A 286,988-nucleotide genomic window follows, 5' to 3' on the forward strand; every position below is an offset into this window, starting at 1 on the left:
CTTTTTATTTTGCATTTGTTTTGGTGATAATGGGAGGTGTCAAGTTACATAAACTTGAAAACATAAAACTTCCTCCTTTTGGTTTCAAAATAAAAGATTTGTTATTAAAAATTGTATATTGCATTTAAAACTAAGCATTATGAATGATAATATAACTTATGAAAATAACACTGGTCACTTTAGTGTTCTATTTGGTTTCAAAAATTGAGGTGAATCTCCCGAAAATGAATCGTTGTACTTTATTTTGAAGGCGTCATCTCTGTCTCAACCGCCGTATTGATGCTAGCCATTTTTAGTTTGACGCGCGGCGATAAGGCGCTGCCAAGTCTGACAACAAAATATACGTTACATTAGCAGCAAAATACCCACTGCCATGGTTTCTTAAACTGGTGGAGGAATACACGGTTTAATGTCTGATAGGTGACCGGAAACGGACGACTTAACGCTGTCGGGCTGAGACGCTGCTCCCCGGAAAAATAGCCGCGCTGAGTGGACGCTGGAGAGGCTACAATGAGCTCGGAGCACCAGAGCGACAGCGAGGACGCCGACGAGTCGCGGGACAGGCCCAACAGCAGCAGCGACAAAGAGGAAGACCCCGACATCGACGACTCGGACGTAGAGGATGACACCCCTCGAACTGGCTCTCCTTCTCGAACGGAGCGTAGCGCGACGGGGTCTCCGGCGTCCCACGACCAGACGCCATCCTCCTGTCGACCGTCCGCCGCCGCGACGCAGACAGGGAGCGGCGGGGGCTCCAGCAGCGACGGTAGAAGGGTTAACAGTCTGTTTTCATGGCTCCAGAGCAGGACGATAAGACGAGGAGTGTTTGTTGACCCAGCCAGGGATAACTTCAGGACAATGACTAGTTTATACTGCTCTATGAATCCGGCTGTGGAGTCTGTCAACCTGAGCACGCAGACCCACGGAGCTGTGTTCAATCTGGAGTACTCCCCGGATGGGTAAGCGTTCCTTTTACAACAAAAATCCCCCCGAAATCAATGCATTCATAGATTATGAATAAGGTTATTTGGTGGTCTGGGAAGTGCTTGAAATGCATGATGAAATCAGTGGTTTTAAACATGTGGGTTGAGGCCCTAAAGGGGTCGTGGAGCTCTTGATAATGTGGCAAAAATCTATGATGTTGATAGGTCCAAAGAATCTGTTTTTCTTATAATCTCCAGAAACCATCCAATTGCTCATTAAGGAGTTGGTGGTGGATCTTAAGGAAGAATCAGATAAGAACACATACAGAACCCTAAAGGTCACCTCACATTGCCTGACTTGCACAGTTTTGTTTGTTTACCTTTAATCACAACCAAAACAAGTCCATTGAATGTCTCAGATTAAAACCCTGAAATCTTGCCAGATCCACTCCCAGCGAGCAGAACTAACGGGTTCATGCAGGGTTTAAAGCCTCAGGTGCTCAGACAGCAGATGTAGGAGTAAATCCTGCAGCCAAACTAGGTCAAGCTGTGTCCAGTCTGGGTCAGATGTAATTATGTCACAACAGGACTCGACACTCTTACCTCCCACTCAGTGTTATTTGTTTGGGGAAAATTCAGATAAACACATTTTAACCTGCTCCGCCGTAGGGCCTTAACAAGAAAGCTGGTCTAAACTTATGTCACAGTTTTGATTATCTTTTACATTAAACCAGTTGGCTTCTAAAGAACATATGGTAAAAATAAAGTGGTATTTGCTTGCTGATGAATGAGTATCTAAGTAATAGTTAACCAAAGAACAAATCATTATCTAACAGCCAATTAACCCAGACAAAAATGGCTTAGCTGCTGGGAAACAAAGGAGGAACTGAAGCAAAAAGTATTATGCACCCATAAGTGGGCTCAACTAACCTTTCAAAGTCGAAGGATTGGCCATACTCCATGTCTTCCATCAGGAAAATCCATCTTGAAAAGCTCCAGTCCATATCTTTTGTACTGTACCGGAAGGTAGAGTCAGAGTTTGGTGTAAATAACATAAAGCATGACTCCATCCTGGCTTGTATCAATGGTTCAGGTGGTGGTGGTGTAAAGGTGTGGGGGATATTATCTTGACACATTTGTGTCCCTTAGTGCCAGTTGAGCATCGTTTAAATGCCACAGCCTACCTGAGTATTGTTGCGAACCATGTCTATCCATGCCAAGTAGTTTCAACCTACACAGGGTCTTCATCAGCCCTGATGAAGACCCTGTGTAGGTCAAAACTGGTTAGCATTTACTGTGATTTTATTGTATTTAATAGACATGCCCTGAGCTTTAAATGCTTTTTAACTCAATCCTTGACTCGAGTGAGTGTGGCTGAAAATAGCCCTAGTGGCTTCTCCTTTTTTTGACAAGTTACTCTTCAAGAGCACCTGGCTTTTACCTGGAGTTTACCACACAATGAGAGCACATGGTACATCCCTCCATTTCCTGAGGGAATTTTACCTTGCAAAGCAGATGGATATGCCCGTTTCTGTGTTTCTTACTGGCAAGTCCATCTTGCAATGCTCCCATCTGAACCGTTTGGGCCCATTAGAAAGTGACTAGACCAATCAGCGACGAGGGGCAGTATTTTCGGGTGCAGCAGAGTCGTGACGCATGCAAGCAGTGAGAAGAGGCCAGTGCAATTATGGCGCAAGACATTTGCGTGGATGCTGCAACTGCTGCTAACTGGATATTTTCCCTTTTTAAGACCATTCTCTGTAAACCCTAGAGATGGTTGTGTGTGAAAAGGAGTTTCTGAAATATTTAGACCAGCCTGTCTTGAACAACAACAATGCCACATTCAAAATCCAATAGAAAATGCAACCCCTGCACCAGTGTAGACCTGTAAGTGTTCATGTGATTACATAACAGCATATTATTTATGCGTCTATGATCTTCATGATGCATTTTTTGAGAATGTGTTAAGTATGGTCTGTGTTGTGTGTATCCCATCTTAGATTTAGCCCAAATGTTTCATATGTGTTGAAAAGTCTACTGTTGAAAATGTGTAACCTTGCCAAATAAATCCCCTCTTTCCTCCTATCGTATGTTAAATGTTCCTGATTTGTGTTTCTGTCCAGGTCTGTGCTGACTGTGGCCTGTGAGCAGACCGAGGTCCTGCTGTTTGATCCCATCTCATCCAGACACATCAAAACCCTGACGGAGGCCCACGAGGACTGTGTCAATAACATAAGGTGCAGTATTTCCTTCATGGTAAATCATAAAGGGAGGGTTTGAAGCAAGTGCGTCTTAAAAAGGAAACTGAAAGACTGAGAGTGATGAAGCTAAAAGTAATAAAAACCTTCAGGATGGAGCATTGTTCCTTAAATCACCTTTATTGTTGGTCAGTGTGCAGTGGGATGCTGCTCTTCTGTTGTGATAATAAATTGCAGAGGCCAATAAAAACACACTTAAATGAATCAAACTGCTGACTGTCTGGAGTCATGTCTGCAGAAAGTTGATAAAAATGTTTCCCTGGCTCTCTGTGCCCTGCAGGTTTTTGGACAATCGTTTGTTTGCCACCTGCTCAGACGACACTACGATTGCATTATGGGACCTCCGAAAGCTGAACTCAAAGGTGTGCTCGCTGCACGGCCATGCTAGTTGGGTGAAGAACATCGAGTACGACACAAACACACGTCTCCTTGTCACATCAGGGTTCGATGGAAACGTGATCACGTGGGACACCAACAGGTTTGTGTTTGGGCTGAGCAGCCTGTTCTTAATAATAATTAATTCAGGCCTGTAGACACCCAAAGAAAAACGTACACCTCCTCACCGAGTCAGTGCACCCTTAAACATAAATATCACAAACCTTTACCAGCATAATAAATAATTTTTCATCTCCTGAGTACTTTAATAGTTAGTACTTTAATAATAGAAAGTTAGTACTTTACACCTCTAAATAGACCTCTATGCTGCAATTATCATCAGAAATTTTTTCCATGCACTGAGAATGATCCCTATAATTTACAAAAAAAGGGGTGGAGGGGATCAATATTACAAATTATCCAGTCCTGCTGACCTCCTAGCATCTAGCTTTATCAAACCAGATGAAGGGAGAGAAGTCTAGAGGAGTTTGTACTGAGCTAAGAGGCTAGTTGAGCCCTTTAAACTTATAAATAACTCCTCATCTTGACACAAACATGTTTAAATAAAACAGTAATGTACTATCCAACAAATAAACTTTGTGGGGTTTAAGACCAAGTCACAATGTGTCGTTCACGAACAAGCTACAATGCCTCTTTAATGTGGGCCACTTTAGCTAGCTGCCTTTTGAGTACCAGTGTCCTTTCCTTCGTCCTTTGTAGGTATTTAATCCACATTTAAAAATACAAACTGTTGACAAATAAAGAGCCAATTGGGAGCCATAAAACTAGTTTTGCTAAGCTGAGCAAGATGATCTGGATCTCTTAAGAGATTTTTCCTGTCACAACTAGCTTGACTGAAACGGATCATACACAAGCTTTGTGTGACACTGCTTATCCACACTTTAGACTGAGGCTTTTAAAAATTCCTGCCTGTTGCCATTACTCCATGAGTTTTTAAAACTGTATTTATTCTTTATCCAAACATTTCACTACTTTTGGGACACAAAAGTGGCTTTAGAATTAAGAATGTTTGTATTATTACACTTTGAACGTTTGGCATAGTTGCAAACAGCTCATACATGGCCTTTTTGGTAGTTTTCCTATGTAGACATCACTTCTTGTTCCCCTAAAAGAGCTCTAAGATAAGATAGATGAGATAAGATATTTCTTTATTAGTCCCACAAGGGAAAAGTCCAAATTTACAGCAGCAAGAGTGGTATAAACAAAGCACACAAGAGAGTAAAAAAAAAACACATATAGTCAGTACAATGAATAATACAAAATAGGAAATCTAAAAATGTAAGTTTCCAAAACAAAAAAAATTGAAAAATTATAAATAGTATAGCTCTTTCTGCTGCATGATGTCATTTGAAAAAAAAAAACCTGCATGTATTTATGGAATTGAACTAAAAATAATTTCACAGGTCAGGATGAAAAAAAGGAAAAAGATATTTCTGTGCCTCTCCTCTGCTCTTTAGCTGTCTGTGACAGACATTAACATTAACGTGTTTGTTTTAATGAGATTATAAGAGGATTTAGTAAGCATATTTGCAGGCAGCAGAGGTAGAGGCTGTGACAGAGGGCTGAGCATTGCACTTGCAGTGCCACTTAAATGTAGAGAAAATCCTGCTCCTTTGTGTCGCATTGTGGCTGTGTTGTTAAATTCATTAGTATAACCACTGTGAAAGAGTCAGAAAATAACATTCAGCATCACTGCTTTGTTTGTTTCCCTCTCTCTTCCTGGATTCTCTCATTTCCTTCACTGCCTCCTCATTTGTCTGTGTGATTGTCCCACTAATAAGATTTTGGTCGGATGAGAACTTGGTGACCAACCGGGTGAAGGCTGTCAGCTCTTAACTAACTTAAAAGTTGTTCTTGGGTACCATTTGTCAAATACTTCATTGTGATTTAAAGCTGTTTTGAACATTTGTTTTGCATGCTTTAACCTTGTTTCACTTTTAACTGTATAGACAACACAGGCACACAGACTCTGATCCAAAAACACTGAAATTTGTGAATTAAGAAGTACATCAAATGATACAGAGCATGTGAACTCTATAATTTTAGTTTTACTGAAGGAAACTATATAAATCCTGAGTTTGTGATGTTTAACACTCACCTCAGTGGCCTCCTGCTCTCACAGTGATGGAAAACAAGGACACAACTGCTCGGTAATGTCTTGTTTCTCCATAAAATAATCTCAGACAACCCAGTAGACGAATCAAAAGTTATGTGAATCTTTTTATATTAATCATTCGCTATTTTACTGTCCCCTTTTGCTATTTTCATTTACTTTTCCATCTGTAGCAAATTCTTCTTCCTGTGTATAAGCCAACCTAGAGCTCCTATAAGGTGGAAACGTTGTCAGAATAACTGGGCATCAGTGAGTTGATTTGTACATGCACTCCTGCACATTATGTAATACATATCTAAATATATCTAATTCATCATCAGTCTTATTTCACACCCTCTTTGATTTACTCATCCTCAATTTAGAAATTTGTCTGACAGCCATGTCAAAACACAGAGACACACGTGTAAACACACACATCCACTAAGAAAATCTCCACCTTGGGAGGACAGAGGCTCAGATTCATCATGGGAAGAGGAAACGGTCAAATATCTCAGGCTTTGGACGTGGTGATTTTTGAACAGAAGTGCTGCCAGTAAATGGAAGGAAGTGATTTCTTTACCTCATGTTTGTCATGATTCAATCACTTTAACAGCCTTGATTAATTGTTGTGTTTATGTCATTCTGAATCAGGTGCAAGACATAAAACTGTAATCATAAATCACTGACTTTTCATCAGTCCGGTTTCTTCCATCCATACATCAAATAACACCTGCACATTTACAGCTAGGTAATGTAGAAAGTAAATGGTCTTTTGGCTGTAATAAAACCCTGAAACTTTAATTGTCTTCTCTTAAAGGTTGAACCTAAAACTCCTAAGTTCCTTTGACTCCAGAGAAGCATTTTCTCAAACAGGATGTTGTCTTGAAGCTGTTCCACCTAGAATTAAAACAATTTTATTCAAAGTAAGTTATTTAAAACACTTCTAGCCTTACTGTGCATATTCATGCAATTGTTCTTCTCCCACAGGTTTACAGAGGACGGCTGCCCACACAAAAAGTTCTTCCACACACGATATTTAATGAGGATGCGCCTGACCCCCGACTGCTCCAAGATGCTCATCTCCACCTCCTCTGGTTACCTGCTCATCCTCCACGACCTGGACCTCACTCAGTCCCTGGAGGTGGGCAGCTACCGCATGCTGCGAGCCCGGCGGACTCCCCTCAGCTCAGGTCAGATAAAAGTGTCACTGTTTTTGTCTCTCATCTAGGGCACTTCCCCTCTTTCTTCTGCTTTGTTTTTATTTTTTCCACTTTTTCAGTTACTCTGTGCTTTCACAATTACACCTCAGCAATATTTACCATACATTTTGACTGTGTTTGTAGATGGAGGCACATCAACGTCCAGATCAGCTGGAACTCCTCGCCAAGGAAATGACTCCAGCAAGATCCATCCTCACAGAGAAGGTCAGAGACCGTGTAGATTTTGAACTAATATGAGCTAAGTTTCTCTTCTGTTTGTAACATAGAACTGTCCTGTGTTCCCACAGGACTTTCACCCAGGAACAGCTTGGAGGTTTTGACTCCAGAGATTCCCGGTGAAAGAGACAGAGGGAACTGCATCACCTCCCTGCAGCTCCACCCCAAAGGCTGGGCCACGCTCATAAGGTGCTCCAGCAACATGGATGACCAGGAGGTGAGCGCCTTTGGCTGCAGATGCATCATTTTTCTGTAGCATATAGTTGGGATAGGTCTCAGTCAGTTTTGCACATCTGGACACTGAAATTTTACTCCATTCTCTTTTGCAAAAACAACTCAAGCTCTGTCCAGGTTGCTGGAAAATAAATCTTCTCCTAGGCCATAGTTCTCTTGCAGAATGAATAAGATTGTCCTCCAGGATTTTCCTATATTTTGCTGCATTCATTTTACCCTCTACCTTTACAAGCCCTCCAGGGCCAGCTGCTGAGAAGCATCGCCACAGCATGATGCTGCCACCACCGTGCTTCGCAGTGGGGATTGTGTGTTGCTATGACGTGCAGTGTTTGGTGTCTGCCAAACATAGCGTCTTGTCTGATGGCCAAAAAAAAAGCTCCATTTTGGACTCATCAGACCAAAGAAATTTCTTCCACTTGACCATGGAGTCTCTCATGTGCTTTTTGGTGAACTCTATTCCAGATTGAATCTGAGTTTTCTTCAACAGTAGCTTTCTCTTTGCCAATATCCCATAAAGCTTTGACTGGAGAAGAACTCGGCCAACAGTTGTCTGCAGAGTCTCTCCCATCTCAACTGCTGAAGCTGGGAACTCCTTCAGAGTAGACATAGGTGTCCTGGTGGACTCTCTCACTAGTCTCCTTCTTGCATGCTCGCTTAGTTTGAGAGGACGGCCTGATCTAGGCAGATTTACACATGTGCCATATTCCTTCCATTTCTTGGATTCAACCGAACTCGGGAGGATGCTTGGAGTGTTCCTTTGTCTTCATGGTGTAATGGTAGCCGGGAATACTGATTAACCAGTGATTGGACTTTCCAGACACAGGTGTCTTTATACTACAACCACTTGAGACACTTTCACTGCACTCAGGTGATCCCTATTTCACTAACTGTGAGACTGCTAGCACCAGTTGGCTGGGCCTCTGTTGAATTAGATCTGTCACTTTAAAGGGGAAGAATATAATATTATGTTGCTTCCTGGATTAAAAAGATTGACAGAAAGAATTTTCAAAATGTCAACAGATGATTGGAATGCTGAAATTTACTGGACCCAGAGCCATCGAAAGAGTGAATGGGCACTGTTGAGCTCTATACTTTCTCCACCACTGCTCAATACAAGTAGAAAGCGGTGGAACTCCACCCATAACGTGTTTCCATCATCAACTCCATCATGACTAAGTCATGATATTAACATCCAGCCTGTCTTCATTTCTTGTCCTCTCTCTCTCTCCAGTGGACGTGCGTATACGAGTTCCAGGAGGGAGCACCCACACGCCCGCTAGTCTCTCCTCGCTGCTCCCTCCGCCTAACCCACTACATTGAGGAGGCCAACGTGGGCCGGGGCTACATCAAAGAGTTGTGCTTCAGCCCGGACGGACGACTCATCTGCTCCCCGTACGGTTATGGCGTCCGCCTGCTGGCCTTCGATGAGAGCTGCGGTGAGCTGGCCGACTGCATGCCCGTCCAGACCAGCTGCCTCAGAGAGATCCGCTCCATCTACTCCCACAGTGACGTGGTGCTCACCACAAAGTTCTCCCCCACTCACTGCCAGCTGGCCTCGGGCTGTCTCAGTGGACGGGTTGCTCTTTATCAGCCTAAATTTTAGAAACCAGAGCTGCTAGAGAACGATGCACTGCATAGCTGGGTGAAGAAGTGCTGTTCAGGATAAACTCCACATACTAATCGATAATCTTTAACACTCCTTTCACATAAAAAACACAGATTTCTGCTAAGAAAAGACCAGATTTAGAGTCAGTTCATCCCTATTGGGCTTTATGGCATTCCAGCCTGGAATTTCAAGAAACTTATTTCAGTTTTTGCCTTTTTTTAATGCAAAAGCTGTCAAAAAATACGTTGGATTCACAATTTTTCACCTTAAGTTAAATGGTTGCACCTAATTTTAGATTGGAGGGTTGCACGGTGAAGAAATGGAGCTTTGTATTGTTTTATTTGTAAATAATTGTGAATCATGAATATAGGATTTCCCCTTCTCTCACTTTAACAATTTAACAACCCCAATAAAATCTGTTTTAGTTTGACAAAACAGAAAAGTTCACTGGGGTGAGTATATCTGCAAGGCACTGTACTTTAAAGTAAAGCTTTTTTGATATCGATTGGTTTGAATAATGAAAGTTAAATATTTGAATCTTTAGAGAGCTCTAATATCTCCCAGCATTTGTTTTAAAGTGTTGAGGCAGATTAAATGGACAAGATTTACTATATGCAGATATTCAAAGAACAAAAAATTATCTTATTCTAAGACTCTTTTACAGACTGTCTGTACTGAGAACTCCACCCATTTGGCATCTGAAAGAGATAAACCTTAGAAATATTTCAAGTACTACTTCACCCAGGTGTGCAGCTGTGAAGCAGACATACTTTACCCATGTTTGGATGGAAATTGTCATCTGAAAGGAGCTGAAAAAAAGATTACCTCAGATTTGGCCTGATGGAAAAAGCTGCAGAAGATGAAGAGTAGATCTGCTTTGAGGCTGCAAAACTGGGCAAACAACACTCTTATCCATACCGAGAAAGGGGTTGAAGCCCAAATGCAACATGGCATCACTGAAAAACAACCTCTGCACTCCATCAGTGTGTCTTTTCATATTAAGGATTAATAATGTCTGTCTCTATAGCAGTCGAAAACTTTGACTTTTTAAAGACCTGACACATCCAGGTGCTCTCTCTGGAAAAGAAAAACACTACAAGTGCAACAAACAGACTGAATCCTAAAACTTTTGTTGTTTGCGCTGTCTTGTTCGTTTGAAACGGCGTCCTCCGCTGCGGATCGTTTTGCTCTCCGATCTGCTCATGCCTTCTTCATGGGTGCTGCTTCTCTGCTCATACAATCTAAACTTTGTCCCCTCAGATCTCCAAGGACCTCAACGCCAACACCTTTTACCCAAGCTTTCTGTTTCCAGCACCACCGTGTTTCCACTTTCATGGTCTTTGATGGTTAAGGTTTTTAGTGGTTTTAGTGGTGTATTTATGATGGCACTACCCGTTCACGGTGTTTGAGTTCATAATCATGAAGGCAGCTTAAGGTCTAGTAAAAAGTGTCATTACCTATCACTGTTTGTTTTTAATCTTAAGCTGTATGAACACATTAAAATCCAGCCTCTGTCAGTATCTCAGTTTTAAAGAGAGGATGTTTTAACTATCATAATTTCATACTTTTGCATTAAGAAACACTCCCTAAAAGATAAGGCTGGCATTATCATGTATTATTTAAAAATATACATTATGATCCTTTAAAAGTTTACCCTTGTAGATTGTAGCAAAACAGTGAAGTTTATACGGACTACTTTTAGCAGCGGAGAGATACACAGTTAGTGTTCCATTTACAATTAATCAATTTTTAAGGTGTTGTTTGACAATGATTCAGTCCCAACATGGGGAAAGACATATCAATACCAGCAACACTATTTATCAGAAAAACAATTCACAATTTGTTTTGTCTTTTCCTGGAATTTACTAATTTAAAATACATAAAGTCAGTGCCAGCCTTGTCTTTTTTTACAGTGGTCTTGTTGACTCCTCGGGCAACTGTTTTTTGGCAGTTCAAGTTGCCTCAGCATATCCGGGTAAATCTTAATAAGAAGGTATTGTTGCCAAGTTTGACTTGTTTGTAACTTGTTTGGTTGGTGTTTGAATAGAGAGTTTATCCACTTCAGTGTTGGATTTTTTTCACTAAGACATATCACACCCATTTTTACATTTTAACTATTTCTTGCAGGTTTTTTTTTTTTTACTCTGTAAGGTAATAGATTGCTTTGACTGTTTAAGAATGGGCAATGCTTTTGTGTTATAACCAGTGTAGTATAGCTGTATTAAGGGCCAAGCACATGTGGATAATACACCTTAATGTAAACAGATTACAGTACATAATAACTGACAACAGAATAGATCTTAGGTTAACATATGATAGACATAGCATATACTTCTATGCATAACAGCCTTTATAAAGATTCTCCTTTTCTTATTTATGTGCAGGTGATGTGTGTGAAGCTGTAAGATGCCAAAATGTGGTCTCATTTCAAGTGAGCTGAGATCTTGAGGTCAGTATCTACTAGAGTGGATTTAAAAGTGTTGCAAAAGCTTGAATTTTTTAAGAACTTAATGACGTTTTAGGAAAATTAACATTATCGCTTCCTTGACAAAGATTAGACTAAAATAAGTACCATAGATCCAAGATCCATGAAGCAAGAGATCCATGAAGCAAGATAACGGTGATCTGGTTAAATAAGCCTGGATAATCACAAAGAATGAACAAGGGCGAACTAATGTTCTTACTTAGCCCAACTTTTTCAACCACCATCTATAAAACTTGAAAATAAACTCTACATCTAATTTAACTGTATGTTAAACAATAAAAACAGAATTTCAGATCGAAATTCTGTCATTTCATGTTGATTTTGTACCAGACTATTTCCTGGATGGGATTAGTTATGTCCCAGAATCAACCAAATTGCACCCATTTTAAACATAACAACACAACAGCTAATTTTCTTGTTTAGCTTTGTTTTTGGTTGATATTAAATAACCCAGTTACAATGTAATGTTGATTTATCTCACATCTGGTAAAAGGGTTTTGGTTCAGTATGAATATTGGATAAATATTTCCATGAAGGCCAAACGCTTATAATTTGATAAGGACATTGCTATTCTTGGGTTATAAATGGAAAATGTGTGTATTTATTTTTCTTAGCTCCCAACAAGGTCCTGTGTGTACTATAACCGTTGTTTTTTTAACACTTTGTACCTCAGTTAACACCTCAAAATGTGTATATTTCCCTTTTACTTTAGCTCAGGCAACTCTATCTGAAAAAACTGATTCTTCCCATTACAGATGAATAGTATTATAAACTGTAAAATTTGTTGTGACTTCTCCTGTAGTTGACTGAGCTAAAGGTAAAAGCACAGAAAGCTGCACAGTCAAAGCTACAATTTTGTGTCATTCATGTTCAGAGGCTCTCTGGAGAAAAGTGTCTTATTTGCCATTTTTATAAAAGGTATAACACCTACAAAACCAGGTTGATTATTGTAAATTTTCTTTTGGGTCACTCCTGTTTTTTGGTTTAACTTGTGTTCTGTTTGAATGGAATGTTCTCAGTAGATCTGGTTTTTACCTGTGCACTCACCTGAACTGATCACAGCTGGGGGACAATGAGAGAAAAGAAACAAACATGTTGGATTGGTTTAAGTGTCTCCTTACAGGCTATACACAGCAAGTTCTCCTTGCAATGATACTAAAATGGTACTTATTATCACTGAAATAAAATGAAAGCTTCTTTTGCAATGCTGATTGGTGTTTGTTGATGTGTTTTATAGTTTGTTCATAATCTGTTTTTAACTCCACATGTAGTGCTGATCTTTGTCCACCAGATGGCAATCATTGACCTGGGGAAATGTTCTTAAATTAGAGTTTATGATGGTTGAAAGTTCAACTTGTTCTGGAAAAATGGGCAAAAGCACTTACTTGTAGTACAATTTCTTCCATTTTTATGGCTAAAATAAGAAAAATAGTCCAGACAGGCATTTTGAGGCTTAGGTTTTAAAGGGTTAAGGTGATGAAGGGTGGAGATTGAGGCATTTTCAGAACTGGTTCATAACTTGTAGATGTACACAACATATAAAGAGTCCACTTTTCTTCACTTCTAGTAAAGTATTGGACAAAATAGAAGGTATAACACAAATAATAATTATATTTTTATTTCATGGTCCTGTTGGACTAAAGTCAAATAAAAACAGACAATTTTAGAAAAACATGTCACATATCAGACCAGCTGACAATCACATTTCAACTCAGTCGTCTAGAAGTTAAAAACAACATAAAGCATAGGGATTTGAATTGGATCGGTCTATAAAGTCTATAAACTTGTCAGTGTCCATCGCTTATTGTCATTCAGAAAGTTGTCAGACGTGTACCTTCTGATCTGTGGCTCAGTTTTTGTCCTTGTTCTGTAAAAGACAAACTGAATTTAAATGTTTTTTTTAAGTGGCTGTCATCTTCTGTAAGAGCTTGTGTTACTGTCATGGTTTATTCTGTGGTAAAGGCCCAGTGCGCCTAATTTATGCTGCTCTTTTATCAAATTTAAGAGCAATCAGCACATAAATTAGATGAGCTGACCCTTTAATAGAGTCCTCTCCTTAATTAACAGCAGGAACATGTCACTTTTCCCAAAGGCCATTTCCTCCCTTTGAACTGAACTCCTCCGTCTCCTCTCTGAGGCTTCTTCAGCTCTTCGTCCTGTCGTCTCTCACGCTCGTCGGGCTCTGGAGGATCGAGCTCGTCTCACCCGCTGCCCCTCCTTCAGTCGCTGACTCTCCCGGCGCTGGTTGAGGACCTTGGTGCTCGCCCTGAGCTTTCGGAGCCTCAGAGCTCGAAGACGCAGCTGCAGGTCCTGGGGGATCTTCCCTCCTTTGGCCCGGATCTCCTTCAGCATCTGAATGGGCGTCTTGGTGAGGGTGAAGTCGCAGATGGTGGGATGGGGCTCCAGCCCAACGCTGCACCGTCGCATGGAGGGGAAGTAACCTTCGGCCCAGACCACTACTTTGTACTCGCCGGGGTTTAGAAGGCGCCAGTAGTCCCCATCAGCAGCTAAGGAATGGAAAATGAGACAAAAAAGTTGATATCCAGCTCCATAAACAATGAATGAGTTCACTTAGAGTGACAGTAAAGGCAAAAGTTTAAAGATCACATATTTTACCCTTTTAAGACAAGTTTATATTGTTCTCAGAGGTCCCTAAAACATGCCTGTGATTTTTTTTTGCTGAAAAAACACTCCAGTAATGGATTTTTGCATGTCTAAAAACTGCTGTTTCAGCCCTGCTCAGATTTTTCTGATTCTTGGGGAGATTGTGGACAGGACAGGGAACATATTTTTGCTAGAAAAGCCTGAAAACATGTATTTTGCATAATACGTGACCTTTACGAACTAGTTGTCTTACCTGATCGGATGTCGTGGTCGTGGTCCTCCACCTTCACCATGGCATCTGCTATTCCTTGTTTGGTCAGCTTGTCCCTGATCACACCTTTAATCCCTCTGTGAACCTGGGAGAGGAAGAAGAGGGCAATCAGAGAGGAATTGTTTAGTTAGAAAGCTTAAGCTCTGGATGCATGGCAGCTTCTTCAATATTCTGAGTGATTTTCTTTTGTTTTGACCGACCTGCTCCATGTAGACCAGCAGAGACTCTTTGTTGTTCTCCCACTCAATGGGAAGTTCGCTGACATGAGGAAACTTATCACAGGAGAGCTCCACCGTCACCTCGAAGCAGTTAGTGTGCAGGTAACTGAAGTCATTCATACCTGAGGGAAACATCCCACTGTATTATCTATGTAAGAAAGTCATGGGAAAGTACTCTTTTCATAAAGAGTACATTTCAGCAGAAATAACCAACCTGAACTTTATCATCCAATAAAACCACTCACTGCCTGGGACGGTGTGCCACGCTCCTCCGTTGATGATGTTGTGGTGCCTCTGGAAGTCCTCGTAGTGGCAGATACGGCGGTCTGGGTTGGCCATCACCAAGTTGGTGGAGGCATAGACGGTGGCGAGCCAGCGGAAGAAAGCGTTGTCGGCAGTGGGCGTGTCTTCTTGAGGGGCCCAGTCCCGTGTGCAGTCAAAGGGGTACGTCACCACCAGTTCCCCTCCGTGGAGGTTGGCACTGAGCACGAAGGGGATGTCCTGCATCCAGCTGATGACGGCACGGGTCTCTGGAGTAACCTAGGAGGGATGGACAAGCTGGATTATCTGAGTTTTGGAACACAGATTTATGAGAAAGACCCTTTTTTGTGTGTAGGTGGCGCCTTGCATGTAGTTTTTCTTCCATGAAAAACTACCAGTAGGAAACACCACTGCGGTATTTAAAGGAAGAGTAGAACATCAGAATCTCTAATGTCAGTGTCTGGCTCATAATTTGTTGGTCTTTCATAAATCTGGTGGCAGAACTTCAACATGTGTTCATCTTTTACCAGAAAAATGTTACTTAACATCACCGCTCTGGCTTCCAGGAACACTGCTGCTCTCTTGGCTCAAAAATTATCTCCTTATTTCCTCAGGCTTGCATGCAGTCAGATCAAGAACAATATTTTCCTTTACTCAAAACATCCATATGCAAGCATCAAAAAAGTTTTCCAGTGTGACCCACATTTATGCCTGAATACATGACGCCCATTCTTGAATTGCTGTGTTAGATCCTCTGGTATGGAGGCAGAGAGAAGCTGTGTTAATCATCTATTTCATGCATTTTTCTCTAGATAAGTTGGTGAAATGTTAGGATCCATCCATCCATCCATCCATCTTCCACTTATCCAAGGTCACTTAAGCAGGGAAGCCCAGACTTCCCTCTCCCTGGCCACTTCGTCCAGCTCTTCCGGGGGGATCCCAAGGCGTTCCTGAGCCAGCTGAGAGACATAGTCTCTCTAGCGTGTCCTGGGTTCCCCGTTCCCCGGGGCCTCCTCCCGCTGCAACCTGCTCTGAACACCTCACCAGGGAGGCGTCCAGGAGACATCCGGACCAGATGCCTGAGCCACCTCATCTGGCTCCTCTCAACGCGGAGGAGCAGCGGCTCTACTCCGAGTCCCTCCCGGATGGCCGAGCTTCTCACCCTATCTCTAAGGGAGAGCCCAGACACCCTGCGGAGGGAACTCGTTTTGGCTGCCTGTATCCGGGATCTCGTTCTTTCGGTCACTACTCACAGCTCGTGACCATAGGTGAGGGTAGGAACGTAGATTGACTGTAAATCGAGAGATTTGCCTTTCGACTCAGCTCTTTCTCCACTACGACAGACTGATGCAGAGACCGCATCACTGCCGACACCGCACCGAGCCACCTGTCAATCTCCTGTTCCATTCTTCCCTCCCTCGAGAACAAGACCCCGAGATACTTAAACTCCTCCACTTGGGGCAGGATCTCATTCCCAACCTGGAGAGGACATTCCACCCTTTTCCGACTGAGGACCATGGCCTCAGATTTGGAGGTGCTGATTCTCATCCCAGCTGCTTCACACTTGGTCGAGTGTGAAGCGTTCCAGTGAGAGCTGAAGGTCGTGACCTGATGAAGCCAACAGAACCACATCATCTGCAAAAAGCAGAGACCTAATCCTGAGGCCATCAAACCGGACCCCCTCAACACCCTGGCTGCGCCTAAAAAATCTGTCCATGAAAGTTCTAAACAGAACCGGTGATAAAGGGCAGCCCTGGCGGAGTCCAACCCTCACCGGAAACGGAAATGTCAGCATTAATTTGGTTTTTGTTTTCTCCTCTCCTGCTACACTGCTGTTTGGAAATAAATCCAGAGTGACTTACATCAGCGTCCTCCTGAGTGTAGTACTCTGGGATGGGGATGTAGTGGTTGGATACTTTGGATGTATCTCCCGCCTTCTCCTGGGCGTCCCACATGATGTTGTTCAGGTCTGGAAAGTTATGATTCATGTCGATTCCTTCAAAGCTGTACCGTCCCTCAGCCCAGCCAGCCAGCTCTGAGCCCTGCAGCAGATCCGTCAGACAGAAACAATATGATACAATATGATACGATTCGTTCCAATACAATAGGAAACATATGATATGATGCTATGGTTCACTACAAAGTGAAATGGTGCAATACAATGTTGAAACAATACTTAAATGATATGATACGATCAGCAATATCTAATCCAAAAAGATCTGATATACCAGAACAGGATTATCTATGAAAGAGGACCCTGTGTGGTATACGACCCTATGGTATGATACAGCAAGCTCATCATGATGCAAATCAATGTGATCTGATTTGATGGTAGCTGATTTGAGATGATGTTTAACTTTTGGGGAGGGGAGAAAGGACAGGAAACAAATACAATAAAAGTCCATTAACTGGACTAAAATACGACCCTCTAACTCAGTGATACTCAACATGTTGCTCTGGAGCAACATGTGGCTCTTTTGTAACTATTTGTGGCTCTTTGATGACTTAATTTCAAATATTATCCCCCCAGAAAAACCTTAAAAGGACCCTTTTTTGCCCTTTTGCAACTTCTTTGTGCCACTTTTATCCCCTTTTTGCCCACTTTTGTCACTTCTTTTTGCCCATTTAAGGTACCTTTTGTCATTAAATACCACTTGTTTCCTATTTTTTGCCCATTTTTGTCACTCTTGACCTCTTTTTGCCCATTTTAGTCAATTTACACCCAAGTTCTTGCCACTTCTGGACCATTTTTGCCCACCTGTATCTCATTTTTTTTTTTATCACTTCTTACCAATTTTTGCTATTTTCTGACCCTTCTTCCATGTTTTCTCCCCATTTCAGCCCCCTTTCACACATTTTTGCTGCTTTTGGACCATTTTTGCCACCTTTAATTTACTTTTAATGCTACTTAAGCTGTTTTTTGCCACTTTTCCCCACTAAGATTGTGGCTCTTGCAAAGGTATTTTTCAACAATTTCTCTTGCTCAACCCTGCTCTTTGGTTGAGCAGGGTTGAGTCACACTGCTCTAACTCCACCCACCTTCTCATAAGCGACCTCGTATCCATCAGGGTTCATGGAGGGCAGGAGGTGGATCCGCGTCTCTGTCACCAGTCTGACCACTCGTTGGTTCCCCTTCTTGTATTCTTTGCACAAGTACTGCATGAGATTCAGGACCAGCTCTCGACCCAGAGCCTCGTTCCCGTGCATCCCGGCCACGTAGCGAAACTCGGGCTCACCTGCCAAGAGGAACATTTAGAGAGTCACTTTACCGGCCAACCAATGAATGTCAGGGGTTAGGTCAGGCTGAACATGACGCCACTGAAGTTAGCACATTAAGAACATGATAGCCTATCTTTAAAACCCTGGATTTGCACTAAATGGATCTGGATTTCTTGTAAACCCAAAATAAAATCTGTCCTCTGTCTGCAAGGTTCATTTTACCCTGAAAGCTCTCAAATTAACAAAAGCTGCTGACACTTTAATAACCTTACTCTCATTATTTCCCTTTGGAGTGAAGCAATGTTGAAGTTTATTGGCTTTACAAGGCGCCACATAATTATTTTGGAAGCTGGAGAGGCCACAAAACCCCTCATTTGAAGACAATATCACAAAGAAAGATTGGTCTTGTTTAGTTGGGGAAACTCAGTCTCCAGTTTCAATGTTATCAGCGTGTTTACACGAGAGAGGCCAACTCTTTAAGCCTCCCTGTGTGGTTCTCCTGCAGAGAAGAAGGCTGTATAAACACTGGTGGATGTCAAAATGGGCCCCTGAGCAGCTAAACTCAACATCACCTAAGAAAAACAGGAAGCTTTCACCTTATCCAGGCTCACAGCAGAAGAAAGACCATCGCTCTCACCTAGTTCATGCTTCCTGGGGTTGTCTGAGATCACCATGACGTACAGTTTGAGACCTGTGTAGCTCTTCCCGATGGTGTAGACGTGGGTGATGTCCGGACACTCCTCAGTCACAGACTTCATGAGCTGAAGGGTACAAGGAAGAAGGCTGAATCTGAAACCTGTTAGAATCATGAGTTTACTGGAACAGGAGTTACTCATCATGCCCAAACCTTTCTCATTTCTTTGTAGTTGTGGTGTCTGAAGTCCAGGGGGTCCCTAGATCCTGGCTCCTGTACTGATGAGTAAATATCATCTGGATCTACGAGTACAGAGCACAGTGACCTACTTTAAGTGATCTGCTACATGTTACATCAAAAAATAATCATATGAGAACATTTCTGTTCATTTGTCACGGTAAACCTGATAATAAACAGCTCTAGTGAATCACTATGAGTAAAGATGAGGTCAGACTACGATCTGGCAGTTTTAGGGTTTCATAATCCATCGGTTTGAAAATCTGTCATTTGACCACAATAAAATAAACGTCTGGGACACCTCACCACCTCCAGACAGACAGTCTAGTATGTAATTTTACCTATGACGTTAGCAACATTGACCAATAAGAGCACAGAGCATTTTGGATGCACAGCTGTTATAGATGCAAACAAACCAAACGGAGAAGTGAAAAGTACTGATGGAACTGGTGCTGTGAGATGGAACTGTAAGACAAAAGTTTGACAAGCTCTGGCTTCAACATTCATGCCTTTATGATGTGTTGTTGAGGGACGACCATGTTGGAGCGAAAAGAGAGAAAGCAGCCAGTAAGTGTCTGTAGTTAGCATTAGAGTCAAGCTATAGTACAATTCATACAAACGTTGGATAAAAAAAACTGTATAGGAAATGAAATGAGGCAAAAAGGCAAACATTTGAAGAAAAAATGGTTTAAAGTGGCAGGAACTGGTGGGAAAAAGGGATGGAGAACGGCAAAAATGGATTAAAAGTGGCAAAACTTAGCAGAAAAGTGGTGGAGAGGGTCTGAGTTTCTAAAATAAGTCAAAGGAGGGAAAATTGCGTAAGGGGCAACTACATGTTAAAAAAATGGATGGGAATAATGGCAAAAAAAGGAATTTAAAGTGGCAAAAATGGGCAAAACAAGGGCAGGGGGGTTGCGAAAGCAATTAAAAAGTGGCAAAAAGGGGTTTAAAGTGGAAAAATTGTTAAGAAGTGGAAAAATAGGTGAAAAGAGGCAAACATTTGATAAAAGCTGCAAATAGGTGTTAAGAAAAGCAAAAAAGGGGCAAAAATGGGTAGGAAAATGGTGAAAAGCAGTTAAAATGTGGCAAAAATTGGTTAAAAGTAGAAAAAAAATTATAAGAGTGGGCAAAAATTGGTTACTTAGCATAAAAGGGGCAAATGGGTGGGACAAATAGTGGCAAGCAGTCAAACAGGGCAAAAAATGGTTTAAAAGTTGCAAACATGGTAATAAAGTATGGGAAAAAAATAGTTAAAATAGGTAAATGGAGTCAAAAGCTGGATCAAATAGGTGAGAAAGGCAAAAGGGGGTGGAGAATGGTGGAAAGCGGTTAAACAGCAAAATGGATTACAAGCGGCAAAAATGAATTAAGAGGCAAAAATTGGCTAAAAGTTGGCAAATGTAGGTTAAGAAAGGCAAAAAATGAGCCAAAGATTGATGAAACCTGATGGAAGCAGGTTAAAAAGTGGTCAAACTTGGCTAAAAGTTGTAAAAAGGGACAGAAATGGGTGGGGAAAGGGTGAAAAGCAGTTTAAAAGTAGTAAAACTTGGCTAAAATTTGTATAAAGGGGCAAAAGTGGGCGGGGAAATAGTGAAAAGCAGTTCAAAAGTCGGAAAACCCAACTAAAAGTATAGCAAAAGGTGCAAAATGTGGTTAAAAGTGAATAAATGATCAGATGCCCGAACCACCTCTACTGACTCCTTCCGATGTGAAGGAGCAGCAGCTCTACTCCCTCTGGATGTCTGAGCTCCTCACCCTATCTCAAAGGCTGAGCCCAGACACCCTCAACTCATTTCGGCTGCTTATATCCGTGATCTCATTCTTTTGGTCATTACCCAGAGTTCATGACCATAGGTGAGCGCTGGGAGGAAGACCCCAAGATCCTTGAACTCCTTCACCTGAGGCAGAGACTCACTCCTCACCTGGACATCGTAATAGACAAAAAAACGAGTCTAGTAGTCTGACCTCAGCTTCTCTCTGAACTGCAGCGTTGTTCCTACCATGAACACGACAGCCGAGGATCTCCGCCCGCAGGCAGATGGTCCCGTTGGCGTACCAGGTCTGAGGGTTAATGCGGATGAAACGGGCGACAGTGGGGACAGGGAGCAGACCAAGCACTGGAGTCTCTGGATTCTGGTTTCCTTCAAAGACCTGTTAAATGGGACGTTGTGTCAGTCTGAACAGTGATACCCTATAGAATGTTTAAAGTCAGTTATAAATAATACTAGTAAGAAAGTTGGAGAGATTTGGAGCTTAGAATTAAAAGAGCTGGTGCCAAAAATGAAAATGTGTGCCTGGTTCCAAAGCAAACAGGCCAAATGGACTGTTTCACATGTCCATGGCATGGGATATATTTCCCATCCAGAGACAGTGATTGAATATATTTGCTCCCTTTCAAGCGTGGTATCCCGTTGTAGAGTAGTGAGGAGTGAATCTGCTCCTGGATCTGCACCTAAAACTTAGCAATTGTCTCTTGACCTTTGTTCTAGTTTTCCTCAAAGTCTGACTGAATCTGCTGAAAGCATTAGTGTAACTCCAAGACGATCAAAGAGGAATGAAAACATAACCTACATGGCAGAGTGAAAACCTTAAAATAAGAAACAGTGCAAAAGACTCTTTGTTTCAAGTCCAACTCTTTGGAAATAAACCAGACTTTCCAACAAACTTTCCAACACACTGACATTCAGACAGCTTTACCTTGAGTTGCTGGTTTTGATCTGCCTTTACAGTTATTTCCATCTGCATGTTAGAGAGTCTTCATTGCAGTGTCAGAATAGTAGAGCTGTTTCTAAAGCATGAAAGTGTTTCAAATCAAATTTAACTGCCCTCATGTTTTCTCCAGATTAATGTTTCTTGCTACTCTTTTCACTCTGAGTCCTCGCTTATTTTGCAGGATTATGGTTTTGATTGCGGCACATATTTCACTTTGGCACAGCTCTTTAGAATCTGTTTTCCATCTGTGTGAGGTCTGACAGCCACATTAGACTCATTCCTTGTATCTGAAAACAAAACAGTAGTTCTTACTGCGTCTACTGTCCCGTTCTTGCAGGTTTCCCAGTTCACAGAGTCGTTACTCAGCTGGACTTTGTAGGTGTGGACCCAGTCCCAGCTGTGAGGAAGACAGAAGAGGACAAAAAAGTCAACATTTAATGGATGTCAGAGCTGTAATAGAATATTTGTGTTTGCACAGTACAAGGAATGTATTAGTCAATCAATGTCTATTTAGATTACACAGCAATCATCAAGCTTGTCTCAGTGTAATTTCTTAGAAGAGCGGGCCTAAACTGTACTTTTCATAATATTATTTAGAAAGATCCAATGTTATTCCACCACTTAGAAAGCACTAAGAAACAGGGGACATTTATTTTTACAGGCTAAGCCTCTGGCAGAAACAGAATCATTAACTTACTGGTCGTTTCCATCTGGCTCTACTGATAAGTATAATACAGTATCATCTGCATAACGATAAATGATAAACGATAAATGGAGTGTTTCCTGGTTATTCTGCACAAAGGAATCTAATAATAAGGTGAATAGAGATTGTCCCAGCACCAAACCCTGTAGGACTCCTTCATTATCGTTGCTGTGCATAGAGGACTCTACTTGAAGGGCTAAAAGTCTAAAATCTGTAGCAGTATTGTTTAAGGTTGTCTTTTTTAACCCTGTGGAGGTGATTTGTTTTGCTGTCAACACTGAAACATACTTAGATCAATTAATACAGAATGATGCAGTTCGTCATTTAAAAAGCCAGTGGCAGATAGGTAATAATAGTTCATTCTTCTTTGAATGTGTGACTGCATGAGAGCAACCCAAACTCAGATTGTGTTCTCAGCTGTGATTGGCTGAAACTGACTGGGCTTTCTTTGGGGTCCTAAGTTTGCACAAGTGTGTAGGCTCATTTAGGATCCAATCAGAAGTTTTTTTGTTTGTTTGTTTTGTTTTGTTTTGTTTTGTTTTACAAATATTCACTTTGTAAGACTTTTTGTACAATTTACAAAAAGGTAATCTCATGACCTGTTAAAAATAGAGCCGGTCTTGACTGATTTTTTCATGATTTTAAATACACTGACTTGACATTGATCTACCAATGAGAACGCACTTGGAAATGGTGACAAGGGAAATCTTCTTTGCGGCAAAAACCAGAATTACTGGAATTGTTCCATTTTATTGATACTTATAATAAAGTTATGTTGTCACCTTTGACATTACCTGATTATTTTACTCATAGGACATTAATTTATCGACTCTGTTTTGGCTGAAGGTTAACACCTTCCTATCACATTGCTTTTTCATATTTAACATAAATATTTGGTGATATTAGAGGATTTACGGCTGTTGTAGACAATGTGCAAACAGGCAAAACCCCGGATCAGAACCAGATTGATTAGTAACAACACTTCGTATCATCTGATTTCATTTGATGAGTATAACACAGTATTATCTGCATAACATTGAATCTTAATGGGGTTTTTCTTAGTGATATATCCTATTTGAGGTATAAATAAAGTGAATGGAAATGGACTCAACGCTTAACCCTGGAAAACCCCTTAACAAATATTTTCTAAGTCTCATGGTTGTTGTAAGAATACATGAGTATCATCAGCAGATATAAATGGAGTTATGTCCTGTTGATGCCTGCTTCAGGAAGAATTTAAAACAAGAATAGAACTGGGCCCGGTACTGAACCCTGTGGAATGCCATGACTACTTTAATGTGCATTAAGGTCATGTTTTTAACAAGTAGAGACCTACTTTATATTGAGAGGAGAGCTAGTTTCCAACTTTTTCAACCTGTTGAGATCCAATTGTATTTTAGTTAATGATTTATTATCATTTTGTGTTTCTTGCTGCAGGTTTACGCATCATTCCGCCGCTTTTATTTTAATCCAGATACTACCTGACCTCCAGATGGAGTTCCGTCCCTGCAGGATGACTCCGGTAAACAGGGTCAGATGGATGGCGTCCACCTCCAGCCACTGGTGTCGGTCTTTATACTCGGCACACCACGCTCCGTCGTGCAGGTCCCCGTCCTCGATGCCAGACTGAAAACACATGTTACACAGACATTTTCTTTTTCTGTCGGCTGCTGGATCCATTAAACCACAAAACGCTCCTGGCGCTGCCTTGATGTTTGGGATTGCATAAGTTTCTGGTGTTGACCTTGATTGTTTTATAATTGCTCTCAGACTTCAGAAGATTTCAGGCTGGAGAACAAGAGAGGGGGAGGCTGGAGCCCTGCTGTAGTTTGCTTTACTGAACAAGAAATGGCTTTAGTCTGCAGCTTTATTATACTGGTAATTTTACATGCCAATAAAAAAGAGAATATGAGGTTTATCCTCACTATAACAGTCTATTAGTTTAGGAAGTATGCAGCAGAAATCAAACAGATACTCATAACTCTACCCTGGTGTTTTACCTCATTGCAGCTCTACAGACAGCGGTTGAGTGCACCTTGTTTTTGACTTGTACCTACCTGGATATTGAGCCTCCCCCTGTGAGGACCCAGACCTTCCCTCAGGTAAGACGACGCTTGTATCTGATTGTCATCAACCCGCAGAGACTCGAGACCGAGGGGAGGACAGTCTGCAGAGAGAAGGGAGATAAGATTTGTCTGAGCACGTCTGGAGAGTCAGCAGAAGCCGCTCTGACAGACTGATGCTACAGGGTTAAATCTCTCCTCCTGGTTTCACTGAGTAAGCAAACAGCCGGCTGATGTAAGAAGAAACCTCAGCTGTTTTTCCCCTGATCATCCCAGGTCACTTCAGTGGAAGTCTGGAGGCCCTCTCTTTAGGGGAAACTGTAGAATAGTGGATCTAAAGGAGGGTTTGAATGTAATCTGAGACGACGATCAGGGCGAAGAGGGAGAGAAGTCAAACATCCAGTAGAGCAGAAAGTCAAAGAGCTACAGCTGGAGTGGATTTTATGGGTTTGGGAAAACAGAGTCATTAATCACAAACATGAGGAACACTGGCAGAGAGGAACAGCTTTGTTTGTCCTCTTTAGGTCTGAGGATGTTAAAGATGTTGGACTTAAAGAGGAGCTAGATAAACATGGCTGGTTTAAGGGAAGTTTACACGAGAGCCTCACACAAATTAGAGACTACTGGAAATTAATCTGCTGTCATTTTTGCATCTAAGTCCTGAGTTTAGGCTTTTAAATGTGAATGTTTGCTGGTTTTCTTGATAGTTAACTGACTGTCTTCTGTTATTATTGCATAGCAAACAACATGCAGGCCTTTGCACTGTAATTAACATGTTTTCATGGCCAATTTTGACTATTTTCTGACAATTATCATTATCATCCAGCTGTCCACCATTATTCTTGTGTCTTTTATTCTGTATTTTTGGTTGGGCTAATGCAGGGGTGTCCAAACTATGGCCTGGGGTCCAATTAGCCTTGATTGACCCGCAGCAAATTCTGGAAATCAAATGAAATATGGCCCACATTTAGTGGACTGTACTGTACTTCATAGTTTCAGTACAAGATAGTGCTACCATACTAATTACCGTAAACAAACATCTTGACAAGAAGAATTTGTTGATGTGTTTTTTTGTGACTAAACTATCTGTGCTTAGGTAAAGATATTGGCAACCAAAATAATAATTATATCTTGTTTTCTAACTCCCTGATAGGTTACGGCAGCAAATACCAGTACCAATGATATTACGGGGGCAGAGCCAGTGGTAGCTAAGGCTAAAAGGGCCCCTGATATCTCATTGGCATCCCAAAAACCTGGAAATTATTGACTATTTGCATTGTTAGCCATTAAATCCTCCACCCCAGCTCCTCCTTCATTCTGCTTCAGACTTAATCAATGTCATTTACCTCGCCTTGCAGTTAATTAAGCGGCCCAAACATCATTATGTATTTCTGTATGTGGCCCACAGTGGAAAAAAGTTTGGACATCCCTGAGCTAACAGATGGATGTTATACTGGTTCCTATAGGACACAGGTATCAAACTTAAGGCCCGGGGGCCAAATCCAGCCCATGGAACAGTTAAATCTGGCCTGCAAGATGATCTCATATTTGTGTTATAACTGGCCCGTCAGTCTGAGGTCTGCAGATTTCCTCAAGTATAAAAATGTGAACATATCCTTGAAGATTTTAGATCTCCTTGTTAAGTCACAAAATCAGAAAAAGTAAGGAGAAAAATATTTAAATAAGAAGTCAGGAATGTGGGAAAGAAATTAATTTGTTTTTTAATTTCACATTTATTAATTTTGTATCTTACAATTAGGACTCAAACTTCGGATTTTAACCTTTTATTTCGCACTTTGAGCATTTCAACTCATAATTTTGACTTCTCATATAGTATTTGGAGCTTTAAGATTCATAATTCTGATTTTGTTTAATTCAGATTTTGACCTTTTTAACCAGTTACTTTATATTCTAGTCATATTTTCAACTCCAAACTTTGACTTCATAATCCCATAGTTTGACCTTTTAGAATCGAAATTTAAAATTTTGAATCATATTTTGACTTTTAATTTCATGATTACAAATTTTATTTCATATTTTGACCTTTTAAACTCATGATTTTGAGTTTCTTTCTAATATATTTGCCTTTAAAACATTGCTTTTCCATTTTGATTTTATGTTTTGACCTTTTTGAAGTAATAAATTTACTTTTCTCAGATTGTGAGCATTTAAACGTAACTTTTTAACTTTTTAAATGTCAAAATTGTTTATCATCAGTGCTGAGGTTTTTTTTTTATATATATATATTTTATTTCTGGTGAAAAAAGGTTGACAGTTTCTGGTTAAAAAGGTGACCCTGTTAGGCCCTCAGGTTAGTCCTGAATCCAGAATCCGGCCCCTGCTGTGATTGAGTTTGACTCCCCTGCTATAGGACAAATTGCTATTCAGACAGAGAACAGAGAAAACCTTGAACCTGGTTTTCCACAGGAGTATAGGGCACTGGTTCTCCACTGGGCCAGCTCTGGGATCAACTACAAGTTCCATAATAAGAAACCATGACCCAAATCTCTAAAATATTAATCAATCAATCAGGTTTATTCAATAAAAGTTGGCACCGTCTTGACCCCAGATAGAAATGTGACAGAGCAAAGAGATTTCTGAAAGTTACGAGGAAAAATCCAAAATAAAATCCGTACAACCTAATAGGAGTGTTCTCTAGAATTCTCTAATGTTTCAACTGAATATTCCTAGAATATAACTGGAGAAGAATGGTGAAAGTTTCTTGGAGGACTCCTGAAAATTACTGGAGAAAGTCCAATGTGAATTTTCTTAGATTTACTGGAAGGGTTCAACAGAAGATGACTAAATGTTTCTAAGGAAGTGTCTGAAGAAAACTCCCCCCAAATTTAGGGGAACTCCTCAACCTTTGAGTGATCTTGAGCTCAACTTTCCTTAAAATGATCTCAAAGACAAGCTCCTCTGACTCTGGGTAAACTCACTCTGAAAAATATCATCCATCCATCTATTTTCAACTCTGCTTATCCTGTTGGGGGTCATGAGGGGGCTGGAGCCTATCCCAGCTGTCATTGGGTGAGAGGCGGGTATAGAGACAGACAACCAGGCACGCTTACACTCACACCTACGGCCAATTATGAGTGATCGGTTAACCTAATGAGCATGTTTGTGGTGGTGGGAGGAAGTCGGAGTACCCGGAGAGAGAACATGCAGACTCCACACAGAAAGGCCCTGACCAACAACAGCGCTAACCCCTGCGCCACCGTGCAACTTAACCCTTTCGGTAATGATTGCAAACCTGTGCCAAAACAGGTTGAGAGAAGAGCGAAAACATCTTTTCTGTCATTAAAAGCTTCCAGTGTGGCTTTTTACTCTTGTTTAGAATGAACAAATTTTTTCCAGGTCTGACAAAAATCATTTAAAGTCATTACACTGTATCTGAGCGTGGCAAGCATTTCTATCGGCTCACAGAGCAACTAAACCTCTCCCATGGCTACCGCCTCGTTTTACTAAAATGAAGCTGTTTGGTCTGGAGCTAACGAGGTAGATTGGAGCTTTTCAAGATGGATTTGCATGATGACAGAAATGAAACCTGTCCAATGCATTTGATTTGCAAGGTTATCTCGTACTGCATGTCAAGATTTCATAACTTTCCTTGTACAAGATGTGCACTACACAGATTACCACAGGGCATCTGTGTAGAAGAGTATTAATTTAGAATTTTCACATCCAGGTTGGGGCGAAACAGACATTGTGATATCACATGTAAAAGTTCCAAATTGTTATAGCACCAGGGGCGGGATAAATCTAAGGAAGTGGTTCCCAAAGTGAGAGTCAGGACCCCTTAGGGAAGGGGTGTCCAAACTATGACCAAATGTGGCCCGCAGGCCCCCCCAAATTATTTAAATTAAATTAAATATGGCCCTCAACAGAGCATGAAGCTTGTGCTACACTGTATTATTCTTCGTAGTTTCAAAACAAGGCAGTGCTACCATGCTGATACCGTAAAAAAACATTTTGACGAGGATTTATAGCTGTTTTTATCAGGACTAAATTGAGACGATACCATGAATAGTAAAATGATTCAAAACCAAATAATACAATATCTTGATTTATAATGCCCTAATGGATTACAGCAGCAAATAGCAGCACCAATAATGTTCCAAGGGCGGAGCCAGTGGTAGCCAGAGCTGACTTGGGCCCCCCGAAATCTGATTGGCCTCCCCAAAATTATTAAAACGATTGTCCATTTGCCTAGTCAGCCATCAACTAGCCATTTAAGAATATCCAATCACTGAGGGCATCTTAACCAACATTAGATTGGTTTTATTAACTTTAACATCAAGCTGAGATTTATAAAAGTAGCCCCATCATCCTTATGGCCACCATGTGGCCCCCAGTGGAAAAAGTTTGGGGACCCCTGCCTTGGGGGGCCACAGGATGCCTTCTTAAAATTACATTTTCAAATCAGAAAAGCACTCAGAGAGCGCAGACCTCCGCCGTTAACTCTATCTCCCAGTAGTGAAGAATCCTTTAAAAACATTCCTGGATCCAGACGGTGATCTGGATCATTCCCAAAATCTAATTCACCAATTACTCCCTCCCAGTGGGGTGGAGACACGGTGAGGCAAAGCATTGGCTTCTCTACGTGTGGACTGTCATAGCGGAAGCACTCATGGTCTCACCGGACGACTGGAAGTTATGGCAGAGGGTGAATATTCCTCTATTCCTCCCAGCATTGTGAGTATTCTCGTTACAATTCACTGTCGTTCTCTCTAGCACCAAAAAAATGCTGTTGGGATTGAAGTTACTCATGTCCGCCATCTCCTGGCGTAAACTGTAACAGCGCAGACCTCCGCCGTTAACTCTATCTCCCAATAGTAAAGAATCCTTTTAAAAATTTCCTGGATCCAGACGGTGATCTGGATCAGTCCCAAAATCTAATCAGTTCTTCCTTATGCCATTTCTGACATTTCCTGAAAATTTCATGAAAATCTGTCCATGGCTTTTTGAGTTATGTTGCTAACAAGCAAACGAACAAACGAACAAACAAACCCACCCGATGCCATAACCTCCTTCACAGAGGTAATGATTGCAGATATTGTTAAAATATATGCATGAAATCAGTAGTATTCAAAACAAAACCATGGTCATTTGCTGGGATGGAAGTCATATTTAAAAACACTTCAAAATAAAAGTTTCAAATGTAAGTTTGCATGCAACTTTTAATGATTATGCATAGCTGCAGATGCTTCAAACATTTCATAGCACAGTGGAGGCAGTTACAGCTGAAGTCGGGAGTTCCAAGCATCCCTGAAGGCATCATTTATTGCTGAACTTTATTGGTTCTTTAATTGACTTTAATAATGAGGTTAAATGAGCTTCGAACTCCCTTGGTTCACAGAGTTTTAAATAAAAAGTAAAACTAAACCGTTTTTTTGTAAATCTCAGACACATTTTCTCACCCAGGGTTGGTTTCTTCTCTTCTGTCTTGTCATCTTTGTCCTCTTCTTCTTTGCTGTTCTTTTTTTCCTTCCCATTCCTATTGGTGTCCACATCTTTGGCAGTAACAGTGGGGATACTGGTTGTACTGGTGGTGCTGGTAGTACTGGGGATACTGGTGCTGGAGTTTAAAGTCTGAGCTGCAGTCGTCAGTGGCTCTGTGCCGTTTCCCTGCAGCTCCACGGTGACAGACTCAGCTGTAGCTGATGTGCTGTTAAATAAATTCAGACTCTTCTCCGTCGTTGCATCTTCTGTCAGCGCTGAAAACCCTCCCAGTAAACTCACGGCAGCCAGCAGCACGCACAGAGACTTCTCCATCTTCTTCTTTTGTTTGCTGCTGCAGAGAGTGAGGGGGAGAAAAAAATCCCCTGGTGGTTTATGAGGAGACCAGCGAGCCAGACCTCCATCCAGCACATCCCTCCTCCTCCTCGATCCCACCTCCCCCTTCCTCCCTAAATTCCAAAGAGCTGAAGGAGAAAAGATTCAAAAACAGACACTGCAGCTTGCATAATGTGGGTGAAGTGTGGATCAATGACCTATATGCAAAAACAAAATGGTTAAAAATCTGAACTTTTGCAAAAGTTTCTCCTTTTTTCTTGTCTTTCTACTTGTAAAAGATGATTTCCACACCTTTTTGGTGCTTGTTTTTACTTTTTGTTGTGACAATTTTCCAGTAATGGAGACAGAATGGAACCAAACTTCAGAGCTTCTCAATCACTTTTGTCCACCTTATTTTACAGTTAAACACTGAAGAAAGCTTCTGCAATCTCTGTTGCTTTAACATCTTTATTCAAAGGTTACTTTAAGGGAGAGACTCCAGTCTAGAAATAGAACAAATGTGTTTGAATGCAGCATTTTGAGAAGAATATTTAAGGTAAATTGTCATGCCAGGAAAAAGAAATCCTTGGTCAGTGGAGAAAGATTATTATGACTGCCTTTATTCAACGAATCAAGTCAGAAAATTAAGAATGAAGTTGGAAAATTCCAAACTTCTGTGTGACAGGATGAACCAGGGACACATACATCGTCAAAATCCATTTAAATTGAGCTTGTCCCTGTTTAAAAGTATGTGCCCCAGTTCTTTGGAGCTCCTGATTCATGCGGTTACTCAATGACAGCTTTGTCATGGACTGAAAAATTTTCCGTCTTTTTAACCCACATTTCCCAGAGTCCTCTTCTCTGCTGCAGCTTCATATCGTCCCAAATCTGCATATAATCTTTGCCCACTCTGCTCTGACTAAAACTTTTATTGTTTGTGATTCACGCCATCCTGAACCCTCCTCTGCTCTGACTCAACAGGAAACAAACTAAATTCTTCATCTTGTGTTTTAGAATAAAAAACCTGCAGCTCCTGCAGATTCTGAAAACTCTGCAAACTGCAGTAAACTAGAAATGTTAGGGATGCTCAGTGCTATCAACATGATATCATTTTCTGCAGATAGTTGCTTAAAAAGGGACATATCGGTGTCAGCAGATGTGAAAATATCAGCAGAGATTTACAGCTGCACATATCAGCACTATAAATCACATGTTGGCCGCAAATATTTGCAAAATGTTCAACTACACTATCAGGTTAAAGTGGTTGATTAGGGCGTCAAACACTCAAGGAGGCTCTCCGAGCCCTGAAGATTTTGGCTCATTTTGGTACTGGTAACAGCCAAAATGAGATTGGGTTTATATCAGCATCAGATGTCAGCAAAAATCCCAAACCATGCTGCTGAATATACATCCTTGAGTGATGACGGTGCATTTGAACTAAGAGACTTCCATCTTTTGTCTTCTAATCCTTCATAGTCTGGGAATAATTTACAAGACATCCAGGGGTGGACTCAGGATGTTTGAGGGGCAGGGGCAAAAAAGGGCACCTGCTGTATGATGTAGGGCACCATAACAAAAAAAGGTGCATAAAAAGTTAGCTTAATACCAAAAAAACGTATGGCACCTGACTGAATTTTTTTCCTCATCTAGTGGAGATGTAACAAAGAGTAACCTGCCGTGCTTTTTTTGACATGGATTTGTTTCACACATCCATCTAGTAAATCTCCCATAGGTGGCCTTAGGGAATGTGCAGAGCCTTTGCAAAAAAAACTTGGAGGGTAATTGGATGAACGTTCTGTCTGTCACATGTTTTTGGGCCAATCAGAGCAACAAATTATGTCACAAACCACCATTACCGAAGGAGTAAACTCCAGACAGAACTGCGTAACGTGAACCATGGCGACTGTAGACATGTCAGTACATGACTTTTGTCATTTTTGAAAAGAAAACAACTCACTGCTGTTCTTTGTTCTTCTTTTAATGAAGGAATGTCATCAAGTTCTGATAAAACGTGCCCTTTAGCAGCATCCACGCTAATGTCTCCCGCCATAACTGCACCGGCCTCTTGTTGCTGCTTGCTCACGTCACGACTCCGCCGCACCAGAAAGTACTGCCCCTCGTTTCTGATTGGTCCTCTCACTTTCTGAACGGGCTCAAACTGTTCAGACTGGAGCTTTGCAAGATGCATTCACCAGTGAGAAACAAGGAAACAGGGGAATCCATCTGCTTTGCAAGGTTAAATGAAGAGGGCGCTTCAAATTATGTCCATTCTAGGGGACCAGTGAGGGCACTTTGGTCAGTTTTGTTGCAGTGGTTCTCAGCTGGTGGGTCAAGACCCAAAAGTGGGTCATGGATGTCCATCCATCCATCCATCCATCCATTTTCTATACCACTTATTCCGTTCATTGGGCGAGAGGTGGGGTACACCCTGGTCGGCAATTTAGAGTCACCAGTTAACCTAACGAGCATGTTTTTGGTGGTGGGAGGAAGCCAGAGTACCCGGAGAGAAACCCAGGCATACACAGGGAGAACATGCAAACTCCGCACAGAAAGGCCCCTGGCCCTGACCGGGAAGCGAACCAGTGACCTTCTTGCTGTGAGGTAACAGCGCTAATCCCTGCGCCGCCGTGCCACCCGGGTCATGGATGTCTGCCTGAAAAAAACAAAAGTTTGAAAAAATCTTTGATGTGCTCTTTTTTTTAAGTACATGTCTCCATCCCCTTTTTCCATTGTATATTTTGGTCCATTTCAAGTCAAACTGCCACATTTTTATTTGAAAAATCTGGTTATGATTGCAAAATGTAAGAAATATAAGTTGCAATTTGTTAAGAAAACCACTGCATTAGAGGGCATCAGAGAACGAACTTTGTTTTTCTTGTTTAATTATCCAAAAGGGCACTTTTACTGCATTTTTTTCCTAACATGGGGGCATCAGGGTTCACCAGTGAAGACATCCTTCATTCCGACTCCATTAACAGCTATTTCTTTTTCAGTTCTTATTTTAACAGTTCTTTTATTTGCTTCTACCATGTGTTTCAGAAGTGAACTGCTTATTGTTTAATCCTCAAAAAATAATTTCTATCATTACTACACAATTTACTGCAAATTCAGAGAAAAACATCCAGGCCCCTCACTATCATTATAAAGAAAATCTTTTACAATAAAATATTTAAAGCGAAACAAAGTTTCACAGAGGCTGTTGTCAGTTTTTGAACATCGTCCTCCTCTAAAGCACGTCAGAATCCCATTCTGATCAGGCTAGAGAGGTAACCACAAAATATTTCAATCCTGCCAGATTCTCACACAGGGAACACAGCCTGTCCTGTTTGTCTCCTCACCATCACATCTGTGTTTTATTAAAGTTGGACTGTCATGATTTTACTCACTTACATCTGGTTAGATTAATCACATTTCAGTCAGATTAAAACAAACAGAGTCATGTCTGAGTTGTGGGATTATTCCCATGATGGTGTCTGTGCATGTAAACACTAACAGTCCATACAGTGAGGCTGTATGTTTGTGTTAGCTCAGAGCTTTTAATCAGCACTCCAGGAATGTTTATTTATGGAGAATCATGCAAAGAGGTTAAAAACAGAACATTTATAACATGAAGAGGCTCAGTAAAAGAGTCCAGCTCTTTAAATAAAGAAAGAGCTGCCAAAAAGCACGATGGAAAGATTTAAGAGCTGATTTTAGTCATTATAGGTCTACCTTTAGAATTTAATCGAGCCTAACAGTATGAAGGAGTGAAGTCATGACACTTCAGGAGGAGGTAAGAAAATAAAAGTCCTGCATTTTGACAGCGTGTGTCAGCAACAGTCAGAGAGGTTACCTCTCACTCTGCTGTCACTCTGGCTCTTATTTAGTTTGGTGACGTCCCGCTGACAGCTCTGGTCTAAGTCCTTTAAATCATCTATGAATGAACTTCATGTGTCAGGATAGCTGGGACAAAACATGCTTTCATTTAATTGTTGTTAATCCTTTGCCAAGGTCTTTATTAAAGCTCCTGAGAGTTGGGCTGACTTTGGCGCCCCCCTGTGGACGACGCCGTACATTACATTTCTTTGCAGATTTTGTGCTGCACAGGTGTTGAGTAGTTTTTCTGTTTCTAAACTTTCTTTTTATTTATTTTCATTGAAGCATGCATGCAGTATAACACAGGGGGAAATATTTCCACTTCAGTAGCCATAAATGCACAGCTCATACTTCAGTCTCCTCTCAGATTCCAGTGCCACCGTTCTGATTTCTGTGTACTGTCCATTTTTTCTTCCATCTGGGCTTGTTGCAGTCTCATCATATAAGCCAGCTTTTCTATCAGATAGATCTCTTCAGTAATCTGTATCCAGTGAGTAGTTATCTAACAAGAAACCCGTTTCTTGTTTGAACTTATGCATCAGCCTGTGTGAATCTTCACTGTGCAGAATCAAAGGGCTCTGTCCCTGCTGTGGGTCACATAGCTGCTGACATCCACTCAGGAGGGGAGAGCTTCATTTACTCGTTTTAAATCAGATTCACTTAATTGACTGCATTTGAATAGCTTTTTGTATACTTCTACTTTTTAAAGCAATTTTTCTTAGTAATCTATAGGGGTGTGTATTGTCAAGAATCTGATGATATGATAGGTATCACAATACAGGGGTGCCGATATCGATATATAATAGTACAATAGTGCACTAGTGTACATACATATATGTATGAATATGAGGGTGTGTAATTTTACGTTACTTAAGTATCCTAAAAAGCATCAATTACTGAGTAAAAGACACCATACATTCACTCGTGGTGCAAAAGGGTTTAATGCCCAAAGGCATTCTGGGAAAACTATGTTGATTAAAGGATAATAGTCAAATAATTAAAGTATAATGACAAAGAATACTTACATTGTTTGAGTACTGTTAACTTAAACTAGAAATGAGTTCTATCAAACTTAGAAAAGTAGAGTTGAAATAACTAATAACTCATTTTTAAGTTAACACAACTCAGTATTTTTAACCACTTTTTACTGTTCAATCTTGCAGTGTAGTGGCATGTATTTTCATTTTTTTTTAAGATTTATTTTGGGCCTTTATTAAAGGGAGAGGAGCAGATTTGGAAACAACAACATTTTTTTTTAACCCCCATAACGTACAATCATCCTTTTGCATTACAGTAGGTTTCATAATTATTGTCAGTTCTTCTGAATTTCCCCTGGTAACACCCCCCCCCCCACACACACACACACACACACACACATTATCCTTATTTTATATATATATATATATATATATATATACACACACACACAAAAACACAGCCCTTCCCTCAAACTCAAAATATCATAATGCTATGAGTTCCTGCCTGTGTGTGTCTTGTTCTTTTCCACTGTCTGTATTGTCTAAATGTAGTTCTGTCGCAAGTATTGCAGGTATGTTGTCCTTCACCTGTCATGTTCTGTCTTGCATCACTTAAAAAAACAAACAAACAAAAAAGCTTTGGAAACAAAACTGAGAGAACCGGGCCCTCAGCGTCTATCATAGCATGGGTTTAGGCAAAAAGAAGTCATTTACAAAGGCCAAGACCATGAAGCCTTGCATGCTGAGTTCAGTTGAAGTGATTGTTGAGGATGAGAAAATCCAAAATAGTTTGACTGATAGAAGCTTTAAAATTGATAACATACTAAATCATGCAGTGACTCTCAGGCCCTTCATATGGGGACCATTTTTTAGGATCTGGCCCACTAATGGAGCAGCCAGGCTTTATAAAACCCCCCAGTCATATCTCTGATCATCCTTTTCGCTTTTGTAGCTCACAGAGAGAAACCAGTTTGAATTTCCCTCTGCTTTAGAACCAGCTTCACTCTTCAGAAGCTGATCAACAACACGTCTGTAACAAAGTGTTATACAGCCATCAGTCACTTTTTCATCCTGTCTTTCAGAGATCAAACATTGTGAACACGAGTGTAGGTGTCTTCTCTGCACACACTGATAAAAATGTTGAAATGTCTCACCCACTCAAACAGGAAGTACTGTCTCTACATATCATTCATTTCTGAGAAATTACAAAACTGTGCATCGGCTCTTTGAAGTCAAATGTCAAACATCTGTAGAGACGTCTGTAGAGAAGCAACGAGATCTTTACTGATTGTTTGAAATTCTCTTTCTCTTCTCCTGAAATTTACCTTACACTCCAAAAACTGCATGAACATTAGGACAAGATAATAAAATCTTGAAAAAAGAATAGAAATTAAAAAAATTAAAAAAAAAAAAACAAAACAGGAAATGAATGCTGTACAAAGTCATTACAGCAGCTGTGGTCTTTGTGAGTTTTGGGTGTGAATGCTCCCCTAACTTTGTTGTTTTGAACGTTTTTTGCTCTTTTTTGCCCTCTCTGGTGCTCACATCATGTCCATATCCAAACAGTACCGTCCCTTTCAAACAGTACCTTCATAGCTGAAGTAGCCTGATAATGCATGGTTGTATAAATTCCCATGGCACACCAAGAGTTACCCCACATGATCTGAGAAACACTGCCTTAAAGGTGCAGTGTGTACTGGGGATACACACACATCTAACAGTGAGATTCTAGACTGTTATGCTCACTCTCTGTGGCAATAAGTGGAACTATATTTAAAAAATGGGTATCTGGGTTTTTTTATTCCTTCTGTGGTACTGTAGGAGCATGCAAGATAGAAAAATCCAAGATGGCTAAATCCAGGAAGATGGCCCCCTATGTATGATTTATTAATTAATGATAATTATTAACCATTATATATTCAGGTGATTAAAGACAAATATATATATATATTAACTTTAATATTTATGAAGTTTCTTCTGCTGAATGCTACTAGGCTAAGTATTACATACTGTACCTTTAACTGATATTTATTAGATCAGGGATCCTTAAAGTTTTCGGTCCGTGACCCCCAAAATAAAGGTACCAGAGACCAGGACCCCGTCTGTACCTAGAGGTGGTTGAAACATAGTTTAACACAACTGTGCACATTGAAGAAGTTGCTTGCAGACTGAGGTTTTTTTTTTAAACATTACTTTGATTTTGCCATAAATCTCACCAAATAACTTTGTTTTTATTTTACATTTAACTAATTTTATGCATATATCTTCATAAATAGGTAAAACATACAGTTTGAAATATTTAGAAAAGACTCTTAACTTTTTTAAAGGCATCTGGTGACCCCCTCTCAGTGTCTCCTGACCTCCAAGGGGGCCCCGACCCCGGTTGAAAACCAGTGTATTAGATCACATATAAACAATTGATAAGTTTTCCTTTGGTTCAAGTTTTACTATGACTTTATTTTTTGATATTTTCACATTTAGTTGCAATAGGTGAATTTTAATGTATTAAAATAAATTGTGACTTCGCTTTTAGAACGACTATATCTTGTTCCTATTTTCTACTTTGAAATATCTTCATTTAATGTGCAGAAAACTGATAGCTGATGCAGTGACAGGCTGTTTTACCACTGGATGAATGCAGGCCTCAAGATTCATCATTTTAGATTCCCATCAAATATAAATAACACATCTAGAATTATTTTAGGGGTGTATTTTAAATGTGAATCAAACATGTAGAATGAACAAAATAGCATCAAAATTGATTTTGATCATCCAAAAAAAGCCTCTTGGGGGACCTCTGGCTCCAGCAGCAAGGTCCAAACCCTTAAAATGCTCTAAATTGTATTTACATGAAATAAATTAAAGCCAGATAGCTCCCTACAGTCATACGAAAACAACAAATTGGTGTAGTACTGTATGGTAAAATGGCATGCAACTAAAAAGTTTTTTTTTTTTGCATAATAGTGAGCATAAATTCTTATTTTTATGTGCAACACCAGTTTTAGAGATATAACAAAATATTAGTATGTGCTGAGTTTGAGTTATGATGCACTTCTAAGAGCTGGTGAAGTCCTGTTGGGTATTTGAGTATTGATATTTCATATTTGAGTATGCCCTGCTGTTCTCTGGCTTTGCTACCTTAAAGGTATGCTTTAAATAACTTTATCCACCTGCTGTGATTATTTTTAACCAAATGGCGGAAGGCTCCTGTGTAGATTCTTGCCTGGGGCCTCTTAAATGTCTCAAACCGCCCCTTGATACAGCTAAAGTTACTCAGCGTTGTAACAGAAGTCCGTGCATGCTGAGAGGTGTATTATCCCTGTCACAAGAAGTGGAAGGAGATGATTTGAGAATACTGGAACCTGATTGGTGGATTTCGAAATGACGTATGCACCGGAAACAGCCACGCAAGCGAGCGGAATCACAACATTGGATTTGAAGTGTCTTTGATCACCCTTTTATCGTTCAATTTGAGCTTTTACTGTCGCATTTTAATGGGGGGATATCTCTGACTGTCGCTGACGACCAAAAACTATAGAAAAAGTGAAAAATTTATCCCGCAGTGATCCAAAAATATGCTGCCGTTCGCTGGGAAAGCTAACCAGAGGCTAACGCTAGCTAGCAAACGGCTGTTGGGCTGTGATGTCTGTCACAGCGCAAAGTAAGAAAAACTGTCTCTTTTACAACTCCACCTTCTTTAAATATTAGCTATAGTGTTAAATTTATTAATCTTTTATATTTATGTTGTCTCTAATGTTAAATCATGGTGGAAATTAAACGCTAAAGCATAATTCAGTGCTGTATAACGGCCTGTTTGCTCACAGATGGGCTCTTACCTGTTTGTGTTTCTGTGTTTTTCAGATGACAAGAAGACGAGCCAAGCAGTGAAACTTTAGACAAACATTATGTGACACCTAAGCTCCCTGTCTGCCTCACCAAACTGTTGGTTTTAAAGATGCCTCGACTGGAAGAGTTGGCCAATGTCGCCCTCAGGGTGCCCAGCATCCTGGTGCTGGATCTGCTCTATAAATGTGATATTGAAGGATTAACGGAGCACCTCAAGGCCAAAAATGAAGACCTGCTCTTCAAATACAAATATGTCATCTGGAACATGTATTACATTGGTATGTATGCATGTATGAGAATGATAAGTGACACCCATAATCAAAGTTTTGACACTGAAAGTTAGGATTTCAACAACACCAGATTTTGAAACTCATTATTGAGTCTATTATTGACCAAAAGACGTTGATGCATCTTTTTATTTTATGAAAACAAGAATAAAAGTCCAGTGCTTTCATTATTGGGTTCATTTCTTGCACCAATAAAAAAACAGGGATGCATAATATTATCGCCATGTTAATAGTTTTGGCAGATATGAGCACAAAAACTCAATTATCTGTATCAGTAGATATGAATATTTCTGCTGATATTTACAGCTGATATTTTGGGCAGCACTTTGCCAAGTGTGAAGAAAATGATCTTAAGATATTAAATCATATAACATTAGATCAGCCCAATTTTAGACCTGAAAATCCTCTGGGATTATATAAAAATATTTACCTTTTGTTTGCATTACATAAACAGAGGATTTCCAAGCTCAGTTTTCAGACGTTAGAGCTAAAGGAAAGTGTTGCCATAGTCATTAAGCACAATAAATGAGACACCAGCGTTTATTTTGTTTATTCAGGCATCTGTAAAGTCACCAGGTTATGTGATCGGGTGGGTTTGTTAGTTAGTTTGTTAGTTAGTTTGTTTGTTAGCAACATAGCTCATAAAGTTATGGATGGGTTTGGATGAAATTTTCAGGAAATGTCAGAAATGGCATAAGGAAGAACTGATTGGATGTTGGAAGTGATCCGATTCACCGTCTAGATATAGGAATTTTTTAAAGGATTCTTTACTATTGGGAGATAGGGCTAATGGCGGAGGTCTGTGCTGTTACCACGTTACACCAGAAGATGGCGGACATGCGTAACTTCAATCCCAGCAGCATTTTGGGTGTGTTTCTATTCAAAGTTTTGGAGTTTATAGAGGTTGAAAGACGCATTCCCGGTTGAGAAGACGAGTCGGAGCGTAGCAGAGAGAAAGACAGTGAATTGTAGGGAGAATACTCACAATGCTGGGAGGAATAGGGGAATATTCGCCCTCTGCCATGACTTCCAGTCGTCCAGTGAGACCATGGGTGAGACTGTCAGTGCATCTGTCGGCACTGGTAGGCAGTGCTTCTGCCATGACAGTCCACACATAGTGAAGCCAATGCTTTGCCTCACCATGTTTCCACTCCACTGGGGAGGGAGTAACCAGCGAATGCCGTGGTGGAGGGCACATGGGGACAGATCCAGGAGTTTTTTAAGGGATTTTTCACTATTGGGAGATAGGGCCAATGGTGGAGGTCTGCGCTCTCCAAGTGCTTTTCTAGTTTTTGTTTCTAATATCAAACTCTTAAAATGTACGCTGTGACTCCATAAAGCCTTTCATAGTAATATTAATGCACTATAGTAGAATGTTAACTGGAATGTCACCAGTTAATTCAGCACCAGTTAAACTATGACACCTTTTCTTAACATCAGACTAAATAAGTCATTAAAAGTGATGTGCGAGTTAAATATTCTAGCTGTGTTCTGTTCCTTCCTGGACTTTAAAAATAGCTTTTTAACACGTAATCAAGTGTTTTATGATCATTAAAACTTAATTTTGAATTTAAAAATTTTATTTTGTGTTTTAAATGAGGTAAAAGTCCACTTGCAGCCCACCTGATGTACCTCCAGGGCCCACTAGTGGGCCCCACCCCACACTCTGGGTTAGATATTCTTTATTGTACCCAGAGGGGAAATTTTCCAAGGGCAAAGTGCAGAGAATATCACACAGCTCTATGAAACTTATGAAAAATAAAATGAGACATGACATGAACCATTAGAAACACATCCATTTACAGATAAACAATAAAGTAATATCAGTTCCTTAATACATCCATTACGAAAACTTAATAAATAGAAAAAAGGAAGTATGACTGATGTTGGAAGGATAGAGAGTCTAAAACTAAACACCTAAAAGCTCAATACTGTCTGCTCAAAGGTAGCATTGTATTCAAGGAGGGATCATTTCTGATCTTAAGGGCTTGTTTCATTGTGCTTCATGTTGATTCAATTACTGTTTTGTTTTTTTAGGCATCAAGCCATCAGAAACACCTCCTTGAAGCACTTGCTCACAATGCTTTATTCACAATTTACTTCAGTTAATTTTGTAGAGGTGTGTTTTTAAAAATCTTAATGAATCAGTCTCGTGAAACCTAAGGACAGTAACATCACTGAGTTTGTTCACTGTCCTTCAGAAGCTGCCAGCTCCATTTCAAAAACATCAGATCAGGTTTCGCTTTTACTTTTCTGAGACACCGCAGCTCAATGTTCAACCCTCTGGAGCTGACATGAGATTAACTGAATGAGACGCCACTGAAGGGGGATTCCCACTGGTAACCTTAGTGAAGTGTTGACTTTTTGCTTTCCATCGGTCTGCACAGTTGACTTATGGAGGCTTATATTATGGACATAAGTGGGTTCAAATTCATGATTACATTACACGGGTTTGAAAAAATGAAGCAGAAGCACAATCCCTGGTACAAGCCCATACCATGACCTTGGAAATTAGCATATGTGTCTATCTTTAGTCAACAATAGCAAATTATTCCAGAAAAGAAAAGTACAAGGGTGCTGATTAAAGAGGATGTTTGAGTATTTCTTTCCAAATCTTCATTGATTATTCTCATTTTCCCTGCAGGTCATCTGATAAACGTGGTGGTGTTGGTTCTACCATTGAGACACATCGTGACGCTCTACCTCCACATCCTTGCTGCTCTCCTCCTCTACATGGGGCATCAGATTTCCAAGTGAGATATATCCTACTATAACTGCTTCTACTACTACTACACAACTCTGATGTATTGAATCAGGATATTTTTCCTCGCTGCAGCCACAGTTTCTCTCTCTGTATATGTATATAGTATCCTACAGCCTGATTTTTAATGTCAGGAGATATGCTGAGTATTTTATTGTCTAGTGCCAAGCTGCTTAATGTTTACTATATTATTTCTATGACATGTGAAAATAACTGCAGGCTTTTGTTAAAGTTTAAATGCTTTTTACATGGAACTGCCCAAATTTGACCTCTTTAGTCCTTTAAAAAGAAAAAAATACTTTACTTTTGAAAAAAGCAAATGATAAATTGCACAGATTTCCTTTTATGATAAATGCATGGCGAACCGTCACTTTATCGATTATTTTATTGTTTAAGGATGTTTGTGCATCCAGTCATACATTTTTGTTATCATTTTTATTGACTTTTTATACATTGATAAAAGCCTTTAGAGTATTTCAGCTAGAATTACTTTGAATTAAAAACCTAAAAAGTTTATAAGAGAAAATGTTGGAAAGGTAACACTGTAGGATGTTAATGCTATGTGTTCTTCTTTGTCATGTTCTACACATGGTGGCCATGCTCTGGGGGTTCTATATTGTTGTTGTTTTTAATATTTATAATAAATTTTAAATATATTTTCAGGGATTATGTTCGTGAGGAGCTGCAGTACGGATATGAAGGGGCAGTGTACCTCGACTCTCTGGCCTTCAACAGATTTGTCTCTGCAATGACAAGTGAGTCCTGAAACCAGACTTACATGGCTATCTAATCCATTAAAATTAATTTATTGAGTCTTTATGTTAGTTTTTCTTTTATTTTGAAACTATGCTGTAACTCCCTTACAATTTGTCTTTATATTAGGGCTGGGAAATTAATCCAAAATTAGATTAAATCGCAACATAGCCTGCTGGTATTTTCAAACTGCAGAAGATACAATATTTCTTTGACCTGAAATTTGTTTCAAAAAAGCAGTTTCAAACTTTTTTTATTTTTATTTTTTTAATATTTTCAAAGAATTGTGTAGCCCTTGTTAAGGACTAAATGGAAATTAAGGAATAATCGCATATCAAACTGCAATATTAGAGGGAAAAACACATTTTTAAAACCTATTTTTTCATTTTATCATTTTATTTTTTCATCCAGTTTACATTGAATATACTAGTGTGCCATCATGACCACGAGCACAGCTACCTTCATCACCCACTGCACACTATCTGACATGACTGAAAACTTACTTCCATTATTAGAAGTGTCTGCTTCAGAGCTCACAATGACACAGACCAGCCTGTGGGGGTAGGCGCAACCTCATCTGATTATTTCTCCCTCATTAGGTCATAATCCTGCATTTAAAGAAGTCAGAGGGTTTATGGTTAAGTGAATAAATCTTGCACAGTTCTACTTTGATTGAAAATACTTCTCAATTCAAAAAGACTGGAGACAAGCAGAGGCAGGCATTGTAACTCCAGGACTGTGAGAATGTTTTTCACTGTCTGTGAATAAATGTGTAATCCTAAACTTGAAGATATTATCAGTACTTCACCCAGAGTTGTCCATCTGATGATGCAGTTTTTAGTAATCATCTTAACTTCTATTAGTTGATTTATCTTGTCTTTAATGACTTTGTTTGTACCATTTCAGGTCAGATCATTCTCAGCACGCTGTGTGCCTTCCTCATGAAGACCAGAAAGGTGTGGCTGTTCTCCGCTCACATGCTCCCCCTGCTGGCGAGACTCTGCGCTGTTCCTCACGCCACGCTGTTAACGGTCAACACTTTCTCCATGGGACTGACTGGAGCGGGAATCACCGTGTTCCTCCTCTCACATCTCTTCCTGCCATATCGACTTGCAAGGGCTGCTTACTCCGAGCTGCTGCAACTGGAGGTACGGTTTTTCAATTATCTCTTTTTTTCACTAAGCAGGGGGGTTCTGAACAGATGATAGATGCCTAAATATGTCCTAAATATTTAACAGTAAGACAACATGTTAAAGGCATCACAGGCTGTGTTTATTTTCATCTAGTTTTGTAGTTTAAACTACCTGAGTGAACCAAAGTATTCAGTTATTATTCTTTCTAGTTTTAGAGTAGTTGCTTGTTTAAAGGCCATTTTATTACAGCTGTTTTTAATCTCTCATTTGTGTGTTAAACTTTAAATGTTGATAAACTTTGATGAGGTTTTTGGAAAATCTAGAACAGATTTCCTAGAAAGCAAAACAACGATGTAAAACCAACAAACATGGCTGAAAACATAACATGAGTATGCTCTGTACACTTTAGTTGAAGTTTTTGATCTTTTCATGTTTTCACGATCCCTCTAATGGGTCCTCTCTCTCTCTCAGGTGATCGAGCTGTACAGACTCCTGGCTGTGGGAATCTCTCTGTGGAACCAGTTTGCCGTCCCAGTCCTCTTCAGTGTTTTCTGGTTTGTGCTGTTCGTGGTGCAGCTGTGCTCAGACGCCATGTCTGCCAACGCCTCAGTCAGCAATCAGGGAATCGTGTTCTTCCTGCTCACAAGGTGTGATCTTGTTTTAGGCTTGTCAGAATCTTCAAAACTTTTATACAATTTGATCCTGTGAATTTTAGGCATGCAGTATCAAAAAGTCAAAAAACCTTCTGATCGTCAGTTATATCATAACCTAAAGCTGCTATAAACAGCATTAAGAGCTGCAGGGGCCAATTCAGATTCAAAGAACAGCAAATACTGATGTTGCACAAATTATTTTGGCATCTCATTAAAGCAAACTCTGAGTTTGAGTTTCACTAGGAAGGCAGAGGAAGTTACACTGTCTAAAATGCACAAATACGTTGCCAATGGGAGGTAAAAGGCTCAAAAAATGTTCATACTGTACAAAAGAGCCGTATGCTGCTTCCCAAGGGTTCATAGAATTTTCTGCCTGAATTTTATGTTACCTCACCATTTAACCAAATAAGAAGAGAAGATCTGATATATTTCCTCCTGCCAGGAAATTTGCAAATATTACAAGAGAAGACCGACTTTGTGAGTTTTAATCTGGCTGAAGTGGAAAGTGAGTCCCTGGACAAATTATGTTGATCTAAGAGAGTTATCACTTCATGAAATGGCTTTTCAAAAATCCTGAAATACTGCAGTGGCCTGATGAGCAAAACCGGTACCAGCTGTTTAAATCTGATGTGTTTGGACTTGCTTATTTTGTCTTAAAAGCCTGAAAAAGACAAGCTAGTGTGTTTCATTTGTCTTAAGTCAATCTTCAATCTCGTCTTCTGTTTGTGAGTATAAATAGAACTACTATACATCCTGATCCTTTGTAGCAGTGATACTCTTTTGTGATGATTTGTGGCTCTTTTATGCTTTAATTTTAAATTTTCCCCAGAAAACCTTGAAAAGGGGACATTTTGACCTCAGAAATTGTCTATTGCAAGTCGCATTAATCATTTTTTCCCCAAACTTTTACTGTAGGCTTTAATTGCCCTTATTTGCAATTATTGCCTTTTTTGCCACTTTTAATCCATTCTTGCTGCATTTAGCCCATTTTTGCCACTTTTTTTTACCACTTTTATCATATTTACGGCATATTTGGCCATGAAATTTTACTTTATTCCTCTCTTGTTATGCCATCTGTAACTCATTTTTTGGTAATTTCTCACCCATTTTTTGCCACTTTCTGCCTTTTTTTTGCCACTTTATCTCCCCATTTTTATAACTTTTCACCCAGTTTTTGCCATCTTGTTCCTATTTTGCCCCTTTAACCCAGTTTTTGCCACTTCACTACTTTGATTGTGGCTCTTAAAAAGGTATTTTTAAACAATTTGGCTCTTCGGTTGAGCATGGTTGATTAACACTGCTTTATAGGTTAAATTCTTGGGGTCATGCACGCCCATTCAGGCTGGGCATCTAGTTGTGTGTATGACGCAATAATAAACAAAAAGCATCATTTTAATTTGCAAACTGTTTTTGTGCAGTTAAGAAAGTGTGCAGGAGTTTGCTGGCAAAATTTGCTTATGAAAAACAAGAAATTAGCCAACATAAGGTGCTCTGAGCTTCTACTTATTAACTAAGTGTCAAAACAGGTATCCATATTGTCTGGTTTCTACTAGAAACATCTGGTAACATAAAAAACATTCTTGTTTTCCTTCCTTCCTGCAGTGTCTCTGAATGTTGTGCCACGCCGTACTCGCTCCTGGGTCTGACCTTCGTAGTGTCCTATCTCGCTCTTGGACTGCTCAACCTATGCAAGTTCTACCTGGGAGGTTACGCAGCCGTGCAGAATGAGAACGTCATGCACAGGTGAGCTCAGTTCCACGCCATCACAGATTCATTCTATTTGATAAACTTTGACCATTTAAACCTGCAACAGCAGATCTTTGAAAGCAGTTTTGCTGCAGCATTGAGTTCTAAAACTTTTGTCCTGGCGGGAATTAGCAAATTTACACACAGCCAGAAGTTCTTCATCAGCTTTGGGGGTAAATATCCTCCTCTTTAGCTGCTTAACATTTTTACAGTGTTTTTAACTTTGTCATTATCAGTGTCAATGTGAAGTTTAGTGCTGGTTATGTAGAGGGAAGTGAGTTTTTAAAGCTTTTTCTCTACACAAATCAGCCTGTTGCAGACAAACCGATAACATTAGATTGTTAAAATAAATTATATGTTAATCATTTAGCTTGATCCTTGTAATTACTACTAAACTCTATAAAGCTGAGGAGAGCAGCAGGTTTCAATGTGATTCTCTGTCAGCTCATCACCATGAGCTTACTGCTTTTACACAGTCACTGGATGCATAGAACATTGCTTGAAGCTTTGAGTTGATAACTTTGTTTGTTGGTTTCTCCTTCTCCATCCTCAGAGGTGTCACTGAAGGCGTCACGCTGCTGCTGCTCGCTCTTCAGACGGGCCTTTTGGACATGCAGGCTCTGCAGCGCACCTTCCTCCTCAGCATCATCCTCTTCATTGTTGTGACTTCAACCCTGCAGTCAATGATAGAAATAACAGATCCAGTTATTCTGGCTCTGGGTGCATCGCGGAACCGGTATGAACAACAAAAACAGAAATTCAGCTCTTCAGAATGTTTTGTATCTTCCTCTTAATTTTTGTTTTCTGTTTCTTGTAGGAGTTTGTGGAAACACTTCCGAGGCCTCAGCATGTGTCTTCTTCTGCTGGTTTTCCCCGTTTTTATGGCGTATAAAATCTCCCAGTTCTTCCACATGGACTTCTGGCTTCTCATACTGGTTTCCAGCTGCATGCTGACATCCCTTCAGGTGGGAAAACTGAATAATGCAAACCTGAGTGTACATTGTGGGTTAAAGAGCTGCAGCAGTTTGAAGTTAGCTACTCTATAAATAAGAATGTGCTCTCTTTTTCCAGGTCACAGGCACCATGCTGATCTACTCCCTCTTCATGGTTGAGCTTTTCCGCAGCGACCCGATCGAGAGCCTGGACGAGGTGATCTACTGGGTGAACGCCGTCAGTCGGGTGCTGGAGTTTGTGGTGGCGCTCTGCGTGGTGGCGTACGGCACCTGGGAGTCTCTGTTCGGGGAGTGGAGCTGGATGGGCGCGTCCGTCATCATTATCCACTCTTATTTCAACGTTTGGCTCCGAGCTCAGTCCGGCTGGAGGAGCTTCCTGCTCAGGCAAGAGGCGGCGAAAAAGATCAACTCGCTCCCTCGAGCCACGGAGCAGCAGCTGCAGCAGCACAACGACGTTTGCTCCATCTGCTTTCAGGTGAGTCACACTGAGAAGGAGCTGCAGGCAAATTTCATCACACTGTGAAATCCATAGACTGCTTTTATCCTATCATCATCATAAGAAAAAACAAATGATAAGGCGGCAGTGGTTTATCAGTCAGGTGACGGAGGCGTTAAGTCAGGCAAGCATGCTAACCCACATTTACCCATGATACCCAATAACTTATCAATTAAAGGTCATATCAATCAAAGTCCAAAGGACATGCATAGGTGCACATTATTCAAAACAATCTTACTGCCTATTGTTATAGCTTTGGATTTGTTCCAGAACAGCTGTTTTATAGAATACAGAATATATTTTCTGTGTTTTTGGTTCCCTCTCAACTCAAACTTCTGCTTTTGGAAGAGGTCTTTAAATCTGCATCAAGTCAGACATGCATCCCTCCTGTAATGCACACTCAGCTGTTTTTATACATGTACAAAATCCTCAGATTTTAAAGGATGAGCTACATGTGTGAATGCAAATGGTTCCAATCTTTCCATGTAATTTAATCCAGATGTTTTCCTGCCAGCCCACTGGTAAATTTCCAGATGATTTGGGGGTGAGCTGTTGTGTGAATGCAGCAGGAAATATCCAGTAAAATCACCACTAATATTCAGGCAGGGTTGTTGACAATTATACTACATAACCTGAGTGATACTGATGTGATTGTCATGCATGTGATGAAGCTGCTTTATACACTTTTTTCCTCCAAAGTAAGGGATAAAGATTGAAACCTGGTTCTGTAATGCTACTTTCTCTTATTACTCATGCAAAAATGTCACCAGTTCTTGCAGGGTAGAACATGAGGTCTAGCACATCAGCATTGTGCATCAAATTAAATCAAACGCAGTACTTTCAACTGTCAGCTTGCAGAAAAACATAACTCAGATTGCTCCTGGGTGTAGCACTGAATCATGACTCTGGTTTATGCTGCTGTAGATTATTATTCTCCTCATCTGTTTAGATTTGCCATGAAAAGTAGATGTCCTGTTAGACTGTTCACATGCTACACGATTTTAAGCCCAACTGTAGAGCAGATTTGCTCCTTCTGATGATTGATGGAGGCGTATACTTGTTTGAGGCTCAATGCAAATGGTTATTTGTCCAATTAATCCTCAAATGGTGTGGTTTCAAAATGATTATTTTACAGCTACCTGTTGCATCTGAGCCTTCCTGACCTTGAACTGTAAGACCAGCCACGCATTAGACTATTTTAAAATCCGAAAAAAAAAAAAAAATTAAAACGTGGGAAACCACAGACATAAGGACAATTTCAAATGATTTTTCATCTTTAATCCTCTGAACGCACACACTATACAACTCAGCCAGACTGTGACCTCAATGAGCTCACAGGATCACATGACTTCAGAAAAAAACAAGCACGGATGTCTATAGATATCCTCCACCTCAGGCTGTCCTGGCATACATTACAGATGCAGCAAAAATCATAAAACAAGGAAAGAATCAGGATGAAATCCTGGCTGAAATGAAGCTACAGTTGTGTTTATGGTTTTGAGCAGTGAATGTCCGTATGATCCGGCTGGTGACACTACCCCGACTGCAAGCTCGTATCGGTTGATGTGGGTACGCCGTCAGCGGCGCTACGATCTAGAGTAACACGATTAGGAGCAGTAAAACAACCATGGTGACACGACACACATGAGGATTATTCAGACAAATAGTCATTTGTGCTGAGGCTTCACTCAGGATACGCCCCCACAATCATTACAGGAGGCAAATCTTGCCTCAAATCAGGCTTAAAATCCTGTAGTGTGAGGCCAGCCTGAATGTCAAGCATGTTTGATGTTTACAGTCCAGGTCAGACGACCTATGTCGAAATATCTCTGTGACCAGGTAACATCACCCACCACATTTTACATGCTACAAGGGTTCACAAACATAAACACAACCATACTGTCTTCTCAGCCTGGATTTCATATGTTTTTTCCTGTGTTTTAAGTTTTTGTTGCAGCTGTACTGCACACTCAGATAGCCAGACGAGGATTTCAGATTTCCTCCATGTTTGTTTTTCTTCTAAAGAGATGTTTGATCACGCAGATTTTTTTTTAGGTCTTGTGTGTGGTCAAATTATCTTGTGAAGTCATCTTGCATGTGTGTTTAGAGAATTAGAAGATAAAAAAAATCATCTGAAACTGTCCTTATTTCTGTGGTTGCCCACTATTTTAAAATAGTTCAGCCAAGAACACTCTTGTCATACATTTAATCATTTTTTTACAAAATGGATATATAGTTTAACTTGGTGGAGAAGACTCTGCTCTGAAGATGCTCCCTGAGTCAGCCAAGCAGCATGCTTTGATTTTCCAGGGAGGGCATGGCTAGAAACTCCCTACATGGATAGATACATTTATGACAGTGCATTCTGGATACAATAAAATTAGTTCAAAAGCAAATAATCCATAGTAGAATGAATTTCAATATGAGGGTGCAACAACTTTATGCTATAAAGGAGGTGGCTGGGGTGGAGGAGGTTAATCTTTGCCAGCAGCAGCAGTATGATGCATCAGCATTGATGTAAGCAGGGATTAGTGAAAGTATGACATGTTTAGATACAACGCTGTGTTGAAAGAAAGAGATGTGATTGGCTGGGAGCTGGGAGGTTATAGTTAGGATCAGCTAACAGTCAGCTGATCTCAGCTGGCGTATGACTACCGTGTCCTGCATGAGCTAACGATGAGCTTCATTTTAAGACCTGGGAATTGACTAGTGAGTGGCCATGCTTTGTAAAAAAATATTATTTATGTGTTGAAATATGTGAAATCACCCGGATAAAAGTTAATAAACCTTTTCAGAAGCTGTCAGACAGTAGTGCGTCACGATTGAGCTAACTGTAATTGCAGTGTCAGGCTGTGCCAGTATATAACCGCATAAAAGGCTGCAGCTGTTTTTGTATTAAGTAGTACTTGAAAGGTTTAAAAAAATGTCTGCAGAAAGGCCTTTAAGTTTACAGAGAGTTATACCCCAATGGCAAATATAATCACAGTCAAAGATTATTACCAAATAATGCAGCACTATCAGGCGGTTGTAATATAAGGCCAGCTCAGTAAAATGATTATTTGGCAAATGTATAAATAAAGTGCCATGATGTGTTTAAATGTAATATCAAGAAAAGAAAAATTTTGCTTTGCCCAGAAATATTTTTTAGGGATGTTAAAAGACATTACAGATGGAATCATGACTTTTAACTTAATAATTCAAGCTTTACTAAGCTTATGTCACTTCTGCTTGCTGTTTTGTCTTTCAACCAAACAACAGGCAAGTATGGAATGGATAGCAGTATTTATAAGGACTCTGATCAATACAGAGGGGAGAACAGCCAAAGCCACAGTGTTAAAATGAAATGAAGTACTCTATATTTGTACTTTTCTTTGAAAATCCATTTTGATACCATCATATTATAATATTATTAAAATAAGTGTAAAGTAACTTTGTATTTACAGCACAGCCAACACAGATAAAGCAGACTAAATTTCATAAACATGACTGTGTTTATATAATGCTCAACACTGTATGTACCTTTTAGGTATGCCGGTCCTGTTAATCCGGTTTGCTCGTTCCCTCTTCTTAGGCCTTCAGCCACAGTTTTTGTTAAAACCTGTTTGTACCTGTCCTTGACAACGATCACACGCTTGGTGTTCAAGGAAACAGCGAAACAAAACCTTGATCAAAACAGAGAGAACATTTGTAGGAATCTGTGACAAATGAGGCCTGTTTAATTCTTTTTTAGGGAAATATTTAAAGATAAGTGTTTGATTTTATTCATCTGAAGGGGGGATTCAGTTGAAGCATTTAAAGACAAACTAAGGTGTAAAATCAGATATGAATGTACCCTTTAATGCAACAGAATAAAAAGAAAAGCAGTAAACTGGACATTAATGAAGAAGAGCTACACTAAATAAACTGGATGAGATATTTAAATAACCTTGGACTGTGTTAGGTAATCAGGCAAATATTTGTCTCCAAATAGAGCAGCTCTAGCAGCCATGTGACCTGTATAAACTTTAAATTAAACATACATAAATGTGTCAGTGATAGGTTTAATGGCAGCAAACATGGACATATAGAGGTACTTTATTAATCCTGATCTGGGACATTGTGATCTTAGCAGCAAGTTATAGGAGCAAATAAGGTAACATGAAATAAAGCATAGCAAAAGAAGAAGAAATTATATATATATATATATATATGGTATTTCTATGTAATTACAGCTAAGAAAAGTAAAAATTATCATAACCTAAAATACACACATTCCTTGCAGGAAGAACATAGACAATGGAGAGCCGTGTTAACATGTAAAGTAAGCCATAAAGATGTGCAGCTAATCCTCTGTACACAATCAAACAGCAATATTAGCTCTAAGGGGAGTATGTTATTGAGAATGAAAGGGAAAACAACACTAGATAATATCATGAAATTAATACGCCTCAGTGTTTAAATATAGTAATATATGCTCAGCCCTATTTGCATTGATGATAAAAACAAGAGGCCCTTATGTGATCTAGAAACTGGCCCCTGTATGTCAGTGTTTTTGTGCAAATTTTCAGTGTTGGAACAACATCTGTGTTTTACTCTCATCTACTGGCATTAACCCCTAGTCATAGGACAACATTTGCCACAATCTGCCCACGTAACACACTTAAATCGCTCTAGTCAGTCAGAGCAGTTCCACTGTCCGCGCTCCAGTCCAGTTCCAGTGTGTCCCAGAACCGCTCTATTGGAGATGCATGGTGTAAGCCAGCCTCTACCAAACCACGTCCATCCATGTAGAGCAGATTGATTCAGACAGACAGAAAAAGGTGGTCATCTCCAAAATACAACACAATACACAGACCCAAAATCATAAATCATCACCATAACACCATTACATCTCATCCTGAAGCACAAGCAAAAGTTAATCAGGACGTCAGTGGGGCACAGAGTCACTACTTCGCCATGGATGAAGAACAGTCCTCTTACCCCATTGTCCTCTCATCATGAAGAGAAAAAGTTAACTTCTGAAGTGGAAAACCATAGAATTTTACACAAAACCACACACTTTATAATTTACTCACCCATGGCGGAAGAAATAAAATCATGGAATCATGCCAAAATGAACAGCAATCAACCCCAGAAGGGAAAAAATCATCTGCTGTTGACACACTATTCCCACGTGAACTCGTAGTTCTCCTGTGATGTTGTGCTCTCTTGTCTCAAGCTTCTCAAGGTTGCGCTGCATTGAGCAGCGCTCTAGACACGCTCCCAATGTGCAGGGTAGCTCACCTTCTGTCGGAGCAAAACAGCTGCTGATTGGGGGCAGTTTGTGTATGTGGAAATTGGAGGTAACGTGTTGTTAGGTAATCTGTTTTAGTACAAGGATTGCTTTTTTGTTATAAGGATTAAGAAACATGTTAGATTTACAATTCAGGTTAACAGTTTGTTAGTTTCCCTTTCCCTTTTTTGAATGCGAGTAATCTATTATTAGTTAGTTTCCTTTTCCCTTTTGATGGTACTAAAAAAAGAACAGAAAAGTAAGGGAAATACCCCATGCATGTGCACAATTTCTGTTTCTCTCTTACCTTTTGACACCTTGCTACGTGAAAGGTAGGGCACAAGGGGGGCTCAGGTGGCCTAGTGGTTTAACCCTTTGCCTTCTGAGTCTAAAAATGGCGATTTGGACATATTTTGTTATTATAGCTGTAAAATAGTCAGGAAATGCCCTAAGTCTGAGAGCTTTGGTCCCTTTTCCCAGGAGTACTTATACTTGACTTGTCAACATCTGGTTAATGATTATTGCACATTATATGGAATTGTCACCAGTTTAAAACAAGAAAAACACAAAAACAGATTTGTTTTTCATGGCTTTTAGAAGTTTTGATCTGACATTTGAAATGTGAACCTATACATGTTTAGAACAATCACCAGTCATTTTTTGAGTCTAGGACTCTTGGTGTGCAAAACACAGTGCAAAAAATAACTATATACATAGGTAAAAATAAGTGCAAATAAAGGTGGAAAAAGGCATTCTTAACATTCTCAAGTAACATATTGTTATTGCACATGACAGACATGCACAAATGCCACTATCTAATGCTATTTTTTGAAAACAAAACACCACTCTCACTCACTCTCCTTTCACTCTCCTTCGCTGTCCTTTCTCACTCGTCTTCTGCCAAAGCTGCCATTTTCGCAGTGCTGTTCGACATTACCGTTATATATATACCATACATCATATATTGCCGGAAAGCACAGATTCTCAGCTCTCTGTCAGCATTGGAATATTTTAGATTGAGCAAACTTTCGAGGAGTTACAGTGTTGAGAATCCGCGATACTTCTGGCGTTTTGCTATGGTGTTTTGCTATGAATGCCCATGTCATATGGTTGCGAGTACTGTAATGAACCATATGTGTGCGCATGCCCACAATTCTCAGCTTTTCAACACTGTTGGAATTTTTCTGATCGGACAAACTTTGACAGAGTAATATTAAAATACATATAAGACATGTAAAACACAGTGCCGACGCCGGCTCAGTAGGCAAAGGGTTAAGGCATGCCCCATGAACGCAGTCGGCCCTGGTTCAAGTCCGGCCTCTCATCCCTGTTTCTGATTCTGTCCACTGTCCTCCTCTGTCAATAAAGGCATAAAAAGCCCCAAAATAAACCTTTAAAAAGGGAGGGTGCCAGTAGGGCCCTGTGAAATCAGTTTTATATTTTTCCTGAATTCCTTTTTTGTTTTTTTGTTTTGTTTTTTTTGTTAGTTTTCCAATTTAATTTTTTTGGAATTACGTTCCTTACCTTTTACACTAATTTTACCATCACAGTACGCTAATGATGGTAATGAACAGAAGATTTCCACTTATTAAGTAGAAATAACCTCAAATTTATTGATGCAACACAAAATTACATTCTCAGTACTTCAAGTTACAATAAATCTTGCATAATGATGCAACATGACATTGCAGCTTTAAACTGTTTGCAATGCTTCACTAGAAACTAACTTCTCCAGTGGTAAATTAATAATTAAATATGTAAGCAAAATAGAGTCTTCTTTTTAGGATAAGCTGGAATTATCTGAAAACACAGCATTATTAATAACCTAAATTAGTTAAAACCTTGTTCACAGTGCCCTGCACAGCTGTTATTTTTTTTACTGGATAAGATAAAGCTGCATGGAGCGTAAAAAAACCCACATAATTACTACCCTAAATTACAGAGGTGCTGATCTGCATAGGATTAGTTTTACCTGTTGAGCTCTGTGAGGATACATGGTAGATAATTTGCCCCTGGAATTTTTACTTTTCACATTACAGACATGGTCGAGTTGCATGGGATGTCCTGTGTGATTATTACATATTACCAGAGGTCCCCAGGTAATACAAATCCCATGCGAATAGAGCTTAAGACAGTGTTTTCAGTATGGAAGCTACCATAGCAGATTGGCCTCAAAATCCCCCTCCAACAACCAAATACCTGACATCAGGCTTAATCTAATATTTTCTACAATCTATGCCAGTGGTTCCTGAACTTTTTTTTTTTTTTTTTTTTTTGCCTCAAGCAAACCTCAGATCAAGCCAAAATCTCAGGGCACACCGTCTCCATATCCATGCAAAACAGCCTCTTTAATATGTCCTACAAATTGTTGTTGAAATAGTGTGTGTTTGCAAAAAATTCTAAGCACACCTAGGCTTGCTTCACCATTTTAGAGCCGCTGGTCTACGCTATAAACCTAGATTCATCATAACTGTTCTGTAGATGTTGTTGTGACTCTAAAACAAATCTGTCTCCCCTCTCAGGAGATGACCTCTGCCGTCATCACATACTGCGGGCATTTCTTCCACGGTAACTGCCTTCGTAAGTGGCTGTACGTGCAGGAGACCTGCCCCATGTGCCACCAAACAGTCCGACCCAACCCGTCAGGTCCGAGTCCAGCTTCAGGTGAGGCTCCAGCTGCTCCAAATCAGGGCGACGTGCAGCCAGATCCAACTACACCAGAGGGAGAGGAGAACCAGGAGACAAGCACAGAGATGAAGAGTGAAGAAGTAACTCCTGATCAGAGTAAAGAGGAGGCTGGGGAGAGATGCGAGCATGGAGACTGTGAGACGGGAAATAAAGATGAACTAAGTGAATCACAGAGGGAGGCAGTACAAGGTTTGAGATTCAGCTCGAGTGGAGACTTTGTTGGATTTGTTGGCCCAGCGACAGGCTCTTCTACCACAAGCATTTCTAGCTCTAAAACTTCTCCTAACATGAATATTAGGACTGAAACAGACTCTCCTACACATCTGACTCCTATATCTTTGAACGAGAGCACAGCAGACTTTCAGTCTGACTCCAGTGGAGCAAAAATCGGGGTTTCTTCTTGTCCTAGAGTTCCACAAAATGGTGAAAGTAAACATGAAGGCTGCGATGAGCCTCCTGAATCTGGGGGCAGCCTTCAATCAAATCCTGAGGCATCTGGCATGAACTTTGGTGAGAGCCAAACATCTGTAAAATCATGTAAAGAAAACTCAAAACTTGATGATCCACAAAGTCACAAAGTTAGCAGCTCAGAGAGGCTGAAACTTTCCCCCCACAGACCCTCAGACTCTCCCCCTCCCACAGAGATGGACTGCCCTGCATCAGTGCCTTGAAGGAATTAAAGGGCGATTCTTCATAATGGAGAGCTCAACATATTTGCCTTTTCTATGTGAACTAATACAAGATAATTCTTCAGCCATACAGTGTAATGAATGTGCTTCAGATGATGTGGACTGAAACTAAATCATGTTGGGTTAAAGTGAAGCCTTTTGTTGTAAAACTGTAAAGAAAATAATGTAAAAATCCAGAGAAATTATGTGTAACTATAAAGCAATTATCCTCAAATACCAAATGATAGCGGGTTACAAGTGACGATGTTTACCTAGAGTAACTAAATGACATTTCATTTACTTTTGTTTCATGTTTTCAGCGTCCTGTTGGTCCTCATGTGTCGCGTTTTTGTGAGAGCAACGTGGCAAAGAGAAAAGCTTCAGCAGCAGTCGTTACTCATGAATCAGTCTTTTGTACTCTCTCAGTATTAAATTACTGCTGTGAAAATGTTCCCTCTTTTTTACTGTAGTTTTTAAATTAATTAAAATTAATAAAATCATGACAGGTGCACAATGAAGAGGGCTTTGTGTGGTGGGTTTATGAGTCTAAATAGAATGGCACACCAGTAGCCTGGAGCTAACAGAGCCCAGATGAGATTTAGTGGCCGACGAGATAAGAAAGGGTTTTTTTATTACTCGTAAATTCATCACAGTTGTTAGTATATTTATAAATTGCTTTAAATATTTCTCTTTTGTTTAAGTTATCCAGCACAGGCCAAAAAATTCATTTTTCAAATCCTGGTTTTCATTTCTGTGTCTTTTAGGGTTTTTTTGTGCAACTTTGCAGCCTTTATTTTCTCACTCAGTACACACAAGCACAATCACGGGGAAGACTGCTGACTTTATTAATGCCCTGAAGACAATCTCTGACACCCTCCATAAGGAGGGTAAGCCATACAAGGTCACTGCTGAAAGGACAGGCTTTTCTCAGACACTGTATCGAAGTATATTCATGTGAAATTGACCTGAAGGGAAAAGTGTGGTAAGAAAAAAAAGGAAGGAGTGACAAACCAAGCAGATTCAAGAACTTAGCAGAGCTTCTCAAAGTGTTGACTTAGGCTGGAGTCGGTGGATCAAGAGCCTCCACACAGACGAGTCCAGGAAATGGACTACAAGTGTCGTATTCTTAGAATCGAGCCAGTCCTGAACCACAGATGTCATAAGAAAAACAACTGGTCCAAAGTCCTGTTTTCAAATTAAAGTGAAATTTGAATTTCATATGTAAATCAAGGTTCCAGAGTCTGGAGGAAGATCTGAGAGGTGCAGAATCCAAGGTGCTTGAGGTCAAGTGTTTAGTGTTTCTACAGTCAGTGATGGTTTGAGGTGTCATGTCATCTGCTGTGAAAGGTCCGCTGGTCTTTATCAAGTCCAGAGTCAACGCTGTCAGCTGTCTTCCAGGAGATTTTAGAGACCTTCATACTTCCATCTGCTGAGATCATTTATAGAAATACTGATTTCCTTTTCCAGCAGGACTTGGCACCTGCCTGGGCACAGATGGCCTCGTGGTGAAGGCGCACCCCATGTACATGGGCGGCCTGGGTTCAAGTCCAGCCTGTGGCTCTCACATATCTCTCCCCGACTGTCTTAAAGGACTTGGCACCTGTCCAGAGTGGAGCCAAAACTACCAGGAACTGGTTTTGCTGACCGTGGCATTACCGTGTTTGATTCTGACTAATCTGATCCCCATAGAGAACCTCTAAAAGACACCAGACTCCACAACCCAGATGAGCTGGAGACTGCTATCAGAACAAACTGGGCTTCATGACACCCTAGCAGTGCCACAGACTGATTGCCTCCATGTCATGTCACATAGATGCAGGAATTTGTGCAAAAGGAGCTCCACTGAGTGATAAATGAGCATAATTTTTCCAGATGATAGACATTTCTGTATTGTAAATCATTTTTGTGATATTCTAATATTTTGAGACAGTGGATTTTTATGAGCTGTAAGCCATACTCATCAAGATTAAAGCAAAAAAGTCTTGAAATATATTACTTTAGAATGATGAATCTAGAATATATAGGGGTCTCACTTCTTGAGTTAAATCACACTGGAGTGTTTTTTCAGCAACAAACTTCACAGGCATGTTTTGAGGACCTCTGAGACCAATATAAACTTGTCTTAAAAGGGTAAAATATGTGACCTTTAAGAAAGCAGAAGAAACATGATGACCAGTAAATACTGAATTAGCTTATTGCCTTAACTGTAGCTGGAGAAATTTTACGAGTTGAGTAATCATGGCAGCTATAATAACCCATGACTATCTTTAAGTTTTCTCAAGACAACTCCATAAAAGGAAGGCAACAGATTTGGTAACTGTTGTGATGTAAATCTGTTTTTTTTTCTGTCATTAAATGTTAAAATCTCTGCTGTTTGAGGTCGTCTAACCATAACATGGCTTTTGTTCCATCATGGAAAGTACATGTGGACCTTTCCTGCATCAAACTCTAATTTTTACTCTTTTGATTAGGGGGGAATTTTTGCCTTTCAGCATCACTTTATTGTCTTGCAAGCCATTCTTTGAAATGAAAGCCTACATCTTTCATATAGTGATGCACAACAGTGAATTTTTGCTACTTCTGATTTTGCTACTGTAACTGTTGCTCATTTATAAATCTTACATGCCAATCTTTTAGCTTTGTGCATTGTCATCATCATCACTTAAATCATTTCCAAAGATGTGGCCTAAATATTTGTCTTTATTCACCACACTAAGCAGTTGATCCAAGATAAAGTTAAACCTCTTATCATTTTTGTTTTTTGCTATCATGATGGCCCCTTTTTAGCTGTTCAGCTTGACGTCATACTGCACGTCATATCTGGTGCAAATGACAAATTTGCTGCAAGGTGACATGATGACCGAGTCATCAGCACACATCCAAAATCACACACACTCCAAGTCCTTAATTTTTGTTTTTCCAAACCATTCAGAGGTGGACTTGCTGTGAGTATTTCAGATCATTGTCCTGCTGAATAATCCAAGTGCTCTTGAGCTAAAGGTCGTGGAGTGATGGCCACACATCCTCCTTCTGGATTTTCTGGCAGAGAGCAGAATTCATGGGTCAATTACATCAAGTAGTCCAGGTGCCCTTTTTAACTGCTTTTCACCATCTTTTCTACAATTTTTTGCCCCTTTTTGCCTTTCTTAACCCATATTTGCCACATTTATCAGATTTTTGCCCATTTACCCTATTCATTCTACTTTTAACCTGTCTTTTCACTTTTATCACGTTTGCCCATACTTGCCTGATTATGCCCATCTTGGCCACTTTTTATAAAATGTCTTTATTTCCACAGCCCCGTTTTGCCTTTCTTAAACCACATTTGTTGTTTTGATCCAATTTCTTTGCCAATATTAACTCATTTTTGCAGGTAAATAATCATTTTTCACCTCTTTTTCTGCCAATTTTTGTGCTTCTCAACACACTTTATGCCTATTTTTTTAAACTTGTAATTTCTTTTTGCCCCTTTTAACAACTTTTAGCCATCTTTTTAACTGCTTTTCACCATTTTCTCACCCATTTAGCCCCCCTTAACCCATATCTGTCACTTTGACCACATTTTTGTCACTTCTTAGCTGCTTTTCAACATTTTTTACACCAATTTTTGCCAGTTCTAACTCATTTTGCCACTATTCCCCATTTTCCAACCCATTTGACCTTTTATGACATATCAAAAATGGTCATTCTATTTAAATGAAAGGGGTTTACATTTTGAAAAAGCCTATATTGTACTTCAGCGTTAATGAATTAAGTGAATTATTTTCCTGCTTTGATGAGAGTGGTTCATATTCAGAAGAAATCGCCAACTTTCCTCCACTTGGATTTGTTTTCTTCCATAGCTCCGCCCGTTTTACTGCCATCTAGAAGCTCAAAAGTTGAACTTTAAAGGCTCATAACAATAGCAGACAATAACTGACATGTGCTAACTTGGTCTGTCACGCATGTCGCTTTTTCTCTGGGAGCTTTTAACCAATCTGACACCACATCCGCCCCGTCAGTCAGCAGCAAACAGGACCGCCTTCCTCCAAGAAGCTTCAAATACAAGCAGACAGCCGCTTGTTAGCTAACCCTATCATCAGATCATTCATCATTTCATCATCTCAGACGCTGAGACAAACTTTCTCCTGCTCACAGAGGTTACTCTGAGTTACGATGAGTTCATCATTCTTCATCTTTGAACGCCAGCGAACACACTTGATTTGCAGTTAACAACTGACACACTCGACGCTCACTTGACGCTCTCTACTGTCGCGCGTCGAACCTGCGTGGCTTTCCTGCCTCAACAGCCGAAGCAGCTCTCCACAAGCGGCTACAGACAGAAGCCTTTACCCTGTCTACTCCTAACAGAATCCACGAACTCGAGAGGAGAGACACATGTGGGACCAAGGCACTTGTTAAATGTTAAAGGCACCTCTTTCTTTCTCCTTCTTCTCCTATACTTGTTTAAATCTCTTACAGTTGCAGATCACCCCGTTAACACAGTAAAAATACTCCTTTCATCAATACTGTTTAGCACTCAGCGCAGCAGCAGCCCGCAAATCATCCCGCATCCGCATCCCCGGTTACCACATCATCAGAAAAGAACGCCAAACAGGACATGGAGGAGGAGTCGCCATCTTAGTCAAAAACCACATCTACTACAGTCAAACTGATTTTGGTCTCTCATCACAAGAACTCAACGGAAATGAATATGTCGCTATAACAATCAAACTCCATTCCCATCACACTATCACCGTCACCAGCATCTACTGTCCCCCTGAAATCAAACCCTCAGCCCCCCTTCTCAAAGCCACCTCCAACCCCAGCCTCTCTCTAATCATGGGCGACCTCAACTCCAAACACACTGACTTCCACTGCAATAAAACCAACTCCAATGGAACAGCACTCAAACAGATTCTACAGGACACAAACTTATCAATAATCAACACAAATGAACCCACCCACATATCCCCACTGACCGGCAACCCAGACATCCTGGACCTCATCTTATGGACTCCCGACCTGGCCACAAGACTCCACAGCTTCTCCACCACCAACCATCTCTCCAGTGACCACCTACCAGTACTCACCACCTTCTCCTTCCAGCTCCAATCAATCACAACAAAGAAATACAACTACAGCAGAGCAAACTGGGACACCTACAAATCATACATAGAAGGAAAACTTAAGGACACCACCCCCACCACCCCCTCCTCCACCTCCCAAAACCTGGACCATCAAGCAACCCACCTCAGCCAACTACTCACCCAAGCCAGAGAAGAAACCATACCCCTTAAATCAACAAAACCCCCACCACAGTCACTACCCCACCACCTTCTCCAGCTCATCAAACACAAACAAAAACTCCGCAGAGAATACATCCAAACCAGATCACCCCTCACCAAAACAGAAATCAACAAAATACAAAGTAACATCAAAACACAACTCACCCTCCACCGACAGAAAACCTGGAACACCTTCTACAAAAAACTCAACCAAGACACAAACCCCCGCACCTTCTGGCAGAAAATAAAAAGCATAAATGGAGACATGGACAATAACAACAACACACCACATCTCAAATCTGCAGATACAATAATCACCAACAACATAGACAAAGCCACACTATTCCGTAACCATCTAGAAACCATCCATTCATGTCCAAATCAGCCACACTTTGACAACAACTGGAAAACCCACGTCGACAAGGAAATCTCCAAACACAACTCAACCCGGACCAACCCAGCCAACACCACCACAGAGCCCCATCCCCTCACCGACCCAGTTACAACAAAGGAAATCCAACAACACCTCAAGAAAATGAAAAATAAAGCCCCTGGAGAAGACACCATAGACACCATCCTAATAAAACAAGCCCCAGTCATCTACCTTCAGCACCTTGGACAGCTCTTCACCTCCTGCATCACATCTGGTCACTTCCCTTCACCCTGGAAATCTGCCCTCATCACCATGATCCATAAACCCGGTAAAGACCCCCACAACCCCTCCAGCTACCGCCCCATCAGCCTCCTCAGCCTCATTGGAAAACTCTTTGAAAGAATCATCACATCACGCCTCACCCATCATATCAACACACTTGGACTTTTAGCAATACATCAAGCCAGATTCAGGAATGGAAGAACAACCACAGACAATATACTCAGACTCTCAGAAGACATCTACCGGAACTCCAACAAAAAACATCTCACCATAGCAATATTCTTCGACATTGAAAAAGCATTCAACAAAGTATGGCATAACAGACTCATCTACAGACTTCTAGACAATAACCTCAGACTCCACACCCACACAATCCATCATCTCAAGCTTCCTCAACAACCACCAGATAAAAGTCAAAGTCTCCACCTCCATCTACACCCCCTTCACCCCCCAAACAGGCGTTCCCCAAGGTTCAGTCCTCAGCCCCCTCCTCTTCCTCATCCACCATCGCCAAAGTTCCACAGTTTGACGATGATCTCTGCTACTGATCCACATCCAAATCCCCACAGCTCGCTGCCTCAAAACTCCAACAATGCATCACTGAAATAGAAGGCAGGTCAAACCTCTGGAGAATCACCCTCAACCCCGTCAAAACCCAATGTGTCATCTTCACCAAAAATCAACACCAACAGTTCAACAACATCCACCCCACTCTTCACAACCAGCCAATAACCATCAGCAAAGAAGCAACATTCCTCGGTATCACCTTCCAAAGAAACATGACCTGGACCAAACACATCAATAACCTGGAACACAAAACAGACAATAGACTCAACCACCTCAAAGCCCTCTGCGGAGAGCATGGCGCCTCACCCTCCACAATAACCAAAGTTTACCTAGCATACATCCGTCCCCTGTTTAAATACTCTGCCTACAAACCATCCAGAACAAAGCACTAAGACTGGCCCACAGACTCCCACCATTCATCAGCACCCACTACGTCCACTCCATATCCGGCATCAAAACCATCAAAAAACACCAAGCAATAGCCATCAAGTATATTTCATCTGCCTCAGTAAACCCGGCCCTCAGGAAAACCATCAAAGAAGCTTACCAATTAGTCAACACCCCTCTATCACTCATCCTTCAGTTTAAAGACCCCCAGCCTCCCAACCCTCCATAACCCTGATCACTGCTGCCTGAGACAACACACAACATGAACTTACACTAAACACTACACAATACCACACCACACATTACACAGCATGCACACACTCTGATCATTCACATTCACATTTACTCAAAAAAAAAAAAAATCAATAGAAAACAAAACAAAAACAAGCACCCCTCAATACCCCCGCCCTCTCTCTCTCCCCCCCTCTCTCTCTCTCTCCTCTTTATTTTGTTATTTTTTTCCTTGGTACCCACATGTGTCTCATCCTCTCGAGTCCTCTGCCTCCCTCTTCTTCAGCCAGAATCTCAACCCTACCATGAACAGAAAATGGCACAGGCCCTGAACTGTCCCTCCAGGCTCAAGACTACCTTTGACCTTTGACCTTTGTTAGCTAGCAGCAGAGACCGAGACAAACCGAAGGGAGGGGATCTTTTTGTTGCCGGTGAAACTTCACCTGACAGAGGCATCTAATCACCCCAAACCAGGACGGAAATAACTGAAAATAAGACTCTGAAACTTTAAGGGAAACGAGGACTGTCGAGGGGCACCACAACGTCTGCCTTTGGGCGAAAAGAAGCTGGATAAAAATCGCCAGCTAGCTTTGTTAGCATTTCCGCGCATACGTAGTTCTGGCTAGCTAACGGCGCTAGCTCGAGGAAGAAAGGCCGTCGAGTCAACCCAGCGTCAAATACTTGACGGATTGTGAATCATCCTGGCACATTTCAGTTGCCTCTTACTGCTTGTATTGGAAAACCCTCCTAACAGAGCATAACACAGAGAGAGGATGGCTATGAAAAGGATCAACAAGGTAAGATAACGTCGATCCTGCTAGCTTACTGTCTCATAACCGTCACTGCTAACTCGCCGCGTTAGCCTCCTACACTGCTGGGATGTGTGAAACATGGCGGTGGAGCATGGGCTTGGGGGCTCATATATGCTTTATATGACCAGATATTCATTTTTGCTGCCGTTCTTGTTCATCTTGAGTAGTATCCCTCTTTGTATAGGCTAGCACACACGCCAACTGTACATTTGATCAGGAAGCTAGCCAACTAACTAGCATTAGCATAGTCGGTTACAGGGTTTGTGTGTTCGGCCTCATGAATTGCTCTACACTTCTTACGTCGACATAAAACACAAACACGTTTGAGAGCTATTTGCTCATAAGCACACGTTGACCCCGTGTTTCAGCTGAATAACCATCAACATCTTTCGTAACTCCAGCGACGTTTCCAGAAGCTATGACTCATATCAGAGTGGATCTATGTCAGCAGTCCCAGCCGTGTTCATGAGACACTTCCTTGGTATGTGGTAGTATTTGTTCTTTGCCTGTGCACATCACAGGGTGTGTTCTGGCAGTAAAATGGAGGAAGTTGGCAGCAGAAGAGTATGATATAGTAGACAGGGTAACACCGTTTTAATTTTATAACTGCTGTATTCATATCCGCCTAAACTTGGAAGTCATGGCCGAAACCTAACCGGCGCAAGCTAAAATGACCAAAACCTTTCGATCCACTCAGAAACTGTGCTGTGAGACGCATGGCATCATCCATCCATTCACCAGTGGTGTTGAAGAGTCCTCAGGGTTTTCTTATAACTCATAAAAGAGTCAGAACACTCAGGAAAACAGACACTTGAACAGTTTCGTGGTCTGGACATTTTGCATTATAAACAGTGTATATGGGTTTTTCTGCATTTTTTTTTGGTAATTAAAAGTAATACATTTCTTAATATTGTTGATAAAAAACTTCTATATATGTTGCTGTTATTTAGAAATGAGGGATACACTGTATTGGATTTTGACTACAAGCTGATATTTGCAAAATATTTTAGCTGACATCAGTATTTTGGGCTGCACAATATTGGTATGGATGGGAATTTTTACTATTTTATTAATATCAATACCATTGTTGATTCTTACTCTGATCACTTGACAAGATGTTTGCTACCTACAGTGAGAGTCAATGACAAAAGTACACTTCATTTACTATTATGAACAGTTTTGATAACTAAAAATGTCAAACAGCCAATGTTTGAGAGGAGAACATGCTGAATCTCTAAAAAAGTTCTCTTCATTGTTGGAAATGTCTCTATTAAAACCAACTGCTCTATGGATATTCAATCTCTGAACTTGAATTGGGATATAATGAGCTAATTTCTTTAATATAAAACCTTTAAATAAATATGAAACTAGTCCCTAGATCTTAGATCTCTGAACATGTAAAAAAAAAAAAAAAGGGGGAAATATTACACAAAAATGTTAGTTCTTTTGCAAAAAGAGGTGTGCCTTGCATGGAATCACTGTTTGACAGATGTTGCACATTGCGCTGTTTGCATTTTTTTGTTTGTTTTTTGAGTACTAAAGTAGGGATGCACCGAAAATTCGGCCACTGAAAATTTTCTGCCGAAAATGGCCCAGAAGTGCATTTTTGGTTTTCGGCCAAAAATGAAAAGCCTCTTTTTTTTTTAGCCTGGTAGAAAGGGAGACAGGCAACAGGCAGCCCAACGTCCATATGAGTGCAAATGTGGTACTTAAATATCCGCAGCAATGTCGCACAGCGAAATAATGTTGCAGGTGCGGAAGCTTACTTTGACTCGCTATAGGTTCTAAATGTAAATATTTTGTGTAAATAATTTGCATGAAAAAATTGCGTTTAGAGTGTAAGGACCTTAAGTTTATAATCTGGAGTTAATATTTTGTAGGCTCTTAAATTTAATCACCCTAAAACCCCCTGAGTCTCCCCCATGGCAGGATGGTTTGACCCACACTGGCACATGCCTGTCAATCACTGTATTCACAATCACTCCATTCATAAAAAGGTTTATGATTTATTTTCTGTGAAGAAATGCTGATCTATAACTAAGTTCATGATTTCAGTTTGAGAAGAGAGAAATCTTTTTTATACTTAGTTTATTATTTACAGGTTTTTAGTTCTTTCTAGCTCTATGTTTTTATTTCCATATTGTTCCAGAGAGACCACTGCAGCCCAGCAGTTTTGCACACTTCTAGGTTTAAAGCCTTTCCAGTCGCTGTTTTCAATAGCTACATTAATTTATATTCCCACATTTAGAGATGAGAAGATGTGCCATGACTTTAGTCATTCATTTTTAACATTTAAAATGTATGAAAAAAAATCTAATATTTGTAATTTGAAAGTGTTTATCAGTTACAAAGTTTGATAAATCAGACGGTTGTCACAGCGCTCTTTAATGTCTTTCTTTTTGGCCAAAAAGCTTTAAGCTGCTTAGGGGGTACTTGGCTGAAAAAATACTTCGCAGGGGGTACATGTATACATGGGTGCGGTCAAGTTAAACATTTTATTTTGTATTTTGTATTGTGTATTGTTGGAATGAAACGCTTAACAAATATTTACATAATTTTTTCATTGATTTATTCTTTGAAGCATTAATATTATTTTTTGCAATTGCAATTGATTTACACAGTCATAGCCATAAATGCAATGGTACTAATAATTGGCGGCATAAGTTCTTTTGGTTTTCGTTTTTTGGCCCTGGTTTCCTCATTTTCGGTTTTCGGTTTCGGCCAAGAATTTTCATTTCGATGCATCCCTAAACTAAAGCCACACTTTCGATTGCTTTAGGTTGTTGTGTGATTGTCTGCCATGTTTATTTCCTTGACTTCCCTGTTCTTGTTTGCCTCACTGTCTATTGCGAGACCCTGTTTTTTAAGGCCTGTGGAAGCAATGCATTGATAAAGGAATTGAAATCAAAAGTAAATGATATCGATAGATTGAGCTAATTGGAACGGGTTCTCAGCTGGAGCCAGTTCTTGATTCCCAGTCCTAGATGTTGGATTTTTGCCAATGTTTACAGGTGCGATACATATATCGATGAAATACCGATACTTAAATGTAGTCCAGACCTAAAACTTCAGTCCTTAAAATGCACAAAAATTTAATTAGACTTTAAATCTAAAACTCCAACCCTAAAACACACAAATTAGAGTCTGGGGATTAATAATTTTTTGTCCTTTTAACACACTTTAAAGTGTATGAATTGATGATGAACGGAGAAAAACTACTTTATCTTTCATAAGGCCAATATTTACTGCCTATATAGACAGATATTTAAGGTCTAGATATTGGCGGATATGATTTCTGTTGATACCGATAATTGCCTTCTAAGAATATCTGTAGATACCGATGTCATACTGATAAAATAGGGTATCCCTATTATAAATTGTGTTATATTAACATTTCTGAAAAGTCTTCAATTTCAGAGGAACTGCATATTGCCTGGTAATACAATTGGAGAAATGGTTTTATTTTTAAAAGAAACTTGGAACATGCTTTAGAAGACGTTTTTTAGGCAACCATAATGCTTTTTTGTGTAAATGAACGGACAGAATGCAACAGAAGGTTCCCATTTTTAACTTGAAATTGTCTTTGAAACATGGCCTCAGTCATACATAGACTTACTTCAGAAAGGTGTAGAAGAATTGCATTCCTGCAAAAATGCACAATTAGCAACAGCAGCAGATGCCAAATTTGAAATGAATGAAGCTAGGCGTGGGCGATATGGCCTAAAAATCATATCATGGTATTTTTCTTGCCTTTGACGATAATGGTATTATATCACAGTATCACAAAATTAAAAAGAGATAATGCTTTTTAATCCAAATTCAAGTGTTATTAACCCCCTTCTCCCCTTAAAACAAGCCTTTGATGGCATACTCAATTTATCTTTAAGTATAGGAACACAGAAAACATGTTTTTTTTTTGTCAAGTCTCTCGAGGTTTACTTCTGTCTAACTGCACTCCAAGTTTCACTTTTCATCTCTAACCTGATGAGGTGTGTTAAGCTGCTAATGACTTGAACACGTTTTCTAGTGAAGGTGTTCACAAAAGGGCCATTCAGAAAAATAACAGCCGCAGATTTTTATTTTGAAGAGCTTAACCGAAATATTGTGTTTAGCATTGAGTTAGTTATCTTTGGCTGCTGTACCAGAGAATACCGCTAGGTTACAGTAGCTTTTCTGACCTCATTTAACATCGCAGCCTGGATCTTTGACTCACTGTGGACTTAGAAAAGAAAATCATAAGTTAAAATAGACTTTTAAGCGGTTGTTTATGCCATTGTAAGAGGAAGAGCTGCAGCACTGGGCTCTGAGACCAGCCAAAGTAGCACTTAACTTGTGTTAAAGCCTCAGGCAGGCTGACAGAGACAGCACACTGACTTAGTTGCAGTACAGCCATCAGACTTTGAGAGGAAAAAACATGTGTTTTTGCCTGCTTACTGTGCCTAGTTACAGTGGCAAGAGTCCTTGAAATTCGGTTAGTTACCCGGCTACACATAATGCTAGAGCTAAACGTGCTATTGATGTTGCTAATGCTATTAGACTCAGCCTGAGCTGTGTGTCACAACTCGCTCTCTGGCACCATTTTTTTAACCAGCTCTTCTTGCTCTGTGGTCTCTGTGCTTGAAGCCATTGTCACACTGAGGCAGATACCATGACGTCATCAACAAGCGTTATCGCGATTGGTTGGTAGAGTCCAAATCTCTACCATAGGCCAAATTTATATCATTTATACCATCTACCGCATATATCCCTAGATGAAGCTAATTGCATTTGAAGTAGGGTGGTCATGGTACCAATAAATTATCAAAAATCACAAGCAGACTCCCTACATGACTGTCTTAATGGGACACGTCTGTTCAACATTTTGTTTGACTCCTCAAACTTTTTATGCCAAAGGAATTCTTCTCCGGGACTTCCCTGAATCTAAAGGTCCTTCAGTATGCTTTCTGTTTCTTGTAAGTGCTGATGATGGTCTGCTGCTGTTTGTAGCTCATGTTTGAAAAGCAAGTTCAAGGGTTAAATTTTGTCGAAACTGCAGTAAATTATCAATCCATCTCCAGAAATCTGAAATTCAATTGTCTGGCAAACTTTAAGTGTTTATATGTGTTTGATACAAAAAAATGAAAGTCCTAGTGCCCAGTACTGGGTAATTTCAATGTTTGGATGTCAACTTATGGCAAGCTCATGCCAGCGCATTACCAACGGTTCATATTCAACATTCAGTATTTGCAGGAGTTTACGATTTGTGTAATTTAGACTGCATGATGTTTGCTCGCAATATTTGGTGGATTCACTCTTCCAACACACCTATCCCATGACTTGGATTGTTTTTTTGAAGCTCCAGATTGTATCATTCCATGGTATGTGGTGTCAAAGTAAAAATCAGGACCACTTAAAAAGATGAAGACAGAGCTAGGTATTATCAGAAAGCATGAGGCCATCTTTGAATTGGTCTGGATGTGTTACTGTTCCATAAAAGCACATTAAACAGTCATGGATGTAAAAACAAAAAAGGGTTAAAAGTTTCATTTGAAGCACAGCATGTCGCATCCAATGGTTATGAAAATAAATTAAGACATGTAATTCTGCTGTTACATTCATAAAATAGAGAATGATTCTGAGGGTTCTATGGTTGGGTCTGAATGTATTCAAGGCAAGGCAGGGACCTCCGTCAATCTGTCCAGAGATCAGGATAGACTTCAAGTAATACACTTGTTTTTATGCAGTTGCTTCATTACTTCACTCGGTTGTTGACAAACGCCTCTTTCAGTGAAATCCATCAAGTATGTTGTGTAATGTTGATGTCTAAAGTGTCAGAAGGCCTGGGCTGAGGTTGTGGCCTCCACCTCTCTCTAAAGTAGCTGGAGATCTAAAAATATCAGTGTACGTACGCTTCAGGCCCAACTGTGGCGATGATAACAAAGTGGCCCCCTTCCCTGGAGCTGTTGTGTTGAACTTGGAAAAGAGTTGCAGGAGATAACTGGGTAAATAAAGTGTTGTGAAATAAATAAGCAAACCACCTCATGTTTGAAACCCCATGTTGGCTCTTTAATTTCAGATCTTGTCTCTTCATTTTTTAGTTCAGGGAAGATTACTGTGGATTAAATTGTTCTTATCCCTCTTTTATTACAGGAGCTCAACGATTTTTCTCGTGACCCTCCAGCACAGTGCTCAGCCGGCCCAGTGGGAGATGACAGTAAGTATCTGGGAACTTTATGAAGAATTATAAGACTACAATTTTTCTATGGCTGTTATTTTTTAAGGTAAATAAGCTCTTGCAGAACATGGGAATATTTAAAGATACAGATTCAATATCCAACTCAAGATAACCACAGTCTTGGCATTTGAGAAGCAATAAGGGCATTGTTTTTTGTCTGTGACGATATGGCAGTAACTTAAGCCACAAGTTATGTGCCATGCCTATATGGCTACATAATTAACTGAAAAAAGCTGTGACCAACTGGGAGATAGTATTTCCTGAAACTTTCTCCTCTTTCTTGATAGTACCCTTATCAGCTTGTCTTTCACATCTATGCTGTCCGTATTGGTGTGCTCCTTTTCTTTCTCTTTCACCTCTAATGGCTGGAGAGTGGGAAAAGTATGTGTAAAGAAGCAAAATTGAATTGATATTCCTGTTAAATTCTTGGGTCACTAAGCGACACTGAAATAACAAAACAGCTTGTGTGTTATTAAAAAGTTGGACCTGCTGTGAGATGAATCACTTTGCAGGGAATATCTTAGATTAATGCTGACTAATAATTAATGGGCATGAATCAAGATACAGTCTGCTAAATACTGATCATTGACGCAGCAAGAAAGAGGCAGACAGGTTTGTGACTTTAAGCAATGAGCTGATAAATTTGTCACAATTGTTTTATTATTGGGTAATGATGATTTCTTCAGCAGTGTTGACGTATGCAGGTGAAGAGGGTGAATCAGGTGTTACCTAACATGAGATTGAGCAATTATTAAGTAACCTGGGGCCAGTTTGAAGAATTTTTTTAAACACAGTTAATAAGAAGGGATTAATTGTGATTGGATACAGTTACCAGTGTAAAAAGAGGTACTGAATGTTTGTTTTTGCTGTATTTTTATGGTTCTGTAAAGATGGAAAATCAGGGATAGTCTAGCATCTTAATCAGCTGACTAGAGTAGGCCTTTAGCCAATTTACACATTTTTAAAGAAACTGCTGTAGGTTCATTAGTGTTTCCTGAATTTGAATCAGCAGGCTAGACCTTAAATGAATTGGTAAATTAGCCAGAGAAACTGCAATAGGTTCACCTGTCTTTGCATATTTTTTATGACTCAAAATATAAAAAGAAAATTTACCAACCGCACACCTGATTTACAATGAAAAATAAAACACATAGCCTTGATGTTAGGTTGCATCCCCCATATGCAGATGGCCTAGGTTCAAGTCAAGACCACACTGAGACCAAGACATGCGTCAGACCACTGCGCATAGAGACCAAGACAAGACCAAGACTTTTGGGGGATGGAGACCGAGACAGACCAAGACAAGATGAAGACTATAAAAATCAATTTAAAAAATAATCACAGGGTTGAACAGCAAAAGAGCACCATTGTTTGTTAATTTTAGTTTGCTTTTGAATAAATTTGTCAGCAACGACCAAGGCATCGACTCTGTTTTCAAGCACCATAATGCAAAAATCTGAAATCTTAGCAAATTACACATGAATTGAAGCTATTTGTTGTTTAGCAAGGGGTTGTCTTTGTTATCACATCAGTGACATCAAGAATTGGTGGTCTTGTCCGGTTTTGATTTTAAAAAATCCTGTAAAAATGCTCTTTATTCTAACACCCATGTTCTTAAGCAGAGGTTGTAGTTCTAAACGCACTTGGCAGTGGGATCGATTCCTGGCCTCAGCACACGTTTGGAGCATGTCTTCCTTTCTCTCTCCCCATGTTCCCCGTCTCTCTTCAGCTGACCTGTCAAAAAGGCAAAAAAAAAAAATCCCCAAAATCTTCAAAATGCAAAAAGAATCTTAGATTTGGAGTTTGATTCCTCAGATTCTCCTCTCTTGCGTTGAAGAACACATCATCGTACACAGTGTTTGTTGGCATATATAATTTAAAGAATATCAGTTACTGTGGTTTTTGTTTTTTAGTTGTAGATATTTTTTTTACTTCTGATTGACTTTCAGATCAGTTAAACTGCAAATATAATTGGCAAAAAGTTAAAATTGACTGAGTTAGAGTTTGACAGTTAAGATGGACACATTTTTCAGGAGATTTAAATCTTAAAAAGTTGTGTGATCTGCATTATTGTAACTTTTGGTCGTTGTTGATCAAGTCTTTAGAACTGGTTGTTCTGGTCATGAATACTTAAACATCTTTGTAGGGTGCTAGAAACAAAGGTTAATTTAATGTGATCAACATGAATACAGCATAACACTGATGATTCTGATCCACAAAGGGAAATGGCGTTCCTTTGAAGGTGCTCAGACGCCTCAGAAGCCTGTCAGATCACATACCTCTCACCCGTTCCTGTTTTGTAACATTTACTTTCTTTTCTCTGCAGTGTTTCACTGGCAAGCCACAATCATGGGGCCTGTAAGTACACTCTTTATGACTAGATTGTTGCTCTCTGTTCTTTTATACACCACAATGTTGTAATTTGTCGCTCCTAGCTGCTCAAAATGAACTCATGAGATAAAGGTTAAAATTTGACTTTATAATGAGGAAGTTATGGAGAGAAGGAAAGTCTCTAAACTATGTAAATGTCATGCTTGTTTTCAGGTTGACAGTCCATATCAGGGAGGAGTTTTCTTCTTGACAATTCATTTTCCAACAGACTACCCCTTCAAACCACCCAAGGTAAGCTGAATAACACCTGGAACACAGCCTTCTTACTGTGATGTGTGTCTACATTAAAATGTCGTCCTTTATCTATAGAGCCTCATCAAAAATGTTTTTGGGATCCCTGAGGAGAATTCATGCTTAAATCTTCATTTCCAAAAGCACCAGAAATAACAGAGACAAGTTTCCTCTAAAGAGGAACCTTTGACAGATGTCATAAACTGATTTAATCTGTTGACAGCCCTCATGAAGGAATACCGGTCGTTCCAGAAGTAGATAGTTATGAGTGTCACACGTCAATGCCTCGTGTCAAAGAAATCACGTTGCATAACGCATTGTGATTTCTTGTTTTACCCATCCTCACTGTTATGTTTTTTGTTTTGTTTTTTTTCTTGTCCCCGTTTTTAGGTTGCATTTACAACAAGAATTTACCACCCAAACATCAACAGTAACGGCAGTATCTGTCTGGATATTCTCAGATCACAGTGGTCTCCAGCACTTACTATTTCAAAAGGTAAGAATAGAATAAAAAAAACAGTAATGTAAACTATAACTGTGGTTTCTTAAAAGTTTTTACATGAAGGACCCAGATGGGACAGATACTGTCAGAAACCCATGACCAAACTAGATGTATGGATTTTTTGGAATGTGGTTTAAGGTTTAAATTCCCCCCTGGATCTCAGGGGGGTCACCAGCCCTTTCATGGTAACCAGGGATCTGACTGACTGTATTGAAAAAGTACCAAAACTTAACCCTCTGAGACTGCCGTTGTTTTATATGACAAGAAAGGTTATAAAAAGTTGAATAGCTTTCAAACTGTACATCATAGCCACCTTTTTAACATCTTGCAGCCTGCAGTTTTGCCCTTCGAATGGCGCTATCCATGCCCTTGCGGCAGCTTTTCAAACTATCCTGGAACTTGGGTGACTTTTTGGGGTCTTTAAGGATTAAATCCACATCTGTAACTTTAATATTTTTCTTTTTTTTTCGATCAATTGTTATGTATTTAGCAAAGAGAAGAGCATAACATATTTCAATGGCAGTAGTGCAGCAGGTAGTAAGCGCTTCCCTTTAGCAAACCCTCTAGAAGAACTTTCCCCCCAAAATGGCAACATCACTCCTCCCTCCTTATCCCATCGAGATCTTCTATATTGTCACACAGTGTATATACGGTAATACAGTACATAATACAATAGTCTCGTCAGTGTTCAGCAAGCCAAGATAAGAAAAACATAATGATAATAAAATAGAATAAATAAAATAAAAAATAAAACACACACAGATAAACATAAAGTCACAAATAAGTATACATTCCTCCTAGACTGTGTCTTGTCGTTTGTCTCTATTTTTGGTTGATTGAAACAAGAAATGACCCATTATGAGTATGTTTTACTTCCACCATTTCATTAAAACAGGCATCACTGTTAGTTTTTTGCTATATCATATTGAAGTATAAAACTCTGGTACTGTGAAGATGAACAAAAAAGGCTTTAAACTGTTATTCTTTACCCTTGTTTTTGCTTGTCCAAATCTTGGTCAAGGTGACAACTAGACTTGATAGAAGCTCCTCAATGAAGTCCAGTTGCCTCCTTGCTGAGATTTGTATAAGCATGACCTGTAGGTCACAACTCTAATCCAAATTGTGACTGTCAGATCAAAGATGTGGATTTACTGTTTGAATGTGGATAGTTTGTTAACATTTAGTACTTTCTCTCTTCCAGTACTTCTCTCCATTTGCTCACTCCTAACTGACCCAAACCCAGACGACCCATTAGTGCCAGAGATTGCACGATTGTACAAAACAGATAACCTTAAGTAAGTATTTTGTCTTCTGTGGGTGGGTTTTCACATTTTTTTTGTATTTCAAATACTCCTTACTTTCCCCAAAAAACAGTGGGACATGTACAGCTTAAACATGTGCAGTCTGAATCAGCAGTCCTGCTGTGAACCATCAGATTTAGTCTAAAATGTCATTTTGGAACTTTTTGGAATTGATGTTTGCTGTTGAAAAATGTTCATAGAATTTAAAGGTGTTTCTGTTACAAAGCCATCATTTCCAGATATACAATCAGATGGGAAGACTAGTAAAAAGCTATATGTTTATACAAATAAAGACTCAAACTAGCCCCAACCTGATGTGCAAAACAAAAAAGAGGAGCCTTGTATTGCTTATCAGCTCTAACAACATCCATTCCAGCATCAAAATAGCATCTTAAATATCACAAGTTCACTACAGCACTGAAGTTCAACTCAACTACATTTATTTAAAGACAATATTAAGGCACAGAGTAAATCAGGTGAATGAAAGTGTATGTACAAGAATTTCCTGAATCTTGATGTCTCACTCTGTCAGGTACAATAAGCTAGCTCAGGAGTGGACTACAAAGTATGCCATGCTTTAGGGTAAGGCCAAGAGTCGCTGCTGCATCTTGGCTGCTGTTTTGAGTTTGGCCTGTTGAGTTCTGAATGCTCTGACTGGTATAACTATGATTGTACTAATCCCAAATTTTGTTTGTGTAGAGGATTTTTTCAAGTGTCTGCAGATGGATTCTGCAAATAAGTTATATTCTGGAATTCTGCTTTAGCTCAGAGCAGGAAGCTGTTGCCCTCATACTGATCACAGGTTAGGCTCACAGGCCTCAGTGCATGCAATCCCCCTTCTCTTCCAACATGGTCTTTCTTTCTATCAGCTGTCCTGTCAAATAGGCTAGAAAGCCTTTCAATGCCCAATATACAACCAATAGATCCTAATACTGCACCTTGGTTTGTATTTGATATTGCTGGTGACCATTTTGACCTTGTAGAAACTTGATGGAAGTGTGCCGTCACAGTTAATAATGGGCTTTCTTTTGTTGTTCGAGTGATATTGCAGAAGCAGGGATGATCCTGAAAAATTCCTTGGTGGTGCATTTGAGGACACGCCAATAGTTATCTGCCAGAGAAAACCCTTCATGATGTATAGCGTAGGAGGCTGAAGTGTAGTGGAGAACAATAGGGTTTATCAGGGTTGGGTTTCATATATGAATGCTGAGCGTATCCTGAGCTCTCAGGAGTCAACACACTGGTATAGGCTGGGCTCTGACATGATGAGCAACTAGAGTACATTTTTAGCAGCTAATTTAAAGATGTTTCAGACGGGCACTGATGGGGAAACAATGGAACATTCAGGGTTTCTGGGTGTCAGTGTGAAGAAAAATGAATCTCACCCTGTGACAAAAAGATTTCCATTTGTAACAATTTGTAATTCATGTCCGGTTGATCAATTCTCTGTAAGAAGCCTATCACTACAGCTCTGCTAAACATGGGGATAATCACATATGTATGATAGGTTTCTTATGACTGCACTCCCACAAATTGACTAACAGCATGTCCCTTGTTAACCGGTGCATCTGTTTATCAACGAGGCCGATACCGGCTGATGTTGGACATCGGCCTCATGGCAGTTAATGTGGCATGAACTAATCATATCTGTGGTTGATGTTCAAATGTTCATGTAATACTGGGAAGTTTATACACCTAATTACTGCTACAGAGAAGAGTTTTTATATGTGGAAAAAAAATTGACTTGTTGGCGTATTCACGGATGTTGGCAGTGTAGGAGTCTTGTTCTAAGAGTATGAATGGATAAAAACATTGGAATTGGAAATTGATAAGCTTTTTTCTTTAAAAATTCAGTATCAGCCCTGATACTGTACAGTATCAAGCCACAATTTATGCACCCCTGTAGTGCTGCACATAGGAATGGGCATTCATACAGTAATTCCTTATTAGTTTAGAAGCACAGAGAGCATCACTGCACATTTTTAGATACTTATAATAGTTGTGGATTATTATATCTCGTATTTCCTGTTAACTTTTGGGTGGGGTAGAATTCATGGAAGCTTTATGCAGAGAAAGGAAAAAAGGAGACGGAGAAGTTTCTAACTCAAAGTTTTTTGTTAAAGGATTAAATAAAGTGCCTGCAGAGGTGTGCGCTCTGCGTGCTGTGCTTGCACGTGCACGCACGCAAGCTCTTGTTAAACTGGGTTCTTGAACAACTGGTGGCAATACCGCCCACCCCAGTAAAATTTGGTGTAAGTTTTGGCTGTATTAGGAAAAACATTTAATGCCCAATCCTAGCTGAACAATTTGGTAATGATATGGAATTGCAATTAAACTGGACAAGTCTAATGTAAATCTACTGGCTCGGTTATCAAGGAAAATGCAGGGAATAATGATAGTTCTGAGGTCTGTATTTCTCAACTCAAAACATACAAATACTAAGTAGCATAAAAAGTGAAAAAAACATAAGTTTTTCCAGTACTGCTTTAAAAATAGCGAACTATTTTTGAAAAACGGTTTACTTTTTTGAATGCTGTACTTCTACAAGGTGCAAATGCTCTGTTAAAGACCTTTCTGCAGACATTTTTGTAAACCTTTAAAGTTCTACTTAATAGGAAAATGATGACAGCCTTTATGCAGTTATGTGATGGCACAGACGGGCTCGACAATTTGGGAAAAATAATCAAATTGCAACGTGCAATGTGACATGAACAAATATCAAGAGCCGGCCTACACTGAACTTCTGATTCAGAAAAGGTGTTTTCTACTGGGAAGAAGGGTATGTTGGCTTGGTGAGTGTTAAATTGACTAAATTATTTTAAACCTCTGTATTGATTTTGGCCCCAGTTTTCACAGCCAGCACATCTCTAATAACTTTTTTAGTTTAAGGGTCATCTCTTTAGATGGTTTATTGTCCCCTTGGTATTGGAGTGAAAAGAGTTTGTCTTGAACACACAGGCATGATTACTGATCTGGTAATCAAGGCAACGACCTAAAACAAAGATGGCTTGTGCAACAACTTTTAAAGCATAAACTTTTGCATGAATATGTAACCACTAACACTAGCATGAAAATAAACTAAATCTATCTTTGTTATTGTTAATCAGCCAGACAAATTAAAGAAATATTTTTATCCACAAGTTTAATAGGGTCATCCAAAGATATGTTTTGGGCAGATAATAAATAAAATTGTAATTATTTATGGTTTGGAAAAGATGGTTGTATAGGAGGGAAATGAACCTGACAAAGGAAAAGCAGGCTAACTCTTACACTGCCTATTTTTATACAGCTTAGACCATGTGCAGGAGTTGGTCTGCCATTTTTGATCATTAAAAATGAGAAATAACCCAATTTTGTCATGAAGCTGACTTGATTTGTGTTCCTTCAGAAGCATTGTGCCTAGCATGCATGCGCTTTAACAGCGTTGCGGAAGCACTTGCTTGGTGTTAGATGCTGAAGGACTTTTTTTTTGTTAAATGTTTGTATGACAAATCTAAAGTTTTTTTCTTTGTCTTTGCAGATACCTCAAAATGGCAAAAGAATGGACAACCAAATACGCAATGTGATGGCTGGAGTGGTGGCAGGAAAATGACGTTTCTGGTTCAAACTGCAAGATCCATGATTCTGTTTTTTTCTTTTTCACCTTTTTTTTCTTGTTTTGTTAATCAGAGCATTTTACCCCTTATTTTTTCCATCTGCGCTCATAAGAAGATAGTGTTTTCTCTCTAGGATACGTGCCAGTTTCTGTGAAGTTTCAACTCCTGTTTTAAATGGAGTTAAAATAAAAGTTTAAAAAAGAACCACTATGGTGCTGAACAGCTTGAGCATGGCCCAGTAAGAGTTTTTCAACCCTAGATTGGTGATGTCATTCATTTACTCTGCACACACTTGGTAGAATTTAAAGCGACTGGTCTCCTGACACTGAACACTGTATCAAGCCCACAGTGATCCGGCTGGAGACCCTCCTGATCCTGTGTGCTTGATATTTTCTTCACTGTGGGATAAAAGAACTTATAGAAAAACCTGTCTTTGTGATCAATACGACCACTTAGGAGTTGAAATCTACAAATTCGGCTGCATTTATTTTAAATTTGTCACATTTAAAATGGGGAAAATGCCAATTCTCAAAGATTCTGAAACTGGTTAGTGGCTCCTGTATTCGCTTACTGGACTGGTGTGACATCAGTATGTTCTTCTGATCATTAGCATAGGAATCTATTACCTGAGGAAAGATGTGTATCTTATTACACTTTCAGAGTGTGTGTACAGAGAAGCACAGCAGTATATATCAATGTTAAGGAAACAAACTATACGAACTTCAATGTTGTATTTTATGCATGTTAATAAAGGTAGGATATTATATCTGATATGTTTCTGCAAATTCAGTGGATTGTCAGGCTGAACAGTTGGAAAAATTTGGTTCCCCTCAAGGCTTTTCTGTTTCTTTTTCATTATGTAGAAGCCAGTTGATGAGCTTTTAGTTTTACGGCCACTCAAACACTGTCTTCTTGTAGCCCTAAAATATTGATGCAAAGCTGATGGTTGATAATCAACTCGTCGCTCTGTTTTCTTTTTAGTTTTCCCTTCAATAAAGTTACTCAAACCATGAAGTGATTCTTGTTTCCGTGCCTTCTTCATGTTGAACTGTTTTTGTGATCAGAGGATTTTGTCTTGAGGTCAGTGGCAAACATGGGGATAAAGTGGCAAAGAAAGGTGAATGGTGGCATAAAATGAGGCAAAAAGCTGTGAAAATTGGTAAAATGAGTAAAAAGTGACAATGGAAAAGGGTAAAATACTGCACAATTGGGTGTAAAGTGGCAAACATGGGTGTGAAATTGCAGGGTGAACAATAGTGATGGGTTTTAAGTAGTTTAAACGTGGTGAAAATGGCATAAATTAGCATAAAGTGAGAAATTGCTTAGAAGTGTCATAAGTCACAAAAGGGTGTAAAACTGCAAAATTGGGTGTAAGGTTGCAAAATTGGCATACAGAGGTTGAAAGTGGCAAAAAAGTAAAACTGACAAAACATCAACAAATTTACTTGAAGTGGTAAACATTGAAAAGCGACATACATGGGTTAAAAGTGGCAAAAGTTGGTTAAAAACGGCTAAACATTGGCATTGATGGACCTAAAGTGGTCAAATGTGAGGAGGGGGATCAAAAACGGGTTGAATGGGTTGGTAAAGTAAGTGGTTGAATTGTACCGATTGGCCTAAGGCTGATTCTTTAACCATTGTCGGATTTGTGTACCTGGCAGAAAAAAGTAAGAACAAATTACTTATTTTAACTTACTGACACCAGAAGAAACATTGGAAAATTAAATGATAGATCAGTTCTTATTTAGTTTATATAAATCATGGCTTTTATGTATGGTTTCTACTGTATTTCCTTTGTCTCTGGATCATTCAATCCTTTTTCAAATTGTATGAAATTTTGTTCTAATACTAACTTTACAAATGGCACATAAATTCAATCCCAAAATATTTGAAATAAACATCAGCAGATAGAGTATTTAGAAGCATGTGAGATTGACTTAAACTTATTTGAGATCAAAAGATCAGTCATATTTAGTATTGTCGCTGGATTTTGGGAACTTAATTATATTTCCACTTGTAATGAAGGCAAGTCCAACCTGACTAAAACGTCAGTTAGTTTATGCTACATTTGCTAAAGCTAGACCTGCTTTAGAGGTAGATATGCAAATGATGGCTCGCCTTCGCTCTGTTAGCCTCACCTAAAGCTAATCTAGCTACATTGGCTTACATAGTAACACATACCTAACTAGCGAAGCAGTCTTAACTTTAGCTTAAACTAATGAAGCTAAAGAAATCACCATTCACATAACTATCTTTATAAAGGGCCTGTACATAATTTAATCCTAGATAAGACCTGTGACCTTTAACCTTGAAATGCAGTTTTGTCTGTAATCTTTACAATGTGGTTATTTCATAAATGTAACTGCCAGAATTTGTTTCCGCAAAGGGGCGTCTGTGTGGTCTAGAGCTAGACCCCTCTCTGTCATGTAGATGAATATTGGTGTTACTGCAGTGTTTTACCTTTTTTTTTTTTTTTTTTGCACAACTTGCATGACTCTTGTCCAAAACTTGACTCCCTGTTTTTTTGAAGAAACCCCTGATGATATTAGTATCTTTTTTTAGCCATGCCAGCGCTTGTTAGACTTTCTCATCCATGTCACCAGCAGTTTGTTTTGACTGTAAGCCTATGCGGCATCATGCAGTTAAGTGTTTCCTGCTACCTGCACTATAGGGGTATTTCAAAACTGGTGTTACAGTATTTGCAGCCATATTGGTTCTTTAAAATCCATATCACACTTCAGTAAGGAGCATGTGATTATGTATTGCCATGTTGAGTTTTTGAGTAAAGATCTAGTTTGTGGCATAAAAGACAAACTAATGAAACAGTTTTTTACTTTCTGAGAAAAATAGCAGTTTGAGTTAATTAACATTCCTTAGTATCTGTAGCCACTGGAGATGCAAAGACTGAATTTTACATTTTAGATGCTGTTTACCATTCATTGAATGTGCACAAATGTCTGATTAAAAATGTCTTCCTCAGGTGTATTTTCGCACAGTAGAACTCGTCCAGGAGCCGATCGTTGGGTCTCCAGGTTTGAGCTTTTATTTCCGCATCAATGGGAAACCAATTTTCCTCAAAGGCTCCAACTGGATCCCGGCCCACTCCTTCCAGGACCGTGTCACCCCCGCTGTGTGAGTGTAGATCATAAGAGGTGGGTTTTTTTGTGTTGTTGCCTTTCTTATCACAGTTTGGTATAGTTTTCTTTTTGACCTGAATTTGTTTTACACACAAAAACAATCAAACTGAAGCCTCCTGCTGCTCGTTTGCCCTGCAGTTTGAGAAACTTGTTGCAGTCAGCCGTCGATGCGAACATGAACGCTCTCAGAGTCTGGGGAGGAGGCGTGTACGAACAGGATCTCTTCTACAGCATCTGTGACGAGCTGGGAATCATGGTAAATAAACATCTATCCTATAATGATGTTGCTAGTCCTTTGTCAGCATAATTTTACCCCAGAAACACAAACAGTAAAGCAGGAGGTCATTTAGTATTTGAGAGCTACTACACTAGCTTTACTTTTTACAATGATAAAATAATGGTGACAGAAGTGACAAAAAAAAAAATCTACAAGAACTTAATTTTGCACATAGGGGAAGAGAAAAACGTGCATATGTTTCGGCCTTCAGCTTAAAAATGTTGACTCAGTTTGGTCCCTTGGATAAACTGTAGCATAAAATGTCCATGCATTCTGATACAACATTTTTAGCTTTATGTTAGAGAAAAATAGCCCATAAATCGGGAAGATTTGTATCCAGGAGTAAGTCTGTCCTTCATTTGTTCCTGTTAAATTCCTCACTGGAGAGCTACGGGACCATTTTAGGACACATTTCTGTGTCTGTGCCTGGTTTTTTGATTGTGTAACGTTTTGATGAGTCATGGGCATGCTGGTGAACAGATGGAGGCTCAAAGTGTCCGAGCATTTGTGTGTGCAGGTTTGGCAGGACTTCATGTTTGCCTGCGCCATGTATCCCACCGACGACGACTTCATCCGCACTGTGAGAGAGGAGGTCATCCAACAGGTGAACCCCGACTTGATTATGGCTCCACCCTGGTGATTGCCGAGGCTGAGGGCGTTGTGTTTTCAGGTTGTCCGTCAGGCCAAAGACCAGGTCATTCTTGTGGACACAATATCTAAGGACTCTTTGATTTTTCTTCAAACATGTTAACCCTCAATCAAGCATGAGCTGAGTAGATTCTGGAGGTCATAGGTCAAAGGGTCCATGTACATCCCATACTTGACCACTTTTTAGGATTTCTTCAAACTTGCAGAAACATCTACTCAGATTAAAGAGGAGCTAATTAGATCTTGAACATCAGAGGTCACAGTCTTTATGCCTCATGGTCAACCATTTTTTATTTCTACAAATCACTACAACATAAAAACACCCCAGCCTTCCTCTTCTTCACCCATCACTGTCTGGTGATTGGAAACCTCATGGAGGCATTTAACTGCCAGGCAGTGGTTGTAGTTTTTATTTATTTCCTATCATTTGCTTAAAAAATATCATACCAGGATATTTTTGAGAGGTTGAGGAAGAATTAATGAATGACTTGCTTTTCTAGAATAAAAAAAAACATATAGTCTTTATTCAGTAATTGTATCTTAAAAAATGTCAAGTTTAATTGCATTTTACATTGTCTTGCAGCCTGCAGTGACAGTTGGTTCACTCAGTTTTGTTGTATGTTTTATTTATCAGGTCCAGCGTCTAAAATCTCACCCCTCTATTATCATCTGGAGTGGAAACAATGAAAACGAAGCAGCGCTGGCGACAGGCTGGTTCAACATCACCTTTTCCCAGAAGCCGATGTACCTGAAGGACTACGTGACGCTGTACGTGAACAACATCAGAGCGATAGTACAAGAGGTGAGAAAGTATATGTAATACCTATTTACAGATGCCGTACAGAGATTAAAGCATTCTTGTGATTTCTTTGTCACCATAAATAGATAAATGCATCAAAGTTTAGCTAATAATCATTATAGGTCAAACATTTAAAGAGATATTTTAGTATTTTTGAAGGTAAGTTGTATGAGGTATGTAGCAGGAGTAGTGGCATTGGTAAACACCCTTGTTAAATTGCCATGGCAATAATACACAACTCCTTATATGGACATCCTGGGGATGTGTGTTTATAGGTCACATCTTCAGGCTTTACGAAATGCATTTTTTGCATTTTGTGCCATTCACATGCCAACTTTCTTTGTCTTTCTTGCTTTTACAGAGTGTTTTCTAGCCAACCTGGAACTTGTCTGACTTTCCGGGATCTTTAAAGATTAAATCCACACCAGTAATTCAGATATTGGATGTCTTTTAAGTTATTTATAATAAATTTTTGATTATTCCTGCAGTTAGCCGGTTAGCCCGCCGCCATATTGTCTGTTTATATCCTAGAATGCATTGCAACTGGGCTGTGACAACAAAAGGGAAGAAAAGTTTATATTGGTCTCAGAGGTCCCCAAAACATACCTGTGAAGTTTTTAGCTGAAAAAACACTCCAGTATAGGATTTTTGCACGTCTAATGAGTGGTTACCGCGCAGTATTGATAGTTAACCATTCCTTTAATCAAATTATATTTCACAAAAATAACAGTAATAATAGTAATAACCAGATTAACTCAGAGTAGCCAATGCATTTATTAGGGGTTAAAATTCTGTGGAAACAAAACTCTTAGAGGTGGCTTTTTCCTCTGCTCTCCAGGAGGATCAGAGTCGTCCGTTCCTCGTCTCCAGTCCCACAAACGGGGCAGAATCAGAGCAGGAGGGCTGGGTGGCAGAGAATCCCTACGACCCCCACTACGGAGACACACATTTCTACAACTATGAGGACGACTGCTGGGATTGGAGGAATTTCCCTCGAACACGATTCGCCTCCGAGTACGGCTTCCAGTCCTGGCCATCTTTCTCCACCCTGCAGCCAGTGAGTTAAAATTAACTTTGCACGCCTCTATGGTATTTAAAATCACAGTTAGACCTTAAATAATCAGTAGAGATGCTGAGTCTGAATACGGATAATTCAAAGTTTAAAGTTTTTTTAGATTGTGCTCAGTTCTATGTCCGTCTTGTGATGTTTCAGGTGTCTGCTAAAGAGGACTGGAGCTACAGCAGTGATTTCTCCTCCCATCGTCAGCACCACAAGGACGGCACCCAGCAGATGTTACTGCAGGCTGCTTTACACTACAACTTGCCCAACTCCACAGATGCTCTGAAAAGATACACAGACACTCTCTACATCACTCAGGTTAGACCACATAAACCTTTTAAACTTTCTGTTTCATCCTTTTTCAAAGAGCATGAAACTTCATCCCTGTAGGTTTTGTAACAGGAGAAATGCACACGCTTAATTTCTGCCCTGACTGTCCTGCACATTAACATTTCTGATGTCCCACTCTTCTGTGCAGGTCATGCAGGCTCAGTGTGTTAAGACCCAGACCGAGTTTTACCGGAGGAGTCAGAGTGAGATCATCAAAGGGAAAGGCCACACGATGGGCGCCCTCTACTGGCAGCTTAATGAAATTTGGCAGGCTCCTTCCTGGTCATCTATCGGTGAGAGAAACTATAGCACCTGGATGATCTTTAGAGTATTTAGAGATCATTTTGGGGCGTTTTTCCCTCTGCTGTGATAGAAAATAGTTTAAGGAATCCTGGCGAGAGTTGGTGGGGAATGACATGCAGGAAAGGAGCCACAGGTTAGACTTGAACCCATGCCGCCTGCTTAGAGAACTATCCATACATGGGGCACAACCCAGCCGTCAAGCCATCAGCGTGACCCCTTTTTTTTTAGATATTTAGTGGGGCTGTTGTGCCTTATTCAGAGGGAAGGACAGTGGATATAATTGGTAACAATGAGAGAAAGGGAGGAAGACGTGCAGTAAAGGAGCTGCAGGCCCGTCCTAAATCCGGGCAGCCCGACCTAACCATTAGGCCATCTGCGCCCCCTTAAAGTAATTTTTAAAGAAAAAGAAGGTCAAAAATCTCTATTTCCTTGTGTCTTAAATAAGAAAATCCTCTGTTTTCTTGACTCCTCTTTGATATCTACAAAATATTCTTTTTTTGCCACAGAAATAAGTTGCTTCAGAAGCTTTTGGATACTTTATTTGACATTTCTCTTAATTTTCTGACCCCTTTTAAAGTCAAACACCGACTGGTTAAGACAGAAAATGATTGGTATGTGAAACAATGCATATTATTGCATCTATCATTTTTTTATCAGATAAGTTTGGTTTTTGACTCCTGTGTTCTACCTTTTTCACAGGTAAAGCACTGATAAAATGGATGTGAATGTATATCTACTGTAATAATTAGATTTTAGTATAATTTTAACTGTGGATAAGAGGTCACTGTGGCAAAAATTGTGTAAAATTTTCACATTTGTGTCTGTGTTTGTGCAGAGTTTGGTGGAAAGTGGAAAATGCTGCACTATTTTGCCCAGGACTTCTTCACCGACATCCTTCCTGTGGGCTTCGAGGACGGTGACACGCTGTTCATCTACGCCGTCTCAGACCTGAGAGAAGACCTGAAGCTCAGAGCTGTGGTGTGTAATGATTAAATACAGACTTTCTACTGCATACTTTTATGTTGCAGACATTTTAGTACAAATAAGTCACAATGGGGCATTCAGACTGCAGGGAACAAGAGAAAGACTGTGTAAAATACCAAAAACAGTCTCATCTGTTTTGCAGACTTTCTGAAGAGGTTTTTTGCAGCAGCAGATAACTTCCATTGGGGGGCAACAAGCACCATCCATGGCTAAAAAGAAAATATGAGTAGTGTGGCTGATATGAATGTAGGCACATGTGTTTTCAGTTTTTATGTATGGAGTCATTAGTGTTACAAAACTCATTTTAATATTGTGAGGTTTTTCTTTCTCCAACTTTCCCATAAAATAATTGCAATGCACTTGTAAATTTTTCAACAATAATGACTCCATATGTTTGTCTTGAGACTTAAAAGGAACCCAACATGATCAGACAAATTCACCTAATGGGATAGATATAGATTGAATATTTCATATGTATATTGAACAATAAAACTCACTAGATATCCTACAGATCTGCATTTTTACCTCAATAAACCTCCGTACAAGTGAGTGTATTCAGTGTATAGTGGAAGCATTCTGGTAGCTTTTCAAAATAAAAACCCTTTGTACAAACAAAGAGAGTATTGGGAGGACTGTGGACAGACAAGGGGAACATATTTTTGTTACAAAAGCCTGAGGAAGTGTATTTTTCATAATATGTGACTTTAACATAGCAATGAAACAACAAATAATTAGCAGGAGACCTCTCATCACTTCTATCAATTACATCTTCTTCACCACCAAAGTGCTGGTCACTCACAAAGAGCTGTGCTCAAAAACCCCATAAGTAGAGCGGGAAAGTATGAGCCAACAGTGGCTGGGAGACTCATTCTACCCCTGGGAACAACAATGGAGAATAGTTTAGCTAAGTGCATAGTGTTCTCTAAAGAGCTGGGCCTTCACTCATGTTTTATTTCTTCATCTATCAGGTGACGGTGTACTCATGGACTGATTTTGATCCAGTTTGCATCCTGAAGTCAGACCTGCTCCTTGTTCCCGGCAGCAGTGCTGCAGTTATTTTTAAACAGTCAGTCGCCACCCTGCTGGCAGGATGTGGACACTGCAGCCGCCTCACCTGCCTGCTCACCTTTCACTTGGAGGACAGCAGCGGGGGGCAGAGAGGTCCAACCAACCACCACTTCCTGTCCTCACCTAAAGACGCTCGGGGTCTCCAGAGACCAAACATCACTGTAAGGAAGGAAGAAAAAATAAGCTGTGAAATGCTTCACATCAATGCTGCCTTTAACTTTGAACACACCATGTGTTTGTTTCCCTGCAGGCCACAGTTCAGGAGGATGAATCAGGAGGATTCTCTGTGACTCTTCACTCTGACTCAGTGGCTCCCTTCGTCTGGCTTGATGTGGATAACGTCCCGGGACGCTTCAGCTCTAACGGCTTCCTGATGGTCACCAGAAACAGGACGGTCAGTTTTAATGCCTGGCGTCCCACCGGCATCTCAGAACTCTCAGAAACCCTCAGCATCACCTCTTTAAGAGACGTTTACTGACCTGAGAGCTGCAGGGCTTCATGTTCTGTCACAATCAGAGGGTCAAAGTGAAGCTGTCTTTGCTGTGTAGCTTTATAATGAGAGAAAATCATTTGTATGCTATGCTTCTGTTTTAAAGGAGAGACTAGATTCTGTTTCAGCTGCTGAGGCAGATATTCCCCTTCATGTTTTGTTGCCAAATAAAGGAGGAAGTTTCGAGGAAAAGCTCAGAGCAGAAAAGCCTCAGACAACAGTCAGACCCTTGTGAGAAACTAAACTCTACAGGGAAAGTTTCTGCTAATTCAATAATACACAAGACACTTTTACATTTGAAAAAAAAACAGTGAGGAAAAACATCCAACACAGACTCTTTAACTGCAGACTTTACTGACTAGAGGAAGCCATTTCTTAAATGAAGTTAAAAGTGACTCTGCCTCTCTAAAATGCTCCTTTTATACCCAGTCATACTGACCTGTTCCCAGTAAACCTAATTAGTTGCAAAAGGCTCCTCCAGCTGTTTTTCATTTGTACCACTTACTTTTCCAGCCTTTTGTTGCCCCCTCCCTACTTTTTTGACATGTTTTGTTGCTGTCAAATTCAGAATGAGCAAATATTTTTCTTGAAATGGTTAAATGTATCAGTTTAACATCTGATGTGTTGTTTTTGTTCTGTTGTGAATAAAATATGAATTTATGAGATTTGCGTTGCATTCTGTTTTTTATTCATTTTACACAGTGCCCCAACTTTTTTGGTATTGGGGTGTTGTGCTAATTTTCTGAGCAGGGCTGAGGTGCATGGGATGTCTCTGAGGACGTTGTTTTCTATGATTATGGTGTAAATAAAAATGCAGTTTGATGTATATTAAATGCATCTTTGTTTACAGGAGGTGTCCTGCAGTGACGCACAGCTGCCACCAGGCGGCGACAGCGGCCTTTTTGATACCATCCTTCACGTGCTCTCATGTTTTTGATTTTTTTCCCTCCCAGCTGTTTGATAAATGAACGGAGTGAGACACAGCTGTACAGTGGGACATCCTGCGTGTTTTCTCTCTTTCACCTCCTCCACGCACGCATGCAGGACACTGTGTGTTTCAGTGTGTGTTTCCGTGTGTGTTTTCGGTGTGTGTGAGCTCGTTGCATACCAAGTGAAAAAGTCACAAAAGAAAGCATTGAAAGAGTGAGCGCACGCGGTGAGCTCCATGTTTGTTCCTTCGGAGCGGAGCTGGCTGATCTTTGGACCTGATCAGAGCTGATTGATCCTCAGAGAGCTGCTGAAATCTCCTCACCAGGACGGAAAAACACTCTGTCTATGAAAGTTTAAGGACCAGAATCTGGATCTGTGCAGCCATGGGTCGGACTGAGCTGAGCCTCCTCACTGTCCGGACTTCATGATGTTAGAGAGGAGCTCATCCTGCACAGAGATTATTTAAAGGAAACCCACTTCAACAGCGGAGATGTTGAACTCTAATACTTTTATAACGGGCCTTTTGCTTTTTATTTCCAAGTGTCAGAGTATAAATGTGACTGACCAGAGTGGACATGTGTTTTTAGAGAATATTTTGCGCTTCTATGGAGAAAATCAGTCCATTTCTACGGAGAACCTGGAGAATTTACTGCTGTTAATCTCAGAGAGGAGGTCTGGTTCTGTAACAGAGGAGAATCCACTGGGAAACCAAGCGGTGAGTAAAAACAAATCTTTAATTTTAGCACTCTTGTTACGTTTTAGTGACCATTTATACAGTGGAGTAAAAATACACGCCTATCATTGCTTTACTGAAGTTTGAAACACTATTATTGAGCAGTTATTATGCTTTATTGCAGTTTTTTACACTTAGAAACTATTTTATGATGTCATTGTACAGATTTTATACTGCAATAATTACTCTTTGAATACAATACAGCCCTAAATAGCCACTTTATGCATTTATACTAAACTTTTACATCCTTAACTTGTTTTTAAATCCAATATAAAGCCTGTTTTACTGCATTTAAATTAATAACTTCTGCTTTAATTAATTAATAGATGCAATAAAACTTCTCCCCTAGGCATTTCTTATTATAGCTTTCTTGTGCTGTGAAAAATGTTAGTTAGGTATATCTGTATAAAAACCCATCCTGACTGGTAGATTTAGGTCACTTTCTATATATTATAAATTATCAGTACACTATATTTAGCAGTAAAATTGAAAAAAAAAATTTCTCTGTCTTTTTCTATTCATAGGCCTGTAAAATTAAATTATTCTGCTTTTTTGGAAGCAGTTTGTGCCTCAAAGGCATGTCCATGACACTTTTATTAAAATAGTTCTTTGCTTTTCTGTTCATTTCTGTTGTAACTGGCCAATCAGTTTGTAAATTTCTTCAAGTATAAAAATGTCAAATTTTCCTAAGATATCCTTAATAAGTCATACAATCTGAAAAAGTAAGGAGTGAAAATAACTAGAAAAAAGTCAGGAATGTGAGTGAATGAATTGATTTGTGTTTTAATTTCATATTTTCAATTTTAGCATCTCACAATGGCAACTTAAAATTGGGATTTTGACTTATTATTTCGTACTTTGAGCATTTCAACTCATAATTTTGCCTTCTTTTATAATATGTATTTGATGTTTTTAATGTATTTATAGATGCAACAACAATTTGGCAGTGTGAAACATGGATATTTCCCAATTATGAAAGGAAAGGAGATCACCAATGTAAAGTACTAACCCCATTTAGTATTTGATTACTGATAAAGTCTGATGTTATTGTCTGGGGATAAATACTGTTGACTGACATGTTTTTTTTAACACTTTAGTTGTCTGGCTGTTGAGGTTTAAAAGTATAAGAGGAGTCTTTAATAAAGGTTGTTTTAATCTGTAACATTAATGGCGGTGTTTTCACTTTCTTGTCCGGTACATTTTGTTAAAATAGCTAAAACACTTTGATTGATACAGGCTAAATTTGACTGAAGTCTTGTAGGTATTAAACTATCAAGATTTGGTTGAGCAAACCTTCGTCTTAGAGCATCTTTTCTGATGATTATTCTTATATAATATTATATGTGCCACTATGCATCTTTTTTTGTGATAATGGGGGATTTTTGGTTTAATTAATGAGCTTTTTTATCAGATCTTTGCCCATTTATGACATGATTTCAAATTTTTGTTTTTTCCCTTTTTTTTCCCTTTGCATTTCTTTTAATAAAGAAATGTCCCATTCTGATCCAACTACAGGCTAGTCCAGCGATACTCAACATGTGGCTCTTTTGTGATGATTTGTGGCTCTTTTATGTCTTTATTGATTTGAAATATTTTTCCCCCAGAAAAGATCAACTTTTAACTCAGAAACTGTACATTGCAAGTAACATTAATCAGTTTGTTTCCCACTCTTGTACAGTTGGCTTAAATTTTCAGCCTTTATTTTTTTGTTTGTATATTTCCATTGCCCTTATTGCAATTTTCCCCCCTTTTTGCCACCTTTGATCTATTATTACAGCTTTTTAAGTCCAAGTTTGCCTCTTCTTTTGCCCCTTTTCACCTGTTTTTTTCTGGGGGTTTTTTGTCTTGTTTTTTGCTATCGGCAATTCTTTTTCCATTTTTTGCCATGTTTTGCCCTTTTCACCCATTTAAGCTGCCTTTTTCCATTGAATGCCACTTTTTCCCATTTTTGCCACATATGTCCAATTTATTCTCTTTTAGTCTCAACGTTTGCCACATTTTTTGTTTTTTTTTACCATTTTGCCACCTGCAAATCATTTTTAAATCATATTTGCCACTTTTTCTCCTCATTTTTGCCAATTTTCACCTATTTCTTGCCATTTCTTTGCCAGTTTTTGACCATTTTGCCATTTTTATCTGTTTTTTCACTCATTTTTGCCTCATTTCTACAATTTTTGACCAATTTTGCCACATGTAACTCATTTTTTATCAAATTTGGCCATATTTCACCAGTTTTTTTTTGCTTTTTGCTGTTTTCAATTTTTCCCCGTTTTGCACATTCAAGCAGCCTTTTGCCATTGAATGCCACTTTTGCCCCTTTTGGTTACTAATTTTTGCCACCTTTAACTTAGTTTTTAATTCATTTTTGACACTTTTTCTCCACGTTTTGGCCAACTTTCACCCACTTTTTGCCACCTGTTTGCCGCTTTTTGACCATTTCACCACTTTAACTCATATTGCTACTTTAACCCATTTTCACTACTTAGATTGTTGCTCTTGCAAAGGTATTTTTTAACAATTTGGTTCTTTGGTTAAGCAGGGTTGAGTAACACTGGGCTAGTCACTTCATCTAAGCCACCACCTCTTCCAGCGGTAGTCACAGGCAGTCACTGGTTAATCAGTGTTCCTGGCTATCATTACATCAAGAAGACAAAAGAACACTCCTTGCAACTCAGAATAAAAGGTTATTGAAAAGTATAAGTCAGGGGATGGATACAAAAAGAATTCCAAGGCACTGAACATCCTCTGGAGTTCAGTTAAATCATCATCAGGAAATTAAGGACTATGGCACATGTGTAAATCTGCCTAGATCTGAGTGAGTGTGCAAGAAGGAGACTAGTGAGAGAGGCCACCAAGACACCTATGACTACTCTGAAGGTGTTCCAAGCTTCAGCAGCTGAGATGGGAGAGACTCTGCAGACAACAGAACAGCGTTCTTCAGCAGTCAAAGCTTTATGGGAGAGTAGCAAAGAGAAAGACACTGTTGAAGAAAACTCTGATTAAATGTAGACTAGAGTTCACCTAAAGGCACATGGGAGACTCCATGGTCAAGTGGGAGAAAGTTCTTTGGTCTGATGAGACCAATTCCCACTGTGAAGCATGGTGGTGGCAGCATCATGCTGTGAGGATGCTTCTCAGCAGCCAGCCCTCGAAGGCTTGGAAAGGTAGATGGTAAAATGACAATTTTCGTCAGTCTGCAAGAGAGCTACAGCTTGGGAGAAGACTTATTTCCAGCAAGACACCCAAGGGAGTGAATACTTTTTATAGGCACTGTGTGTCTTATTTTCAGCTATTCTGAACAAACTGTCATTGCACTCATAAATAAGGGGGGTGGGAGGGCTTTCTTGGGGCCCAGAGAATGGGGGCCTCTGAGGGTCAACAAAAACACTGCTCATTTTAAAGCAAAGCTGTAATAACAGCATAAATTCTCCAAAAGGAGACAGACGTTAGCCAGGAGGAGGCTAGCATCAACACTACTGATCTGATCCACATGCATTTATATTATTATTAAAACACGTCTATTTAGGGCCTGTTCCCTTTAGTTTACAGAGGCTGAGTCATTTCTGTGGGCAGGCTTGCTCATAGAAACGTGTGTCCTACCTTATTGACAGAACTTGGGCCAAAAAACATTGGATGACCTCCAAATGGTCACTAGTACACAGCCCACATGACCATAAATGTTTGTAGATTGTTTCCTGTTGGTGAAATCTTGTACATTTGTTGTTTTGAACACATACCATGTAGAAAAATCCAGCAAATGTTAAAATCTGAGCAGGGACAGAGTCATAAAGGAACTCAAACATGCCAGCATCAGGACAGGATGTAGACATCAGCTACATGAACTTCCGCCTAAAAACATGAACTCTTACTAACTGTTTATCCTTGTTTTGTGCTCTGACAGTGTGGGGTTACGGCTTTCTGGCGGTCACTGTCATCAACTTGGCGTCCCTGCTCGGTCTCCTGCTGATCCCCTTCACCAAGAAGTCCTACTTCCCCAAAGTGCTGACCTACTTCATCGGCCTCGCCATCGGGACGCTTTTCTCCAACGCTGTCCTGCAGCTCATCCCGGAGGTTTGTGAGAGATGGAGGGAGTTAAATCAAACCAGTCACCATGCTAAGAAAAAGAATGTTTTTGAACACTAACATTACATTCTCTGTTCATCCCCAGGCTCTGGGTTTTGACCCCAAAGCTGATAACTATGTGGCGAATGCTGTGGGGATATTTGCAGGGTTTTATATTCTCTTCTTTGTGGAGAAGATTCTGAAAATGACGCTCCGGGTCGACCATGAGGTGAGATAGCAGAGCCATAAATGTGAATGCTGTATCACAGCAATATCATTAATTCCTGCTGTATAACTTCCTGTGAACAGCTCTGTTTGTTGGCTAATTTAGAGACTAACCAGGGATTACCGAGAGAACAATCTCAACATTCAGGACTCATGCAGTGTAAACATTTTTATCTCTTTACATAAAGAACAGGTACATGAGACTGGAGATAATGACTCTGAGAATATATCACTGCAGATTTTAGTGAGTCCCTGTTATGCAGTTTTTAGGAAGATTCTGGCAGGGGTGTAGCGAAGGATTTTGGGACCTCAGAAAGCCAAGCAACAAATGTTGCATTTTGATATATTTATGAACTATAATTTCTCTATAAAACCCAGCAATGTTTTTACTCTGGTACTGAAATTACCTTCACTAACTACACACTAGACTTTATAGAGTCCTGGACACTCACAAAAGAAGCACACAAGTAAAAAATCCAGGACAAAAACACATATATCTCTGCAGCTCCAGCTTGGAGAATCTCACGGATAGGTCTGTTGAGAAGGGAAGGAAGGGGCTCTCTCTGTCAAGTCATAATGGTAGAATTATTAGTGTTAGCAGTAAGGAACACTGTTTATGCTAAAAGTGACCAAACGGGACAGAGAGAAAAGTATGACACTTTAGACAGCACAATGCTCCAGGCAAGAAAAGGTTAACACCTTAGAGCCATTAACTAAACCAGAGGTTCCCAAACTTTTAAGCCTGAGACCCCCAAAATAACGGGGTCGGGGATCGGACCCCCACCTTCCCTCAAGGGGGATAAAGTGCACAATGTTGCACAAAGCATCATGCACAAAACAAATATTTTAGGTTATTCTATTAACTTTAACTTTCATTTAAGCACAAATATCACTTGATAATTATGTTGTTATATTTAATTGAACTTGTTTTAATTATATATTTAAACAACAATTATGATTTTAAATCATACTAAGTTTTTCCTTGTTTTTTGGAAAGCATCCCGCAACCCCCCTGGGGGTCCAGACCCCCACTGAGGGAACCACTGAACTAAACCACAGTGCACTCACTTTTCTTTGTCAAGAGCTGAATTTATAGTGTTTAGAGGTGGACTAGCAATCAACTTTATTTATGTAGCACATTTCATTACAGAAAAGCTCAATGCGCTTTACACTGAGGGTTTAAAAATATCAACAATTCCACAATCATAAAAATCCCTTGTGTCAAACTCAATCACAGCAGGGGCCGGATTCTGGATTCAGGACTAACCTGAGGGCCTAAGAGGGTCACCTTTTTAACCATAAACTGTCAACCTTGTTTCACCGGTAATAAAATATGAAAAAAAAAAACTTAGCACTGATGATAAACGATTTTGACATTTAAGAAGTTAAAAAGATAAGTTTAAAGGCTCAGAATCAGAGAAAAGTAAATTTATTCATTCAAAAAGGTCAAAACATGAAATTGAAATTAAAAAAAAAAACAATTTTTAATGACAAATAAATTAAAAAGAAAGTCAAAATTATGAGTTTAACAGGTCAAAATATGAAATGAAATTTGTAATTATGAAATTAAAAGTTAAAATATGATTCAAAATTTTGAATTGTGAGTCTAAAAGGTCAAACTATGGGATTATGAAGTCAACGTTTTGTGTTGAAAATATGAGCTAATATACAAAATAATTGGTTACAAATTGAAAATGTTAAATTAAAACACAAATTCATTTCTTTTCCTACATTCCTGACTTCTTATCTAAATATTTTTACTCCTTATTTTTTCAGATTTTATGACTTAACAAGGATATCTTTAATCATCAAGGACAAGTTCACATTTTTATACTTAAGGAAATCTGCAGACCTCATACTGATGGGCCAGTTAGAACAGAAATATGAGATCATCTTCCGGGCCGGATTTAACTGTTCCACGGGCCGAATTTGGCCCCCAGGCCTTGAGTTTGACACCTGTGCTTTAGAAGGCTTGTGAATAATCGCCTCAGACAAGACAGAAGTTAAACAACTGGAAGCCTAAAAGGAAAAAAAAGGGCACACGGATCACATAAACATACAGAGAAGTTATTCGTATGCTCTGGAGAATAGATGTTTTTAGTTTAGTTTTACATAAAGACACAGTAGTGATAGACCTCAGGTCTGCAGGGAGGTTGTTCCAGAGAAAAGGAGCACAGTAACTGAAGGCCCCCCTCAGCGGTCTTCGTTCTGATTCTAGGTATTGCTAAAAGACCTTCACCTGACCTGGCTATACCTTTTGGACCTTTTGAAGGGATTTAATACAAATTTCAGTGTGTTGACCAATTCATCAAATTTTTTAAATCAATAATGACACTAATTACAAGGAAAAACACCCAAACACCCCCATAATGAGACCCCCTCCCCCTTGTGCTACACCCATGGCTGCTTGAAATAATGTAGGTACTGTTAGAACTCAAATCACATATATACAGTACTGTACAGAACTCTAAGGCATATTTGGGCCAAAAACTGAGGCTGAAGTGAGGCATGTAACAGCAAGTAAGCCCACCTGAGGCCACCATCAGGTGGAAAATAGGATTGGCATAACCCCGGCCATGCTCTGGATGTCCTTGGATTACCAGGGGAAAATAATTTGTTGAAAGAAAAACAAGTCCACGCATTTAGGGTGGAGTGAGGGGTGGATGTGGTGAGTATGCATGGCCTAGGGCAGGGGATCTCAACCTTTTCAGCACGCTACAACCAAAATACAGGTGCCAGAGACTGGGGATCCCCACTGTACCTGAAGGTGGCTGAACACAGCCATGAACATTCAAGAATAGTCATGTGCAGGCAAGGCCGCCCATTAGGGGAAAAATGGGAGAGCTTTCTGGGGCCCCGCCAAACTGGGGGCCAGCAAAATCATGGTCCATTGTAAAGTTAAGCTGTTGTACTTTATATTTAACCTGATTAATAACCACTCTAATCAAAGAAACAAATATCATTTTAATTCATTTCTGTAGTAAGTAGCTCTCTTCAAAAGGTAAATCCTTTTGTTAAAAACAGAATTAAAATCTATTTTAAATAGTTAATAATGGTAGAAAATGGTGGGAAACATTGTGAAATTGGATTTTAAAAGTAGCAGAAATGGGTTGGTAGTGCCAAAAATTAGTTAAAAGTGGCAAAAATTACCAGAAAATGGTAAAAATGGGTTAAAGTGGCAAAAAGGGGCATATTAAGTGGTAAAAGGGGATTAAAAAGTGGCTGAATTGGCGTTAAAGTTGCAAAAATAGTTGGAAATTTGGTGAAATGGCATGAAAAATTGATATAAACTGGCAAAAATGGGTATATCAAATTGTGAAATGTGGAGTACAAAGTGGTAAAGAGGGGTTAATATTGGCAATAATGGGTCAACAGAGCCAACAATAGGTGGAGAGTGGCAAGATGTGGTTTAGAAGTGGCAAAAACAGGCAGAAAAAAAGTAGTAGAAAAGTTTTGAAAAGACAAAAAAAAGGATTTTAAGTTGGATTTTTTTTTTAATTGGTGGGGAAAAGTGATGAAAACAGGTTAAAATTTGGATTCCAAATGACATGTGTGTCAGCATGTGCTGACCTTGACTCTGTCCCACCCCCTGGAACGTTGGGCCCGGTAGTGAATCTTTAGCACCTTACGACTGATTTTGGAGCAGAATATGAGGGCTTTTGGGAGACTCTTTGAATTACATGTGAAATGTGTGATGGGCTTGATTTTCAAATAATGCTACCCCCAAAAAATAAATTTAAAATCTGTGAAGCTGACATGCCATGTTCAGTCAGGTTGTGAGTGATTGTTTTGCACAGTAATTCTTTTGTGGTAAACAGGCATTTTGTCACCACGGAGTCTCTAAAGCGAGGCCCAGAGGCTCTGTTTAGGTCCCCGTGCTCTCAGGTTTCTCATTACAAATACTTCATCCTTTATATTTGTAATTGAAGAATTCCAGTTTCAAATGCTGCACATTCATCAGGAGAAAATATGTCTTGTTGTTTAAAGAGAAGGGCACGCTTTGCCCATTAAAGCTTAACATGTCCTCACAGTGATGCCCAGACTTGGAGGAAGCTTTGAAATCTGGGATTTGTGATTCTCTTACCAACATTTGGGTTTTTAGGATGGTTTCTGTTGAGATGTGTGCAGGATGAACCACTCTAACCAAATACTGTATAAAGCATGGACATGGTTTCACTTATTGGCTCTGCAGAGGCATTTTGAACCCCAATGATGGAGGTCGCCATGTTGGAAACACTGCCTTAAACTAACTTTTTTAAGTCTAAGTTTGAGCTCCAATATGAAACAATTAAACCAATTTTGAGAATGGGTTGGTAGCGGTGGGTGGGGTTTACTTTTACTGGAAGATGAAAGCAATGCCTCCTGCCTGTGTAGTGATTAGCTTAGATGTAGCTATAGTATAGCAGCAGTTTTGTCAGAACTGGGCTATTTTCTTTTTTTTTTTTTCTTTTTTTTTTTAAAAGGAACCCTAACCCTACCCTTTTGGAGTGGCCCAGTCAGAGTCCAGACCTGAATCCAATAGAGATGCTGTGATATGACCTCAAGAGAGCTATTAATCCAGAATTCCTCTTGAATGTTGTGCAGGTGATCAGCAGCTAAAATAAATGCTTGGTTGAGGTTAAAGCTGTCAAAGTAGGTTCAACCAGTCATTAATCCGGCATTCACTAACTTTTTCCATCAGCACTGTGAATGTTTAATGGCTGAAGACTTTACATCGTATAATTGTTGGTGTGTTTGTGTTGTGGATGCTTGAGAAACTGCATTTTTCAAATACAAAATGTTTAACTTTGTCCTTAAATTTCAGGATGATTTGAACTTTGGGTTTAAACATATACACAAATATCATCTCATGTTATCTTTTTGCATCACTAAATCCACATACAGAACATCACTGTTTACCTATGACTTCTCTGTGCTATAATCAAATAGCAGCAGAGGCTTTAACCTCTTCTGCTCCTCATGCAGGAGGTCCAGGTGTCAGGTGTGATGTGTCACTGGCTGCGTGGTAAAAGGATCTCCAGCATCAAGACGGTGGCGTGGATGATCACTCTGAGCGACGCGCTGCACAACTTCATAGATGGTCTGGCCATTGGTGCATCGTTCACCGTGTCTGTGCTGACGGGGTTCAGTACGTCCACCGCCATCGTGTGTGAGGAGTTTCCACATGAGCTGGGTGAGGTTTACTTACATCCTGTTGAAAATCCTGATGAGACCTTTCATCAGGTCGACTTCTCATGCTACACAGTCAATCAGCTCTAGCATGCAAAATTTTATTTTGAAAGTTGCTCTGTTTCCTGAGCTGAATTTCTGAGAAAGCATATGCTATGCAATGTATCAGAAATCCTGTAATCCTTTTGAGTTGGTGGCATTAAACAACAGTCGGATCTTAATGTAGAAATTGGTGTTAACTTCACAAACAGGCTTATAGTTTGAGGCAGACTGGAAAAAATACAAAGAAAGTCTTACCACAGAAAAGCCTTTTAGGAGGGAAATAAATCAAACTAAAATGAGTGATCTTTGTCGACCTCTACTGGAACACCGCAGAACTGCACCAAAACTTTTTTACTGTACTCCATATAAATTTCAGTAGTGACAGAACATTGGCTGGGCAATGCGAAACTTTAAAAACAAGGTGTTTGTGGAGGATACAGTGAGCTGAGCTGCAGAGAAATCAGAAAAACAGCAATAATAAAACATGAAACAAAAACAGGGTGGTGTAAAGAAGAACATTTTTGGTTTTATTGTCCTTTAAAGCCTGAAAACACAAATAATAGCCAGAAAAAAAACTTGTTTTTGGAACTGAAATGTTTATTTAACCTTTTACTGAAATCCCAAAAAAGAACAATTTCCATAGAATTTAACTAACAGTAAATATTTTTTGTATCACATTTGACACATTATGCGTCTTTGGCAACCGATAATCCACTTAAGGGCATTTTTATAATTTATCAGATTGTATTTAAAATGTTTTAGTAATTTATTGATCATGTTGATTAGATAGAGGTATCATAAAAGTATGTATCAAATACGATACAATAGGCTTTAAGAAGTTAAAAGCAGAATATATGGTAGCTACGGTGCATTTATTCAGCTGTATGGTTATTTAGTCTCTGTTCTTCTGATAACTTTATTTAACCGTCTGTTCTGTTCCTCCCTCAGGTGACTTTGTGATCCTGCTGAACGCCGGTATGAGCGTCCCTCAGGCCATTTTCTTTAACCTGCTGTCGGCGGTCTCATGTTACGTCAGTCTCGTGTTTGGCATCCTGCTCGGAAGCAACTTTGCCCCCAACGCAATCTTTGCCATCGCGGGAGGAATGTTCCTGTACATTGCACTGGCAGACATGGTGAGTTAGATTACACCTGAGGACACTCCTCATGTGCACTCTGCTGGTCAGTGTTATAGTGAAAACTCGCCTGAACAATCCGATCTGATCCTAAATCAAAAATAACAACATTCCACCTTTGTAAATACAAACCCCTGTTTCAGAAAAGTTGGAGCAGGAATTGCAAATCCTTTTAAGTCTATATCCAACTGAACACAAGATATTTGATGTTGAATAACAAGATACGATAGGGATAGAGATAAAAACCCAGTTCCACGTTTTTCAAAACTTGAAAAGCAATAAAATTTGAGCTTATCAATACTAAAAGGGGTGCAAAAGATGCATCTTCAGCTTTGGTGGAGGTCTATCACATTACTTCCTGTGTTCAGAGTGAGCTTTTTTCTGCAGAACAGAACTGATGCACATTGTCAGAGTACTGCCTGAAAGACATATCTGTTTGTCTTTTTATTCTCAGTTTCCAGAGATGGACAGCATAGCACGGGAACAGAAGAAAATCTCCACTAAGATCGTCTTCTTCCTGATCCAGAACGCCGGGCTTCACCATCATCCTGCTGATCACCATGTTCGCAGGAGCAATCAACCTGGGATAGAAAGAAGGAGAGAGAGAAAATAAACTGGAAATAACGAGCTGCTTCCATTTCTGCTCCCTCTGCAGCAGGAAAGTGAATGTAAAGTGAATGTTTTATGTGACACCTAAGCTCCCTGTCTGCCTCACCAAACTGTTGGTTTTAAAGATGCCTCGACTGGAAGAGTTGGCCAATGCCGCCCTCAGGGTGCCCAGCATCCTGGTGCTGGATCTGCTCTATAAATGTGATATTGAAGGATTAACGGAGCACCTCAAGGCCAAAAATGAAGACCTGCTCTTCAAATACAAACATGTCATCTGGAACATGTATTACATTGGTATGTATGCATGTATGAGAATGATAAGTGACACCCATAATCAAAGTTTTGACACTGAAAGTTAGGATTTCAACAACACCAGATTTTGAAACTTATTTTTGAGTCTATTATTGACCAAAAGACGTTGATGCATCTTTTTATTTTATGGAAACAAGAATAAAAGTCCAGTGCTTTCATTATTGGGTTAATTTCTTGCACCAATAAAAAACAGGGATGCATAATATTATCGCCATGTTAATAGTATTGGCAGATATGAGCACAAAAACTAAATTATCTGTATCAGTAGATATGAATATTTCTGCTGATATTTACAGCTGATATTTTGGGCAGCACTTTGCCAGTGTGAAGAAAATTATCTTAAGATATTAAATCATATAACATTAGATCAGTCCAATTTGAGGCCTGAAAATCCTCTGGGATTATATAAAAATATTTACCTTTTGTTTGCATTACATAAACAGAGGATTTCCAAGCTCAGTTTTCAGACGTTAGAGCTAAAGGAAAGTGTTGCCATAGTCATTAAGCACAATAAATGAGACACCAGCGTTTATTTTGTTTATTCAGGCATCTGTAAAGTCACCAGGTTATGTGATCGGGTGGGTTTGTTAGTTAGTTTGTTAGTTAGTTTGTTTGTTAGCAACATAGCTCATAAAGTTATGGGTGGGTTTGGATGAAATTTTCAGGAAATGTCAGAAATGGCATAAGGAAGAACTGACTGGATGATGGAAGTGATCCGATTCACCGTCTAGATATAGGAATTTTTTAAAGGATTCTTTACTATTGGGAGATAGGGCAAATGGTGGAGGTCTGTGCTGTTACCACGTTACACCAGAAGATGGCGGACATGCGTAACTTCAATCCGAGCAGCATTTTGGGTGTGTTTCTATTCAAAGTTTTGGAGTTTATAGAGGTTGAAAGATGCATGCCCGGTCGAGAAGACGAGTCGGAGCGTAACAGAGAGAAAGACAGCGAATTGTAGTGAGAATACTCACAATGCTGGGAGGAATAGGGGAATATTCACCCGCTGCCATGACTTCCAGTCGTCCAGTGAGACCATGGGTGAGACTGTCAGTGCATCTGTCGGCACTGGTAGGCAGTGCTTCTGCCATGACAGTCCACATGTAGTGAAGCCAATGCTTTGCCTCACCATGTTTCCACTCCACTGGGGAGGGAGTAACCAGCGAATGCTGTGGTGGAGGGCACATGGGGACAGATCCAGGAGTTTTTTAAGGGATTTTTCACTATTGGGAGATAGGGCCAATGGTGGAGGTCTGCGCTCTCCAAGTGCTTTTCTAGTTTTTGTTTCTAATATCAAACTCTTAAAATGTACGCTGTGACTCCATAAAGCCTTTCATAGTAATATTAATGCACTATAGTAGAATGTTAACTGGAATGTCACCAGTTAATTCAGCACCAGTTAAACTATGACACCTTTTCTTAACATCAGACTAAATAAGTCTTTAAAAGTGATGTGCGAGTTAAATATTCTAGCTGTGTTCTGTTCCTTCCTGGACTTTAAAAATAGCTTTTTAACATGTAATCAAGTGTTTTATGATCATTAAAACTTAATTTTGAATTTAAAAATTTTATTTTGTGTTTTAAATGAGGTAAAAGTCCACTTGCAGCCCACCTGATGTACCTCCAGGGCCCACTAGTGGGCCCCACCCCACACTCTGGGTTAGATATTCTTTATTGTACCCAGAGGGGAAATTTTCCAAGGGCAAAGTGCAGAGAATATCAAACAGCTCTATGAAACTTATGAACAGTAAAATGAGACATGACATGAACCATTAGAAACACATCCATTTACAGATAAACAATAAAGTAATATCAGTTTCTTAATACATCCATTACGAAAACTTAATAAATAGAAAAAAGGAAGTATGACTGATGTTGGAAGGATAGAGAGTTTAAAACTAAACACCTAAAAGCTCAATACTGTCTGCTCAAAGGTAGCATCTTGTATTCAAGGAGGGATCATTTCTGATCTTAAGGGCTTGTTTCATTGTGCTTCATGTCGATTCAATTATTGTTTTTTTTTTAGGCATCAAGCCATCAGAAACACCTCCTTGAAGCACTTGCTCACAATGCTTTATTCACAATTTACTTCAGTTAATTTTGTAGAGGTGTGTTTTTAAAAATCTTAATGAATCAGTCTCGTGAAACCTAAGGACAGTAACATCACTGAGTTTGTTCACCGTCCTTCAGAAGCTGCCAGCTCCATTTCAAAAACATCAGATCGGGTTTCACTTTTACTTTTCTGAGACACCGCAGCTCAATGTTCAACCCTCTGGAGCTGACATGAGATTAACTGAATGAGACGCCACTGAAGGGGGATTCCCACTGGTAACCTTAGTGAAGTGTTGACTTTTTGCTTTCCATCGGTCTGCACAGTTGACTTATGGAGGCTTATATTATGGACATAAGTGGGTTCAAATTCATGATTACATTACACGGGTTTGAAAAAATGAAGCAGAAGCACAATCCCTGGTACAAGCCCATACCATGACCTTGGAAATTAGCATATGTGTCTATCTTTAGTCAACAATAGCAAATTATTCCAGAAAAGAAAAGTACAAGGGTGCTGATTAAAGAGGATGTTTGAGTATTTCTTTCCAAATCTTCATTGATTATTCTCATTTTCCCTGCAGGTCATCTGATAAACGTGGTGGTGTTGGTTCTACCATTGAGACACATCGTGACGCTCTACCTCCACATCCTTGCTGCTCTCCTCCTCTACATGGGGCATCAGATTTCCAAGTGAGATATATCCTACTATAACTGCTTCTACTACTACTACACAACTCTGATGTATTGAATCAGGATATTTTTCCTCGCTGCAGCCACAGTTTCTCTCTCTGTATATGTATATAGTATCCTACAGCCTGATTTTTAATGCTGAGTATGCTGAGTATTTTATTGTCTAGTGCCAAGCTGCTTAATGTTTACTATATTATTTCTATGACGTGAAAATAACTGCAGGCTTTTGTTAGAGGTTAAATGCTTTTTAAATGGAACTGCCCAAATTTGACCTCTTTAGTCCTTTAAAAAGAAATAAAATACTTAATTTTTGAAAATAAAAAATGATAAATTGCACAGTTTTCCTTTTATGATAAATGCATGGCGAACCGTCACTTTATCGATTATTTTATTGTGTAAGGATGTTTGTGCATCCAGTCATACATTTTTGTTATCATTTTCATTGACTTTTTATACATTGATAAAAGCCTTTAGAGTATTTCAGCTAGGATTACTTTGAATAAAAACCTAAAAAGTTTATAAGAGAAAATGTTGGAAAGGTAACACTGTAGGATGTTAATGCTATGTGTTCTTCTTTGTCATGTTCTACACATGGTGACCATGCTCTGGGTGTTCTATATTGTTGTTGTTTTTGATATTTATAATAAATTTTAAATATATTTTCAGGGATTATGTTCGTGAGGAGCTGCAGTACGGATATGAAGGGGCAGTGTACCTCGACTCTCTGGCCTTCAACAGATTTGTCTCTGCAATGACAAGTGAGTCCTGAAACCAGACTTACATGGCTATCTAATCCATTAAAATTAATTTATTGAGTCTTTATGTTAGTTTTTCTTTTATTTTGAAACTATGCTGTAACTCCCTTACAATTTGTCTTTATATTAGGGCTGGGAAATTAATCCAAAATTAGATTAAATCGCAACATAGCCTGCTGGTATTTTCAAACTGCAGAAGATACAATATTTCTTTGACCTGAAATTTGTTTCAAAAAAGCAGTTTCAAACTTTTAAAATTTTTTATTTTTTATATTTTCAAAGAATTGTGTAGCCCTTGTTAAGGACTAAATGAAAATTAAGGAATAATCGCATATCAAACTGCAATATTAGAGAAAAAAATTTGCAATTAGGTTATTTTCCAGAGTCGTTCAGCTCTACTTTATATGTAAAGGGGTCTCAGATGTTATTTGTCTTTATGAAGTCTCTGGTCCTCTGGTGTAAAGCCAGCCTTAGTCTCCCTGATTAAAACTTTTCTTCTTGCCTTTCTTGTGGAATAAAGATGGTAAAGAAGCATTTTAAATCATAGTTTTAGTTTAATAAATTAACTCTGCTGGTTTTTATTGCTTACTATAAAATAGGTGTGCAGGACACATTTTTAAAACCTATTTTTTCATTTTATCATTTTATTTTTTCATCCAGTTTACATTGAATATACTAGTGTGCCATCATGACCACGAGCACAGCTACCTTCATCACCCACTGCACACTATCTGACATGACTGAAAACTTACTTCCATTATTAGAAGTGTCTGCTTCAGAGCTCACAATGACACAGACCAGCCTGTGGGGGTAGGCGCAACCTCATCTGATTATTTCTCCCTCATTAGGTCATAATCCTGCATTTAAAGAAGTCAGAGGGTTTATGGTTAAGTGAATAAATCTTGCACAGTTCTACTTTGATTGAAAATACTTCTCAATTCAAAAAGACTAGAGACAAGCAGAGGCAGGCATTGTAACTCCAGGACTGTGAGAATGTTTTTCACTGTCTGTGAATAAATGTGTAATCCTAAACTTGAAGATATTATCAGTACTTCACCCAGAGTTGTCCATCTGATGATGCAGTTTTTAGTAATCATCTTAACTTCTATTAGTTGATTTATCTTGTCTTTAATGACTGTGTTTGTACCATTTCAGGTCAGATCATTCTCAGCACGCTGTGTGCCTTCCTCATGAAGACCAGAAAGGTGTGGCTGTTCTCCGCTCACATGCTCCCCCTGCTGGCGAGACTCTGCGCTGTTCCTCACGCCACGCTGTTAACGGTCAACACTTTCTCCTCTCACATCTCTTCCTGCCATATCGACTTGCAAGGGCTGCTTACTCCGAGCTGCTGCAACTGGAGGTACGGTTTTTCAATTATCTCTTTTTTTCACTAAGCAGGGGGGTTCTGAACAGATGATAGATGCCTAAATATGTCCTAAATATTTAACAGTAAGACAACATGTTAAAGGCATCACAGGCTGTGTTTATTTTCATCTAGTTTTGTAGTTTAAACTACCTGAGTGAACCAAAGTATTCAGTTATTATTCTTTCTAGTTTTAGAGTAGTTGCTTGTTTAAAGGCCATTTTATTACAGCTGTTTTTAATCTCTCATTTGTGTGTTAAACTTTAAATGTTAACAAACTTTGATGAGGTTTTTGGAAAATCTAGAACAGATTTCCTAGAAAGCAAAACAACGATGTAAAACCAACAAACATGGCTGAAAACATAACATGAGTATGCTCTGTACACTTTAGTTGAAGTTTTTGATCTTTTCATGTTTTCACGATCCCTCCAATGGGTCCTCTCTCTCTCAGGTGATCGAGCTGTACAGACTCCTGGCTGTGGGAATCTCTCTGTGGAACCAGTTTGCCGTCCCAGTCCTCTTCAGTGTTTTCTGGTTTGTGCTGTTCGTGGTGCAGCTGTGCTCAGACGCCATGTCTGCCAACGCCTCAGTCAGCAATCAGGGAATCGTGTTCTTCCTGCTCACAAGGTGTGATCTTGTTTTAGGCTTGTCAGAATCTTCAAAACTTTTATACAATTTGATCCTGTGAATTTTAGGCATGCAGTATCAAAAAGTCAAAAAACCTTCTGATCGTCAGTTATATCATAACCTAAAGCTGCTATAAACAGCATTAAGAGCTGCAGGGGCCAATTCAGATTCAAAGAACAGCAAATACTGATGTTGCACAAATTATTTTGGCATCTCATTAAAGCAAACTCTGAGTTTGAGTTTCACTAGGAAGGCAGAGGAAGTTACACTGTCTAAAATGCACAAATACGTTGCCAATGGGAGGTAAAAGGCTCAAAAAATGTTCATACTGTACAAAAGAGCCATATGCTGCTTCCCAAGGGTTCATAGAATTTTCTGCCTGAATTTTATGTTACCTCACCATTTAACCAAATAAGAAGAGAAGATCTGATATATTTCCTCCTGCCAGGAAATTTGCAAATATTACAAGAGAAGACTGACTTTGTGAGTTGTAATCTGGCTGAAGTGGAAAGTGAGTCCCTGGACAAATTATGTTGATCTAAGAGAGTTATCACTTCATGAAATGGCTTTTCAAAAATCCTGAAATACTGCAGTGGCCTGATGAGCAAAACCGGTACCAGCTGTTTAAATCTGATGTGTTTGGACTTGCTTATTTTGTCTTAAAAGCCTGAAAAAGACAAGCTAGTGTGTTTCATTTGTCTTAAGTCAATCTTCAATCTCGTCTTCTGTTTGTGAGTATAAATAGAACTACTATACATCCTGATCCTTTGTAGCAGTGATACTCTTTTGTGATGATTTGTGGCTCTTTTATGCTTTAATTTTAAATTTTCCCCAGAAAACCTTGAAAAGGGGACATTTTGACCTCAGAAATTGTCTATTGCAAGTCGGATTAATCATTTTCTTCCCAAACTTTTACTGTAGGCTTTAATTGCCCTTATTTGCAATTATTGCCTTTTTTGCCACTTTTAATCCATTCTTGCTGCATTTAGCCCATTTTTGCCACTTTTTTTTGCCACTTTTATCCTATTTACGGCATATTTGGCCATGAAATTTTACTTTATTCCTCTCTTGTTATGCCATCTGTAACTCATTTTTTGGTAATTTCTCACCCATTTTTGCCACTGCCTTTTTTTGCCACTTTATCTCCCCATTTTTATAACTTTTCACCCAGTTTTTGCCATCGTGTTGCTATTTTGCCCCTTTAACCCAGTTTTTGCCACTTCACTACTTTGATTGTGGCTCTTACAAAGGTATTTTTAAACAATTTGGCTCTTCGGTTGAGCATGGTTGATTAACACTGCTTTATAGGTTAAATTCTTGGGGTCATGCACGCCCATTCAGGCTGGGCATCTAGTTGTGTGTATGACACAATAATAAACAAAAAGCATCATTTTAATTTGCAAACTGTTTTTGTGCAGTTAAGAAAGTGTGCAGGAGTTTGCTGGCAAAATTTGCTTATGAAAAACAAGAAATTAGCCAACATAAGGTGCTCTGAGCTTCTACTTATTAACTAAGTGTCAAAACAGGCATCCATATTGTCTGGTTTCTACTAGAAACATCTGGTAACATAAAAAACATTCTTGTTTTCCTTCCTTCCTGCAGTGTCTCTGAATGTTGAGCTTTTCCGCAGCGACCCGATCGAGAGCCTGGACGAGGTGATCTACTGGGTGAACGCCGTCAGTCGGGTGCTGGAGTTTGTGGTGGCGCTCTGCGTGGTGGCGTACGGCACCTGGGAGTCTCTGTTCGGGGAGTGGAGCTGGATGGGCGCGTCCGTCATCATTATCCACTCTTATTTCAACGTTTGGCTCCGAGCTCAGTCCGGCTGGAGGAGCTTCCTGCTCAGGCAGGAGGCGGCGAAAAAGATCAACTCGCTCCCTCGAGCCACGGAGCAGCAGCTGCAGCAGCACAACGACGTCTGCTCCATCTGCTTTCAGGTGAGTCACACTGAGAAGGAGCTGCAGGCAAATTTCATCACACTGTGAAATCCATAGACTGCTTTTATCCTATCATCATCATAAAAAAACAAATGATAAGGCGGCAGTGGTTTATCAGTCAGGTGACGGAGGCGTTAAGTCAGGCAAGCATGCTCGAGTCCAAGCTTCCCTGCTCCCTACCCACATTTACCCATGATACTCAATAACTTATCAATTAAAGGTCATATCAATCAAAGTCCAAAGGACATGCATAGGTGCACATTATTCAAAACAATCTTACTGCCTATTGTTATAGCTTTGGATTTGTTCCAGAACAGCTGTTTTATAGAATACAGAATATATTTTCTGTGTTTTTGGTTCCCTCTCAACTCAAACTTCTGCTTTTGGAAGAAGTCTTCAAATCTGCATCAAGTCAGACATGCATCCCTCCTGTAATGCACACGCAGCTGTTTTTATACATGTACAAAATCCTCAGATTTTAAAGGATGAGCTACATGTGTGAATGCAAATGGTTCCAATCTTTCCATGTAATTTAATCCAGACGTTTTCCTGCCAGTCCACTGGTAAATTTCCAGATGATTTGGGGGTGAGCTGTTGTGCAAATGCAGCAGGAAATATCCAGTAAAATCACCACTAATATTCAGGCAGGGTTGTTGACAATTATACTACATAACCTGAGTGATACTGATGTGATTGTCATGCATGTGATGAAGCTGCTTTATACACTTTTTTCCTCCAAAGTAAGGGATAAAGATTGAAACCTGCTTCTGTAACGCTACTTTCTCTTATTACTCATGCAAAAATGTCACCAGTTCTTGCAGGGTAGAACATGAGTTCTAGCACATCAGCATTGTGCATCAAATTAAATCAAAATGCAGTACTTTCAACTGTCAGCTTGCAGAAAAACATAACTCAGATTGCTCCTGGGTGTAGCACTGAATCATGACTCTGGTTTATGCTGCTGTAGATTATTATTCTCCTCATCTGTTTAGATTTGCCATGAAAAGTAGATGTCCTGTTAGACTGTCCACATGCTACACGATTTTAAGCCCAACTGTAGAGCAGATTTGCTCCTTCTGATGATTGATGGAGGCGTATACTTGTTTGAGGCTCAATGCAAATGGTTATTTGTCCAATTAATCCTCAAATGGTGTGGTTTCAAAATGATTATTTTACAGTTGCCCGTTACATCTGAGCCTTCCTGACCTTGAACTGTAAGACCAGCCATGCATTAGACTATTTTAAAATCTGGAAAAAAAAAAATTAAAACGTGGGAAACCACAGACATAAGGACAATTTCAAATGATTTTTCATCTTTAATCCTCTGAACGCACACACTATACAACTCAGCCAGACTGTGACCTCAATGAGCTCACGGGATCACATGACCTCAGAAAAAAACAAGCACGGATGTCTATAGATATCCTCCACCTCAGGCTGTCCTGGCATACGTTACAGATGCAGCAAAAATCATAAAACAAGGAAAGAATCAGGATGAAATCCTGGCTGGAATGAAGCTACAGTTGTGTTTATGGTTTTGAGCAGTGAATGTCCGTATGATCCGGCTGGTGACACTACCCCGACTGCAAGCTCGTATCGGTTGATGTGGGTACGCCGTCAGCGGTGCTACGATCTAGAGTAACACGATTAGGAGCAGTAAAACAACCATGGTGACACGACACACATGAGGATTATTCAGACAAATAGTCATTTGTGCTGAGGCTTCACTCAGGATACACCCCCACAATCATTACAGGAGGCAAATCTTGCCTCAAATCAGGCTTAAAATCCTGTAGTGTGAGGCCAGCCTGAATGTCAAGCATGTTTGATGTCTACAGTCCAGGTCAGACGACCTATGTCGAAATATCTCTGTTACCAGGTAACATCACCCACCACATTTTACATGCTACAAGGGTTCACAAACATAAACACAACCACACTGTCTTCTCAGCCTGGATTTCATACGTTTTTTCCTGTGTTTTAAGTTTTTGTTGCAGCTGTACTGCACACTCAGACAGCCAGACGAGGATTTCAAACATCCTCCATGTTTGTTTTTCTTCTAAAGAGATGATGATGATCTCGCAGATTTTTTTTTTTAGATCTTGTGTGTGGTCAAATTATCTTGTGAAGTCATCTTGCATGTGTGTTTAGAGAATTAGAAGATAAAAAAAACATCTGAAACTGTCCTTATTTCTGTGGTCGCCCACTATTTTAAAATAGTTCAGCCAAGAACACTCTTGTCATACATTTAATCATTTTAGTACAAAATGGATATATAGTTTAACTTGGTGGAGAAGACTCTGCTCTGAAGATGCTCCCTGAGTCAGCCAAGCAGCATGCTTTGATTTTCCAGGGAGGGCATGGCTAGAAACCCCCTACATGGATAGATACATTTATGACAGTGCATTCTGGATACAATAAAATTAGTTCAAAAGCAAATAATCCATAGTAGAATGAATTTCAGTATGAGGGTGCAACAACTTTATGCTATAAAGGAGGTGGCTGGAGTGGAGAAGGTTAATCTTTGCCAGCAGCAGCAGTATGATGCATCAGCATTGATGCAAGCAGGGATTAGTGAAAGTATGACATGTTTAGATACAACGCTGTGTTGAAAGAAAGAGATCAATCAATCAATCAATCAAACTTTATTTATAAAGCGCTTTTCATACATGACATGTAACTCAAAGTGCTGTACATGGACAAATTAAAAACATTCCCTCAAACCCACCCACCCCCACCTTTTGCGTAATATAGACACTTAGAGTCATTCCCTCACACCCACACACCCGCAACCACCCTACAGACAACAGTTACATGTGCACCCACTCACACCCACTCACACACACTGTTTCACAAACACACACAAAAATAGTGGACATTAGGCTGAGTACAAGAGGCTGAGTACAGATGAACCAGTTGAGAAAGCGCCATCAGAGGGGCCGTCTGCACCAGGAGCAGCGAGTCACCCACAGCTACAGGACACCGACGCAGGACCCAGAGGAGGGATGAGGCAGAGACACCAAACCTCCACCAGGAACCCACGAGACAGACCCCTGCAGCCATAGCCAACCACCGCTCCCGGTGCAGAGGGCTCCCCCAGAGGAAACACTGGAGATCCTAAAAATGATAAAAGGATAAAAATAAGTAAAACCTCAGTACAAATAAAACCTAAGAACTAAAATATAAAATAGCATAACTAAGAAATTAAGGTAGGAAAAGAATAAAATTCATAAATAAATACAGATTGAAGGCCTAAAATAAATAAATATCATAAATGAAATAGATAAATATTAATCAAAAGCTAAGCTAAAAAGGTGTGTCTTGAGCCTGCTCTTAAAAACATGAACGTTCTCTGCGGCCCTGAGCTCCTCTGGCAGGCTGTTCCATAGACGAGGGCCGTAGTGCTGGAAAGACGCCTCGCCATGAGTGTGTGTCCTGACTTTGGGAATGACTAAGAGCCTGCTGCCAGAGGAGCGCAGGGTCCGCGAGGGTTCATAAGGTAAAAGCAGTTCTGAAAGATAAGAAGGCCCAAGGCCATTAAGACATTTAAAAACCAGTAAAAGAACTTTAAAATTGATCCTAAAACACACGGGGAGCCAATGCAGTGATTCTAAAACCGGTGTAATGTGGGCCCGCCCTCTGGTCCTAGTCAGGACACGTGCTGCTGAATTTTGGAGTAACTGTAGACCTGAAATATTCTTTTTGGGAAGACCAGAGAGCAGGGCATTACAGTAGTCTATACGACTAGTGATAAAAGCATGCATCAGCGTCTCCGTGTTGGCTTGAGAGAGAATGGGGCGGACTCTGGCAATGTTCTTTAGATGATAAAAACCTATTTTTGTTACATTCTTAATGTGTGGAATAAAAGTCAGCTCAGAGTCAAAAATTACACCCAGGTTTTTCACTTGTGATGATGGATTAAAAGACAGTGCTTGTAGTTTGGGTAAAATTTTCTCTCTCAAGGCCTCAGGACCAATGACTAAAACCTCAGTTTTGTCCTGGTTAAGCTGGAGAAAGTTTTCTGCCATCCAGGATTTGATATCTAAAATGCAGTTAAAAAGAGCATCCATTGGCCTGGTGTCATCAGGAGACATGGAGATGTAAAGCTGTGTATCATCAGCATAACTGTGGAAGTTGATTCCATGTCTCCTGATGACACCGCCAAGAGGGAGCATGTACCGGTTAAAAGCACAGGACCTAAAATCGAACCCTGGGGCACACCACATGTGATTTTATGGACTTTGGAGGAGCATGTGTCTACACTTACCATGAATGTTCTGTCTGTGAGGTAGGAAGTAAACCATTTGTGTACAGTACCAGAGAGGCCGACCAGATGTTTGAGTCTATTTAAAAGAATAGTGTGGTCTACTGTATCGAAGGCAGCACTTAGATCCAGCAGAACCAACACCGTCACCTTTTGTGAATCATAATTTAATCTAAAATCATTTAAAATCTTTGTCAAGGCCGTCTCTGTACTGTGGTTTACCCTAAAACCAGACTGACATTCTTCATGAATACCATGTGTGTCTAAAAAATAATTCAGCTGAATAAAAACAAGTTTCTCTAAAATTTTACTTAAAAATGGTAAGTTAGACACTGGTCTGTAATTGTTAAAGTCATTAAAATCTAAATTGCTCTTCTTCAACAGGGGCCTCACCACTGCCGCTTTAAAGGCAGCGGGAAAGACCCCCGTCTGAAGTGAACAGTTCATCATGTTTAAAAGCGCATCTCGAAACGATCCATACACTGACTTAACAAATGAGGTTGGAATTGGATCTAAAAGACATGTGGTGGGCTTCACTGAGGAGAAAACTTCATCAAGCATCTCAGCATTAACCAGGACAAAACTGTCCAGTGTTTCCTCTGGTAAAGATAAAAACTCAGACGTGTTAAAAGCAGAGGTTCGGCTGGATAAAATATCACATCTGATAGTGTCAATCTTTCCCCCGAAGTGGGCTGCAAACTCCTCACAGAGAGTGTTTGTGGGGGTTATTTGAAGTTGAATAAAATCAGGGTTAAAAAGATGGTCAATGGTGGAGAAGAGAACTTTTGGGTTATTTTTATGGTTTGTGATTATTTTATCAAAGTATGAATTTCTGGCATTTGTGACTGCATAATTGTAGGCTTTTAGATTTTCATTGTATATTTGAAAGTTAACTGTAATTTTACTTTTCCTCCATTTTCTTCTGCCGCTCTGCAGTTTCTTTTCAGTTTTTTGACTTCCTCATTTCTCCATGGGGTTTTAGGCTTAGGGCGAGCCTTTTTAAATTTAAGTGGAGCAACTGAATTAAGTGCGTATTGAAGTCTACTGGTAAAATTATCAAGGATAAAATCACAGGGGGCAGGTAAAACAACTGGAGGATATTTTTCTAAAACTTGAATAAAATTTGCAGCCACTTCAGGGGTCAGATGACGCTTCCTCACAGAGGTGTCCTGCTGGATAAACACGGTGAGATTAAAAAACACACAGTGGTGGTCAGAGACAGCCAAGTCAACAACAGAGGACACACTGGTGGACAGGCCATAGGTGGTGACCAGGTCCAGGGTGTGTCCTCTGTTGTGAGTTGGCTGCATGACGTGCTGAGTAAAATCCATATAGTTAAGAATATTTAAAAATTCACTTGCAACAGGGTCTAAAATGTTATCTATGTGCAGGTTAAAATCACCGATTAAAATAATCATATTGTAAGAATTGTGTAAAATTGATAAAAACTCTGAAAACTGTGGGATAAAAAGACTGCACCTTTTTGGTGGTCTGTACACTGTCACGCATAAAATTGTAGGGTTGTTAAAAACAATAGAGTGGTATTCAAAACTTGTGTAATGTTCAAATAAAATAGGTTTGGTTGGCAAAGTGTTTGTACTAATAGAAGCAGTGCCACCTCCCCTTTTACCACTCCTAGTTGAAAATGCAAAGTTAAAATCAGGTGGGGAGGCCTCAGTGAGAACAACTGGTGCATCTGCACCCAGCCATGTTTCAGTTAAAAATAAGCAGTCAAGTTTGTGCTCTAAAATCAGGTCATTTAAAATAAAAGTCTTGTTCAACAGAGAGCGGACGTTTAAGAGGGCCATGTTTATGGTAAGGGGGGGCTGATTAACTGTAGGATTTTGTGGTAAGTGGGTTTTAGATGTGATTGGCTGGGAGCTGGGAGGTTATAGTTAGGATCAGCTGGCAGTCAGCTGATCTCAGCTGGCGTATGACTACCTTGTCCTGCATGAGCTAACGATGAGCTTCATTTTAAGACCTGGGAATTGACTAGTGTGTGGCCATGCTTTGTAAAAAAATATTATTTATGTGTTGAAATATGTGAAATCACTCGGATAAAAGTTAATAAACCTTTTCAGAAGCTGTCAGACAGTAGTGCGTCACGATTGAGCTAACTGTAATTGCAGTGTCAGGCTGTGCCAGTATATAACCACATAAAAGGCTGCAACTGTTTTTGTATTAAGTAGTACTTGAAAGGTTTAAAAAAATGTCTGCAGAAAGGCCTTTAAGTTTACAGAGAGTTATACCCCAATGGCAAATATAATCACAGTCAAAGATTATTACCAAATAATGCAGCACTATCAGACGGTTGTAATATAAGGCCAGCTCAGTAAAATGATTATTTGGCAAATGTATAAATAAAGTGCCATGATGTGTTTAAATGTAATATCAAGAAAAGAAAAATTTTGCTTTGCCCAGAAATATTTTTTAGGGATGTTAAAAGACATTACAGATGGAATCATGACTTTTAACTTAATAATTCAAGCTTTACTAAGCTTATGTCACTTCTGCTTGCTGTTTTGTCTTTCAACCAAACAACAGGCAAGTATGGAATGGATAGCAGTATTTATAAGGACTCTGATCAATACAGAGGGGAGAACAGCCAAAGCCACAGTGTTAAAATGAAATGAAGTACTCTATATTTGTACTTTTCTTTGAAAATCCATGTTGATACCATCATATTATAATATTATTAAAATAAGTGTAAAGTAACTTTGTATTTACAGCACAGCCAACACAGATAAAGCAGACTAAATTTCATAAACATGACTGTGTTTATATAATGCTCAACACTGTATGTATCTTTTAGGTATGCCGGTCCTGTTAATCCGGTTTGCTCGTTCCCTCTTCTTAGGCCTTCAGCCACAGTTTTTGTTAAAACCTGTTTGTACCTGTCCTTGACAACGATCACACGCTTGGTGTTCAAGGAAACAGCGAAACAAAACCTTGATCAAAACAGAGAGAACATTTGTAGGAATCTGTGACAAATGAGGCCTGTTTAATTCTTTTTTAGGGAAATATTTAAAGATAAGTGTTTGATTTTATTCATCTGAAGGGGGAATTCAGTTGAAGCATTTAAAGACAAACTAAGGTGTTAATTCAGATATGAATGTACCCTTTAATGCAACAGAATAAAAAGAAAAGCAGTAAACTGGACATTAATGAAGAAGAGCTACACTAAATAAACTGGTTGAGATATTTAAATAATCTTTTTTAGGGAAATGTTTAAAGATAAGTGTTTGATTTTATTCATCTGAAGGGGGAATTCAGTTGGAGCATTTAAAGACAAACTAAGGTGTAAAATCAGATATGACTGAGACCTTTAATGCAACAGAATAAAAAGAAAAGCAGTAAACTGGACATTAATGAAGAAGAGCTACACTAAATAAACTGGATGAGATATTTAAATAACCTTGGACTGTGTTAGGTAATCAGGCAAATATTTGTCTCCAAATAGAGCAGCTCTAGCAGCCATGTGACCTGTATAAACTTTAAATTAAACATACATAAATGTGTCAGTGATAGGTTTAATGGCAGCAAACATGGACATATAGAGGTACTTTATTAATCCTGATCTGGGACATTGTGATCTTAGCAGCAAGTTATAGGAGCAAATAAGGTAACATGAAATAAAGCATAGCAAAAGAAGAAGAAATTATATATATATATATATATATATGGTATTTCTATGTAATTACAGCTAAGAAAAGTAAAAATTATCATAACCTAAAATACACACATTCCTTGCAGGAAGAACATAGACAATGGAGAGCCGTGTTAACATGTAAAGTAAGCCATAAAGATGTGCAGCTAATCCTCTGTACACAAGCAAACAGCAATATTAGCTCTAAGGGGAGTATGTTATTGAGAATGAAAGGGAAAACAACACTAGATAATATCATGGTATTAATATGCCTCAGTGTTTAAATATAGTAATATATGCTCAGCCCTATTTGCATTGATGATAAAAACAAGAGGCCCTTATGTGATCTAGAAACTGGCCCCTGTATGTCAGTGTTTTTGTGCAAATTTTCAGTGTTGGAACAACATCTGTGTTTTACTCTCATCTACTGGCATTAACTCCTGGTCATAGGACAACATTTGCCACAATCTGCCCACGTAACACACTTAAATTGCTCTAGTCAGTCAGAGCAGTTCCACTGTCCGCGCTCCAGTCCAGCTCCAGTGTGTCCCAGAACCGCTCTATTGGAGATGCACGGTGTAAGCCAGCCTCTACCAAACCACGTCCATCCATGTAGAGCAGATTGATTCAGACAGACAGAAAAAGGTGGTCATCTCCAAAATACAACACAATACACAGACCCCAAATCATAAATCATCACCATAACACCATTACGTCTCATCCTGAAGCACAAGCAAAAGTTAATCAGGACGTCAGTGGGGCACAGAGTCACTACTTCGCCATGGATGAAGAACAGTCCTCTTACCCCATTGTCCTCTCATCATGAAGAGAAAAAGTTGACTTCTGAAGTGGAAAACCATAGAATTTTACACAAAACCACACACTTTATAATTTACTCACCCATGGCGGAAGAAATAAAATCATGGAATCATGCCAAAATGAACAGCAATCAACCCCAGAAAGGAAAAAATCATCTGCTGTTGACACACTATTCCCACGTGAACTCGTAGTTCTCCTGTGATGTTGTGCTCTCTCGTCTCAAGCTTCTCAAGGTTGCGCTGCATTGAGCAGCGCTCTAGACACGCTCCCAATGTGCAGGGTAGCTCACCTTCTGTCGGAGCAAAACAGCTGCTGATTGGGGGCAGTTTGTGTATGTGGAAATTGGAGGTAACGTGTTGTTAGGTAATCTGTTTTAGTACAAGGATTGCTTTTTTGTTATAAGGATTAAGAAACATGTTAGATTTACAATTCAGGTTAACAGTTTGTTAGTTTCCCTTTCCCTTTTTTGAATGCGAGTAATCTATTATTAGTTAGTTTCCTTTTCCCTTTTGATGGTACTAAAAAAAGAACAGAAAAGTAAGGGAAATACCCCATGCATGTGCACAATTTCTGTTTCTCTCTTACCTTTTGACACCTTGCTACGTGAAAGGTAGGGCACAAGGGGGGCTCAGGTGGCCTAGTGGTTTAACCCTTTGCCTTCTGAGTCTAAAAATGGCGATTTGGACATATTTTGTTATTATGGCTGTAAAATAGTCAGGAAATGCCCTAAGTCTGAGAGCTTTGGTCCCTTTTCCCAGGAGTACTTATACTTGACTTGTCAGCATCTGGTTAATGATTATTGCACATTATATGGAATTGTCACCAGTTTAAAACACACAAAAACAGATTTGTTTTTCATGGCTTTTAGAAGTTTTGATCTGACTTTTGAAATGTGAACCTATACATGTTTAGAACAATCACCAGTCATTTTTTGAGTCTAGGACTCTTGGTGTGCAAAACACAGTGCAAAAAATAACTATATACATAGGTGAAAATTAGTGCAAATAAAGGTGGAAAAAGGCATTCTTAACATTCTCAAGTAACATATTGTTATTGCACATGACAGACATGCACAAATGCCACTATCTAATGCTATTTTTTGAAAACAAAACACCACTCTCACTCACTCTCCTTTCACTCTCCTCCTTCGCTGTCCTTTCTCACTCGTCTTCTGCCAAAGCTGCCATTTTCGCAGTGCTGTTCGACATTACCGTTATATATATACCATACATCATATATTGCCGGAAAGCACAGATTCTCAGCTCTCTGTCAGCATTGGAATTTTTTAGATTGAGCAAACTTTCGAGGAGTTACAGTGTTGAGAATCCGTGTAGTGGTCTCGCGATACTTCTGGCATTTTGCTATGGTGTTTTGCTATGAATGCCCATGTCATATGGTTGCGAGTACTGTAATGAACCATATGTGTGCGCATGCCCACAATTCTCAGCTTTTCAACACTGTTGGAATTTTTCTGATCGGACAAACTTTGACAGAGTAATATTAAAATACATATAAGACATGTAAAACACAGTGCCAACGCCGGCTCAGTAGGCAAAGGGTTAAGGCATGCCCCATGAACGCAGTCGGCCCTGGTTCAAGTCCGGCCTCTCATCCCTGTTTCTGATTCTGTCCACTGTCCTCCTCTGTCAATAAAGGCATAAAAAGCCCCAAAATAAACCTTTAAAAAGGGAGGGTGCCAGTAGGGCCCTGTGAAATCAGTTTTATATTTTTCCTGAATTCCTTTTTTTTTGTTGTTTTTTTGTTGTTGTTTTTTTTGTTAGTTTTCCAATTTAATTTTTTTGGAATTACGTTCCTTACCTTTTACACTAATTTTACCATCAGAGTACGCTAATGATGATAATGAACAGAAGATTTCCACTTATTAAGTAGAAATAACCTCGGATTTATTGATGCAACACAAAATTACATTCTCAGTACTTCAAGTTACAATAAATCTTGCATAATGATGCAACATGACATTGCAGCTTTAAACTGTTTGCAATGCTTCACTAGAAACTAACTTCTCCAGTGGTAAATTAATAATTAAATATGTAAGCAAAATAGAGTCTTCTTTTTAGGATAAGCTGGAATTATCTGAAAACACAGCATTATTAATAACCTAAATTAGTTAAAACCTTGTTCACAGTGCCCTGCACAGCTGTTATTTTTTTTACTGGATAAGACAAAGCTGCATGGAGCGTAAAAAACCCCACATAATTACTACCCTAAATTACAGAGGTGCTGATCTGCATAGGATTAGTTTTACCTGTTGAGCTCTGTGAGGATACATGGTAGATAATTTGCCCCTGGAATTTTTACTTTTCACATTACAGACATGGTCGAGTTGCATGGGACGTCCTGTGTGATTATTACATATTACCAGAGGTCCCTAGGTAATACAAATCCCATGCGAATAGAGCTTAAGACTGTTTTCAGTATGGAAGCTACCATAGCAGATTGGCCTCAAAATCCCCCTCCAACAACCAAATACCTGACATCAGGCTTAATCTAATATTTTCTACAATCTATGCCAGTGGTTCCTGAACTTTTTTTTTTTTTTTTTTGCCTCAAGCAAACCTCAGATCAAGCCAAAATCTCAGGGCACACCGTCTCCATATCCATGCAAAACAGCCTCTTTGATATGTCCTACAAATTGTTGTTGAAATAGTGTGTGTTTGCAAAAAATTCTAAGCACACCTAGGCTTGCTTCACCATTTTAGAGCCGCTGGTCTACGCTATAAACCTAGATTCATCATAACTGTTCTGTAGATTTTGTTGTGACTCTAAAACAAATCCGTCTCCCCTCTCAGGAGATGAGCTCTGCTGTCATCACATACTGCGGGCACTTCTTCCACGGTAACTGCCTTCGTAAGTGGCTGTACGTGCAGGAGACCTGCCTCATGTGCCACCAAACGGTCCGACCCAACCCGTCAGGTCCGAGTCCAGCTTCAGGTGAGGCTCCAGCTGCTCCAAATCAGGGCGACGTGCAGCCAGATCCAACTACACCAGAGGGAGAGGAGAACCAGGAGACCAGCACAGAGATGAAGAGTGAAGAAGTAACTCCTGATCAGAGTAAAGAGGAGGCTGGGGAGAGATGCGAGCATGGAGACTGTGAGACGGGAAATAAAGATGAATGAAGTGAATCACAGAGGGAGGCAGTACAAGGTTTGAGATTCAGCTCGAGTGGAGACTTTGTTGGATTTGTTGGCCCAGCGACAGGCTCTTCTACCACAAGCATTTCTAGCTCTAAAACTTCTCCTAACATGAACATTAGGACTGAAACAGACTCTCCTACACATCTGACTCCTATATCTTTGAACGAGAGCACAGCAGACTTTCAGTCTGACTCCAGTGGAGCAAAAATCGGGGTTTCTTCTTGTCCTAGAGTTCCACAAAATGGTGAAAGTAAACATGAAGGCTGCGATGAGCCTCCTGAATCTGGGGGCAGCCTTCAATCAAATCCTGAGGCATCTGGCATGAACTTTGGTGAGAGCCAAACGTCTGTAAAATCATGTAAAGAAAACTCAAAACTTGATGATCTACAAAGTCACAAAGTTAGCAGCTCAGAGAGGCTGAAACTTTCCCCCCACAGACCCTCAGACTCTCCCCCTCCCACAGAGATGGACTGCCCTGCATCAGTGCCTTGAAGGAATTAAAGGGCGATTCTTCATAATGGAGAGCTCAACATATTTGCCTTTTCTATGTGAACTAATACAAGATAATTCTTCAGCCATACAGTGTAATGAATGTGCTTCAGATGATGTGGACTGAAACTAAATCATGTTGGGTTAAAGTGAAGCCTTTTGTTGTAAAACTGTAAAGAAAATAATGTAAAAATCCAGAGAAATTATGTGTAACTATAAAGCAATTATCCTCAAATACCAAATGATAGCGGGTTACAAGTGACGATGTTTACCTAGAGTAACTAAATGACATTTCATTTACTTTTGTTTCATGTTTTCAGCGTCCTGTTGGTCCTCGTGTGTCGCGTTTTTGTGAGAGCAACGTGGCAAAGAGAAAAGCTTCAGCAGCAGTCGTTACTCATGAATCAGTCTTTTGTACTCTCTCAGTATTAAATTACTGCTGTGAAAATGTTCCCTTTACTGTAGTTTTTAAATTAATTAAAGTTAATAAAATCATGACAGGTGCACAATGAAGAGGGCTTTGTGTGGTGGGTTTATGAGTCTAAATAGAATGGCACACCAGTAGCCTGGAGCTAACAGAGCCCAGATGAGATTTAGTGGCCGACGAGATAAGAAAGGGTTTTTTATTACTCGTAAATTCATCACAGTTGTTAGTATATTTATAAATTGCTTTAAATATTTCTCTTTTGTTTGTTTAAGTTATCCAGCACAGGCCAAAAAATTCATTTTTCAAACCCTGGTTTTCATTTCTATCGGTGTCTTTTAGGGGTTTTTTGTGCAACTTTGCAGCCTTTATTTTCTCACTCTTGTTCAGTACACACAAGCACAATCACGGGGAAGAGTCAGTGGATCAAGAGCCTCCACACAGACGAGTCCAGGAAATGGACTACAAGTATCGTATTCTTAGAATCGAGCCAGTCCTGAACCACAGATGTCATAAGAAAAACAACTGGTCCAAAGTCCTGTTTTCAAATTAAAGTGAAATTTGAATTTCATATGTAAATCAAGGTTCCAGAGTCTGGAGGAAGATCTGAGAGGTGCAGAATCCAAGGTGCTTGAGGTCAAGTGTTTAGTGTTTCTACAGTCAGTGATGGTTTGAGGTGTCATGTCATCTGCTGTGAAAGGTCTGCTGGTCTTTATCAAGTCCAGAGTCAACACTGTCAGCTGTCTTCCAGGAGATTTTAGAGACCTTCATACTTCCATCCGCTGAGATCATTTATAGAAATACTGATTTCCTTTTCCAGCAGGACTTGGCACCTGCCTGGGCACAGATGGCCTCGTGGTGAAGGCGCACCCCATGTACATGGGCGGCCTGGGTTCAAGTCCAGCCTGTGGCTCTCACATATCTCTCCCCGACTGTCTTAAAGGACTTGGCACCTGTCCAGAGTGGAGCCAAAACTACCAGGAACTGGTTTTGCTGACCGTGGCATTACCGTGTTTGATTCTGACTAATCTGATCCCCATAGAGAACCTCTAAAAGACACCAGACTCCACAACCCAGATGAGCTGGAGACTGCTATCAGAACAAACTGGGCTTCATAACACCCTAGCAGTGCCACAGACTGATTGCCTCCATGTCATGTCACATAGATGCAGGAATTTGTGCAAAAGGAGCTCCACTGAGTGATAAAAGAGCATAATTTTTCCAGATGATAGACATTTCTGTATTGTAAATCATTTTTGTGATATTCTAATATTTTGAGACAGTGAATTTTTATGAGCTGTAAGCCATACTCATCAAGATTAAAGCAAAAAAGTCTTGAAATATATTACTTTAGAATGATGAATCTAGAATATATAGGGGTCTCACTTCTTGAGTTAAATCACACTGGAGTGTTTTTTCAGCAACAAACTTCACAGGCATGTTTTGAGGACCTCTGAGACCAATATAAACTTGTCTTAAAAGGGTAAAATATGTGACCTTTAAGAAAGCAGAAGAAACATGATGACCAGTAAATACTGAATTAGCTTATTGCCTTAACTGTAGCTGGAGAAATTTTACGAGTTGAGTAATCATGGCAGCTATAATAACCCATGACTCTCTTTAAGTTTTCTCAAGACAACTCCATAAAAGGAAGGCAACAGATTTGGTAACTGTTGTGATGTAAATCTGTTTTTTTTTCTGTCATTAAATGTTAAAATCTCTGCTGTTTGAGGTCGTCTAACCATAACATGGCTTTTGTTCCATCATGGAAAGTACACGTGGACCTTTCCTGCATCAAACGCTAATTTTTACTCTTTTGATTAGGGGGGAATTTTTGCCTTTCAGCATCACTTTATTGTCTTGCAAGCCATTCTTTGAAATGAAAGCCTACATCTTTCATATAGTGATGCACAACAGTGAATTTTTGCTACTTCTGATTTTGCTACTGTAACTGTTGCTCATTTATAAATCTTACATGCCAATCTTTTAGCTTTGTGCATTGTCATCATCATCACTTAAATCATTTCCAAAGATGTGGCCTAAATATTTGTCTTTATTCACCACACTAAGCAGTTGATCCAAGATAAAGTTAAACCTCTTATCATTTTTGTTTTTTGCTATCATGATGGCCCCTTTTTAGCTGTTCAGCTTGACGTCATACTGCACGTCATATCTGGTGCAAATGACAAATTTACTGCAAGGTGACATGATGACCGAGTCATCAGCACACATCCAAAATCACATACACTCCAAGTCCTTAATTTTTGTTTTTCCAAACCATTCAGAGGTGGACTTGCTGTGAGTATTTCAGATCATTGTCCTGCTGAATAATCCAAGTGCTCTTGAGCTAAAGGTCGTGGAGTGATGGCCACACATCCTCCTGGATTTTCTGGCAGAGAGCAGAATTCATGGGTCAATTACGTCAAGTAGTCCAGGTGCCCTTTTTAACTGCTTTTCACCATCTTTTCTACAATTTTTTGCCCCTTTTTGCCTTTCTTAACCCATATTTGCCACATTTATCAGATTTTTGCCCGTTTACCCTATTCATTCTACTTTTAACCTGTCTTTTCACTTTTATCATGTTTGCCCATACTTGCCTGATTATGCCCATCTTGGCCACTTTTTATAAAATGTCTTTATTTCCACAGCCCCGTTTTGCCTTTCTTAAACCACATTTGTTGTTTATATCCAGTTTCTTTGCCAATATTAACTCATTTTTGCAGGTAAATAATCACTTTTCACCTCTTTTTCTGTCAATTTTTGTGCTTCTCAACACGCTTTATGCCCATTTTTTTAAACTTGTAATTTCTTTTTGCCCCTTTTAACAACTTTTAGCCATCTTTTTAACTGCTTTTCACCATTTTCTCACCCATTTAGCCCCCCTTAACCCATATCTGTCACTTTCACCACATTTTTGTCACTTCTTAGCTGCTTTTCAACATTTTTTACACCAATTTTTGCCAGTTCTAACTCATTTTACCACTATTCCCCATTTTCCAACCCATTTGACCTTTTATGACATTAAAAATGGTCATTCTATTTAAATGAAAGGGGTTTACATTTTGAAAAAGCCTATATTGTACTTCAGCGTCAATGAATTAAGTGAATTATTTTGCTGCTTTGATGAGAGTGGTTCATATTCAGAAGAAATCGCCAACTTTCCTCCACTTGGATTTGTTTTCTTCCATAGCTCCGCCCGTTTTACTGCCATCTAGAAGCTCAAAAGTTGAACTTTAAAGGCTCATAACAATAGCAGACAATGTCTGACATGTGCTAACTTGGTCTGTCACGCATGTCGCGTTTTCTCTGGGAGCTTTTAACCAATCTGACACCACATCCGCCCCGTCAGTCAGCAGCAAACAGGACCGCCTTCCTCCAAGAAGCTTCAAATACAAGCAGACAGCCGCTTGTTAGCTAGCAGACAAACCGAAGGGAGAGGATCTTTTTGTTGCCGGTGAAACTTCACCTGACAGAGACATATAATCACCCCAAACCAGGACGGAAATAACTGAAAATAAGACTCTGAAACTTTAAGGGAAACGAGGACTGTCGAGGGGCACCACAACGTCTGCCTTTGGGCGAAAGGAAGCTGGATAAAAATCGCCAGCTAGCTTTGTTAGCATTTCCGCGCATATGTAGTTCTGGCTAGCTAACGGCGCTAGCTCAAGGGAGAAAGGCCGTCGAGTCAACCCAGCGTCAAATACTTGACGGAATGTGAATCATCCTGGCACATTTCAGTTGCCACTTACTGCTTGTATTGGAAAACCCTCATAACAGAGCATAAAACAGAGAGAGGATGGCTATGAAAAGGATCAACAAGGTAAGATAACGTCGATCCTGCTAGCTTACTGTCTCATAACCGTCACTGCTAACTCGCCGCGTTAGCCTCCTACACTGCTGGGATGTGTGAAACATGGCGGTGGAACATGGGCTTGGGGGCTCATATATGCTTTATATGACCAGATATTCATTTTTGCTGTCGTTCTTGTTCATCTTGAGTAGTTTCCCTCTTTGTGTAGGCTAGCACACACGCCAACTGTACATTTGATCAGGAAGCTAGCCAACTAACTAGCATTAGCATAGTCGGTTACAGGGTTTGTGTGTTCGGCCTCATGAATTGCTCTACACTTCTTACGTCGACATAAAACACAAACACGTTTGAGAGCTATTTGCTCATAAACACACATTGACCCCGTGTTTCAGCTGAATAACCATCAACATCTTTCGTAACCCCAGCGACGTTTCCAGAAGCTATGACTCATATCTGAGTGGATCTATGTCAGCAGTCCTAGCCGTGTTCATGAGACACTTCCTTGGTATGTGGTAGTATTTGTTCTTTGCCTGTGCACATCACAGGGTGTGTTCTGGCAGTAAAATGGAGGAAGTTGGCAGCAGAAGAGTATGAGTACTCCTCAAACTTTTTATGCCAAAGGAGTTCTTCTCCGGGACTTCCCTGAATCTAAAGGTCCTTCAGTATGCTTTCTGTTTCTTTTAAGTGCTGATGATGGTCTGCTGCTGTTTGTAGCTCATGTTTGAAAAGCGAGTTCAAGGGTTAAATTTTGTCGAAACTGCAGTAAATTATCAATCCATCTCCAGAAATCTGAAAGTTTATTTGTGTTTGATACAAAAAAATGAAAGTCCTAGTGCCCAGTACTGGGTAATTTCAATGTTTGGATGTCAACTCATGGCAAGCTCATGCCAGCGCATTACCAACGGTTCATATTCAACATTCAGTATTTGCAGGAGTTTACGATTTGTTTAATTTAGACTCCATGATGTTTGCTCGCAATATTTGGTGGATTCACTCTTCCAACACACCTATCCCATGACTTGGATTGTTTTTTTGAAGCTCCAGATTGTATCATTCCATGGTATGTGGTGTCAAAGTAAAAATCAGGACCACTTAAAAAGATGAAGACAGAGCTAGGTATTATCAGAAAGCATGAGGCCATCTTTGAATTGGTCTGGATGTGTTACTGTTCCATAAAAGCACATTAAACAGTCATGGATGTAAAAACAAAAAAGGGTTAGAAGTTTCATTTGAAGCACAGCATGTCGCATCCGATGGTTATGAAAATAAATTAAGACATGTAATTCTGCTGTTACATTCATAAAATGGAGAATGATTCTGAGGGTTCTATGGTTGGGTCTGAATGTATTCAAGGCAAGGCAGGGACCTCCGTCAATCTGTCCAGAGATCAGGATAGACTTCAAGTAATACAACACTTGTTTTTATGCAGTTGCTTCATTACTTCACTCGGTTGTTGACAAACGCCTCTTTCAGTGAAATCCATCAAGTATGTTGTGTAATGTTATGTGTAAAGTGTAATGTTGATGTGTAAAGTGTCAGAAGGCCTGGGCTGAGGTTGTGGCCTCCACCTCTCTCTAAAGTAGCTGGAGATCTAAAAATATCAGTGTACGTACGCTTCAGGCCCAACTGTGGCGATGATAACAAAGTGGCCCCCTTCCCTGGAGCTGTTGTGTTGAACTTGGAAAAGAGTTGCAGGAGATAACTGGGTAGATAAAGTGTTGTGAAATAAATAAGCAAACCACCTCATGTTTGAAACCCCATGTTGGCTCTTTAATTTCAGATCTTGTCTCTTCATTTTTTAGTTCAGGGAAGATTACTGTGGATTAAATTGTTCTTATCCCTCTTTTATTACAGGAGCTCAGCGATTTATCTCGTGACCCTCCAGCACAGTGCTCAGCCGGCCCAGTGGGAGATGACAGTAAGTATCTGGGAACTTTGTGAAGAATTATAAGACTACAATTTTTCTATGGCTGTTATTTTTTAAGGTAAATAAGCTCTTGCAGAACATGGGAATATTTAAAGATACAGATTCAACATCCAACTCAAGATAACCACAGTCTTGGCATTTGAGAAGCAATAAGGGCATTGTTTTTTGTCTGTGACGATATGGCAGTAACTTAAGCCACAATTTATGTGCCATGCCTATATGGCTACATAATTAACTGAAAAAAGCTGTGACCAACTGGGAGATAGTATTTCCTGAAACTTTCTCCTCTTTCTTGATAGTACCCTTATCAGCTTGTCTTTCACATCTATGCTGTCCATATTGGTGTGCTCCTTTTCTTTCTCTTTCACCTCTAATGGCTGGAGAGTGGGAAAAGTATGTGTAAAGAAGCAAAATTGAATTGATATTCCTGTTAAATTCTTGGGTCACTAAGTGACACTGAAATAACAAAACAGTTTGTGTGTTATTAAAAAGTTGGACCTGCTGTGAGATGAATCACTTTGCAGGGAATATCTTAGATTAATGCTGACTAATAATTAATGGGCATGAATCAAGATACAGTCTGCTAAATACTGATCATTGATGCAGCAAGAAAGAGGCAGACAGGTTTGTGACTTTAAGCAATGAGCTGATAAATTTGTCACAATTGTTTTATTGTTGGGTAATGATGATTTCTTCAGCAGTGTTGACGTATGCAGGTGAAGAGGGTGAATCAGGTGTTACCTAACATGAGATTGAGCAATTATTAAGTAACCTGGGGCCAGTTTGAAGAATTTTTTTAAACACAGTTAATAAGAAGGGATTAATTGTGATTGGATACAGTTACCAGTGTAAAAAGAGGTACTGAATGTTTGTTTTTGCTGTATTTTTATGGTTCTGTAAAGATGGAAAATCAGGGATAGTCTAGCATCTTAATCAGCTGACTAGAGTAGGCCTTTAGCCAATTTACACATTTTTAAAGAAACTGCGGTAGGTTCATTAGTATTTCCTGAATTTGAATCAGCAGGCTAGACCTTAAATGAATTGGTAAATTAGCCAGAGAAACTGCAATAGGTTCACCTGTCTTTCCATATTTTTTATGACTCAAAAAAAAAAGGAAATTTACCAACCGCACACCTGATTTACAATGAAAAATAAAACACATAGCCTTGATGTTAGGTTGCATCCCCCATGTGCAGATGGCCTAGGTTCAAGTCAAGACCACACTGAGACCAAGACATGCGTCAGACCACTGTGCATAGAGACCAAGACAAGACCAAGACTTTTGGGGGATGGAGACCGAGACAGACCAAGACAAGATGAAGACTATAAAAATCAATTTAAAAAATAATCACAGGGTTGAACAGCAAAAGAGCACCATTGTTTGTTAATTTTAGTTTGCTTTTGAATAACGTTGTCAGCAACGACCAAGGCATCGACTCTGTTTTCAAGCACCACAATGCAAAAATCTGAAATCTTAGCAAATTACACATGAATTGAAGCTATTTGTTGTTTAGCAAGGGGTTGTCTTTGTTATCACATCAGTGACATCAAGAATTGGTGGTCTTGTCCGGTTTTGATTAAAAAAAATCCTGTAAAAATGCTCTTTATTCCAACACCCATGTTCTTAAGCAGAGGTTGTAGTTCTAAACGCACTTGGCAGTGGGATCGATTCCTGGCCTCAGCACACGTTTGGAGCATGTCTTCCTTTCTCTCTCCCCATGTTCCCCGTCTCTCTTCAGCTGACCTGTCAAAAAGGCAAAAAAAAAAAAAAAAATCCCCAAAATCTTCAAAATGCAAAAAGAATCTTAGATTTGGAGTTTGATTCCCTCAGATTCTCCTCTCTTGCATTGAAGAACACATCATTGTACACAGTGTTTGTTGGCATATATAATTTAAAGAATATCAGTTACTGTGGTTTTTGTTTTTTAGTTGTAGATATTTTTTTTTACTTCTGATTGACTTTCAGGTCACTTAAACTGCAAATATAATTGGCAAAAAGTTAAAATTGACTGAGTTAGAGTTTGACAGTTAAGATGGACACATTTTTCAGGAGATTTAAATCTTAAAAAGTTGTGTGATCTGCATTATTGTAACTTTTGGTCGTTGTTGATCAAGTCTTTAGAACTGGTTGTTCTGGTCATGAATACTTAAACATCTTTGTAGGGTGCTAGAAACAAAGGTTAATTTAATGTGATCAACATGAATACAGCATAACACTGATGATTCTGATCCACAAAGGGAAATGGCGTTCCTTTGAAGGTGCTCAGACGCCTCAGAAGCCTGTCAGATCACATACCTCTCACCCGTTCCTGTTTTGTAACATTTACTTTCTTTTCTCTGCAGTGTTTCACTGGCAAGCCACAATCATGGGGCCTGTAAGTACACTCTTTATGACTAGATTGTTGCTCTCTGTTCTTTTATACACCACAATGTTGTAATTTGTCGCTCCTAGCTGCTCAAAATGAACTCATGAGATAAAGGTTAAAATTTGACTTTATAATGAGGAAGTTATGGAGAGAAGGAAAGTCTCTAAACTATGTAAATGTCATGCTTGTTTTCAGGTTGACAGTCCATATCAGGGAGGAGTTTTCTTCTTGACAATTCATTTTCCAACAGACTACCCCTTCAAACCACCCAAGGTAAGCTGAATAACACCTGGAACACAGCCTTCTTACTGTGATGTGTGTCTACATTAAAATGTCGTCCTTTATCTATAGAGCCTCATCAAAAATGTTTTTGGGATCCCTGAGGAGAATTCATGCTTAAATCTTCATTTCCAAAAGCACCAGAAATAACAGAGACAAGTTTCCTCTAAAGAGGAACCTTTGACAGATGTCATAAACTGATTTAATCTGTTGACAGCCCTCATGAAGGAATACCGGTCGTTCCAGAAGTAGATAGTTATGAGTGTCACACGTCAATGCCTCGTGTCAAAGAAATCACGTTGCATAACGCATTGTGATTTCTTGTTTTACCCATCCTCACTGTTATGTTTTTTGTTTTGTTTTTTTTCTTGTCCCCGTTTTTAGGTTGCATTTACAACAAGAATTTACCACCCAAACATCAACAGTAACGGCAGTATCTGTCTGGATATTCTCAGATCACAGTGGTCTCCAGCACTTACTATTTCAAAAGGTAAGAATAGAATAAAAAAAATAGTAATGTAAAGTTGTGTGTGGCCCTAGCGTACAGATCAAACTATAACTGTGGTTTCTTAAAAGTTTTTACATGAAGGACCCAGATGGGACAGATACTGTCAGAAACCCATGACCAAACTAGATGTATGGATTTTTTGGAATGTGGTTTAAGGTTTAAATTCCCCCCTGGATCTCAGGGGGGTCACCAGCCCTTTCATGGTAACCAGGGATCTGACTGACTGTATTGAAAAAGTACCAAAACTTAACCCTCTGAGACTGCCGTTGTTTTATATGACAAGAAAGGTTATAAAAAGTTGAATAGCTTTCGAACTGTAAATCATAGCCACCTTTTTAACCTCTTGCAGCCTGCAGTTTTGCCCTTCGAATGGCGCTATCCATGCCCTTGCAGCAGCTTTTCAAACTATCCTGGAACTTGGGTGACTTTTTGGGGTATTTAAGGATTAAATCCACACCTGTAACTTTAATATTTTTCTTTTTTTTTCGATCAATTGTTATGTATTTAGCAAAGAGAAGAGCATAACATATTTCAATGGCAGTAGTGCAGCAGGTAGTAAGCGCTTCCCTTTAGCAAACCCTCTAGAAGAACTTTCCCCCCAAAATGGTGACATCACCCCTCCCTCCTTATCCCATCGAGATCTTCTATATTGTCACACAGTGTATATACGGTAATACAGTACATAATACAATAGTCTTGTCAGTGTTCAGCAGGCCAAGATAAGAAAAACATAATGATAATAAAATAGAATAAATAAAATAAAAAATAAAACACACACACAGATAAACATAAAGTCACAAATAAGTATACATTCCTCATTCCAGTAAGTTTTTAACCTCGGCAGCAGCAGAGGTCCAGGTTCGGATTGTTTTCTGACCAGCCCCATGCGTTTTTGCTACAGATAACTCCATGTAGAGTATGGTCAAGAATGTTTGCAGCCACTGGGTGCGTGTAAGTGTGTGGGGAGGCTTCTAGCATAAAGCTAGCATTTCTTTAGCTGCAGTCAACCCCGCTAAAAGAATGTGGGTTTGAGTGGAGGACAAGCTCAATGATGAGGTGTTTTTAAGGCAGCACTCTAGGCTGACGTAGTACGTCCATCTTTAACAAATCTGATAGAGTGGAAGATACTGCTTTCCAAAAGGACACCACATCAGGGCACTCCCAGTACATATGCAAGAAAGATCCCACATGGCCCAGAGAGCATAGATCACAAATAGGAGAGGGTGTGAGCTTCATGAGGTATCGCTTTCTTGGCATAAGGTACATTCTATGTATGAGTTTAAAGTGTATAAGTTTGTGATTAAGATTTTTTGATGTTTTGTCTAGATTATCCCAGACAGTTAACCAACATATCTTGTCACTGGATAGACCAAGGTCTCTGGTCCACACTTGATGGACAGTCAGAGGGCCACAAGAGGGTTCTAGTATGAAAGAGTAAAGGGTAGACACCAGACCTCTCGATCTCATTCCCAAATCTAACAACGTGTGTAGCTTGTGGATGGGAAGGGAGGCACCCCAGGGCACACCGTACGCTCGCATCACTGACCTAAGACGTAAATAAAAGAAAAAAGATGTACCTGGCAGATCATAAGTAGCTCGTAAATCATTAAATGTCCTCAGCCCCTTATCATTGTAAATGTCAGATATAACATATATCCCTTTGTCGCTCCATTCCCTGAAAGTGAAAGGCGCCCCTCCTGTGAGTAGAAAGTGGTTGTGAAATATAGGACTTTGTGCATGCCACTTTAGCACAGAGCTGGTCGCCCTCCCCACTAAACGGCATACAGTCAAAAGGAATGACATAATAGGGCCCAGCTTATGTTTAGGGATTTTAATGGATAACCCTGAATGAATTAAATCTTGAAGTCGGTGAGGGGAGGCCAGATGTTCTTCTATAGGTCTCCATGATATTTGTATCTGGGGATCAAGCCAATTGGACTGTGGGCGCAGCACGCAAGACCAAAAGTAAAATTTAAAATTAGGGACGGCTAGGCCTCTATTCCGTTTATTGTGCTGAAGAGTAGTTAGCCTGATACGTTGTCGTCTTCTGACCCAGATGAACTTGGATATTAATTTGTGCATCTTACCTGTAACTTTAATATTGAACATATTTTTATCCACTGTGACAACCGGTGGCAGGCTGTTTCAGCATTGCGTTAAACTTTGTCAAACTGCCCAACTCCGTACACTCAGATCCTGGTGGAGACGGCTTGAATAGCTCATGATTGAGAGACAGAGAGAGAGCCTGTGACATGTCCCTCTGTGTCCTCGTAGACAGGAATTGCTTTGAATAATGACTCAAGTAGAGCTAACACAATAATGCACATGGGCTTTCTCTGTAAATATGTGAATATTTTAAAGACTTTTTGTCACAGATAATTTTTTTTTTTTACCCAAGAGATGGAAGAAAACGTTTTTAAAAAAACAGTCATTGTTTACTTTGTACGGCATAAAAGTGAGAGTATATATATATAACTTCTGTGAGCTATCTAAACTTAACAAAAACTCCAGCAGTGTTCCAGTATCTAAAGTTTTGGCAATCAAAAAGTCTCCTGGTGTCAAAATGTTTTTGCAGTTTAGACTGTGTCTTGTAGTTTGTCTCTATTTTTGGTTGATTGAAACAAGAAATGACCCATTATGAGTATGTTTTACTTCCACCATTTCCTTAAAACAGGCATCACTGTTAGTTTTTTGCTATATCATATTGAAGTATAAAACTCTGGTACTGTGAAGATGAACAAAAAAGGCTTTAAACTGTTATTCTTTACCCTTGTTTTTGCTTGTCCAAATCTTGGTCAAGGTGACAACTGGACTTGATAGAAGCTCCTCAATGAAGTCCAGTTGCCTCCTTGCTGAGATTTGTATAAGCATGACCTGTAGGTCACAACTCTAATCCAAATTGTGACTGACAGATCAAAGATGTGGATTTACTGTTTGAATGTGGATAGTTTGTTAACATTTAGTACTTTCTCTCTTCCAGTACTTCTCTCCATTTGCTCACTCCTAACTGACCCAAACCCAGACGACCCATTGGTGCCAGAGATTGCACGATTATACAAAACAGATACCCAGAAGTAAGTATTTTGTCTTCTGTGGGTGGGTTTTCACATTTTTTTTGTATTTCAAATACTCCTTACTTTTCCCCAAAAAACAGTGGGACATGTACAGCTTAAACATGTGCAGTCTGAATCAGCAGTCCTGCTGTGAACCATCAGATTTTGTCTAAAATGTCATTTTGGAACTTTTTGGAATTGATGTTTGCTGTTGAAAAATGTTCATAGAATTTAAAGGTGTTTCTGTTACAAAGCCATCATTTCCAGATATACAGTCAGATGGGAAGACTAGTAGAAAGCCATCACAGTTAATAATGGGCTTTCTTTTGTTGTTGTAGTGATATTGCAGAAGCAGGGATGATCCTGAAAAATTCCTTGGTGGTGCATTTGAGGACACGCCAATAGTTATCTGCCAGAGAAAACCCTTCATGATGTATAGCGTAGGAGGCTGAAGTGTAGTGGAGAACAATAGGGTTTATCAGGGTTGGGTTTCATGTATGAATGCTGAGCGTATCCTGAGCCCTCAGGAGTCAACACACTGGTTTAGGCTGGGCTCTGACATGATGAGAACATGATGGGGATAATCACATATGTATGATAGGTTTCTTATGACTGCACTCCCACAAATTGACTAACAGCATGTCCCTTGTTAACCGGTGCATCTGTTTATCAACGAGGCCGATACCGGCTGATGTTGGACATCGGCCTCATGGCAGTTAATGTGGCATGAGCTAATCATATCTGTGGTTGATGTTCAAATGTTCATGTAATACTGGGAAGTTTATACACCTAATTACTGCTACAGAGAAGAGTTTTTATATGTGGAAAAAAATTGACTTGTTGGCGTATTCACGGATGTTGGCAGTGTAGGAGTCTTGTTCTAAGAGTATGAATGGATAAAAACATTGGAATTGGAAATTGATAAGCTTTTTTCTTTAAAAATTCAGTATCAGCCCTGATACTGTACAGTATCAAGCCACAATTTATGCACCCCTGTAGTGCTGCACATAGGAATGGGCATTCATACAGTAATTCCTTATTAGTTTAGAAGCACAGAGAGCATTACTGCACATTTTTAGACACTTACAATAGTTGTGGATTATTATATCTCGTATTTCCCATTAACTTTGGGGTGGGGTAGAATTCATGGAAGCTTTATGCAGAGAAAGGAAAAAAGGAGACGGAGAAGTTTCTAACTCAAAGTTTTTTGTTAAAGGATTAAATAAAGTGCCTGCAGAGGTGTGCGCTCTGCGTGCTGTGCTTGCACGTGCACGCACGCAAGCTCTTGTTAAACTGGGTTCTTGAACAACTGGTGGCAATACCGCCCACCCCAGTAAAATTTGGTGTAAGTTTTGGCGGTATTAGGAAAAACATTTAATGCCCAATCCTAGCTGAACAATTTGGTAATGATATGGAATTGCAATTAAACTGGACAAGTCTAATGTAAATCTACTGGCTCGGTTATCAAGGAAAATGCAGGGAATAATGATAGTTCTGAGGTCTGTATTTCTCAACTCAAAACATACAAATACTAAGTAGCATAAAAAGTGAAAAAACATAAGTTTTTCCAGTACTGCTTTAAAAATAGCGAACTATTTTTGAAAAACGGTTTACTTTTTTGAATGCTGTACTTCTACAAGGTGCAAATGCTCTGTTAAAGACCTTTCTGCAGACATTTTTGTAAACCTTTAAAGTTCTACTTAATAGGAAAATGATGACAGCCTTTATGCAGTTATGTGATGGCACAGACGGGCTCGACAATTTGGGAAAATAATCAAAATGCAACGTGCAATGTGACATGAACAAATATCAAGAGCCGGCCTACACTGAACTTCTGATTCAGAAAAGGTGTTTTCTACTGGGAAGAAGGGTATGTTGGCTTGGTGAGTGTTAAATTGACTAAATTATTTTAAACCTCTGTATTGATTTTGGCCCCAGTTTTCACAGCCAGCACATCTCTAATAACTTTTTTAGTTTAAGGGTCATCTCTTTAGATGGTTTATTGTCCCCTTGGTATTGGAGTGAAAAGAGTTTGTCTTGAACACACAGGCATGATTACTGATCTGGTAATCAAGGCAACGACCTAAAACAAAGATGGCTTGTGCAACAACTTTTAAAGCATAAACTTTCGCATGAATATGTAACCACTAACACTAGCATGAAAATAAACTAAATCTATCTTTGTTATTGTTAATCAGCCAGACAAATTAAAGAAATATTTTTATCCACAAGTTTAATAGGGTCATCCAAAGATATGTTTTGGGCAGATAATAAATAAAATTGTAATTATTTATGGTTTGGAAAAGATGGTTGTATAGGAGGGAAATGAACCTGACAAAGGAAAAGCAGGCTAACTCTTACACTGCCTATTTTTATACAGCTTAGACAGTGTGAAGGAGTTGGTCTGCCATTTTTGATCATTAAAAATGAGAAATAACCCAATTTTGTCATGAAGCTGACTTGATTTGTGTTCCTTCAGAAGCATTTTGCCTAGCATGCATGCGCTTTAACAGCGTTGTGGAAGCACTTGCTTGGTGTTAGATGCTGAAGGACTTTTTTTTTTGTTAAATATTTGTATGACAAATCTAAAGTTTTTTTCTTTGTCTTTGCAGATACCAGTCAATGGCAAAAGAATGGACAAACAAATACGCAATGTGATGGCTGGAGTGGTGGCAGGAAAATGACGTTTCTGGTTCAAACTGCAAGATCTATGATTCTGTTTTTTTCTTTTTCACCTTTTTTTTCTTGTTTTGTTAATCAGAGCATTTTACCCCTTATTTTTTCCATCTGCGCTCATAAGAAGATAGTGTTTTCTCTCTAGGATACGTGCCAGTTTCTGTGAAGTTTCAACTCCTGTTTTAAATGGAGTTAAAAAAAAGTTTAAAAAAGAACCACTATGGTGCTGAACAGCTTGAGCATGGCCCAGTAAGAGTTTTTCAACCCTAGATTGGTGATGTCATTCATTTACTCTGCACACACTTGGTAGAATTTAAAGCAACTGGTCTCCTGACACTGAACACTGTATCAAGCCCACAGTGATCCGGCTGGAGACCCTCCTGATCCTGTGTGCTTGATATTTTCTTCACTGTGGGATAAAAGAACTTATAGAAAAACCTGTCTTTGTGATCAATACGACCATTTAGGAGTTGAAATCTACAAATTCGGCTGCATTTATTTTAAATTTGTCACATTTAAAATGGGGAAAATGCCAATTCTCAAAGATTCTGAAACTGGTTAGTGGCTCCTGTATTCGCTTACTGGACTGGTGTGACGTCAGTATGTTCTTCTGATCATTAGCATAGGAATCTATTACCTGAGGAAAGATGTGTATCTTATTCCACTTTCAGAGTGTGTGTACAGAGAAGCACAGCAGTATATATCAATGTTAAGGAAACAAACTATACGAACTTCAATGTTGTATTTTATGCATGTTAATAAAGGTAGGATATTATATCTGATATGTTTCTGCAAATTCAGTGGATTGTCAGGCTGAACAGTTGGAAAAATTTGGTTCCCCTCAAGGCTTTTCTGTTTCTTTTTCATTATGTAGAAGCCAGTTGATGAGCTTTTAGTTTTACGGCCACTCAAACACTGTCTTCTTGTAGCCCTAAAATATTGATGCAAAGCTGATGGTTGATAATCAACTCGCCGCTCTGTTTTCTTTTTAGTTTTCCCTTCAATAAAGTTACTCAAACCATGAAGTGATTCTTGTTTCCGTGCCTTCTTCATGTTGAACTGTATTTGTGATCAGAGGATTTTGTCTTGAGGTCAGTGGCAAACATGGGCATAAAGTGGCAAAGAAAGGTGAATGGTGGCATAAAATGAGGCAAAAAGCTGTGAAAATTGGTAAAATGAATAAAAAGTGACAATGGAAAAGGGTAAAATACTGCACAATTGGGTGTAAAGTGGCAAACATGGGTGTGAAATTGCAGGGTGAACAATAGTGATGGGTTTTAAGTAGTTTAAACGTGGTGAAAGTGGCATAAATTAGCATAAAGTGAGAAATTGCTTAGAAGTGTCATAAGTCACAAAAGGGTGTAAAACTGCAAAATTGGGTATAAGGTTGCAAAATTGGCATACAGAGGTTGAAAGTGGCAAAAAAGTAAAACTGACAAAACATTAACAAATTTACTTGAAGTGGTAAACATTGAAAAGCGACATACATGGGTTAAAAGTGGCAAAAGTTGGTTAAAAACAGCTAAACATTGGCATTGATGGACCTAAAGTGGTCAAATGTGAGGAGGGGGATCAAAAACGGGTTGAATGGGTTGGTAAAGTAAGTGGTTGAATTGTACCGATTGGCCTAAGGCTGATTCTTTAACCATTGTCGGATTTATGTACCTGGCAGAAAAAAGTAAGAACAAATTACTTATTTTAACTTACTGACACCAGAAGAAACATTGGAAAATTAAATGATGGCTCAGTTCTTATTTAGTTTATATAAATCATGGCTTTTATGTATGGTTTCCACTGTATTTCCTTTGTCTCTGGATCATTCAATCCTTTTTCAAATTGTATTAAAATTTTGTTCTAATACTAACTTTACAAATGGCACATAAATTCATATTTTATTTAAATGTATCGTGTTTTAAGGTATATTAGTTTTTTACTTTCATAGAACACCTGTCTCTGTCATTTCCACCAAACACCACTATATGTGACTTTAGTGAGATTTTTTTAGGGTTTGTGTTCTTGAAACCTCAGCAGTAGTCATGTGACAGGGGAGCACATGACAGAAGAGCAGAGGTAGCCAATTGGAAGGAACTAAAATTAGAAGAAAAAAAAACATCCCCAAGGTAAAATAAGGGAGTATGTTTATTTAAATGTGACCAACTCATTTCCACAACAGTCATTTCCATCACTTTTGTTTATTGTGATGGGAAAGATATTTTGGGATAGAAATGACAATGCCAGTGTTATAAATGCATTTCACTTTGCTTCAATCACTGAAAATCCTTAATGTTAAATGATTATTAAACAGAACGATTAACTTATTGATACTGTGCAAAGACAAACTACAAGGACAGAAATACTTTTAAACCTCTAAACCTGGTGTAATTGAGATAACATTTTATTTTATTTTCAGGTTATTTTCAAAGCATTCGATTCAGATAATGTTGATGTTCATTTCAGTCTGTTACCTCGCTCTGATTTTTTTTGATTGCCATCTCTAAGTTCAACTGTTTTGCTTCCAGCAGAAGTCCAACTTTTGCAGTTTGCTTGTAGGTTCCAGCACATAGAGAGCAGGAATGAGCAATTTTATGCCTTCTGATTTAATGTGCATTAATTTTTTTAGGTTAAATAATAAAGTTATGTTTCAAAAATTGATGTAACTTTGTGTTAGGGATGATAAGAATGAGCACTGTTCTGCAATGCCCTTGTCACATGTCATTTCCAACATATGCAGTCTTTTCCTCCAAGCAATGCCATCTCCATAACAACACATATTTTTACATAAGATTGATGAAAATAACACCGTCACACTGATAGTACTTTGCAGTTTTTGAAAATCGTGGTTACAATTAATGTCTGGGTAGAGGAAACTGATGATTGCATGTTGGAAATTGATTGAAAGGCTTTAGTAAAACAGTTAAAATGTCTTTTGACATCTTAACAACGGGGAATTATCTTTAAAAAATCCTGAAAATTAATGCATTTATACATTCGGGTACATCTGTGCGTGGAGTTTTGAAAAGACATGTTATATTCATAAATTTGTAAGAAAAACATTTTTTTTGTGGTGTGGTGGACATGACCCTTTCCTTTGACTGTTGGACCAAAACAACAAAACGTTAAATTAGTGAAAAGATTTAATCACAGCCACGATCATAAAGTGTTTCTACGCAATATCAAAATACTATCAATACTATCAAAATATTTCTAAAAATACGTGTTAGATTTTTTAAAATTTTCTAGACCAAAATGGTTGAAGAATAACCATCCATGTACTAAAAGTGGCAAAAGAAGTAGCAAAAATGTGCAGGAAACACGTGTAAAGGGGTAATACTCGGGGAAACAGTCGTTTTGGCGACTTTCTTTTGATTTGATTTTTTATTTGATTTTTTTAAAGGAGCTAAATTGTTCATATGTTGCACAAAGATGTGAAAAAGGGGAAAAACAAACACGTCGGTGAACTTTTTCGCGCCGAATTTTTGTCCCGCGTGCAGCAACCCTAGTCAGTTGACCGCCCCTAGAGTCATATGACCAACCAGGAAGTGCCTGCTCCGTTTGGTAAACAGAAGCGAAGAAAAGCGGATATTTAGGACAGATTTGTCGTTACTAACAATGACTGAAAATTCGCTAAAGCAATGAAAGTCTACAGAAAAGGCTGTTTTTGTATTTTTTATATTTTATTGTGTTTATGTTTTGGAGTTTTATCGTTAACAGTGAGTTTAAACGGTAAATGGAGTCTGTCAAACTCCAATGGTTCACTGTCACTGCCTGCTGAGGTCCCAGGATGTGTTCATACAGCTCTACAGAACCAGGGATTCATCCAGGTCGGTAAAATATACCAGCAGTAATGTAATCAGTGTCTGTCCTCGGGCTGTTTATATACATCACCGTTTAAACACAGCAGCACTGAGCTATATGCACCATGCTCCTCCTGGGTTCTCATGTATTTTACAATGCTGGAGTATAATTTTCAATTTAAGAACAAAATTAGACACTGCGTTAGTTTTTTTTATGTTTCATGTCTTTGTAGTTCAGGAACTGAGTTATCAGGATCTTTATTGTCTCTGTTCAAAGGTCAAAACTGAACCTCTTGCATGAAAGAGGTTAGAAAAGGACCTGGAACTTCATCATCTGGTCTCATTGGACACTTTAAGGAGGAAGTGAAATGATTCAGAGGCAGACACATCTGTCTCTTTCATGTCAAACTGAAAACTGATTTTTACAAGGAAATGTCAATTAAATGAAAATATGTAAGGCAAAATAAGTGATTGCATGAATATTCACCCCCTTTAAAGTGAATATCCTATTTCAACAGAGGTCCAGCTATTGGTGCTAGTAGTCTCACCATGAGTCAATACAAACTGCTTAGCTAGACAGATCACTTTCTCTGTCCGAACAAGATTCAAATTTGTTTGCATGTTAACAGATAGTGAGACATAACAGCACAACATGCACCATATACTTTGAAACAGAGAGTATACAGGGGTTTGAATGGATGAATGAGGAGAATGGAGGTTTACATAAGTTCGTTTTTAAATGTCAAACCTTTAAGTAGTCAATAAACGATCAGATACTTGGAATATATTTCTATAAAAGTAAATTAGACCGACTGAATTCTAATTTTCCTCCTCCCAGGACCCGTATTTCAGGTTTAATGACCTGTCCTATCGATGGATTGCCCTCGACAATTGGACATATACGACAACTTTTACTCTCTCTGATGATCTGAGGTCAGTGCGATTAATTAATTAGTGTTCCAATACAGTTTAAACTTCTTACATAACTTTTTTTTACTCTGCTCTCACAGATCCAAGCAGAAGGTGCAGCTTGTCTTTGACGGCGTCGACACTGTAGCATCGATTTTTCTCAATGGAGTCTCTGTCGGGGAGACAGACAACATGTTCTGCAGATATGTATGTAAACTAGAGAATAAGCTGTTTTACATGAGCTGTACACGTGCTCCTCATCATCACGTTCTCATGTCTAGTGTCTGTTTTTGCTGTGTAGGAGTTCTCAGTCAGAAACCTGCTGAATGACGAAGACAATGTGCTGAAAGTCGGCCTGTCGTCTCCGGCTCTTTACGCGTCTGAGCGGAGGAAAGCTCATTCAGCGTACAGCGTTCCTCCTGAGTGTCCTCCAGACGTCCAGAAAGGAGAATGTCACGTCAACTTCATCAGAAAAGTATGTTTGTGCAGAAAGATCTCTCCAGTCAGCTTTATCCTTCCAGTATCTCACCTTACATTCAAGCAATCCGTCCAATGAGCTTCACAGGACAGACAAACAGACCGCATCACTGTTCCTGAATTTTTTTCGTATCCAAACTCCGGTAAAAAGTATCCAAAAACTTTTTACAGGAGTGTAGCACTGGTTTACATTTCCAACCGATCCAGTAAATTTTGCTGTACAATTAACCGATGAAACCTTTATATATATCCCCCTAAGTGTTGTCTTCTGCCTTTTAATTTGAGTGAAAACTTTCTAATCTGTGTTCAGGAGCAGAGCTCGTTCAGCTGGGACTGGGGTCCCTCGTTCCCGACGATGGGACTGTGGAAGGAAGTTCGACTGGAGGCATTCGATGTCCTGCAGCTCATCCAGGTCTCATCTGTTCCTCTTTACAGTATGTCAGATTAAATCTTTACCACAGAAATTTGGTGATAAATTCATTTTAAAGACCCTGTAAAGTGAAAATGAATCTGTATTTAGGTTTGTTGTATGACAGGTCACTTTGTAAAGAACCCCTAGTTCAAATTTCAGTCAAATAAAACATCTCCAAGTTTATAAAATTAAGCTTCAAAATCATGAAAAATGAGGCAGTAAAGTCTGCTCCAGGATGGTGTGAGCGTGTCTGTTGAATGAGCTGAAGCCACGCCCACTGAGGAGAAATACGATCCTCTCTGATTTAAAAAATTGCTACAATCTGAATGGAGGAATGATCACATGCCATTAGCCCGCCCCTTGACCTTGTGCTGACCTTATGATCAGAGTGCAGCTGCCTGGCTCATATCTCTGTTATGAAGTTTTAAATGATCCATAGACCATTTTGGCTGTTAGATTTGGCACATTTACCTCACAGTGGACAGAAAAACAGCATTAAACTGACTGTTAACTTTCATTAAAGACAGAGACATCAGCTAACAATAGACTGTACTGAGATGAACTGCTCTGTGATTTTATATTGTAGTGTTACAGGGGCAGGTCAGAATATGTGGGCTCATGACATCATGAGCCCACATATTGGCCCCGCCCACATTAAACCAAGCCAGGAAAGAGGAGAAAAACTTTCACTCTAAATCCAGAATTCAGTCACATGTTGATCTTAATTTTTTCACGTTTACAGCAACTATAATGCAACATATCTAGTGTGTTAAGACAAAAATTATGGATTTCACTTTACAGGGTCTTTAATGTCTTCACTACAGGTATTGAATTATGATTTAAAAAGGAAATATTCTTTTCACACCTAAAACCTGGTTAATACTGTCTCTGAGCTAGCCTCTGTGTGCTCTACGCGTCGGTTTTTCCGTGTCACTCTACAATACTCCACCCAAACTCTACTCGGCAGGGTGGTTCTGCCAGTTCCTGGTGCTTCTTTCATACTTCCTGCATGTCTGTGTACATGAATCTCTGACAATTACTACCGAGCATGTCATGTTGGAGTTGGAGCTTATGAATACTGAGCAGCAGCTGATTAAACTGCATTCATTGCAAAGAAGTAAGAAGAGGAGTCATTGGAGGAGATGACAGGGATTTTTACCCCTTTTGCACTCTGAGACAGACATGGGTGAGGAAATCGCATCTGGTATTTTCTTATGCAAACAAGTAGTTTGACACTGCCTGCAGACATTTGAGTAAACAAGAAATCAGGGGTGTCCCTATCCTGATCTTGTGCATCAGATCGGAGCCAATAGAAGTGTTTTTTAAGTGACTGGAGATCGGCAGTTTGATCCAATCAGCCCAGCTGATCATTTACATTAGCTGTCATAAATGTGTGACAATTTGCAGCAGGCTATAAGCATGCGAGTTAGACAACGAAGCAGCAGAAGCAACATTAGTGATCCTATGACTAAAATGTCAGCAGTATAGAGATGGACACTCCAACAGCCACTTGCAGCATCTGTAATTGTTTCACAAGGCAGTAGAAGCAGTTGAAAACTACCCATTAATACTCCCAATTTGATCCAACATCCCCGAACTAAACATAGAACAGAATTTGGTGACTTCACTGTAGCAACAAAGGAGAAGGCTGCTACACTGAAGCAACAAATTCTGGACCTTTATCTGAAGATAAATACCTTGAGAGCGCAATAAGGCAAAGAAGCTCACAGAGAAGTGTTGTGTTTTTCATTTTCCTTTTGCTCTGCCGGTCTCTCATACATGTTTGCCATATTCTAGTGTGCTCATGTTGATATTTCTCTGTATAATCACTGTTTCTATGCAGACCCTGTTCTCTCTCAGTGGACTGTCCTGGTTGAGCTTCTTGTGGATTCACTTCAGACATTAAAAGGTCAGGTCACACTCTCCATACCAGAGCTGGACTTAAAGGAGACCCTCAGCATGCAGTTTCTATCAGGAAAGACCAAAAACAGCTTCACCTTACCTGTAAATACGGTACGTAAACGCCACTGTCAAACTACTTTTCTAATCCAAAGATTTACGGCTGTATCATTCGTGTGTTCGTGAAAGTAGACGTTCAGTGATGTGCACAAGCCATGAGGGCAATGACTCTTCTCTTTCTACCTGATTATACCAAATCATAAAGATGTTTTGTGCAACCACTTGCTGAATGTTTTCAGTCTTTTTCCTTTTTGCAGAGCAGGGAAGTGAAGCTGTGGTGGCCCAATGGACACGGTGACCAACCCTTCTACCATCTCACCATCAGAGGCTTCCAGGATGGATTTCTGATCTTGAATACAGAGTCTAAGGTCAGCACACTCCTCCTGTAGTGATCATGTATTCTCTTGTATTCTTTAACTGGCTTAATTATCTGGCAACAAAAGCAAGTCTTGCACTCTTCAATCCCAAAATATTTGAAATAAACATCAGCAGATAAAGTATTTAGAAGCATGTGAGATTAACTTAAACTTATTTGAGATCAAAAGATCAGTCATATTTAGTATTGTCGCTGGATTTTGGGAACTTTATTATATTTCCACTTGTAATGAAGGCAAGTCCAACCTGACTAAAACGTCAGTTAGTTTATGCTACATTTGCTAAAGCTAGACCTGCTTTAGAGGTAGATATGCAAATGATGGCTCGCCTTCGCTCTGTTAGCCTCACCTAAAGCTAATCTAGCTACATTGGCTTACATAGTAACACATACCTAACTAGCGAAGCAGTCTTAACTTTAGCTTAAACTAATGAAGCTAAAGAAATCACCATTCACATAACTATCTTTATAAAGGGCCTGTACATAATTTAATCCTAGATAAGACCTGTGACCTTTAACCTTGAAATGCAGTTTTGTCTGTAATCTTTACAATGTGGTTATTTCATAAATGTAACTGCCAGAATTTGTTTCCGCAAAGGGGCGTCTGTGTGGTCTAGAGCTAGACCCCTCTCTGTCATGTAGATGAATATTGGTGTTACTGCAGTGTTTTACCTTTTTTTTTTTTTTTTTGCACAACTTGCATGACTCTTGTCCAAAACTTGACTCCCTGTTTTTTTGAAGAAACCCCTGATGATATTAGTATCTTTTTTTAGCCATGCCAGCGCTTGTTAGACTTTCTCATCCATGTCACCAGCAGTTTGTTTTGACTGTAAGCCTATGCGGCATCATGCAGTTAAGTGTTTCCTGCTACCTGCACTATAGGGGTATTTCAAAACTGGTGTTACAGTATTTGCAGCCATATTGGTTCTTTAAAATCCATATCACACTTCAGTAAGGAGCATGTGATTATGTATTGCCATGTTGAGTTTTTGAGTAAAGATCTAGTTTGTGGCATAAAAGACAAACTAATGAAACAGTTTTTTACTTTCTGAGAAAAATAGCAGTTTGAGTTAATTAACATTCCTTAGTATCTGTAGCCACTGGAGATGCAAAGACTGAATTTTACATTTTAGATGCTGTTTACCATTCATTGAATGTGCACAAATGTCTGATTAAAAATGTCTTCCTCAGGTGTATTTTCGCACAGTAGAACTCGTCCAGGAGCCGATCGTTGGGTCTCCAGGTTTGAGCTTTTATTTCCGCATCAATGGGAAACCAATTTTCCTCAAAGGCTCCAACTGGATCCCGGCCCACTCCTTCCAGGACCGTGTCACCCCCGCTGTGTGAGTGTAGATCATCAGAGATGGGCTTTTTTGTGTCGTTGTCTTTCTTATCACAGTTTGGTATAGTTTTCTTTTTGACCTGAATTTGTTTTAGACACAAAAACAATCAAACTGAAGCCTCCTGCTGCTTGTTTGCCCTGCAGTTTGAGAAACTTGTTGCAGTCGGCCGTCGATGCGAACATGAACGCTCTCAGAGTCTGGGGAGGAGGCGTGTACGAACAGGATCTCTTCTACAGCATCTGTGACGAGCTGGGAATCATGGTAAATAAACATCTATCCTATAATGATGTTGCTAGTCCTTTGTCAGCATAATTTTACCCCAGAAACACAAACTGTAAAGCAGGAGGTCATTTAGTATTTGAGAGCTACTACACTAGCTTTACTTTTTACAATGATAAAATAATGGTGACAGAAGTGACAAAAAAAAAAAAAATCTACAAGAACTTAATTTTGCACATGGGGAAGAGAAAAACGTGCATATGTTTCGGCCTTCAGCTTAAAAATGTTGACTCAGTTTGGTCCCTTGGATAAACTGTAGCATAAAGTGTCTATGCATTCTGATACAACATTTTTAGCTTTATGTTAGAGAAAAATAGCCCTTAAATCGGGAAGATTTGTATCCAGGAGTAAGTCTGTCCTTCATTTGTTCCTGTTAAATTCCTCACTGGAGAGCTACGGGACCATTTTAGGACACATTTCTGTGTCTGTGCCTGGTTTTTTGATTGTGTAACGTTTTGATGAGTCATGGGCATGCTGGTGAACAGATGGAGGCTCAAAGTGTCCGAGCATTTGTGTGTGCAGGTTTGGCAGGACTTCATGTTTGCCTGCGCCATGTATCCCACCGACGACGACTTCATCCGCACTGTGAGAGAGGAGGTCATCCAACAGGTGAACCCCGACTTCATTATGGCTCCGCCCTGGTGATTGCCGAGGCTAAGGGCGTTGTGTTTTCAGGTTGTCCGTCAGGCCAAAGACCAGGTCATTCTTGTGGACACAATATCTAAGGACTCTTTGATTTTTCTTCAAACATGTTAACCCTCAATCAAGCATGAGCTGAGTAGATTCTGGAGGTCATAGGTCAGAGGGTCCATGTACATCCCATACTTGACCACTTTTTAGGATTTCTTCAAACTTGCAGAAACATCTACTCAGATTAAAGAGGAGCTAATTAGATCTTGAACATCAGAGGTCATGGTCTTTATGCCTCATGGTCAACCATTTTTTATTTCTACAAATCACTACAACATAAAAACACCCCAGCCTTCCTCTTCTTCACCCATCACTGTCTGGTGATTGGAAACCTCATGGAGGCATTTAACTGCCAGGCAGTGGTTGTAGTTTTTATTTATTTACTATCATTTGCTTAAAAAATATCATACCAGGATATTTTTGAGAGGTTGAGGAAGAATTAATGAATGACTTGCTTTTCTAGAATAAAAAAAAACATATAGTCTTTATTCAGTAATTGTATCTTAAAAAATGTCAAGTTTAATTGCATTTTACATTGTCTTGCAGCCTGCAGTGACAGTTGGTTCACTCAGTTTTGTTGTATGTTTTATTTATCAGGTCCAGCGTCTAAAATCTCACCCCTCTATTATCATCTGGAGTGGAAACAATGAAAACGAAGCAGCTCTGGCGACAGGCTGGTTCAACATCACCTTTTCCCAGAAGCCGATGTACCTGAAGGACTACGTGATGCTGTACGTGAACAACATCAGAGCGATAGTACAAGAGGTGAGAAAGTATATGTAATACCTATTTACAGATGCCGTACAGAGATTAAAGCATTCTTGTGATTTCTTTGTCACCATAAATAGATAAATGCATCAAAGTTTAGCTAATAATCATTATAGGTCAAACATTTAAAGAGATATTTTAGTATTTTTGAAGGTAAGTTGTATGAGGTATGTAGCAGGAGTAGTGGCATTGGTAAACACCCTTGTTAAATTGCCATGGTAATAATACACAACTCCTTATATGGACATCCTGGGGATGTGTGTTTATAGGTCACATCTTCAGGCTTTACGAAATGCATTTTTTGCATTTTGTGCCATTCTCATGCCGACTTTCTTTGTCTTTCTTGCTTTTACAGAGTGTTTTCTAGCCAACCTGGAACTTGTCTGACTTTCCGGGATCTTTAAAGATTAAATCCACACCAGTAATTCAGATATAGGATGTCTTTTAAGTTATGTATAATAAATTTTTGATTATTCCTGCAGTTAGCCGGTTAGCCCGCCGCCATATTGTCTGTTTATATCCTAGAATGCATTGCAACTGGGCTGTGACAACAAAAGGGAAGAAAAGTTTATATTGGTCTCAGAGGTCCCCAAAACATACCTGTGAAGTTTTTAGCTGAAAAAACACTCCAGTATAGGATTTTTGCACGTCTAATGAGTGGTTACCGCGCAGTATTGATAGTTAACCATTCCTTTAATCAAATTATATTTCACAAAAATAACAGTAATAATAGTAATAACCAGATTAACTCAGAGTAGCCAATGCATTTATTAGGGGTTAAAATTCTGTGGAAACAAAACTCTTAGAGGTGGCTTTTTCCTCTGCTCTCCAGGAGGATCAGAGTCGTCCGTTCCTCGTCTCCAGTCCCACAAACGGGGCAGAATCAGAGCAGGAGGGCTGGGTGGCAGAGAATCCCTACGACCCCCACTACGGAGACACACATTTCTACAACTATGAGGACGACTGCTGGGATTGGAGGAATTTCCCTCGAACACGATTCGCCTCCGAGTACGGCTTCCAGTCCTGGCCATCTTTCTCCACCCTGCAGCCAGTGAGTTAAAATTAACTTTGCACGCCTCTATGGTATTTAAAATCACAGTTAGACCTTAAATAATCAGTAGAGATGCTGAGTCTGAATACGGATGATTCAAAGTTTAAAGTTTTTTTAGATTGTGCTCAGTTCTATGTCCGTCTTGTGATGTTTCAGGTGTCTGCTAAAGAGGACTGGAGCTACAGCAGTGATTTCTCCTCCCATCGTCAGCACCACAAGGACGGCACCCAGCAGATGTTACTGCAGGCTGCTTTACACTACAACTTGCCCAACTCCACAGATGCTCTGAAAAGATACACAGACACTCTCTACATCACTCAGGTTAGACCACATAAACCTTTTAAACTTTCTGTTTCATCCTTTTTCAAAGAGCATGAAACTTCATCCCTGTAGGTTTTGTAACAGGAGAAATGCACACGCTTAATTTCTGCCCTGACTGTCCTGCACATTAACATTTCTGATGTCCCACTCTTCTGTGCAGGTCATGCAGGCTCAGTGTGTTAAGACCCAGACCGAGTTTTACCGGAGGAGTCAGAGTGAGATCATCAAAGGGAAAGGCCACACGATGGGCGCCCTCTACTGGCAGCTTAATGAAATTTGGCAGGCTCCTTCCTGGTCATCTATCGGTGAGAGAACTATAGCACCTGGATGATCTTTAGAGTATTTAGAGATCATTTTGGGGCGTTTTTCCCTCTGCTGTGATAGAAAATAGTTTAGACACAGGTTAGACTTGAACCCATGCCGCCTGCTTAGAGAACTATCCATACATGGGGCACAACCCAGCCGTCAAGCCATCAGCGTGACGCCTTTTTTTTAGATATTTAGTGGGGCTGTTGTGCCTTATTCAGAGGGAAGGACAGTGGATATAATTGGTAACAATGAGAGAAAGGGAGGAAGACGTGCAGTAAAGGAGCTGCAGGCCCGTCCTAAATCCCGGCAGCTCGACCTAACCGCTAGGCCATCTGCGCCCCCTTAAAGTAATTTTTAAAGAAAAAGAAGGTCAAAAATTTCTATTTCCTTGTGTCTTAAATAAGAAAATCCCCTGTTTTCTTGACTCCTCTTTGATATCTACAAAATATTCTTTTTTTGCCACGGAAATAGTCGCTTAAGTAGCTTTTGGATACTTTATTTGACATTTCTCTTAATTTTCTGACCCCTTTTTAAGTCAAACACCGACTGATTAAGACAGAAAATGATTGGTATGTGAATCAATAATGCATACTACTGCTTCTATCACTTTTTATCAGATTAGTTTGGTTTTTGACTCCTGTGTTCTACCTTTTTCACAGGTAAAGCACTGATAAAATGGATGTGAATGTATATCTACTGTAATAATTAGATTTTAGTATAATTTTAACTGTGGATAAGAGGTCACTGTGGCAAAAATTGTGTAAAATTTTCACATTTGTGTCTGTGTTTGTGCAGAGTTTGGTGGAAAGTGGAAAATGCTGCACTATTTTGCCCAGGACTTCTTCGCCAACATCCTTCCTGTGGGCTTCGAGGACGGTGACACGCTGTTCATCTACGCCGTCTCAGACCTGAGAGAAGACCTGAAGCTCAGAGCTGTGGTGTGTAATGATTAAATACAGACTTTCTACTGCATACTTTTATGTTGCAGACATTTTAGTACAAATAAGTCACAATGGGGCATTCAGACTGCAGGGAACAAGAGAAAGACTGTGTAAAATACCAAAAACAGTCTCATCTGTTTTGCAGACTTTCTGAAGAGGTTTTTTGCAGCAGCAGATAACTTCCATTGGGGGGCAACAAGCACCATCCATGGCTAAAAAGAAAATATGAGTAGTGTGGCTGATATGAATGTAGGCATATGTGTTTTTAGTTTTTATGTATGGAGTCATTAGTGTTACAAAACTCATTTTAATATTGTGAGGTTTTTCTTTCTCCAACTTTCCCATAAAATAATTGCAATGCACTTGTAAATTTTTCAACAATAATGACTCCATATGTTTGTCTTGAGACTTAAAAGGAACCCAACATGATCAGACAAATTCACCTAATGGGATAGATATAGATTGAATATTTCATATGTATATTGAACAATAAAACTCACTAGATATCCTACAGATCTGCATTTTTACCTCAATAAACCTCCGTACAAGTGAGTGTATTCAGTGTATAGTGGAAGCATTCTGGTAGCTTTTCAAAATAAAAACCCTTTGTACAAACAAAGGGAGTATTGGGAGGACTGTGGACAGACAAGGGGAACATATTTTTGTTAGAAAAGCCTGAGGAAGTGTATTTTTCATAATATGTGACTTTAACATAGCAATGAAACAACAAATAATTAGCAGGAGACCTCTCATCACTTCTATCAATTACATCTTCTTCACCACCAAAGTGCTGGTCACTCACAAAGAGCTGTGCTCAAAAACCCCATAAGTAGAGCGGGAAAGTATGAGCCAACAGTGGCTGGGAGACTCATTCTACCCCTGGGAACAACAATGGAGAATAGTTTAGCTAAGTGCATAGTGTTCTCTAAAGAGCTGGGCCTTCTCTCATGTTTTATTTCTTCATCTATCAGGTGACGGTGTACTCATGGACTGATTTTGATCCAGTTTGCATCCTGAAGTCAGATCTGCTCCTTGTTCCCGGCAGCAGTGCTGCAGTTATTTTTAAACAGTCAGTCGCCACCCTGCTGGCAGGATGTGGACACTGCAGCCGCCTCACCTGCCTGCTCACCTTTCACTTGGAGGACAGCAGCGGGGGGCAGAGAGGTCCAACCAACCACCACTTCCTGTCCTCACCTAAAGACGCTCGGGGTCTCCAGAGACCAAACATCACTGTAAGGAAGGAAGAAAAAATAAGCTGTGAAATGCTTCACATCAATGCTGCCTTTAACTTTGAACACACCATGTGTTTGTTTCCCTGCAGGCCACAGTTCAGGAGGATGAATCAGGAGGATTCTCTGTGACTCTTCACTCTGACTCAGTGGCTCCCTTCGTCTGGCTTGATGTGGATAACGTCCCGGGACGCTTCAGCTCTAACGGCTTCCTGATGGTCACCAGAAACAGGACGGTCAGTTTTAATGCCTGGCGTCCCACCGGCATCTCAGAACTCTCAGAAACCCTCAGCATCACCTCTTTAAGAGACGTTTACTGACCTGAGAGCTGCAGGGCTTCATGTTCTGTCACAATCAGAGGGTCAAAGTGAAGCTGTCTTTGCTGTGTAGCTTTATAATGAGAGAAAATCATTTGTATGCTATGCTTCTGTTTTAAAGGAGAGACTAGATTCTGTTTCAGCTGCTGAGGCAGATATTCCCCTTCATGTTTTGTTGCCAAATGAAGGAGGAAGTTTCTAGGAAAAGCTCAGAGCAGAAAAGCCTCAGACAACAGTCAGACCCTTGTGAGAAACTAAACTCTACAGGGAGAGTTTCTGCTAATTCAATAATACACAAGACACTTTTACATTTGAAAAAAAAAAACAGTGAGGAAAAACATCCAACACAGACTCTTTAACTGCAGACTTTACTGACTAGAGGAAGCCATTTCTTAAATGAAGTTAACAGTGAACAGCTGATTTATAACCAGACTGTACGCTAAGATCTGACTTGGCATTCCTATGTATTCAATGCACTAAACACTCATCAGTTCTTCTTTCCACATCAAGAATAAACAAAACTTACATTTTGGAATTATATTTCATGCATTACTGTTTAAGATCTCGTACATATAATTTGAAATATGCACTTTTATAAAGTTTAACTTGGATAACTTTTGTTGTGAGTTGTACATGTTTGAAAGAGATTTGTATTAAAAAGGACATTTTATAAATTTAATTTATCATGGACATATTCAAGACTAGACAAGCTAAACAGAGCAGTAAGATGGAAATTAAATGAAAGGTTCTATTGTGAAGCCATGCTGTTGTGACGGATGTGGTATGTGGTTTAGGATAGTTTTGCTGAAATAGTCAAGGCCTTCCCTTAAGGAGACATCTGGATGGGAGCATATGTTGCTCTTAATCCTCTCTCTACTTTCCAGCATTGATAGTTCCTTTCCAGATGTGTAAGCAGCCCACGCCATAGGCACTAATGCAACCTCATACCATCAGATCAAGATGCAAGGTCCCTCCCATCTTGAGTCAAGAGGGACCCTAATCTTTCCAAAAAGGTTTTAAAAGTTTGATTCATGTGACCACAGAACAGTTTTCCATTTTGCCTCAGTCCATTTTAAATGAGCTTTGGCGGCATTTCTGGATCCTGTTCACATCTTTTTAATTGCACGGTACAACTTTAACTTGCATTAGTGGATGGCACAATGCAGTGATTTCCAGTACAGAATCATGTCTGTTTTTAAGGCAGCATCCAATACTGACCTTCAGCCTTGTCCCTTATGCAGAGATCTCTCCAACTTCTCTGAATCTTTTAAAATTATGGAATACAGGTGGTGGGATATTTACAGGCTTTGCAATTTTCCACAGTGTTCCACATTTTTTAAGTTTTCTCAGATTAGTGAACCTCTGTCCATCTTTACTTCTGAGAGACTCTGCCTCTCTAAAATGCTCCTTTTATACCCAGTCATACTGACCTGTTCCCAGTAAACCTAATTAGTTGCAAAAGGCTCCTCCAGCTGTTTTTCATTTGTACCAATTACTTTTCCAGCCTTTTGTTGCCCTCTCCCTACTTTTTTGACATGTTTTGCTGCGGTCAAATTCAGAATGAGCAAATATTTTTCTTGAAATGGTTAAATGTATCAGTTTAACATCTGATGTGTTGTTTTTGTTCTGTTGTGAATAAAATATGAATTTATGAGATTTGCGTTGCATTCTGTTTTTTATTCATTTTACACAGTGCCCCAACTTTTTTGGTATTGGGGTGTTGTGCTAATCTTCTGAGCAGGGCTGAGGTGCATGGGATGTCTCTGAGGACGTTGTTTTCTATGGTTATGGTGTAAATAAAAATGCAGTTTGATGTATATTAAATGCATCTTTGTTTACAGGAGGTGTCCTGCAGTGACGCACAGCTGCCACCAGGCGGCGACAGCGGCCTTTTTGATACCATCCTTCACGTGCTCTCATGTTTTTGATTTTTTTCCCTCCCAGCTGTTTGATAAATGAACGGAGTGAGACACAGCTGTACAGTGGGACATCCTGCGTGTTTTCTCTCTTTCACCTCCTCCACGCACGCATGCAGGACACTGTGTGTTTCAGTGTGTGTTTCCGTGTGTGTTTTCGGTGTGTGTGAGCTCGTTGCATACCAAGTGAAAAAGTCACAAAAGAAAGCATTGAAAGAGTGAGCGCACGCGGTGAGCTCCATGTTTGTTCCTTCGGAGCGGAGCTGGCTGATCTTTGGACCTGATCAGAGCTGATTGATCCTCAGAGAGCTGCTGAAATCTCCTCACCAGGACGGAAAAACACTCTGTCTATGAAAGTTTAAGGACCAGAATCTGGATCTGTGCAGCCATGGGTCGGACTGAGCTGAGCCTCCTCACTGTCCGGACTTCATGATGTTAGAGAGGAGCTCATCCTGCACAGAGATTATTTAAAGGAAACCCACTTCAACAGCGGAGATGTTGAACTCTAATACTTTTATAACGGGCCTTTTGCTTTTTATTTCCAAGTGTCAGAGTTTAAATGTGACTGACCAGAGTGGACATGTGTTTTTAGAGAATATTTTGCGCTTCTATGGAGAAAATCAGTCCATTTCTACGGAGAACCTGGAGAATTTACTGCTGTTAATCTCAGAGAGGAGGTCTGGTTCTGTAACAGAGGAGAATCCACTGGGAAACCAAGCGGTGAGTAAAAACAAATCTTTAATTTTAGCACTCTTGTTACGTTTTAGTGACCATTTATACAGTGGAGTAAAAATACACGCCTATCATTGCTTTACTGAAGTTTGAAACACTATTATTGAGCAGTTATTATGCTTTATTGCAGTTTTTACACTTAGAAACTATTTTATGATGTCATTGTACAGATTTTATACTGCAATAATTACTCTTTGAATACAATACAGCCCTAAATAGCCACTTTATGCATTTATACTAAACTTTTACATCCTTAACTTGTTTTTAAATCCAATATAAAGCCTGTTTTACTGCATTTAAATTAATAACTTCTGCTTTAATTAATTAATAGATGCAATAAAACTTCTCCCCTAGGCATTTCTTATTATAGCTTTCTTGTGCTGTGAAAAATGTTAGTTAGGTATATCTGTATAAAAACCCATCCTGACTGGTAGATTTAGGTCACTTTCTATATATTATAAATTATCAGTACACTATATTTAGCAGTAAAATTGAAAAAAAAAAATTCTCTGTCTTTTTCTATTCATAGGCCTGTAAAATTAAATTATTCTGCTTTTTTGGAAGCAGTTTGTGCCTCAAAGGCATGTCCATGACACTTTTATTAAAATAGTTCTTTGCTTTTCTCACTTGCTGTTTTTGCTTTTTGATGTTTTAACCCAGGGGTGTCAAACTCAAGGCCCGGGGGCCAAATCCGGCCGTGGGACAGTTTAATCCGGCCCGCAAGATCATATGATATTTCTGTTGTAACTGGCCAATCAGTTTGCAAATTTCATCAAGTATAAAAATGTCAAATTTTCCTAAGATATCCTTAATAAGTCATACAATCTGAAAAAGTAAGGAGTGAAAATAACTAGAAAAAAGTCAGGAATGTGAGTGAATGAATTGATTTGTGTTTTAATTTCATATTTTCAATTTTAGCATCTCACAATGGCAACTTAAAATTGGGATTTTGACTTATTATTTCGTACTTTGAGCATTTCAACTCATAATTTTGCCTTCTTTTATAATATATATTTGATGTTTTTAATGTATTTATAGATGCAACAACAATTTGGCAGTGTGAAACATGGATATTTCCCAATTATGAAAGGAAAGGAGATCACCAATGTAAAGTACTAACCCCATTTAGTATTTGATTACTGATAAAGTCTGATGTTATTGTCTGGGGATAAATACTGTTGACTGACATGTTTTTTTAACACTTTAGTTGTCTGGCTGTTGAGGTTTAAAAGTATAAGAGGAGTCTTTAATAAAGGTTGTTTTAATCTGTAACATTAATGGCGGTGTTTTCACTTTCTTGTCCGGTACATTTTGTTAAAATAGCTAAAACACTTTGATTGATACAGGCTAAATTTGACTGAAGACTTGTAGGTATTAAACTATCAAGATTTGGTTGAGCAAACCTTCGTCTTAGAGCATCTTTTCTGATGATTATTCTTATATAATATTATATGTGCCACTCTGCATCTTTTTTGTGATAATGGGGGATTTTTGGTTTAATTAATGAGCTTTTTAATCAGATCTTTGCCCATTTATGACATGATTTCAATTTTTTGTTTTTTCCCTTTTAGATTTATGATTTCTAGTTTGATGTCAGGCTTTCTTTTTTTGCAGATATTTGTGATTAAAGGAAAATTAGAAGAGTTCCTTCTATTTTTGATGTAATTCTGCTTTATTAAGTGCATTTGTCGATGTAAATTTGCATTCTTAAGAACTACTGTACTTTATTTGTTGGTCTTTATTCTGATCTTAACTTTACATAAAACCATGTCCGTTTATATTCCATTACCATTAATATACTGTTTTCAGTGTTTCAGTGTCATCAGAGTAAGTTTGAAATCGATATTGTCTGTTTTATCCCCCTAAAAACTCCACTTTGCCCACATTTTACAGATAAAATATAAGAAAAAATATTTAGAAGACAGCAGATAGAAGACGTATGAATGTAGATAAACAGTAGAAAGTACTGATGAGACAAAGAAGAGAATTTAAATTGATAAAAAGTTATTCATAAACGTCTGTGTGTCCCTCAGTGTCAGTCGGCCCAGGAGATTCTGTCCCACTTCGGCTTCAGTAATGTGACCGAGCTGACTGTGGGACATCTGGGCAGGATCTGCCCCGCCGTGTTGACCCAGGTGCTGCTGCCCTCCTGCCCCTTCACCGCCACCGATCCTGAGCTGACGCTCGACTACACTGGTGAGTTGCTTCATCGTGTTAAACGCTGGTTTATTTATCTAGCCCCCCGTAACTCAAATAATTCCTGGTTCACTGGGGTTTGTTTCCTTTGACTGAGTCTGGAGGGACGTTGATCCACAGTGACTCTACTCAGAGAGAGTTGGCACCTGTTACTGTAAAAAAGAACGCAGCCCTCATAATGAGTGTTTCTGTTTCTAACTTCTTCTTACTGATAAACTCTTAAAAACAGAGGATGTTCAGAGTTTCATTGATTCAGCTGTGAGGGTCTAAATACCGTCTCAGAGGTCTTCCTTCTCTCTTTATCTTTGTGGTCTTTTTTTTTTTTTTTTTTTTTTATCGTTCTCTGTCTGCTGCTAGAAAATCCTCCATGATGGGTAATGTGAAATATGTGTCATTGATTTTCACTCATATATGCTTCTCTGTATGTGGACTGTTGTTTTTTTTTTGTTGTTTGTTTTGACTGTTTTTCTCCCTAATTATTGTCATTCATAATTATTACTGTGGAGGCAGAAAAATGTGTGGAGTGGTAGAGTTCAAGACAGATTTCTCTGTTTCTAGTACGTATACTGTGTAGTGTTATATGGTTTTGTTTCAAATCATGTCTACATTTACACCATGCAAATGACATTTTTCTCTGATTTTCTTAAATAGCTGATGCAAATGACAGTGTAATTTTCAAGTTATCAACTGATAGAGCATAATTCAAATTTTATCGAACAAACCTCCCAATGATAACTTATTTTTCTCAAAAATAGAAACCTCAAAATGCACTGTTCCACATTATTATGCACAACAGAGTTTCAAAACATTTTAAAGGTTGTAAAGAACTGAAAATGGTCATTTGTTGACTTTGCAGCATTAGGAGGTCATATTTACTGAAATCAAAGCTATCAGTATTTCAATAAAAAATATCTTAACAAACAAAGTTCCATGTTAACATAGGAGCCCTTCTCTGATATCACCTTCACTATTCTTGCATCCATTGAACTTGTGAGTTTTTGGAGAGTTTCTGCTTGAATTTCTTTGCAGATGTCAGAATATCCTCCAGAGCTGCTGTTTTGATGTGAACTGCCTCCCACCCTCATAGATCTTTAGCTTGAGGATGCTCCAAAGGTTCTCAGTAGGGTTGAGGTCAGGGGAGGATGGGGGCCACACCATGAGTTTCTGTCCTTTTATGCCCATAGCAGCCAATGACACAGAGGTATTCTTTGCAGCATGAGATGGTGCATTGTCATGCATGAAGAAAATTTTGCCACGGAGGCCGCGGTTCTTCTTTTTGTACAATGGAAAAAAGTGGTCAGTCGCTTTTTTTTTTACCATGGAAGAAAGTGGTCAGTCAGAAACTCTATATAATTTGCCGAGGTCAATTTCACACCTTCAGGGACCCTAAAGGGGCCTACCAACTCTCTCTCCATGGTTCCAGCTCAAAACATGACTCACTCAATTGGGCTCACCTGGTAAACTAATGATCACAGGTGTCTGAGATTGAGTTCAGTGATCCAAAGAGCCTCACCATTATTCAATTATTTATTACCTCTGTTGAAGCAGATAAATGTGTGTCACTCTGGCATCCAGGGCAAAATTAACCAACAGGGACATTAAAGGGTGTTGCAATGTGTCCTAAAACAGCTGAATATTAAATATATTATCTATCTATTATGTTTTTATGCTTGTAAGAATATGATAGAGGCACTTAGTACTGAGACAGAAAATGTTAAAATGTAAAACTAGGATTTGAAATATAAAAGCAAAATTTAAACTGCTTAATGACAAAGACGTCTGACCACAGACTGAGCTGTCCGTGTTCGGGTATTTTTATGTGCCTTCGTGACGCATTTGTTTTGTTGGAGGGGGTTTTATTTGCATTTAAATCTGTTTCCTTGAAGATTTTTAGGGCTGTTGTTTTTCCAGCTGTTGTTTCCAAGGTCAAGCTTGGAGTGTCAGTGTCAACTTTAAAAGGCAACATGGACCGGAGAGGGTCAAAAGTGGCTCGGTAACACCTGTTGGCCACGCTGTAGGCCAAATGGTACCTCCTTCACCCCCATTTAACTCCAGTCAAACCCCACACCATTACATGACCTCACACGGAGAGGCAGAGGTGGATCAGTATGATTATACTTCCCTCTAAATAATGTGTGTACATCCCACCAATCACAGCGACTTGTAGAGATGTTTGACTCTGGACTCTTGTCTTACTGTAGGTCGTCGCTCTTCTTATCTGTCTCCTCTCCTCACTATCACTGCAGTCAAAAACTTTGTGACCTCCTGTGGCGATCCTCATTGTCCTGGATTGACCCACAGAGCTAACCTCTCAGACCAAGCGCCTAACGCTCCTCCTCTGTGTTGTTGACACAGTTACAGCCAACTGGGACTGTTGTTCACTGTGATTCATGCTGTTTCTTCATCGGCGTGTACGACAGAATTTGTCCTCTGATAATAAACAGAGTTGGCTCTTTTGTTGGGGTGAGCGTTGGTTTGTAAATATGCTATAACTTAAACTGATGCTTTAAGCCTCCATTAGATTTCCAACTAACAGCAAAAGTCAAGCTGTAGGTTGAGAAGGACTGTGGTGTTTTCTGTGATAGTGTGATTTGTAGAAATATTATAGACAAGGGATGCACATAAGGCCCAATGACCTTGATATTTGACCTCCAAAATCCACACAATTCATCCTCGAAATCAGGATGGGCATTTCTAACTTTTATGAAGTACTCTGAAGCTGATCGTTCCATGTGTCACATTAATTGTAGGCCAATCAGAGCAACAAAATATTGGCACTGCCCCAGTTGTTATTATTGTTCACTACAGTGGAACTAGTTAGTAAATGAAACTTGCTGTAGCCAGACAGTAGAGGAGCTTTCAGTGGGGTTCTTTGCGTTTCTTTTAATAAAGAAATGTCCCATTCTGATCCAACTACAGGCTAGTCCAGCGATACTCAACATGTGGCTCTTTTGTGATGATTTGTGGCTCTTGTATGTCTTTATTGATTTGAAATATTTTTCCCCCAGAAAAGATCAACTTTTACCTCAGAAACTGTACATTGCAAGTAACATTAATCAGTTTGTTTCCCACTCTTGTACAGTTGGCTTAAATTTTCAGCCTTTATTTTTTTGTTTGTATATTTCCATTGCCCTTATTGCAATTTTCCCCCCTTTTTGCCACCTTTGATCTATTATTACAGCTTTTTAAGTCCAAGTTTGCCTCTTCTTTTGCCCCTTTTCACCTGTTTTTTTCTGGGGGTTTTTTGTCTTGCTTTTTGCTATCGGCAATTCTTTTTCCATTTTTTGCCATGTTTTGCCCTTTTCACCCATTTAAGCTGCCTTTTTCCATTGAATGCCACTTTTTCCCATTTTTGCCACATTTGTCCAATTTATTCTCTTTTAGTCTCAACGTTTGCCACATTTTTAGTTTTTTTTTTTTACCGTTTTGCCACCTGCAAGTCATTTTTAAATCATATTTGCCACTTTTTCTCCCCATTTTTGCCAATTTTCACCTATTTCTTGCCATTTCTTTGCCAGTTTTTGACCAATTTTGCCACATGTAACTCATTTTTTATCAAACTTGGCCATATTTCACCAGTTTTTTTTTGCTTCTAGCTGTTTTCAATTTTTCCCCATTTTGCACATTCAAGCAGCCTTTTGCCATTGAATGCCACTTTTGCCCCTTTTGGTTACTGATTTTTGCCACCTTTAACTTAGTTTTTAATTAATTTTTGACACTTTTTCTCCCCGTTTTGGCCAACTTTCACCCACTTTTTGCCACTTCTTTGCCGCTTTTTGACCATTTCACCACTTTAACTCATATTGCTGCTTTAACCCATTTTCACTACTTAGATTGTTGCTCTTGCAAAGGTATTTTTTAACAATTTGGTTCTTTGGTTAAGCAGGGTTGAGTAACACTGGGCTAGTCACTTCATCTAAGCCACCACCTCTTCCAGCGGTAGTCACAGGCAGTCACTGGTTAATCAGTGTTCCTGGCTATCATTACGTCAAGAAGACAAAAGAACACTCCTTGCAACTCAGAATAAAAGGTTATTGAAAAGTATAAGTCAGGGGATGGATACAAAAAGAATTCCAAGGCACTGAACATCCACTGGAGTTCAGTTAAATCATCATCAGGAAATTAAGGACTATGGCACATGTGTAAATCTGCCTAGATCTGAGTGAGTGTGCAAGAAGGAGACTAGTGAGAGAGGCCACCAAGACACCTATGACTACTCTGAAGGTGTTCCAAGCTTCAGCAGCTGAGATGGGAGAGACTCTGCAGACAACAGAACAGCGTTCTTCAGCAGTCAAAGCTTTATGGGAGAGTAGCAAAGAGAAAGACACTGTTGAAGAAAACTCTGATTAAATGTGGACTAGAGTTCACCTAAAGGCACATGGGAGACTCCATGGTCAAGTGGGAGAAAGTTCTTTGGTCTGATGAGACCAATTCCCACTGTGAAGCATGGTGGTGGCAGCATCATGCTGTGGGGATGCTTCTCAGCAGCCAGCCCTCGAAGGCTTGGAAAGGTAGATGGTAAAATGACAATTTTTATCAGTCTGCAAGAGAACTACAGCTTGGGAGAAGACTTATTTCCAGCAAGACACCCAAGGGAGTGAATACTTTTTATAGGCACTGTGTGTCTTATTTTCAGCTATTCTGAACAAACTGTCATTGCACTCATAAATAAGGGGGGTGGGAGGGCTTTCTTGGGGCCCAGAGAATGGGGGCCTCTGAGGGTCAACAAAAACACTGCTCATTTTAAAGCAAAGCTGTAATAACAGCATAAATTCTCCAAAAGGAGACGGACGTTAGCCAGGAGGAGGCTAGCATCAACACTACTGATCTGATCCACATGCATTTATATTATTATTAAAACACGTCTATTTAGGGCCTGTTCCCTTTAGTTTACAGAGGCTGAGTCATTTCTGTGGGCAGGCTTGCTCATAGAAACGTGCGTCCTACCTTATTGACAGAACTTGGGCCAAAAAACATTGGATGACCTCCAAATGGTCACTAGTACACAGCCCACATGACCATAAATGTTTGTAGATTGTTTCCTGTTGGTGAAATCTTGTACATTTGTTGTTTTGAACACATACCATGTAGAAAAATCCAGCAAATGTTAAAATCTGAGCAGGGACAGAGTCATAAAGGAACTCAAACATGCCAGCATCAGGACAGGATGTAGACATCAGCTACATGAACTTCCGCCTAAAAACATGAACTTTTACTAACTGTTTATCCTTGTTTTGTGCTCTGACAGTGTGGGGTTACGGCTTTCTGGCGGTCACTGTCATCAACTTGGCGTCCCTGCTCGGTCTCCTGCTGATCCCCTTCACCAAGAAGTCCTACTTCCCCAAAGTGCTGACCTACTTCATCGGCCTCGCCATCGGGACGCTTTTCTCCAACGCTGTCCTGCAGCTCATCCCGGAGGTTTGTGAGAGATGGAGGGAGTTAAATCAAACCAGTCACCATGCTAAGAAAAAGAATGTTTTTGAACACTAACATTACATTCTCTGTTCATCCCCAGGCTCTGGGTTTTGACCCCAAAGCTGATAACTATGTGGCGAATGCTGTGGGGATATTTGCAGGGTTTTATATTCTCTTCTTTGTGGAGAAGATTCTGAAAATGACGCTCCGGGTCGACCATGAGGTGAGATAGCAGAGCCATAAATGTGAATGCTGTATCTCAGCAATATCATTAATTCCTGCGGTATAACTTCCTGTGAACAGCTCTGTTTGTTGGCTAATTTAGAGACTAATCAGGGATTACCGAGAGAACAATCTCAACATTCAGGACTCATGCAGTGTAAACATTTTTATCTCTTTACATAAAGAACAGGTGCATGAGACTGGAGATAATGACTCTGAGAATATATCACTGCAGATTTTAGTGAGTCCCTGTTATGCAGTTTTTAGGAAGATTCTGGCAGGGGTGTAGCGAAGGATTTTGGGACCTCAGAAAGACAATTACACACTGCCCTGGTTAGCTGGCCAGCCAAGCAACAAATGTTGCATTTTGATATATTTATGAACTATAATTTCTCTATAAAACCCAGCAATGTTTTTACTCTGGTACTGAAATTACCTTCACTAACTACACGCTAGACTTTATAGAGTCCTGGACACTCACAAAAGAAGCACACAAGTAAAAAGTCCAGGACAAAAACACATATATCTCTGCAGCTCCAGCTTGGAGAATCTCACGGATAGGTCTGTTGAGACGGGAAGGAAGGGGCTCTCTCTGTCAAGTCATAATGGTAGAATTATTAGTGTTAGCAGTAAGGAACACTGTTTATGCTAAAAGTGACCAAACAGGACAGAGAGAAAAGTATGACACTTTAGACAGCACAATGCTCCAGGCAAGAAAAGGTTAACACCTTAGAGCCATTAACTAAACCAGAGGTTCCCAAACTTTTAAGCCTGAGACCCCCAAAATAACGGGGTCGGGGATCGGACCCCCACCTTCCCTCAAGGGGGATAAAGTGCACAATGTTGCACCAAGCATCATGCACAAAACAAATATCTTAGGTTATTCTTATAACTTTAACTTTCATTTAAGCACAAATATCACTTGATAATTATGTTGTTATATTTAATTGAACTTGTTTTAATTATATATTTAAACAACAATTATGATTTTAAATCATACTAAGTTTTTCCTTGTTTTTTGGAAAGCATCCCGCAACCCCCCTGGGGGTCCAGACCCCCACTGAGGGAACCACTGAACTAAACCACAGTGCACTCACTTTTCTTTGTCAAGAGCTGAATTTATAGTGTTTAGAGGTGGACTAGCAATCAACTTTATTTATGTAGCACATTTCATTACAGAAAAGCTCAATGCGCTTTACACTGAGGGTTTAAAAATATCAACAATTCCACAATCATAAAAATCCCTTGTGTCAAACTCAATCACAGCAGGGGCCGGATTCTGGATTCAGGACTAACCTGAGGGCCTAAGAGGGTCATCTTTTTAACCATAAACTGTCAACCTTGTTTCACCGGTAATAAAATATGAAAAAAAAAAACTTAGCACTGATGATAAACGATTTTGACATTTAAGAAGTTAAAAAGATAAGTTTAAAGGCTCAGAATCAGAGAAAAGTAAATTTATTCATTCAAAAAGGTCAAAACATGAAATTGAAATAAAAAAAAAACAATTTTTAATGACAAATAAATTAAAAAGAAAGTCAAAATTATGAGTTTAACAGGTTAAAATATGAAATAAAATTTGTAATTATGAAATTAAAAGTAAAAATATGATTCAAAGTTTTGAATTGTTAGTCTAAAAGGTCAAACTATGGGATTATGAAGTCAACGTTTTGTGTTGAAAATATGAGCTAATATACAAAATAATTGGTTTCAAATTGAAAATGTTAAATTAAAACACAAATTCATTTCTTTTCCTACATTCCTGACTTCTTATCTAAATATTTTTACTCCTTACTTTTTCAGATTTTATGACTTAACAAGGATATCTTTAATCATCAAGGAAAAGTTCACATTTTTATACTTAAGGAAATCTGCGGACCTCATACTGATGGGCCAGTTAGAACAGAAATATGAGATCATCTTGCGGGCCGGATTTAACTGTTCCATGGGCCGGATTTGGCCCCCAGGCCTTGAGTTTGACACCTGTGCTTTAGAAGGCTTGTGAATAATCGCCTCAGACAAGACAGAAGTTAAACAACTGGAAGCCTAAAAGGAAAAAAAAGGGCACACGGATCACATAAACATACAGAGAAGTTATTCGTATGCTTTGGAGAATAGATGTTTTTAGTTTAGTTTTACATAAAGACACAGTAGTGATAGACCTCAGGTCTGCAGGGAGGTTGTTCCAGAGAAAAGGAGCACAGTAACTGAAGGCCCCCTCAGCAGTCTTCGTTCTGGTTCTAGGTATTGCTAAAGGACCTTCACCTGACCTGGCTATACCTTTTGGACCTTTTGAAGGGATTTAATACAAATTTCAGTGTGTTGACCAATTCATCAAATTTTTTAAATCAATAATGACACTAATTACAAGGAAAAACACCCAAACACCCCCATAATGAGACCCCCTCCCCCTTGTGCTACACCCATGGCTGCTTGAAATAATGTAGGTACTGTTAGAACTCAAATCACATATATACAGTACTTTACAGAACTCTAAGGCATATTTGGGCCAAAAACTGAGGCTGAAGTGAGGCATGTAACAGCAAGTAAGCCCACCTGAGGCCACCATCAGGTGGAAAATAGGATTGGCATAACCCCGGCCATGCTCTGGATGTCCTTGGATTACCAGGGGAAAATAATTTGTTGAAAGAAAAACAAGTCCACGCATTTAGGGTGGAGTGAGGGGTGGATGTGGTGAGTATGCATGGCCTAGGGCAGGGGATCTCAACCTTTTCAGCACGCTACAACCAAAATAAAGGTGCCAGAGACTGGGGACCCCCACTGTACCTGAAGGTGGCTGAACACAGCCATGAACATTCAAGAATAGTCATGTGCAGGCAAGGCCGCCCATTAGGGGAAAAATGGGAGAGCTTTCTGGGGCCCCGCCAAACTGGGGGCCAGCAAAATCATGGTCCATTGTAAAGTTAAGCTGTTGTACTTTATATTTAACCTGATTAATAACCACTCTAATCAAAGAAACAAATATCATTTTAATTCATTTCTGTAGTAAGTAGATCTCTTAAAAAGGTAAATCCTTTTGTTAAAAACAGAATTAAAATCTATTTTGAATAGTTAATAATGGTAGAAAATGGTGGGAAACATCGTGAAATTGGATTTTAAAAGTAGCAGAAATGGGTTAGTAGTGCCAAAAATTAGTTAAAAGTGGCAAAAATTACTAGAAAATGGTAAAAATGGGTTAATATTGGCAAAAAGGGCCATATTAAGTGGTAAAAGGGGATTAAAAAGTGGCTGAATTGGCACAAAAATTGCAAAAATAGTTGGAAATTTGGTGAAATGGCATGAAAAATTGATATAAACTGGCAAAAATGGGTATATCAAATTGTGAAATGTGGAGTACAAAGTGGTAAAGAGGGGTTAATATTGGCAATAATGGGTCAACAGAGCCAACAATAGGTGGAGAGTGGCAAGATGTGGTTTAGAAGTGGCAAAAACAGGCAGAAAGAAAGTAGTAGAAAGGATTTGAAAAGACAAAAAAAAGGATTTTAAGTAGAATTTTTTTTTAATTGGTGGGGAAAAGTGATGAAAACAGGTTAAAATTTGGCAAAATTGGTGTAAAGTGGCAACAGTGTAATTTTTAAAATATTCTTACTTTTTTGAAGGCATCTGGAGACCTGCTCTCAGTGACTCGCGACCCCCAATGGGGTCCCAACCCCAACATTGAGAACCCCTGGCCCAGAGTACTGTCCAAACAGGTAGTAGGGTTTTCGCGAGCCCCTGGTTGGGCTGTGGATGTCCCAAGGGACTGAAAACCAGTGGGGTGTACTACCAGCAGTAAAAAGGCCTGGACAAAAGAGATACTATTGAGCTTGACCTTGGATGCCAAATGACATGTGTGTCAGCATGTGCTGACCTTGACTCTGTCCCACCCCCTGGAACGTTGGGCCCGGTAGTGAATCTTTAAGCACCTTACGACTGATTTTGGAGCAGAATATGAGGGCTTTTGGGAGACTCTTTGAATTACATGTGAAATGTGTGATGGGCTTGATTTTCAAATAATGCTACCCCCAAAAAATAAATTTAAAATCTGTGAAGCCGACATGCCATGTTCAGTCAGGTTGTGAGTGATATTTTTGCACAATAATTCTTTTGTGGTAAACATTTTTTTAACTACTAGGTGCATATTTTTTCTTCATGTTTACAGTTTTGTATTTGAATTTGGCTTTTGGGCCGCATAGTTTGCAGAGGGGGGCTGCTTGTGGCCCAAGGGCTGCATTTGCCCACCCCTTTTTTACAGTTCCACATTTTCTACAGGGTTTGGGGAAAAATATAGATTTACTGAAAAAAAAGAAATTGCATAATTTGAGACCTTGAGCTGCGATTTGACGTCCTGAAAGTAGGTTAACAGTTTACAGCTCATTTACAGACTTTGATGTGAGCTTTTCTACGTATCAGGGATCCTTTGTTTCCAGGGCTGAATGTTATAAAGCCCCAAATCTTCTTAAAATGATGCAACAAGGGGCCTTTAAATTTGTCAACATATGATGGGTTAGTATGAGGAAATCTGTGTTTCCACATACCTTTGTTCCAATTCAAGTCCTGTGAATCTGACGCACTTCTCAGAAATTTTTCCTCCCTTGGTTAAATATTCAGGGAAAATTTCTCTGTGTCAGTATGCCATAATCACACACAGATTTCTGATAATATACTCCTTAAAACCTATGCCCTCCTCCTCTTTGCATACTAAGAATATTCACATATTTTTACCCTGCAGAGGCTAAGATCAACACAAACCCAGAGCTCCTCATAAAAGCTCTAAATGTTAATTCAAGCCTCTGTTCTGTATCTGACTCTGTTTCTTTCTTGTCTTTAGCACGGCCACAGTCACTTCACTCCTGCAGAAGCTCTTCAAGAAAACTCCCTCCAGAACGGAGACATACTGGACAAAAAGGACTCCATCATTTTGACCAACATCAGCACCATCGCCACGGACAAGAGCAGCCCAAACACGGAGCCTCTGCACGCAAGCATGACACCTTCTCAGGTAACAGTGCCGACCGAAACCCTCTCCTGTGTTTGGTGAACTCTGATCCTCGCCCTGCAAACGTGTCAGATCAGCCACAGTCGATCGCTTTAATCTAATGAGTAGCTAACTCTGAAGATAGCAGTGAAAACAGTGAGTCCTTCCTGAACCCTTATCTGAAGTAATTCTGGGTTCAGAATAGATATAATCCTCTATCAGAGACACACCTGACAGGTATTCATTATGCTCTATAAATGAATCACAGATTTTAAAACACCTTATCAGTTTTATTGCACATGTGAAACTGTGCTTGCATAAACAGCACTCAGAATAATGAGTAATAAAGGGCCACAAACAGTGGTACTCAAATGTATTTCTGATGCTCTATAATTCAGACATTTCTGTTGTTTATTGAGCTGTTATCAGTGACAGAGCGATCAGCACTGCTGTTAATATTTAACAGTTTAATCTCTGCTCTTGTATGGAGGAGTCTGGCTCTAAAGGGATCAAAACACTAAACAAACAGCTGTGACAGAGGGATCGAGCAGTGAAACTGAGCCACAGACCCTTTAGATCATTTCCCCTCCTGCTAAATGAAGGAATTGTCCGTCCCAAGCACAAAGACTCCTTGTTTGGCCTCGACCAATAAAAGAGGCGTTTTGTCACCACGGCGTCTCTAAAGCGAGGCCCAGAGGCTCTGTTTAGGTCCCTGTGCTCTCAGGTTTCTCATTACAAATACTTCATCCTTTATATTTGTAATTGAAGAATTCCAGTTTCAAATGCTGCACATTCATCAGGAGAAAATATGTCTTGTTGTTGAAAGAGAAGGGCACGCTTTGCCCATTAAAGCTTAACATGTCCTCACAGTGATGCCCAGACTTGGAGGAAGCTTTGAAATCTGGGATTTGTGATTCTCTTACCAACATTTGGGTTTTTAGGATGGTTTCTGTTGAGATGTGTGCAGGATGAACCACTCTAACCAAATACTGTATAAAGCATGGACATGGTTTCACTTATTGGCTCTGCAGAGGCATTTTGAAGCCCAACGATGGAGGTCGCCATGTTGGAAACACTGCCTTAAACTAACTTTTTTAAGTCTAAGTTTGAGCTCCAATATGAAACAATTAAACCAATTTTGAGAATGGGTTGGTAGCGGTGGGTGGGGTTTACTTTTACTGGAAGCTGAAAGCAATACCTCCTGCCTGTGTAGTGATTAGCTTAGATGTAGCTATAGTATAGCAGCAGTTTTGTCAGAACTGGGCTATTTTCTTTTTTTTTTTTTTCTTTTTTTTTTTAAAAAGGAACCCTAACCCTACCCTTTTGGAGTGGCCCAGTCAGAGTCCAGACCTGAATCCAACAGAGATGCTGTGATATGACCTCAAGAGAGCTATTAGTCCAAAATTCCTCTTGAATGTTGTGCAGGTGATTAGCAGCTAAAATAAATGCTTGGTTGAGGTTAAAGCTGTCAAAGTAGGTTCAACCAGTCATTAATCTGGCATTCACTAACTTTTTCCATCAGCACTGTGAATGTTTAATGGCTGAAGACTTTACATCGTATAATTGTTGGTGTGTTTGTGTTGTGGATGCTTGAGAAACTGCATTTTTCAAATACAAAATGTTTAACTTTGTCCTTAAATTTCAGGATGATTTGAACTTTGGGTTTAAACATACAGCAGAGATATCATCTCATGTTATCTTTTTGCATCACTAAATCCACATACAGAACATCACTGTTTACCTATGACTTCTCTGTGCTATAATCAAATAGCAGCAGAGGCTTTAACCTCTTCTGCTCCTCATGCAGGAGGTCCAGGTGTCAGGTGTGATGTGTCACTGGCTGCGTGGTAAAAGGATCTCCAGCATCAAGACGGTGGCGTGGATGATCACTCTGAGCGACGCGCTGCACAACTTCATAGATGGTCTGGCCATTGGTGCATCGTTCACCGTGTCTGTGCTGACGGGGTTCAGTACGTCCACCGCCATCGTGTGTGAGGAGTTTCCACATGAGCTGGGTGAGGTTTACTTACATCCTGTTGAAAATCCTGATGAGACCTTTCATCAGGTTGACTTCTCATGCTACACAGTCAATCAGCTCTAGCATGCAAAATTTTATTTTGAAAGTTGCTCTGTTTTCTGAGCTGAATTTCTGAGAAAGCATATGCTATGCAATGTATCAGAAATCCTGTAATCCTTTTGAGTTGGTGGCATTAAACAACAGTCGGATCTTAATGTAGAAATTGGTGTTAACTTCACAAACAGGCTTATAGTTTGAGGCAGACTGGAAAAAATACAAAGAAAGTCTTACCACAGAAAAGCCTTTTAGGAGGGAAATAGATCAAACTAAAATGAGTGATCTTTGTCGACCTCTACTGGAACACCGCAGAACTGCACCAAAACTTTTTTACTGTACTCCATATAAATTTCAGTAGTGACAGAACATTGGCTGGGCAATGCGAAACTTTAAAAACAAGGTGTTTGTGGAGGATACAGTGAGCTGAGCTGCAGAGAAATCAGAAAAACAGCAATAATAAAACATGAAACAAAAACAGGGTGGTGTAAAGAAGAACATTTTTGGTTTTATTGTCCTTTAAAGCCTGAAAACACAAATAATAGCCAGAAAAAAAACTTGTTTTTGGAACTGAAATGTTTATTTAACCTTCTACTGAAATCCCAAAAAAGAACAATTTCCATAGAATTTAACTAACAGTAAATATTTTTTGTATCACATTTGACACATTATGCGTCTTTGGCAACCGATAATCCACTTAAGGGCATTTTTATAATTTATCAGATTGTATTTAAAATGTTTTAGTAATTTATTGATCATGTTGATTAGATAGAGGTATCATAAAAGTATGTATCAAATACGATACAATAGGCTTTAAGAAGTTAAAAGCGGAATATATGGTAGCTACGGTGCATTTATTCAGCTGTATGGTTATTTAGTCTCTGTTCTTCTGATAACTTTATTTAACCGTCTGTTCTGTTCCTCCCTCAGGTGACTTTGTGATCCTGCTGAACGCCGGTATGAGCGTCCCTCAGGCCATTTTCTTCAACCTGCTGTCGGCGGTCTCATGTTACGTCGGTCTCGTGTTTGGCATCCTGCTCGGAAGCAACTTTGCCCCCAACGCAATCTTTGCCATCGCGGGAGGAATGTTCCTGTACATTGCACTGGCAGACATGGTGAGTTAGATTACACCTGAGGACACTCCTCATGTGCACTCTGCTGGTCAGTGTTATAGTGAAAACTCGCCTGAACAATCCGATCTGATCCTAAATCAAAATAACAACATTCCACCTTTGTAAATACAAACCCCTGTTTCAGAAAAGTTGGAGCGGGAATTGCAAATCCTTTTAAGTCTATGTCCAACTGAACACAAGATATTTGATGTTGAATAACAAGATACGATAGGGATAGAGATAAAAACCCAGTTCCACGTTTTTTAAAACCTGAAAAGCAATAAAATTTGAGCTTATCAATACTAAAAGGGGTGCAAAAGATGCATCTTCAGCTTTGGTGGAGGTCTATCGCATTACTTCCTGTGTTCAGAGTGAGCTTTTTTCTGCAGAACAGAACTGATGCACATTGTCAGAGTACTGCATAAAAATCTGATCATATTTCTTGTTCTCAGTTTCCAGAGATGGACAGCATAGCACGGGAACAGAAGAAAATCTCCACTAAGATCGTCTTCTTCCTGATCCAGAACGCAGGGCTGCTCACCGGCTTCACCATCATCCTGCTGATCACCATGTTCGCAGGAGAAATCAACCTGGGATAGAAAGAAGGAGAGAGAGAAAATAAACTGGAAATAACGAGCTGCTTCCATTTCTGCTCCTTCTGCAGCAGGAAAGTGAATGTAAAGTGAATGTTTTGTACAAACAAAACCAAATGTTTAAAGGGAAATACTGCTTTTATATCTCTGACTATCAGTTTAGTCAACTTTGATTAAATAAGGGAAAATCTTTACAATCATTTGATGTATAAACTTTAGTCAAATTTGTTTTTGTGGAGACAATAAATTATTTTTTCAGTCTTCATATAATATGAAATACTTGACCTTTATTTTTCTGATGCTGTAGTTTAAAATAAGCTGATTTTGATCTGCCTTTAGTGGCAGAAGTCTTTGACCTCTGTGGCTGTCACTGGCTCCTTTTATGAGTTTTCTTTGCATGTTTTTAACTATATTTTATCTTCTGCTGTCTATCAGATTATACTCTTAGGGAAATATCTGCCAAACTATGAAAGAAATCTCATAAATACTTCAAATTAGGTTTGTCACTCTGTCAGACTTTTTAACCTAGATGCATTTCTAGTGGAAATCTAACAAAAAATACAGCTGTTTTGATGCCATAGCACAAGGATGCAAGCCCGAGGCACCTGATGTTTGATTCTTTCCATAGTAGAAAGCCTGGATCATGTGAGCCATTTGGTTATTTAAGGGGGCTTTAAAGCCAATCTGCAGCAGCTTCCAAATTTAAAACAATGTCTAAAACTTACCTTTGAGCTCAACACACGAAGAGGTGACAGAGGTGTGTATATCATATCAGCAATGCCCCTGATTATTCATAACACGTATCCCTCTTAAACCCAAATCAGACAAGTTATAAAAACATCCTTTGTATATTGTGTGTTCATAAAAATATCAAATATTCCCACCAAAACTGTGTTTGATGCATGTTATAAACATTTTTAGTTCTACTGTAAAAATGGGGATTTTAACATGAGTTGTATATGTGATTGGTGCATCTGCAGCCAGCCTCTAGTGGACACTCAAGGAACTGCAGCTCTATGTACTTACCGTGAAGGTTGCTGCTTGGAGTTTTTTCAAGCAGCATTAGTGACTTCTTGTGTGTGTCAAATGGTTCTTTCTCTATTTTTTTGCACACATCATCTTTCAGTTAAAGATACAAATCATTTTTTTTTTTCATTGGTTAATTAAATTCATAATCTTCAAAATGGGCTGAAGGGTGGTGCAGTGATTAGTGCTGCTGGTTGGAATCCCAGTCAGCCAGGGACTTTTCTGTGGAGTCTACATTATAAAATCATGCAGGTTCTCTCCAGGTTTCCTTCCACGCTAGTCGTGTTAATTGGTGACTCTAAATTGCCCGTAGGTGTGCCTGTCTTTTTGTCTCTCTATTTTAGTCCTGCTACAAGTCCAGGGTGTAGCCCGCCACTGCAATGATTGCATCATTGTAAAAGTATAAAACAGTTTAACAAATTTACCTCCAATGATAAGAAGTCTGATCCTCATAATAATAAGGGTTTGTGTTCATAAACATGGCAGAAAAACACAATGAACAACCATTGCATTTATCAAAAATTTAAGGCTTCAAATACCAAAAACAGATTAAACAAACCTTCATGAATGCTGAAGAGATTTTATGTGCAACTAACACACAGAGAATGATTAAGTAATGTACTTTAACCTCTGAAAAAGGTCCTCCACTTTGTACTTGATTTTTTTTTTAAGTTTCTTAAAACATTATTATGTTCACATGCAAAACGTCTGTTATGCTTCAACGTTTATTAATGTAGATATTGTGATACAGGGAACAGTTTTTGTCAATATTTTAATTCGGTATGTCATTTTGTTTTTTTAATACCTGTAAAGATAAAGCAAACTATTGAAATATACTATTTTGATAGCACAGTAATGTGTCTTTTTATTCTATAAGTTGATAGTTTTAAATAACAAGCTTTTCACTCAAACATACACCTGATGTGTTTCATGATTAACAGTAGGTAAAAGCAGCAATTTATATTTCCACCATACAAAAGTTTATTCACACTGCAAAGTGCAAATCTTAGCAGTTGTGTTTGTTATATTTGTGTGTTGTTCCTGAGTAATATATGGATGATTTTAATCCCAAACACATTGTGCAAGAAAGTTAAGTTATATTTTGCATAAAAATTATCAGCATAAATTAGTGAGTAAAAATCCGTGATGTTCTCAATAAATTTGTTTTTATCCATGTACACTGGTATTTAAAGATCCTCTCCTGCAGTTCTCAAACATCTACAAAGAGAACTAACAGCCGACTGCCCTTTCACTAACAACCAGTCTTTCTCTCTTATCCCAGGAAGAGACCAGGTCTGTCCAAAGAAGCGACTGGGCCTGTCACGTCCTCAAATAAAAAGCCATCCTCCAATCTGATTGAATAATAGCAACACAGCAAAATTAGTGGTAGCCTTCAGGCTGCCACTGGCCCCAAAGGCTGGACGCTGATCTGCTTTGAAGCTGACTGAAAAAAAGTTTGTTGAGCAATTGATAGAGTCCTATGAGCCTCCTTTTATTCTCCTTTCTTTTCCAGTACTCAACTTATGTTCAGGGTCTAACATGTCAACAGGCTTTGCCCATGGCCAGTTAACATATAATAAAAGAAGGGGGAGCTCACATTTTGAAAAAAAAAAAAAAAAATCAGTTTAAACAAAACAAAATAAAACAAAACAAATTATATATATATATATATATATATATATATATATATATATATATATATATATATATATATATTTGTCCAAATAACATTGTTGTGTCATTACTGGATGGATTAGTTTTTTACCTCATAACCCCCGACAAGTGGTGGAGACCCAGGATGATTAATATTTAATATTTTGATGAGAAATTGGACAAATGAGCAACTCTGCCCGTGAAACAAAAAAAATTTATTTGTTTGGTTAAAAAAAAAAAAAGGTTGAAAAACATTGCTCCCTCGTGGCCTCTGCAAGCGGTATTATTTCTTTATACCCACTATAGAATATAACGTTGAATCTAGTAAATCATATACATACGTCTGTCTGAATCATCCTTTAATGTGGACCCTATAAATGTAAAGTTTTGACCTGGCTGTTGATCTTCCATATACATAAACAAAACCAGACAGGCAGTCTGCAAATCCCAGCCAATCAGGATTAGCCTAGAAGTGACGTTGATAGCGTGGGCTTCATGAGCACTCGTAAATGTGAACATCCATAGAAAACCGTGGGAAATTTTGTTAAGATAGACAGATTTCGATGTTCTATGGCTGTCGTTATTTGTAGTTTGTGGTTTTTCAGTGACATTTACAAAGTTTCTATATTAAAAAAAGCTTCGAAGTTTCACGAAAATCCCGCTATGAAATATCATTTCATCCTCTTTTCGGTGTTAATACAAACAAGCCATTTAAATTAAAATAAAGCTTTACGGATGGTCCCTCAATGCAGCACAACGATAGGGAAGTAACCCTGTATCCCAGTGACAATGAGACGATTGTAACTTAAGCTAAGTTTTCAGAGTGGAGTTTACCGAAACCCCGCTGACTTTCATCAGTTAAAGCACGTAAGTCATTCAATATTTTTTCTTATATGTTGTCTGCCTTGTGATTTACATAATAAGCGAAACAAAGCAGTTTAACTCCATGTTGTGCGATGTGAGGATAGCATTGATGCTAGCTTCTGTAAAAAAATCAGCTCAGTTAACTCCGTCTTATGTAGATTATTAGTGTTTTTTTGTTGTAAATAAATAATCTAAATATTCGTTTTGTGTGACGTCTAATAACTGCATGCTTAAGTTTGCCAGAGACTAGCAAATACAGCATCATCGACGTGACCTTTAGTTTGTTTTGACTGACTTTAAGCTGGGGTTTGAGGGTCAACGTGGTCACGTTTAGCTTATGTTTAACTAAACAAGCAGCGGTGATGGATCAGGATGTTGCAAGCTGATTGCAGAGCACATGTTCTATCATGACTTTAACAGCTTAACCATTATTAAAAGACTTTTAATATTAGACAAAGATAACCGGAGTAAACGCCAATTTTAGTTTTTAATTGATGTGATCTATTAAGGGAAAACAGCCATCCAAACCTACCTAGCCCTATGTGAAAAAAGGGCTTGACCCCTTGTTAAATCACGAATTATCTGTGATTAATAACACCACAACCAGGTCTGATTACTGCCAGACCTGTTGAATCCAGAAATCCGTTAAATAGAACCTGTCTGACAAAGTAAAGAAGACCAAAACATCCCAAAAAGCAACACATCATGGTGCCAATCAAAGAAATTCAAGGACAGATGAGAAACAAAGTCACTGGCATCTTTCAGTCTGGTAAGGGTTACAGATCTATTTCTAAGGCTTTGGGACTCCAGTGAACTCCAGTGAGAACCATTATCCACAAATGGAGAAAACTTTGAACTTAAACCTTCCCAGGAGTGGCTGGCCTACAAAAAATATTCCAAAAGCGCAACCCAGAACAACATGTAAAGACTGGCAGGCCTCACTTGACTCCATTATGGTCAGTGTTCATGTTTCAGCAATAAGAAATAGACCGGGCTAAAATGGCGTCAGTGGGAGAGTTCCAGATTTGGATGGCTTTTTCCAACTAATAAGCAAATTCATCTTTTAAAAACTGCATTTTGTAATTACTTAGGTTATCTTTGCCTAATATTAAAAATTGTTTGGTGATCTGACATTTAAGTGTCACAAATTTCAAGAAGGTGCAAATACTTTTATCACAGCACTGTACCTTCTGATACCATATGATTTCAAGAGATGTGTAGGATAAATATATTGAAGAGAAAGTGCAGAAGCTTGTAAAGAAAAAATACTACATCCATTTCAGAAGATGAGAGCTTATTGGACGAGAATAAATCATCAAATATTGCCAGAATACTTCCAAACTGATGCCGCTCTTGTAAGGATGAAGTCTTTTCCTCATCTGTATAATTCAGATTTTTTATTGATTTTCTTTTTGTTTTTTTATAAAGCAGAACTGAACCATGGCGAGTATCCAGATCCGGAAGTATCGGGATGATGATGCTGAGGCTGTGAAGGAGGTTTTCACTATGGGAATGAGCGAGCACATACCTTCATCCTTCACCCACCTCCTCAAACAGCCTCCAACACAGATGGTGCTCATGTGCACGTTCTGCGCTCTCATAACCAGCTCCAAGTCCTTCCTGCTCCCCGTCCTGGCCATCACTCTCGTACTAGCTGCTGCCAGACAGCTGGTCATTTACATCTTCAACAAATACATCGACACTTCCCTGAAGAGAGACCTTGACAGCATCACTGAGACGTACCTGAAGCAGAAGGACTCGTGTTTTTGGGTGGCAGAATGTGACGGTCAGGTAGTTGGCACCATTGCCTGCCTTCCTAACGAGAAAGCTCCAGGATGCTTGGAGTTGAAACGTATGTCTGTACTCCGCAGTCACCGCAGGTTGGGCATCGCTAAAGATCTGTGTCAGACAGTCGCCGACTTCACCCGTGAGAGGGGTTATGGAGCGGTGATCCTGTACACCTCTACTGTGCAGACTGATGCTCAGAAGCTGTACGAGCACTTGGGTTATGAGAGGATCAGGGAGTTTGTTATACCTGAGCTCTTTGCCAGAATCATGAACTTCACTCTGATTGAGTACAGACTGGATTTACAAAGAGACAGAAAGTGACCGAGTTTAATTTAAACTGGAAAAAAAGAGTTGCGTCCATTTCTGCTCAGACGTTTGAGCAGGAAAGTGAACAACAAAACCAAATATTAAAGGGTAATAATGCTTTTATGTCTCTAATAATCCACTTAGTTAACTTAGTCATTTGATTTTTGAACTTTAATAGAATTAATTTTTGTGGACATAATACATTATTGTTTCAGTCTTCATTTAATGTGAAATACAAGCACCTGAAATGTGTCTTCAAGATTTTTTTCCAGTCACTAGTAAAAAATCCTTTACACTTATGACTGAATTAATGTCATTTGTAGAGAGAACGTGTACAAAGTTAAACCTTAATATTATCCATGGCCTCAGTTAGCTTAAAGCTATTTTACAGCTTCAATTCTTTGGCAGGTCTGGCTGACCCTTTGTGTGCCCTCTGTTTGAACTGTTGACCCATCAATCGGAGAGCCCTCTTTCACAGCAAGTCCCACTTCCCCTGGTTACTGTTACTAGACTGAGCAAAGTGTCTCTGTACCTGAGCTTCATCCCATTTGAAAAAATTAAAAATAGCCTGTGATTTGACTGACTTTCTATTTGATTTATTTGATAACCTTGGCCTCTGTGAAATAATAAGACAAAGACACAGTAGGGTGTGTGAAGACAACTTAAAATCTCATAAAAACTTATATTTTTGATATATTGTCTAATTCAAACCAGACCTCTATGTTTTATTTATTTATTTGAATTTATTTAAGCAGGAAAACCTCATTGAGCTCAAGAATCTCTTTACAAGAGTGTCTTGGCCAAGATAGTCAGCTGCACAAGTAACAAAGATACCGATAGAAAAAACAGAGTGATTACAATCACAGGAAAACTAAATCCTGAGTCACAGAGCCGAAAGTCATCAGTAAAAACATCTACAACCTGATGCATCTTCCTCCAATGCCTTCAATCTACCTATAAAAAGATTTAAAAAGAGCAGCTCCTCAAGACAGGTCTCCTGTAGCAGATTCCAGGCTGCAAAAGCAGTGCACCTGAAACTCCGTTTACCCGTTTCAATATGGACTTTTGGGACAGAGAGAAAAAGTAAATTTTGTGACTGAGTCACAGGGTGAAGACTGTAGCTTCTAGCACTTTTCACATGAATAAAATCCCACAAATGTGACGAAAGCAGATTTAGTATAGCTCTATAAATAAGGATATGTGAATAATTTTGCCTGTGTGGGGTGAATGAAGGCTAACCAACTCAATCATACAGAATACAATGATGAGTGAAGGACTTAATATTCATTATAAACCCAGTGCGCCATGGCACACAGTATCCGTATCTTAAAGGCATTAACCAAGCGTTTTAATTTGAATTACCCGTGGACAGATGCAATAGGAAATTGTTGTGATTTCAGATGCTTGTGGGCAAAAAAGGGTGAAAAAGACTGCATAATTTCCTTATACCAATTAGAAAAGAGCAACGAGCATACTGTAGATTGAGCAAAGAAACGCAGTGTCAGATTTGAACATAAAGTAATGTGTTACCACAGGTTAGGTCTTGGTTACTGATTTTCTCTTAATATAAACAGGCAGACAGACGGTATACAAATCTCAGCCAATCAGAGCTACACCAGAAGGGACGTAACCCCTGTGAGCTTCATGATCCGCTCGGAAATATACAAGATATTAAGAAATATTCTCTTTTGAAACAAACTTGACAACCAAATGATTGATTTTTAATAAATTGGTTGCGTTTTACAGTGATAGTTCAGTTGGGCAGTTTTTGGTTACAGTGACTATAATGAAAAATGTCATCTTGGATATAAATGACCTTCTTTGCGTGCCAACCTGAACAAGTTATCTAAATTTAAAAAAAAACTCCGGTTTGTGACTCGTTAATGTTTGCAGTATGTAAGGTGGTTGAAGCAAACCCCTTAGATTTGATTTCAGACAGTTTTCAACCTTAAATTAACCTTCAAATATAAAATCGTGCCGCTGTGTTCATGAAGCAACCTCGACTTTCCCATTTACCGCATTTTCCCTGAATGCAGCACATTGATAAAACGGTAACCTAGTAGCCCAGTGAGCCAAAGAGACGGTTAGACTTCTAGTAACTTTGCAGCGAAGCTCATCGAAACCCTGCATTCATTCATTAAGATAGACCACGTAAGTAATGTTCGTATTATTTCCAATATTTGTTTCCTCTTAATTATTTCCAAATAAGCCAAACAAAGCAGTCTAACCAGTTGTTTAGCGTTATGAGGACGCATTCGTGCTAGCTTGTGTTTGCTAACCAGTGGAACTGCCCCCGTTTGGCGTATTTTAACGGGTTCTCGTTGTAAATACTCAGCATGTGATACAAATATTCGCTTGACGTGAACTCACATGATTGCATCCTAAGGTTTTCCAACGTCTAGCAAGGTTAGCATCAGCGACGTAACCTTTAGGCTTCTCTAATTGACTTTTAGGTGAGGTTTCAGGGTCATGATGGTCACGCGATGATAAAACTAGTAACGTAATGTAAAAAAACAAGTATCAGTGATTGTTTATGATTATATGAGTTACTGATTCATCTGTGATCTTCAAGCGCCATTAAGGTCACACATGTAGATATTTCGATACCTTTTGATGCCAGTTCGTCCTCTTTAAGATTACTGAAGCCTCTTAAATTGCAAAAATGTTGTAAAATATACAATTTTTTCTTAAACGAACTGCTTCAGAGAGAAATGAATTCATCAAATATTACCAGCCACAATGAAAATTGCACAAAAAGTTGGTAATGATTTTTTTTTTCTAGCATTTTTTTGCTAATCAAACACTAGAAGTTTTCCATTACAGGTGTTTAGGGTTTGAGTTGTTGCTATGGTATTGTATATAATTTAGTTTGATTATTATTTGCTGTTTTATACTATAGAAATATTGGTATCTTGCCAACCCTGCTACTAAAAATGATCAATACGGTTGTTAAATCAACTTTTTTCAATAGAAAATGGAGAGAAATCAAAGTCTGTTTTTACATTGCCTATAAAAAACTCATTAGGATTTGAATGTTAGAATAAAATTAGATAAATAAAATGAGAATTCCTGAATTAAATTAAGCATTTCAACTAGATTATGCTGGTGGTATCTGCATCTCCAAATCTCATCCAAATCATCATCGTCTCTATTGATTTAAAAAAAAACTGTCTCACCCTATTCCTCATTCAAAAATGTATGAAATAGTTTATATATAAGAATATAGAGAAGGTCAGATCTTTGGTATTTTCCCTTGAAACACAGGGAAGTGTAAGTTCTCAAGAAATCCCATATTTTCTATAAACCAGAGCCCTAATTTGTACCTCAAGTTTCCTGGTTAGATGAACAAGCAACCCCCAAATCCAAAGAACATAGTTGCAATGAAATGTTCATGAAGGGAAAATCTGCCACTGTGATTTTTTTTTGGAAGTCGTCTTCTGAATACCTCTCCATTGTCGTACTGGTACAAAACCAGTGGCCATTCACAAAATACCCAGTTTCAATCCAGTTAAGAAAATCTTGGTCTTCATGTGTTTTTAAACATCCATCTTTCCCAGGAAATTAGTTATGTGGTTTCAGTGATGAACTGATTGCCAATACTCCCTGATTTTTATACTCTACGCTCTTATTTAATGGGAACTATGAGTTTGCATCTGTGCAATTTCATGCAGGATTCCATAACGGCAGATCATCCTCCACCTTCAGCCTTTCCTGGTACTTGTGTTTAATCATTATCAGTGCCAAAAACCTGCTCTTGCACAGGCTGCATTAGTGTTTACAGTGCTAAATGTCTCAGTTACCTTCTGAAATTCCTTTCACTTCCTGTCAAAAAATTCCCCTGGTTTGGTCACTAGACTTTTGTCTCAATATGACCCCAGGGTTTAAACAGTCTTATACTGTCATTAGCATGTACATCTTTGCTTATTAAACGCTATTGCTGTTGAGCATCAGCAGTGCCAATGCAGGAAAATCCTAACTTAAATAGTCGACTCTACTGTAATCTCTACATCAACTATAAATCTGTCTAGTTTGCCCCAGGCGCAGCAGAAGTTAGCAAAGCAAATCCCCTTTTTCTGGTTTATGGATTAGCGCCTCCCCTGAAGTCCTGTGGTGCCTCCCAGGGGAGGTCTTCCTCACACTTTGAAAAACACTGATTTAGAGCTTATCCATACTGCCATCAAGTCTGGCAGGTCCCAACATGATGCTGTATCTCGAGTTTTGTCAGATCATTTAAATCACATTGATGGTGCATAAAAGATTGTCTTGTAAATTTTTTGAAAATTTAAGAATAGTTTTTTGTAAAGAAGGCATGGTATTTTGTCTCTTTCATAGATAACAAACTCTAAAACACTTATTGAGATATTATATAGTTTTCCTTTTTTTCTCTCTGATACGAAGCAAAAAAGTTGTTGGGCATCTGTAATCAGTTTGTATTAAATCAGAACAGACTAAATTGAATCGATTTGTTCTAAATTGAATCTTAGAGTCAAATCATCTTGTTAAGAAACGACTTGCACTCGATCTCCATACATAAGTGCTGTCAAAAATCCTGTACCACTTAGAGATAGGTCGTGCAATATTGTGGCACTATAACATATTCTTTTAACAATCTTTTGTTTTTTGCCACCCTTCTGTTTTTAAAAATCAGAGCTGAGCCATGGCGAGTGTCCAGATCCGGAAGTATCAGGATGAAGATGCTGAGGCTGTGAAGGAAATCCTCATGTTAGGAATGACTGAACACATACCTTCAACCTTCACCCACCTCCTGAAACAGCCTCTGACACAGATGGTGCTCATGTGCACGTTCTGCGCTCTCCTGACCAGCTCCAAGTCCTTCCTGCTGCCCATCCTGGCTGTGACTCTCCTCCTGGTCATTGCTCGGCAGATGATCGTGTACACGTTCAACAATTACATCGAGTCCTCTATGAAGACAGACGTCGACAACATCCATGAAATCTACCTGAAGCAGAAGGACTCGTGTTTTTGGGTGGCAGAATATGATGGTCAGGTGGTCGGCACCGTGGCCTGCCTCCCCAGTGAGAACGCCCCCTCAGGATGCTTGGAGTTGAAACGTATGTCTGTACTCCGCAGTCACCGCAGGTTGGGCATCGCTAAAGCTCTGTGTCAGACAGTCACTGACTTCACCCGTGACAGGGGGTACGGAGGGGTTTTCCTTCACACCTCTATGGTGGCGACAGATGGTCAGAGACTGTACGAACACATGGGCTACGATAAGATCAGGGAGTTTGTCTTACCGGATCTATTCGGCAAATTCATGAACTTCACTCTGATTGAATACAGACTGGATTTACAGAAAGACAGAAAGAATGACTGAGGGGTGTTAAACTAAAATTCACAAGACTGTTTAGCTTCTCAGGGCAACATATCCGTCCATTTAGCAGGTTTATAGGCTTCTTTACCCAGCATGCATTGCAGCTGAGGCCCAAAACACTCAGGAGAGTCAGATGACATTATCAACAGGAGGAGCTGTTTACTGAACACACTGCAGTAAAGACTGGACATGTTTTCTTTCATTACAGACACAGACGGATCCTAGAAGCTTCTCTTCTGTTCACTCTTAAGCAGTTACAGCCTGTCCTAACTGCACACTGCAGCAAACTGGTGTTTGAGATAATATCAGTTTGATTATACTGAATCCTATTGGAGTTTTCCTGACAGCATGCAAGCAATGCAGCGTTTTTCCCCAGATTGCCCTGTTCCAATTTTCCTCCATATTGCTAGGGTGAACATGGAATGAAAGAGGGAGATGACAAGGCACCATTTCTCAAGAGACAGATATAATAGCTTGTTTTAAAAGTGGGTATAGTGGTGCTTTAATGTTATCCATATCCATGGTGCGCATGCTGTGCCCTGACTTTTCAGAGCCCGGAGGCAAAATCAAACAGCTCGTTACCATCAAAAACTGGTCAGTACAAGTGCCACACTTCCTTTGCTTGATCATCAGAATAAAAAAGATGCATGTCGTGTTTTTTACTATTAGAAAACTGAAATTTACCATGCAGAGAAGTAGATATTAAAGGGGAGATATTATGCAAAAATCACTTTTTCAGGCTTTTCAGCTGAGAGGGGGATCAGGAGAGCCACATCCATTTCCTGAGAGGGGCGGAGTCAAACAGCTCAGAAACATTTAAAGCTACAGACACAGAAACAGCCCGTTCTGAGCAGGGCTGAAACAGAGGGGTTTTAGACACACAAAAATCCAATACTGGAGTGTTTTTTCAGCAACAGACTTCACAGGCATGTTTTGGGGACCTCTGAGACTAATATAAAATTGTCTCAAAAGGGTAAAATATGCCCCCTTTAAGGGATGTAGTTTGGATGGTGAGTAAGTGATGCTGGACAGTGACATGGTGTCTGATGCTTGCATGCTGTAAGGAATTGGTGTCAAAGGATTCCTCTTGATTAAAGAGGTTATTTATTATTGAGTTTTATAAATCTTTTTGATTCTACTCAAAAAACAGTATGGAAATGTTCCAACAAATATACAGTTGTCATTTTGTTTTTGTTGTGCTGGTAGGGTTTCTAACCTCTTAAGTGCATGAACCCCATGCTGTTATGTTCAAACAACAGACATTGGTGGCAAGTTCCTTCATGAAGGATTTTGTTAAACTTGTGATTTTAACCTTTATTTGTTTCTGAAAAAGGCCAAATGTTTCTTTATCTGACCTATTATAACAATTAATACATGAAATATAACCTGTAACCAATCTTAAGCTTTCAACATGGATTTCATGTCACTGTTAATGTAAGTGCACAGATCCTTTGTAAGCAGAAACTTGATTTGAAAAACATGAATCAATTAAAACAAATTATACCATAAATCTTCTGCTCGTCAGGCTTTTATTTCCTTCAGTCTGTTACCTTCAAGCAAAATATGTGCACTGCAGAGAAGACTTTAAGTAGTACACCGCGTTCCACATTATTATGCAAACGACATTTTTCTCTGATTTTCTAAATATCAATGCAAATGACAGTCATAATATTTTTCAAGTCATCAACAGAGTATAATTCAAATGTTTTTGAACAAACTTCATAATGATAACTATTATTTTTTTAAAAATAAAAACCTCAAAATGCACGTTTCCACATGTTCCACATTATTAAGCAGGCCACGGGTTTCAGCAATATGGGAAAGAAAAAGAATCTCTCTGCTGCTGAAAAGTGTCAAATAGTGTAATGCCTTGGACAAGGAATGAAAACATTCGATATTTCAGGAAAAATTAAGCATGATCATCATACTGGGAAGAAATTTGTGTCTGATTCAGAGCACAGACGGGTTTGTGCAGATAAAGGCATAATGAGGAAGGTTTCTGACAGACAAATTCATCAGATTAAGAGAGCAGATGCTAAAATGCCAATACAAAGCAGCAAACAAGTATTTGAAGCTGCTGGTGCCTCTGGAGTCCCACCAACCTCAAGGTGTAGGATCCTCCAGAGGCTTGCAGTCGTGTATAAACCTACTATTCAGCCACCCCTAACCAATGCTCACAAGCAGAAATGATTGCAGTGGGCCCAGAAATACATGAAGACTCATTTTCAAACAGTCTTGTTTACTGATGAGTGCCGTGCAACCCTGGATGGTCCAGATGGAAGAGCAGTGGATGGTTGTGGATGGCCACCATGTCCCAATGAGGCCGGGACGTCAACAAGGAGGGGGCGGAGTCATGTTTGGGCCGGAATCATGGGGAGAGAGCTGATAGGCCCCTTTAGGGTCCCTGAAGGTGTGAAAATGACCTCGGCAAAGTATATAGAGTTTCTGACTGACCACTTTCTTCCATGGTACAAAAAGAGAATCGTGCCTTCTGTAGCAAAATTTTCTTCAAGCATGACAATGCTCCATCTCATGCTGCAAAGAATACCTCTGCGTCATTGGCTGCTATGGGCATAAAAGGAGAGAAACTCATGTTGTGGCCCCCATCCTCCCCTGACCTCAACCCTACTGAGAACCTTAGGAGCATCCTCGAGCTAAAGATCTATGAGGGTGGGAGGCAGTTCACATCAAAACAGCAGCTCTGGGAGGATATTCTGACATCCTGCAAATAAAATTCAAGCAGAAACTCTCCAAAAACTCACAAGTTCAATGGATGCAAGAATAGTGAAGGGCTCCTATGTTAACATGGAACTTGTCCTGTTAAGATGTTTTTGATTGAAATAGCTTTGATTTCAGTAAATATGACTCCCTGATGCTGCAAATTCTACAAATGAACATTTTCAGTTCTTTACAACCTATAAAATGTTTTAAAAAGCTGTTGTGCTTAATAATGTGGAACAGTGCATTTTGAGGTTTTTATTTTTAAAAAAATAATTTTTGTCATTATGAAGTTTGTTCAAAAACATTTGAATTATGCTCTAAGGGCTGATGACTTGAAAAATATTCTGTCATTTGCATTAATATTTAAGAAAATCAGAGAAAAATGTCATTTGCATAATAATGTGGAATGCGGTGTAAATGGTAGCAGGCTAAGTAAGTCAACCCAGACATGTCTTTCACCAGCAACATTTTCCAGCTCCTCCTGGGGGATTCCAAGGCGTTCCCAGGCTAGATGACGTATATAATTCCTCCAGTGAGTTCTGGGTCTACCCAGGGTCTCCTTCCGGTTGGATGTGCCCAGAAGACCTCCACACCTCAGCTGGCTCCTTCCAATGCAAAGGAGCAGCGGCCCTACTTCAAGATCCTCACCCTATCTCTAAGACTGAGCCCAGACACCCTCCTAAGGAATCTCATTTCAATCGCTTTAACCCGTGGTCTTGTTCTTTTGGTCATTACCCAGAGTCCATGACCATAGGTGAGGGTTGGGATGAAGATCGACCCGTAAATTGAGAGTTTTCTCTTCTAGCTCAGCTCCCTCTTCAGCACGATGGTGCAGTACAACGTCTGCAATACCACAGATGATGCACAGATCCCCCTGTCGGTCTCACAGTCTCCTTCCATCCTCACTTGTGAACAAAACCCTGAGGTACTTAAACTCTTTCACTAGGGGAAGAGACAACCTCATCACCCAACAATTTCAACAATTACCAAAATAATTTGTAAATTGATCTTTCTTTGTAAGACAATGCTTACCTGTTGCACAGCTGGTACAGAAACTAACATTGTTCTGTCCTTGTTGGACAGCTGTTGAGTTTATCCCTATTGTTTTTTGGGATTTTTTGCAGCAAACCCAGGCTTGTGAAACAGGCAGAGCCTTGAATTTGGATGGACACCTATTTTAAGTTTTATGGTAATGTTATGTCAGCAGGTCAAGTGCCAGCATTTTCTTCAACTCTCTTAGTTGTTGATCCAATTTAAGAGGCTGTTCGTGAAAAGACTTCTGGCTAGAAACAGTTTTTGGGATTAATCCAGCATCCAACAAATTAAGGATGCAATTGTGTGTCCAGTAAATATAGATAAATTGAGTTAAGGCTACAAAGTTATGATTTTAGGAAGCATAGAGCTGGAATTTGTGATTATGAATTTATCAGAGAATAGGATTGATTGGTTCATTCCTATTACTGATATTGCTATGCCCTCATTTCCTCAGAAACATCTCATGTGGTTATTAGGGGTTTTAAGCACCCCTTGAGTTCATATTTACAAAAAATGCTTGAATCTTAATGTCATTTAATGTTTCTAAGGTGCTGGAAAAGTTTGACAAATCACCTTGCAGATGCCTGAAAATGTGGATTTGACCTCTAAAAGGTGTATGAACCTTGTGCTCTGTAGAAAGTAAGTGGTATAACATTGTTAAATATTAAACCACTCAAGTTGAATTTCATTTTGTACTTTTTACAACCCATGCTTGCAGCCCTTTGACCAGACATTTGATATGCATGTGTACTCACCTTTGTAAAAACAGGACACATTTTTAGTGTCTCATTTTTAATATACTGAGCTATGTTGCATGCTCACAATCGTCTAGATCAGTGATTCTCAAATGTTTTTTCCTCAACACACACCATCTTCCCATCCATGCAGAATCCCCTCTTGTACGTGTCTAACAGTATTTTTAGTTCATGTATAGTTGCAGTAATAACACATAGCAGTATGTATTCACAGCGTACACCTAGATGTGCCTTGCTGCACCATTTGGGAAAAACTTCATTACAAAAATTCATGCTGAAATGTACATTTTTGCAGCAGACATTTCAGCCATATCAGCCTTTTTCACAGTTGTTGATTAAAGCAGTTTGCTGTAGCAAATCCAAAACTTTTTGTACCTGTTATTTGTAATTTTCCAACAAATGATTCATGTACAAATTAGAAACAAAGGCACAGGTAGAAAATACCAGAAATACCACAAAAAAAGTTTCTAGTTTTCTAAGAGGTTGTCCAGTTTTGATAATTTGATACTTTATCTCATACTGATCATTGACTGTATCAAAAACACCTGGGCAAAAACATGTAAGAGTACCCTTAGTTGTTGTAGTAATCACTCAGTTTTATACATTTCTGAGGCACACTAAGTCCTGCCTGTGCCTTACCACACAATCTGAGAACCACTGATCTGATCTAGATGACCTTTGTTAAAATTTCTTCTTGCAAAATAGTCAAGGATTTCTTTGAGAAGCAGTCTTTTTTTTTTCTCCTAACCACTGTTACACAGCCAGTGGCATAAAAGAGTCCCACACCTGTTCAAACAGGAAGAACAAGTCTATTCAGCCTATTAAGAGAAAGGGAAAAGGCTGTGGCCACAAGGCGGAGATCCTGCTGGGAACTAAATCAGATATTTGCAAGTGTTACGCTGTGGTTTAGCCTCTGGTGTCTGCTTGTGTTTCTGGATCATGCTCACAACAAGCTGCAATCTGCTAATCAGATTGTTGTCTAGTTACAAGAGCTAATCTTTAACTGATCTTTATAGAGAAAATTAGGGAGTAAAAGCAACACAGACAAACATAGCAAGTAGGTAGACACATATATAAACTGAAATAAGAATAATATAAGATATTGGAGGTGTGGTGTATAAATGTGTAAACTGTCACTTCTTGGCAATATTCCACCCATCCATCCATCTGCAATACTGTATATCTAGAAAATATCTGTTTCACATCACATTTGGGTTCAAATTAGGATTTTTTTATGGCAGCTTTCACATGGATATATGTGTTTAGCAAGTAAGATGCAAATATGAAGTATTGCAAACTCTCAAACTTGAAAATAAGTTATAAAGCGCATAAGAAATCATACAAAATAGGAACAAAAAGGCCGAAACCTACATACAAAAAAGCCATGGTGGACACATGAGTGACCCTGATAATAACCTTTACAAATCCAGAGTTGTTTTTGTATTCTTGCTTATTGTGTTTTTGTTTTCTTGTGTTTTAAGCTATTGTTTATGAGGACACTTAAAAAAATTAACACAATTTCAGGGGGTAAATTTGAACAATATTTTTTTCCTTCTATACTTTAAACTAATGTTATAAAGTTTGAAAACAGGATATATTTCATATATTTATCCATATTTGTACCTGACTGGGTGACCAAAATGATGATAAAAACATGTTTTTTTTCGAGAAAAGACATTTTTTCCCAAATTAATTGCCCTTTACAAACTAATTTCCCCTCCATACAACATTGACAAGACGGTGTGTTTTTTTTCCTCAAACAGTTTAAGATTTTATTAACTTAATAACGACAACAGTCAAACATTTCCCATCTTAGAAACCAAAAACAGTCTAAAAGATATCACCGGGGGTCTCGGTTGCTGTGAGGCGGGCCGAGTCAGGCAGCAGCTCGGACACCTCAGAGCGGATGTGTCCGGTCAGACCTCCATGGATGGATGTAGCCTGTCAGAGACGAAGCTGAGCGGTTAGCCGGATTTCAGGACACAAGACAGGTAAGATTAACCATTATTGTGGCGTATAGACAACACGACACACACCCAAAATACATAAATATAACTTAATGTGAATATATATGTGTGTATTTTAGGAATTTCAACGTAAACATAGCTTTAACTAAGGAAAGCAACCAAAGCTAACGGCTGCTAATGCTAACAGCTGGTCAGGGAGTGCCCAACTGACAGTTGACAGCAGAAAATCGGCCAGAAATGTGATTATTTTAGAATCATTTACAGCCGTAAGAATGAGATATTTATACGTAAAACAACACATAACGAAATCGAGCTCGTTTGACATATTTAAAGAGCGTTTTTATTGATAAATAAGGCGATGCATGTCTGAATACTCACCTCTAATGTATTGACTAGCCGAATTATTCTCGTTTAAATTAATTAATCTCAAACCCCGATCGCCTTTCACTAATTATTTCATCCTATTTGGTTAATCTATCGGGAGAAAATGTCATGTCAGGCTGCAGCCACACCCAGTGCTGTGATTTACAACGAACCAGACACAACAAACAGCAGTAATCTGGTTTCACCTTCATTGATAAATAGCAGCCCTTTATGTTATATAAATGCTGATATAACACGATTCTGGTCTGAGAGGCAGTGAGATGTCTTTGGATCAGCTGTCTGTGAGGTTTTGGACTCACTAGATGGCACCAAATTACAGATTTAGCTTTTGTATTTGTGTCTAAAAAGGTGTATGAGCAGATTTTTTCATAAAACTGCTGTGAAATTGGTCACTTTGATGCTAATTTGAGACACAGTAGAGTGAAATGTAATGGAGAGGATCTGCTGCTGTTTTCTATGGTTGACCTACTTATCCAGACTGAATATCATTAACATGCATCTAGTGGACTGACAGGCCTGTCTTAATAAGCTAATGTGTAAGCACTGCCTTAAGCAGCATCGTTCTCAGTTATGATCATTTATAGCATTACTGTCCACCAGATTTTCCCACCTCTGCTAGTGCATTATTTACACTCTGCTCTAGTTTAGTCATCCTCATTTACGATCAAATATCACCACACTGCAGACATGGCTCCAGCTTCTCCTCCCCGCTCTAATTCTGAGACTAACATTATGCTGCCAAATAACATTGAATAATGTTTTATGAGTACGAGTAGGTGTATTTAGTAGGGATGCAGTATTCGATTGACTGATATTTATAAATTAATTGTAGCAGATACCCATAACCAATATTTAAATGTAGTTCAGACCTAAAATTTTAGAATTGATGATAAACAAAGAAAAAGACCTCAGCTGATGTAGCTTTGTTGGTCCAGCCTAAAACTCCTCTAACTTATTTGTTCATACGGCTGATATTTACAGCTACTATAGGCAGATTTCTCAAGAGAAATTATAATATTGGCAGAAATGTTCATATCTGCCAATACCAATAATTCACTTTATAAGCTAATATCTACAGATATTGATAATATTGGCGGATCCCTTGTTAATATTAGCATACCTGCTCCTATTTTGATTCAAGGTGAAGGTTAAAGTGAGCATGTCATGAAACGCCCACTTATTTAGTATTTTTGCACATGTATTTGGGTATCAAGAGTATCTACTGACCCACAGCATGGGAAACTAACTGTCTCAGTCCTGTGTTTGTGGTCTGTTGTGTCTAGAAATACTAAATCTGACAGTCAGTTCTCAATTCGTGCCCACTGTAACTCAGTTTAGGGCTGGGCAGTAATCGCAAATGAGATTAAAAGCGCAATATGGCCTGCTGCAATTTACAAATCGCAAAAGTTGCTTTATTTCTTAAACTTAAAATGTGTCAAAGTACCAGTTTAGTACTTTTTTGCTGCGTATATTTTATGCACATCATGCAAACATTCAGGTTTTTCAGAATGAAAATACCTGTTTTACTTATTTAAAATGAGATGAAATAAAAATAATCATCCCTTCAATATAGCAATTGATATCAAAATTGCAACATGAGCCAAAAAAATCGCAATTAGGTATTTGTTTTAAATTGTTTTTTTCCTACTATATTCTATGGTATATTGTGTAGGTTATAATATAGAAATGTGTTGCTTGTAATTTATTGAAAAAATATATAAGATGAGGAACCAAAAAATTGCATATTAAATCGCAATTGTAATATTGGGGGGGGGGGGGGGGGGGGGCAATTGGATTTTTTTTACGAATCGTTCAGCCTTAAGAGCGACCCACTGAAACTGAGCTTTCTGAGAAAAGCTGTTAAAAGTTGGTTTACACAGGGTCACAAACCTCCTTTAATACTTGATCCATGTCATATTTTTACCAAAGCATGTCACAGATGCTATATGAAGAGATATATGGCCCCTATAAATTAAATCAAATCATGAAGTTAAAAAAATGATCCCAGTCTTATAACCTTTTAGTGTCTGTGCCTGTATTTGACCTCAGTTAGGGCTGTTGGCATTAATGCATTAATTGTAGGCTTCACTAGCCCAGCAATAATTATCATCATGCAAAAGTAAAACAAGCAGAAAGTGATGTTTGGCTGCTCTCGTACATGACAGATGGACAAGAGGAGAACGATCAGTGTAAATATATAAGACAAACAATGAAAAAGTTTATTTTTGCTGCATTTTTGTCCCAAAGTCTACGGCAAAGGATTTATGATGGAGTATTTTTTTTCCTTATGATGATTACAGACATGAAACCATTGTCTGTGTGCAACAATACATGAGATACAGCATCAAAATATGAACTAGTATTTGTTATTTAGATTTTTCTGTGAAAATACACAGAGGATAGTTTTAATTTTCATTGAAATTCTGCTGTTGTTTTGGACCCCAAGCTGTTATAATGGATACCTTTAGTGCTGTTGCTGCACGTTGTCCATGGTTGGAATAGAAACTAAAATAGAAGTTTTTATTTTGCTGATTATTGCACAGATCACTCTACAGGGAACAGGGAATGGGTGTGTAATTTCAGACTCAACCATGATCTTTGATCTACCTGAAGTTCCTTATTTTCCTTCAAAAGAAAGGCAGGTCTGTATTAGGGCTGGGCAATTAATCGAAAATTAGAATAAAGAGCATTATGGCCTGCTGCAATTTTTAAATCGCAGAAGGTGCAATATTTCTTTGACCTGAAATTTGAGTCAAAATACCAGTTTCTTTTTTTTTTTTTTTTTTTTTTTTTTGCAGCAGAGATGTTATGCATGACATAATATGCAATTATTCAGGTGCCTTTTTTCAGAACAGTCTACAGGAAAATCCCATCTTGTTCATTTTTGTACTTTTTTCTTATCAAATATAAAAATGACAAAAACCCTTCAACGCACGATGCATATCCAATTTGAAATACGATTCAAAATTAGTAGAATTACATATTTTTAAATAATTATAATTATATAATAATCACATATTAAATTGCAATTGCGATATTGGGCAAAAATAAATAAATAAATAACAATTAGATTATTTTCCAAAATCTTTCAGCCCTAGTCGGTATCCAGGCAGGAAATGAATAACCTTTACTTTAAGATGATAAAAAAATTTCAAAAATGAAACAAAAGCAGTTCAAATAGTGGAATTTAAAAACTGATCACAGGAAGTCTTAGGTTAATTGCTTTTTTTTCGTAAAAGTAATTGTTTGACAGCATTTATAAGACTAAATTACATTTTTGAGATCAAAATTAATCATATTAAAAGTTATGCACATTTTTTAGAGCTTCAGTGATCATCCGTGGTGTTTTAATTAATTGTTTAGATTTAAATTACATTGGCCTGTCATTGATTTATGTAAATTAAATTGAAACAAATTTATATCAGAATTCATTTATAATTCAAACCTTTAAATATGTAAAAATGTAAAAATGTTATAATTAACAAATTTATAAATTAAACCTTTAAATATGTAAAAACGTTGATATGTTATAATTAACAAATTTATAAATTAAACCTTTAGATATGTAAAAATGTAAATATGTTATAATTAACAAATTAATAATTTAAACCTTTAAATATGTAAAAATGTAAATATGTTATAATTAACACATTTATAATCTAAACCTTTAAATATGTAAAAATTTAAATATGTTATAATTAACAAATTTATAATCTAAACCTTTAAATATGTAAAAACGTAAATATGTTATAATTAACACATTTATAATCTAAACCTTTAAATATGTAAAAATGTAAATATGTTATAATTAACAAATTTATAATCTAAACCTTTAAATATGTAAAAACGTAAATATGTTATAATTAACACATTTATAATCTAAACCTTTAAATATGTAAAAATGTAAATATGTTATAATTAACAAATTTATAATTTCAATCTTTACATGTGTAAAAATGTAAATATGTTGTAATTAACAGTGTTTAAAAGTGTAATCTTTTGACTTTAAGTCACATTTAGAAAACATTACTACTTCATATCTCAGCTTATATCAGGTTTTTTTTTTCTAAATGAAATCAAATAATATATTGATACATTTATTTGATTCTAAGGGAAGCAGACCAGATTAATACATGTTGAAAGGTGTTGTTAAATGAATCTCTCTGCTGTCTGTGACGTATTTCTCTACCTTGATGACTCCTGACACAGCACTTTCTGCCCTTGACTCAGCTATTTCTGAACTTCACACATGCATTACTGTTAAATCCTAATAACGGTATGCTTCCAGAGTAAGTTCATGCTCATCTTTACCTCGTCTACTGATGCTGACTCCCCCTGAACCCACAAACGTCTCTGGTGTAGTCGGCGTGGTCGTGCAGCTCCGTGTGTCACCTCTGGTCCTGCAGCCTTCCTGTGCTCCAACAGCAGCAGACAGCGTCTGGTTCAGCTGCTGGTGACGCCTCTTTCTCTTCCCATTGTTCCCATTTGCTGTAAAGAGGCAGCTCTTTGATCATTTTCCGGCTGTCTGCTGGTTCGGTGAGAGATAAGCCCCCCCTCGTCTCTCCCTTTCCTCCCACAGCACCCCCTCTTGTGGTTCTGCTTTTATCATTTGGGTGCACAGAGACTGCAGAGGGTTAGTTTGTGTCCCTAAACATCCTCAACTGTGTTTGACTCCCAAATGAGCTCAGCGTTCAGCTGTTTTGTAGCTTTTGCTGCGGTTTTTGAATTGCCTGAACCTACAGATGCTGATTTGGTGTCCTGGTTCATGTTTGTTTTCTGAAGCTTCATGACTGATGAATTATTTGGTAGAGAGAAATCTGTATTTCCCCTCCTGAAGGCCGTCTCTCTTTCTGAGGCTGAATGCATGCTCTTCCAGCCTCTCTCGTCATCCTCTTATCTGAAAGCTTTTCCACAGAAACCCTGCAGTGTTTGCAAAAAGATGACAACACAGAAATAGAGAGGACCGAGAGTTAAAAAAAAAAAAGGCCCAGCCGTGCAGTTAGCTGATAAAAGCTGATAAAAGAGAGTTAATCCTCGCTCTGTGATGGGCCACAGCATCAGGCGGAGCGCTAATGCATTCTGCTGGCTCCTGCTTACAGTGTGTGCTGCGTTGTGGAGCATCACCTGGGCCTTTTGTGTTCAAACACAATGAAACAGATTGAATTGAACTGGTTCAGCCCCCCTCTCTGGGTGAAAAATGCTTACTGCCGGTGCTTTTGTTTTTAATTTCGAGGCCGGGTGGATTGTTTTTCCTCCCAGACTTCAAGCTTTTAGCACACAGAAGAAGTTAAATTTAACAGCAGTGTCACAGCTACTGCAGTGCAGGATTTAAGGAGACATCTTTGCTGCTGTTAAAAGGAACCTGACATCTTCATCTTATTACATTTGCATTTGAATCTCTTGTATGCTGAATAAAATCATACATGTCTGTGTTCTGAGAACATCTGAAATAAAAACACTCCCTCGCAGGCCACCATACCATCATCCTACAGCCCATACTCTTTCCCTACATGGTTGGTTATCTTTTATAATATGAACCTGATGGCACAGTTAATAAAGAGAACCATGAAGAAGAGGTTAGTGTAAATCAAAGTGAATGTAGTCATAGAGGCAAAGAGACCAGAGTTGACCTACTGTGATAGTGTTGGTATTTCTCATTAATGCTGACAGAGACATAGAGAAATAGCCCTTGAGCTCGGGACTCCAACTCGGGATTTCGGGTAGGATCCAAGCAGCCCGAGTCGGTCGGAATGATGTGATAGCAAAATGGCGTTGCACACTGTGAGAGGTAAACAGTCACTTTCTCCTCAACTTTTACTTTTATGTGTCGTCTAATTTAGCATTTGTGTCACTACAGTACAGGCCTCTGCACAGCTCGCTTTGATGCCCGTATAAGTTCAACGATGCATGCAGGATTCCCCTCGCTGGTGCGTTCAAGTCATACTTACAGCTTATGACGTTTCTCTTTCTCTCTCTCCCTCAAGTAGCTAATGTATTTCCCCAGCAGGAATTTTTGATCCTCGAAAAACATCCGAACAAACATCAGCTTACTGCGGCCGGCCATGTTTTCCAAGCTTATTCCAAGCTTAGCGATGAAATGCATTTACCTCGTAAGTCGGAATTTCCCACCCGGATCTTTCAGAGTTCCGAGTCCAATCGAAAGCAGCATTACACCCGGCCCACAAGATCATATCCTTTTCTTATTATAACTGGCCCTAAAATATGAGGTCTGCAGATTTCCTCCAGTATTAAAATCTAAACTTAGCCATGATGATATCAAATATCCTCAAGTCATAAAAATGTGGAAAAAAATAAAGAATAAAAATAATAAGAAAAAGACACGTGGGAAAAGAAATTAATTTGTGTTTTCAATTCATATTCTCAATTTTGCATTGCACAATTATGACTTCAATCTATTATTTAGACTTTTATTTCATATTTTAACCTTTTACATTTATTATTTTGACTTTTTAATCTTGTATTTTGACCATTTTCAATTTATTATTTTCACTTTTTATCTCATATTCTGACCTTTCAATGTATAATTTTGACTTTTTATCTAATCGTGTGACCTTTTGAACTTATTATTTCAACCTTTATCTCACATTTTAAATTTTAAGTCTTTTTTTGCCTTAAAACATGACTGTGACTTTCTGTTTTGTATATTTGCCTTTTAAAAGCATCATTTTAACATCTCATTTTGTGTTTTGACCTTTTGAACTAATAAGTTTGACTTTTTATCTCAGATTTTGAGCCTTTTAACTAATCAGTTTGACTTTTTAAATCTCGATATCATTTATCATCAGTGCTAGTTTTTTCCCCCATAATTTATTACTGGTGAAAATGAGGTTAACAGTTTGGTTAAATGTGAACCCTGTTAGGCCCTCAGATTAGACCTTAATTCAGAATCCGGTCCCTTCTGTGATTGAGTTTGACACCCCTGATGTAGAGCAATGATCATGCACGGTGGAAATACAGGATGGATCAGACTTTAAGCGTTAAGAACTCACAGTGTTTGGCTATATTTGTATGTTGGAGAAATAAACCAGGCCGCCTGCAGCCCACGTATTTACTATATCCTCACTTCTTGTGATTCATGCCATCTGAGATGTGCACAGGCATTTATCTCATGAGCCTCTGTATATACAGTACCTATTAAAAGTATCCTCCCTGTTAGATGTTTTACCCTTTCATTGATTTTATAAATCAGTCATGGGCAATATAATTAGCTTTTTTGACAACAAAAAAAAATTATAATTAAAAACTCTTAAATGTCAAAGTGAAAACAGATTTCAGCCAACTGGTGCTAGTAGCCTCACAAATAATGAAATGGGTATTGCCTGAGTGCAGTGACACAGTATAAAGAATCCTGTGTCTGTAAGGTCCAGCCACTGGTTAATCAGTATTCCTAGCTACCATTACACCATTAAGACAAAAGAACACTCCAAGCAACTCAGAGGAAAGGTTACTGAAAAGTATGAGTTAGGGGATGGATACAAAAAGAATTCTAAGGCACTTGAGCATCCCCCAGAGTTCAGCTAAGGCCCCATCAACACGGAGAAGAATTCAGGAGTATACACAAAAGTTTTCTGTCGTATCAGCGTTTCATCCACATGGAAATGGCGCTTTGGGAGGCTGTAAACACTACTTTTTGAAACCAGTGAACCAGTAATCAAATCTGTCCGCTTCATCTCCGTGTGGGCGGCCAACCACATCTTTCTTGAATCAATTACGTCACACATAGCGTAGCCCACCTATGCCGCATGCACGTGTCAAATCAAAACAACAATGGCGGGTTACAGGGCTGTGTTTGTGCTGCAGAAGGTCCTGAGCTTATTATGGCTTTTACAGCAAAACCTGATGCTTCTTTACCACCACCGAGAACAGCAGAAACCAGATGTTCTTAAATCCACTGCGTAGAACAACCAGAAGGACAACCAGGAGAAAGTTTGTGGCAGTTTTCTGTGATCTTCTCTCTTTTGGTGCATCTCCGTGGCAGCGTTACAGCACCATGGAGATGCTTGGCATACAAACTACAGCGTTTTCAGTCGTTTTCAGTGGTTCTGTGGTTCTGTTCACGTATATTTCTTGAAACGATCCTGCATTTAAGGAAAACTTTTTCAAAACGAAATGGAAATATATCGTTTTCATCTCTGTGTGGACAAGGCCTAAATCCATCATCAAGAAATGGAAAGACTATGGCACATGTGTAGACCTGTCTAGATCAGGCCATCCTCACAAACCAAAAGGCATGTGGGAGACTCCATGGTCAAGTTGAAGAAGGTTCTTTGGCCTGAAGAGACATACATGGTGGTTTTTAGCCATCAGACCAGACGCCAAACACGGCACATCACCACAGACACACCATCCACACTGTGAAGCACAGTGGTGGCAGCATCATGCTGTGGGGATGCCTCTTGGCACACAGTCCTGGAAGGCTTTTAAATGAAATACAGGAAAATTCTGCTGGACAATCTTATTCAGTCTGCAAGAGAACTACAGCTTGAGAGAATATTTTCAGACAGTGACAATGAAATGAAGCATACAGCGAAAGCTACACACAAACAGTTGAAAGAGAACAAGGTGAATGTTCTGGAGTGGCTGAGTCAAAGCCCAGACCTCAGTCCAGAAGAGAATTTGTGGCTGAACTTAAAAAGTTGTGTTCATGCCTGATCCCTGTGCAACCTCACAGAGCTTGAGGAGTTTTGCAGGGAATAATGGAGTAAAAACTGCAGCGTCCAGATGTGCAATTGTGATTGAGAGCTGTCCACACAGACTCAGTGCTGTGATTGTAGATTTACAGCCAAAATATTATGCTGATAAATTGTGTATCCCCATAATATATTGAAAGTAAAAAAGAAATACTGTATAAACTTTTGATTGGCATAGTTTTACTTAAATATACAGTTTTAGCATTAGCTTAGCTTTTATGAGGAGCTGGATTTTGTTAGGATTTCTTCTGTGTTTGTTTTAACCAGCAACATTTTTGTGAATAATTTTCCTTTTGTCAGGTAAAAATGGAGTCCCTTTGACTTTTTCTCTCTCTCTAAGGTACTAGTTCTCTTTTTCAGAGAGCAGCTTTCTTCACTAATAGCTTTGGTAACAGTTTGTGGTAGGAAATGAAAATGTGTTTCACTGGCAAGCAGAACAATTGGAGGTGACAGTGTCAGTTACTGGGTTTACTTCTACTGGAGATAAGCTATTAAAACAGGCTGTACATACCCAAGGCCACTTCATTAAGTACACCCAATCAACTGCTCATGAACGCTTATATTTAATCAGCCAATCACATGGCAGCAATCAATGCATTTAGACACGTAGACGTGGTCAAGATGATGTTCTGAAGTTCATACCAAGCATCAGAATGAGGAAGAAAGCTTTTAAGAGACTCTGAATGTGTCATTGTTTTTTGTGCAGATGGAGTATTTTACAAACTGCTGATCTACTGGGGTTTAACACACAACCATCTCTGTTGTTTACAGAGAATGGTGAGAAGAAGAGAAATATCCAGTGAGCAGCAGTTCTCTGGGCCAAAATGCCGTGTTGATGGCACAGGTTAGAGAAGAATGGCCGGACTGGTTCAGGCTGATAGGCAACTTAAATAACCACGTGTTACAACAGAGGTATGCAGAATAGCATCTTTGAATGAAGAACAAGCCGAACATTGAAGCAGACTGGCTACAGCAGCAGAAGAGCAGACCAGGTGCCAGTCCTGTCAGCTGAGAACAAAAGAATGAGGCCACAGTTTTTACAGGCTCACCAACATTCACATTAGAAGACTGAAAATTAATGTCTCCATTTCTGCTGCCACATTTAGATGGTGTATCAGAATTGGATGTACACATCAGTAAAAGCATGGAGTCACCCTGCTGTGTATGAACAGTTGGGCTGTGGGGAACATTGTCTTTAGGATCTTAGTATCAACTAAACATTGTTTAGATGCCTCAGCCTACCTGATTACTGCTGCTGCCACGTCCATTCCTCTATGACCTCAATGTACCCGTCGTCTGATGTCTACTTCCAGCAGGATATGACAGGCTACAGCTCGGACCATCTCAAACTGGTTTCTTAAGCATGACAATGAGTTCACTGTACTCAGACGGCCTCTGCGGTCACCTGATCCTAATCCGTTAGAGCACCTTTGGGAGGTGGTGGAACCAGAGTCACATCATGGATGTACAGCTGACAGATACAGAGCTGTGACCCTGACATGTCAATATCGACCAAAACCTCTGAGGAATAGAGAGGAATATTGAAATATCCCAAATGAACAAAAGTCATTTTGAATGCAAAATAGTGGAATTTAAAAAATGCAAGAAGAAGGATGCAATTAATCGCAATTAATCTCAAGATTAAATTAAAGATTTTAATCTTTTGACAGCCCTTGTAATAACCCTTATAAAATGTTAAGTGTAAGGCCAAAAAATCAGAGTAATCATTGAAAAATCACCACATGACAGAACCTATGGACAAAGCGTGTGGCAAAGTTAGTGTTTAATCACCATTTTCTCGTTTCCATCATCACTGGAAGCCAAAACTAGTATTGAAATTAGAAACGTGATTAAATACCCAACACGAGAAGTTCATGATACTGACTGATCAGGATTTAAAGTTCTTCAAAGTTCTGCTTGATAGTTTTAAAAAGAACAGCAGCAACAGTAATATTAACAGTTTTCCAGAGCCCAAAGCTGCATCCTCAAATCACTTCTTTTGTCAAACAAACCAGTGTTCATTTTGGTGGCTATTTTTAATAGAGTTTATGCACCAATCTGATATTGTTGGTTTAACTTTATAAATTATTTTGCTTTGTTTGGCCATACTAAATGTTAGTGCTATAAACTAGGGATGCACAATATTGGATTTTTGCCGATATCCGATATGCCAGTATTTACAGAGTCATTTTAGCAGATACCGATATCGATACTGATATTTAAATATGCTCTTCACACAAGAAATTTCAGTCCTTTGGACACACTTTAAGGTTTGAGGATGACTAAGAAAACAAATTTTAGTCCTTAAAAACACTCAGTATATCAGTATATATGGACAAAATTTACAGTCGATATAAGCTGAAATACACAGGAAAAATATCAGATGTAAATATCAGCAGAAATTTTGATATCTGCCGATACTGATATTTGCCTTTTTAAGCTAATATCTGCCGATACCGATATCAAACCGATAATATCGTGCATCCCTACTATAAACCGAAAATCAATTCTTCTTTGCTGCTTGATAGCACTGCATGCATGAGCTGCTGCTTTAGAGCAGCGAAGAAGAAACAAAGGACTCACTGCAGCAGTAAAGAATGCAGTTTATCTCTGAATGTGATTGTTAAAATGCCTTACATATAGGGAATGTCTCACACAGTGACACAGTTTATCAAAAGTTAAATAACTTTGGAACCATAAATCGTCGCCTCTTAGGCCACTTGTCTTTCCTCTACTTGTCTTTCCTCTTCCTCCAGCCTCCTCTCTTTTAATCCAGTTTTGATCATTTATTACGGCTAACATGAATGCTAACTGTCATGTTGTTTACCCTTTGTGAGGGTTTGTCAGCCAATAGCAGGCTGTTCTGTAATCACGTCATCTGCCTGAATAGAGCATCATGGAGATAGAGAGAGAGCCTGTAATGCAGCTCCCTGTATTATTATTTTAATATTTAGCGGTAAAACTCAATAATCAGCAGAAGAACAACTTTAGAGTTGTACAGAGATGCTGTACATTATGATTGTATTTGTTGAGTCAAATATAGGTCTGAAATAATTTGCTAGTCTGCGCAGTCAGTCCAGACAGTTCACACTAGTGTCAGATCAGTACTCAGTATCGGGAAGGAAGAAATGGTATTGGAACATCCCTATAAAATACATAGAATATAAATACCATTAGGTTCTCAGAGTACCAGTAAAAAAATCACAGTCCAGCCCAATATCATTCCTGCCTTCATTGCTACTATTTAAGAGCTTTATAGACACATGAATAAAAGAATTTTAAACCCTGCTTGACTACAGCAGGAACCGTGAACCTCTTTCTGGAGGGCAGCAGTTCATACTCTGGATGTAAATGTGATTGATCATTTACAGACTTTATTTATAGGTGCCTTTTAAATCACTTAAAGTCGCCAAACAAGGCAAAATTAAAATTAAATCTATAGATGAGACAACAAAAATATATAAATTACCAGTGAATGACAACATTGCACAAAAACAAAAACAGCGTGTATATTAGCCGAAATAAGAAATCAGTCTGACTGAATGTACAAGTTGAAAGGATGGGTTTTTGAGACAGTATTGTTACAAATTTCAGGCGGAAGGGAGTTCCAGAGGAAGGAGCAGAGCGGCTAAAGGCTCTAGATCAGGGGTCATCAACTATATTTTTACGAGAGCCATTGTTTTTCTATACAGGCACTTTGGGGGCCAAACTTTCAAATAAACTAAATACATTTTTGAAAATATTTTTGCTTAAATATTTTCTTTTCTTTCAAATGTGCGTAATTTTCAGGCTCTAACGGTGAGATCAGTTCCTATATCGCAGCCGGCCACAAGTGGGCGATTGAGATATTTAAGCTCAAAATTTCTGTGACTGCCACGCTGTCTGCCACTGGGTTTGACGCTAACATGCTAGATAGTTATAAGTGGAACCCAAGAAGGAAAATTGCCCCTGAAAATGACAGTTTTTTTTAAAGAATGGACCGATAAATACACATTTATACATGGATCATATTTGCTTGTAATGGCTGACAGGTGGATTTCTGAAAAATGGATGAAACATAAAGTCTTCCTGATAGAATTTTTCAATCTCAGCTGTTTTTGGACTTGTTTTAATAGCTGTATGGAGTTTATTTAAAAAAAAAAAATCATGTTTTTCCTCTGCACATGTCCTTAATTTATAATGTTCTAGGGCCGGATAGGAGGATGTGGGGGGCCTGATGTGGCCCCGGGCCTCCAGTTGATGATCACTGCTCTAGATCTTTGGTGGTCAAGCAGCAGGTGGGACCGTTAGCTGGATACAGGTGCTGATGTTCAGAGGTCAGAGGTTAAGAGAGGTGAGGTTATGGATGCTGCTGAAGATGAGGAGTAGAATCGTAAAGTAAATCTGGAAATTGACCTGGAAATATTGATAAACTTTTCATGCAAAATGAAGAAATATGGATTCTGAACGTCCAGCAGTCCAGCACTTTCATTTTAGTCTTGTGTTAGTCTCCTAAACTAAATGGAGTTTTTGTCAGAGTTTTTAATCAACAGAAATCGATTTGTATCTAGTCTTAGTCTGGTTTTCCTTGTGGAAAAAAGGTAGTCAACGAACATTTTTAGTCCTAACATTGAAACAAAGAGCTCTAATTCAAAGATTTTACTTTCAGTCATGAAAAAAAGCAGAAAATCCTTTGAATTTGGAAGCATATGTTTGGTACTTTGTCTGGGTACTGCTTCTAATTTTGTGCCTCAAAGATTTCTCTCTGTTCCAATCTTGTGAATCATCATGAAGGGGAGTCATGACTGTTGGGTTAATTTTGAACAGCTTTTCAGAGGTGTATCTGCAGGCTTTAGGACCCAGCACCTCCGTGAGCCTGGGCCTAGACCTCCCTCCCTCCTGCGCAGACACTCGCTCTGCAGCAGCCGCTCAGCTGATGCACTCACAGCACGGCGAACCTTCTCCTCCTTCGCTCTTCTGTTTCCCTCTGCCCCGTTCAGTCCGAGGGGCTTTATCGGCATCGTCTGCTCCACTGAAACTTTTCCCCAACGCTACAATCTGTCTCCGCGGCTCTAGTTTGGGAGCAGCGTCACAGAGGAGAGGACCGAGGAGTTTTTAAGAGAGGCTTTGATGATGAAGCGAGGGATGGTGTGATTCTGTAGAGAGACAGAGAGGAAGAGGGAGACGCTCCAGCAGCATCACCACCTCCTCACTCCTCTACCAGACCCCTCTTCTGTCTGGCTCTTCTCTTTAACTCCCTCCTTCAGAGGAGACAGGAGGCTTGTTGGTCAACCAGGAAACATGTCCCAGACCAGGAGGAACACGTACACACGGGTGAGTGCGTGCTGTGTGTTTACATCCCAGGTTGTGCTTTGAACTGGCCAGACTGTGGCGTTTTAAGTTAGTCCTGGTCTGCGTGCTATTGTTCCTCTTACGTCTGATCAATTAGTTTCACCCTGTCATCTCCTGCTTGTAGATTTTACTCAGAAAAGAAGGAGCTGAAATCCATTTTTATGCTGCCTTCTTGTGCCTGAATTGTCGCCTCTTTGTTCGCCTTGGATGCCCCTCAGGCTGGCTGCTGCGCTGATATTCAAGATCAGACCTCTGTGAAGATGACTCAACTCAATTATACATTACAGTTGTCTTTGCAACAGGATTTTGGAACTTTTATTCTGGTAAAAATCTAGCAATAAAGATGCCTGCTTTGAGACAAAAACAGGAGGCCTAGACACTCAATATTGGGGAATTTCTCAGTGTCATAAACAGCAGGTGAACTCCTGCATGGTGACTAAATTACACAGATATGTCGGCTGTTTTTTGATACCTCAACATGCTTGTGCAGTTTGCTCTATGTATGTGGGGTTGCCTGCAATTTTTGATGCATTCTCATCAATGCACCTGTTTCATCAGACAGGTGCATTCTCATCAGTGCACCTGTCTGATGAAACAGTTTTACTTTTTTGAGCTTTGGCCCCTTTTTTGACACTTACAATCACTAAATAGCTGAGATTTTATCAGTTATCTTATTTAATCAGTTTTAAAACATCCAAAATAAAAAAAAATCAAAGTATAGAGAGTTATGACAAGCTTTAAGGAGATTAAGCATTGAAGGGTTAATTCAAGATTAGTTTCTGTTTTTAGATTTTTTTCTGGCTTTTTTCTTTTACTCTGATAGGACAGCTGATGAGAGACAGGAAACTGACCAAGAATCCTTTCTTCTTTTTATGGGGCATATTCTCAAAAACTGAGCTAAACTGGCACCCATCTTTTTTGCCTTGATTTGACATAGCTTAATAAAGACAGGAAATGGGGGGGGGGGACACATGCACCCAACAGTGCCAGCATTGGGATTCAAACCCATGACTAGTGTGTCAAGGACATCAGCCTCTGTATTTTATAATATTATTGAATTTCTGTTGATTTGCATAAGTCTCTTGATTCTTTTAACATTCTATCTTAAGCCAACCACTCGTCCACTTGTTTCTAAAGCACTTAAGTCTGATTTCTTCTTCTTTGTCCATTCTAAACCGTAACCTATGTCGTAAGCGTGTGCAGTCCTGAGCACTACGCAGAAGCCTACGCACATAGCCGGCACGCACCTCCCCAAAACTGTAACTACACATCAAAACAACACAGGCCATAAGCCCTGTGATTGGTCTGCTGGTGACTGCCATACTCAGAGTGATGTCTACAGACATATAGTGTGCACTCTAGTTTAGATAAATGGTAATTCACCTTGTCAAATCTACTTGCAAGCATCTGAAAATATCAGACGAGCATTTCCTCGTCCATGTCCTGTTCAGTGGTAGAATGAGCAGCCATATTTCCCATCCCCACCAATGTCTCCTCTCTTTTCTTGCAATGGCTGCAGTATAATCTGCTCAATATTTATTAGCTCTAACCCCACATATACTTGGTTTTAGGTACCATGCTTTCCTTTACACAAACAAGCAGGAAGTTTGGCCAATGGACCAGGAAGGGACGTAAAAATGCACTGCCCAGTAGCATTTGTGTGGAGTATTGCAAACCAGCGCACAAGTATGTAGGGCTCACAATAGACTTGGTCTCTATAGAGAAGTCTAGCTGTGTCTGTGACGTAGACCCGACTCAAAAGCATGAACCAGGCTTACATTGGAATTTGTTCAGAGTCGCCATATAGGACTGATTGAGTTTAATTACAACTTCAGCAGTTTTCCCATATAATGCCACTATGATTGGGCAGTAGAGGTGGCAGAGCAGGTTATCCACATCGCTGTGTTTCACAGGTTTATTGTTTTTGCATTTCTGCATTCTTGACAATATTCATCAGCAGTACGATGTATTAAGACACTTAAATAACATCACCCTCCTTTTTAAATGTTTCACCTGTATTCTGTAGTCACAGCAGGTACATGGAGTATATGAATGCTGATTGTTGGTGAGAAAGAGGATTGTCACCAACCTTCTTGAGCGCAGAATATCAGGATGATATCTGCTAAAAATATTAAAAGCACTATGTAAGTAGCTGATTTTTTAAAAGATATATTCTTTTATTTTTATGTTTGTTTTTAGAGAACAGGACAGTGAATCAAGTCAGAAACAGGGATGAGAAACTAGGGGAGAAAGGAGCCACAGGCTGGACTTAAACCTGGGCTGCTCGCATACATGAGGCGCAGGCTAACCGCTAGGCTATCTGCGCCCTAGAAGCATATTTTCTGACATGAAGCATTTCTCCTCAAATGACGCATTTAAGCAGATGACTCTCCTATGCTTGGATGGTAATTATACATGGATATAAAGAAGAAGATGATGTTGGCAGATGTACTCAGGTCGCTGTAAATATACCTGGGTGGTTCACTGTATTTTCTTTTGGGGGAACAGTGTTAGAAGAGCTGAGTTTTTTGATCAAGTAGGTAAACAAACAAGCTCCAACTAATGCTGATGAAAAATGAAGGTAGTGTGGAAGAGCAAAACCTGCAGTTCTTTGAGTGTCCACTAGAGGCTGGCTGCAGAAGTGCTAGAGGCCACATACACACTCATGTTAAAATTCTGAATTTTACAGCCTGGCTCACAAAGCCTTTTGGTGGGAATAGTTCATTTGTTTATGGGCATACACTGTATGGGAGGTGAACTGTTTGAATTAATCTGTTTTGGCTGAAATAAGGATATTTATCCATGCATTTTTGGCTGCAAGCCGGCACAATCTTGCTGTTTGTCAGGAGACTTAAGACCCGCCTTAGCTCCACTTCTTTGTCTGTTTCTAGGTGGATCTAAAGTTAGTTTGAGACAGAGTTTTCATTATGGCCACCACCATGGAATGGCGTCAAAATGGTTTATGGATGAAGTCATTCAATGTGTGTCCAAACCTGAAAATTTTAATCATCATAAAAAAACAGCAAAATCTTTCATCTCAGAAGCTTGATCCAGACATTTCTGCTCGAGAAGTGTCATTGAATCCTGATAATATTTGGCAGTGACTTTCACTTCAGTCTCTAAATAGATGCATCGTTGCAGGGCTAATGATTTACAGGTAGCTGATAGGCTCATAAGGCTTTTTACTAACACAGGATTCATGAGGCACAAAGGACTTCCTGTTTGTCATCCGTCTCTGAGTCAGGCAGCGTCCCGTCATCAGGACAGATGACATCAGTGCTCAGGACCTTCCAGCTGTTCTTTTCTTTCTTCCAGGTCAATAAGACGTTGTAAAAATAAAGAATAATCCGTCTACTGTGTACTTTCCCAGCTAAAAATGGTGACGGATAAGGTGCTCGATGGAATTCCAGCAGCTTACTTTCTGCAGCAATAGCATCTGCAGCTTTACTATTTATCCATGTGAAACAGCGCAGCAAATGAGGCAGTATCACTGTTGATATCTTCTTTTAGCATTGTCGTCTGCGTGAGCTTGTGAGTGTTTTAAGAGTAGAGTGGCACTAAATAATTCAGCACGTCCTCCTCGGGTCCTTTTGCCTGCAGCACATGGCAAACAGGTCAGAGCAGCAGTAACCAAACAACGCCGAGGGCTTCCTTTACAGTCTGTTAGCCGGAGAAAAGCAGCTGTTTCATGGCTTTACACAAGGCTTGAATTATAAACAGAAAGGGATGTCTGATTGCAGATAGCTGACAGGTGCATCTGAGCTTAGACGCTTAGCCGCTTGTTTCTGCTTGTGCATGAATCTGAAGTGATTTAAGGGCTTTAAATAGGCTTTTAAACTTGAATAAAAGATTTGAGTGCTTGACTGTGTTTGAGAAAATGCTCTGCAAAGAGACAAAAGACTCCCGGATGCACTCAGTGCAAAGAAATGTCCATGACTTAAAAGCTAGGTTAATTAGATTTTTTGCAATCAGGGGAATTCAAAGCTACTGAATATCTCAACAGGAGTGTTCATCTACAGCTGTGTTAATGCTGGAATAGCTGCTGTCTGAGCGGACAGTTTTCTGCCCCTCATGTTGTGCCTGATAACAGTTTTCTCTAAACACAGTGACGTATTCGGACCAGGGGTTTCCTTGTAGCTGTGGGGGGATTTGTAAAGCGTTCAGTGTTCCCCGTAAGACGTCACTTAATCTTTAAGCTTACGTTTAAAATATTCCCAGAATTTCTGATCATTAAAATTCTTGGAGTGATTTTTCAGGGGCCATATTGACATGGGAGCAAGTCCTGAAACAAAACACTCTTTATAGATGCACATTCCAACCTATACTACGCTTTAAGGCTCCTCATTGTGCAATAAAGCTGACTGTTAATGCCTGGAGGTACACCGTTATACCAGGTGATACAATCCCCCTTGTTCCTTGTTGACATCATTGTTACCCTAACTCCTAGTCTTAGTTAAAGATAATGAATATATGATCTCTTTCTGGCCTCCCATTGTTCATTGGAAGTAGGGCTGGGCATTTAATTGCAAATTAGATTAAATTGCAATATGGCCTGCTGCAATTTCCAATTCACAAAAGTTGGAATATTTCTATTTTGATATATTCTTTTTTTGTAGCAGCAGCAGAGATTTTATGCTCATTATGCAAACATTCAAGTGTCATCACAGCAATCCTTTTAAATATGACACACTTCTCTCTAATCCCTGCTTGCATCAATGCTGATGCACCATGCTGCTGCTGCTGCTGGCAAAGCCTCACCTCCTCCATCCCAGCCACCTCCTTTACAGCGTAAAGCTTGTTGCATCATCATATTCAGATTCATGCTACCATGGATTAATTCCTTTGGAATAATTTCATTGTTTTTAATAATAAATGTGACTGTCCATATGGGGGTTCTAGCCATGTGCTCCCTGGAAAGTCGATGCATGCTGCTTGACTAACTGGGGATCAACAAATTACAAACGTAGATGGATGTTAATGACATAATAATCCTTACTGCCTAGAGCAGCATAAGTTGAGTGACAATGTGCAAATGCTTAAGACACATTTTAAGGTGGGTCTTCAGTATTTGGGCTGCTTAAAAACTGTGGGGGGATAATTAAGAGTATGCCAACTTAACCAGCGGCCACTCCACTGGATTTTTAAAGCCAGCCCACAAAACACTTACGTTTACTGAAACAAAGTTGATCAAGTTAGTTATGATCACTTTTATGATTATTTGAGGTTCTGGTCTAAGTTGATAAATGAGCATGGATTCAGAGAGGATCTGCTTTGAGAGTTTGAGTCCTCCAGTGGGTCAGACACATGAATTCTCCCAGAGCATCTTTAAATCCCTCTGTGAGTCTGTTTTGGTTCTGCTGAGGTTTTCAGTGTTGTTAAAGTGAAACAGAAGCACACAGACGGTGTGTATGTTTACTGTGGGCTGAAGGAGAGTCACTGTGTTCTCTCTCAGAGTAATAATACCCCTCTCTCTCTTTCTCTCTCTCTCTCTGCTCGTCTGCTGAGTCACCATCAGTTCTAGGACATCAGGCTGTAAATTGGGTTATGCAGGATTATTTGATTATGAAATATTGCAGCTTTACGTTACCAAGGTGCAACGTTTCCTCTCCACATCAGGCCAGCTGTTTGACATCTCAGTTTATTGTTGACAGTGAATTATCACAAGCATTCGTCGGTGCTGTTTTAGCATGCTTTGACATTTAGAGAGCAGGACCAGACGGGCTTTTTACTTTTGTGTGATCTGAACAGCTTAGTGAGTCAGAAAGACTCTAAATCTACGTTTTTGTACCTTTTCCTACATCTCTGTGGGAAATGATCCTCTGAAAGAGCCCTGGAACACAAATGTGCTCTTAAACCTTCATTATGAGATGCTTTTAGGTCCAGGTTACTTTATTTATACCTTTAGGCAGAGCTGTTTTAAAATTTGTGCATCATGATGGATGTCACTATCTTTGTAGCTGCAGAACAGATGTTACATGAAACAACATCAGAGAGAGGGGAAATATTTAAAATAGATTAAAGATTTAATCCCTATTGTCAAAGGACTTTGTAAAACTCTGTTTTGTAAAGGTGCTATCCAAATAAAGTTATTATTATTATTATTATTTTTAATTTTTATTTTTATTAATGTAATGTCGTAAATGTCAAGGAAATGGAGGTAAACTTAAGTTTTAAAAGTCAGTAATAGCAAATGTTTGACATTTCACCTAAAGAATATCTTTTTTTTTTTTTAATATGATGAGGGTTTTCTTTTTTTGAAACAGAGAAACTTTTGTGAGGTCTTGCAAACTTTTTCAACAAACATTTTTTTCCCCATCATCATACCCCCCCCCCCCAATATTTGAGGCCAACAGATATTAGTTTTTCCATTGCCAATTATTCGTAATTAATGGAACTAATCACTGGTATTTGAAACGATGCATTTATTATGATTTACAAAATGGACTTAATCTAGCAAAGGTAAAACTGCACAATCAAAAAAAAAAAAATGAAGAAAAAAAAATCTTTAGCCCTGGCTCTGTCAGTTGAGAAATGGTAAACAGGAAGTGATTCTGTTACCCTGTCAGTGGCACCCAGGCTTAAGTGGTGATTGGCTGATACTCATGTGACATCCAGCCAATCAGACTGTGTTGTATGCAGGATGTTTGGAGTGACTTTAGAGAGGGAATATAAAGCCAGAGGGGAAGACACACCCTGCTGTGGAGCCAAAGTAGCTCATTTATTGATCAATCGATTTTATCGACCATCAGTAAAATAAAGTACCGATACCAATAATCAGCTAATGCCAAATATCAAGCTTACAGCTTTACAAGATGTAAACTCATTGGAAAAGGCATAGAACTTGGGAATAGTCTTGGTTTATCTGGATTTGTGGGTGAAATATTATAGCCAGGTTCTCTTTGGAAAGGCCAGCCTAAAGAGCTGCTACAGCTGTTAAACTTCCTTAAAGTTTGGGAACTTGTGACACTCCGATTCTAAAATAACGACGGCTAAATTTAGATATACTGACTGTAAAAGTTAGGGCTGATGCAGAAACCAGTGTTTCAAACTTCACCTCTGCAGTTTTAACTCCAGCTGTCTGTTACCTTTGAGGCTCACTCTCACTGATAAATTCCCTGTCAGTGACTGTATGTCTCTAGAAACTATACCTCTGAATGTGAACGCTGTTATAACCGCCTGTTTTTCCCTGTCCAGACCACCAGCAGCGGCAGCAGCAGGATGAGCTCAGACGGGGGCGGGCGGCCCGTCAAAGTGGGCTCCCTGGTGGAGGTGATCGGGAAAGGACAGCGCGGCACGGTGGCCTACATTGGAAACACCCTCTTTGCCTCTGGAAAATGGGTGGGGGTCATCCTGGACGAGGCCAAGGGCAAGAACGACGGCACGGTGCAGGGCAAACGCTACTTTACCTGTGAGGAGAATCGTGGGATATTTGTGAGACAATCACAGGTAAATGAATACAGATAGAGCTCCAGAATCACCTGATAAGCTGTGGTAGAAACAGCTGAGGTTTGTTCTGTTTAGTTTGTGTTTTGTAAGATGTCAGAGATTTTGTTTTTCTTGTATTTGACTCAGTGGGTTTGTGTGGGGGTTGAAGTTTCTCTCTGTCCTCTGGGTATCAGACTTTCCTGCTGCAGGCTGTGTGTTTGGTAGTTTTCTGATAAAACAAAAACAGCTTTTTGTTTTTCCTGCTAGAAAAATACTGCAGTGTGCTCATGGGGTTTACTGTGATCATAGATTATTTAAAATGTAATGGCCTGAAGGAGACAATCAAACATATTCTGCAGAGAAAAGAAGGAAAAAGGAATGAAAAATTTGACTCAATTTCTTTGTCACAGCTTGAATTTCCCAGACATAAAAATCACCTCCTGTTAATTTTTCCATTAAGGGTTTAAACTATTTGAAATGTAAGATATATCCTTTTCTCTGTAAAGCTCTTTGCATACAACAACAGTAGAGTAAAGCTTTTGTGGAGTTTTCTAGTAAACAAACCTTTCCTTTTACATTAAGAGCTACTTCCTTTCCCCTGGAGTCAAACAGAAATGCTTCCTTTATTGCCTTTCTCATAAAAGTATTGTAAACTGAATCCAGTATTCTTGTTTTACTATAAAGCAGCCTTCTTCTTCTTGTATTTACAAGCTTTCTGCCAACCGCAGCTTTTGGTTGCTATTGTTAAACAATGTGCATTTCTCCACAATGTGCTCTTGTATGCTGCAACCTCCAGTGTTGAAAAACATGAAGCCAATGCAGAAGTGCAAACACCCAACTGAGTATCTAGAGACTATCTGCTGAAACCCTGAAGTCACCCATTAAACAGTCAGTTTCCAGAAGGAGAGGAGTTATTCGTGATGAGAAGCGTTTCTGATCTGACTCATGTGGTGCAGCTGTTTGTCAGGAGCCTTAAGGACTGTCTCAGGGTGTGTGCGGGCTATATGATGGCTGTGTCAGCTCCAGCTAGCATCATGACGGCTTTCATACCTGGTGCGTCAATACTGAGAATTAAAAAAATTTGGGGCACTTTGTAAAATGTAAAGAAAAACAGAATGCAATGATTGTCAAATCTCATAAACTCATATTTTGTCCACAATAGAACATAAACAACATATCAGATGTTGAAACTGAGACATTCTACCATTTCATGAGACATATAAGCTCATGTTAAATTTGATGGCAGCAACACATCTCAAAACAACAAGGGGCGGGGCAACAGGAGGCTGTAGAAGTGATATTTATGAAAAACAGCTGGAGGAGCATTTTGCAGCTAATGAGGTTAAATAGGTTGGTAATATGACTGGGTATAAAAGGTGTATTTTGAAGGGGCAGAGTCACTCAGAAGTAAAGATGGGCAGAAGTTTACCAATCTGCAAAACCTCTGGAACTATGAATATCCCACCATCTACAGTCCATAATATCATCAAAAGAGAACTTGAAAGAGAACCTGGATCTCTGTGCACAAGGGGCAAGGCCAAAGGTCAGTATGGGATGCTTGTGATCTTCGAGCCCTCAGGCAGCACTGCATCAAAAACAGGCATGATTCTGTACTGGAAATGACGGCATGGGTTCAGGAGCACTTCCAGATATCACTGAATTATTTGTGCCATCCACAAATGCAAGTTAAAGTTGTATCATATAAAGAAGAAGCTATATCTGAACACGATCCAGCAACACAGTTGTCTTCTCTGGGCCAAAGCTCCTTTAAAATGGACTGTTGCAAAAGGGAAAACTGTTCTATGGTCAGATGAATCAAAATTTTGAAATTCTTTCTGGACACCACAGATGCCTTGTCTTGTGGACCAAAGAGGATAGGGACCATCCAGTTGGTTATTCTGGCTCAGTATTAAAGCATCTCTGATGGTATGGGGTTGCATTAGTGCCTATGTTGTAGGCAGCTTACACACCTGGAAAGGAACTGTCAATGCTGGAAAGTAGAGCAAGGTTTTAGAGCAACCTCTGCTCCCATCCAGAACACGTCTCTATCAGGGAAGGCCTTGACTGTTTCGGCAAGAAAAAACTAAACCACATACCACATCTATCACAACAGCATGGCTTCACAATCAAAGAGTTCGGGTGCTGAACTGGTCTGCCAGCAGTCCAGACCTTTCACCAATAGAAAACACTTGGAGAAAACACTTTTATGAAACAAAAAATCCAGCAAAGAAGACCCAGAACTTTTGAGCATCTGGAATCCTACATTAGACAAGAATGGGACAACATTCCTTTCCAAACTTCAGCAGCTGGTCTCCTCACCCCCCAACCATTTATGTTAAAAGAAGAGGGGATGCTACACAATGGTAAACATGGTCCTGTCCCTACTTTCTGGAAATGTGCGGTTGCCATATTATTCAAAATGAGTTAATATTTTTCCTGAAATGGTTAAATGTCCTTTATTTATTTTGTCTTGGGAATAAAATGTGAGTTTGTGAGATTTTGAAATTCTTATTAATTTACTTTTTACACAGCGCCCCAGCTTATTTGGAATTGAGGTTCTAATTGTTTTTTTTCACCAGGCCTTATGTCATATTTTGGGTTGTTTTCTGATCCTGTCAGAAAGGTTTGGCTGATCAGAAACGATCTTTATGTACGTTAGGAGTGGTTCATAAATTCACATACAAATGCCAAAGTAAGTTTGAAAGAAGTTTTATGAGGATGAGAGTCTGTGTTTGTCTTTCCACCTCATTTTGCTTCATGTTTGACTATTTGTAATTCCATGGAGGAGTGAACTGCGTTAGTCTGACTTTTTCTATTTTATCTGAGTGAACATAAATAAGCAGATTTGGTCAGTGTGAACCATCTTCACCACTTCTCTTCTCCTCTGTCTATAAAGCAGATGTTTGACAGAAATATTTTGGAAAACATGGTGACTAACCGTCTTTTTCTGTGTTTCTGACTCAGATCCAGCTCGTTGATGATGGGGCAGACACGACATCTCCAGAGACACCTGAGCCAGGCACCGGAAAGGTTCCCAAACGAGGTAAAAACATTTAAATATGGGAGTGCTGGAAACCTGAGTGCCCCATATACAGAGGATGATGTCCTTAAAGCAGGGGGTCATTGTTTGAATTCAGCCTGTTGCTCTTTTATATGCATGTCACTTCCTTCTCTGTCCACTGTCCTATCAGAAAAAAGACAAACAAGCCAGGAAAAAATACTTGTATACGCCCAGGCGGTGTTTTTCCTCCTTAATTTCTCACTTTTTCTGTCTATCACTGAAGCTGCAGACGGTGCTGAAAATATTGTAAACTATAGAGAATGGACATGTCGCTGAAGAAATGCACTGTCATCAAAGCACTGTTTTTGGCAGACTATTTAGAACTTTACAGGTCATCTAGTTATAGTTTTGGAAATTAGATTATTATAGGCAGGTGCACACTGGTCAGCCTTGGCCCAGTTGGTATTTACTTTTAAGTTAATGTAGATCACTGGTCAGAGTGCACAGTCATAGATGAGGGTGATTTTGAGATAAAGGCTTTTTTCCCACAAGTTTTCTTTGGTTGACTACAGCCCTAGTAAGATTGTCTTTTGTTCTGTTATGCTAAGAATATGATAATTCACACATATCAAAACATTTAATATCTGAATAACTTCTTCTCCTGTATCACCTGAAGGGAGCTCTGTTGTCTTTCAGTAGCTGGCCAAATCCTGGATGAATGTTAAGCTACACGGACGTCTCTTTGTCAATGTTGACCATCTGTTTAAAAGACAATAAATCATGTTGACCTACTCCAGGATCTTTGCAGGACTTTAAACTTCTTTAAAGTACAGACGATGATGATACGACCATTTTAAACCTCGTAAAAAGGTTGACATTGATGTAATGGGATTGTTGGTGTCTCACTTTCTCTGTTTGCCTTTTTTATCTTTGCAGAGATCATTGAGACGTCCAAGTCTTCTAAACTGGTGAGTCAGATAACGCTGCAATGTGATAACAAAACACTTTCTCTGCAGGAAACCAGGAGCAGAAATGACAGCACACACCTGGACTTTACACACACAAAACCAAGCACACACACCAACACTCGGCTCTGTTATCTAAACTTAACCGTGTGTGTGTCTATCGCCACGCCTAATATCACTGTCTGCGTCTAAAATCTCTTTTATATGTTGTGTTATTGTAACATTTTGTTATTAGTTAGTAGTTTGCAGCTGTTTTGAGGCATAAGATATGGGAAGATGGAGGAGAATTTGAGAAATCAGATCTAAAAGCAGACTTATGTGCATTTATTATACAGAAGTTTTAGTTTGAGACATGCAGCAGATTAGAAGAAATAATCATTGTGAAAATACAAAAGCAGTAGGATATACAAATAAGTACTAACAGTACTTTTATTATTCCCAGCTTTTCATGAATAAAAGAGAAATCTGGACATCAAACTTTTTTTTTTTTTCATCAAAACGTACCTGTCTGACTCTAAATTTAATGACAGAGATTTTTAATTAAACACATAATTTTCTTTCAAAAACAATTCCCAAAATTGTGAGTATAAAAGTTTTAAAAAATGAATTTATCCAGTGCTCCTTAACAACCACTAGAGGGCGACATTCACTAATAAATAAGCCAGCTGCTGAGAGCTGTGATTCTTTGCCAGTCATCTATGGAGAAAAATGACAAATCATGCTCACCTGAGATCAGCTTTACCTTTGAATTCAAAATAATTCATGAAGATTTTATTCCTGCTGGAGATCAGGATCAGATCAGGCATGTTGCAATAGTTAATTTCAGATAAATCTTCCAAGTAAATTCTCAATCAGGAAGTGTTAGACGAAGCTGGTTTGCTTTCAGGCAAGACTAAAATGAAAGGCTGTTTTCACACTGCAGGCCTGATGTCTTTCTCAGATCTAGATTTCTTTTCCTTTTTTTAATGCGGCCCATATCAGACTTCTGCATTCACTCTAATAGATCCATATAGGACAGTGGCCCCAGACTCAGCCCCGTTTCTAATTTTTACCCCTTCCTCTAGATGTTGAGGATCCCGCAGCCCTTGAAACTCAGCTGCAAAAGTAGTTGTGAAATCTTCTCTATGAAATGGGGCAATAACCCCTCGAGTTCCTGACACAGCAGACCTGACAGCAATACCAGACATTTCCACTGAGAAAGATTAAAAAAGCTTGTTTGGAACTGAAAGGACTATAGTGAATAAAAGCAACATTAAATTAAGAAATTAGATTGTCGTCATTATTTTTAAATCTTGTCCGTGATTCAAAGGCATTTTTGGTAGATATATCCAGAACACTCAGTTTGGAGTGTGCCTCTGAAGGGGCATGTATCTCTAGCACTTCACCCTGCCCCTCCATTTCAACAAGAATCAGAGCGTCCTACCACTTGATGAGATCACATCAAACATAGGAGTTAGGCTGAGTTCTAGGTACATTAAGGGAATTAGGATTGAAGGCAAATCTGGTTTGAAAAGATCAGATCAGATATCTGTTCAACCCATCATGAAAAAATCCCAGAGGGGTAACACAAAGGAGCAAAAAAATCAGGTTACCCTCTGTCATGCTGGAGTACTGAGTGCAGATTATTGAGAATAAAATTATTTTTTGACTGCACCATCAGGCTGTAATATGAGGAAATTAAAAAAAAGATGAAGAGGATTTTCCTAGATTTTAATGCTGAACACAAAGAAGTAAGAAAATACAAAAACATAAAAACAAAGCAGCACATAAATGACAAATCACAGACAGAAAATAACATATCGCAACCAGCAGTAATAAACAAAAACAATAAGAAAAACAAGTACAAAAATAGAAATACATTTTACAGCTTAAAACTGATTAAACATACTTTAATGCCATTTTCACTATCAAAGAAAACAATGGGGAAGGGAGAGAGAAATTATTCAAATCATGTTTAAACATACTAAATATTTGAGTAAAGACACGTTATATTCACAAGGATTAAGACCCGAGCTGCTGCATATGCACAATAATCAGACTTATAAAACCCTTTATTATAGCCCATTCTTACCATTTTTTCTTTGCAGACAAGTGATTCATGTTTTATTCATGAGAGATCTTTGTCTGCATGTAAATTAGTTTTTTTTTACCATAAAAAATGTTCCACTGAGCTCAAACTGTGTCTCACATTTAACAGCAAAAATAATATTTTGCCTTGAATGAGTAAGATCTTCTTTGACTTCACATTTCCTGGTTTATATCTGCAAAGAGAATAAATTTATCAGCACATGTGGCTCATTTTAATGAGGTTTGTGTGAAAACGACCCCAGTGAGAGTGAAGAAATGAGTGTTGAACATATGCCGTGTATATTTGATCGAGGTCTTTCTCCACCCACAAACCTCGCCACCGTCCCCGTCACCTCCAGCACCTCTGACAGACTCTTAACCTCCACCCTCCCTCCTCTCCTCTCCTTCCTCACCTCCTTCCCTTCTTTCCTCCGTCCACGCAGCGAGGAGTGAAGCCTAAAAAGGTGTTGCATGTTTCTCTGAACTCGGTACAGTGGTAATGTTATGTCCATGGTGGTAGTAACCGTGGTAACCGTGGCTCTGGATGGCCTCGCTGCTGCATGGCAACAGGGCCCTCATCACTCCATTTACCCATGATCCCCTGCTCCTCACTTCATGTCCGTCACTGATCCTGTTGCAGCCATACTGAGCCGCCTCGTGTCCGTTTCAGAGTGAATGAAAAACAGTGAAAGGAGCGAGAGGTTACACGTGTCTGCCATAGAGCCACGCCCACTTCCTGTCTGCCTCGCCATGCTCTGTGCTACGGTCTGTGTGTTTATGTGTTTGTCTGCTCTCTGTGCATCTGACAGCATGTTGAAGTCCATTGTTCTCAAGTATCTCTAGATGTTTAGTGTTTATTTCCTGATCCATGAGGAGAAGAATGGATGAACATCATTCCTTTGGCTCTGAGGGGAGTCGAGCTGAAAGACTGTATGAATATGGGCGTACTCTCAGCTTTGGTTTCTAAAGAGATGCTATGAAGCCAAGTGATGGTAGTAAAAATCTGAGTCTATCTGAGTTTGATCGAGGTAGAAACAGGTGTGACCTCCGATTTCTGCATAGGTACAGGTCTGCAAAATGTAGACAGTGGGACTTTTTAAGGAAACGTCAACTGAAGGCTCATGAACCCTTCCTCTATAGAGTGTTGTGGTGTTTCTACACAAATGCACAATTATTTGAGTGGGAAGATTATGGGATGGTGTTGCTACTCCAAGTAGATTTTAAGATAAGGTCAACTTGGATGGATAGGCTCAACAGAATCCGTGGGTCCACCATTGTTGTTGAAGTCTGCTAACTTGCACATGCTGTTAACTGGAAGTCTAATTCACATGTGTGACGTCTCCGTTTTCCAACAGGACTTTGCATTGTCAGTTTGCATAAAGATGGAGAGGATACTTTTTCAGAAGTTTGCACCCAGGAAGTAGTTTAAAAAACACTGTGATATGTTAAAGTTCCTGTAAAGTGATGAAAAATCCGTATTTAGGTTTGATGTATGCTAGGCCACTGTGTTATCAACCACCAGGTCAAATTTCAGTCAAAAAAACATTTCTACGTTTCTAAATTAAGCTGCAAAATCATGAAAAATGGGGCAGTAAAATCTGCTGCAGGATAGTGTGGGCATGTCTTTGCTGGACCAATAAGCTCAGAGCTAAAAAGTCTCTGATTTATTTTCTCATCCTGTATTTAACTCTTCAAACATTCCTTATATCTCACTTTCTGAGTTATGTGAAGTTATATTTCTCTCCCGTTTATGAGACATCTTTGTTAAGTTGCTGTGGAAGACACTTAATTTCCTGAAGTTTTTCTTCAAAATAAAAGTCTACGATTGAGGCTTTTATTGTGGCAGACTTGGCGAGAATAGATCGTGTCTGTTGTTGGATGCTTTACGAAACTTTAGCATGGCGATGCTAACAGATGAGGGATTAAACCGTTTCTTCTTTGAGACAGCCAGCCACAGTCCAGCTGCTAGCTGAATGCTAGATGACACATCGATTTCAAGTCACTGTGCCTCGTTGGTTTAGTTTAATAGATTTTATTAGAAGAAGCTAAAGCAGTTTAGTCATTTCTAGATTTGTCATGACTATTCCAAAGTTCTTATCTTTCATTTCCTGATATGACCCTCTCTGTGACCTGGAAGTGGAGATTTTTTATCTAGAAGATTGATGATAGATTTTTTGATCCAGACAAGCAGCCAGATGTGCTCTCTGGTATTCATCCTGTGATTTTAAAGTTCATTTCTGTAATTTTGGCTTAGCGGTGAGTCCAGCTTTGTAATTATTAATATTAGTATTTTATTTTATCTCTACAGCAAATTTAAACACAGCTCAAAACATCCCCAGTTCTGACTGGGGCACTCTAAAGTAGAATTTAAAAAAGACAAAGACAAACCAACATAAATGGACTTGTTCCAGATGGATTAAATAAAATATGAATGAGCCTTAAAGGTCAGTAAATAAAACATCCGCTACCCAAATTAACAAACTACAGATGAGGGAAGTTCATAGAACATGTCGTGATGACTGGTATGCAACATACAAGCCATTTCACCTTACAGGAAAACTTAAAAGATTAGAGAGAATATTATGTTGTAAGGATAAAGGATAATCTTTTTTTGTCCTATAAAGGAAATTTGTCACAGAAAGCTTCATCACACAGACCTGTAATCAGAAAAACAGCACTTCCATTAAACAAATTAGACAAAAAAAAAATACAGAGAGAAACAAGAGCGGGTCTGCACTCACAAGAGACAAGAGTTGCATGGACAAGCATCATTGCATCTGACCAGTAATATTGCAGCATCCTTTCCATAATAGCAGATATTTAATACTCCACATAGTACAGGTGCTAGAAAGAAAATACGCCCAGTAAGAAAAGGAGATGAACAGCAGATGAGTAGCTGATAAAGGTATACCATGATGGACAAAAACATCAGCCACCTGGGGATTCATCCGGCGCTCCGCTCAGACGATCTGATGCTCTTTAACTTCACTGACTCATACATGAAGGCGTTCGTCGGCCGCTGCTAGTCTGAAAATGTCAGACCCTGACTTTGAGGTGAATCCGGCCTCTCTCCTGCAGAGATCAAATCAGCAGAGAATCGATTTCCTGTCAGCTCCGGTCTACTTTATCCTCTCCTTTTCTGCATCTTCTCCTCAGCAGGCCGACTTTGAGGATGAGGAGTTCAGTTCAGTCTCAGCTGAGAGGATTAAAATGAGAGGAAAGAAAGAAGGAGATTGTATTTATGAAACTGGCTTTGGCATTTTCTCAGGAACTTCAACAAAAATAAACATAGTAGGGTGAAATAGAGTTTTTTTCTCCTAGGTGTAGAGGAACGGTTTCAGGGTGTAGCAGAGATTCAAACCCTCATGTTAAGTACCATCATGCTCTTTAACACAGCAGTCAGTAAATGAACCTGCATGACTCGTATGTCCCACCAGTGAGCTTCAAAAATGTCCATCTTTGGCTTAATGTATATGAATGTTTCCATTTTGTCACTTGTAAGACGCCACAAACATTTCCATGCATTTCTTTGGGCTAAGAATAAAACCGACTATGTTTTTTGGCATATTAAAAAAATGTAAGTTTTATTTGAATGTAAATAAGAGGCAGTTTTTTCTGATGACAAACCAAAAACCTTTCACTTTTAGACAGTGGAACAGGAAGTCTAAAGCTTTTATTTTATTTCTGACTGAAACAACACTTAAACTACAAACCTTAGTTCTAAAAAAGTTGGGACATTGTGTAAAATGTGAATAAAAACAGAAAACACCATTATTTTCAACCATTATGCAATTGAATATAGCGCTTAGACAAGATTTTGAATATCAATACTAATAAACATGATCATTTTTGGGAAATACACATACATAATGAATTTGACACCTTCAGTACACTCCAAAAAAGCTGGGACAGAAGCATGTTTTCCTCTGTGTTACATCTCCTTTTCTTCTGACAACATGCTGTGGGAGTCTGAGGTCTGAAGACAGTAATTGTTGAAGTGTTTAAAGTAGAAATCTTCACAATTCTTAATCTTAAGTTCCTCAGCAGTGCTAGGCTTCTGGTGCTTTATTTTGTGCTTCATAAAGCCCCATGGGAGACGGCTCTGTAATGCATGCAGGCCAGTCTAGTACCTTCCCTCTTTCACTGTGAAGCCATGATGTTGTAACTCATGCAGAATGTGGCTTGGAAACATAAGTTGCTCCAGAACCTGTTAACCTGCCACGCCAGACTGTTTCATCTATCCTGTGCATGGATATATTTCATCTTTATTTAGGATAACTCACATGCAAAGTGTTTGGGAAGGGCAAAAAATTCTTGGAAGGTGATTGGATGAACGTTCCGTGTTACGGGCCAATCAGGGTGACGAGACTAGATGAGGTTGTCAGGCATGCACAGCTCTGGTGGTAATCTGAGCTCAACACACAGTTGCTGCCATAGTTTATGAACAGTGGAGCTTGTTGGTGGATAAAACTCATGCTGAGGTTGGACCCAGAGAAGCCTGCAATGGTTCTGGATATTGTTGATGTATGGCTTTGGCTTTGCATGGTAACTTAACTTACATATGTAGATGCAGTGATCTACTGTGTTACCTGACAGTGGTTTTCTGAAGGGTTTCTGAGCTCACACTCTTATATCCATCACCCAATGATAACAATTTTTACACAATGTCACCAGGGGATCAAAAGTCCCGAACATTTACAGTTGGCCTTGCCACCTTAAGCACAGAGATTTCTCCAGGTTATCTGAATTTTTGATGATATTGTGTTAGAATGACTAAACCTTTCACTTGTGCTCCATTTATACCCAACCACCTGTTACCAGTTAACCCACTTACCTGGGTATATTTTTTTTTCAGCTTTACACAACTTTACCAGTCATTTGTTGCTCCTGTCCCAAGTTTTTTGAAATATGTTGCAAACATCAGTTTATGAATCTGTGTATTAAAAAAAAAAATTGGCGTGTTTCAGTTTGAACATTAAATATGTCATCTTTGTGCTGTATTTAAGTGAATATAGGTTGAAAAGTGTGCTAATTCCCATTTTACACAATTGCATCCCAATGTTTTTGGAGTTGGGGAACACGTCCAACACCAAAATCTGTTCCTACATTTCAGATTCAGCTTTGGTAAATAAATATCATATGTACTGTCAAAACAGGGGCTTAAATCCTCCTTTAGCAGGACTTTTAAATTTTGTGTTTAGCAGCTTGTCCTGACTCAGTGGTTTAGTTTCTCTCCACTATTTCTTTCTCACACTTCCTGTCTTTCTTAGGCTGTCCTAATTAGTGAAGGTTAAAGCAAAGGATGTTTAAAATTTGCTAAAACTGATTATGTTCTTGTGCTGTCTTTGTTATAAACTTCTCTATGTTGAGTTCTCCTGAAGCATAACAAACAACAGTGACAGTGCAGTACAGGCTGAGCGTGTTGTGTTCTGCTGTGTTAACGCTTCCTGGACGGTAATTTTATCTCCTCTTTGTTTGGTTGGAGGCTGCAGAGACAGCAAACGTCTCCCTGAGTGTGTGTGCTGTGGGAAGCAGGAACTTGATCCATCTCCACCCGTCCCATCATCCTCTCTGTCTCTCCCGTCACTTTAGCCGTGGATGTCCTCTCAGATCAGCTGCAGCTCTTAGCCGTGTGTGCGGTGAGAAAGCGAGTGCTGTATAGAGAGAGATGTTTAATATTTGAAAAGAACAGATTTCCCTGGGCTGCTCTGTAATGGATACACTTAAACTGATTTTTTTTTCTGCTCCAGCTGCCTGCAGACTCAAACTCTGCTCTCATGATCAACTATTTCCTCCTTCAGTCAAATCATTTATATCTGCCTCTTGTACTCAGCCTGTATTTACCTCAGCATTGTCAGGCTTTTCTTAAACTACCTCTGCCAGCTCTCGTGCGGTAGATGTGGAAATATTTCAGGTTTAAAGCTTGCAGCTAATCAGAGTGTATCCCCATTGAATTAATCCTCTTACATCCCTCTCTCCTCCTGCTGAGCTGTTGGTGTATAGAGGAAGATTAGTGCAGCTGAGGAAGATACTACGATTGCTGCTTAAACAGCTCGGGGCTGTTTGGGAGTTATTGACCTATTAAATCACTTTTTACACTAAAATCTCCATTTAAAATCCTGCAGTGTTTTATCTAAAGCAGCCGTTTTGAGTCTTAATTCCAGCTGTAGGATATTTTTAACCTATTTTGCAAAGATTCGTCCTCCCTTGTGTTCTCCTTTGTCAGAATACACCAGCAAAAGGAAATTTGACTTTTAGGAAAGGGCGAAAGGAGACTGTAGTAACAAGTCAAACCCAGCATATTTCTCTCCAAACTTTAAATAAATATCAGGGCTTTCTATCGGACTTATAAGTCAAACTATATTAGGCCAACAACAGGGAGAAGAAGCCAGCTGTTATGAAGTGACTAGTTGACTGTTTGACTAACAGCTGGTGCTTTTGGAAACCTCTGAATGTTTGCAGGGCCAGGACTATTTTAGCTCCACCCAAGTTTTAGGTAAGATCAAAATTTTAAGGATTTCCTTTACAGTTGTCAAATAAATATGTTCTTTCATGATAGCATGTTTAAAACTATACAATCTCTGTTAATTTTATTGGTCTCTAATGTAAAACATCAAAACTACAACCCTAATTCCAAAAAAGGTGGGGCGCTGTGTAAAATGTAAATAAAAACAATGATTTATTAAACCCATATTTTATTCACAATAGAACATAAACAACATATCAGATGTTGAAATTAAGTCATTTTACAAGTTCATGAAAAATATGATATCAATTTGAGTTTGATGGCAGCAATATGTCTCAAAAAAGTAGGGACAGGGCCATTGTTATCATTGTAGTACCTGGGAAGTGAGGAGAGCAGTTGCTGGAGTTTTGGGAGTTTTCTTGTATGATGTTGGATTCTAGCATAAGACCTGCAGCTCCTGAGATGGAGCCTCAAGTCCTATGTAGATAGTCCTGGGATAGAGTTCAGGTCCTGTTTTTTTGCTTCTATATTACTCCAAATGGGGCTGCACGGCGGCGCAGGGTTTATTGCTGTTGCCTCAAAGCAAGAAGGTTGCTGGTTTGCTTCCGGCCGGGGCCTTTCTGTGTGGAATTTGCATGTTCTTCCTGTACACGTGTGGGTTCTCTCCGGGTACTCCGGCTTCCTCCCACTGCCAAAAACATGCTCGTTAGGTTGATTGATCACTCCAAACTGGCCGTAGGTGTGAGTGTGAGCGTGCTTGGTTGTCTGTCGCTACATGTCAGCCCTGCGATTGACTGGCGACCAGTCCTGGGTGTACCCCGCCTCTTGCCCAACGACAGCTGGGATAGGCTCCAGCACCCCCATGACCCCTAATGGGATAAGCGGTATAGAAAATGGATGGATGGATGGATTGCTCCAAATGAAAGGTCTGGATTGCAGACAGGCTCTTTCAGCACCCAGACTCTTCTACTGTAAAGCCATGCTGTTGTGATGGATGCAGTGTAAGGTTGAGTATCCTTTGGGTTTATTCTGATACCGGTGCTAAATTGGTACTTTATATATGGAGCTGTTGCCTAAATGGTGCTTCAATCAATACTTTTGAGAGAAAAAAGTGTTTTAAAGTCGATGGGAATAAAAAGAGCTTTCTGGGTATCATAAATCATTGCAAAATATCTTTATAAAGTTCCAGTCACACATGGGATAAGAAGAGAAAATTCTTGCCTTTTATTTGGAGTGGCAGGGTATCACAATGAACTATTTATACCTGTGTTGTAATTCAGTCCAGTATCTGATGTGTTGGTGCCATGTTGGTATATGTGGTTTAGCATTGTCTTGCTGAAACAGTCAAGGCCTTCCCTTAAAAAAAGACGTTGTCTGAACAGGAGCATATGTTGTTCTAAAACCTTTTTAGCATTGATTGTTCCTTTCCAGATGTGTAAGCTGCCCACGCCATAGGCACTAATGTAACCCCATACCATCAGAGATGCGGGCTTTAGAACTGAGCCACGAGAACAAGCTGGATGGCCTTTCTCCTCTTTGGTCCACAGGACAGGGCATCCATAATTTCCAAAACTAATTTTAAATTTTGATTCATGTGACCACAGAACAGTTTTCCATTTTGCCTCAGTCCATTTTAAATGAGCTTTTTCCCAAAGAAGATGGTGCCATTTTTGGGTCATTTTTCACATGGCTTCTTTGTATGACACAGCCTTAAGTGTCATTTGATAAGGGTACATCCAGCTGTGTTGACAGACTGATCTCTGGAAGTGTTCCTGAGCCCATGCAGTGTTATCCAGTGCAGAATCATGTCAGTTTTTAATGCAGTGGCCCCTTAGGGTCTGAAGACAACAAGCATCCAATATTGACATTCGACCTTGTCCCTTGAACACAGAGATTTCTCCAGATTCTCTGAATCTTTTGATGATATTCTGGACTGTAGATGCTCCTTTTATACCTAGTCATGGTACTGAATTGTTGCAAATTAACCTGATTAGTTGCAAAATGCTTTTAAAGCTGTTTTTCATTTGTACCACTTATTTTCCAGCCATTTGTTTTCCCCGTCCCTACTTTTTTTAGATGCGTTGCTGCCATTAAACTCAAAATGAGCCAATTTTTTTTTTCATGGAATGGTAAAAGGTCTCAGTTTTAACATCTGATAAGTTGTTTATGTTCTGTTGTGAGTAAAATATGGGTTTATGAGATTTGACAATCATTGCATTCTGTTCTTCTTTACATTTTACACGGTGCTTCAACTTTTTTGGAATTAGGGTTGTTTCTGTAGAGTAAATTCAATGCATATAAGCACGCTTAATTGAAAAAATTAATAATCATATAAATGTTTTACCAGTCCATCTTTGTGTTCTTCTAGGACAGAGAGTCTGTGGGTCTGGGATGAGTTTAACATCTAAAATGTTTTATTGACATGAGTTTGTGTGATTTGTGATGCAGATCAGGTGCACGTCTCCGTTTTGTTATTGTCTCGTTTTTAATGAGCCCATTGGTCGACTCTGGGAGCGTTGCTAGGAGACAGGAGAGGCTTGCATCAACGTCGCTGCTCATTCCCCCCCCCCCACCTCTGCTTACAGCCCCGCCCTCCCCCCCACACCACAGTCTCACCCATCCCTCTGTCTGCCTGTCTGTGGTGGAAGTGCTGATGAGTGGGTGGGCAGCGTGGGGAGAGGAAGACGAGGAGAGGGAGGAGGGTGCACAGTGATGTAATGTGGGAGCATTGGCTGAGGAATCACAATAAGCAGAGAGAGAGAGGGGGTGACTGGAGGGAGGAGGACGGTGAGGAGGGAGGAAATGAAGGTTAGAGGGAGGCGAGGCGTGTCCTGTGAGCAGTAGCGAGTCGGAGGCTGGCAGCGGCAGCATGTCAGAGTCGTAATCGAAGCAGAACGGGAAGGGAGGCACCGATCGAGGGGGCTCTGGGAAAATGGATTATGAGAAAAGGAGGACATAAAGGAGGACGACAGCCAGAGGAAGGGACGGACACAGGAGGGGAGGGACGGGGGGATCCTGGGAGAAAATATCGCTGCGGCCATTTGCACCACTGCGGCTTCCCGGCCTGAGTGCCTGCTTGTCTGACTGTTTGCGCTGCTGAAGCCGGCGTCTGTGGATTGAGCATCTCTGCCTGTTTTACCCCCTACCCGTGTCTCTGTGTGTGTTTCTCTGTGACTGTGTTGTGTTGTGTGTGTTTTCTTCTCTTGCAAATATGATGAGACAGACTCCTGCACCCCGGAAGGTACAGAACTCCTCACCACCGCCTTTACCTGTTGGGATTTTGTTGCCGTTGTCTCCATGCTTTTGTTGTTGTTTTTAAGCTGCTTGGAAAGTTCCTCATTTTGCTTTTCGTGGGAATCGCCCTATCTTTTCTCTCCAGTGATATTTAATATTCCCAGTGTGGGATTGGAAGTGTACCTGCAGCTTGTTTGACCCTTTTGCAGTTTATTTCTCTTCAGTATTGTATTTTTTTGCTAACTCACAGTGCCTTTTCTGCAGATTTATTTTATTCCTTTACATGTATGTGCTGATCCTTTGGTTGGATTTCTCTGTCATGTTTTAATTTGGCCTGAAACGTTTTTTTTTTTTATGAGGTCGATGTTTCATCCATCAGGAAACAATCCAATGATTGCACTCTTGGTTGTATATGTAGAAATGAGAGTAGTTCTGTGATTCTAGTACAGCTTGTTCTGTTATCTACAGCACGACACTGTGGCTTAAGAAGGCTGTCAGCTCTTATTTCGGTACAGCTGTTAGCTCAGGCTAATTTCTGCTGAATGGTCCAGCTCTAATCCAATAAAGGAACGATAACTAGCCAATGCCATGGCTGAGTTAATGCTTATGGAGAGAGCGAGTAAGTATGTAATGGATAAGAGGAAGTTAAGAAGGAAAAGATGAGTGCAGGAGATTATTTTGCATGAAAATACAGCGTGATCTGCACAGACCTGGATCTAGTATTTCTTTAAAATCACAAGAAACACCTTAGAAAGTATCCAGGATCTAGTCACTGCCACCTGAAGTTTGATTCCATGACACCAAATTTTATTTGCTGAAAGGTTGTGTTTGAGTAAAACCTTATTTTTTGGCCTGTGTAGGTCTGTAAACCCCTCAGGTACCTGGTAATATCCCTTTAAAGGGAGTTGTTTTTTACAAGATCACTGCAAATTAAAAGTAACATTTGTAATGACATGTCAGTATTATCCAGATAATATTTAACCTACAGTACTGCCTTTGAATTTGATGCCACTTACCTAATTCCATAGCCTAGTTTATGGCCGATAATCTGCACCCTATTAACCAGAATAGCAGATGTGATAACCTTTAAATCTCATTAATGCACTAACAATCTAACAGTGGACTGGTTAGAGGAATTAGGTACAGCAAAAGAATGCAGCATTTTCTCCATCATTCTCCATCATCCACAAAACCAAAATTCTGGTTAACTGTTTAGAAAATACATCATATGGTGTACTGTGATTATTAAATATTCCTCAATTCAAAACAGGAATTAGTGTGGCATTCTATTGTTTAGATTGCAAGTGGATTTTTTATAGTATACATTTAACACTTCAGAGGAACTTCTTGTCATAATTTTGGGTGTTTTTAAATCAGTTTCTGCAAATAAAAGAGGCTAAACTTCAGGCAAATCTTGTATATAATAAACTGAAAATGTTGTTTTTACTCAAACACGAACCCATCAATAGTACAGCCAGGAACAAATCTTATTTCTTGCGGTTATCTTTTAATTTTTGGCAACCTCTTTGTTGTTCTTTAACACTCTAGCAAACAGCTTGTTGCACCAGCTATGCGTAAGTTCTGCCTTAAGTTCTGGTGTAAAGTCCACACTAAACCCTACGTTGAAACTAGTTAAGCTCTAACTTAAGTTGTGTCATTGTTCAGTTTAAGGTTAATAGTTCTGGATTCTTCATTTGTTTTATTTCTATTTTGTTTTCACTTTCTGTGTCCGATTTCAGTTTAGTTTTAATTAGTTTTTGCTGCTGTTTTTTTTAGTTTAGTTTTTATTTTGCAAAAGTGCTTCATTTTAGTTTCATTTTTACTAGTTTTAGTGTTCGTTTTTTACGGAAAGATGTCGAGGCTGAGTGAGTGTCATGCATTTTAAAAACATATTTAAACAGACTATTTGATGATGTTTGAATAAAACTCCAGAGATAAAACTACCACTGTGTGAAGTCTTAACCAATCAAATCAGGCAATTTTACACTCCCCAGACTTGGGTGAAGGTGCCAGTCAGTCTAGTTGTGTCAAAGACTAAAACTAAGGATATTTTGTCTTCATTTTTATTTCATTTTAGTTCAGTTTCAGTTAACTAAAATGATTTTTGAATTTTAGTTTTAGTTATTTAGTTAGTTTTAGTTAACTATAACAACCTTGGTTCAGTTGCACCACAGAGACATAAGGTTGATCTTAACTAGTAGAAGGGTTTTTTTAACTAGTAGATTTACATCCCAACTAACCAAAATATTGTCGCAGATATGACGTATTCTCTTACTTTAACCAATCACTGAAAAGCATTTTTTAACCCGGTGTTTGCTACAGATGCTAATGGCTAAAAATAACGTTTGTTAACTGCTGTTAATCATCAAACAGCATCCAGCGTGGATGAAAAAAATATGTTAACGCATTTTGCCTATGTGAGTGTTGTGCAGCCTACAGCCTAAACCTAGAGCCAGTATAAAATAACACTGATATATGAGTGGTGAAATCGCTAATAACACGAGATAATTTAACAGTGGACATTGGAAATGATCTCCGCTCATGGAAAACAACAGTTATTGATCATGGAGAACGCAGTGCTGACTCAAAATTTCCGGTAAAATCCTCAACTCCTCGTCACCCTCTGGGTTATCACGTCTTTTAGAGCTATCACTATGACAGCCATATTCTACGGAGGACTTTACACCTAGTAGGGGTTAGGTGTAAGATTTAAGTTATAACTTACGCCTACGTTGAAACTATCCTAGCTGGTGCAACACCTTAAATGTCAGGAGAGCATAAACTCTGTAGTAAGTAAGAGCTTACGTTAAACTAGGCTATGTTTGAACTTACACAGAGATGGTGCAACCCATAGCAGAACTCTTACATTTGTAGGATTATCCAACTTTTTTAGCTTAATTTACCTTCTACAAGTAAAAGAGTGCTTTCAAACCACAGCAGCTTTGCAGGACAAACTGTCAAAATGAGAAGAAACCAGAGTGAGGATGTCTCTCAGTGTCCTTCACTGAATATCCACTCATCCATCCAGCTGTGCAGCACATCCTAAACACGCATTATGTCTAGATAACGGGCTATTATCCCCGTGCTGTCTGCAGAATGACAGAGCAGTACAACAGAACTGGGCTCCTTTACCGTCCCCTAGGACACAATGCAGCCATTTAGGTCAGAGCGGCCGTACCAGCCACAGTGTCGGAGGGTTTTATGATCACGTGGGTGGAAGAGATGAGGCCCCAGAAAGAGGAGAGGACAGGAGAGATCAGAGAGAAAACAACCGATCTGTAAAGATGCAACAAGCATTCACCGTGCAACTTTCAGATCAGAAACTTTGACAGGCTTTTATTGTTGTTAAAGTCATATCATCCTCCCTTTTACCCCTTTGTCTGTGATTTCCTGTTTAATATGCCTGAATCTCACTAACCCTACCTGTTTGTTTCCTTCCCTCCTCTCTTCCTCTCCTCTCCTCCGACCTTTTTTCCTCTTCCTCTCCTCCGACCTTTTTTCCTCTTCCTCTCCTCCTCTTCCTTTCCTCCTCAGACCACGGCCAGAAGGCCCAAGGTGAGCCCACTCCTCAAAGTCTTCAGGGGCTTCACATTTCTCTGAGTTTGAATTATTGATGCGTGTTTGTTGTTTCACCACATGCAGCAGTTTGTGTGTTTGTGTGAGCGCTGACCAGACTGTAGTGACGAAACATCACCACACACGATTCACAGTCCATTTTATCCACAGTAGAGATGTGACTTTGGGTTTATAGCACCATTATTTCTGCCTGGTATAACACTGATCAGACATTTCTGCCTGTTTCTTCATTTTTACTCAATCACATCAATATTTAAAGAACGATCATGTCATCCTGTCTCCACATCGTATTCCAGCATTCATGTTTCAACTCTGTTTATCTTTTCTGCTGTAGCAACGTTTGTGACTTTTATGTCTGAGATGCACATCACTTTAAACCTTGCATTTTATTTGCTTATTAGCTTTAATTGCAATTATCAGTTGATTTTAAGTGTTTTTCTTGTTGCAGTTTTGTATTTATGTCCTAAATCAGGTCATCATGGAGGTCCACTGACAGAATTTGCAAAAAAAAGGATAAAGGGAATAGTTTTTGCTGAAACGTCAAGAACGATAGAGTAATAATGATTCTATAGCAGGTGCATAGAGTAATTTTTCATAGATATACATGAGTTAAATGGATGGCCTGGCATTTTGATTGCATATTCAACAAGAAGATTTTTTTATTTTGTTGGATTAGTTCAGATTAATCAGCCATTTTTAAAGGGAGAAATCTTTATTTATTATCTAAAACATTGTCTTAAATTCTGGTTTGTTTGCAAGGACAGGAACAGAAAAATCCAGCACTTACGATGATAGGCTGAGGACTCATGGTGTCAATATAGAAGTTGGGAAGATCCACAACGACTATCAAGTCAAGGGGGCTCATGTGCATTAGTAGCAGCAATGGAACATGACGGCAGCGTGAACAAACAAGTTTCATTAAGTTTTACTGGACCTCCATTATGGCTGCTTCAGTCATTTAACTCCAGTGGTGCTTTCACTTGTCCTTTACTCAGACTTATTAGTAATCAGTTTTTAAGTTTGTTGTATTTCGAGTGTTTTCTCATAATTTTTTTCTCTTCGTTTCTACAGCAGCCCAGCAGAACTGCGGGTGGAAAGGGTGCCGCGTCCGGCTCGGCCTCGGCCTCAGCTGGAGAGATGAGCAGCAGCGAGCCCAGCACGCCGGCTCAGACCCCTCTGGCTGCTCCGGTCATCCCCACCCTCCATTCTCCAGGAAACCTCCCAGCTCCCGGCCCCACCAAGGTCAGAGACTGCTTCAAAACATCACACTGTACTCTAAAATGTAGCTTATAGAGTCACAACATGGAGGTGATGTTTTACAGGCAATGAGAATAAGAAACATCGAGCAGTTACTGAATGAGAGCAGCAACAATTTCAAAAGTTTTTGCATTGATTGGATAGCTTTTCCCCTTTAGAACAGTAGTGTTGTCTGTTAGCTTGGCTGAGTTGGATGTTAGGAATAAAACAGTGCATGGCATGCCAACAGGATCAAAAACATCCGAGGACTCGAGGTGTTTGAGTTAAATGAGATGTGGCATGTCCTGTGCTATAGCTCCCATAAATATAAACATTTTTCTACACAGCTGTCACTTAGTATTGATGTCACACTAGAGATAAAAGTATCTGAAATGAGCTGGAGGCCTTAACTTCTATCTTACAACATCATCTTCAGCATCCCATTCCATTAAACAATTATGAATAGTCAAATAATAAAACCAATTGATGAATTATACCAAGGAATTGCAGTGAGAATTCTGGGATTTACATCAGATTATTATCAGCATAAGTGTGAATATTTATGTATTAACACTGCTGAATTCTCAAACATTTAGAATCTTAACCCTCTATGAGACAGAAATGGTCCTAAATTTAAATCTGGACAAGCAAAATGTTAGCGGATCAAGCATATGAGAATGGATACTATCATTTCTCTACAGATCCACCAAGAGCGCATTCACACCAGAGCTCAACTTAAAACGAACTCTGGTCCATTTTCCCGGATAGTCCGGTTCATTTGGAGCTCATACGATCTCTGGTGCAGACCAAACAAGTGGACTCTGGTCCGTTTGAAAACAGTGGTCTCGGTTCACTTCCAGACGGACCCTGGTACGGTTCGTATGAGGTGTGAAAGCACAGTAGACCAACTTGTGAACCAAAGGCATAAGGGGGCACAAAGCGTAATAATTTACGGATTTATATATGTGATTAAATACACTCAAATACATGTCAGTACCTCGCTCGGCATCATTCTTCAGTACCAATTCATTCAACTGCTCATAACTCCTCAAAACAAAAGCAGAAATCCCACGACGGCATAAATTTAGTGGGTTTTTTAAATTGTTTATGTGGAAAAAAGACATTCCTCTATGTTTCCTTTTCTTCTTCACCGCTCTTTGTTTGGAACGACAGTGCCACAAACTTATGGTTCGGTTCGTTTGGCCAAGGGCTGTGTGACCAAACCACATGTAAGTGCGACAGTGTTGAAATTTCCATTCCAAAACGGACCGAGTCCGCTGGACTATCAGGCGTGAAAACGACCTAGGACCTATTTTATTTGGAAGACAACACAACCTATGTATAAGTTTAACAAAAATGTATAAATGACTGATATCTTGTGAGAATTCTGGAATATAAACCAGAGTGTCATCTGCATACGTGTAAATATTTATGTTTGAATACGGCTGAATTCTCAAACATACACAATCTTAACCCAGCAAAAAAGAAGAGTAAACCCTGAGGGATGCCTCAATACAAATTCAGTCAAGTCAAGTGCATAAGGAGAGAAACTTTCATTACAGATCAACCAAAACCTTTTTTATTGGACAGGGGATAAAACCAATGGGTAGATTCAACCAAGATGTTGAAGTTACTGCAATCATATAAAAATTCTGGAATATTCATCAGCATATCATCTGTAGACATCTGGATATTTAGGTTTGAATATTGCTGAATTCTAAATCATCGTTATTTTATAGAGCAACCAGGACCTTTTGTGACAGAGTTAAGTCAATGTAAAGCAAATTTAGACATTAGTCATGGCAAAAAGACTGAGAACTTTTGACTGAATCATGGATTTAGAGCATTTGAGACTTGTTTATTGCTTTTGGATTCAGTTATATATGGTGGGGCTAAATAGAAGGGTCTCTGACCCCCTGGGGTTCCTTAGTATAATAAAAATACAGTTTAGTTACTTAGCTATTGCCATCATTTTGAAATTATGTCTACCCTGTAAAGTATGTTTAATTTTGATGAATTTAAATGGAAGTAATTGACAGCTGAGAGAGCCTGGTTAATGGTCCTCTTCTGTTGTCTAACATACCTAAAATATAAAACACCTAAAATACATGTCAGCTTTAAATGGACTTTAAAGAAACATATTTTTTGTGAAATATTTTACAACTGGCCTCTTGAGTCTTGTGTGTGTCACTTTAAGAAAATACAATTAACTGAACCTGCTTCTTAGAAAGAAGACAAAGCCATAAAGTGATTAGATCAGGAGCATATGGTCCCTGAGTCCTGATTAAGTCCGCGCCCAAATGTTAATTGATCAGATTGGACTTATCAAGAACGTGGGAAAGGTCAAATCTTTGGTGTTTCATTTGACTTCAGAGCAACTATTTCAGATTTCAGTTTAAAGTTTTTGACTTAAATATTTTATTAAAGTCAGCAGCGTTTTGGTGTTGGATTGAATAAATCTGATTGGTATTTTATCCCTTCAGGAGGACGGCACTTTGGAACCAAAGGTGCAGTGAACTGCTGTGATTTGATGTGACATATTTTAGTGTTTGATGCTGAGGCGTTGCTTTTCTCTCACTAACATGTTAACAAGCTGTCACAAGTGTGAGGTTTGATGTTTAATTACATTCATCGCCAGGATTTCTGCAGAAAGAGAAGCTGCAGGGCTGAGTGAAGATCTGCTGTGGAGTGTTGTGTGGTGATGTGTGCAGAGGTGTGAAAACACATATTGTAAGATGATGAAGCATGTGTTTGTGTCTTGACACTGACTCCCTTCTCTCTGCAGGTTGATTCACTGCATGGAAAATAAAATTGAAGCTTTTTAACATAAAAAGATGAAATGAGAGATGCATTGATTGATTGGGATTTGATCATTATCGACAGATTTCCATTAAAATATGTGATGACACGATCAGAACTGAAGCTTCTCTTCACCGATCACCTGTGGTTAACACTGAGTGAAGCACTCCATGCGCATTGTTCTGTAGTTATATAGGCTAATTTAATTGCTTGCCTATAAGTATTCAGCGCATCAGCACTGTGAATCAAGTTAAAAGGCAGCACCTTTGACTGTTGGCTTGAAAAACCTTTGTCACCTAAGGTTTAGCATTCCCAATTAAGGTGGGAATGCTGGAGCCCTGGAGCATGGTTAAAGCCTTTATTTGTATTTTCTTTTACCTTGCATTGAAAACATCCTAATGTCCTTTCTCTAGGAGGAGGAGGCGCTGCGTGGTCAGGTGAAGGACCTGGAGGAGAAGCTGGAGACTCTGAAGATGAAGCGGACGGAGGACAAGGCCAAGCTGAAGGAGCTGGAGAAACACAAGATCCAGCTGGAGCAGCTGCAGGAGTGGAAGACGAAGATGCAGGAGCAGCAGGCCGAGCTGCAGAAACAGCTCAAAGAGGCCAAGAGGGTGAGAGGCAGCAGATGGAGGAGAGGATGCTGGAGTTCTGTAGTGAATGGAAGTGTAATCTCAGTAGTGTTTGAGTATTTTTTACAAGAAAAGAGCAAAAGTTCAAGAGTACTGATAGATAAAAGAAATCTTCTACTTTCGGATGCTCTTTAGTATTTTAAGGTCTATAAAAACATATTTATCAAACAGTTCCTTGTTGTGAACTGTTGGTTCATAGAAATTTATAACCTTAATTTTGGGGCTAACACTGGTCCTAGTTTTTGTTTTTTGGGGCTTTATGTGCAATTTTTTTCATAGAGAGGTCCAAACTGGAAAATTTTCAGCTGAAAAATGGAAGCAATTTATGAAATCTCATATGGAGGCGACAAAATCAGTTTCAGTTACACAAGAACATCCAGATAAGGGACCTTAAATAATGTGTTTTTAAGAATTATTTCAGTTTTCAGCTGTTCTTTGTATCTAAATTGGTAAATTTTACTCAAGCAAATATTGACTAAACCAAAGATACAAAAGAATAAACTGGTGACTTATTTGTAATCATGTCTCTCTTCTCACACTAATTCTCCAGTCTGGGTTTGGACAGTTTTTCTACAAATTGGAGACAAACTCATGTGTTAACATAGAATTATTGAGAATTAGATCTCAGCAGAACGGACAACCACACTCATCAAACAGCAGCAGGGAGGAAAAAAGTGTTAATTAAAGAAATAAAAGTATGCAGGAAGCTAAAAACATTATATAAACAAAGAAGGTTTGAAGGTAGATTTATAAAAAATGTATGAACTGAACTCTAGTTTACTGATGTGTAGGAGGCAAAAGAAGCTCTGGAGGCGAAGGAGCGTTACGTGGAGGAGATGTCGGACACAGCGGATGCGATCGAGATGGCCACGCTGGATAAAGAGATGGCCGAGGAGAGGGCGGAGTCTCTGCAGCTGGAGGTCGACTCACTGAAGGAGAAAGTGGACGAGCTCACCATGGACCTGGAGATCCTGAAGCACGAGATCGAGGAGAAAGGTGCTGTTACAATGCTGTACTTTAAAAAAACTGTTTCTTTTTTTCACAACAGAGCCGAGCGACCAGTCTGATTATTATCAACACAAAATAGTGAGACACTGTTCAGGTTGGCTCAATTTAAAAGGAGATATGGAAAATGAAGACCTATGAATGAAATAAGGGAAATAGAAACAGTGAAAAAGTTAGAGTGCATAAAATATCAATTAAAATAGCAATGGAGAGGTAGAGAAAACTTCTGTGCGTTAAATTTATATGGGTCATTTACATATATGGCTTCATTTCTTGCAGTTGCGCCACCTGACCGATAATTTGCTAAGCTGACAAGAAGTCAGGAAGTCAAGCTCAGTGGGCGGGCTCTTGTCTGCCATTAGGTTGATCCAAAGGTCAGTTGAGATAGCGATTTCAATATGGAGGCTGCCATGGATTGGCTTTAAAAGCTGTTTGAGTCTGACTATTGTAAGCAGACGACTGATGTTGCACAGGCTTTGTCCGATTAGAATAGAATAGAATAGAATAGAATAGAATAGAATAGAATAGAATAGAATAGATGTTAATTGCCATTTGCACAGGTACGGGACAGTGCATTGGAATTTTTGTGCGCTGCTTCTTGAGTCAGCTCTACAAAAGACTAAAAAGCATAAAAGTATATAAATATAGCAATTTAAACAATAAGATTTGTGATATAAATAAAGTTTTATTACCAAAAATATACAATAAATATAAAAATAAAAGAGTACATAAATAAAATAAAAATAAAGAAAGGTAAGATAGAAAAAATAACACGGCTGTAAAAATTTTCAAGATTTCTACATCTGCCATCGTACCTGGGATTTCTTGCATTGGTTATTGCACATAGAGAAATAATTTACACGTTATTGCACACTTCAGTAGTTGCACATAGTGACAGTGACAATTCTTTTTATGGTTTCGACTCATGGTCTTTTTCTGCATTGAACAGTTAAACACCAAAGACGAAGCTACTCAACCCAAAGACATATAACATAGGAATAACTATTTTTCAACACGTATCATTTTTAGTGCAAAAAATTAACAGATTGTACCTTTAATAATAATTTCAAAAAATATTATTACCTCCACCAAGGAGGTTATGTGATTGGCAGAGTTTGTTAGTTAGTTAGTTTGCAACATAACTCAAAAAGTTATGGACGGATTTTGATGAAATTTTCAGGAAATGTCAGAAATGGCATAGGGAAGAACTGGTTAGATTTTGGGAGTGATCCAGATCCAGGAATTTTTTTGAAGGTTTCTGTACTATTGGGAGACAGGGCTAATGGCAGAGGTCTGCGCTCTCCGAGTGCTTTTCTAGTTATAACTGTAGCTGAGCTTCAGTTTAGCCTCATGGGCTCTGAAAAGAATAGTATGTATGGACGAGCAGCCAGGAGTGAAATCAGGCAGTGACCTCTGAGTGCAGACTGGTGGCTGATTTATTGTTAAAAACGGTTTCATCCTGTTAGGTTTCTTTTTCCAAATGCAGTCTGTTAATCAAAGCTGGAAGAGCGTGGCCATTTGTTTAATTGAAACTTCATACAGCGGTATAAATTCTGCTGCAGGGTGAAATAAATTAAAAATGTATTTAGCTCCAGCAGGGAATAGAAGGATGTATCAGTGGACAAGGTTCTGTTCAGCTGAAGTTTTGTGTGTTTTCTCTCACAGGTTCGGACGGAGCTGCGTCCAGTTATCACGTGAAACAGCTTGAGGAGCAGAACGGCAGACTGAAGGAAGCTCTGGTCAGGTAAGCAGGAAAGCAAGAAATAATCTTTGGTGTCATTTGGCTCTGAGAGAAGTGTTTATATGGTGTGAAAATACACAATCATAATTTATTAGACTGTAGTAGCAGGAGTAGGAGGTTTGTTTTTCAGTGTGTCATCCTCAGCCCACGTGGACTCAGCAGAGACACAACAAACAAACAGAGAAGATCAACAACAACAGAAAACACAGAGTCTCATTCACCAGCTGTTATTGGGAATAAACCAAAGTTGTTGGTTTCTTTTTAACTGAAAACAACATTTAAATATCCTAGGTTACCATAGATGTTATAATATACTTCAAATTTATTATATCATTTATTCAACTGTGTTGCAAATCAGCCTCTTTACTGCTGTTGTTTACTTTTTACTGATGAACATTGAACATGGTTGGATGGCAACAAGTATAGGACAAAAAAGGGAAATACACAATAAGTACGGCTGCTCAGTAACTCAAAATAAACACATCAGAAAAGTCTGAAATTTTAGAATAAAGAGAGCAAACAATGCTCCATTGTGAGGCTGGGGCACAGAGCTCTAACTTTCACTCCATTTTGAGATAATCAGATGAAACTTGAGCAATGAAAAAAGCTTTAAAGTGTGTCTGTACCTATGGTTGTTTTGATATTCAGTAGCTTTTAAGAACACTGTCGGAGCTGTGGTGTGTGTCACATAGATTTGAAATGACCTATATTCTACACAGAAGTTCAAAAAGGTTAAAAGAAAAGGGAGAGAAGTTTAACAAAGCTCCTGATCCAGATCTATTTTATTTTGTGTCAGGATGCGTGATCTGTCGGCTTCAGAGAAGCAGGAACACGTGAAGTTACAGAAGCAGATGGAGAAGAAGAACGTGGAGCTGGATGCTCTGAGGAGCCAGAAAGAAAAACTACAGGAGGAGATGAGTGTGGCGGAGAAGACCATTGACGAGCTGAAAGAGCAGGTCAGAGATTCATCTTCGTCTAGAGATGCAGGAGAACTAATCAAGCTTTTTTTTTACCCTGAGATAAAGTTTTATTTTGACCTTAAAGAGAGGGAATGATGGTGGTGATGATCTTTCAGGTGGATGCAGCTTTAGGGGCGGAGGAGATGGTGGAGACGCTGACAGAGAGGAACCTCGATCTGGAGGAGAAAGTGAGAGAGTTAAGAGAGACGGTGACTGACCTGGTGAGTGAAAATGATCCTCAGACTCTAAAATCATCAGGATGAAACAAACACTGAATATGTGGCTTCCAAATAATTACTCCCAAAGTTGTTTTCTATAATCTTTTCTTGACCTTGACAAAAAATGTCACAGCATTTACGGTTGAAAAGGAGGGTCCAGTGTGTCCTCTGCTAAAGGAGATAAAAGGAAGCAGTGAAGCTGCTCTCTTATCTTTCAGAGAATTCAGCTCTCATGGATGACATTTAAAAACTTATGGGTCATTTCTCTCACTTAGAAACCTTCCCAACCAAAAAGGACAATTCAAGCGGACCCTGAGATTAGACTGGTGAACTTCCTGTGTGTTTTAGAGGAAATTAAAGAACCTCTGTGTGCTGACTCATTTCATTAGAGATGTAGGCCAAGGTCATGTTCAACTCAGTGCTGCCCTCTAGTGTCCAGAATCACTGCAGGGGAAAATGTGTTAATGTTCGTTTGGCCTGAAAATGAACTCAGAGCTTTAGACGGGATTTAAAATGACTTTATGGCTGACACATCTGTCTGTAGCTGCTCTATGTAATATTTTATTCATTTGATGTTGCTTTCATGTCTTTTGACAAATTATATTCACAAACTTGTATTATATTTGTTTGTATTCTTTTAGTTTATTGAGACCTCTTAGAATTATGTGACGGGGTGTCTTCACCTAATTGAAAGAGATTTTTATTTTTGCTCCACAGACAAAAGACAGACTGGTCTCCAGTTCCCTATAATAAATTTATCATCTGATAAATTGTCTAGTAAACGTAGAAAGTTTTTTTATAATAAGCCACTACTGCCGAAATAGCAGCAATGGCTTATTATAAACCAATTTTGTTGTGAAAGCTTTAAGAAAAATGTGAAAATCTTTTGAGTGTGAAAGCTACTATATGACTTCAGAATCAAAGTAAATTTAAAGGAGTAAGTCAAACAATTTCACATAATTTACTCATTAATGAGATTTCAAATTTGAACTAAACTATTTTGATCTGTAAAATCAAACTTTCCAAAACAAACTTTTTATTTTTGATTCATTAGTTTAGGTAAGACAGTTTGTAGAAATCCACATTTCAGATCTTGGCTTGTTATATTTAAATTTTCTCATTTCTGTGGGGATAAATGACAGAAAATTTACATTAAAGAAGTATTTAGGACACTTAGAAAACCATTTTTTACCATTTCCTGAAATTTTATTGGCCAGAAAAGTTAGATATTTTAACTAGAAAATACTGTAATGGGGCGCGGGAGGCCTGATGGTACATGGCGTCCCATGGTTCAAATCTGGCCTGTGGCCTTTTGTCTCTCCCCAGCTCTCTCATCCCTGCTTCTGATTCTGTCCACTGTTCTCCTCTGTCAATAAAGGCATAAAAAGCTGAAAAATAAATCTGTACAAAAAGGAAAATCAAATACAGCATTAATATTTTAATATACAAGGAAACCCTTACTAGGTGTTTTTTTTAGCAGGGACCACACCGTCAGGAGGATATTATTAGACATTGTTTATTAATGGTTTTAGATTGATTCTTTCAGTCTGGGATGTTTAGCATCTGCTAACATCAGTCTATGAAGCTCAGTTTGTCAAACCCCCTCAGGGCCATACAGAGAGGAGGACAGCGAGAAATGGGGAAAAGGAGTGGAAGTAAAGGATGTGGAACGGAAGAATATGAAAGGAGAAATGGTTGAGTTGTGGTCCAGCTCCTGAATATCTGCTATGAGCACCATGTAAAAAAAGTTTTATTCTGGCTCATTTTCATTAGAAAAGTTCTGACCCTGGTTGCGTTCATTGTCCGCCCCTGTTAGGAAGCGATAAACGAGATGAACGATGAGCTGCAGGAAAACGCCAGAGAGACGGAGCTGGAGCTGAGGGAGATGTTGGATCTGGGCGCCGCCAAAGTCCGAGAGTCTGAGAAACGCGTTGAAGCTGCTCAGGAGACGGTGGCTGATTACCAGCAGACCATCCAGAAGTACCGCGAGCTCACGGCTCACCTGCAGGTAAACACAGACATCATCAGCATATTCAGTTCGTTTTAACATTCTAACTGTAGTTATGACGGCATTTTGTCTGGACGTGTCTTGAACTGTGAATTTGTCCTGCTGTTACTTGTTTTATCGTTGGAACACTGAAACTGATGAGCAAATGTACCATTTAGCCTCCATTTTATTTTCCAATTGTTTCTTGAGTATAACAGTTGTCATATTCCTTACATGCATCCATGCATTCAGCCAATAGAACGGATTCTGATTGTCTGTTTTTGCTGCAGGAGGTGAACAGAGAACTGACCAGCCAGCAGGAAGCATCAGCCGAGCTGCAGCAGCAGCCTGCTGCAGAGATGTTTGATTTCAAGATTAAGTTTGCAGAGACAAAGGCATACGCCAAGGTCAGAGACTGGAAATGCTTTCTGAATCTCAATAAGGAGATTTTATTCGGTATTTTGATAATGTTTAATTAGATCCACTACCAGCTTAAATGTCCTCTTTCACCTCTATTTTAGATAAACTTTTAAAGTTAAACTTATTTTGTCTGTAGCAGCATCCTGTCTTTGTCTTAATCTAACCAGAATAACTTGAGTGGTCTGTTCTTTATCGTCCAGGCCATTGAGATGGAGCTGAGGAAAATGGAGGTCGGTCAGGCCAACAGACACGTCTCTCTTCTGACCTCCTTTATGCCCGAGTCGTTCCTCCGTCATGGTGGAGATCACGACTGCATCCTGGTCCTGCTGCTCATCCCCAGACTCATTTGCAAGGTGAAAACCTCTATTATATTATATTTAGTCCTAGAAATAGTGCGTAATGGGAAAGACAAACAAAGAGAGAACTTATTTATTTACCTGTCTGTGTGCAGGCGGAGCTGATCAGTAAGCAGGCTCAGGAGAAGTTTGACCTGAACGAGAACTGTGTGGAGCGAGCCGGGCTGAAGGGGGCTGTCGGGGAGCAGCTGAGCTTTGCAGGTGGCCTGGTTTACTCGCTTAGTCTGCTGCAGGCCACGCTGCATAAATACGAACAGTAAGACTCAGTCCCAATACAACCCCTTGCCCCATTACAGCCTTATCGCCTACATTTTGCACATTCATGTTTAGGGGTTAGGATGTCCAGTCAGTCAGATTGTATTTTTTGCACCATATTACCCTGATTTTTCCAGTGCATTCATATTTGTATGAGTTTTTATTTCAATTTAGCGTGTAAACAGACATTAATAACTGTTTCTGATGTGTGCATTAGGGCTCTGTCTCAGTGCAGTGTGGAAGTCTATAAGAAGATCGGCTCTCTGTACCCAGAGATGAGCGTTCATGAGCGATCTCTGGATTTCCTCATCGACCTGCTGCACAAAGATCAGCTGGACGAGACGGTCAACGTGGAGCCGCTCACCAAGGCCATCAAATATTATCAGGTATAAACACAGGCAAAGTAAATCTATGAGCACAAATAAATAAATAAAATACTGTATTAGCTTTACTTTAAAAGGATATTTGTAAATGGCATTTAGGACCACTTTATATTTCAGTTTATTTTTGTTATAGAAAATCTTCTTTTCAAATTTGAGCTTCATATTTTGAGCTACTGAGCCAATTTGAAAGTGTGAGCCTCCATTTGGAGCTGCCTGCATTTCACAACTACACACATACTTAATACACACCTCAACACCACCACTATATGTTTTCCTTAGTTAATCCAAAGTGAGTTTGAGACAATGTTTTTAATATGGTGACCACCACGGATACTTAAAGACCGCATCACCGACCCAATAGTTCAAGTGTCCTGGACTCAGATACTGCTCTATTTCTGTGCCAGTACAGGTTTTAGTAGTTAAAGAGACTGATAAACAATATTTGAATCTTACATGTATTTGGAGTAGAAATTAGCCATTACTTTCATTTATTTAAATGTTAGATTTACAGTATGTAAAGAGATGCAAATGGGTTTCATAACTGGCTAACTACAGCCGCTCATGAAGGCTTTGAGTCATCTCTAATTGAGAATCTTTGCCTCCAAAGTTAGAAATAAACTAAATCCTTTGTAGGTCCTATCCTCAATGAAAGAGGAGGAATAGGAATTAAAAAATTTGGCACACTTTGCAGGAGAGAGTGGCAGTAAAAACGAGCCATACAGTCTATAATTTTAGCATTTTTTCTATGACAGTTCTGCATCTATTAAGTTTACTTCAGTGTTAATTTTGGCAGCTATTTTTAATTTTAGTCTTAGTTTTAATCTTTAAATGAAATGCATTTTAGTTTTAGTCTAGTTTTAGTCAACGAAAACTTAAAACATGTTAGTCTAGTTTTAGTCCATAAAAAGTCCTCACATTTTAGTCTTTACTTTTAGTCCAAGCATTTATTTTCTTGCCTAAATCTGATACCAATCATGGTTGTGATCTGTGCACTCTGTCAAACCTGGGGTCCCTGCTTTCTACAGCTGAGAGGCAGAATAGATAAAGCTGCATTGTTTTTTGACAGATTTACCCACAGTGGAGAAATATCACGGATTTTGAATGTTCAACGAAAACTACATTACATTTTAGTCTAGTTTTAGTCATCTTGATGAAAACTAAACTTACTTTTAGTCAGTTTTAGTCATCACAGATCTATTTTTGTTAGTCTTAATCTAGTTTTTGTCATTGAAAAAAAGGCTGTTGAAGAATAGTTTTAGTCATAGTTTTAGTTGACGAAATTAACACTGGTTTACTTCTCACAAAAGGATGCACATTAATGTGAAGATGAACCCTCTGCCAATGACTTTACAATCTTCCTCTGAACCATCAGTGTGATATTATACATTTTTGATGAAACATGCTGAGTCACAGACTTTTAGGTCTTAAAGTCAGCATTGCTGGATTCAAAACACTGAAGAAAAATATCATATGCAAAAAAAAAAACACTCTAGAGGCAGACAAGGTTTTTTAAGAATTGAAGAGAACAATTTAAGTTGTTTTTTTTTTTAAGTAAGATGTTATGGTTGGTCATTCTTGGTCAACAAATGGAGCCACTATTTGTGAATGTATTTATTTATACAAAGTCATTTCTTCCCTCAGCACCTGTACAGCATCCACCTGGTGGAGCAGACTGAGGACTGCACCATGCAGCTGGCTGATCACATCAGAGTGAGTAACAACATGAATCTGTGCAGAGTTTAGACACAGAACAATGTCACACTGTAAAGAAAGATCTTCACTCTTAGACCACTTCAGATTTATTATTGAGCATTTCTGCCTCTTATTTCATTTAAGCCTGTGAGGAATTAGACTGTTATCAGTGCACAGCAAATGTTTTTTATCTGCTACTTAAACTAAAAGTGTCTTACTGGTTGAATATCACCCTTCGTGTCCATGTGCAGTTTACCCAGAGCGCCTTGGACTGCATGGCGGTGGAGGTTGGTCGTCTGAGGGCATTCCTGCACGCCGGTCAGGAGAAGACCGACATCGCCGTGCTGCTGAAGGACCTGGAGACATCCTGCAGCGACATCCGACAGTTCTGCAAGAAAATAAGACGCAGGATGCCTGGAACAGATGCACCAGGGATCCCTGCAGCGCTGAACTTTGGACAGCAGGTAAACATGGCGATGAAAAGCCCCTGCATGCTGAATTATCTGCTTTCTGGTTCAATACAGCTAAGCTGCCGCAAAATTAAGTTATGTAATGTTTACTGTTGCAGAGGTGAAGATTACCAAGATAAGATTACCGAAAAATCGGATATTTTGCTGCATCTGGCTTTGAAATTTTTACAGCTGAAGTTTCCTGATATTTCAAGAAACCTCAAATAGCTCTAGTTTTATTAATAGTCATCAGGCCTTGATTTTAGGGCTTACATTGAGAACGTGGCACAAAGTAAATACAGAGAGATATTTTAGGAGAAATGAGACAAATATGCTTTCTAAGATTTGAGTTTTTCAGTAATAATCCGATGTATTTTTACCTGCAGGTGTCAGACACACTCTCAGACTGTAGGAAACACCTGACCTGGGTGGTGGCCGTGCTGCAGGAAGTTGCAGCAGCCGGAGCTCAGATGATGTCTCCTCTGGGTGAGCAGGAGGGGCTGGCAGCCGTCAAACTGGAGGATGTGGCGTTCAAGGCCGGAGAACAGGTAAATACGACAACACTTTCTATACTTAAATTTTCATTTGTCATGATTTACTGGATATGAGGACAAGAATGATAGAGAAACCATGTGAAAAATATATGGAAATACAAAATGTACAGTGCTGTGAAAAAGCTTTAGGCCACCACTAGCTTTGTTGTTTTGGCAAAGTTTCAATGAATGTATTATGCTCAGTCTTTTATCGACTGGTGTGTTAAATGCACTTTAATTACTGTTTTTATATAAAGTTGATTTAGTAGACTTTTGCTAAAGGGCTGAGAAGCCAGAGCACACAGATCACTTTTTTACATTTTAATACGGTGTTAGAGAATAATGTTTTGATGCCACAAACAATACTTGACTCCAATAGAGGTTATGATAAAGCCCTCCTGCAACATGTATTGGAGTGAAGCATTGTAGATGATGGATTAGATCATTAGGAATAACAGATGTACTGTGACAAAGCAAGAGAAATTCTTTATTTTTCTGTTTTAGTTATTCACAATCTCACTGTCGTTCTCAGATTTATGGATCCCAGGGAGCAAACCCATACGAGTATCTGCGTCAGTCCTGTGGCATCGTCATAGCAACCATGAACAAGATGGCCACCGCCATGCAGGAGGGAGAGTATGACTCTGAGAAGCCTCAAAACAAGGTACGCCAGCCTCAACCTGTGCTCACTTTGGCAGGATTTTTCTTCAGTTTGTGCAGGTTTTAATCGTGATAACAGGGCTAGATTTTTATAACCTTTCCATGTCGTCTGTCCAGAATCCTCCTCCTGTGGACGTGCGGTCTGCAGCTCTGCGTGCTGAGATCACAGATGCAGAAGGTCTGGGTATGAAGCTGGAAGACAGAGAGACGGTCATCAAAGAGCTGAAGAAGTCGCTCAAGATCAAGGTGAGGAAACGACCCAGCCTGAGGAAGAAAAGTCTCTTCATTTTTCTCTTAAAAACAAAGCCAGGGTTTATAAATCTCTTTATAAATAGACTTTTAGCCTCTTCTAGCTCCAGTTTAGCGATAAGAATAAAAATGTGATACAGAAGACTGCAGCAAACACAACCAGCAGTCTGTGATTCCATGCAGCATCCAATCACTTCACATTTTATCTGTAAAGTTAGGCCCCAAATATGCAGATAAACCAATAAAAAATGAGTTCAGGTTAATTGTTTCCTGTGTTTGTGAACTCAGGGAGAAGAGCTGAGCGAGGCGAACGTCCGTCTCAGCCTCCTGGAGAAGAAGCTCGACAGCTCGTCTAAAGACGCAGACGAGCGTGTGGAGAAGATTCAGACCAGGCTGGACGAGGCGCAGACACTGCTGAAGAAGAAAGAAAAGTGAGAACGATGTCCGGCTGCAGATTCAGTCATTATGTGTAGTAGCAGATATCTAACAGCTGTGTGATGCTGTCCTCCTCTCTGCAGGGAGTTTGAGGAGACGATGGATGCGCTGCAGGCAGACATCGACCAGCTGGAGTCGGAGAAGGCTGAGCTGAAGCAGAGGATCAACAGCTCGTCTAAGATGACCATCGATGGGCTGAGGGGAACCGGACCGTCAGGAATTGCCTCCATCGTTACGGGAATTTCAGGAGGTGAGAGACTTCTGAGTACATCTGTCATTTAAGAAGCTAAATAATCTAACTGAACCAGATTAAACCAAACAATGGGAAGTACTTTTAATGCTTTAGGAGCCTCTCTTTCATGCTGCTTTATTCCTCTGTTACTCTCTCTTACACCCACTGACCCTTTCTCTGTCTTTACTCTTGTGTTTAATTTCTCTGTTCAATCGCTCTCCTCTGCAGAGGAACAAAAAGGTATCTACCTGCCTGAATCGAATACCCTGCATGCTAACTTTTGGTTTCGGATTACCCTAAAAAGTGTTTAATCAGTGCATGCTGTAATGACAGTTGGTCACTAATTGCATGCTTTATTCAGGATATCTGCTGATTTAAGTCCTCATGAAGCACAGATTCATCTTCTCTGAAAAACCTCATGAAGGCGATAATTTATAAAATTTAAATATGCTCATTAAACTTTAAAGTTATTTTTATGTCTGCTTGCTGGCCTTTGAGACTTATTTCACACTTAAAAAACTCAGGTAATTCGACTGAAAGTTTCATCTGCAGTTGCTGCTTTCTACTTCAATCAGGAAGGACAAAAACAAAAAATGTGCACTTTAATACCAAAGATCATTTTTATTGTCAGATTTAATGGTTCATGAGCTGTCTACTTTTTTCTTGACTCATCCAGGTAACTGATGCAGTTATGGCTTGACCAAGTCAGCAATAATTGTTTTATACTTCCATTAAGTATTGATAGAACAATGTAATAAATAAATAAATTTATGGCCCAATTTTTCCTACTTGTTTCTAATCACACAAAAGTGAAATTCCTGCAGAAACATAGCAGCTTTAACATCAAGACCATGATTACCTGCAGTAAAGTTTAATTCATCTCATAAATCCTTTCTGACCTGTGTGATATCTCCTTGCATGATATTATCATGTATTTAGTCTCATTCTGTTTTTCAAGACTGCATGCAACAATCCAGTGCTGTTTGGCTGCAATGGGTGCTTAATCATGATAATTAATATAGTTACACAGGGGATGCTTGTCATAGACCGGGGCAGCTTGATCAATAAATTCAGAATACTTTATAAAGTCATCATTCAAAATAATAATCATTACCCTTATTCACTTGGCGAAACCAGTGATTCTCAACTGGTCTAGTGGCAGGACCCACAGCTGAGAACCAAGGGGCTGAACAGTCAAAATAGTCTGATAAAGAAGAGGCCGTAAGTCTCAGGATGTTTATTCAGCTGCATCAAGCAACTGATGCAATGACTTTTTTTTAACTTAGAAAACAAATTTCACCTCCAAACAACTCTGTTAACTTAGGTTTCTCACCAAAACCTACATTTCTTGTTCTTGAATGTGAACTTTATTTACAGTACAAGCCCCAAATAATCTTAAAGACGTCACACTGGATTAATATTTCTAAGAGGATTACAATATTTATCTCTTCTCTTCCATTGCACTAAAGTATCTCTGCTGGAAAAATTGGGGGAAAATGGTTTCTTTGGTTGTGACAAGTTGAACTGTTTTATTTGAATATAAGAATGCAGCAGTAAAAAGCTGTGTCTCTGGTGTGTGTATGCATGTAAGAATGCAGTTTTGAGTCCAGGTAGTTGTTAATATATTTTGTGCCTGCTGTTTCTCCCACAGCAAACATGGTTGCCGGGATTGGTTCGGGCTCTGGTGTCCAGGTAATCGACTCTCCTCTGCTGACTCAGCAGATTGAAGCTCAGAGACTCTGCATCAAACACCTGAAGAATGAGAACAACAGACTGAAGGTAAACACCAACATATAGCGTTCAGATTCTGCCATAAATGCTTTCATTTACATCGTTAAAAACTCTGACAACTTTAGCAAAAACATAAACCTCTGTCTTCAGTTCAGTGCCATGTTTTTCTCTCTCAGGCTGAGAAGATGCGAGCTCAGCTCGCCGCTCTGCCTCCTCTTCACGTGACCAAACTTCCCTCCAAAGACGGTCGTCCTGAAGTGCTCTCCAGCGCCCTCTACCGTAAAACCGACCAGCTGCTGGAGACTCTGCTGCAGATGAGTGCCAACGTTAAAGTGGTGGATATCACCGGGAAATCTCCAGGTGAGTCAGAGGGCAGCAGAGTCTTCTTTAGCTGACATTTTTCATTTCCATTTACTCAGAAAAACAGACAAGAACAGGGTTTTAGTGTCTGTTTTCCTCTGAACTGTCTTTAGGTTAAGGCTACCTTAAACCGTCAATAGATGAAGTTTATTTGGAAGTTATCTTTAACTGTGAATTGTTCTCTGTTTGTGGTGTAGTGACGCCTGCTGCTCAGCTCCTGGAACAGACGGCCAGACTACAGTCACTCAGTGACACTCTGGGCAGGCTGAAGGTACAAAAACAAAAACCTTACATCATTTTATGACTGCAGGCATGAAAGCTTTGGGACATAAAGGACATAGACTAAAAAATAGCCTTCAAAATTGTCATGACTACTCCAGATAACTCAGTCTCCTCCCTAATTCTCTCTGTCAGGATGAAGTTGCAGAGCACGTCGTCAACCATCAGCCTGGAGCTCGTGTCCCCTCAGATTTTGCAACGTTTCCTTCAACCACGTTTGTAAAAGTAAGAGCACACATGTAGAAGCATGGATGGACCAAATGTATCCCTCATTTTACAGTTTCTCTTTTAGTATTTGTGAGATGGCGAGTTACTCCAGTATGTCAGGGTTTTTTTCATCACTAGCATACTGTATCCAAGATGTGAGGATGTTTATAAAGGGTAACAAAAATGCAGAGGAGTGATAGATGGCAGGCCGAAGCAAAGCACAAACACACACCACTGATTTGTCTCCAACACTCCTAACATCAAACCTCTTCTGTCTCCAGGCAAAGGAGGAGAAGCAGGGCGACACGGTCCTGGTGGGTCGAGTCATGGTGCCGTGTCCCCGCGGTCAGGAGCAGGTCCACCGACTCGTCCTGTCACAGAATCAGCTGCAGCGAGTTCACAGTCTGCTGAAAACCTAACGCACAGCAACAATAAACAACAAAAACCACCCCCGGAACCATAACCTAACATCATCATCATCATCATCATCATCATCATCGGCTTAGCAGTCTAGTTTCCACGCCAGGACCGAATGAGGAAAACCAGGAAGTATCTAAACCACTGACGTAGAACCATAACATACAGTAAATATATATTTATTATTTAATCTTCTTTATTATGACAGTCAGGAGCCGGTCTGATCTCAGGGTCACTCTGACTGTTAGATATGTGAACTAGTCTGACTTCATTAAAATCCCTCAGTTGTGTTTTTTGGTTTCAGAGTGAGACCTACAGGCAGATACTACATAATCAATAATTTCATCCACAGAGGCGCCAGTCCAACTGCAAGCAAAAATTTGAACAATATTCCCCAACTCTGGTCCCAAATGGGCAAGTTTTAATTTCTGGTCTAAATTGGAGATATTGCCCTAACATTTGGAATTTTTCAATATTATTTATATAAAAAAAAAAAAACAAAAACATTTTAGCGTGGAAGAAGTACAGAATCTTAATTCCTGCCTTGCCTTGGATTTTCAAGGAGAATTACACTTAGAAGCCAAATGACTCCTGAACTTATTAAATCTTAAATCTATGGGGAAAAAAACTTGAATGGTAACTATTTTCAAGGATTTATTTAGTCATTATTTAAGCAAAAAAGACCAAAAAATCACCAAAAGTTGCCTCACAGATGGGTAAATCTGCTGTTTCCTGCATCATACACAGCAGGAAAAAGGACATCTTTGGGTTTTTAACTGTGAAATAAAACATCAGTCTTAGTGAATTATGAGCTAAATGTTTAATGAAGGAAAAATGACTTAATGTTCTTAATTTCTTAATATTTTAAGCTGCCTTTTCTGGTCTTAATTGATCACTTGATGCACAAAAACAATGATGGAAAGAAGTCTGAGTTGGTCCTTTTGCCAAAAATTCACTGATTGGTGCCTCTTACATGAGAAAAAATTGCATTTTTCTGTTTCTTAAACAAACCAGTATTTTTTATTTTTGGTATTTGCAGTTTGTTTTACAAAACCAAAAGACTGACGTTTGTAAATTTAATATAAGTTTCTCTCTCCAGCATCTAAAAACATTTGTGAAGAGAAAATCATCTTAGAGCTTTTTATTTCAGAAAATGATAGAAGAAAACTCCTGACCTCCTGACCTGAGTACTGTCACGTATTCCTATAAAACAATCTGCTTTTCCTTTCCTGTAAATCTAAAAATGTCACTCGGTGTTCTTGAATCAATTTGGACTTATCTTAAACATTCAGAGTGACCTGGATCAGACTGCTGCTACCTGAATAAACCTACACAAATGTATTTTATAGTCCAGATGATGCGATATTTATCCTCTGTTGTAACCTCACTGCTGCATGCTGCACCGATCGTTATAAAGCTGGGGTTTGGCCCTGGTGTGGAACCGTCACAGCGTGGTTTATATTCAGCCACGTGTTAATCGTTGCTTTGTGTGTTAAACTTTTAATGCTACGCAGGATAAAAAGGATCATCTGTGTTGTACATTTTAATCACTGTTTTGTGCTCCGTTTTTATAACTTAACCGTCTAAAGGGAGAGGAGCATACCAGTGTGGGATTGAAGACTTATCTGTCCATTTAGAGTAGGGGGCATTTACTGAGGCTTTTTGCACATTTTACATGAAGAGAGAAACCACAGAGGGGAATAATATTCTGCACATTCACAGCAGTGAGAGGCAATTATATTACTCAACCAACAATTGTATGACATTTTAGAAATTAATGCAAAAAACTAAAGAAGCTGCAGTAGAGATGCTCAACGTAATCGCCCAAATTATCAGAGATTTTTCAAACATAGCAGACAGGCAAACTTAACTTTCCAACTTACTGTTACTCTTCAAATGCACTATTACATTCTTCCACAAGGGGGCTCCCAATCAAAACAATAAAAGAAGACAGCAGTGATACTGGGAATCATGGCTGTGATTCCTGCCACTCTAATCCCAACACCCGATGAAAACAAACTCCAAAATTTAGCATGGTTGAGGCAAACAAGGGAAGCCTGGGTGACTGGAAGTGCAGCCGATGGCAGAGAATCATCACGGTTCATCACAAGTTAGTGGCACAAAATATGAATGAGTTACAGCAACAAAATGGCAGCTTACAGAAGCAGCCCCCGCATCTTTATGCAGCAGACTTTGATGTGACATCCAGGGTTTCAAACAGGACAATAAACATGATAGGCAAGACTATAAATTACGGATTTCTCTGGCTTTGAAAACAACTGGAAATATCTGAGATAAGGGAAGTACATAACATTCTTTTTTTTTAATTTATTAATTGGGACTTTTCAGTACCAAACTTCTACATATTGTACTATCTAGATTGATTTCCTCTAAATTTAAACTAAAAAACCATCACCGCCCCCCTTTGTGGAACACTGACCTACAGAAAGTACTAACGGTTCCTTATTCTCCTCTGTGGTTTCATTCAAACTTCATGAACTACAACGAACAAGAAAGAAAAACTTCTAAACCTCAAGGGATTTACTGTCAGTTGTGGATTAAATTATTCTGTTTATTTAAAAAGAATATCTGAAGGATTTTATTGGTTTAAAGCATTAACTTATCATCACTCTGGAGTAGATCCTGTCGGTTGCAATCATTTCCTTTTTCATGCTTGGCATAAACAACACTTTGGTGGTATTTGTATAAAAAATGAAATCAGAAGCAGCCGTGTTTAGTTCTCCGAGACGTGTTTTTGTTTCAGAATTGTCCGAGCCTTAAACCTGCAGAGTCGTGGTGTGAAGAGCGATCGCCTGCCTTATTTTGATTGATTTCGACCAAACCTCATGGAAGCAAAACTACATCTTTGCCAAAGAGTCTTTGTTTCTCTTCACCAGATTTGCCATGCTCTCATTTTAAACATGTTTAGTTTACTAACCCATGCTAACTGTTTTTATTAGATTCTTTTTGTTTGCACACTTCTGTTGTAACTTGAAGTTTTATTTAATGACTTATTTAATGGGCATAGTGCTTCTACATGAGTGTAGCTTAAATGGGAAAACGCACACATTTCTTATTTATTCACTGTTATTTATGTGTTAAAGGACTGACTCTGCAGCTTGTCTAACTGGTCTTACCTTCTTCCTCCTGTGGCTTCCTGCTCTTGCACAAACGATAACTGATTAATAAAGACATTTAAGCCAGTTTGTCTGCTGTCTGCCTTCACTGTGTTAAAAAACAAAAAAACAGCAGAAAATATTGGAAAAACCTGCAGAACTCTGATTTATTTTCGCATTAAAACCATGTTCAACCGATAAACATTCCAGTGGTCTGTAAGTAGAAAAAGTAAAAATGAGTCTGTGTAAAATTATTAACATAATCAATAAAAGAATTTGGTCACAAATAAATAAAAGCAGTTAGGTAGTTTTGTTTTTAACGTTATTAAAAATGTCAAACTGTTTTCACATCACTGATTTGATCTACAGTCAAACTTTTTAATCTGATCAGTGCCATGCTGTTCTTCTGCCGAGGACGCGGCTGGTGATTCTCTGAAAGAAAAATAAAAAAAGGTACATTCAGGAAAAACAGTCCCGTCAAGTGTCAGTAGCTCATACATGCATCATGAGGATAAGTGTAAGCTTTGAGGGCAAATGCATCCAAACTACATCTGGAGAAAGCTCCAGTTGGTTAAAAACACAGAGCATTCAGAGAGTATTCAGACCCTCTTCACCTTTTTCTATTTTGTTATGTTACAACCTGCTGCTACAGTCAAAAAAAAAAAATCATCTTTATTCTCAGTCATATACGCTCAGTACTCCATCATGACAAAGTGAAAACAGTTCTAGAATTTATAAAAATAAAAACTGAAATATCACATGGACTTAAGTATTCAGACCCTTTGCAAAAACACTTTAAATTTAGCTCAGGTGTCTGCCTTTTCTCATAATCTTTGCTGAGATGTTTCTACGCCTTGATTGGAGTCCACCTGTGGTCAATTATACTGATTGGACATAATCTGGAAAGGCACACACCTCTCTAAAGGAACGCCTCACAGCTGATGATGAAAACCAGAGCAAAAGACAAGCCACGAGGTCAAAAGAAATGCCTGCAAAGCTCAGAGGACTGTGTCAAGGCCACATAAAAACCTGCTGAAGGTTCCCTGGAGCACAGTGGCCTCCAGAAATCTCAAATGGAAGAAGTTTGGCACAACCAAGACTCTTCAAAGAGCTGGTTGCCCAGCCAGACTGAGCAATCGGGGAGAGAAGGGTCTCTCCTCGGTGCAAAACACATGAAAGCCAAGCATGTAGCTCAATTAGAATAAAAATGATTTTTTTAAACTGTAGCATCAGGCCACAACATAACAAAATAGGAAAAAGGGAACTGGTCTGAAATCTTTCTGAATGCACAGTAAGTCTGGATCTAAATTACAGAAGAGAAGATGGTCAAAAAAGGGGTTAACAAAAGGTGCAGAGAGAACAATTTATAAAATGGATCGATGGCATTGGTAATGGCAGCTGCTTTTATGTCAGTGCAAATTCTGCCTGCAAGCTGACGAGGCAGAGAGACTTAGAAAAAAAAAAAAAACACGTTTGTCCCAGGCTCCAGCTGATGAGACAGTAGTTGTTCACCTGTATCATGATATTACATTCTTACATTGTTTAATGTTGATTTAATTGACCATCAGACTTCCACTTATTCTGGCATTTTTAATCTTATATTTATCATTGTCCTAATGGGTAAATATTTAACTGCTGACTCCGAAACAAATTGCCCTTCACAGTGATAATCAAAACAACCCTGAAACATAAGAACAGGCCCTCTCACAGATTTTGCCACAGCCTTATTTGCAGCTGACAGCTGAAGCAATCATTCAGAGCATTTCTACAACTTTGTGTATCTTTTTTACTGTTATTAACATCCTAAAACATCTTTGAAAAAAAGACCTACGTGCAATATTCAAATGCCTTCTAATACAGAAAAATGTCCCATTATTTTAGTGTTGTACCTTGTTGTATAGTTGAGCGTTGAGTCTGTACGATCGATACTCTGCTTTCCTTCGTTCCTCCTCTCTTTTCCTTTGTACCTCAGGCAGATTCTCATAAATCCTGGACAAGAAAGAATCAGGAAATTTAGGACCGTCATACAGCTGAGGTTTTTCTGTAAAATCCATGTTTAACATCTAATTGGCTTTACTCCTACAATATAAAGTCCTAAACTGCAAATGTTCTTACAGCAAATAAAATCTTACTGTTTGGATCTCTGGATCATCTCCTTCCTGGGAACAGCCCTCCGGAGCAGAGCTGTGCCTGAACAGGAAGACAAAGAACTGTCAGTGAAGATTTCAAAATAAAAGCTTTGATACTGCTCATGAAGAACACGTTCTAATCCAATTTAACGTTAATAAAGCATGTGAAGAGACTTTGAAAAATAAAGGACCTGCCTACAAATTACACACAGCTTAAAAATAAAACATTGGCAAAATCTAAATAAAGACAAAGGGCACATGTGTGATCTAGACATTCTCTATTAGCTACAGTGTTCGGCACATCTGAGGCTCTATCACTCTTCTCCTGCCTGATGTTGGGTTGTTGAGTACCTGCAGGTTTAGGCAGCCTCCCCGGTCCTCCAGGATGGCTGAAGAGTTCCTCTCTCTCTCTGCTGAAGTCGGCCTGAAACCTCCTCTCCTCCACCTGCAGAGCCAGACGCTGGACCCTCTGCCTGGACTGAGAGATGAAATCAGGACGATGCATCTGCAGAGCCTCCTGCACAAATGAACAGGAACAAAAATGAACATACTAAGATGGTTTTTACAGTGAACCCTTGGGAGTCATCTCTGAAAGCTACAGGTAAAGATTCTACGTCTCTTCCTCAGGTAGAGTTCACTCACAACAAATACATTTTAATTCAAACTGCTAATATTTTCTAGATTGTAATACGTCTAAAATCCACACAAACCTGCAGGGAGATCCGAGCCAGACCAGAGGACACCGTTTTAGCTCTTAGATCTGAATCTGGATCAGCCTGTTGAATAACACTCTGCTGCTCGTTTGTGTCTTCATGGACTTGTCTCTGTCTGAGCGGCTCTCTCCAGGGTTTGATTCTGCTGTACGGCTCAAACCAGGCAGTGCTCGGCCTCCACGTCGACTCCTCCTCCTCTGGCTGGTTCTCCTTCCTCGCCTCAGACCGCAGCTCGTCAGCAGAGATAAACCATGAAACACCTGGAGAAGATGAAAATCATTCAAAGCAACAGATTAAATACCCTTTTACACACCTGTGTAAAAGTCAAACAATAAAGGCACAAACGCCCACCATTTAAGGCTTACACACCTTGAGGGTAGGACTTTGAAGGACTTTTCTTGTTCTTCTTCTGTTTCTGTGATCCCTGAGACTTAGACGGACTCTTCTTTCCTCCTCTTCCTCTCTCTAAGCTGGATGAAGAAGATGAAACCTGTCTGGAAGTTCTGGCTTCACCTGGTGAAGGAAATGTGGTTCCAACATCTCTGGTGTGTCGACGAGTAGCATTACTGACCAGCTCCAGGTCACCTGAGAGGAAAACACAATCAAGGAGATGTTGTTCTTCAGCTTTTACTATTTTAAAGTATTGTGTTCTATTTCTTAAGTTATGGTTGTGACTGGATTTTTGATTACCAACTACTTTAAGGTTATTGTACAGTAAAATATCAGACACAACACTTGGGGAAACGTGACAGCTGAATAGTAATGGTTATCTCTAATAAGGAAAGCAAAAACAAGGTTATTTATAGGGTATTCAAAGATCCTGTCATATGACTTTTAGCACATCATAAAGAGCAAAAGAAAGACATCAGACAGCGTTTAAAGTTAATAAAACAAGCATTAAAAGAGATTAAAATCAGCTAAAACAGAGGAGTTAGAAAATAGATTTGCACGTAAGCTGCAATGCAGTGTTTGAAAGTGAAATAGGTATGAAAAGTTAATAAGCAAAAAAAAAAAAAAGAAGATGACCAAGAAAACTGAGAATGTTGACAAACAAAATATATACAGACATGTTGAGGGTAACAAAATTAAAAAAAATCTACAAATTGATCAAAAACCCCAACATTAAGTCTGAAGTTGGAGTCTTTACCGCCATCTCCTGTCGTACTGACCTGCCTGGACTCCTTTGTTGACCAGTTTAACTGCTCTCTTTGCTGCCAGACTCTTTGAGGGGCCGTGCTGTGACTGTAGGGTGAACGTGCTGCTCGATGATACAGAATCAGCATCAATCTGGAGATAGACACGGTATTTCAGAGATTTAGAGATATTCAGTAACTATGGTTATGATTATCGCATACAGTGCTCAACAAATTTATTAGACCACCCTAACCCTAACCAAAGTAAGGTTTATGCCACAGCTGCCCTAAATTACCAGCATTGGTAATTAGCAAAATCATGTTTTAATGTTTCTGCAATGGTTAATACACCAATATGTAGAAGCTCTTTAACCAAATGATATTTTAAATGCTAAAATATCATTATTATTGTTATCCATGAATTTTCAAATGTACTGATTTACAAAAAAATGAAAAAACAGCAAAGCACATTAATATTTCTTGATTAATATGTCAAATTATAGTTATTTACTTGCATTCCTGAACAGAAAAATGAGTTTTAGTGGTTGAATGTTATGCTTGATCAATTTCTGACTTCTCAGAGAAGCCCAGTGAGCCGGCTCAAATTTGGGTGAATTCAGCTAGAAATTCCTCATTCCTGTTCAAAATGGTAAAACGTGGAGAGCTCACTGAAAATGAAAGAGTCTGCATTAAAGCACTTCATGATGCTGGATGGTCTTTGAGACAAATATGACAGGTGGTCTAATCAATTTGTTAAGCACTGTATGTAAGATCATAAATCGACTTTTTTAGATTTGAACTTAACCGACATGTTACAGAAGAACGCTGAAACACTCTAAGGATCTAGTGCGAAAATATAACTGAGCCAATGATGTCTTTAGAAAACCAGAGCATTCTCTACAATAATGGGTCAAAATTAAAGTATGATTCACCACCAGTGAAAAAGGGAATTAAATTTTAGGGATCTTTTTTCAGAGAAAGTTCAATTATAGATAAAACTGAAGATTTTTGAATTGTAAAGTTGATGTCTGGTTAAATGAAGACTACAAAGTGGATCATTCTGGATCAGCGTATAGTGCTTCATGTTATCCAAGGCCAGTGACTTTGGATTAGTGGCTTAGTTAGTCATCTCTCAATTCCCGGCTCCTGTCACATGAGGATCTGTCCTTGTGAAATACACTTAAATTCAAGTTGCTGAAATTCATGAGTATGAATGGGAATAGTTCATACAGATAAACACCCTACAAGCTGTCACCTTCAGTGTTTGAATGTGGAGTAAATGGGTAGGCAGGGCTGGTCCTGATCATAGGTGAAACAGGTGGTTAGTGTTAATTCCATTGACTAAAACTATGACTACAAATGTTTGTCGACAGCATATTTTTCAATGACAAAAACTTGACTAAGATGACAAAAAATACATCTATGATGACTAAAACTGACAAAAAGTAAGTTCAGTTTTTCATCTAGATGATTAAAACTAGACTAAAATGTAATGTAGTTTTCGTCAGACATTAAATTCTGTGATATTTTTCAACCGTGGGTAAATCTGTCAAAAAACAATGCAGCTGTAGCTATTCTGTCTCTCAGCTGTAGAAAGCAGGGATCCCAGGTTTAGCAGAGATCATAGGGCACACTACCATGATTTGGTACCAGAAAATAAATGCTTGGACTAAAAGTAAAGACTAAAATGTGAGGAGCTTTTATGGACTAAAACTAGACTAAAATGTTTTTGAGTTTTTTGCTGACTAAAACTAGACTAAAATGGCTAAATGACTAAAATATGACTAAAACTAAAAGACATTTCATCTAAAGACTAAGACTTAAATTAAAAATAGCTGCCAAAATGAACACTGTTACCTAGGGCGATATGCTGAAAGGGACGCCGACATGAGCCCTGGTCATTTTAAATCAAACACCAACATAACTGACTCAACCCCTGCACTTCTCTAACCTCGGCGTCACTGCCCCTCTGTCCAGCCCCCCTGTCTCCACATGTTCACCCCCTCCCTCAGTGTGACATTGGGATAAGAGTTTAACAGTTTTTGATACTTTAAAAGGTAAAAACAAAAACAAAGTTTTTATTTTCAACTGATCTTGATGGGAAAAAAATCCAGAAAATTAATCTTCTCCTAAAATACTGCTGTGACTTGGATAGAGATTGGCTCCTCAGCATATTCTGGTGCTATATTTTGGTAAAATGGTTTCTTCTGTCCTCAACTTAAAGAGAATGAACACTAAAGTACTCAGATAAACTTACAGTAGATTCTTCCGTTGCTATGCTCTCTGATGGTGTGATGATGTGAGGCAGTTCCCTGTTTCTTCCTCTCCTCTGCTCTCTCCCGTCTTTCTGCCTGTTGATGGTGTTGTAGAGTTTACTGAGACTGGGGCTCGTTTTTAGGTGTTGGACTCTGTGGGAGCCGAAGGCTCGAATCAGCCGAGCCGTGTCCACCGTGGACATGGAGCCTGACTCAGTGGACAGAGTCTCAGACTCATCTCTGTCAGCAGGACTGAGGTGTGGACTCAGGGAGGAATTGTGAGAGATGCTGGAGGTAAAGGAGTCACGTCTGTCATCCGCTGCAGGCTGAGAAGTTTCCTCGACTTGAAGCCTCTGAGCCCAGGCCAGATGAGGGACAGGAGGGTCAACGCCGCTCCTCTCTGTCTCTCTGACATCCCTCCTTCTCTCCTTTACTGCAGCAGCGTCTCGTTGCCTTCCTATCTTTTCTCCAGGATAATAATCTGCTCCTCTAATATCAGTCCTTCTTGAGCCATGGATCAGATGTGACAGACGCTCTAAACGCTCCAGCAGTGACGCCTCGCCGTCACTGGTTGGTCTGGACTCCTCCTGGCTCCATCGATCACAGAACCTCAGCCAGAGCTGGTCCAGGGTACTGCTCCTGGTCTGGGCAGTATGGTGAGGGAAACCAGAGTCCATCCTCTCCTGATCTCGCTCCCTTCCTGCCTGAGTGATGAAGCTTTGGTCTCTGTGACTGCTCATCTGGGGGTAATCTGTGTCCACGTGGACTGGGTTGAACCTCTCACGGCTCATCTGTGGTTGATCAGAGCTAATGAAGTGAACAGGACTGGTCCCCTGGTCTCTCCTGGAGGGCTCTTGGTTGCTTGTTAAAGGCACTCTGGTGAAGGCAAGTGATACCTGAGTAGACAGCTTTGGAGGCTGAGCTGGACTTGTTTGTGGGGTTTCATCTGCTGATTTAGAGGCACCTGTGTGTTAGAGAGGTATAAGGTGTGTTAAGACAGAGTTTTTACACACACTGCATTGTTTATTCATAGACTTACTTACACAGACATGCAAATAAACTAATGAAAGCTGTGTAACTAAACACTTGCATCGAGGCACTTGACAACAAAAGAACAACTTGCTTTAAAGAGATATATTCTCAAACTGTATTCACGCAAGAGCTGGTCAGTGCATTAAGTTTTAAAAGGAACCTGACATGATCAGACAAATTCACCTAATTGGATGGACATGTATTTTATCCCTTATATCTATATTGAACTAAAAACAAAATAGATATCTGCATTTTGAGTACTTTGAGCTTAGGCATGAGTTTGCTGTGTGTTACCTGTGTCTCCCTGTTGTCAAAGCTCTGTCATTCTTTCCAAGTTTTACCTCAATAAACCTCCCTACAAGTAACTGGATTCAGTGTATAGCAGCTGTTCTGGGAGCTTTTCAAAATAAAAGTATTATGTACAAATGAAGGGAGTTTCTCCAAAGAAATGCTAAAGCTGGCTTTTACTTTGAAAAGTGCAAACCGGAAGTGTTTTCATACTGTGTTTATCTTTACCTGCAACATTTTTGTACCTTGTGGAAACAGAAAGCTTCATAAATAGTAGAAGCTTGGAGAACTTTATTACACAGATGCATTTTAGCTCGTGGCCTTAATCTGGTTCATCAAGAAACCAATTTATACGATGCAGACGTACATATTTGCTACAACAAGGTAATTATGGCTCTGTATTTATCATTTTCCTATTATGACTGATATCTGCTCGTGGTGCACAGAAAAAATAGACGAGACCTCAAATCTCAAACTTCCCTGTGAGTGAGATATGCAGCATCTCTACAGCATGTGCATGCAGCCCCAACACTGGCTGACAGTCTGAAACAGCCGGTTAAGGCATAGTAACTGCTAGTAGCACTCTGGTCGTCACCCTACCAGTGCGACTCAAAACATGACAGCCTCCTGGTGATATTATAAGCACAAATTACTCAAAATGTAGAAATCTAGAGAGTTTCAGTTCAATATAAAAATGACAGAGATACGCATATCTATCCAATAAGGTGAATCTGTCTGATCATGCTGGGTTCCATTTAAGATATTAGTTTATTTTTAATTGAGATAAAGGGTAAGACAATATTGCTTATATTTGCATAGTTTATGTTGCATTTGCATAGAATTATAGGCTACTTTCGACTTCATTTAGTAATTGGTTCGTCATTTTATTTGTTGTATTTTATCTAAGGAGCTTATTATATTATTAAATCTTTAACCCAACAGATGAGTAATTTATTTAGAATCCATGGGAAAACTCCAATAAACAATCTTCCCTGTTTTCTCTACCTTTTCTCAAAATAAAGCAGCAGCTTCATGTATTATAGTAATACTTGTAGGGAATATGTATATGTCTTTGTGTAATATTCAACCTCACCTCTGTGTTCCTGCATTTTAAAGGTGGCTGTTTTTAACCTCTTGCTGTAGATCCCTTCTGTGTGTCTGATGGTGACTCCACGGTCCAGCTCTGGGTCTCTGTGCCCGAGGACTTCACTGCTGAAGCGAGGGGGCACAGCGTCGTCTGAACCTGAAAATAGACAAGTCTGTTAGGTCTGGATAAAATTAAATTAGAAAGGGTCAAAGCAAGAATCCCCACTTTTCTATTTACCTGCATATTAAAACTCTCCAAGCAGAGTCTATAATCCTTCCTTTTTCAGTAAAAATGAGCAGAATTTGTTTAAATACACCGTGTCTTTACGTCCCCTCTCCCTCTGTCACTCTGCAGGGCCCCAGCTCTGCCTTTGTCTCACTCAGCCCCTGAACATGAATAATTAATGCACTCTCTGGTGTATGTTACAATAGAGCAGCTGCTACCCACACAGAGCCTCCACATCCATCTGACAACCCGATTCTCTGGATTTGATACAGCTCTTAATTCTTCATTTGATTCACTTTCACAACGAATATTACCGGAGATGAGATGCTGCCTGACTACAGCAAAAATCATAATGAAGATTATTTTGGCTTGTTATTGAGATCATGACCATTAAACATCTGCAACCCATGCATTTACTGAACTTAAACTCTCTTAACACTCTGAAAACAAGCAATAAATAAAAATAAAGATGTAAAAAAATTACGGTGCCTTTTTAGCTTGGTTGTTTTGCAGAGGCTGCAGTCCTCAGCAGATGTTTCACGGATTTGGATTCTGACCCTGAGGCATGTTTGGTGCATGTCTACCAAACCCTGTCTCCCCATGTTCCCTGTCTCTCTACAGCTGTCATATTTAATACAGGCAGAAACCCCTGAAATAATCATTAAAAATAAAAATCTACAAAAAAACAAACAAACAAACAAACAAAAAACCATATAATAACAATGAAGAAATAAAATAGGTAAGCTGTTTTTAGGTAGGGGTGACTCTTGTAGCCAAATTCAACAAAAAACAATGAAACATTTACCACAGGACAAAATCTATGGAAAAATTAGCACAGAAATGATCTAATCTCATTTATCTTGTTTTCTGAATTGTAGGAAACCAAAATCATAGGTGAAGATGAAACTAAATTAATTGCCCAGTGCTAATTTAAGCCTGGTTTCAGGCAGTAATAAGGAAATTTCTTCATCTCAGCTCAAATTTTTAAGCACATTAACAAAGGAAGATAACAACATGCATAGTTTATTTAGCTTTAAACGGGTTCATTTCTTAAGTAAAATCTCTTTTGACATCTCCAGCTAAATTCCACGTCAATAGTAGAATAATTTATAGAATTATATATATATATATATATATAAATATATATATATATAATAACCAATAATATTGTGCATTCTAAAAGGCAGTAGCCTTTTTTAAAATTATATTCACTAAAACCTAAGCCCCATCTGCCTTTTAAGAGCTACAAACAGCACCATAAAAAAACAGAGTTCTATAGTGCACAAAATAAAAAAACTACCCCCTTCACTACAGGAATAACCAGCAATAAAATAAATAAGAAAAATATTGACAATAAAGAAACAAACTTCAACAGATGTAGGTTTGCTGATTTTACTAAAACTCCACAAAAAATTAAATTTCATTGTAAACAATAGCAAAAATGTTCCTATCTGCTGACGCCAACATCATGCCAGTAATATTGTTTCTATTATCCCTAGTTAAAATCGAATGCTTTGTATCAAACTGCAACATACATGCCTAAAATATCAGCCTAACGTATTGTGAAGGACTGAAAATCGGAGTGTACCTGATGTAGAAAGGATCTAAGATGGTCTTTAAAACTAAAGCCTTTACCCACTACCATCCTGCAGTTACAAAGTTCTACTGTTATTACAGCTTTAGCTTGTGACAGTTCACATTACTTTACTGTGTAAGAGATCTGGCATGTAAACACAGAGCAGGAGCTTCCTCAAACATCTCTGTTGCTTCCTGCCATTTCTAATTTTACACACTGCCACTGTCCACTATTTTGACTCTGTTTCTAACTCTAATGGCAGCCTGGGTCAGTGAAACTTTGCTCCACCGTCCCACCTTCATATGTTTAGGCTGCAGGTATCTTGCCTTGAATAGGAAATATGTCGATGCTATAATTAAAGCTAAATGTACCTGGATGGGAGCTCTCCATGGTGGTGTCAGAGCGGTCAGTAGGAGAGAAGTCGGCTTTTGTTTGAGGGACGTAAAAAAGCTCCTCACTGCCACAAGGTTTGTAAGGCAACAGAACAGGCACAGCTGGCGGAAGAGAGGAAAAAGAAACAAGAATAAACCCATAGAGAAATTAATTTATGATGAGCTGATAAATTCAAACAGCTAAAACTCATCTCTTACTCACACTCTGCCATCATTTATCATTTTAGGGTTCGGTTTTATTTTCCAGTTAACTGTATTATAACTTAATGAATCTCCCCTGATTTTACACTTGTAATTATTTAGGTGTTGTTTCATGACAAGCATACCTGGTATTTCAGTGGCTAAGGGTCTTAATGACATCATTGCTCCTCGGTGTGGTTTAAAAGACTGTGTTGATGTGGTGTTCGTCTTTCTTTGAGACACAGCGGGTTTGAAGAGGGTGGAAGTGTTCGTTCTTTCAGCCCCTCTGTGTCTCACTGGCTCTCTGTTGTCGTACCACTCCGGTGGACTGGACAAACCGACACCTTCGTCTGAACTGCTGACAGCAGAAGGAGAGCGTCTGAGGGGGATGAATTCTTTCTGAGGCAGCGCTGAAACTGCATCAGTGTGACCAAAGTGGAGAGCAGAAGCTGAGCGGGGATCGGAGGCTTTGGGGGACAGAGTGACGTGGACGTGTGAAACATGGCCGGTCCTAGCCTGTGGTCCAGAGGTGGATGATCCTGCGGTTTGTTCAAGCTCCTGACGAACTCCAGAAACAGAGCTCTCCTGGAAGGAAAGCTCTTGGTCTCGTAAGAAGGCCTGTGTGTTTTCTTTGTTACTCAAATTCTCTTCGCTTAACTCCTGTAAGGGAAAGGGAGCTTCTTCAAACTGGCCTCCTACTGTGTCCTGCCTCTTCATAAACCCTGATGTTGACTGAGGAATCAGGTTTTGATTCCTGTTTGCCTTGTTTTCCTCTTCGCCTGCTTCTGTGGTGAGCTCGTCTAGATGGAGCTTCTCCAGTGCTGGACTGAGAGGAGGTGCTGGTGACGTAGACGGAGAAGGGGAAGTGGAGCGCCTACGGGTGGAGATTGTAATTGATGTGAGGGCCAGAGGGTTGGTCCTGGGGAGGGTCACCCCTTCTCTGGCAGCGATCTCACGAACCTGAGCTTCTAGATTTAAAGGAAGAGCGGGTTGAAGCTGCATTTTAGGGTCAGGCAGATCAGTGCTCAGGCCCTGCTGTGGCTGAGGTGGCTGTTTGCTAGCATCAGCTGTAAATGTGAATGGTTCCACTTGTTGTGGATATTTTCCTCTTGGTGCTCTAATACTGGACGCTGTGCTGCTCTCTGTGTCTGTGCTCCGAGGGCTCTAGAAGAGGAAACAAAACAAAGAGGTCTGTGTCATACCATGGTGCCAGGCACAATATTCTGTTCATCAAACTATACACCAGAAAAAGTCAAAAGAAAAAAACAAGAGACATGCATCTTTTTTGACACACCAAGCCTTTAACACATGTTACCTTACGCATGTGATCTGTACTGTCCAGAAGCAGACCATGGATGACAACCAAAAACATCTTTAAGATTTTAATTACATCAAGAGGCTGAGAAATAAACAATCTTAAAAAGGCATTATATCAAAAATTGCTCAGACAAATGAAGTTTATATACATAATTTAGCGTTCTGTGAGCGTGATATGAAGAGGCTCTGCAGGAGTGTTTTACCTTTAAAGGATTTTTCAACAGCAGCTCTCTTTTGATCTCTTCAATCCGTCTTCTGTCTTCTTTGTCCAACTCCAGAGGCTCACACTGCTGCCCAGATACCTTCAGCTTAATCCATTCTGCAGCATGGAAGACAGATTTTAGTTACTTGCAGGATAAATCCCACAGTCTGTCGTCATGAAGGTTCAGCCTTTTGGAACAATGATAAATTCTTAGCTTAAAGAGGGTTTAGATTTCTTTCAATCTTGTCACTGTCTTGTCATCGCTTTCAATCCAACTAGCAAATGAAGGCACAAAAATGGGTTTTAAATAAATAGACATTGTCTACAATCAGACTTTTATCAGCAGAAACTCTCGACAGCCTTAATCATTGTCAGGGAAACAGCTGAAGGACAGCATTTCCTTACCACAAGGCCTCTTCTTAACGTGTTCAATGAGTTAGCAGGAAGTTTTTATTCTAGCAAGTGGAGTAACAAATAGCCAACGCATTTCATCTTTAACGGATGATTGTGTAAAGAATGAAAACAATCATCAAAATACGCATAGATAAAATGACATTTTTGAACTGCAACAGCATTAAGAACTGGACCAAAAGGTCCATGCAGTAACACTGCAGGAGTTGTGTGAAGAGTTTAGGTGGACAGATAATGATTTATTGAATTCATTGTCATTTTGCTTGTATTTTCGCTTCCTCTTTTCCTCCCTCCTCTTTTTCTGTTTCCCTCTTTCTTTCTGTTTCAGCCTTTTTTTTGTATTTCTTTATTCTATTTTTGCATCTTTATTTCCCTCTATCCCTTTTCAACCCCAACACAGCTTCAGCAGGTGGCTGTTCAACATGAGTCTGGGTTTGCTCAAGGATCCTCCCCGGTTGAGTCAAATTTTTCCTAACTACTGTAATTTTGCTAAATGTCGCTTATTGCTGAGCATATGGTGGAATAATGTTGGATCTTTGTAAATAATATATCAAAGAGTATGGCCCAGATCTACCCACTTTAGAAACTGTCTGGAAAAGACTTTGGTTATGAATTAGTACATTCAAAATAAGATTGACTGATTGAAGGTCCTCAAAAATTCCAATACTTTTTCAGTGTTATGTGTTTGAACCGTACAGTATCCATTATTTTTCTGTTCAATGGTACCTAAGAGTAACAAAAGAAAAAGAGATTCATGGTCACATTTTCAACCAGAAACTGCAGCAAGCGAGCAAGAGAGGGCCCAGCAGTGGGTCATCATCAACATTAAGATTAAATATAGAGCAAGGATTGAGCCAATGCCAAAGAGCAAGACATTGCAATTCCTAAATTGTCCACTTGAGGCTTTCTCCAGAAGTCAAATACAAAACCCATATTAAAATGCCCATTATTTCACCAGATATGAACATATTTACAGCCTGGTTCAACAACCATTTAGGTCTGAATAGTTAATGTCTCTATGGGCACACACTGAACAGGGGATAAACTGTTTTTATAACTCATCTTTTTTGGTTTAACTAAGGAAACTGAATTGCATAATTAGGGGTGTGGCCATTACGACTATGACTACAGCTATTTGTCAGAAAGCTTAAGACCTGCCTTTGCCCTACCACTTGGTTTCGTGGCTAGGTTCTTCTAAAGTTAGTTTGAGACAGGATTTTTAGTGTGCTAGCTGCTGTGGATTGGACTCAAACACCCCCTTCAATAACAAAACGGCTGATGATACTCAGGCTTGACCAAATATCTTTTAAGATAATCTAAGGTAAAGCGAGAGAGCAGTAAAAGAAAGATATATGGTGTTATTTTCTGATTGATTCACAGTGGTTATTCTCTAAAGGACTTATCAACTCAAACATGCAGGAAGGTAGAGGATTTAGTTTGACTGCTACTGAGGAGGTGCTTCATTTTGCCTGCACTTTGTACACGTCAATTTTAGCATCTGTTGCAGACAGAGAGGGGGGAGGAGAGACGGCGATGCCACTAAAACCCTAAAAGTTTTTTCCAAGTCCCTACCAGCGTTACAACCCTCTATTGTGGAGGTCTGAAACCAAAAATAACAAAATAATCCAGTTTTTGGTGTCATGGGGTCATTTTTGTTGCAATTGGGTCAAAAATGCATTGATAATTTTTGATTTTCACTGGTGTTGTATCAAAGCTAAAAAAAATCTGGCAACAATAAAATACTTTACACTCAAAGTTAGGCAAGAAAGATGCAAGTCCTCTTACCTCTGGCTTTGCTCTCCTCCTGGTCAGTGGTGCTTGTTGTGCTGGACACCATGGTGGAAGGAGATTCATTCTGCAGTAACTTGGCCACTCTGACTGCCAGTGAGCTCTCACTGCTCCTATCACTCACAACGCTCTGATTGTCAGGGGTTGGAGAGGAGGAACTTTGTACAGGACTTTCAGGACTCGTCTGAGTTTCCTCTTCTGTCATGGCTGTTGGGTCTGTAGGACTGGAGGGGAGCTGTTGTATTGTCAGAGCTGGTGAAGGTTTGATGGCTGGTGGCTGTGGGGGGACTGTGTTATCAGGAGGAGCAGCACTGCAGCCTTCAGGCTCTGCTCGCCGAGCTGATTTGGAGAGAACAAACGACAGCCCTACATCTCTGCTAACAATGTTATCTTGCGACCTTGTGAGCGCAGCTGTTGCTGCAGCTTGGTTGGATGGGTAATTTGGCTGAGATGATGTTGCACTTTCTTGACCGATGGAGCTTTCCCTCACTTTGTCTGAGGTCAGCATGGAGTCTGACGAGGACCTGGCCCACAGAATAGAGGACCGAGTTCTGGGATCTCCAGCAGCAGAAAAGGAGGAGAATGAAGAGTCCTGAAGTCTACTGGTTTTATTCCTCAGTGTTGGGAAGATGTCATTATCAGAGAGCAGATGGGGCGCTGCAGCGGAGGCCTCGGAGGACCTGGCAGATACCACGATCTCTGCATGAGAGAGGAGTTTACGGATCTCAGACAGAGCATTAGAGCTAACGAAAGAGTCTTCTGCATTGTGCTCCATACTACGGCTTGTTTGGAAAGGTGACTGGATGGTATTCAGGCTGCTGCTTAAGCTGCTGTCCCTCGACTGCTGCAGGACGATCTGTAGTGAAGAGGAATGAGAGTCTTCTTGAGGCTCGGAGGATGCTGTCAGTCTGCAATCACTCTGCAAAGCTTCTATATCTGATAAAGGAGAAGCTCGTTGTGGACGCTCCAGGATAGAAGCAACAGGAGTGAGACTGTCAACACTGAAAGGTATGGACATACTGGAGTCCACTGACAGAACGCTGGACTGCGAAAACTCTCCTTTATGAGGGCTGCCACCTGAAAATACAGTATGAATGAAGTTAACTAACAATACTTCATTTATTATTTATGCTTTTTTTTAGACCAGGGACACATTAAATGATCATTGTTTTATATTTGAACATACAGGAGTAGCTGCAACACAAACACAGGTTTCTATCCCTGTCTAAATTTCAACACCGTTGATGGCTAAGCTTTAAGCATGACAAATGAAGCATTATATTTAGAGAATTTCTCTTTAATAGTAAAATAAATATGACAACATTTCAAGAAAATACAAGAAAAATATGAGGACAGAGCATAAAAGAAGGTTTTCCGTTTTTCTGCTTTTGACACTCAATTTTTCAAAGAATAATTAACTTTTGTACCACACTGCATTCACTTGTGACTGTAGAGATACATGCAGAATTAAGACAACACTCCTTATTTCTAAGATTAAATAATATTTTTGTATATCTCTTTGAAAAATGTAATGCATATGCATTGTTTGATGCCACATTTCTTGCTTGTTGCTTGCTTGTCTTTCTATCTTCCTTGTTCTTCCTTATTCGCTGTGAATTGATCTTTTTTTTATCTTGTTTTTACTTACCATATCCTTAATGACCTATGTTGTTTCCTAATTTTTTCATCTTGCTCTTATTCCCCTTCTCTTTCTTTAAACTTATATTTTCTCAGGGGTTACACTTTTTTTTTTTTTTTTTTTTTTTTAAGCTCTGGTCACTTTGTCACATTTCTGTCCTGTCCTACCTGCTCCCTAGAAACTAGATCTATCTATTGGTATAAATAAAGTTACCTTCTTAACCCTATCTTATCCTTTCAGGGCTTTTCATAAGCTTTAGCTGTCAGAGAGTCAGTGTAGTCACTCAATTATATCTGGCAACTGTATCCTAATGTTGACGCAATTAAGTAGCAAGCCTAGCAAGCTGAGATTAACCTTTCCTGTAAATTTTAGAAGCACTTTCTTCTGCTAAAATTATTATGGTGAAGAGAAAGATGCCTGTCTACCTGTGTCATCGAGTGTAGGGATGCAGGAGCAAGGGAGAACTTCAGCTATCAACAAATAAAATAATCAGAGAGGAAGACAACTTGCATTTGACTGCATAGAGATGGCCATATCATGTTTTCTTTTTGAACTGATATAATTGGACATTTTATCAATAACACACCTTAATTTTGGGTAATTGACCAATTAGAATGTAAGAGTGTCAAATGTAACACTAAATATATCATGTACTATACAGATCCTTTTTAATTCTGACTGGCAGATTTGACTAGTTTGAGCCAGATGTTGATAAATGATATATGTTGGTTTAAAAGTCAAGGCCAAATTTTACACATCATATTTCTTGGTGTTTTATGTTGTTATGAAGTACCTTCAGAGGCCTGGGTGCTCTTGGTTGGGGTTCCAATAGATCCTTTAACTGTACAGAGATCTGTCGGGGAGAATTCAGGTTCTCTGATTGGTCCTTTGGGTGCGAATGGAGTTAAGATGGTTGAGGGAGACTGATCAATACCCAGGTTATGGAGATACAACTGTAAGAGAAACCAGAACATAACAGACATGAGGAGGGGGAATGCATGTTCAAAACTACATAGGGCATGCTTGATAAAACTGAGCGTGCTGGAATATACATACACAATGTAGTCCAACATGTAAATTTAATCATAATTTAAAGAAATCTTCTGTTTGTTGATATGCTTTCCAATTACCGGAATTCGTTCTTCGATGTTGAGCTCTCGCAGTCTGGGTTGAGGTGGAGGAGGTGTTGACACCTTTGAAGTCCAATATGGGGCATAGTTATCGACCTCTAGGCTGACAACAGAAGAAGCTCCAATGGATGTCCCTAGTTTAATTTCATGGTTGTTACTATCCAGGGAACTTGAGAGTGTCGAATCACGATCCAGTGACACATCACTGAAGTGGCCGAGGCTCATGAAAGGCAAGGGTTGAACAGTGGCGCTGGGCTGGTTCTGAACATCATCTCGACTCTGACTGTTCTCTTTTTCTGTGTTTGTTTCTGTCTGCTGATCTTTATGTACTGACATGACTGTGTTAATAGAGGAGTGTGACTGTGACCTGCCATAAGGTGAGGCAGAGGGTCTCATTGTAGTGCCACTGTTGTCTTTGTCACTGGGAGCGCTGCCCACCGCCTCCCCTCTCCTTGAGGACGACGAGGCAGAGTGAGCTGTGGAGGAGCTCTCTGTGATGTTCGGATTGGCAGCACTTGAAACAGGCTGTTCTAAACTCCTGGCTTGCTGACTCAGGATGCGATTCAGAGAGTCAGATACTGCATCGTAAGCTTTCTTTTTAGGGGAAACTCCAGAAAACCCCTGAAGTGCTAAGCTGTCAAACAGAGATGTCTTGCCTGAGTTCTGGTTTGCCCTCCATGCATCTACTTTCTGCATAAAGTTGAGACTTGGCAGAGACTGGACCTTAGCTGAAGTGGCCTCTTCTTGGCACTGACTGGCTGAGTCTGGAGTGTGGACATTAGCCACAGGAATACCTGGCTGTGAAAGGATCCCTGTGCTTGACCGACATGAGTTCTCCTTACTGGATTCTATGTCAGAGAGCTGCCCTAATTTAACCCTGGCACTGGATTTGGCTGGGGCCTTAAGAACTCCTGGAGTGGACTGAGACTGTGGAAGGAAACCCAGGTAGGACCCATCAATCCCTGTTTGGTTTCCCGAGGACCAGAGATCCTGCTCTCTGAGACCTCGCTCAACACCTGCTGAGAATGGCTCTGTCCATGGTATTCCACTCACATTTGTCTTGGTCACACTTGGCTTTCCTTCATGTCTCTCTGAAGGATACGGTGTAAAAGACTGACCTGGTGGTGTAGGGTTTTTCAGCAGTCTGTTTTTAGATGCACCTTCACTGCTATTGCGCCTCTCTACCTCGCTCATCAGCTCTCTGTGTAAAACCTCACTGCTATCATCAGGTTGAGTGCTGCCACGCCCCATTGTGATATTAGAGACCTCTGGTGGTTGTGTCTGCTGCTGTGGAACAGAAACTTCACCTGTAGGACCTTCTCTTCTTACCATACTATGGTCAATGCCTGGTTTGTAACCTTGAGTGCCTTTAGCCTCTACCGCACAAGAGGCAGCGGTATTCTCTGAGGTCTTAGAGGCAGAAGAAACAGCACTACTGCTGCTGCTCGGCATCCCAAAGTCCTTCTGGAGGAGATCCAGGAGATGGTGAGCAGGAACATCTTTACTCAGAAAGAACGTCTCATCCTCAGCAGACTCTCCTGCTCTTTTGTCTGGAAGTTCAGTTAGCGTCTCTGAGTCTTTCTTTCTGGTATCTAAGTCGTCACTGGATGATATTCTCTTTATGTTAGTTAGTGGAACCAGCAGGGTCTGAGCAGCTTCAGTCTGAACAGGTTCTGTCCCTTTGCTGTTGTCTCTTGGTGACAAACTGTGCTGGGAAAGAGAGCAGCAGCTGCTGGCTCCCTCTTCAGACAGGATGGTTGCCTGGGCCAAAGGATGCTGGGACAGTGAGCAACGCTCGGAGGCTTGAGAGGAGATATCCTGGGATGGAAGGTGAAACCTCTCTGACACCACAGAAATGTCAGGGTATGCCCTTTAAATAGCAAGTATGGACATAAATAAAATGATTGAGTTCTGAACATTCAAAAAACACATAATTAAAACTATGCGAAAAAAATAAACCTGGGTCTTTTGTACCTTAAAGATGCAAATTCATGGTCACTTTGTTGGAATAAAGAGTATTCGGTGAAGTTGTGTTCCACTCCAGGCAACAGGGGAAGAGCTGGAGAAAGGTTACTGTCCTGAAAATCTAATGATGGGAAATCCTTGAGCATCCATGTGTTCTTTATCACTGATATAAGGCAGTACTGCATCATTAACGACTTGATAAATGATAGCAAAAGTCTACGTGACAAAAATACGCTTCATTAAGACAACGTAAAGATTTCATATTTAATAATAAAACCGCAGATTTCCAAAATAAGACTTTGACCTCAGTCATTTAGTCAAAACAATGTTATTGCTTTATAGTATACCTACCTGACTGCAAAGCATATCCTCTGAGCTCTAAGCCATCCGTTTCCAGCCTGGGCTGCCTCTGATCCAGACCAGCAAGGCTATGACTGTGCACTCCTGATTGGTCTGCAGATGTTTGTTCGACAGACTGACTCACATTTTCAACTGTTGGAGATGCCACAACCCTCTGTGAAACAAATAACCAAACAAAATAAAATGATTCACAGTTACAGATCTTTTATGCCATTTAACACTGCTTTGATTCTGTAAGTGCGAGAAAACTCGACAGAAATGTAACAAAAATGTTGATAATAAATTAGTGGCCTCTGAATGGGAAATGAGAAGCTTGTTGTAATATTGTTTTACTGATATAGAGGGTGTACAGGTGTTGGCTGCGAACAGCTGTTGCATAAATGCTAAAAAAAAAATCTACCTGAGGAGTTTATTATTTATTTCAATAGTCAGCAACTTGTCAACAATAAAAAAACTATTGTAAGTTACATCCATACAATGCAGAAGAGCTAAAATCTGCCATCAAAGCAACCTTGGCTTCCTAACACCCCAGCAGTGCCACAGACAGACTACCTCCATGCCACATTGCATCATTGCAAATAATTTGCTCAAAAGGAGCTCCAACCAATACCAAGAGCATCAATAAACATAATTTTCAGAGGGCTAAAATTTCTTTTGTTGTGTGTGTTTTGTTATTTTCTAATATTTTGAGATTTTTATGAGCTGTAAGCCATAATCATCAAGATAAAAACAAAGCAAGCCTTGGAATAGTTCCCTCTGTGATGAATGTAGAATATATGAACATTTTACGTTTTTATTGTTTTTTTTTTGGGGGGGGGCACCTGTAAGGTTGGGGGTATTGCATATTTTGCAAGATGAATATGAGATCAGGAATAAAATAGGTATACATGTCATGAGGAAGAACTTTAACCTTCAAGTAGTACAGCCATAAACCATTTATGGTTAAATACACTTTCACATCATTTTCATGCCTCTCAATATCTGTATTTATTAGTTTTAACTTAAACTTATGTTACGGTTACCCGTTGCAATTTGTAAACAATTATGCTGTTGTTCTGACCAAATTTTGTTGCAATTCCTGCAGTCGGAATAACTAGCTTTCGATGTATAATTTCACAAAATAGTCTTCAGTGTGGGTCATGACATCTTTTAAAGCGTACCAAAAAACTTGCAGCGAAAGCAACAGGTTAGAGTTAGCGCAGAGACTCACGGCTAACTGTGACTGCATGGAAACAGCGAACGTTAACTAGCAACTTATGGGCGGGGGTCATACAGAACACTGTTTCTTGCTTTCTAATTGCACTACTTAGTCCGACTATGCTTTTAATAACTTTTAATAAACGGAGTTAAACGCATTTTTTTGTGACGATTAATTAGCTACAAACCTAGCACAGCCGTTAGCATGTGACTAGCTAACTAGCTGTCTCAACGGTCCGTGTTGGTCCAAAAAAATCAGCCATGAGCTTCGGATGAAAACTGAACGAATACGCAAGGATGAACGAATTCGAGGTGCAAAATGGCATGGCCTTAATACCAGTAGTTAAGTAAAAACTGTAAAAATTACCTCTGGGGGCTCCATGTCGTTGTTAATGTTGTTGACAGTCCGCCACAGAGAGCGCGCTTCCTCCAGCTCGTTTCCAAGGAGCGTTGCTAGGAAATGGGGTTAAAAAACCGGAAACTCTGGTGGGAGGCGTTTTTTATCCAACCTTATTCATAATCAAGGTACGACAAATAACATTTCTTTTTAACAGTCCTGGAGATGCAGACTGCAAATAAGACTAAATTTAAGAAAAGAGACCAACCAGTTAGACTAAAATCAGACAGAGCGTAACTCGATAGACAAAAGGGAAAAACATAGAGGGAGAAAAAAATGACAGTTAGAGATCAGTTTTTTTATTTATACTGTATGAAACTAACCAAAACTTTACTAGTCAGACAAAGATAAGTATAAATAGAGAAGAAAGAAAAAATAGTGGTCTATACAGAAAATTAAATATGTATAGATTCCTGTCATTATTTTTTTCAGTAAGACTAAAAAAATAAATAAACTGACTGTTACTGATCTAATCCAGTATTCAATAAATAAAGCTATTCATAACAAAACAGATTTTGAAATGAATAAACCATGCGCAAAAAGCACAGGGTATGAAGAAATAAAACAGGTGCATACAGCTAGGAAATTCAAGAAAGTAAATGAATTATCTGAACTGAAAATAGTGCTACTGTTCAAATTCCTGATGAGATTCAAATATCAGGGTTTAAATCGAAGATTACTTATGTAGGAAAATGGATTAGAGATAAACCATATACTGATGTTATTTCATGTAAAAAAAAGAAACTTAAAATACTTTAAATATTAGGCATGTGCATATAGATTGTCAAATTTCGAGCATGTCAGAAAACACGTCACTTCAACCGCCACAAACACCACTGACATCACAGATGATTGGGACTTTATACCCTCCGTCTGCCTTGCTCATAGATCTCGTCGTTCTTATCCCGCCTACTTCATCATGATTGACAAGCATGAAATCCAATCACCCTTCTACACCACAACACAATGAAGCAACACAAACATCTGATTGGCGGAGCCTTTAGGAGGCGGGAGAAAACGTCAAAGGTTAAAAAAAACGGAACAGCAAAACACTCCTACTCGTGGTTGAAACACGGAAAGGGAAACGCAGTTATCAAATACTGTAAATTTTACCTCGAATACCTAGGTTAAATGCTCAATCTACTACGGGGAAACACGGCGAAGACAGAAGTTAACACCATGTCGAGACGTAGAGCCATTGCAAGAAGTAGGAATGACGCAGCAGCTGTTTGTGTATTTTGACAGCTTCGTTGATAAGTTTCATTTACTAAGAACTTGACCCGCTTTAATCTAAAGCTAGTTAGCCTACAAGCTAGTTAGATAGCTGACGCGGTAGCATTTCCGTTTCTTCAATTTAGCTTTGTATTGCTGAAGTCATACCTAAAAACTGAAATAATGTATTTCATGTGTATGAACTCAATCTTTATCTTCTTTACAGGTGGGCCTCCTATTCATAGAATCAGAGAAAACTCGAGACTTATGCGCACTCATGTGAGTATGATTCAGGCTCTGAAACTTTGTTGTAGTTGCTGTGATATTACAGGTTTTTCTGGTATTCTGCTTCAGGAAATGTCTCGGTTTCCAGCTTTACTCAGACAATATGTTGTTTGATTATGAGCTGTGTCTAGATGTTCCAGATTAATGACAGAGAAAACTAAAATATTATGCTTATGAAGCATTTTTGTATAGTGATGTTTAATGTCTTGTGTTACAGAGGAACATAGAGGAATTGTTGGGTGGTATATGGATATAAATATGTATGTATGTATTTATAAGAATGAAATATGATCATATAATATGTTTATTATGTTGTATAAGATGTAATATTGTACATTACATATACTGTATATCAAAATGATTATATACTTTGTCATCAGTCAGACATTTAGATATATGCAAATTTTGATACAGGAAAGCATATCTATCAGGATTGTAATAAAGATAAAAACCTATTATTATTTCTGATAAAGATAAATGTCAGTATCAGTTTTCATACTTTAATGAGGTTAATTTATAATAAAATGTTAAGAAACTTTTTTGTGATTAATTGATCTTATATTACAACAACTATTGGTATTTTATAAAAATACAGTACTCTGAAGAACTTTTGGGCCACAAATTGAGCATAAGTGTGGTGGGTTAAGGTGAATTAAGTTCACCTGAGGGCACCATCAGACAGGAATGAGGATTGACACAATCCCAGCTGTGCTCTGGATGTCCTTGCATCTACCAAAAACGTTGGAAAATTATCTGTTGGAAAAAATCACAAAGTCCACGCCTTTAGGGCAGAAGAGGGTAGATGTAGTGAGTATGCATGGGTTAGGGTAAGGTCCTGGTGGTTTGTCGGGTTGCTACGAGCCCCTGTACTGTGGATGTCCCAGAGGCCCAAAAACTGCTGGTGGGCGGTGGGAAAGGCCCGAACAAAAGAGATACCAGTGAGCTTAACCTTTGCTATCGAGCGGCATGTGTGTGTGTTGACATGTGTTGAGCTTTAACTTCCTAAAGCCCTGGGATGTGGCACATGGGGCACCATGATGAATCCTTAGTGTCTCACATGCCTAAAACTTATGCATAGGACTGTATGTTGAGTAAATTCAAAGAGAATCAATTATCCTAGGTTCAGTGGGTTTCATTGTGACAAAGAAGCTGATTTACTACTCATTACTAACCTTTTGTGAGTATTTATTTTTCTTTTGTTTATGTTTTTATCAGTGCCTGTTCTCTACGGTTTCATTATTGTTCTATAAATAAACTGATTTTATGTTTAAAATAATCCACTCCCACTAACGATAATGATAACTCAGATGCTTAGAAGAGGAATGAATCTATCAATCTCCTACACAAGGTCTGAATTGTACATGATACAGAAATATTGCCAACATGTTTGTATGTTTAAGAGTATGTGGGAGCTAGGCTTTCAGTTTCCAATATCAGTTTTGATGGACTTATGTTTTTGTTGTTGTCACATCTAAACAGGAGTTGATATTATATCATTTGTATTTATAATTTTAAGGATCATGAAAGCTTATTAATGCTGATATCCTGACTACTAGCAGAAGTAGGGCAATGCTGATGAGTAAACTTTACTAGATTCATTAAAGTTACCTTTGTTTTGTTGTTTTTTCAGGAATCTATGGTTGATTTCATTCAAGGACGTCGCCCTTCAAACTCCTTATTTGATGTCTTATCCCATGGCTTGTTTGGTAAGATACTTTCAAAGATAGCTGTTGCAGGTAATTTTGGTAACACAGCACCCAGTTTGGATTAAATCTAGTGAAACAACCCTTACTTTGTTTATATTCTTCAGTTTAGAGTGGCAGCTTGTAACACAAATTTACCAAATTCAGGATAAGTTCCAGTTTGATTCCAGCATCATCCAATGATGATTATTTTAGCTCATCAATCCCAGCAGTTTACCTAGAAAGTTTGCAGATTGTCTGGAATGTCTTTTTGTATCAGAGAGATTTGGGTGCCTCCTTTCTATTTATCCTCAGTTGACTTGCTCTAACCAGAAATTTGACTGGTCAAAAAAACTTAAATGCAATGCATCTGCTCTATCAAGCCATTAACCCTACTAAGTTATTTTTGTACTCATTGGTGCAGCGTTACTGCGGCTGGTTCACAGATATCTCCGCTGTTTTATTATGTTGCCAAAGTTCAATTGCAGTGCAGAAGTCATGCTTAGAGGCCAGTTACGAGGGTGTGTTAGGCAGGAAACTGCAGATTTAATCCAGTTTATTGTCCTGCTAACTGCTGTTCCATTTTGTCTTGAGATGGTAAAAGAAAACTTTGTCAGTGAAAAAAATATATTTCCAGTTAAGATGGAGAGGAAAAGCTAAGGTTGTGTAAATTTAATGTTTTTAATTATTTTATAGCATGTACCACCAAAGATGTACAATACTTTACTTTAATATCTGATGGTATATAAAAGCACCAACACTAAAAAAGTGACATATTTGGTTTTACCTATAAGCCAAAGCTGCCTAAAAAGCACCATCTAAACTGCTTCACTCACATAGTAAATGTTTAAAGTTACAAAATGGTGTATAATGTAGAGCGTGTGTTGGAATTTGATTACATTTTTTGTTTAAAACAACTGTGTACTAGTGTTTTTGTCTTTGTCTTCTAGGTTTAGATTTTTTAAGGAATTTTGACGGAAACCTTGAAGACGACATTATTTATTCAGATGATGATGATGATGATGATTACGATCACTGCAGTCCACAATATTCTCCTAACAGGCCGTTAGAACCCCATCCAAGAATAAGACAACTCACTGAGGAGGTAATTCACCACAGTTTCACTTCTGTGGAAGGGAAACCCAAAGCAAACACTTTTGTTTATCCTTAAATGGCTCATAATGTGATTTAATAGCCTGGGTGACTCGTGCACTTTGATAGCATCAACATTAAAGATAGTGTTTCAGATATGTATTTTTATTTTATGTAATTAGGTTTACCCTTTGAAATGATTTACATTAGCTCAGCTGTAGAATTTCATAAATCTCTGAGTTGATAAGATGTTTTCTCCTCACAGGAAGCAGATAAACATGCAAAAGAATTGGTAGAAGAAGAAGAACGGCGTAAGGAGAGAACTGAGCGGAACAAGCGCAAAAAAATGGTCAGTGTTAGCATTAATTTTAAGGATGTTATGTTGTCTGGGGATTTTGTTATTTTGCTCTGAAGAGGAACAAGCTAGAAATTTCTTAACCACCAGCACACTGAAATCACTTCAGAAAGAATCTCTGCAGCTACTTATGCACTTAAAATACATTTCTTAACATCATTCATGTTAGAAGAATCCAGGGGCAAACAGGAAGTCCACAAGCTGCCATTACTGTGATGTAATCTCACCAAAATGTTTACATATTTGAGTGAAAGCTGAATGAATGCACATGTCTTCAAAATGTTTCTTCAAACTGCCTTGAATTTACATACTCTGTTCCAACTTTCAATATCTTAACACTAACATAGGCTCCTTCCCAAACATTCCTGCTATTTTTGTTACTGTTTCCCATCAATTATTATATTTTTAGGTAATATTTTCCGTCTTTATTCTATATATTTCTCCTTTCAAGTGAAACCTTCCAACACAAGATTTTTACACGATCACACCTCTATTGGAGTGACAATAATCATCTCTACTCTTGGATCTAGTCTGCATAATACCGTCACACAAGGAAAATCACATGATTAATATTTGCCTCCTGTGCTTGCAGATGGCAGCAGTAGCATTATAAAGGCAAATTTGACTGTAAAATAGCAGCTAGAATGGCCAACAAGCTAGACAAAGCTTGTGATTAGTTACTCAAGTAAAGCTGACCTCTGATCTTCCTCTGACATAAAAGGGAGAGAGGTGTGGTGACAGAGTTCATGTTGGGACTAAGCTCTGAAAAGCAAGAGAGGATAACTCTCAGTGAATCATAAAACAGCTTTAGAAAACTGAGAATTTTGAACAGACTGTAGGGAGTTCAGAATAGAAAGAGAAATACTGAAGGAAAAAATAGCGATAAAATTGGGTGAGTGCCACATACAAATACTGTTTAAGGTAGAAGGAAAGGCAACTACACCTTCTCTGATTACTTAAAGCAAACTAGTTGAACGTCCAAAGTATAAATCCATAAAGGCTAGATGTTACACACATTAACAAAGCAGGTGGTAGCTTGTACCTTTTAAATGTTACTTTTTATTTCACCAATAAAAGCAGTAAAAGAAGAAGAAAGAAGGTATTTGTGACTCCAAAGTTGACAGTACATAAGGTCTTTCTCAGTTCACCCCATGGTATCCTTGCATCTTAGCTAAACCCAGCCAGGATTTGAGAGATGCAAGGAAGAGACAGGAGAGGCAGAATAGCCCTCATAGCCCAAACATAGTAGACCTTCGTCTAAAATAACTTCAAAACCTTTTAGATTATTTCACATAAATATTGTGTGAAATGTAGTCATTAAGGTCTGAAACAATCAATTTTACATGCAGCATTTTATATTTAATATATCAAACAATAAACTTTTTCCTTTCGAAGGTGACATCACTCTGAGATTAAATTATCTAGTTTAAAGTTGTTGAGTGTATAATTATATTTATCAACTTTACATGTAAAATGGTTTTATTTTAAGCAGATTAGTGCTATGAGAATAAAATGTTGAAAAAAAGTCATGGACCGTGCAGATGTGCAGCCTTTTGGCAGATATGGCGCCTCAAAACAAATCACGTCCCGTCTTAGGTCAACTTAGAGGAAAGAATGGCATTTCCTTGATCTGAGCTCCTTCAGAAGCCTCCTCTCTCCTCCATCCTAGCCTCCTCCAGGTGCATTTAAGAAACTAGAAGATCCTTCGTCATGGCAGAATGATTTCTGGGTCAGTCTAGGAGAGAGGATGTTAGGGTGTGCAAAGTAATGTACTGAGAAGCTCCCATAGTAAGATCCAGACAGTCTGGACTGGACTGTACTTCCTTGGTCTGGGTGCAGATAGAAGAGGTGTGCTTTGAAACCTTATGTTGCCCATGCACAACATTCACTTGAGGTATAATCAATAGGACCATTCCTCTCATCTATCATGTTTTAACGTTTATGGAGTGTTAGAGGACTATAAGGGGCCAGGAGACTCAAGATAAGACAGTTGCTGTTATGCTGAGTATTTCTCCACTGTGCTGACTATGAGACCATGCTTCTTGTAGACTGTGTGGGTTACATTACAGCATGATGATGTGTCTGTGCCCAGGCTCATTTGGTCTTTGAGCAGCGTGATTGCAGGTCAGTGGGGGGGACTGTGGAGTGGGGGGACAAGTCGGCTCTGGCACAGTATGGAGCAACTGGGCCAAGTTTGAGAGCTCCCCAACCGTCTCTACTCTTGTCTCCTTTAAGTGTCTTAGTAAAGACAAAACAAAAACAAAGCGTGAAAAACCTAAAAGACAACACAAAAGCAGGCTGTTCACATCTTCTCTAAAGGCCAAAGAGGGAAGTTAAAATGAGCCTTTCCTGGATGAGACAATTTACACTTCTTTGTTCTGTGTGTATTTTAATAACACAGAAGATCCGGGTTACTGAGTTTCTGTGTGATTAAAAGTGTGATTCACCTCAGGGCTGGGCCATCCTTGCCAAAGAACAAATGTTTGACATTAAAAACAACTTCTAGTGAGTCACAGTTTCTTTGTTTGATGCGTCGTGTACACTATTGCTAATAAGCACAACCTGTGCCACGTTTATATGTTGCCTGCCTTGTTCTGATGCTTTTGGACCTTTGAACAGAGATTTTGAGAACTTTCCTGACATAGGATTTAGCTCTGGACTCCATTTCTCCTTGGCTCTCATCCTTTTTAGGTGTGCAATGTTTAAAACAGATATTATGCAGTCAATGTGTTTGCTTTGTTGTGAGGTTTTATAAGACACCCACCTAATTCTCATGTTGCTTTTGGTAAGAGTTCAACTTTCTAAATTGTCAAAATTATGCTTTTTGGATACCATATCTTTTAAAAAAAATACACATCTTCAAATTTTAACCCAAAGGGATAGAGGTAGCATGCCACCAAAGTACCAGATGCTACCAGTGGACAGCATGATGGAGTTTTTCCTGTAATATTTGTTAACTTAAAAAAAGAATGACCTATTATTCGGGTAAATAAGCTGCCTAGGAGTTGTGTTTTTGTTTCTGTGACATACCGATATGTGCGATGCTTTTGATTTTTTTTACTGGTGTAATCTTGCCCAGTGCTGTTTAACTCATCTTATTTTCTTCTGTTTTGCAGCGTAAGAAGGAAAAGAAGCGATTAGAAAAGGAGAATGCTGTTAAAAACAATATACCTGTAAGTGTCTCTTTTTTTCCTGTCCTGATTTGAGTTCATTTGCATTTTTTTTGTCTGGAAATGAAATATTTTCAAAGCCATGTTGTGTAATTTTACTTTTATTTTTTTGTCATTTCAGGAGGATGAACAAACGAAATCAGACTCCTCAGAAAATCAGGAAGAAAATCCTAAAATTGAAAGTAAAGGAGCTGCAAATGATTCTGCTGAGTCTGGAAAAACACAAAATGAAGCTGGGGCAGCGGGATCTGACCAGAGCAAAGATGAAAATAAAGAAGAAAATCTTTTGAAAATTAATAATAAAGAAGAAGTGGGACAAAAGGTTTGTAGACACACTTACGTTTCAGTTACAAACAAATTATACAGTTACATAAAAATGCATTGTGTATATTCAAAGATTTATTTTAAGCTGAAAGCTTTCCCTCCCCCTGTCCATGACCCAATCATAGATGAGGGTGCACTTGCACTAGACAATCTGTACCATGCTTAAGCACTTTTGACCCCCAAAGTTCAGTTTGTTGGACTAGTGTGAATGTTTGTTGCTGTGCACAAGCTTACTACAGGTGAATCTGAACGCTGTCCTTGACCCTGGTTTGGGTGCATGAATGGGCTTTAGCCAGGTATGGTTGCTTGTGCATGAACACAAGCACTGTATACAGACTCCCTCAACTGTAAACATTGACAGTGAAAGGTTTACGTTGGTCCAATGCAGAGGTTGAGTTTTACTTCTGTATATGTGTTGTACTGCATCATGATTGCACATGGACAAGAGATAATCATGCTCAGGCCTTGAGCAATGGGAGTTCAGGCCAACAGGTGACTGTAGAGGGGAACAATAGTGCTCCAGCATACTACAGTGTAACTTAGCCTTACTATCAGATGGTTCTCAAGATTGTCTGGACAGATTTTCCTGTAGTGTGTGGTGTGTTAACAGTGATCTCTGATCTGATAAAAGGTTGTAAATCCTAAATATGTTCAGTAGTTATGATTAGGAATTCTGCTGTGTGGGTGAATACTGTGCAGGCATGAGCAGGATTGTTACAGGGAACAGAGCAACAGCTGATCAGGAGGTGAGCTCACCGAAGGAGGAAGCACAGCAACACAGCCATGGCAATGATAGTGAACGTGACGCTTAGATGTCAGAAATTTAGGAGTAACTTGATGATTTGTGAAAACAGAAGGATTTACAGTGTCCTGTAAAGCATACCACAATCAAACTGACATGGTGAAGAGCTGGACTAAAATTGCAGTCACAGTGGATGTAGCAGGAAGCTAACAGGCACATTTGGCTTGTTAACTGCAATATTTTGCCTTACTACAAAAAACATCAGTGAAGACTTGTAAAACTTTAAAATGTACGCCAGGCATCAGCTTTATTTTGCACTTTGCTGAATTTGGAGAGGTTAATGTCCATGAATAATAAAGGTTGTCTGATTTTCAAGTGAATACAGCTAAAATTATTGACAAGTTTTCTTGATTAGCCATGTGTTTTTAAAGACTCTTAAATTACCCTGAATTCAAGGCAATTTAGTCAAATTACAGGTTGTTCCATGATCAGAAACTGGAAAGGCTCCAGAATAACTGACCCATATGGTCCTACTTTTTTGGCCCCCTTCTGTTGGTAGCTTACCTAGCGTTCCCAAAAGGGGACACTACACACAAAAAAAAGTGGTTTGCAGTGCAGTGATGACACTTCCAGCATGTGATACAACTGCTCAGCCAGGCTGCAAAACACAACAGTCTGCTCTATGAAGAGTGGGTGAAAATGGGAGAAAAACAGACTAATGTCCACTTAAATGAGGGATATTTGCACTAGACAGAGATCCATACTGTTTCCCTTAGACACAGTGAACCATGCACATTGACATGTGGCCATAAATTGACGTCAGCCTGGTTCATCAGTGATAGATGTGAAACTGACGTGTCTTTATTAACAGCTCCAAACATTTCTATAAACATATTGCATAAGCTAAGGATCTGCAATGACTGTGGTAAACGTCATCATTAGTAGTTGTTAAAAACAGAACATTTTAAATAAAAAAGCTGTTTACTGGTAACTCCCTGCTAATTTCTGTCACCGGATCAAGCTCTTTGCCACTCAGCGGCTGAAATGGCAGAGGTGCCACCTGTGATGTCACATGAATACCCTCTACAGTTCACCCAGTGAGCGAGGATACGGGTGTGGAAACAAACTATTTTAGGGTTTACTGTACCGAACCGTACTCAAACTGGACCACCTGTGGGAAACTCAGCTTTTGATGACTAGGAGCCAGACAAATTTAAATCTGAAGTATTGAAATGTGCTTCTGTTAAATTCTGTGCAACAATCCCTTAATCCTAGACATCCTCCATTATCAGCATCTGTTGTGACACATTAACTTAAGAAATACATAACATTTAGTGGACAGTTTTCTTATAATCTTCTTTTCTTTTTTGTTTTCCTCCACAGGATTTGGAATTAAAATGTTCAAATGCTTGTACAAATGAAACCATGCCTAAAGTGACAACAAGCCAGAAGCCTGCAAAAGATCGAAAAAAGGAAAAAAATAAGTCACCTGAAATTCAGCAACCAAAGGAAGAAAAACCAAAAGTTATGGTGAAACCAGAAATTAAAAAGAAGATAGAAGAGAAAGAAGAACCTGTTAAAGAGGTATGAGTGCTGACAACACTGTAGTGTAGTGTCTCTTAGTTGGTGTTATTTGTTCCCTAATGTTCTCTTATTAACCTACAATAACTTACAGTGCTATTTATAAACCCTGATTTCCTTATTGCTTATTGGCATCTATGGATGTATCTTGATTTTGCATCTTTAAACTAAAGTCAGCAAATCCACCGACACTTGTTAACTCAAAAGCTTCATGCAAATGTTGAGTTTCCTGCAGAGCTCTTCATGCTCTAAAGGCTAAAGCGCTCTCTGCTCTTTAACAGGAAACAGCAGATCCCCCTGCAGAAGAGAATGCAAGAAAAAGCAGAGAGCTTGCTTGTGAGTTTTATTTACGTTTAAACTTTGACAAACAAACACAACGAGGTACTGAAGCAGGCTCTGACTGTCTGTCCTTTTTTCTTTAGGTAATGGAAATCGCTTGGCTGCCTGTGGACAGTACGAGATGGCAGTGAAATACTTTACCGACGCCATTAGATACAACCCAAAGGAATTTAAGTAAGAGCATTCATTTGACTCCAAGCGTCATTAAAGCTCCACAAAGAAGTAGAGAAAGAGTCCTGATTTGCTGTATGTTTGCTTTGCTCAGGTTATTTGGAAATCGGTCGCTCTGCTATGAGAGGATGGAGCAGTATGAGAACGCTCTCCGGGATGCTGACTTAGCACTGTGCATGGAGCCAAACTGGATTAAAGGTTTATTTAGGAAAGGGAAAGCTCTCTGTGGACTCAAGGTAAATCACTGCTCCTGTATCCATTAAACCATAAACTTTGTTTTATATGAAGAACATCTTGGTGTAGCAGATTAAGGAAATGGCACCAAAAGTGGTAGAAGAAGAGAGAAGGATTCAAACTTAAATTTTGCAGTCAAACATGAGTGTGAGGTTACTAGAGTTTTGGTTTAATAGAAGTGGCACATAAAATCTTGTCATCCATATTTAAAGTTCAATTTAATGCAGGGTAATAATTAAATGTCTTATTCTTTGCATCCCCAGAGATACTATGAGGCCTCTCTGATCTATAAAGAAGTGTTAAGGTTGGACAGTTCGAGCACTGACGCCATGAAAGAGCTGAAACGAGCGCAAACATTGCACCTCATGGTAAGAGAAAACTGTTAACATCCCCGTAAAAGCTGATAAAACAGTCGCTAAAGACAGGAGCTGGAAAAGATGGAACACTTGGAGTAAATGTGTTGAAACACTGAAAATATCTGACACGCTCAATATATTTTCATCCTCTTTTTCATTTGTTTTAAGTATTATGTGCAGATATCGAGCCAGCTTGAGATAGCCCTACTTATTTTTCACTGTCACTTCAGGAAATGGGATTCACCTGGGCGCAGAGCTCTGAGGCCCTGAAAACACACGCCACACTAGAGGAAGCTGTCGAAGCTCTGTTTGGGGGAGAAAGTGGTCCGAGTTTAGGAGGTAAACAACACATTTTCCTTCAACATGGTCAGGCCAGCCTTACACCAGAGGACTTTGCTAAAACATGTAAAAGACTCTAATAAGACTATCATCTTAGTCCCTCCCACATCTACAGAAAGTTTGTCGGCAAGTCGCTGACTTTTTAGTCTCAGACTAAAGGCCAGCTCAGACTACATGAATTCAGACAGATTTAAGCCCGACAGCGACGTCGCAGCTCGTCTTCAAAACTCTGGCCCGATTTTGAGAGTCGGAAACGTCAAACCGTTTTGTAGTGTGACATAATTAATGACGCGTTCAAGACTCCTTACGATTCCTCACAACCACGATTCTACAAGACAAGCATGTCAGAATTTTTCATACATCGTCATCTAGTTTGACACCCTGACCTGACGTCAACGACGTGAAACCTGACATCTAACAACAGGAGAACATTTGCTCTTTATCTTTGCATCATCACTTACAAGATTTACCACTTCTATCCCCTTTTATTTCCTAAAACTATGGAAACTTTTTTCACGTTATCACATGCATACCTTAAGTTCTATCTGAAGGAGAGCCAGTCCATATTGTCCTCCTCTTGATACATCCATACTTATTATCCATAATCCAATCCATCATTGCTTCTTATTTTCCTTTTTTGAGCAAAAGACTGCTACAATCACACGGAGCGCTCCTGTTGTAGAGTGATTGACACTCTTTGGCCCACCCCCAACAACCTGTGAACTCGCACTCAGTCGCAGAGACGGTGGTGACATCAGCATACGCTGAGCGGTCTGGATCACCTTTGTAGTGTGGCCAGGCTGTCGGCCAAGATGGGACAAGATTTTGGTTGCATAGTCTGACATGGTGCTGTCGTGAACGACCAAAAAAATTATGTAGTCTGAGCCGGCCTTAAGACCGTGGGTCACTAACTACAAGACTAGAATACACTTCCTTTTGAGATTATTTCCCATCATGCATCTGTTGGAAATTCACAATAACAATTTAGAGCAGAGACCAAGTTGTAGAAGGAGATGGAGCTTGCATTTAAATTAATACCTCTTATAATTTGAAGTTTATTAAATCATTTACATTGAGTAGAAACAAAAGGAAAGGTGAACACAAGCTACTGCAACAACCAAAGGACTATCCCGGAAACACTTCAGAATAAAAGTATCATATGAAAACGCAAGTCATCCCACCACAGAAACAAACCGATAAGGCTTCTACTTTGAAAATCCTAATAGCGGTTTACCGTTCCTGTCATGTCAGCCTGGAATGAATTGACAGACAAGGCACACAAACACAGTGGTGCAGAGGTCTGACTGCAGCTCTGAGAAGAAAAGTGTTTCCATCTCTTGAGTTCTGAGCGAACATTCAGCAACAGTGAGCACCTCATTGAAAAACACAATTTGCATACGACCAGACTAAAGACTTTAGACAGTATCAAACATGTTTTTTGATATTATCGTTATGCCAAGACTGAAGAAAGACCGCCTTAAAGCTGCTTATATTGAGTCATGTGACCACCTTACACCTAATGACTGAGATCACAGGAGCGAGCTGCGACTGTACCAAAACTTCAATGATTTTACTCCAAATTGGGAATTTTGTTGGGGACTGGGAAATGGGAGGAAAAGTTGTTGGGTGTAAGGCCTCCTTAAGATGACAAGAAAGGTATCTCCCTGGATTTTAACATAACTTTGTTTTTCACAGGAGCCCGTGCTAGCAGGGAAATTCCATACCAACCAGAGCTGCAGGAAGAAGTAGATAGCGGGTGGACTGTCCTTCGAGCGAGAGCTCCCAGAACTCAACAGGCTAGAGAGACTGAGGGTTTTGAACAAGTCAGAGCAAACTCTCAGTCACCGACACCTGGCTCAAGGCTCGCTGTGAAATCGTGAGTTGACTAAAGATACAAAATCTGTAATTTATTTTTATGTCACCAAATATCTGTATTTAAATGCAGCTGATTAATATTGTTGTATTGTCTCTTTGCTTTGTCTAAAGGACTCCTTACTCTGTTTGGGTTGGATCTTTGGCCCCTGCTGTCACCTACACAACACTCCACGAGGTCTTCAGCAGGTGAAGCACCAGAAATTAGTCTCCTTTAGTTCTACTGAGTGTGTTTTCATTCAGCACATTGTCAGAGTCAGGTGTTGACAGAGTTAAAGTATCACTGTGGGAATGGAAAGACCCTAAAGAATGGTTCTAGTCTTGTAGCAGAAACCTTCAGTTTTGTAGTTTTCATTCATTCTTTCAACCTTTTTTAATCTGGAAGACTTATTGAGAGCACTCTTATGACTTATGCTCTTATTTTTATTGATGTCCAGAGTAGAGCAGAACTGAATAAATATGCACAAACAGAACAAACACAAACAGTGGAAACAACAGTTCTAAATGTTTACATTTATTGACAGAATATTTCATTATTATAATTTTACACTGACCCAAAGAAACACGTGTCTGCTGTTTTAATGTCAAAGAAGCTATAAGCACTTTTTTTTTCCAGAGTAAGTGTTCACCTGCAGGATTTTTGTGAACATTCTTAGTGTTGACTATGACATGGGTTTAACAAAGAAGTATTCTGTGGTGGCATTCTTCTATTTAACCTCCTAAGACTCTGCATACACATATGAGAACATCACATTTTTATCTCTCCTACAATCAAGTTACAATTTCTGCTGTTAGAATTTTTGAGATAATAGTATTGGCTTTTCATGGGGTTGAATGGGGCCAATCAAGCATATTAATCCCACGGTCAGCAAACCGGATTCTGGTAGTTTCGGCTTCACTGTGGGCATGTGCCAAGTCCTGCTGGAGAAAAAAAAACTGTATCCCCAAAAAGGCTCACA

General features: G+C 39.3%; 14 protein-coding genes and 1 pseudogene across 25 annotated transcripts in view; 13 read left to right on the forward strand and 2 right to left on the reverse strand.

The window, feature by feature from the left end:
• The first annotated feature begins 293 nt into the window (after positions 1–293).
• Positions 294–23,823, forward strand: wdr32 (WD repeat domain 32). Of its 2 annotated transcripts, XR_005993281.1 has the most exons (8): positions 294–959; positions 3,047–3,160; positions 3,462–3,659; positions 6,657–6,859; positions 7,013–7,093; positions 7,177–7,322; positions 8,571–11,394; positions 23,727–23,823. XR_005993281.1 is itself a non-coding variant. In XM_041812205.1 (7 exons), exons 1-7 carry the CDS (start codon positions 511–513, stop codon positions 8,940–8,942), a joined length of 1,563 nt encoding a protein of 520 aa, XP_041668139.1. In that variant the 5' UTR covers positions 294–510; the 3' UTR covers positions 8,943–12,629. The 2 variants fall into 2 exon arrangements, 1 of the variants encoding a protein (XP_041668139.1); XM_041812205.1 differs by lacking the exon at positions 23,727–23,823 and having other exon boundaries at positions 8,571–12,629.
• Positions 13,033–30,169, reverse strand: cpxm1a (carboxypeptidase X (M14 family), member 1a). The gene is made up of 13 exons (XM_041812204.1): positions 29,773–30,169; positions 24,347–24,456; positions 23,776–23,915; positions 21,899–21,983; positions 20,875–21,025; positions 18,851–18,939; positions 18,641–18,764; positions 17,824–18,020; positions 16,647–16,826; positions 14,769–15,063; positions 14,506–14,645; positions 14,288–14,390; positions 13,033–13,937 (listed from the first exon to the last, which is right to left on the reverse strand). The coding sequence occupies exons 1-13, from the start codon at positions 30,125–30,127 to the stop codon at positions 13,597–13,599; spliced, it is 2,310 nt and encodes a 769-aa protein (XP_041668138.1). The 5' UTR covers positions 30,128–30,169; the 3' UTR covers positions 13,033–13,596.
• An 8,190-nt stretch (positions 30,170–38,359) lies between these two features.
• On the forward strand, positions 38,360–56,712 carry zmp:0000000662 (RING finger protein 145). The gene is made up of 11 exons (XM_041811889.1): positions 38,360–38,620; positions 38,821–39,083; positions 41,737–41,845; positions 42,517–42,608; positions 43,513–43,754; positions 44,211–44,386; positions 45,995–46,135; positions 46,692–46,874; positions 46,956–47,103; positions 47,210–47,566; positions 55,361–56,712. Exons 2-11 carry the CDS (start codon positions 38,915–38,917, stop codon positions 56,195–56,197), a joined length of 2,454 nt encoding a protein of 817 aa, XP_041667823.1. The 5' UTR covers positions 38,360–38,620; positions 38,821–38,914; the 3' UTR covers positions 56,198–56,712.
• Positions 56,713–63,548: 6,836 nt separating this feature from the next.
• On the forward strand, positions 63,549–79,362 carry LOC121526012 (ubiquitin-conjugating enzyme E2 D2-like). 3 transcript variants are annotated; one of them, XM_041812264.1, is made up of 8 exons: positions 63,549–64,098; positions 70,243–70,306; positions 72,654–72,685; positions 72,872–72,949; positions 73,340–73,445; positions 74,653–74,746; positions 75,285–75,334; positions 78,273–79,362. In XM_041812264.1, exons 1-7 carry the CDS (start codon positions 64,075–64,077, stop codon positions 75,331–75,333), a joined length of 447 nt encoding a protein of 148 aa, XP_041668198.1. In that variant the 5' UTR covers positions 63,549–64,074; the 3' UTR covers position 75,334; positions 78,273–79,362. The 3 variants fall into 3 exon arrangements, with proteins under 3 accessions (XP_041668198.1, XP_041668199.1, XP_041668200.1); XM_041812266.1 differs by lacking the exon at positions 63,549–64,098 and adding an exon at positions 70,047–70,094; XM_041812265.1 differs by lacking the exon at positions 75,285–75,334.
• Positions 79,363–79,441: 79 nt separating this feature from the next.
• LOC121526530 (beta-mannosidase-like) lies at positions 79,442–87,959 on the forward strand. The gene is made up of 11 exons (XM_041813183.1): positions 79,442–79,465; positions 81,329–81,480; positions 81,624–81,741; positions 82,280–82,366; positions 83,045–83,212; positions 84,048–84,266; positions 84,423–84,587; positions 84,748–84,892; positions 85,738–85,880; positions 86,855–87,115; positions 87,205–87,959. Exons 1-11 carry the CDS (start codon positions 79,442–79,444, stop codon positions 87,430–87,432), a joined length of 1,710 nt encoding a protein of 569 aa, XP_041669117.1. The 3' UTR covers positions 87,433–87,959.
• A 798-nt stretch (positions 87,960–88,757) lies between these two features.
• Positions 88,758–100,354, forward strand: LOC121526531 (metal cation symporter ZIP14-like). Its single transcript, XM_041813184.1, has 7 exons — positions 88,758–88,761; positions 88,943–89,089; positions 93,009–93,178; positions 93,276–93,398; positions 98,360–98,567; positions 99,554–99,738; positions 100,193–100,354. Exons 1-7 carry the CDS (start codon positions 88,758–88,760, stop codon positions 100,349–100,351), a joined length of 996 nt encoding a protein of 331 aa, XP_041669118.1. The 3' UTR covers positions 100,352–100,354.
• Positions 100,355–100,415: 61 nt separating this feature from the next.
• Positions 100,416–120,901, forward strand: LOC121526532 (annotated as a pseudogene).
• A 3,333-nt stretch (positions 120,902–124,234) lies between these two features.
• Positions 124,235–136,522, forward strand: LOC121526657 (ubiquitin-conjugating enzyme E2 D3-like). The gene is made up of 7 exons (XM_041813326.1): positions 124,235–124,697; positions 126,543–126,606; positions 128,959–128,990; positions 129,177–129,254; positions 129,645–129,750; positions 132,749–132,842; positions 135,434–136,522. Exons 1-7 carry the CDS (start codon positions 124,674–124,676, stop codon positions 135,477–135,479), a joined length of 444 nt encoding a protein of 147 aa, XP_041669260.1. The 5' UTR covers positions 124,235–124,673; the 3' UTR covers positions 135,480–136,522.
• Positions 136,523–139,042: 2,520 nt separating this feature from the next.
• LOC121526710 (beta-mannosidase-like) lies at positions 139,043–152,109 on the forward strand. The gene is made up of 17 exons (XM_041813405.1): positions 139,043–139,318; positions 140,130–140,224; positions 140,302–140,407; positions 140,502–140,675; positions 140,988–141,111; positions 142,933–143,102; positions 143,306–143,416; positions 144,613–144,764; positions 144,908–145,025; positions 145,566–145,652; positions 146,331–146,498; positions 147,334–147,552; positions 147,709–147,873; positions 148,034–148,178; positions 148,978–149,120; positions 150,095–150,355; positions 150,445–152,109. The coding sequence occupies exons 1-17, from the start codon at positions 139,130–139,132 to the stop codon at positions 150,670–150,672; spliced, it is 2,655 nt and encodes an 884-aa protein (XP_041669339.1). The 5' UTR covers positions 139,043–139,129; the 3' UTR covers positions 150,673–152,109.
• A 503-nt stretch (positions 152,110–152,612) lies between these two features.
• On the forward strand, positions 152,613–171,861 carry LOC121525812 (metal cation symporter ZIP8-like). Of its 2 annotated transcripts, XM_041811952.1 has the most exons (8): positions 152,613–153,305; positions 155,351–155,513; positions 160,762–160,931; positions 161,029–161,151; positions 165,982–166,152; positions 167,936–168,143; positions 169,130–169,314; positions 169,764–171,859. In XM_041811952.1, the coding sequence occupies exons 1-8, from the start codon at positions 153,081–153,083 to the stop codon at positions 169,908–169,910; spliced, it is 1,392 nt and encodes a 463-aa protein (XP_041667886.1). In that variant the 5' UTR covers positions 152,613–153,080; the 3' UTR covers positions 169,911–171,859. The 2 variants fall into 2 exon arrangements, with proteins under 2 accessions (XP_041667886.1, XP_041667887.1); XM_041811953.1 differs by lacking the exon at positions 165,982–166,152 and having other exon boundaries at positions 169,764–171,861.
• A 1,479-nt stretch (positions 171,862–173,340) lies between these two features.
• Positions 173,341–176,120, forward strand: LOC121525781 (probable N-acetyltransferase camello). 2 transcript variants are annotated; one of them, XM_041811906.1, is made up of 2 exons: positions 173,341–173,450; positions 174,879–176,120. In XM_041811906.1, the coding sequence occupies exon 2, from the start codon at positions 174,888–174,890 to the stop codon at positions 175,554–175,556; it is 669 nt and encodes a 222-aa protein (XP_041667840.1). In that variant the 5' UTR covers positions 173,341–173,450; positions 174,879–174,887; the 3' UTR covers positions 175,557–176,120. The 2 variants fall into 2 exon arrangements, with proteins under 2 accessions (XP_041667840.1, XP_041667841.1); XM_041811907.1 differs by having other exon boundaries at positions 173,345–173,450; positions 174,876–176,120.
• On the forward strand, positions 175,517–181,693 carry LOC121525780 (probable N-acetyltransferase CML1). Of its 2 annotated transcripts, none has more exons than XM_041811905.1 (2): positions 175,517–175,649; positions 180,190–181,693. In XM_041811905.1, exon 2 carries the CDS (start codon positions 180,199–180,201, stop codon positions 180,874–180,876), a length of 678 nt encoding a protein of 225 aa, XP_041667839.1. In that variant the 5' UTR covers positions 175,517–175,649; positions 180,190–180,198; the 3' UTR covers positions 180,877–181,693. The 2 variants fall into 2 exon arrangements, with proteins under 2 accessions (XP_041667839.1, XP_041667838.1); XM_041811904.1 differs by lacking the exon at positions 175,517–175,649 and adding an exon at positions 177,593–177,692.
• Positions 181,694–187,270: 5,577 nt separating this feature from the next.
• LOC121526143 (dynactin subunit 1-like) lies at positions 187,271–250,949 on the forward strand. 6 transcript variants are annotated; one of them, XM_041812552.1, is made up of 32 exons: positions 187,271–187,375; positions 208,972–209,223; positions 212,167–212,245; positions 213,140–213,171; positions 215,679–215,699; positions 224,925–224,942; positions 228,470–228,490; positions 229,583–229,753; positions 232,231–232,254; positions 232,960–233,157; positions 233,967–234,171; positions 235,846–235,924; positions 236,718–236,877; positions 236,997–237,101; positions 238,915–239,106; positions 239,376–239,492; positions 239,706–239,858; positions 239,957–240,117; positions 240,334–240,502; positions 242,141–242,209; positions 242,443–242,655; positions 243,027–243,188; positions 243,706–243,837; positions 243,951–244,079; positions 244,371–244,513; positions 244,601–244,767; positions 244,978–244,989; positions 246,401–246,528; positions 246,657–246,840; positions 247,038–247,111; positions 247,255–247,344; positions 247,608–250,949. In XM_041812552.1, exons 2-32 carry the CDS (start codon positions 208,996–208,998, stop codon positions 247,743–247,745), a joined length of 3,774 nt encoding a protein of 1,257 aa, XP_041668486.1. In that variant the 5' UTR covers positions 187,271–187,375; positions 208,972–208,995; the 3' UTR covers positions 247,746–250,949. The 6 variants fall into 6 exon arrangements, with proteins under 6 accessions (XP_041668486.1, XP_041668482.1, XP_041668483.1 ...); XM_041812548.1 differs by lacking the exon at positions 187,271–187,375 and adding an exon at positions 201,424–201,759; XM_041812549.1 differs by lacking the exons at positions 187,271–187,375; positions 244,978–244,989 and adding an exon at positions 201,424–201,759.
• Positions 250,950–251,154: 205 nt separating this feature from the next.
• On the reverse strand, positions 251,155–272,331 carry alms1 (ALMS1 centrosome and basal body associated protein). The gene is made up of 18 exons (XM_041812546.1): positions 272,246–272,331; positions 270,673–270,835; positions 270,331–270,442; positions 268,357–270,226; positions 268,020–268,179; positions 265,585–266,664; positions 263,390–263,505; positions 262,016–263,033; positions 261,669–261,791; positions 259,503–259,652; positions 257,092–258,053; positions 254,871–254,988; positions 254,071–254,286; positions 253,699–253,961; positions 253,340–253,505; positions 252,992–253,049; positions 252,749–252,848; positions 251,155–251,291 (listed from the first exon to the last, which is right to left on the reverse strand). The coding sequence occupies exons 1-18, from the start codon at positions 272,258–272,260 to the stop codon at positions 251,247–251,249; spliced, it is 6,735 nt and encodes a 2,244-aa protein (XP_041668480.1). The 5' UTR covers positions 272,261–272,331; the 3' UTR covers positions 251,155–251,246.
• A 1,009-nt stretch (positions 272,332–273,340) lies between these two features.
• Positions 273,341–286,988, forward strand: part of si:dkey-33c12.4 (uncharacterized protein LOC560112 homolog) — a 17,738-nt gene continuing 4,090 nt past the window's right edge. Inside the window, exons 1-15 of the mRNA XM_041811895.1 lie at positions 273,341–273,482; positions 273,714–273,766; positions 275,403–275,478; positions 276,405–276,559; positions 276,812–276,895; positions 280,018–280,074; positions 280,193–280,393; positions 282,521–282,721; positions 283,000–283,054; positions 283,141–283,231; positions 283,323–283,464; positions 283,726–283,830; positions 284,049–284,157; positions 285,853–286,033; positions 286,144–286,218. Coding sequence (XP_041667829.1) covers positions 273,407–273,482; positions 273,714–273,766; positions 275,403–275,478; positions 276,405–276,559; positions 276,812–276,895; positions 280,018–280,074; positions 280,193–280,393; positions 282,521–282,721; positions 283,000–283,054; positions 283,141–283,231; positions 283,323–283,464; positions 283,726–283,830; positions 284,049–284,157; positions 285,853–286,033; positions 286,144–286,218 — 1,661 coding nt within the window. The 5' untranslated portion in view covers positions 273,341–273,406. The remainder of the gene's footprint in view (positions 273,483–273,713; positions 273,767–275,402; positions 275,479–276,404; positions 276,560–276,811; positions 276,896–280,017; positions 280,075–280,192; positions 280,394–282,520; positions 282,722–282,999; positions 283,055–283,140; positions 283,232–283,322; positions 283,465–283,725; positions 283,831–284,048; positions 284,158–285,852; positions 286,034–286,143; positions 286,219–286,988) is intronic.

Source organism: Cheilinus undulatus, linkage group 18, assembly GCF_018320785.1.
Source record: "Cheilinus undulatus linkage group 18, ASM1832078v1, whole genome shotgun sequence".
Lineage (NCBI taxonomy): Eukaryota > Metazoa > Chordata > Actinopteri > Labriformes > Labridae > Cheilinus > Cheilinus undulatus.

What these genes read in the sequence shown, in the direction of transcription:
- wdr32 (XM_041812205.1), top strand. Translation starts at nt 511, where the DNA reads ATGAGCTCGGAGCACCAGAGCGACAGCGAGGACGCCGACGAGTCGCGG. An exon ending in GCGGACTCCCCTCAGCTCAG is followed by an intron (nt 6,860 to 7,012) that starts GTCAGATAAAAG and finishes CTGTGTTTGTAG; the next exon opens with ATGGAGGCACATCAACGTCC. An exon ending in GATCCATCCTCACAGAGAAG is followed by an intron (nt 7,094 to 7,176) that starts GTCAGAGACCGT and finishes GTGTTCCCACAG; the next exon opens with GACTTTCACCCAGGAACAGC.
- cpxm1a (XM_041812204.1), bottom strand. Translation starts at nt 30,127, where the DNA reads ATGGAGAAGTCTCTGTGCGTGCTGCTGGCTGCCGTGAGTTTACTGGGA. An exon ending in CCTCGGCTGTCGTGTTCATG is followed by an intron (nt 18,940 to 20,874) that starts GTAGGAACAACG and finishes CTGTACTCGTAG; the next exon opens with ATCCAGATGATATTTACTCA. An exon ending in TGCTGGTCTACATGGAGCAG is followed by an intron (nt 14,391 to 14,505) that starts GTCGGTCAAAAC and finishes TTCCTCTCCCAG; the next exon opens with GTTCACAGAGGGATTAAAGG.
- zmp:0000000662 (XM_041811889.1), top strand. Translation starts at nt 38,915, where the DNA reads ATGCCTCGACTGGAAGAGTTGGCCAATGTCGCCCTCAGGGTGCCCAGC. An exon ending in CTGGGTGCATCGCGGAACCG is followed by an intron (nt 46,875 to 46,955) that starts GTATGAACAACA and finishes TGTTTCTTGTAG; the next exon opens with GAGTTTGTGGAAACACTTCC. An exon ending in GCATGCTGACATCCCTTCAG is followed by an intron (nt 47,104 to 47,209) that starts GTGGGAAAACTG and finishes CTCTTTTTCCAG; the next exon opens with GTCACAGGCACCATGCTGAT.
- LOC121526012 (XM_041812264.1), top strand. Translation starts at nt 64,075, where the DNA reads ATGGCTATGAAAAGGATCAACAAG. An exon ending in ACCCCTTCAAACCACCCAAG is followed by an intron (nt 72,950 to 73,339) that starts GTAAGCTGAATA and finishes CCCCGTTTTTAG; the next exon opens with GTTGCATTTACAACAAGAAT. An exon ending in TACAAAACAGATAACCTTAA is followed by an intron (nt 74,747 to 75,284) that starts GTAAGTATTTTG and finishes TCACTCTGTCAG; the next exon opens with GTACAATAAGCTAGCTCAGG.
- LOC121526530 (XM_041813183.1), top strand. Translation starts at nt 79,442, where the DNA reads ATGGGGATAAAGTGGCAAAGAAAG. An exon ending in GACCGTGTCACCCCCGCTGT is followed by an intron (nt 81,481 to 81,623) that starts GTGAGTGTAGAT and finishes TTTGCCCTGCAG; the next exon opens with TTTGAGAAACTTGTTGCAGT. An exon ending in TCCTTCCTGGTCATCTATCG is followed by an intron (nt 84,893 to 85,737) that starts GTGAGAGAAACT and finishes GTGTTTGTGCAG; the next exon opens with AGTTTGGTGGAAAGTGGAAA.
- LOC121526531 (XM_041813184.1), top strand. An exon ending in TCCTGCAGCTCATCCCGGAG is followed by an intron (nt 93,179 to 93,275) that starts GTTTGTGAGAGA and finishes GTTCATCCCCAG; the next exon opens with GCTCTGGGTTTTGACCCCAA. An exon ending in ACATTGCACTGGCAGACATG is followed by an intron (nt 99,739 to 100,192) that starts GTGAGTTAGATT and finishes TTTTATTCTCAG; the next exon opens with TTTCCAGAGATGGACAGCAT.
- LOC121526657 (XM_041813326.1), top strand. Translation starts at nt 124,674, where the DNA reads ATGGCTATGAAAAGGATCAACAAG. An exon ending in CTATGAAAAGGATCAACAAG is followed by an intron (nt 124,698 to 126,542) that starts GTAAGATAACGT and finishes CTTTTATTACAG; the next exon opens with GAGCTCAGCGATTTATCTCG. An exon ending in CGGCCCAGTGGGAGATGACA is followed by an intron (nt 126,607 to 128,958) that starts GTAAGTATCTGG and finishes TTTTCTCTGCAG; the next exon opens with TGTTTCACTGGCAAGCCACA.
- LOC121526710 (XM_041813405.1), top strand. Translation starts at nt 139,130, where the DNA reads ATGAAAGTCTACAGAAAAGGCTGTTTTTGTATTTTTTATATTTTATTG. An exon ending in ACACTCTCTACATCACTCAG is followed by an intron (nt 147,874 to 148,033) that starts GTTAGACCACAT and finishes TCTTCTGTGCAG; the next exon opens with GTCATGCAGGCTCAGTGTGT. An exon ending in ACCTGAAGCTCAGAGCTGTG is followed by an intron (nt 149,121 to 150,094) that starts GTGTGTAATGAT and finishes TTCATCTATCAG; the next exon opens with GTGACGGTGTACTCATGGAC.
- LOC121525812 (XM_041811952.1), top strand. Translation starts at nt 153,081, where the DNA reads ATGTTGAACTCTAATACTTTTATAACGGGCCTTTTGCTTTTTATTTCC. An exon ending in ATCCACTGGGAAACCAAGCG is followed by an intron (nt 153,306 to 155,350) that starts GTGAGTAAAAAC and finishes TGTGTCCCTCAG; the next exon opens with TGTCAGTCGGCCCAGGAGAT. An exon ending in CAAGCATGACACCTTCTCAG is followed by an intron (nt 166,153 to 167,935) that starts GTAACAGTGCCG and finishes CTCCTCATGCAG; the next exon opens with GAGGTCCAGGTGTCAGGTGT.
- LOC121525781 (XM_041811906.1), top strand. Translation starts at nt 174,888, where the DNA reads ATGGCGAGTATCCAGATCCGGAAGTATCGGGATGATGATGCTGAGGCT.
- LOC121525780 (XM_041811905.1), top strand. Translation starts at nt 180,199, where the DNA reads ATGGCGAGTGTCCAGATCCGGAAGTATCAGGATGAAGATGCTGAGGCT.
- LOC121526143 (XM_041812548.1), top strand. Translation starts at nt 201,727, where the DNA reads ATGTCCCAGACCAGGAGGAACACGTACACACGG. An exon ending in CGTTCAAGGCCGGAGAACAG is followed by an intron (nt 243,189 to 243,705) that starts GTAAATACGACA and finishes TGTCGTTCTCAG; the next exon opens with ATTTATGGATCCCAGGGAGC. An exon ending in ACACTCTGGGCAGGCTGAAG is followed by an intron (nt 247,112 to 247,254) that starts GTACAAAAACAA and finishes TCTCTCTGTCAG; the next exon opens with GATGAAGTTGCAGAGCACGT.
- alms1 (XM_041812546.1), bottom strand. An exon ending in CAACAAAGGAGTCCAGGCAG is followed by an intron (nt 254,287 to 254,870) that starts GTCAGTACGACA and finishes TTTTCCTCTCAG; the next exon opens with GTGACCTGGAGCTGGTCAGT. An exon ending in TGGCTCGGATCTCCCTGCAG is followed by an intron (nt 253,506 to 253,698) that starts GTTTGTGTGGAT and finishes TCATTTGTGCAG; the next exon opens with GAGGCTCTGCAGATGCATCG.